The sequence below is a fragment of the Macaca fascicularis genome, chromosome 5 (genome assembly GCF_037993035.2).
Source record: "Macaca fascicularis isolate 582-1 chromosome 5, T2T-MFA8v1.1".
Taxonomy (NCBI): domain Eukaryota; kingdom Metazoa; phylum Chordata; class Mammalia; order Primates; family Cercopithecidae; genus Macaca; species Macaca fascicularis.
Window position 1 is genome coordinate 76,705,278 of NC_088379.1, and position 288,358 is coordinate 76,993,635.

The window sequence follows — 288,358 nt, forward strand, 5'->3', positions numbered from 1 at the left end:
AGGCCACCCAGATCCTGCTCTCAAAATCTGAAGTTTGTCATTAATGATCTGAAACTCTCCTTTCTATGTTTTCTCAGGTCTTAACCCAAGCCCCTACACTCCTGCATAGCAGGTCCTTGAGGTCCACTATTGTGTCTTTTTCATGTTTTTTTCAATATTATACTGCCGATCACATCTATGCATTCAATAAATATTTGCTTTAAAAGATATTGTTTGGTCAGGCGCGGTGGCCCATGCCTGTAATCCCAGCACTGTGGGAGGCCAAGGTGGGCGGAACACTTGAGCCCAGGAGTTCAAGATCAGCCTAGGCAACTTAATGTAACTCGGTCTCTACAAAAAATTTTAAAATTAGCCTAGCACGGTGACATGCACCTGTAGTCCCAGCCACTCAGGAGGCTGAGGCAGGGAAGATCGCTTGAGCCCAGGAGGTCAAGGCTGCAGTGAACCATGATCACACCACTGCACTCCAGCTTGGGTGACCCTGTCTCAAATATGTATATATATATATATATAGTTTTATAGTTAAAGTTATAGTTATAGTTTAGCAAAAAAAAAAAAAAAATTCAGAGTTATGTTGCCCAATCTCTTCTCAGTTGTCAAAATGTACTTCTAAGAAGCTGACAAACTCAGCCACATTAAGATTTAACTAATACCACTTAGTATGTTGCCCTACTCAGTGGCATTTTAAATCCCATGTAAGTAGGATTTTAGGTATATTAGGAAACAGAATTGGGACACAGGTCAAGGCTAAGGAGGAGGTGTTCTTTGTTTCTAAGCAAATAGGTATAACTCACTAAGCTGATGTTGAGGATGGTTCTTATCAAAAAGATGAAGCGAGATTCTGGCATACTCAGAGAAGAGCCGTAATGTTGATCCTGTGATCACAGATAGGAGTGACAAAGAACAGCCTTTAAAAAAAGTAAAAGGAAAAACTACAATCTATAGCCCAGGAACACTTATTAAGATGAGATTTAACCAAAGACTATAAAATCTTAAATGGTAGATAATAAGGTCAAGGCAAGTTACTATTTTCAGCTTGGAACAGATGACGAGACAGGAGGACATAAATGGAAATTAAAAGAAAAGGGATTCAGAACAGATCAGAAGGTTACCAAAAATAATCAATGGCTGAAATGACTTTCTGGACTCATTCACTTGTGCTGAAAATATTGGGTCATTGAAAAAGGAATGAGATGATATTCTTGGGAAATGGAATAGTTAAAATGAATGAGTCCAGATGGATCTGAAGACTTTAATCATTCTAAAGAGAAATACTGGCTGGGACTCTCTTTCTCCCTAACCAAGTTAAAATTTCATTCTAGGGAGAAAGCTAGGTATAGGATAAGAGACCTTCGTTTTTTACATTCCGTGGGTGTTTGCAGCTCCTTGGAAGTTATAATGGTATTTAATATCAAGGGGTTTTTATGAGTGGTGCCTCCTACAGGATCTTAACAAGAAAAATGAGCAAGACGGCCACTACAGACAAAGGAGCCTTGGAGTTCATTCTCAGCCAGGCTCCCATCCAAAGCCAAAATCTTCCCACTAGTCTCACATCTTCTGATGCATAATTCCAGGAACAGGACAATTCAGAAGCAGCCTAATCTACTACTGGACAGCTCTAATTGTTAGATGGCTAGAATTGTTTCTGGCAGAATCTGGCCTCCTACTTTCCCCATTGAGTCTAATTATGTCCTTTGGAGCTATAACCCATGTGTCTATTTCCACTTCTACAGGGTGACCCAACAAATACTTAAAGGCAGTTCAATCTCAGCTTTCTCTTTTCCAAGCTAAACATTACCATTTCCCTCATATGACATGTTTTTCAGATTTTCTGTCTTTCTGACCACCATCCTTGGAAAGATCTAAATGTTTAATCATACATGCACATACACACACACACACACACACACACACACACACACAGAGTGGAGGGCCCCAAATTGAATGTTTCCCCAGATAAAGCTAAGAAGTGTATCAACTACCTTACTTGATCTAAAAAACAGCTACTCTGTTGATACAGCCAAATAATATTAGCAATAACCATTATTTATTACAACCAACTACATGCTAGACACTGGACTAGCCACTTTGTATACATTATTTCCAATCCTAACCATGGCCCATTTTAATATTTCCATGATGCAGATGAAAATATTGAAACTTACAGAGAAAATAACTTGCTCAAGGTCACAGAGCTAGGAAATAGCTAAGCAGGGATTCAAATTCAGCTGTTTTTTTCAATATTATACTGCCAATCACGTCTATGCATTCAATAAATATTTGCTTTAAAAGATATTGGACACCAAAGCTGTCACTCTTCCAGTAGACCATACTGTCTAATAGCTTCCTAATGACTACCTCCCTGTGTTTTCCATTTGTACCCATGGTCAACCAAAATCCCCAGACTTCTTTCACCTTTACAGGTATTAAGGATTTGTACCCAGCAGGGGAGAAAGGTACTTTGCAAGGTAGTGGCATTCATCCCAAAGTGTGCCAGTGTGTCCGGTGGGTTTTTGGTCTCACTGACTTGGAGAATGAAGCCGCGGACCCTCACGGTGAGGGTTACAGCTCTTAAAGATGGTGTGTCCAGAGTTTGTTCCTTCAGATGTTCAGATGTGTCCGGAGTTTCTTCCTTCTGGTGGGTTTGTGGTCTCGCTGACTTCAGGAGTGAAGCTGCAGACCCTCCTGGTGAGTGTTATAGCTCATAAAGCTAATGAGGACCCAAAGAGTGAGCAGCAGCAAGATTTATTGTGAAGAGCAAACGAACAAAGCTTCCACAGCGTGGAAGGGGACCTGGGCAGGTTGCCACTGGGGGCTCAGGTTGCCAGCTTTTAGTCCCTTATTTGGCCCTGCCCACATCCTGCTGATGGGTCCATTTTATAGAGTGCTGATTGGTCCATTTTACAGAGTGCTGATTGGTCTGTTTTTACAGACTGCTGATTGGTGCGTTTACAATCCTTTAGCTAGACAGAAAAGTTCTCCAAGTCCGCACTCCACCCAGAAGCCCAGCTGGCTTCACCTCTCACCAGGAGAAAGGGGCTGGGCACAGGCCAGGTGGGGTACAGGTCTGTGACCCCAGGATAGGCCACCCATGCTCCAAACCCTAATCTGAGCAGCCATACAGCCAATGCTGCCCCATCATCAAGGGGTCTCAGGAAGACCTCATAGGGAGAGTGGAGCAGGACCACAGCCTCTGAAGTAGAAAATATTGACTATAAAAATGCCAAGCTAATCCAAGTTTCTGCATAGATGTATTAGTCCATTCTCGTGGGTAATTTATCCAGAAAATAGGTTTAATTAACTCACAGTTCTGCATGGCTGGGGAGGTCTTGGGAAACTTACAATCATGGTGGAAGGAGAAGCAGGCACATCATCCATGGGAGCGGGCGAAAAGAGCAGTGTGCGTAGAAGGACCTGTCAAACACTTAGGAAACCATCCAATCGCCTGAGAACTCACTCACTATCACGAGAACAGCATAGGGAAAACCACCCCCATGATCCAATCAGCTCCCACCAGGTCCCGCCCTTGACACGTGGGGATTATGGGGATTACAACCGGAGATGAGATTTGGATGAGGACAAACAGCCTAATGATATTAATGGAGTTCTGGCCTCCCGGCTCTACAAGTGTGTAAAGCCACGAGGAGAATAAAACCAGTCTTTGCTTACCTGGCTGAGATCCTATGATGTAGAAAAGGATGAAAAACAGGAAAACTGTAAGTATGCAAAAGATATGGACAGGCCGGGCATGGTGGCTCACCGCCTGTAATTCCAGCACATTAGGCGGCAGAAGCAGGCAGATCACTGAGGTCAGGAGTTCAAGACCAGCCTGGCCAACATGATGAAACCACATCTCTACTAAAAATACAAAAATTAACTGGGTGTGGTGCCACGAGCCTTTCATCCCAGCTACTCGGGAGGCTGAGACACGAGAACCGCTTGAACCTGGGAAGCAGAGGTTGCAGTGAGCTGAGTTCACACAACTGCACTCCAGCCTGAGTGACACAGCAAGACTCCATCTCAAAAAAAAAAAAAAAAAAGAAAGAAAGAAAAAGGAAAAAAAAAAGAAAAAAAATGATATAGACGGAAGGGAGCAAGGCCTGTGCTTGTAAGGCCTGACCTCTGGTGCAGAAAAGGATTAACTCAGGAGGCTTGGAGCGCCCAAACCCTGCACATTCCAAAAAAATGAACTGACCCTTGACCAGCTCCTGGGGGATAACCTGTCAGACTTTGGAATATCCTCCTGGAAAAAAAAGAGTGTCTTTGTATATCTGGATCCCTAAGCCACAACAGATAGTTTATGCTAACAAGGTGATGTGTGGCAAATCCCTGGTTTGAGTCACCTGACCATGCTCAATGAGTTTGACCTCTGGGGAAGCTGGAGCCTTAGCAGCTAAGGTCAGTCACATGAGTGTTTTTTATCTATGTGACTTACCCCTCATAGAAACCCTGAACATCAAGGCTCAAACTGGCAATACTTTATGCATGTTGCCACACATCAGTGCTGAGGGGATTAAGTGGTATCCATGTGACCCCACTGGGTGACAACATCTGGAAGCTCCTGCCTAATTTCTCCTTGACTCTACTCTGTATACCCTTTTTCTTTGTTGAATTTAATCTGTATCTTTTGCTCTATAAACCATAACTGTGAGTATAACAGCTTTTCTGAGTTCTCTGAATCCTTCTAGTGAATCATCAAACCTGAGGGTGGACTTGGGGACCCTACACACACTTCCCAATGGCAGCCTTCGGGAAGGGGTGGCTGTGAATGGCAGCCTTGTTGGAGGACTTAGAACTCAGAGAGAGTTACAGCCCAAAATGGAGGTTAACTCCAAACCTCCTTCTGTGTGGCTATACAAAACTCTTGTATTACAGACCCACTGGCCCCTCACTGGTACCATGGGAGAGCCGGATCTGCCTGCGAGGGATGGCATTGTCATTTGAAACAACTAGGATGGATCTAAGTAAACTTATTGGCAGGATCTATAGTTCTAATTGTAAAAGTAATACATGTTTGTTGTCAGAAATCTGAACAATAAAACAAAATAAAAAAGAAAACAGTCCACTGGAATCCCACCACTCAAAGGTAAGCATGGCTAATATTGTAGTATAGTTCTTACTAGTCAATTTTTTTTTCATGAATATGTAGCAGTATCCCCAATGAGACAGAATTTTAAAATTTTTCGTTAGCAAGAAAATCTGCAAGTTAAAAGTTGCCAGCCACTTCCATGTCTAACAAGTCATCCTGGGACACATTTTTTTTGTTCTGGAAACAATCACCCAGGCAGTTTCCTTTAGCTTTGCAAATTTAAGGCAGAGGCGATCATCGACCAAAAGCAGGAATGTTAGGTAATGTTTTTTGTCAGCTCCCCCTTTATTCCCCAGGATACCAAGGCCAAATGTCACTGGGAAATATTAAATACTTGAGCCCACTTGAGAGGGGGCCTAGAAGCCTCCTAGGAGAAAACAACTCAAGACTCCCAACTACTTCTCCTTAGGTTCACTCGTTTTCAAACATCTCTGATGAGCTCAGTGGGTCTTCTGCAGGAGCCTGGATTACTAAATTGTTGGTGTTAGTGGGGAGGTGTTTTAGGTATGTAGCATATTGCCAAGGCTGGAACCTTCTACCACAGCAGCCACTGCAGCCCCATGGGCATAGTTTGAGAATCGTGTGTATGAGGACAAACTAAGAAGCTGAAACACTGAGAACGCAGAGCATTGCTGGCATAGGAGAGTGAGAAGAGGTCCCTTCCCAGCACCACAGGAACTATCCCCTGACCAGCTGTGACAGCACAGACAGTGATAGCTCAAGGCTGTGTGGACAGCTGCCTTCACCAGACGCTGGTGTTAGGGAACAGCAAATGCAGCCCACGGTGGACCCATCATATTTTCCAGTGCTGTCTCTACAAGGGATTTGGGAGTATCACTGATCCTTTAGCCTGAATAAACTGGGACTATGGAACCTTAAATGTATCACAGAAAGGAGCCCACTGGGAAAGAGAGATGAGCACATTAATGCTGATAAATCTCTGCATGCTACCATGGTGCAAACTGGTGAAAGCTGTTGGCTACTCAACCTTGGGCCATTCCTGTCTGCGCTGTCACAGCTGGTCAGGGGATGGTTCTCATGGTGCTGGGAAGAGGAAATCAATGACTCAGTTCAATGGAGACATGTGAACATTTCTTTTTTTTTCTTTTTTCCTTTTTTTTTTTTTTTTTTTTTTGAGATGGAGTCTCACTCTGTCACCAGGCTGGAGTGCAGGGGCGCAATCTCGGCTCACTGCAACCTCCGCCTCCCGGGTTCAAGTGATTCTCCTGCCTCAGCCTCCCGAGTAGCTGGGACTACAGGCGCGTGCCGCCATGCCCAGCTAATTTTTTGTATTTTTAGTAAAGACAGAGTTTCACCATGTTGGCCAGAATGGCCTCGATCTCTTGACCTCATGATCCACCTGCCTCAGCCTCCCAAAGTGCTGGGGTTACAGGCGTGAGCCGACGCACCCGGCCACATGTGACTGTTTCTTACACCCCAAGTTGAAGCAAAAGACATAAGCAACACAAAAATACAAATACACACAATTTGCAACAAAATGGGATTAAACTGCCTAATGCTATATGGTTTTTCCCCACTTAATATTATCTACCAAGCATTTTCTAATGACATTAAACATATTTGTAAACATAATACTACTAGGTAATGACAATAGCTAAAACTGATGTAGCGGTTATTTAGTATCTACTATGTGAGGCAGTATTACTAACCCCATATGCTAGATAAGAAAACTGAGGCACAAAGAGGTTATGTAACTTGTCCAATGACCCACAGCTAGTAAAAGAAGCTAGCATTTGAACCCAAGTAACCTTCAGTGCTAATGCTCTCATTTTTTTTAACACATAGCATATTTAATCATTTTCCTACAGTTGCATATTTCTTCTTTCCCATGTTTTCACTGCTATAAATATGCAGTGATAAACATCCTTATACACAAAGCTTTGCAAGTCAATTAAAACTTTTAACATAAATGTAGAACTTTACATTTGTTTAATTCCATCACTTTTAATTTAGACCTGCAAGATTGCCTTGAATCTTGATTCTGCAATTCAAATTTTCCACTTTTCCTCTCAGCTTTGCATCATTCAGATTTAACTGACCTATTCTGCTCAACAAATAGTTTATCTAAAGCTTGACCTGGAAAGGACAAGATCCAATGGCTTGGCTCCTGTCTTTCTCACTAGCTCATCTCAGTCTTTCTTTCGATGCCCCGTCACACAGTCTTCCAGTTCCTCAACCATACTATGCTCTTTCAGGCCACAGGGCCTTTGCACATTCTGCTCCTTCTCCTGCAACCCCCTCCTCTCACCTGGTAAATTCCCTGTAGTACTCTGCATCTTAGCCAAAGCTGAGGCTGCGGGGAGTTCTTTGTTATACACTTTCACAGAACTATATTATTTTCCTTCCAAATGGGAAATGTATGCACTAGGTCATGAAATCGTCTGATTAATAGCTGTCTCTCTCTCCCTCAACAACGGACTCTATGACAGCAGGGGCCATGTCTACTTCCTGCTCATGTTACCCTTAGCACCAGAGCTGTACAGTTGACCCTCCTATCTACCGGTTTTGCATCCATGGATTCAACCGGCTGCTGATAAAGACTCAGTGACACCAAGGGCCAGCTGTACGTACATATTTTCCATTCTTGGTTGGTGAATCTGCCAAATGGCCAACTGTACTATGCCATTTTATGTAAGGGACTTGAGCATTTGTGGATTTGGTATCCTGGGTATGGTGGAACCAATCCCTGATGCTGAAGAGGGTGGAATATACTGGGCCCTTAGAGACATTGAATGAATGTTTGCTGAATGAATGAATGAAGGAAGGAAGGAAGCAATGAATGAATGCAGCGCCCTGTGGCTCGGCAGTAGAACCATGACCCTTCATGCTGATGGTGAGCATGCACGGATTCATCAGCTCTCCTTGAGGACAGTGATTCAATCAGTTAAAATGTACAGCCTGCCTGTTCTTCTCTTAGCCCCAGGATATTGCTAGAGAGTTTATCAGCTGCAGCTGAGTTCAGACGCTGTGACTGACCTCCTCTGCTCTCTCCTCTTTCCAGGCATCCTCTATTCAGTCTCCAGTTGTCCTTCCAAGGCAGCTAATATAAGACTCCCTGATTAAAAGCTTCTGTGACTTCACAGTGTCCTCAGGATCAAGTCCAAGCTCCTAATCTTGACATTCAAGGTCCTTCACATTCTGGCCCTTGCCTCCTTTTTCCCTGTCATCTGCTGCCACTGACACCCCCAACCCCAACCCCACATGCATACAACAAAAATACTCCGCAGTACTAAAAGTCTTCCCATACATCATGCACTTGCATTCTTTTGACCCTTTGCTCTCTCTCCCTAGAATGCAAATCTCTTTTCTCTGTCTGACAAACTCCTACTCATCCTTCAAGGTCCAGCTCAAAAGTCACCTCCGCTTTTGAAGATCTCCCTGCTCATTCCCACCTTCATCAAAGGCAGAATTAATTTTCCCTTCTCCTGTGTTCATGCAGCATTTTGAACTTAATTCTATGTTAGTGCCTGTGCTATGTTCAAGTGCCTGCGTTCCCTGAGGACGGCAGGCCTTTCCCATAAAATAAGCATTTCATAAATACTTGACGGGGCTTGTGTTTTGGTATTATCCCATGCCACAAGTCTAGTGACACTTGCAAAAAGCATTTGATTTTTGGAGTCATGGCTGACCAACCTGCTAAGATCCAGCAATAGGTGGGATGTGGGGATTTTCAGGAAGGGAAGTGGTAAGTTCCACACGGGAATGTGGAATTTAACCTCTCTGCTTCCCCGACCACCACAGCAGTCACTAACCTCCCAACTCTGTCAGCCCAGCAGAGCTGCCTGCTGAACTCTGCTGACCCCGTCAGCGGCTCGTCTTCCCTTTCCTTCCTTTTCACGTCCTCTGCTTCTTCATGAATTAGCTACAGTTCTGCACTGGCTCAAAATGAAGGGGCTATCGACAGAATATAGAAAAACCTTCATAGGCCAAGCACAGTGGCTCACACCTGCAATCCCAGCGCTTTGGGAGGCCGAGGTGGGAGGATCACTTGAGGTCAGGAGCTCAAGATCAGCCTGGACAACACAGCAAGGCTGTCTCTACAAAATAATAATAAGAATAAGAATAAGAATTTAAAACGTTTAAAAAGAAAAACCTTCCAAAACTAAGAACAGTGAGGACTGTTGAGTTTCTTGAGGAATGAAACAGAGCTTTCTGGGGTGCTCTGGCCCTCTCCACTACCTCTGTCTGCTCTGTTCTCCTCCTACCTCAGCCTGCTCCCTCAGGCAACTCATCTTTTACACACTCCTTTGTCTACAGATTCTTCAGTGGAGCTCTCCATATTTTCTTTTCAACGTTCCAGTCCCAAAATCTCAAAAGACTTTGATTGGCCCATTGCCCACGCATTTTTGTTGCCTTAAGGTAGGTCTCCTGCCCAGGTCCAACCAGAGGGAGCTAGCAAAGGAGGTTTTGGTCCCGTGGCCTGGCGTGGTTTCCTCAGCAGAGGAGGAGAATGGGGAGAACGGTTAAGTTTGGTGACTGCATCTCTAGGTAAGCACTAAAGACTTTTTTTTTTTAACCACCTTGAAGAAGGCTTCAGAGAGAAACACCAGCTGGCTAGAAGCAAAGCACTTGTTATTCAAAGTATTTCTAGACAGAAGACAACCTTGCCTACCATCCTCAATGGAATAGCAGCTCTTAGACTGGCTACTTTCTAAGCATTATTTCCAAGCAGTCCCTATTGGCCTGGAAAAATGAAGAAATGGGTCTGTAGCTCAAAAGATAATCTTAGACTGGAGATTAAAATGTGGTTGTCGTCAAGACAAGGCAGTGAAGAGGGCGGCGGTGGGTTTGCAGGGTGCACAGAGTGAGTCTTAGAAGAACAAACAATCCTGGGACCAGGGACATTTAAAGGATTGGCAAAGGAAGAAAATTCCTGAGAAACAGAAAGGAACAGCCAGAGAGATAGAAGTCTCAGAACCAGAACCTAGCCAAGGTGGGACAGAGTTTGAAGGGAGAGAGCACCAGTTCTAGAAAGATCAAATAAGAAAAGGGTGAGCTTCAAGAAGTGAGGAGCCAGGCGTGGAAGAGGCCATCGGGAGCACCGTGCAGTGTCCTCCATAGTCGAGAAGAGGCAATGCCCCCGGCGCAGGCAGTTGCGGGTCCCAAGGTCACGCGTAGGACGTGGACCTGGAAGGACGGCCCGCCGCCTTCCCGCTCCGGCTCCAGCGCAGCGCGTGACGACGGTGCCCTCTGCCGGTGACAGTGGGCATCACACTGCAGGCGAAGCCCCTCTGCTCGGGGAACCCGAGTATGAGCCGCGGGCAGGCGCGGGAGTCTCTAAAAATAAAGCTCACTCCACGAAAGGAGTCGGGAGAGGACACCACGGGTATGAGGACATTTATCCTCCTCTGCACTTCTCCTTGGTCAAGGGAACTGGACCAATTTTATCCAAAGCAACGGTTATGCCTGGAGCCTTAAAAACTCCTGAGTACCAGTCGGCCCCATGCTGTGGATTCAGACTTGAAGTGACCCGCCAGGTGCGGACCATCTGGAGATGGTACGGCATAGTAGGCATCAAGGCGGTGCCGGTACCTAAGCCTCACCGCTGAGCCCAGGAAAGGGGGAGACGGGAAAATGAGACGCAAGCTGGGAGAGGACGCATCGGCTGCACAATGCTGCCATCTACCGGACGCGTCCGGGAATGCTCTGCCTGCCGCGCGCTCGCCGGGCTAGCCCCAGCCCTGGAATGCAGGGGCGCCGTGAGCAACTCAACAGCCCAAGGCGCTGTCATTAGCGGTGGGTTTTCAGGCACAGCCACACTGGGAATCACCGACTCACGCGGCAGCTCAGGAAAATAAGCAGTTGTTTTGTGTTTTGAGGTTCTGGAAATTGGTCATGAATTTTTTCATCTGAAAACAATAAAGCAGCTTCTAGAAAGAGAAACACTACCATGGGCAAATGAAAGAATGTCTCCAATAAGTGTGAAAATAAAAAGCAGACCAGTCTTTGGGGTCTGGAATGGTGTGGGTGGCAGGCTTTGGGTAAAGGTCACTTTGGGTCTTAAATCTGTTGGCTCCTCTGGATTGTTTCCTCATCTGTAACATCACAGTAAAGTGGGCCTCACGGAATGCTTTGAGGATCAGATATGATGATCCTTGAAAAGAGCCTGGAAAAAAGATAAAAGTATATGTCATCACTGGATGTGATCAAATGCAAACTCTTGTTCCAAATTAGGGTTAACTAAGCAAGATCTCCCACATCTAGGAGTTTTTGGTGTTGAGAGGAGTATTAGTGTATGTCAATTCTATTTTCCCAGTTAGTGTTTTCAATAAAACCTGACTTTTTTTTAAGGCTTATCCCATACCACCCCCAACGATGTTGTGAAGAAGAATTAAATCAGTTTCATTAAAAGCTCACCTCTGTGCTTGGAGAACAGCTACTAGAAAATGATTAGGGTATTTGTGTTTTGGAGTTGTATTTGTTGATAAGTTGAAATAAAATGTCAATGTTATTTTTAGAAGCTAAATAAAATATATGCTAGACATTGTTGCAGTGAATACAATTCTTCCAATATTGCTGTTAGCAAAACAATTTTAGACAAATTAACAGTTTATTTGAGCAAAGGACCATTCATGAATTGGGCAGCACTCAGAACCAGAAGTTCAGAGAGCCCTGCCCAGTAGTGTGGGCAGAGAGATTTTAAAGGCTGAACAGGCAAGCAAAGCAGAGAAATCACCTGATTGGCTACAGGTAGGCATCTGCCTTATTTGGACATCGTGTGATGAGTTGGCTGCTGAGATTAGCTGAATCCTATTAATAGTTGCTTGTGATTGGCTGAAACGCAGCTGTTTGTTACACTAGGTATTTCATTTCTGGGTGAGGCAAAGACAATGTTCTAAAATTGCTTGCAATGAAGGTTGCACATCTCTGTGAATATATTAAAACCACTGAAATGTACACTTTAAATGAAAAAAATTACATGGTATACAAATTATATCTCAATAAAGCTGTTATTTTTAATACACTATAATTTTGAATATAGCCAATATCTGAAACTTCCAGGTCTAATTCACTATTAACTTACAGTGTGACCTCAGGCAAATCTCAACAATGTTGCTGAAACTAGTTCTCTGAAGATACATTGACTTAAACAATGTGGTTGTTCCCTTTGAGAAGGGAACTGCACAGTGCACTGTTCCTTTTTTACATATATAATTGAGATGGGGGTCTCACTATGCTGCCCAGGCTGGTCTCAAACTCCTGGGCTCCACTGTTTCCTTTTGAGAAGCCCAACAAATAAATCTAAAGGAGTCTAATGTAGGTTGTTCTTTGTAGCTGATGCCATTTTTCAAAGATGGCCTTAATAATATCTTTCATCCTACATGCTCTTCTGCAACATGGCCTTGCTGCTAGAATCTAGTTGCTCTCAGCTTGAATCTATGCTAACCTTAGTAACTCACCTGTCACAAGAGAAGCAGAATATGTGACACTGTGTGACTTCCAAGGCAAGATCAAAGAAACCTTGCAACCTCTGCCTTGCTCCTTTAGAATGCTCACTTTCAGACACCCCCTTTCAAGATTCCCCTTCTCACAGCTCAGTTGCATTGTTGTAAGATTCCCAAGCCATGTGGTGAGGCCGGGTACAGGTGCTTTGTTCAATGGTGCCAGCTGATCCCAGACTTTGAGTCATCCCAGCTAGATTATGTGAAGAAGCCTCTAGATGATTCCAGGCCCCAACCATTCAAGCCTTCCTATTGAGGACCCAGACATGGTGGAGCACAGACAGTCACCCCTGCATGCACTGCCCAAATTTCTCACCCATAGGATTTAAGTACATAATAATATGTTACACTCATAAGTTTGGAACTGTATGTTATGCAGTCATAAATAACCGAAACATTGTTCTAATTAAGTGGTCAAATTCTGTTCCTCTGACAATCTGACCAGCCTAGGGCCAAGGAATGAGGAAAAATATCGGTAGAGACCACTAACTGGGCATCTATGATATGCCAGAGTGGTGCTAGGTGCCTTCTGTGCTTTATCTCTAATTCTCCCAGAAACCCACCAGGTATGTGGTATGAGCCCCACTGGCTAAACAAGGAAGCTGTAGTGAGGTAACTTTGAATGACTTATCCACGGTTACATAGACAGTGGATGGACAGCTGGACTTGCACGCTAATCTCATTATACTCTCACCACATCCAAACCATGTGATTTCCCTTACAATGTAACCCCCATCTCCAACCCCCAGACTCCCCAACAGTAATGCAAGACTAGAACTGCAAGAATAGTATTGAAGTATGTGAAGAGTTATGACGTTTTTAGTTTTACTGTCAAAACTACAGGAAATGTGTAGAATACCGAGGGATAAAGGTGTTAAAGGTGTTTGTTTTCATCAATTCACCTTATAAAAATAAATTTAAATAATAAGAAGGAAATGAAGGAAACTTTCAAAATAGAGCAGATTTCATTTTCCTGACCTCCCTTACCTGAAGTCAAGACTGAGAAAGGCATAAGGAGAGACTTTTCCATCCTAAGTCAGACTTAGGGTAGAGATCTGGCTGGGCCATTTATTGTCCTGAGGACCCAAGAAGATGGCCAAATTGTGGGAGATGACTGAGTGGACCAGGACTCTTTGAGGAAAGGTCAGAACCTAGGGTAATCCGGAAGGTGTTAGGCTAGATCAACCCCCAGACATTTCTACACTCCCTCACCACACACCACAACCACACCTCCAAGCAGTAGTTATATAATTATTCAGTATATAAATTGTTTACTTAATGTCTATGTTAGTCAGAGTTCTCAAAAGAAACAACTTATAGGAGATAGATGACAGATACATATGTACATAGATGAGAGGCAGAGAGAGGGGGAGAGATTTATTGTAAGGAGCTGGCTTACACAACTGTATTAGTCCATTCTCACACCACTATAAGGAAATACCGGAGACTGGGTAATTTATAAAGGAAAGAGGTTTAATTGACTCACAATTCCACATGGCTGGGAGGCCTTAGGAAACACAATCATGATGGAAGGGGAAGCAAGGACCTTCTTCGCAGGGCAGCAGGAGAGAGAAGTTCCAGCAGGTGAAATGCCAGACACTTGTAGAACCATCAGATCTCATGAGAATTCACTCACTATCACAAGAACAGCATGGGGCAACTGCCCCCCTGTCTAATCACATCCCTCCCTTGACATGTAGGGATTACGATTTGAGATGAGATTTGGGTGGGGACACAGAGCCAAATCATATCAATAACTATAGAGGCTGAGAAATCTCAAGATTTGCAGTTGCCATGTTGAGACCTAGGAGAGCTGCTGGAGTGATTCTAGTCTGAACCCAGTCCAAGGGTAGAAGACTGATGTTGCAACTCAAGCAGTCAGGCCAATGAAGTTCCCTCTTAGTCAGTGTTTTTGTTGTCTTCAGGTCTTCAACCAATTGGACAAGCACCACACACATTTAGGGAGGGGAATCTGCTTTGCTCAGTCTATCAATTCAAATTTTAATCTCAACCAAAATCACCCTCACAGACACACCCAGAAAAATGTTTGACCAAATGCCTGGGCACCCTGTAGCCAGTCAAGTGGACACACAAAATTAACCATCACAATGTCTACTGCCCCTGCCAGATTATAAGCTCCCCAATGCCTGTGACTATTTCTTGTTCCCAGACATAGTCCCAGAACCTGGCATAATCATCCATCATAAAGAAGCTGTTACATAAATATTTGTTGAATGAATGAGGCATCACCCCTAGAAGGCTTCTTCATTGACACTAAACTGCCAAGTCCCCTATGAGCACCCAATTATGACCATGCTCACCTGAGTGTGAAATAGCAGTCATTCTGTGAACTGCCTCTTAATTTCAAGGTCTAAAGCAGATGACCTACCCAGTCGCTACCAGTAACAGTGATGTAGAGTGAAGAAGTAGAAGCTAAAAATAGAGTAAAGACATTTAGGGATGCAGATGAATCTAGAGTAATCCAATAGAAATGTAATGCAAACCACATGGGTATTTTATATTTTCTAGTAGGCACAATTGTTAAAAGTAAGAAGGTAGGTAAAATAAATTTTTTCATATTTTTCATTTTTATAAATATAAGTTATAGTTTTTAAATAGAAGCATTTCACCCAACATATCAAAAATATTATTTCAACATATAGTCAATACAAAATTATTAATGAGGTATCTACCTCCTTTTTTCTTTTCTTTCTTTTTTTTTTTTTTTAAATGTAGAGACAGGGTCCTGCTATGTTGCCCAGCCTGGTCTTAAATGTCTGGGCTCGAGCAATCCTCCCGCCTTGGCTTCCTAAAGTGTTGCGATTACAGGTGTGAGCCACCGCACCCAGCCCTACCTTCTTTTTTGAAGCCTTTGAAGTTCACACACACGTCTCAGTTTAGACTGGCCACATTTCAAGGGCTCAGTAGCCAAGTGTGGCTAGTGGCCAATACAGTCTGGCGGGCAGCAGCATAATGCCTGACTACTTGCAAGCAAGGGCTACTGGCATCCTCTGAAGCCCTGGTTACTTAGTGAGACTGACAAGAGGTTCCATGGGATTAAATGTCTTTGTCCCCTTGTCTTCTCTGATTTGAGAAAAAACAGAACCATGATAACCATGTACCAGAACCCCGTGGAGCCAGAAGAGGCCAGAACTCAGGACCTACCCTGCTCCTTACAATTAGCGAGACCTGGGGAAGTCACTCAATCTCTCCAAGTGCCATTGTCGTCGCAAATGAAACAGCATTGTTGAGAGAATGGAATAAGACAGTAAAACCCTGTGCAACTTTAGGATTTTAGGCTGAACTCCTCAGACATGGAACTAAATTGGGGTCTTGCTATTGGCCTCTTCTGCACAATGACCGAGTCTTGAAGTGGGATATGGAAGACAGTTTCCACTTCCGTAGGACTTCCTGGGCCCCCTGAAGGAAGTTAGTCCACAGTCCACAGGAGGCCACTGGATGGTGGATTTCATGGTTGCCACTCAAAGAGGGAGCTGGTGGTGTTTCCCAGTCCCTTGACGCAGGCTTCTAGGCCAGATATAAGAGATTTCACGTACAGCAAACAAACTGCCAGTACAGTGAATCAGTGGTGCCCTCTATGATGTGGTCAAATGATGCACATGCCCTCGCTCTCTGCCGTTTTGAAATTATCCCAGGAGTTGAGAGAGCTGTGGATGGGGACACCTACCTGGCGTCTGCGTGGAATGATGCCAGGATCCGTCATATGAGGAAGACATTTCCAAACTCATGTGAGGCCCTTACAGCTGCTTCGGATCCTCTGTCCACCGCCTGCTCACCTTCAAATTTTCTTTAAGAGCAGCTTCTAAATGATATTGGCATTTAGAAATCTGCTATGCTCTCCTATTCTGTAGATTGTACATTGGTTTCCATCAACCTCTTTCCAAATGTTATCAAATTCATGTCTCCATTCATGACCCATCAGCCTCTTTATCTCTCAGAAAGGCAACAGAGGAAAAAGAAACAAGCCCAAATGGCTTTTTTGGCTGCCCATAGCGTTCTTGGAAATCTGTTAGTGATGCAGCCAATGCCTCCTCTCCTATTGTTGGTCCCAGCTGGCAGGCATGGGCTGACAGTGCATTCACCAGCATCTGCGTTGTTTTATTCTGCAGAATAAAGCCTGGTTCTTTTCTTCCCTCTACCAAAGTAAAAGAGGAGTCATGGGTAACTTGTACATTATCTGCATGAGACAAAAATGTGTCAGATGCTTCCTGCTGCAGTGGGACTGGCAGAGAGAGTAGCAAAGGCACGCACCACTTCTAGGGCCCCTGCAGAGGAACCACAAGCTCCCTGGACTGTGGAGAGGATGGATGGATGGAAGAAGCAGGTGCAAGAGAAGAGGACAGATGGAGAACAGAAAGAAGGTGGAGAAATGTTAAAAAAAAAAAAAAAAAAAAAAAGAGGATACTTCTGGCGGCTGGGAGGAGACATGTCTGTTGGATGCCTATGTGGTAAGCATGAAAATGAGCCACCCAGACCATCCTTCAGGAAGCACTTGCTGCGCAACTGCAGGAGGTGGCCAGAGCAGACAGCCTCTGACAGCAGCTCAGGGGCTGCCTCCGCAGCAGGAGCTGCCTCACCCAAGAACACCTCCTTCCCAGGGCAGCCAGGTCTGGTGACGGAGTGAGGCAGGGCTCTAGAGGCTGGCCATCTCAGCCCCTTGTGGGACAATGCAGACGGACAATACTCACTGCAGGGCTCCTCGGGTTGGCCAAGGCACTCCAGGGCCCACATTGCAGCTCAACCTGTCCCTCTGCCCAGTTCTTGCTTCCTCCCCTTTCTAAGCACAAGAGCTGATCCCTAATAAATGTCTTGCACCCCAAACTCCATCTCAGCATCAGCTTCCAAAAACCCACACTGCGATGGCCTAGATTTTATTGTGCCAGATACTTTACGTGTTACCCTCTTAATCTGTACTAATATATTTTATATGTATATGCATATATATGTGTGCATATGTGTGTGTGTACATATATATAAATTAGTCCCCTTTTGCACCTAAGGAAACCAAAGCTCTAAAAGGGTTAATAACTGGCCCTTGGGTCACACGGTGGCAGAACTGAGGTTGAACTGAGCTGATGCAGCACCAGCGTGTGATACGTCCTTTCTACCACATCCTACCACCCGCTTGCACATCAGAAGACCATCCAAATAACTGCTGATGAACCTGGAGGCCACCAGAAAATCAGGGTAGGAGTGAGCCCCATTAAGAGAACAGCAAAGATGGGAGGACACTGCAGTCACCTTTTGATCAGATTTCAGGGTTTCTTGGACGGTCCTTTGCACCAAAAATACTCCCCTCACCTGGCCGATCGCTGACTACAATTCCTTGCCTTCCAAAATTGAGGACAAAAGCTAACACATAAATCCTGAGAAGTGTCTCACGTGCACTTGCTGTACTCCTGTGGGTGGGTCACAAGCCCCGGGCATCCCTGTCTGTGCTTCTGTCATCCTCTGCCTCACCTTCCTGCTCTCAGCCTGCTCTAGATCCCTCCTATCACCAAGGGAAGAAATCTGATGAACTAACTCCTTCAGAGTGACAATGTGTGTTTACATTTTGCAAGATAATTCAGGGAGCAGCCAGGCTACAGGTTGGGAGGGCATCTTGAGGCAGGAGCATTATGACACTAGCTGTCACTTCATAAATTTGAGTTTGCAAGCCCAGCATGCCCGAAGCCATTTATTTCTTCCTAGTTATGTTGCCTGTAATTGGGATAAAGTAGATAATAATCCCTTACTAATTTTCTAGTGGTAAAAATAACTATCCTTTACACAGGTATGGATAACACAGATATTTTCTAAAAGCCAAAATAGAGTTATTCATTAAGCAACATCACTAAATACTAAACTCTAAAATATAATACACAATTAAGGTACTTTTTTTAATAAAAATCTTTTGAAATTTAATCTTACTAGTCTCTTAAATAAGTCCGTTTAATCTAAGCATAGGTTCCCCTGGGCTGGATGAGCATGGCCCGGACTCCCTCACCCTGTGACACTGGGACGATGCTCTAGCATGCATCTACATTTCACCAGCCCTGATGTTGGCAAGTCTGTGAATCCTCCATCCAGTGAAGGGATCCAGAATATGCTGCTTCAAAACATGCCACTTTGGCATAAGGATTATTTTGAGCTGGAGGCAATTGAGATTCAACAGATGCAGGAAGAGTTCTCTACCCTCCTCTTGTTTGCCTAAAAGCAGGGTATAAATTTCCCTTTGTGAAGGTGTCCCAGCCTTCACCCCAATACCAGGGAGCAAAAGCACTCATCACCAGAGACAGAGGTGACACCAAGAGAAGTTTGCAAAAACAGACCCCGCTAAAATAAGCTTTTATCTTCCATTAGTTCTTCCATGTATTTTCCAGTCACTTCCCTACCATGTGTCATCCCTTGAAGCTTAAACCCCCTTTCGTTTGTTAAAATAGGATATTAGCCCTGGAGCCTAACTAACCACTTTTTTGAGTTTCACTTCTTTTCTGTGAACTCCCATGCACATAAAATATGAATAAAACTGTATGCTTTTCTTTTCCTCCTGTTAATCTGTCTTTTGTTAGTTTCATTTGTAGGCCCCCAGGTACTAAATATAAGAAAGTAGAAGAAATGCTTTTCCTCTCCCACAACAACTACAGGCATCTTTTCTTCCCCAAACCAGACAGCCTCTTTATTACTGCTGACAGCCTCCCTCTGTCATGTGGCTCAGGGACATCCTCCCTAATAATGTGGGCTCTCTTTGTTCTCACCTTCAAAGAAAAACACTTTCAGAATGATCCAGCTACTGAGAGCGAAACTCCATAATCTCCTTGTGCCTTGCTTCTCCAGAAGCAGGAAACTTGAGACATGTGGGGTAAGCACCACCTTGGAAGTCAAGAAGTTTGGGTTCTTTCCTGACTGTACTCTATAACCTTGACATTAACTAGACCAGGGCTCAGTTCCCTTACAGAAGGAAGGAAAGGGAAAGAGAGACAGGAGGGGAGGCAAATGGGGGAGAGAGGAGGAGGCAAGGGAAGGGGTGGGCAGGGAGAGGAAAGAGAAGAGGGGAGAAGGGGAGGGCAGGGAAGCAGCCAGGAGAGGTGATTCTAGCCCCAGCACCTCTGCTTTCTCCCAGAATCACTGTGAGCCAGCCCCTCACCTCTTCGAGTTTCCATTTTCCCATCTATAGACTGAGAGGAGTGGAAGGTGCCTAGATCAGTGCTTCTCAAGGTGTAGTTCCTCCACCAGTAGCATCAGCCACTGTTACCCAAACGCCAAGGGTCAGTCTAGGTCCTGCTGTTCACCACACAGAATGCCAATCACTGAGACAATGACTATTACCAAAGAAGAAGGCTTTCACCTGGCCCAGAGCCAAGGAGAACAGGAGACAAAGTCTCAAATCTGGCTCCCTGGCCAACTAAAATTGGGGGGTTTCTGTACTGGCAGAAGGAATGTAGCTACGGGCAGGGAGGAATTAGGGCAGGATAAGCAAGCAATCATGACAAATGAAGGGTCTGGCTGTCATTACCTGGTTGCAGTGATCTGGTGAGTTTTAATCTCTTGTTTAGTCTCTTCCCTGAGGGTCCATTTCCTGAGAAAGGAACTAAGATGAGGCAAAGTAAATTTCAAGTTTTAAGACCCCAGAGGGTCAACTTCTACGTTTGTTAAACACACACACACACACACACACACACACACACACCTGTAAATATCAGTTCTATGGGAAAATGTGGCCAGTTTCACCGCCACAATATTGGCATAAGGATGACTGGGGAATTTATCAGAAATGTAAATATTTGACCCTTTCCCAGACCAACTAAAGAAGAATCTCTAGGATGCACCCCAAAAATCTGTGTTTTAAGAAAATTTCCAGGTGATTCTCACTCAAATTTGAGAACCATAGGCCTAAACAATCTCACAGGTCTCTTCCAGATTAAAAAACCTCAAACTCTTTTTGCCCTAAAAACCTCAAACTCCTTTTGCCCCTAACCTTAAGAGTTTTGCCCCAACTTTAAGTCTTCTTCCTCTCCCTCCTCCTCCTTCTCTCTCTCAAAAAAAAAAAAAAAAAAAAAAAATCCTGCTGCAAACTTCTTCTCTCCTCTCAATAGATTGCTAACTTCAAGGGATTTAAAGTGAAATTTGCATTCAGTCATTTCCATAGCAACCTTAACAAAACCATTAAGATGCTTTTGTTCTTTAATACATCTGTTCCTTCTTTTAAAGGGACTGTGTTTCTTTTTCAGCTATAAATCCAATCTTATCTAAGGATAACCCTTAAACACACTTCAGCAGTACATAATTATTGTCCCAATTAGCAGTGTAAGGAACGTCATTAAGTCATATCACCAAATTGATCCTCAGTGACAGCTTTCCCAAAGATCAACTCTCAAGATAAAACTGAATCTACACTCCTAAGTCACAGAAAAGAATCTGTCTCTACGGTAGTCCATCCACCTTTATTGACTTCACACTCTACACACTGACCCTGCTTCCAGAATAGTAACAACTTTTATTGGTGAGCCGTCCTGCCCCACTCTCAGCCCATGTAGTTCTGGTGCAGCTGACTCTACACCGAGCTCCAGGCTGAGTCAACAAAAGCCTTCATGGCCCTGGACACTCTAAGTGGTTCGGAGATGGATACATGACCAATCAAAGCCAATGAGACACTGACTGGAGCTTCTGGGAAACAAACCTGTATTCACTGAGCTAAAACCTGAAATGATGAAGCCTAGAGTTCCACAGCTGTTTTATTTTTGCTTTTGTTTTGGTTTGGGTTTTGGAGGTTTTGGGGGTTTTTGTTTTTTGTTTGTTTGTTTATTTTTTGAGACAAGGTTCACTCTGTCTCCTGGGCTGGAATGCAGCGGCATAATCACGGCTCACTGCAGCCTTGAACTCCCAGGCTCAAGTGGTCCTCTTGCCTCAACCTCCTGAGAAGCTGGGACTACAGGTAAACACCACCATGCCTGGCTAAATTTTTTTAAATTTTTTATAAAGACGGGGTCTCGCTATGTTGCCCAGGCTAGTCTCATACTCCTGGGCACAGGCAATCTTCCTGCTTCAGCCTCCCAAAGTTCTGGGATTAGAGGCATGAGCCACAGTACCCAGCCAGAGAGGTTTTAAGACTATGAGGGAAACTTGTCTGAGATGAAGCCACCAAAGAGGAAGAAGAGCTGAGAGGCCAGGAGAGAGAACCTAGAGCCAGGTGACATCATTTCTGAGCCTGTATCTAATCAAGCCTGAAACCAGCTACACTCTGAACCTTTCAGTACAAGGTCCATTAAATTTCCTTTCTCCACGGTTGACTTTCTTATCACTAACACCAAAAACATTTTAAAGTAGAAATTCATACAGCATTTAATAGGCAACTTATCAGTGTCTATAAAAAGAGTTTCTTGTGCATAATTCTTACCCTAACAATTTTACTTCCAGAAATATATTCTTAAGAAATGTTCTCACAATTATCAAAATATATATATATATACAACCAAGAAATTCATTAAAGCATTTTAACAAACGATCCTTTGGGAAAGGATTGGAAACAACTAGTGTCACTCAATAGAAAAACTGATTCACAAATTATTTTGCATTATGCCATGAAACATTGTGAAACGAATCAGGTAGATCAATATAACTGAGATGAAAAAGTCAGATTTTTGTTGATAAGTAAAAATAACCAGTTTCAAGCTCTGTTTTAAATACTATGTTTGAAGTGAGAGGAATGAATGCATGTGTTGAAAAGGTCTAAAAAGATCAAACGGTTTACAGTGGTAATTTCTGCGCAGTGGGATGAGGGACCGTTCACTTTTAAATCATTTTTATATGGTTAATTTTTTTACCTCAAACATAAATTACTTTGGTGTAAGAATGACACAATGGACTGTAGGAACTCAGGGGAAAGGGTAGGAGGGGGTGAGGGATAAAAGACCACACATTGGGTACAGTGTACATTGCTTGGGTGATGGGTGCATCAGAATCTCAGAAATCACCACTAAAGAACTTATTCATGTAGCCAGACACCACCTGTGCCCCCAAAATCTATTGAAATTTTTAAAAATTAAATATAAATTACTTTGGTAATTAACAACAAAAAAAATGGACAAAAGAAAAAACAGTAAAAAGCAATATATTTGAGTAGTGTTTTGGATGAGCAAGCATGTAATCAACGCATACTGTATGCTAGACTGTATGCCAGGCACTGGGAATTGCAGATGAGCCTCAATGTAAAGACAACACTGGGCAGCCTATCCACACACACCCTAGGATCACTGTGCCCCGCCTCCTATTGTGAAGACTTGGCCATAATAAACCACAAGATGAATTCATCTCTTAAGAGTGAACCCAGCCGGGCGTGGTGACTCATGCCTGTAATCCAAGCACTTTGGGAGGCCAAGGTGGGCAGATCACCTGAGGTCAGGACTTCAAGACTATCCCGGCCAACATGGTAAAACCCTGTCTCTACTAAAAATACAAAAATAAACCGGGTGTGGTGGCATGCGCCTGTAATCCAAGCTACTCAGGAGGCTGAGGCAGGAGAATCGATAGAACCCTGGAGGCAGAGGTTGCAGTGAGCCGAGATTGCGCCATGGCACTCCAGCCTGGGCGACAGAGTAAGACTCCATCTAAATATATATATATATATAGTGAACCCATGGATTTTAGCACAATGTGGGGTAAAGCTAGTGCCACCAAGTTACCATTCAGTGCTGTGAGGAAAAATTCTTAGATGCATTTTATACAACAAACTAGTCTTGCATGGGCTCCTGAAAAATCCAGAGCTGCATGGTTATGAAAGTGTTGGGAAAGCCAATTGCTTGGCACAGACTTGAAGCCCAACAGCACCATAAAGAGTATTCGTTTCACTCTGTGAAACAGGAAAATGGGCTTTCACTCTGTAAAGCAGGAAAATGGGCTTTTGATTGGAAGGTCATCGCAAACCAAAATCCGTGGGGCCTCGTGTGCTGGGCTGATGTAACCCCCGGAAATTGACCTGAGATGGCCAACTTACATCCCCAAACCCATTTGCAGAGGAGGAGTGGGCACTGTGTTCCTTCCAGCCATGGGAAGGTTCCAGTATCCCTGTTCTATCACCACTCCTGGACAACCCAGTTTCCATGAAGTCACGAAATTCTCACCACTCTCTAATTTATCCAATCATGTGTTTAATTATGTTCTTGTTACTGCACTGTGAACTCCACAAGAGTAGGACCATGTCTCTCCTGATCTCCTCATCTATAGCACAGGTCTTGACGCTTCATAGAGGCTCAATGAACATTGCTGGATTAATAAACCCATTCTTTGGACAAAACAAAACTTTTTTACAAAAAAATGTAAACCAATGTAAAAAATGTAAACAATGTTTTCATTTCCCTTCTCAGCTGCACTACAAGACTGAGAATTACAGATTAAGGAAGAAGCAAAAGAGACAGTGCATTTGAAATCTTCTGCACACTTTAAAGAACTGTACAAATGTTGGTGAATATCATTACCATGATCTGAAAAGTGCGTGGGAAACTAGTTAACTTCTAAGTAATGGCTTCATCATATTCCCAACTTAATAGATGATTTTGAAAATAAAAATCAGCCAGCAGTTGGCACTTCAATAAGTGGATTAAGGCATATTTGTGTTTATATTATTTAGCAACCTCCCTCATTTTATGAAAGTATAATGCTAATGAACAGTAAAACACAACCCCAATCATAGGGTCAAAGCCTTTCAGAGCTGGAAGGGAACATAAGTCAAGTATTCTGTATTTATCTTCTTACAGATGCAAAAACTGATGCCCAAAGAGGTAAAGCGACTTGGCTAGCTTCGCACAACTAATTCTTCAAAGAACCAGGACAAGATCCTTTGTCTTCTGGCAGACTTTCCTCCTCTACATCATGCTAGGTCTGAATTTCTGATTGTGTTGGTCATTGTCAGACAATGACTGGTGTCTGGCTTTTCAATGTAAAGTCAATAGCCCCAGTGCAAAAGTTAAATCAACATTGCACTCAGTGTCAATGATAACAAATTATGCTGCTTCAACCTAACAAAACTGGCCTTTACCTGCAGATGGCTTTTTCTTTCCTTCTTCTCCCCCTCTTTCCCTTCCCTTCAAAACCCACACTTGTCCTGGATACCCAATGCAAATGCCAGTCCAGAAAACTTCAGCAGCTAAATGCCAGTCAGAGCAAAGCCCTATTCTCAGCTACAGTAATAAAGCAGTTGAAAATGCTGTGCGTTCAAGTCACAAAAGATATGATTTCTGCCTGAGATTGTCCGATAACAGAAATGAATAATGGTTCTTTGCCTGAAAATACATATTGATTGTTGGCTGTGAATTTCACTGTGGATAATGCTGAAGTCACCATCCTTCAAAGGTGTGTGAATTGAAGTTGCTGTTACCTAATCCTTGCAGAATGATTTGTAGCAAGAGACAAGACAAGGTAGGAGAAATGTCTACGTGTAGGTCAGGCTGGACCTTCTCCAACCAATTTTCCATCTCGGATTATTTGATCTTCACTTCTAAGGTCCCAATTTATTACATGCAAAGGACAGATTGATTGCCTGCATTTGACTAAGATGAAGGCAGCTTCATACTCTTGAATCTTTTGCAGAACTTAATTCTTCAAAATCACCCCATATTCGCAGGCCCAGACACTATTGACCAACTTAAATATCTGCTGGCCTGACCTACCCCAGGCTGTATGTACTTTCCGTTTGCCTGTGAATGGGAACCAAATGGAAACCAGCACATACTCCTGGCTGTCATTAATTCTCCTCAAGCCAAACCAAACTTCATTCTAGTTCCTCAAATGCAGCAAGAGTTCTTTGATATTTTTCACTTTCTGGTGCTTAAAAGCATTAAGGATTACTAGCTAATTTGGCTACTAGAATACTTTTAAATCCTGCAGAATGTGGTTGGTTGGTCATAGATAATTAACAGAGGAAGAGAACAGTGTCCGAGTGTCAGCTTCATGTTACTCTAAACTCTGAGCAACTAGGACATCAGGGTCTGGTAAGCTCAGAAATTCTAAGTGTGTGAAGCTTCTTACAGGGTAGAATTCAAAGGGCTCCTAAAGTTTCCTTAATCCAGAACCCTCTTCCAGCAATCTATTATGATACCTAAAATTTTACCATTAAAGATTTGTTTCAGGCCAGGCACAGTGGATTGTGCCTATAAGCCCAGCACTTGGGGAGGCTGAGGCAGGAGGAACACTTGAAGCCAGGAGTTTGAGACCAGGGCCAACATAGCAAGAACCTGTCTCTATAAAAATAAAAATAAAAGAATTAGCTGGACATGGTGATGCATGCCTGTAGTTCCAGCCACACAGGAGGATAAGGCAGGAGGATCGTTAGAGCCAGGGAGTTTGAGATCATAGTGAGGTATGTTTGCGCCACTGTACTCCAGCCTAGCTGACAAAGTGAGACCCTGGCTCCAAAAAAAAAAAAAAAATGTTGTTTCATTCGAGTTCAATCAAAGTGAGGTCTCTGAATGGCCCTTGTAAGAATCCCAGAAGCTCTGAGAGGGCTAGCTATTATCTCCACCTTAGCAGAGGTAACTTCTAAGTTGACAGGCACTCAGCACAAGCATTTATGAGAATATGAAACATCCAGATTGGAGAGAGACATGAAGAGTAGGAAATGAGTCACAGAAAACAAGTGAAGAAGGCACTCAGATACCACTTCCCAATTTAGTCCAGACTCTGCTCAAGGAAAACACCCATCCAATTTATAAGAGAAACCAGTACCAGTGAAATGTCCAGAGAATAGAAGTGATAAAATTCCACATGACATTCTTGGAACCTTTTTTTCTAGAGACAGAGTCTCACTCTGTTGCCCAGGCTGGAGTGCAGTGGCTGAATCATAGCTCACTGCAGCCTTGAACTCCTGGGCTCAAGTTATCCTCCCATATAGCTGGGACTACACGAGTGCACCACCACACCGGCTAATTTTTTTATTTCTTATAGAGACAAGAGTCTCACTATGTTGCCCAGGCTGGTTTCAAACTCCTGAGCTCAAGCAATCCTCCCACCTCGGCCTCCTAGAGTGCTGGGATTACAGGTGGGAGCCTCCATGCCCAGCCTCCTGGAACTTCAGTAAATCCTAAAGTAGGTTTTTATGCCTTTTCATTCCTGTAACTCACATCATTGGTTGCCACCAGGTGCCTAATCAGGGAAATTGGGACAAGTGGGTAGATACACTTAAGGCAAAGAGAAGTTAAAGAGGAGAAACGTACCGTTCAACATAATCGAGTGTCATTAAAAGATTTTTAAATGCTTTCTATAGTCAGCCAGACAAATCAGTCGACTTCACCTTCTTTTTTTAAAGTATAAAAAATTGCCGCTAGAGTGGGGAAAAAATCTCCTTGGATGCATTAGTGCTTTATCATTGTCATCAGCTCTTGCTTTGTCTAACTAATGACTTAATCATCTCTCTCCCTCTGATCCAATCATCTTTCTTCTACCCCAGAGTTGGAGGAGAGTCGATTTCCTCATACTCAGCCGGTATTTAGACCCTGGGCATAATCCTGGCCTCTTTATCATCTCTTTTCAGGAAGGCTACTAACTGAAATTCTTCTACTCTAAATGAAATCTATAATGGCCCAGAGCCCATATTCACTAACTCTCCTTCCTGGCTTGTTTTACGTAACTATTATAAAGGTAATACTGAACTGCTGGCATCCCACCTATTTAGTATGTGTCTGTTTTACTGCTTCCCATTTCTACTACTAATAGAAACAGTTTGTCTCTTGTGTTTTATGGCACCAAAACCTTGAAATGATCTAATGTAACTGTCATCATTTGATCCACTGGCTTTGATTTAAAAAAAAAAAAAAAAACCTGCTGGGGATAAATGCTCCAAATGCTCTTCTCTCTATCTTTGAAGGTACCTCATTACCCATTGCCCCTTCTTCAATCCTCTCTCAGGGAAAATACTATACCCCTTTCTCTCTGAGACATAGTATTTCCACTTCCACTCTTCCTTGGTCTTGTCCGTTTTGCCTCCTGCTGTATCTTGAAATACAAACTTTCTAACCCTAAACCGCCACCCTATAAATGCTTCCTGTCCTCTGCATTCTCACTCACAGCCTCTAAATATGCATCTGAGTCACCTAATTAAAACATCTCAACCCTCCCTCCATGTAAAAAGTGCAGACACTAATTCAATAACTACTTTGTATCCTTTAAACAATATATCCAGAGTGACAGGCACATAGCAGATGCTCACAATGTGGTCGTTCCTTTTCCCTAACTGTGGTGGATTTGCTTCTCAGCCTTCCAGCCATAGCTGAGGGAGTGCAGCACTGTGAAAGGGGAACAGGCAGATCTTTAGAGTCATGCAGACCAAGGTGTCCTCCCCAGCTCCCCCACCTGCCGTCATGTCTGTAAAATGGTGTGGGTTGTTGATATCTCAGTTGGATTCTGTATAGTGAATTAATGTGGGGTTTTCCTCTCTCCCACCTTCAAGGGCAGGGACCATGATCTCAATTATCTTTGTATCAATCTTCAGTTCCAAGAGACATGCCTGACAAAAAGGAGCTATTCAGCACATGTTCGTGGAACCAACATGCAACAGAGATAACAGAAGATGATATTAAAGGTAATATCAGACACCATGGGGATAAGAAGGGGACGAGGGAAACTAGGTTTTCAGAAGTGCCAAGAAATTCCTGGAAGTCAAGAGCAACTGTCCAGAAATGGACAAAAGAGAAAGGGTAAGGAAGGAGGTACAGTGATCACCAAAACAAAAAGAGTAAGAAACTAAGGATTGCAAGACCAAGGGACTCTGATATTTGATGGCTTCTCTAGGCCTTTTTTAACAGAGATACTTCCATTAAAAATTGAAGTGATTCTACAACATTTATATGAGCATTTTTAGTCATTAGATGCTTTTTATGTCCATTCTCTCTTATCAAAAAGCTGCAAGAATTTTCAACTTATTTCTGTTGGGTGCAGGGAGAAGAGGAGGAATAAATTGGAGGAAGGATTAATTACCTGAAAGAACATCTAGGAAACATATGCAGGCATGGGATTCCAGAAATGATAAGAATCTCACCTGAGGTCCAAACAAAAGAAAAGGCACACACATATATCTTGGCCTGGCACAGTGACTCATGCTTGTAATCCCAGCACTTTTGGAAGGGAGGCAGATGGATCACTTGAGCCCACAATTTCGAGCCCAGCCTGGGCAACATGGTGAAACCCCATCTCTACAAAAAATACAAAAATTAGCCAGGTCCAGTGGCACATGCTTGTAGTCCCAGCTACTCAGGAAGCTGAGGTGGGAGAATCACCTGAGTCCGGAGGTGGAGCTTGCAGTCAGCCGAGATTGCACCACTGCACTCCAGCCTGGGTAACAGAGCAAGACCCTATCTCAAAAAAATAAATAAACATATACATACATACTATCTTTACCATGTTTTAAACCCTAATACATTCTAAAGATGGAATTACGAATTTTTAATGTTTTCTTTTTTGTAACCCAAATAAAACTGGATATTTCATGATTAGTCACAATACAGTTTTGCATTCAAAAGAATCCAAAATCCAAAATAAAACATTAAAAAGCAACATACATTTTTATGGAATTCTTTTGAAGAGAGTGGGAAGAGTTATTAAATGGCATGACACTTGTGAAAACATCTTTACATTCATATATATATATATATTTCTTCTCAGTTTCACAGAACACAGCTAGGCAGATACATACAAAATTTTGTCCTTCTTTCCCTCCCTCCACTCCCAGCTCTCTGCTTTGGTTGTCTGTTCTGTTCTTCCAATTGCACTGGCTCTTTTGACTAAAAATTATTTCAGTCTTTCTGACCTTACAGTTCTGCAACCTCACATTTTCTCAATTAACACAGCAAAACACTAGATCCTGTCTTCCTTCGAAAGCGAAGGGAATGGGAAAAGGTGTGATTACTTATACATTCATACTTAATCAGACTCTATGTTACAGACTCTATCATATCTGTACTTTCTAAATCTTTTTAATGAATATGTATAACATTATAATTAAAAATGCATATTTCCTTTATTTTTTTCAATAAAACACAGAAGGTCTTTAAAATGTACCTTAAAAGACTGTACTTCCAAGGATCATTTCTGTAGTGAATTATTAGAGAACATTCTCTGAAAGGGTAGAGCATCGAAGAAGGACAAAAACAATACGATCATGTCAATCGATGCAGAAAAAGCATTTGATAACATTTAAAATCTCTTCATGATAAAAACTCTCAACAAACTAGGCATGGAAAGAACATACCTCAACATAATAAAGGCCAAAAATGACAAATCCACCACTAACATCATGCTGAATGGAGAAAAGCTGGAAGCCTTTCTTCTAGGAACTGCAACAAGACAAGGATGCCCACTGTATTAGTCTGTTCTCACGAAGACTAATATGGGGCTATATTAACTTACCCAGACTTGGGTAATTTACAAAGAAAAAGAGGTTTAATAGACTCACACTTCCTCATAGCTGGGGAGGCCTCACCACCATGATGGAGGTGAAGGAGGAGCAAAGGTGTATCTTACATGGCAGCAGGCAAGAGAGTGTGTGCAGGGGAACTGTCCTTTATAAAACCATCAGATCTCACGAAACTTACTCACTATCACAAGAACACCATGGGAAAACTCACCCCCATGGTTCAATTACCTCCCACCAGATCCCGCCCACAACACACGTGAGGATTATGGGAGCTACAGTTCAAGATGAGATTTAGGTGGGGACACAGCCAAACCATATCACCCACTTTCACCACTCCTATTCACCACAGTACTGGAAGTCCTAGCCAGTGCAGTCCATCAAGAGAAATAAATTAAGGGCATTCAAATTTGAAAAGAGGAACTCAAATTATCCCTCTTTGCAGATGACATGATCAGATATCTAGAAAAACCTAGAGACTCCAACAAAAAACTCTTAGATTTGATAAATAAACTTAGTAAAGTTTCAGGATAAAATATCAATATATAAAAGTTAGTAGCCTTTCTATACACCAATAATGATCTTGCTGAGAAGGAAATCAAAAATCTCATTTACATAGCTACCAAAAGAATACCTAGGAATAAATTTAACAAAGGAGGTGAAAGACCTTTACAAAGAAAACCACAAAACACCGGTGAGATAAATTGAAGAGGATACAAATAGAAAGACACCTGGTGCTCATGAATTTTAAAAGTTAATATTGTTAAAATAAGCATGCTCCCCAAAGCAATCTACAGATTCAATGCAATCTCTGTGAAAATATCAAAGTCATTTTTCACAGAAATAGAAAACATAATCCTAAAATTTATGTGGAACCGAAAGAAATTTATATGGAGCCCAAATAACCAAAGCAATCCTGAGCAAAAAGAACATAGTTAGAGGCATTACACTACCTGACTTCAAAATATATCACAAGGATATAGAAACCAAAACAGCAAGATATTGGTATAAAAACAGACACACAGAACAATGGACCAAAATAGGGAACCTAGATATAAATCCATGTATTTACAACCAACTGATTCTTAACAAAGGCACCAAGAACATACGTTGGGAGAAGGACAGTATCTTCAATAAATGGTTCTGGGAAAATTGAATATCCACATGCAGAAAAATGAAACTAGACCTCTATCTCTCATCTTATCCAAAAATCATCTCAAGGCCAGGCACAGTGGCTCACGCCTATAATCCCAGCACCTTGGGAGCCTGAGGCAGGAGGATTGCTTGAACCCAGGAGCTTGGGTCTAGCCTGGCAGCATAGCAAGACCCTGTCTCTACCAAAATTTAAAATTAAAAAAAATTTAAAATCAACTCAAGAGAGATTAAAAACTTAAATGTAAGACTCAAAACTACGAAACTACTTGAAGAAAACCAGAGGAAACACTTCAGGACTTTGGTCAAGGCAAAGATTTTATGGCTAAAACATCAAAAGCACAGCAACAGAAACAAAATAGACAAATGGGGCTATATTAAATTAAAAAACTTCTGTGCAGCAAAAGAAACAATCAACAGAGTAAAGGGACAACCTGTTGAACGGGAGAAAATATTTGCAAACTATTCATCTGACAGGGGATTAATATCCAGGATACACAAGGAGCTCAAGAAACTCAACAGTAAAATAATAATAATAATCCCATTAAAAAGTGGGCAAAGAACATGAATACACATTTTGCAAAAGAAGATATACAACTGGCCAATAGGTATACAAAAAATGCTCAACATCACTAATAATCAGAGAAATGCAAATTGAAATCACAATGAGATGCCATCTCACATCAGTCAGAATGGCTGTTACTAAAAAGACATAGAATAACAGATGCTGGTGAGGCTGTAGAGAAAAGGGAACATTTGTAGATCGTTGGTGGGAATGTAAATTAGTCCCACCACTATGGAAAATAATATGAAGATTTCTCGAAAAACTGAAAATAGAACTACCATATGATCTAGCAATCCCACTATTGGGTATTTATCCAAAGGAAAAGAAATCATCTTATCAAGTGTATACCTGTGCCTGTATGTTTATTTCAGCACTGTTCTCAATAGCAAAGATATGGAATCAATCTAAGAGGATGAATGGATAAAGAAAATGTGGTATAGGCTGCTCTGCCTATGGGGTAGCCATTCTTTTATTAATTTACTTTCTTAATAAACTTGCTTTCATTTTACTCTGTGAACTCACCCAGAATTCTTTCTTGCATGATGTCCAAGAACCCTCTCTTGCAGTCTGGATTGGGACCCCTTTCCCATAACATCTTCCTGGAAAACCATGAAGGGACTATAGTGAGAAGACCCCCAACTCAAAGGAAATGGACTGCAGCAAGAATTGGCTGACTTTGGGTAAGAGGGCGGGTACATTTCACCAGGGTAAATATTGGGATTGGGTTAGAGACCCAATTTAGGAGGGTTAGAATCCCTCCTAAGACAAAGAGGGCTAAAGGTCCCTTTTAATAAAAAGCAAGGACACTTGACCAAACTTGGTTTCAAGTCCCAGCTTAGGAAGGTTAGAGTCCTTCCTAAGATTTAGGGGGTTAAAGGCCCCGCTCAGTAAAATCTCTCAGTTAAAAATAGATTTGACATTATGGGATGTTAACCACTATTATCTTTGGATTAATCTGCCTTACACTCTTTGCTGATGGCTATGGGTGACAGAATTAGGATCACAGGACATGAAGAGCTTTTCTCTCCCCTAAGGAAGAAACTTGAGAGCTTATGGGACTGCTGGAAAAGATACCTTTGTAACTGACAAGCAGCTGCCTGAACTTTTGATTCACTGTCATTGCAATGGGCAACAGTGGGTCTTTCTCTGGCCTCCCTGAGCTCCTCACCTTCCTCACCACACTGCAGGCAATGCTTTTCTCTGTCTTTCTCTCCTTTCCTTTTCCTATCTTGTCTGTTACTCAAGGAGACCATCTGCTCTTCCATCTTGCCCAGAGGCTACATTTTGAAACTCCTGGTTAGAGGTCATTCCACCCCACTTTGAATGGATTAAAGATAGCAGGGCCCAACCAGGGGCAAGTTTGAGCCTCACCAGTTCAATATTGGGCACTAAACAGGGTGGCTAGTGTCTGTGTTTTGTCAAATGTATTTTGCTCTGGCCAGAATGGAAAATGTGAATTTGGTTAACCCATGCAACCCCTCGGATGGCATCTTGTAAACTTGATAGGCTTTTGCCTATGGTTCTATGAAACAGAAAAAGATGGCTTTCCTTTGTGTTGTGGCTTGGCACCCAGGGTTATAATGTGGCAAAAAGGGTCACTACAGGTGCTGAGGAAAAGGGAACCCAGAAATCTAGCATGCCAGCAAAAGAGTAAGAATTTCTTACCAGTCAGGCTTCTGGCCTCTCTCTCGGAGCAAACTGGTTGGGTGAATGGTAAATAAATCACTGTTCATCTCCTCTGCAAGGTTTTGAATAATGGGAAAAAATAATCTGTGAGGCTAGTGTTAGGCTGTAACAAATCCGATGGACTTTACGCAATGAATTTGTCTTTCTGTATCATTGTGTCATAAAGAGGGGTACCTTAGGATAGAACACAGGCCTAGGACCCCATAAGTCCCCTGTCCAAGCCAGCCCAGCAAACTAGTCAGTTACCAACTTTTGCTTCCCTGAAACAAACAAACAAAAACTAGATGATATTTCCCTCTCATCTTGTTTTATGTCCTTGGGAACTTGTCCTTGTAACCACATGGCAGTATTTGCTCTTGGTCTCTGCCAAAATTCAGAGACAGGAATTTTGGAACTCATGTCATAGCTCTAAAAATTCTCTTGAGCAGTTAAAAGCCTTTGCAGGCTCAAAATTGGCTGCCTCTAGAGTCCCTTTGGAAAGGGCAGTTGAAACGGCCCAGTGCTGTAGCTTAGGAGCTAAGGCTTTGTCTTTTCACAATGGCATCCCAGGTTCCATTTTCAGACTAGGGAATGAGTACTTTCTGGTTGATATTTGTGTGACCTTTGCCATTTGCTGATTCTCTTGCCCTCCATGTACAACTTCTGACTTCCCATCTTGGGTTTTCCTTTCTCTGAGCACCTGGGAGGTTACCTTTGGTAAAGTTCAAAAACCAGAAATACTTGCTGTTTATTCTGGATAGACTTTGGTAATAAGACATTTGGTTAAAAGTCAGCTAAATTAAAAGCAATATCCATGCTATACATATATTTTAAAGGCCATTATGGTTTTTTCTCTTACTGGATCTTATTTTTCTGTATAAAAAAAAATTTTCTCTTCTCAGCTGACTTAATTGTTTTTCTCTATTTTGTCTTCTTGCCACTGTTGATGCAAAAGTGAGAGAAATTATCCTAAGATAATTTCTAACAGCCTGGAACTCCTTGGGAAAAACAGAAGAGGCACCACAGACCCTGCCTGGGGGAAAAAAACACCATTTTCCTCATGAAACCCCAGGAATTGAAAGTGGATAGATCTCTCTCAAAATCTAAGGCTCTGTTCTGCTTTGCATTGCATTATCTGATGTTTTCAGCTTTGGAGCATATCAGAAATTACTTCATATTATGAGAGAGCTTTGGTGTGTAATAAGTAGGTAGGAAATATACTTTTGAGGATGGCTGATATTAATAGCAGTTATGGGGGGATACTCAGCTCTTTGCACTTTGATCAGAGATACATGCTCTTGGCTACCTGGAAGGTATGGAAACATCACCCCTTTCTCTCTTGAACAAAATTTTCATGTAATATTAAAAGTAATAATAAATTTGTTTGCCTTTTAAATAAACTATAGGAAAAAGAAAGGAAAGAAAAGAGACAGATGTTTGGAAATCTAAGTCTTTTCTCTAATAATAAGTAAAAGTTATTGCCTTTTTTAAATTGTTGAGTTATCATTTTGGCTAAATGAATGACTTATGGTGACCTGAAATTCTATTTTATAGTGCCAAGTCTTCTAAACCTTTGATATTTGACAAACTTTCCAAAATCATATTGTAAATTATGTCTTTTTCTGACCAAATAAATAATATCCAAAATTATGGGAAACTCCTATAATTCTGACTTAGTGTACATTATTTACAATTATAATCGTTATGTAAAGTTGTTGTATGCCAAAGAAGTTACCAAAATTTCTAGTCAATTGTGGCTTTAATAGTGGCTGCCCTAAGACTTTGTCATCTACAGACAATTGTTGTCTTGTTTTGATCCTCTTTAAAGGGCAGTTTTATAATCAGCTATAGGACTCTGACAGGTGCTCTTGAATGCAGGTTTCTGATAACTTAGTAGATTGTGACATTAGAATACAGAAAAATCTTTCAGGACTCTCATGGAAAGCTGAAATGTTCATGAATACCAAGCAGAACAGAGGTTAACTGCATGAACTTAACTAATAGAAGACTGAAATAATCCCCTTTGTGATTTTTTGCTTAAAATGTTACTGATCCTTTGTTTTGTTTTTCAGAGTCAAGAAAACTTTTCTTTTGAGCTATTTATAGTTTTTAACAATTGAGTAAAGTATACTTCTACAAACAAAATTTGAAGTGTATTTGTTTCTCTCTACCTGATTTCTCCATAATCTGGAAACTATTTGTAAAGTATTCTTTTATTTTTATTCTTTTCTTGAGACAGAGTCTTGCTCTGTCACCCAGGCTGGAGTGCAGTGGCATGATCTTGGCTCACTCAATCTCCACCTCCCAGGTTCAAGCCATTCTCCTGCCTCAGCCTCCTGAGTAGCTGGAATTGCAGGTGCCTGCCACCACAGCAGGCTAATTTTTGCATTTTTAGAAGAGACAGGGTTTCACCATGTTAGCCAGGCTGGTCTCGAACTCCTGATCTCAAGTGATCTGCCTGCCTCATCCTCCCAAAGTGCTGGGATTACAGGCATGAGCCACCATGCCTGGCTTATTTGTAAGTATTCTTAATTTATAGCAATATCATTATTTGCATAGATGTAAAAAGGATCTGTTTTCTTTTGTAACAGGACATGATTGGAAACCCTGGTTATTTTATTGAGGCTTTTATTGGAATGGCATGCTTTCAGGTACAGACAGACTTCTTTAAAGAATTAAAGTTTACTTATAAAGTCAATAAAAGCCCCTTGGGAAAACTGGTCTCATTCTTTGTCTATACAGTCCCTGTACAGATTTCCTGACCTGTGGTAAGTAAAGAATGTCACTTCCTGACAGGCCTAGTAGCCCCAAGTTGTCTTGAGACCTCAAGAGAGAGGAATGTATCCAACTCATATAGGTATTTAATGGCACAAAGCCATGGCTGGGCTCAAGGCTTTAAAAAAAAAAAAAAAGTCTTATCTGAGATTCCTTATGGAACAGAGTTCCATCAAGGTCAACTTAAAAAGTCTATGTGAATTATTCTTCCTATACTTTATACAAATAATCAGGCCAAGTATAAACTAAAGCTTATTTTGCAAACAGTTCAGTCCTATCATGATTTGTTTTTAATCAAAATGAGAACTGGGGAGAAAAAGATTATGTTTCAAAAACCATGGTACACTTGTTATTAGGTTCTAGCCTCATGCGTTATTTTTAAATTTTTTTCTGCAATTTAGACTAACCCTGATTATTCCTGTGAATCAACCAGTGATCTCTGGCTGCAGCTCAGAAGAAACAAAAGGGATGGGTAATGTAAATATCTAGTTCAGTATTCTAATTCTGGCACATATTGGAAACAACTAGCAACTCCATATCAGCTTGGTTCCAACAATTGCCCAGTTCATGGAAAGCTATTTAGTTTACTTGGGATAATTTTACTTACTTTGCTTTGCTGTTGTGACATATATTGCTGTTGTACCCTTTGTAGGAATGTAGGATAAGCTTACTCAACATTTTCTTAAATTGTACACTTATTAATCTTCCAGATATCACCTTTTGTTGGAACTCAGAGTTATGAATGACCCTCAGCATATTGACACTTTCTGACTGAGTTCTTCTCTGTCCTACATACAAATACCCTAATAGTTAGGCAGGAATAGCATTGCCCCTATTTAGCCTGAAGAAGTTACAGAAGATGAATCTTTATCCCTCTACAACCCTTAGGATTGAGGGTTCCCTTGTAAAAGGTGGAGGTGGGAATATGTTGGAGGCAGTTGAACAAGAGTGACTCCATCTTGAATAGGGGCTGGGTAAAAAATGGGTAAGATCTGCTCAACTGCATTCCTACGAGGTTAGGCATTCTTAGTCACAGATGAGATAAGAGGTGGACAGGACTAGTATCACAGGATACAGCTTACAAAGCCCCTACTGATAAAATAGGATGTGGTAAAGAAGCTAGCTAAAACCCACCAAAACCAAGATGGCAATGAAAGTGACCTCTAGCCATTCTCACTGCTCATTGTATGCTTTTTTTTTTTTTTTCAGACAGAGTCTCACTGTGTTGTCCAGGCTGGAGTGCAGTGGCATGATCTGAGCTCACTGCAGCCTCCACCTCCTGGGTTCAAGCAATTCTCGTGCCTCAGTCAAGTAGTTGGGAATCCAGGTGCACACCACATGCTTGGCTAATTCTTTGTATTTTTAATAGAGACAGGGTTTCTCCATGTTGGCCAGGCTGGTATTCAACTCCTGGCCTCAAGCAATCTACCTGCCTGGGGTTCCCAATGCGCTGGAATTACAGGTGTGAGCCACCACACCCAGCCATTATATGCTTATTATGAATGCATTAGCATGCTAAAAGACACTCCCTCCAGCACCATAACAGTTTACAAATGCAATAGCAACGTCCAGAAGTTACCCTATATAGTCTTAAAAAAAAAAAAAAAAAAGGAGGAACCCTCTGTTCCAGGAAATTTCCACCCCTTTCCTTAAAAAATCTTGAATAATCCACCCCTTGTTTAGCATATAATCAAGAAATAACTACAAGTATACTCAGTCGAGCAGCCCATGCTACAGCTCTGCGTATGGGGTAGCCATTCTTTTATTTCTTTACTTTCTTAACAAATTTGCTTTCATTTTTAAAATAAAGAAAGAAAATGTGGTATATACACGATGGAGTTCCATTCAGCTGTAAAAAGAATGAAATCATGTCATTTGCAGCAACATGATGGAACTGGAGGTCATTATGTTAAATGAAATAAGCCAGGCACAGAAAGACAAATATCATACGTTCTCACTCATACCTGGGAGCTAAAAAAGTTGATCTCATGGAAGTAGAGAGTAGAATAATAGATACCAGAGACTGAGATGGTTATGTAGGGGTGGGGAGGGATAAAGAGAGTTTAGTTAATTGGTACAAACTTACAGTTCTATAGAAGTTACAAGTTCTAATATTTGATAGCAAAGTGGGGTGACTATAGTTAGCAACAAGGTGTATTTTTCAAAATAACTGGAAGAGAGAACTTGAAATATTACCAACACATAGGAATGATAAATACTAGTCAGGAACAGTGGTTCATACCTATAGTCCCAGCACTTTGGGAGGACAAGCTGGTCAGATCACTAGAAGCGAGGAGTTTAAGACCAGCCTGGCCAACAGGCGAAACCCCATCTCTACTAAAAATACAAAAATTAGCTGAGTATGGTGGCACACACCTGTAATCCCAGCTACTTGGGAGGCTGAGGCACAAGAATCACTTGAACCCAGGAGGTAGAGGTTGCAGTGAGCTGAGATGGTGCCACTGCACTCCAGCCTCCATCTCAAAAAAGAAAGAAAGAAAGAAAGAAATGATAAATACTCAATGTGATGGATACACCAAATACCCGGACTTATCATTGCACATTCTATGCATGTAACAAAATATCACCCCATAAATATGTAAAATATTATGTATCTACTAAATTTTTTAAATGTACCTTAACATAATGGTGCCTAGGTTTTAGAATTTAACCCAAAAATTATGATTTTAATAAAAAAAAAAAATCTGGGGACTAACATAGGGCTAGTAATTTTCTATTTTGCCCAAAAAAATGAGTTTTTAAAAATCTGCTATTCTCATCATTTCATTAAAAAAGAACATTTTAACAACCAAAAAATAGAGCAGACATTATCTCATAATGAAAAAAGTCTTAAATAGAACAATTTGGCTTTGCAAAAACTCACTAAATCGTGCCTTTCTTCCACCACTCTTCAGATAGTAGTGTGAACTTCATCAGGCACCAGCGCTGCTCTGAGCACTGGCTTTGGGAACTCCAGCTTAGGGGTGGTGGAAAAGACAAAAATGGAGTGAGGGTAGACTGGTGAAGACACAGAAAGAAATAAAGATTAGGAGTCATCAGACAATGATCCAGTAGAGCCATGGTTTGCAAGTTGCTTCACAGAAGATACTCAAAGGCAGCCGGCAAGGGGCGAAGCTGTGGGTTTCCAGCCTTCCACTTCAGCCAGAGAGGCCTTACTCTTATTTGATGTATATTGGGATGCCACCTAATCAGGCTCACTGAGGCACATGGGTTCTCTGGGTTGGCTAATGGTTTGTGCCAATTCTTCAAATATAGATTCAACACATTTTCAATGAGAGTAGGGAGAAACCAACTAACTTCACTTGAAAAAAACTGTATACCTCCTTCTTTATGTTCAGAACAAGAGACAATTATATACACTTATCATTAACATAATATTTTGACTTATTTGCAATTGTCTTTCATTTCACTGATTTTCCATTATTCCTAGCTACAAAGCACTGTTGCGTTATACCAAGTCCCTCAGAGTCACTGGGAATAGAAGCAGCTTACATGGCTTTTTCAGGGTGATTTTACTGTGTTTTGTTTTGCCTTTCTTGTTAACAAAACATTCTCTTTTCTGAAATATGTGTTATTATTTAGGATGTGTGAGATTTTCCAAACCAGATATATTTTGGGAGGCATTAAGGGATTACAGTGCATATGAGAGAGTAAATCATTTTTTCTCAATAAGTGGGACTAAGTGATATGTTGCTGGGTTTCAGAATTTCAGCTGACTGCAACTGCCAACTTCAGGCCTCTGTCAGCTGTCTTGCCAGGACTTGTTGGGGCCAAATGAACTGCAGGCATGCTGGAGTCATCAAAACATTCAGACCAAATTGGCCACCACCATCAAAGAGTGTTTTGCTTTTGTTTTCATTTTCAGATGAGGGGCTCTACTTCATTAGGACCAAAAACGATATACATTTTGATGCTTTTGAAAATAATAGCAGGTGGAAACCTGAGTTTTAAAAGTGCCATATTTCTGATTTATTCCAGCATCCTTTAGCTTCTGCCTAAGAAGCAGCTCAGTTGATCTACTTCTTAATCCAGATCTGTAAAATTCACTTGAATAAAGTGTTTGACTTTTCAGTGAAGTTTTAAAACCACAAAAGAACAGGTATGCACATCAGGGTACACTAGAGGGTTACAATAGGCAGTTGTAAAATGAAAGTATTTTGAAAGTCTCATATAGTTGTTAATTACCAACCTGATTTCTTGATGAGAATATTAACCAGACCAAACTGCTATCATCCAGTGCTTGATATCAATGGTTTGCTGGAGGCGGTTCCAAGATGGCCAAATAGGAACAGCTCCAGGCTACAGCTCCCAGCGTGAGCAACACAGAAGACGGGTGATTTCTGCATTTCCAACTGAGGTGCTGGGTTCATCACACTGGGGCATGTTGGGCAGTGGGTGCAGCCCACTGAGCGAGAGCCGAAGCGGGACAAGGCATCGCCTCACCAGGGAAGCACAAGGGGTAAGGGAATTCCCTTTCCTAGCCAAGGGACCCCCACAGCACCTGGAAAATCAGGTCACTCCCACCCTAATGCTGTGCCTTTCCAAGAGTCTTAGTGAACAGCACACCAGCAGATTATATCCCGCTCGAGGGTCCCACGCCCACAGAGCCTCCCTCATAGCTAGCACAGCTGTCTGAGATCTAACTGCAAGGTGGCAGGGAGGCTGAGGGAGGGGCGCCTGCCGTTGCTGAGGCTTGAGTAGGTAAACAAAGAGCGGGGCGGGGGAAGCTCAACCTGGGTGGAGTCCACCACAGCTCAAGGAGGCCTGCCTGCCTCTGTAGACTCCACTTCTGGGGACAGGGCATAGCCAAACAAAAGGCAGCAGAAACCTCTGCAGATTTAAATGTCTCTGTCTGACAGTTTTGAAGAGAGTAGTGGTTCTCCCAGCATGGAGTTTGAGATCTGAGAACGGACAGACTGCCTGCTCAAGTGGGTCCCTGACCCTCGAGTAGCCATGGCAGGAGAACTACATGACAAATGCACAAGCTTCAGTAACCTATTTGATCAACTGGAAGAAAGGGTATCAGTGATTGAAGATCAAATGAATGAAATGAAGCGAGAAGAGAAATGTAGAGAAAAAAGAGTAAAAAGAAATGAACAAAGCCTCCAAGAAATATGGGACTATGTGAAAAGACCAAATCTACGTCTGATTGGTGTACCTTAAAGTGACGGGGACAATGGAACCAAGTTAGAAAACACTCTGCAGGATACTGTCCAGGAGAACTTCCCCAACCTAGCAAGGCAGGCCAACATTCAAATTCAGGAAATACAGAGAACGCCACAAAGATACTCCTCGAGAAGAGCAACTCCAAGACACACAATTGTCAGATTCACCAAAGTTGAAATGAAGGTAAAAATATTAAGGGCAGCCAGAGAGAAAGGTCGGGTTACCCACAAAGGGAAGCCCATCAGACTAACAGCACACCTCTCAGCAGAAACTCTACAAGCCAGAAGAGAGTGGGGGCCAATATTCAACATTCTTAAAGAAAAGAATTTTCAACCCAGAATTTCATATCCAGCCAAACTAAGTTTCATAAGTGAAAGACAAATAAAATCTTTTACAGACAAGCAAATGCTGAGAGATTTTGTCACCACCAGGCCTGCCCTACAAGAGCTCCTGAAGGAAGCACTAAACATGGAAAGAAACAACTGGTACCAGCCACTGCAAAAACATGCCAAAATGTAAAGACCATTGATGCTAGGAAGAAATTGCATCAACTAGCGAGCAAAATAACCAGCGAACATCATAATGACAGGATCCAATTCGCACATAACAATATTAACCTTAAATGTAAATGGGATAAATGCTCCAATTAAAAGACACAGACTGGTAAATTGGATAGTCAGGACCCATCAGTGTGCTGTATTCAGGAGACCCATCTCACATGCAGAGACACACATGGGCTCAAAATAAAGGGATGGAGGAAGATCTACCAAGTAAATGGAAAACAAAAAAAGGCAGGGGTTGCAATCCTAGTCGCTGATAAAACAGACTTTAAACCAACAAAGATCAAAAGAGACAAAGAAGGCCATTACATAATGGTAAAGAGATCAATTCAACAAGAAGAGCTAACTATTCTAAATATGTATGCACCCAATACAGAAGCACCCAGATTCATAAAGCAAGTCCTTAGAGACTTACAAAGAGACTTAGACTCCCACACAATAATAATGGGAGACTTTAACACCCCACTGTCAACATTAGACAGATCAATGAGACAGAAAGTTAACAAGGATATTCAGGAATTGAACTCAGCTCTGCACCAAGCGGATCTAATAGACATCTACAGAACTCTCCACCCCAAATCAAAAGAATATACATTCTTCTCAGCACCACATCACACCTATTCCAAAACTGACAACATGGTTGGAAGTAAAGCTCCCCTCAGCAAATGTACAAGAACAGAAATTATAACATCAATGGTTTGCTTTGGGCTCCTGCCAATATAGGGGGAAAAGGGGGGCAAATGAAGGGAAGGAAGACACTGACTGATGGCTACCAGTACATCCTTTCTCTATCCCAAGGCAAATGAGATAGATGAGGCTCGCTCACCCACCTTCACATTTTTCCCCTTTTAATGGTCCAAAATGCTCCCTATAGAAAATATGTGCAACAGCAGCAGTCTTCCTCTTCCCTGCCCAAGTCTGCACCCATTTTTTGTGCTGATGCTGACAGTTCATTTGGTATACAGAAAGGACTCCACACAGGCAGAGAGAATCAAGCCCAACTTCCTCTCCAATAACCTGAGAAGCCCAGCCGCATTGGCCCACAAATGGCACATTCATACGGATGGGAGATCTGGTCTGGGAGGACTTGGCACTCCCTGGAGCTGCCCTCTGAAGCTCATCCAATAATCCATCCCATTGAATGCAGGAGGTGTGGAGATAATGACTATTTCCTGAATGTTGTGCTGTTTAAATAGCCCTGCTGTGGTGTTTGGAGAAATTCAGGATGTTTTTGCATCCCAGGTGCTGTTGGAGCTGCCTAGCTAAGCTAAACACCCCACACAGGCACTGAGAACAGGTGGTGTCTGGCCAGACTGCTGGCAGTCAGGATGATGGTTGTTTTTCCTGTTCCAGCAGTTGGCAGAGGAATGCAAGCTTCAGTACAATCAGTAGCTTTCCATCCTCAAAAAAGGAATGTGTTTTCCCTGACACCAGTGCATAAAGACACTCTATAGTGCTCAAAAGCCCTTTCTGAGACAGAACTAAGTCCAAAACCACAGACTACCATTCAGAATCTTCCTCAATTTATCCCTGTTTTTAAGCACTCTGGCATGCAAGATGCAAGATCCACTTAAACTAGCTCAAGAGAGGGTGTGTGTGTGTGTGTGTGTGTGTGTGTGTGTGTGTAGAGATGTTATTAAAAGAATGCAAGAGAGGAAATGGCTCAAAGGAACCAAAAATTAACCAGGAATCACCTGTGGCACCCTAAATCTCTGAGGGACCACATAGCTACCCCCATCTCTAGTTTTTCCATGAGACACACATGCTCTAGTCAACTCTTTTCCTAATTTTTGCCTTGGCCTCCATATCTATTATCCCCTGTCACCTTCTTTCAAGGGTCTTCTCTGATCTCCCCCCAAGCTCACCATTTGATGACATCTGTTTCTCCCGATTATACTCTGTCAAAAGACTCTGTTTCATCCATTGCCTTTGTTATGACCTGACATTTTTTTATTTATTTACTTGTTCATTTTCCCATTTAAACCTAATGTCTGTGAAAGAAGGACTTTGCCTTGTACATCCATGTATCGATAGGCCCTAGAAAAGCATGAGGCAGATAATCAGCACTTATTAAATGCATGATGGTTCACACTCAGGACCCTCTACTATGAAATTTGTATATTTGCTAGTTCAAATGCTCATGTGAGACCATCTGATTAGTTCTCTTGCCAGCTAGATGATCTCCCCCGTGCATCTGAATCAACAAATATAGAAATTGAACCAAGACTGAATGCTAAAACTAAAACCACTCTAGATACTTTTAGTTTTTCTAAATATAGAAATTGGGCCAAAGGTGGATGCTAGAACTAAAAACACAGCTAGAACTAGTGTTTTTAGTTCTAGCATTCAGCCTTGGTCCAATCTGCCATGTCAAGGAAGAAGAGTCAGAGGCTACCCTTTCCAAAGGTTATGAGAGGTGGTGAGTCTCCAGGGATCTACAGGTGAAGAAGACACTAAGACATGCCTAAGAGAAGACTCACCAGCCTTTGCAGAGTTATCTCCCACAAGGGCATGTGCAACACATCACTACCCCATTCCTGTGGGCTACTCAAAACCCCTGGCTCTGATAGGCAGTCACATTTCTGTTAAGTCACTCTGTCTTCCCTGCTTCAGATCTTGTCTCAAACTGTTCCCTCCTTTCCAGAAAGTCTCATCCAAAACGGCCGAACCCCACTGTCATGCTATAGATGTTATAGCCTTATTTCAGAATTCAACTCAGATTTCATCTCATTCCCAGATTCTGTCATTCTAAATTAACCATTCCTTTTCCCAAAGTCAGAAACACCTTGGTTCAACCTCTGCTAAGGACTTGCTCCAGGCTTCTTTGCAAGAGAAAGGTAAGAATCAGATAATAAAATGCCACCCAAAGATCCTTAGCAGGGATAACCCAGAGATTTATTTACAATATGATGGGGCCAGAATCTGACACCCATTCCAGGTACAAGAGGTTATGATGAGCTGTGTGCCTAGTGAGGGCATATGACTTCCTGACAAAGGCCACTGGGCAGCACAGCAACATGGGGAAACACAGCAAGGGTGATGAAGATCAACTTTGCCCTCTTAGCAGCAAGGAGAAGCCCAGTCTTTACCTAAATGCTAGCTGTTTCTAGATTTTACCCCTGAGACCAGTGGTTCTCAAAATTGGCGGCATGTTAACATTCCCTGGGGTGCTTTTTAAAACTCTCCACATCCTGGGAGAAACCTTAAATGCATACTGCTAAGTGAAAGAAGCCAACCTGTAAAAGTACATATGCTATGATTCCAACTCTGTAATATTCAGGAAAAGGAAAAACTATGGAGACAGCAAAACGGATTAGCAGTTGCCAAGGGTTAGTGGGGAAGGAAAGATAAATAAGCAGGCACAGGGCATTTTTAGAGCAGTGGAAAGAGTTTGTATGATACTATAATGGTGAATACATGTCATTATATATTTTCCTAAGCCCATAGAATGTAAAACACCAAGAGTGGACCCTAATGTAAACTATGGACTCTGAGTGATAATGATGCGTCGATGGAGGTTCATCAATTCTAACAAATGTACCACTTTGCTGGGGGATGAAAAATGTAATATATGCCTGGCCCACACTCATGTCATATTCCCATAGTCATAGTGCCTTTGCCACTCATAGCTTTCTATAGTGCGGGGGAGGCTAATGCCTGTGTGGGGGAAAGGGTATATAAGAACTCTCTATACTTTCTGCTCAATCTTGCTGAGAACTTAAAACTGCTCTAAAAAATAAAATCTATAAATATATCTCCACATCCAGATCCTGCCCTGGACATTGTACATAAATTACTCCAGGATGGGGCCCAGGCTTTGAGAACCACTGGCCTTGAGCTGTATCAAAACATATAGCTGTCTGGGCATGATGGCTCACACCTGTAATCCCAGCATTTTGGGAGTCAGAAGCAGGAAGATCACTTGAGGCTCAGAGTTTGAGACCAGCCTGGGCAACATAGCAAGACCCCATCAGGTGGGTGGCACATATCTGCGGTCCTAGCTACACAAGAGGCTGAAACAGAAGGATTGCTTGAGCCCAGGAATTCAAGGATACTATGAGCTATGACTGTGCCACTGCACTCCAGCCTGGACAACAGAGCAAGACCCTATCTCCTAAAAAATAAAAAGTGTCATAAGAGAAAGATAGATAAGAGCTTTGGTTCCAAAGAGGCCTAAGCAGGAATCCCAACTCCATCATTTACCACCTTTGCCATCATTTACCGCCTAAGCCTTCCTTTCTGTGCAAGTAAAGTGCCAATAATTCCTACTGCATGTGATTATTGTAAAGATTAGAGAAAACATGTTCAAAATTCCAGGTACATAATAAACCCTCAATAAAATTATGTATACATATTATTAATTCCTCCCTACAACCTGTTTAAAACAATATGTTTTAAACATGTAAGGCAATGTTGCCTACACAACAAAATGTTAGTGCTTTAAGAAAAAGAGGTCCTTTTTTTTTGTTTTTGTGTAAGCCACCTCAGCCTATTCATATGATGAAAGTTGTTTGGAGGCCAGGTGTACACTCCTCTGAAAATCAACATCTCCAGATTCTTTTTATTGAGGCAATACCCCCTTAAAAAGTGAATTCATGTCAGCCACTATAGACCAGGAGGCAGCTATTCTGCTACAAAGCAATTGATGTGGAAGTCAGTAACTGTTCTTGAATACAAATACTGTACCTATAGAAAACTATGGGTGGCAAAGTCACCATGGGAATATGACATGAATGTGGGACAGGCATATATTACATTTTGTATATGTACCATCATGCACAGAAAAAAAAAAAAAAAAAAACAAAGAAAAATGTCTTTCCTGCTTATTAGCAAAATCGTAGTATCCAGTTTTCAAAGTCCATTAAAGAAATGCTTCTTGACTTTCTCACTGTATTTATTAGTCTGTTCTCATGCTGCTAATAAAGACATACCCAAGACTTGGTAATTTATAAAGGAAAGAGGTTTATTGGACTCACAGTTCAGCATGGCTGGGAAGGCCTCATGATCATGGCAGAAGACAAAGGAGAAGCAAAGGCACATTTTACATGGTAGCAGGCAAGAGAGCTTGTGCAAGGGAACTCCCATTTATAAAACCATCAGATCTCATGAAACTTATTCACTACCATGAGAACAGTATAAGGGAAACTACTCCCATGATTCAATTATCTCCACCTGGACCTCCTCTTGACAATTCAAGGTAAGATTTTGGGGGGGACACAGAGCCAAACCATATCATTTCGCCCCTAGCCCCTCCAAAATCTCATGTCCTCACATTTCAAAACCAATCATGCCTTCCCAACAGTCCCCCAGAGTCTTAACTCATTTCAGCATTAACTCAGAAGTCCACAGTCCAAAGTCCCATCTGAGATAAGGCAAGTCCCTTCCACCTAGGAGCCTGTAAAATCAAAAGCAAGTAAGGTACTTCCTAGAAACAATTTGGGTACAGGCATTGGATAAATGCACCCATTCCAAATGGGAGAAATTTGCCAAAATTAAGGGGCTACAGGCCCCATGCAAGTCAGAAATCCGGCAGGGCAGTTAAATATTAAGCTCCAAAATTATCACCTTTGACTCCATCTCTCACATACAGGTCACACCAATGCAAAAGGTGGGTTCTCATGGTCTTGAGCAGCTTTTTCCCTGTGGCTTTGTGGGGTACAGCCCCGCTCCTGGCTGCTTTCACAGGCTGGCATTGAGTGTCTCTGGCTTTTTCAGGCACACAGTGCAAACTGTCAATGCATCTACCATTCTGGCCTCTGGAGAATGGTGGCTCTCTTTTTACAGCTCCACTAGGCAGTGCCCCAGTGGGGACTCTGTGTGGGAGCTTGCACCCCATATTTCCTTTCTGCACTGCCCTAGCAGAGGTTCTATATGAGGGCTCCGCCCCTGCAGCACACCTCTGCCTGGACATTCAGGCATTTCCATACATCCTCTGAAATTCAGGCAGAGGTTCCCAAACCTCAATTCTTGACTTCTGTGCACCCACAGGCCCAATACCACATGTAGGCCACCAAAGCTTGGGGCTTGCACCTGCTAAAGCAGCAGACTGACTTTTACGGTGGCCCCTTTTAGCCATGGCTGGGACATAGGGCACCAAGTTCCAAGACTGCACAAAGCAACAAGGCACTGGGCCCAGCCCAAGAAACCATTTTTACCTCCTTAGCCTCTGGGCCTGTGATGGGAGGGGCTGCCAAGAATACCTCTGACGTCCCCTGGAGACATTTTCCCCATTGTCTTAGCGATTAACATTTGGCTCTGCATTACTTATGCATACTTCTAGAGCCAGGTTGAATTTCTCCTCAGAAAATGGGTTTTTCTTTTCTACCACATCATTAGGCTGCAAATTTTCTGCTCTTCTTCCCTTTTAAACGTAAGTTCCAATTCCAAACCATATCTTTGTGAATACATAAAGCTGAATGCTTTTAACAGCACCCAAGTCACCTCTTGAACACTTTGCTGCTTAGAAATTTCATCTGCCAGATCCCCTAAATCATCTCTTTCAAATTCAAAGTTCCACAAATCTCTAGGGTAGGGGCAAAATGCCACCAGTTTCTTGTTAAAACATGGCAAGAGTCACCTTTGTTCCAGTTCCCAACAAGTTTGTCATCTCCATCTGAGACCACCTCACCCTGGACTTCATTGTCCATATCACTACCAGCATTTTAGTCAAAACCATTCAATAGTCTCTAGGAAGTTTAAAACTTTCCCACATATTCCTATCCTCTTCTGAGCCCTCCAAATTGTTCCAATCTCTGCCTGTTACCCAGTTCCAAAGTCACTTCCACATTTTCAGGTATCTTTACAGCAGCACCCCACTCTACCAGTACCAATTACTGTATTAGTTTGTTCTCATGCTGCTAATAAAGACATACCTGAGACTCGGTAATTTATAAAGAAAAGAGGTTTAGTGAATTCACAGTTCAGTGTGGCTGAGAAGGCCTCACAATCATGGCAGAAGATAAAAGAGAGGCAAAGGCACATCTTAGATGGTGGCAGGCAAGAGAGTTTGTGCAGGGGAACTCCCATTTATAAAACCATCAGATCTCATGAGACTTATTCACTAACATGAGAACAGTATAAGAGAAACCACACCCATGATTCAGTGATCTCCACCTGGCTCCACCCTTGACACGTGGGGATTATTACAATTCAAGGTGACATTTGGGTGGAGACACAGCCAAATCATACCACTGTACTTGACCCTCTTGCCTCCCAAAACGAAAATGATATCTAAAATATAATGGGGCCTGGCACTGTAGTTCATACCTGTAATCTTCACACTTTGGGAGGCCAAGGTCACTTGAGGCTAGGAGTTCAAGACCAGCCTGGGCAACATAGAGAGACCCCCATCTCTACAAAAAATTTTGTAAAAATTAGCCAGGTATCATGGTGCATACCTGTAGTCATAGCTACTTGGAAAGATGATGTAGGAGAATCACCTCAGCCCAGGAGTTCAAGGCTGCAGTGAGTGATGATGGCACCACTGCACTCCAGCCTGGGCAACAGAGTGAGACCCTATCTCTCTCTATTAAAACAAAAATTTAGTGGTTTGTTATTCCATTTTCACACTGCTATAAAGAACTACCTGAGACTGGGTAATTTATAAAGAAAAGAGGTTTAATTGATTCACAATTCCTCAGGCTTCACAGGAAGCATGAGTGGGAGCCTCAGGAAACTTACAATCAAAGTGGAAGAGGAAGCAAACACCTTCACATGGTGGTAGGAGACAGCAAAAGGGTAAGTGCCACATACTTTTATACCATCAGCTCGTGAGAACTCACTATCACAAGAGCAGCATGGGGGGAATCTGCTCCCATGATCTAATCACTTCCCACAAGACCCCTCCTCCAACACCAAGGATCACAACTTGAGATGAAATTTGGGTGGGGACACAGAGAAAAATCATATCAAATGGTATGAAGCCAAGAGCTTGCAAAGTCTGGCCTGACTTAAGCCAAGTTTGTGTAAGATAAACATGTTACAGTTGTTGCCTGAACCACTGCAGAAGAGAAGATAGCTAATTTTAATCATGGTAATTATTTGATGACTTAATTTAGACTTGTGGAAATGTTGATGAGTGTAGGTCCCTATTTTAAAATATAAGATTGCGGAGGAAATTCCCACATGGGAATCAACAGATTAAATTAAGACAAACTATTGCAAGACAAACAAAAACAAAATACCTATGATAACAAAAGTATATGCAGGACCCTAATTCATGAATTGACCTATTGATTTTTCTCAGCAGTGAACATTAGCTAGCACTTGGTCATTATCATCGATAATAAGGGTCAACCTATTAAACCATAGCCCACAGGTCAAACCTGGCCCACCACCAGTTTTTGTAAATGAAGTTTTATGGAACACAGCTATACTCATTTGTTCACATATTGTCCATGGCTGCATTCATATTGTAACAGCTGGGTTATGTAATTGTGAGATAATATGGCCCACACAAAGTTGAAAATATCTACTATCTGGCCCTTTACAAAAGTTCATCAATCCCTATTCTGTAGAAACATTGCATACTATCATTTCCCTACTATAAATACTTAGGCTAAACCTGATAGCCTGAGTAAAAATATATTAAAATCTGTGCTTGAAGATTTATGCTTGATATGGAGTACCTGGAATAGCAATTATGTGTTTATCATTTGTTACGTACCACTTGGGGAAAATTACTAAGTAAAATTAGCTTATACCACTAAATATCTATTTTTATATAGATAAGAGTTACACTAAAGATTTCATTTCAGTCTTTATTAGTAATTATTAGATGGTTAGTTGTTTTCACCTATCATGGCAACTTGGAGAAGAAATATAGTTCATATTATTTCTGCCTTAGTTTTGCCACAGATTAAATATAAAGAGAAATGGAACTGGTGTGTTTAATTCAACTCAGCACTTTCTATCAGGGATGAAATAGTGTCAATTATATGCACTGCAGTTGTTTTAAAGCAAACTGAAACATAAAATATACTCAATTTAATTAAAGCATAAAAACAAAATGAGGTATCAACAGTAAAAGAGTGAGAACAGCAGTATTGGTATGGTAATCTTATTTATGTATCTCGATTTACTGCATCCAAAATTGTGTGGGTTTTAAACAGTCATGAATGGGAATCCAGTTAAAATAGAGCAACAAAGAAGAGAAAGAAAACAATTTAAATGAATGACATTTTCCTTTTTTGCATTTTGCCATCTTCTAAAGGAGGGACTATTAAAATTTTAAATCAGTTTTTAATCAAAGTTTAGTGGTGTAATATTTAATTGAAAACAACACCAGATGTTCTTTATCAAAACATCTTTCATAATGGCTAAATCAAGGCTTAGGAAGTTATTTAATGAGATAATTGTTGGTCTGTGAATACAGCGGCAATCTCATATGTACTTGTAACACTAAAAGACACAGGTTTGGAGGCTAGCCAGGGTTGTGTTTGCTGCTTTATGCTTCTCATATCTCTCCTTGTGTGGTCCAAGCAAAAATGGTGCTTTGGTGCTTTGGTTAAATTAAAATAATTCCATTCTAAAATAACTATTTTGTAAAAATAATTAAATCATTACTGATCAATAGACTTCGAGTTAATCAAAAGGGAAACTATCCAAGTGAGCCTACTTTAATCACATGAACCCTTTGAAGCACAGTTTTCTCTGGGTAGTGGCAGAAGAGGACGTCAGAGAGATGTGAAGCACTAGAAAGACTCAATATGCCATTGCTCGCTTTGAAGATGGAGGGGCCAAGTGCAAGGAGGACACCAAACCTCAAAATCCAAAACCAATAGATGAACCCCAGGAATACGTGCCCTGGAAAATGGCATCCTGTTTGAGCCAGAGAATAAAATTTCATTGATAAGATATAGGCCGGGTGTGGTCGCTCACACCTGTAATCCCAGCACTATGGGAGGTTGAGGTGGGTGAATTCCTTGAGTTCAGGAGTTCAACACCAGCCTGGGCAGCATGGCAAAAACAGGTCTCTACAAAAAATTAGCTGGGCATGGTGGTGCACGCCTGTAGTCCCAGCTCCTTGGGAGGCTGAGGCAGGAGGATCACATGAGCCCAGGAGGTGGGCACTAGAATGAGCCAAGATCATGCCACTACACCCTAGCCTTGGTGACAGAATGAGATTCTTTCTCAAAAAAAAAAAAAAAAAAGATATACAGCATAGATAACAAACTGTATGGTTCACAAGCAAACAAAAACAAGCAAGGGAGATCCTAGAGCTCAGTTTCAGCAAAGAGTTAATTTGAGAAAACAATATTTGACAACTGTGGTGGGCAGAACTCTAAAGTGACCACCCAAGATTTCCTGCCCTAATCTCCAAGACTATGAATAGGATGTGATATCATGTCTGTGACTATGTTACATTACCTGGCAAAAGAGATTTTGCAAAAATAATCACATTATTACTGATCAATAGACTTTGAATTCACCAAAAGGGAAATGATCCAAGTAAGTCTACTCTAATCATATGAACCCTTTGAAAGCACAATTTTCTCTGGGTAGCAGCAGAAGAGGAAGTCAGAGAGATCTGAAGCACTAGAAAGACTGAATATGCCATTGGTAGCTTTGAAGATGGAGGGGCCATGTGCAAGGAGGACCAGAGAGCTGTCCAACAACATCCAGCAAGAAAGCAGGGAACTCAGTCCTACAACCACAAGGAACTGAATTCTGCTGAAAATCTGAATGATCTCAGAAATGAATTCTTCCCCAGAGCCACCAAATAAAAGCCCAACCCAGCCCACACTTTCATTTCAACCTAAGCAGAGAACCCAGTCAAGCCTACAAGCTGAAAACTTTGTAGTGATTTGTTAAGCAAGAAAAGAAAACTAATAAAACTGTCATTCCTTCCATTATTATGGCCAGAATGACAAGGAATTTCGAAAGCATCTGTTGGCTTTTCTTATCATGGTTCTGCTTGATCAAATTCCTACAACCTCCCTGACACTCACCATAAAACTAACAATACTTTATTTTCCTGGAAGAAAAATTAGTAAGAATCTATGAATATTAAGCAAGTTACATTGAAATCTGCAGACACTTTCTCCAAAAATACAAATGCTGCAACAGGTAGAACATGAAGTGCTTGTGAGATTCCTAGGAGACACTCATCTCCCAAAAATGTGGGCCAGTCAGCTGTTTAATGTTGTTCCTGTAGAGCAAAGGCAGACTTGCCATAAACCTGCTTCAAAAGGGGTGATTAAATGCAGACTGGATATTGATAACTGCTATCACTTCTGCTCCATGGAAGATAATAAAGATGGATAAAACAGCCCTATCCCAGCCCCTTGGAATCAGCCCCTGTCTGTGAGCAGAACCAAAGTGGACATAGGTCCACTTTGCCCTTTAAAGTGAAGGACCAGAACTACTTTTGAAAAACAAAAAAGTATATCTTACCATCAGAGGGCTTGGATTAGTCAGGGTTCTCCAAAGAAATAGAACCAATAGGAGAGATATAGTTGGAGACAAGAGAGAGATGGAGATGGAGATGGAGATAGAGATAGAGATAGATAGAGATAGAGATAGAGATAGAGATAGAGATAGAGATAGAGATAGAGATAGAGACAGAGATAGAGATGACAATTGGCTTACTAGGACAATTAGCTCATGTGATTATGGAGGCCAAGAAGTTCCATGATATGCTGTCTGCAAGCAAGAGACCCAGAAAAACTGGTGGCACAATGCAGAGTCCAAAGACCAGAGGACCAGGGGAGGGAGCTGATGGCAAAACTGAAGCAGAAGGTATGAGAACCTGGAGGAGGTTGGACAGCAGGTGGGAAAGGGGTGCAGTAATCAGTTTAAGTCCCAGAGTCCAAAGGTCCAAGAACTAGGCACTCCATTGTCCAAAGGCCAGATGGATATCCCAGCTCAAAGACAGAGAAAAAGAGAATTCACCTTTCCTCTGCCTCTTTGTTCTATTTTATCCCTCAGGGGATTGGATGATGCCCACCCATATTAGCAAGAAAGATCTTCTGTACTCAGTCTACTCATACAAATGCTAATCTCTTCCAGAAATAGCCTTATAGACACCCAGAAATAGTGCTTTACCAGCTATCTGGGCATCTCTTAGCTCAATCAAGTTGACACATAAAATTAACCATCACGGGGCTAAAACTAGTGTGGTTAGTATTCAAATATTATTTACTATTCTTTGAGATAGAGAATTTAAAAAGCAGTCAAGTCTGGGTGCAGTGGCTCACACCCGTAATCCCAGCACTTTGGGAGTCCAGGGTGGGTGGATCATGAGGTCAGGAGTTCAAGACCAGCATAGCCAACATGATGAAACTCCGTTTCTACCAAAAATACAAAAATTAGCCAGACATGGTGGCACGCACCTGTAAACAGCTACTCAGGAGGCTGAGGCAGGAGAAATCCCTTGAACCCCAGGAGGTGGAGGTTGCAGTGAGCTGAGATCGTGCCATTGCACTCCAGCCTGGGTGACACAGCAAGACTCTGTCACATAAAAAAAAAAAAAGCAGTCAAAAAACCCTTTGACTTATTGCTTATTTTAAAAGAACAAGAAAGGAGAATTCCCAAATCTCAATAAGTCCTGAAGCAGCAACCATGAAACTCTTCACGAAGAACCCCATGGGCACCCAGGAGGCTGCACTCTTCAAGAGGTACTATCCTCCCACAGACTCCCCGTTAGCGGATGCACAGAGGTCCAGCTTGAAAGTCTTCGCAAGTTGGGCTGGAAGGACCAGCCCTACACAAACAAGTTTCCACTATGAAAGTTGATGGAATCAAAATTGAGTCACTTGTGTTAAAAACCATAACAAAAGAAGCCAGAGAAGGCCATGAAAAGAAGGTTATCACACACGAACGCCTAATAACAGGAACTATCACAAAAGATTCTGCAAAAACCACAGCCTTGCACAAAGACCATCACAATCTCATAGGAAAACAATACTTCTGCAAGGACATCTGCCCAGCAGATTTGTCCAACCCTGAACTGGCACCACCCTTGTTATTGATCTTTATAACCCAGGATAATTATCTCAAAACAACTATGCAACCCTCTCATTTTCCTTTAAAAGCCATTGTCTTCTTTTACTTTCCTGAATACACACATAGTTCACATGTATTCCTATTGGCATGTGTATTCCTATTGCAATGCCTGTTCCCAAATAAATATTATTTCTTTTAGATGGCATCTCTCTGTTATTTAAGTTGACACCACTTTTTCTCAGTCATCATTTCAAGTTTATCAGTGTTCACATAGGGTTGTTTTTAAAAAGTTTGTTTTGACCTTATAAAGCTATTGAAAGATTTTCAAACTTAAGTCCAACATTAGGTATCTCTAATATTCCAAGTGTTACCTGCAAAGTAATTCAGCCCTAGGAGGAACCAAGAGAACTACTCACTCTCTCCCCACCCAAAAGCCTGAGTCCGTCCAAAAATATGGGAGAGATCAAGTGGAGGAGCAAAGGAAAAGGAAAATAAAACTATATAATTCTCCTCAACTTAGCAAGTGAGCAAGGGAAGTTGCAATGAGTAATTATTTTATTCTATTAGTCAATTTTAACAAAATCATTGGTTAATAATCCTGTAAAAACATTCAGGAAAGCACAGGAAATAATTCAATCATCATATTTATTGAGGGTTTATTATGTACCAAGCACTGCTCCATTCAATCTCCCCACAACCTCATGAGATGGGTAATACTATTACTCCATGTTACAGATAAAACTGAGGCACAAGGAGATTAAGTAACTTACCCAAGGTCATATGGCTAATAAGTGCTAGAAACCGGAATAAGAGAAGAAAGGAATAAAAAACAAAGTCTGAAGAATGAATGGTAACTGAGATGTCTTAGGCAACAGAGAGCTAATCAGTGGAAGATGTGCAGAGAAATCATTCATGCATTCATTGACTCATGCACCTATTGAGCTGAGTGCTGGAAATACAGCAATGGCAAACCAGTTTTTAAAGCTAGTGATTGTCCTTGAGATCTGGTGGTTATATATAGTGCAGTAAAGCTAAAATGGAGAATGCACTAAGTGAGGGGATTGAGAGACTTCTGTGAGACCTGAGGGTTGGAAAGACTCTTCCAGCAGAGACCAGTGTCTGCTCTGAGATGTGGAGGATGAGGAAGGATGCTCCAGGGGTCAGAGTAGATGGCCTTAGCCCTTTGGAAAGGGTTTTTGCTTCCCATGGGCACTGGATGCTTTTTAAATAGACCCCAAAAGAAGAGAACATGACTCTGACAGCCAAATTCCAAGTGAATCCAGTCATAGAGTTTATTTTTCCTCCTACCCTAAAAGCCCTCAGGGAAAAACGAAAGGGCTTGGCAAAGGCAGTGGGTGGCCAGATGGACTGGGAAAGGCCTGAAGTTAGGATGCGAGGGGCTCACTGGGAGGAATAAAGCTCTGTGGGACGAGCCGCTACAGCAGTGGGAAAGAGAGCTCAGCCTGGCATGTTGACATGTTTGTGGAGAATATAACAGGGACAAGTGAAAGCAGTCCAAGACAGCAACCAAACCCAGAGCGGCTCAGAGAGAGGGAGCTGCACTTCCTGGGCAGACACTGAGCAGACGTCTACGCAGAGAGGAGTGGCGTCAGACAGGATTGTAGACTTGGCTGGAACTCAATAGCAAGACAACTCCCAGAAGGGAAGTGGGCAGAGGAGGCAAGACTGTAGTCCTAAAGAAAACAGAGGCTTGGGATGAGGTAAAGGCTCAGTCTTTCCAGGGAACTCCAGAAACAAGAAATCACATGTGAGACATCTAAAGAGGACAGCTTTTCTGGGAGACGGAAAGTCATTCAACTTGGCACATCAGGAGGTCAAAGACAGGGGTCAAGTGAGGCACACAGAGGGCAGGTTGGTAATGACTTTATGAAGAATCATAAGAAGTCTGGCATTCTTCTCATTAAACGGGGGGTGGTAGGTCAATGATATTTATCTGAGTATAAACCCTTGATTGACCAGAGCTGCTGCAAGAGGCCCAGATTAAGAATTCTGTGTGTTCTAATTGGTTTGGTACATTTATACCTAGGAATGCTTTTTTTTTTTATTTTTTTGAGACAGAATCTCACTCTGTCTCCCAGGCTGGAGTGCAATGGTGTCATCTCAGCTCGCCGCAACCTCCACCTCCAGGGTTCAAGCGATTCTCCTGCCTCAGCCTCTCATGTAGCTGGGACTACAGGTGTATGCCACCACACCCGGCTAATTTTTGTATTTTTAGTAGAGACAGGGTTTCACCATGTTGGCAAAGCTGGTCTCAAACTCCTGACCTCAGGTGATCCACCTGCCTTGGCCTCCCAAAGTGCTGGGATTACAGGTGTGAGCCACCGCACCCAGCCTTATGCCTGAGAATAGCTTCTATTCAGTCCCCAATTATCCTCTTCTTGCAAACACAACTGGTATAGAATTACATTAAGAATGTGACCCAAAAAGATTTCGCAAGATGAGTTCCGAGAGGCACATAAAGCTAGAAAGTGTTGCTTTCTTGCATTAAGCCAATTTTCCTAGACTTCTGGATGTCCATCTTTTCATTTCAATGACTAAAGAGATAGGAGGTTTTCCTACACAGGCATCATTGCCACCACATAGCCCCTCCTAAACCTCTCAATGAAGATCTACCAGGATAACAGGACTTTCAGTTCGGTCTACTTCTGACCCTTTGAGGCCATGCAAGCCCCCACTACATTCCTCAGCTATGTACTAACCTGCCCCATTCCTTCCTGAAACCAGGAACCACACACAGAATGCTAGAGATTTTACTGCAGGCCAAAGACACTCATTCCTTCCTCTTGCAGTTATATCTTCTCTCCTGTCTCTTGAATATCTCATTCCCAAATCACTTGCCCTGCTGTAAGAAAGTCACAGGGAACCTGCCGTGCTACTGAAGACCTTGACATTCAAGCCGATCACCATCTCTACTGTGTCACATGGGCTTCCAGGCCCCAATTTTATGTAACATGAGGACAAATATTTAACCTTTGCACCTTAGGGAAGACCTAAAAATGCTACTTCTCAATAAGGCATGGGAATATACTCAACAAGAATCAAAAAGAAGAGGGACTTAAAGTTTTCCAAGATTTCCTCTATTGTGACACATCCACATTTCTCTTTTAAAGCAAGCATTATTAATAAGCAGTGATGTTATGAGAAGACACTACAGAGGAAGTGGGTTAGCGTTAAGGAAGCTGGATCTGAAGCTTGACAGCTATAGACTTTGACAATACTGAAATGCACTTGTTATTCACCTAAGCGGCTGACATCAGCCAGGTAGCTGCACTGCAGAGGCAGATAAAGCAACATCTATGTCATTCATATGATCAGTGACTCTTTCTTAAAAAGGTGAATCTTCAGCATCAGTGAAAGGAATGTTGTTATTCTAACATCTTAGCAAGCTAAAACAAAATTTAAAAACTAGCATCCGTAAAATAAACGTTGTTAACATCTTAACATCCCAGCTGATCATCTGTTCAAAAGGAAAGGAATCAATGCTTTCAGGATAAATATCCTCCTAAACATTCAAAAACATCCAAGAAACTCCTTCCTGGGCACAAAGTTTTATTCATAGTGAAGTCTGTGAAGGAACCACTGAAAATATTTTATTTCCCTGATTTGACTTTCTCCCAAGCTCCTTTCGATGATGAGGAGACATTTTTATTTTTTATTTGTCTACTTTGCCAAGGTGAATTATGAAATTGAGCCACTGGGAGATTAACATGGGGCACTGCATCATTTGCCACCAAATGATCATATCATTTCCCCCATAACAAAAGAAGGATGAAGCCTAATTATGGAATAACCCAAAGACATTTTTTTCTACTTGTTGTCACCAAAAGAAATGCTCTCTAATTTATTTTACAGGGAAATGTAAATGTAAAAGTCTGTGTTAATGCAAAGTTAACATGTTAAGATAATGAATTTTAAGACAGGAAATGAGGCTCTTATGGGTTTAAAAGCCTCTCTTGATATATGCAGTATAGTCAGGATCATAGTTTAAAATCTAAATTTTTTTACAACTGTGGATATTTGGAAGTTGGCTATTATTCCGTTACCTCAAATCTTCCTGATGTGAAAGGCAGTTAAATGATAGAGCAGAACACAAGACTGACCACACAAAAAATCTTCCTTGATGATTTCTGGGGGTTCTTCAGATATTTCTGTGCCCCCGATGACTTAGCATCAGGGCTAATGGATCCAGAGTCACCTGGATTTAAATGACCTCTAGTGAGTCCTTCAAGTTCTGTGTCTCTAATATTGAATTTTACAGGCTATTAATGCCTTTTCAATTATATCATTAGCTATTTTCCTGCATGGCAGTACCTCTTTTAAGAGATGAGATGCAGAATACTGATAAGAAATCAGTTTCTGTCCTTCATTACACAGTGAGATGTTATCATTGAGGGACTTTACCTCAAGGGCTTACTCTCAGCCAAATGTCCTGCAATGTCTCCAATACAATGTGATATGATCACTAGGGAGCCCCCACTCCTTCCTCTCCAGAACTGTCCGTAAAGGGCTGACTTGATTTGTAAAGAACGAGTCCAAAATCAAGCTCATCCTCTTCCCCCAACACAAACTTGCTGTGGCAGAGACTGGCACCTAGTCTCTCATGGGAGAAATGTTGGGGTTTCTCTTGACTTTCCTCCAGTCAGTTTCTTTACAAGACCTGTATATTCAACTTCTTTAAAATCTCTTGTCCATCTCTTCGCCTCTATTTTGGGTAACGATATGTCCCTATTGTCTAGGACAGTCTTAATGTATGCCCATTGTCCCAGCATAATCATGAACACTACTCCCTTTCACTCACAAGAGTCCAAGTATAGACAACTGATACTGTCTCTACCTCAACTCCCATTGCCACAGCTGACTTCAGGCCCTTGCTAATTCCTACCTGGATAGTAGTAGTAGTTGGCAGTAGGAGCTGCCAACTGATTTTCCCTTTGGTCTACTTACTTTTAAAATTTTTTAATCGGCTGAGCGCGGTGGCTCCCGCTTGTAATCCCAGCAGGGAGGCTGAGGTGGGTGGATCACCTGAGGTCAGGAGTTCGAGACCAGCTTGGCCAACATGGTGAAATCCCATCTCTACTAAAAATACAAAAATTAGCCAGGCATGGTGGTGGGCACTTGTAATCCCAGCTACTCAGGGGGCTAAGGCAGGAGAATCGCTTGAACCCAGGAGGCAGAAGTTGCAGTGAGACGAGATCACACCACTGCACTCCAGCCTGGGTGACAAGAGCGAAACTCCGTCTCAAAAAAAAAAAAAAAGAAAGAAAGAAAAAAATTTTAATTGATTGCCAATTCTGTACCAGACACACTATTAGCGTGAGGCCATGCTCCCCTGTAGGGACATGCAGTTTGCACACTGCACAGGGGCATCCAGCCCAGGGAGCAAGGAAAACTATAATTCAGTTCTCCACCTGCTGGGCCACACATCTTCATGTGGGCTGGGTCTGCCTCATCGGAGGAAGGGACGCCTTTTTCCTCACACAAAGCAACCACCTGCTTGCCAAGTCTTGAACCCTCAGTGCTGCATCTGCCCAGTGGAGGTGGGTTTTTTTTAATTCCCATAAAGGCACAGCATAGGCTGACAGTAGTAGCCCCTGCATTGTGGAAACTACATTCCTTCTTCAAGTCTGTCCCTATTAATGATCCATTTCCCTCTGACTTCTGTAATGACCGTCCAACACCACAACCTGACCTTGCCTCTCCCCTGCACCCCTCAGCAGCTCACAGTCATCTATAAGATGTAGTCCAAAGCTCTGGGCGTGGTGTGCAAAGCCCTTCATCATCTCTCTTCTGCCCTCTCTCCAGACTCATTTCTCCCCACTTCTCCACATACTCACCTTGCTTCAGCTAAGCTGAACTTCGTGTGGTAGCTGGAATGTGCCAAAGTGGTTTCCACTGGCTTAGCCCCTTTTCATGCACTGTTTATCTGAGTTTGGGTGATCGGATACACCCTACCCCACCACCTGACAATCTCTGACTTATTAATGGTGATGATGATGAAGGAGAGACAGGAGAAAAAAATGAAATAATAAAGATGATAGATAACTATTGTAACAGACTGTTGAATAGAACAACTCTTCCCTTGCCTAAAAATGGCACTAGGATCTACAACCCAAAACTATAGGTGCTATGCGTCCCCACATTCTAAAGCAGAGCCACCAAGAATTGGATCAGCACCAGGTGTGGTGGCTCGTGCCTATAATCCCAGCACTTTGGGGGGCCAAGGCAGGAGGATCACTTGACACCAGGCGTTGGAGACCACCCTGAGCAATATAATGAGACTCTGTCTCTACAAAAGCAAAGAAAAATTATTAATAGCCAGGTATGGTGGTGTGCACCTGTAATCTCAGTTATTTAGGAGGCTGAGGTAGGGGGATTGCTTGGGCCCAGGAATTTGAGGCTACAGTGAGCTATGATTATATCCCTGCACTCTAGCCTAGGTGATAGAGCAAGACCCTGTCTCAAAAAAAAAAAAAAAAAAAAATATTGAACCAGAATGCTCCTCAATGCTACATGTCCCTACCACAAGCACCACAAGCCCCACACACCATTCCTCCAGGCCCCCACGCACACATACATATAAACAGGTTTGGGGTGACAGCCTACTGGAGACAGCAGAAGGTTTTTCCTCCCCTTAATCCCTACCCCCCAACTCCTAAGAAGACAAGGGAAATGGAGCCAAGAGATCTGTGATGTTTGCAAGAAAAAGAGACAACCATTCCATTGTCCAATTAGATGTCTCCTGAATAGGCAGGTTGGCGTCTGGCCCTGTGCTGACTGGACACAGAGGGACGTCGCAGGGGCAGGCTGCACAGCACCATGGGTTTCCCACAGATATCAAGAAGCTTGCCAGCCTGAGTAGTCTTAGAGATACTCCACCAAGAAGGGTGCCCACCAGGTACAAGGACCCATCGGCAAAGGGTTTGGGAGTGTCCTGTGGGCTGGGGGAATATTGAGCTGAAGTAGTGTAGAAGAGAGGGGGGCATATATCTCTTGCGTCATTAATCTTCAGCCAAAGATCACAGGAATGCACCTGTAGTTGAGTAAGTTGAGTTTATCACTCATTGTAGCAAGGAGGATAGACACCATATGGAACTATGGGGGTCTCAGTAAGGGGGTGTTAGAAAGATTCTGTTACAGGATTTGGACTTTGGTTGAGTAATTTAGGGGAAGGTCTAAGGAAGCAGGAGATTGCTACGGATTGGGTGCTGTCAGAAAGCAGGAATGATTCTTTTTAAACATTTAAAAACAATTTTAATTGACAAAACATTGTGTATATTTACAGTGTACATGATGTTTTGATATATGCATGTATTGTGGAATGACTAGATTAAGCTAATTAGCATATCCTTTACCTGACATACTTATCATTGTTGAGGCAAGAACTTTTAAAATCTACTCTCTGTCAGGCATAACGGCTCACACCTGTAATCCCAGCACTCTGGGAGGCCAAGGCGGGCGGATCACGACAAAGTCAAGAGTTCGAGACCAACCTGACCAATATGGTGAAACCCAGTCTCTACTAAAAATATAAAAATTAGCTGGGCGTGGTGGCATGCGCCTGTAATCCTAGCTACTCAGGAGGCTGAGGCAGGAGAATCGCTTGAACCCGGGAGGTGGAGGTTGCAGTGAGCTGAGATCGCACCACTGCACTCCAGCCTGGGCAACAGAGCGAGACTCCATCTCAAAAAAAAGAAAAGAAAATTCAACACCACTTCATGATAAAAACACTCAATAAGCAGAATAGAAAGGAATTTCCTCAACCTGGTAAGACTGTCTATGAAATGCCCACAGCTAACACCATGCTTTTTTTTTTTTTTTTTTTTTTGAGACGGAGTCTCGCTCTGTCGCCCAGGCTGGAGTGCAGTGGCCGGATCTCAGCTCACTGCAAGCTCCGCCTCCCGGGTTCACGCCATTCTCCTGCCTCAGCCTCCCGAGTAGCTGGGACTACAGGCGCCCACAACCGCGCCCGGCTAATTTTTTGTATTTTTAGTAGAGACAGGGTTTCACCATGGTCTCGATCTCCTGACCTTGTGATCCGCCCGCCTCGGCCTCCCAAAGTGCTGGGATTACAGGCGTGAGCCACCGCGCCCGGCCAACACCATGCTTAATGGTGAAAAACTAACAACTTTCCCTCTAAGTTGAGCACTGGGACAAGGGTGTCCACTCACCTCTTCTATTCAACATTATACTGGAGGTTCTAACCAGGGCAATTATGCAAGAAGAAGAAACGAAAGGCACCAATTAAACAGGAAGAAGTAAAAGTATCTCCATCTCCACATCCAGCCTCTCCACCTCCTTAAAACTGAAGCTGGACAGGTGACAATATCTGTTATTGGAAGGGTGGAGTTGTCAACTTGCTCTTTAAAGGCTCCATTCACCTGCCTTTTTTCTAACATCTCTTCTTGTTTTCAAGTCCTCCTTAACTGGCGCTGTCACAGAGCTCGGGTTCCCCTTTCAGTGACCAGAAACTTGCTTGTTTTCTTTGCTTGCTGGGCAGTGAGGAGGTTCCTCAAAGGGACTCTGCTGCGGCACATGTTTGCATTCTCACTGTTGGCTCTGATGCAGGACTTTCACACACTGTGGGTGACAGCTCTTAGTGTACAGCTGCTGCCACTGCCCACCCGCATGCCCTACACACACACACACACACACACACACACACACACACACACAAAGAGTTTGTAGAGCCTGAGGGCTTCTTCGGCCTGCAGAGATAAGCACATTTATTGGCTGTCTTCCCTTCCTGCTTGCTCACCTGCCTGCCCCAACCCTCAATCTGTGTGTCCTGATGTGACCTACTTGCACTAGAATCCTTGTCTCACAGTAAGCTTCTGGAGAATCCAGAACTATTACAGATCGTCATACTAGATCATGGAACCAATTTAGTGGCTCCTGACCAGTGAATTAAATGAAATCAGGGCCAGGGGTGTTGACTCACACCTGTAATCCCAACACTTTTGAAGGCCGAGGCAGGTGGATCACTTGAGGCCAGGAGTTCGAGACCAGCCTGGGCAACATGTTGAAACCCTGTCTCTAGTAAAAATACAAAAATTAGCTGGGCATAATGGTGCATGCCTGTAATCCCAGCTACTTGGAAGGTTGAGGCAGAAGGACTGTTTGAAGCCGGGAGGCAGAGGTTGCAGTGAGCCAAAATCTCACCACTGCACTCCAGACTAGGCGACACAGAGAGACTTCATCAAAAAAAAAAAAAACAAAGAAAGAAAGAAGACAGAAGAAAGCAAGAAAAGAAGAGAAATAAAGAAATTAAATACAACAGGAAATAGAGTGCACTCTGCATTTGTTTCCTTTTCAGGAAAACAAATGGGTCATGTAAACTGCATCTCTTAGGATGGAACAAAGACAAAAATATTTGGGAAAATTCTGCTCTAAAGATTTTTCATTGTTTTTTAAACAACTGTCAGGTCAACATATGACCTTTAAGGGAAAAAAGATGCTCCACTTGTCTATAATACACTAAGGAGAGGCCAAAAAGCAGTGCTAGGTTTTTCTGGATTGGAGGACGTTTCTCCACTCTCCATCCCCCGATTTTGTGGTCACTTAATTTTCCAAAAGTTTGCAATAATTATCCTTGTAAAAGTCTGTTGAGAATGAGTTCTTTGCATTGCTGATGGGATTATGAACTGAACTGCTGGCTTTCTGTCAGCAACCCTGTAAATCCCTGGATTTATGCTAAGAAAAAAGAACACAAAAGAACCACAATGTGACATGCAGAATATTGCACGCTGTAGTGTTACACATTCAGTTAAAAAGTGAAAGCAACTTCCATGTCTGCATTGGAGAGGCCAATGTTCCTGGGAAGAGAGGCTTTCAAGTTGAGTTTGCAGAGCACTTCGCAGAAAGACTGAGTGTCCATCGTTTATATCAAAAACCTCCGGGAATGCTGGTGAAGACTGGGGGCGCTTTAGGTACCTCCTTGGCAGCCCCAACGAGGAAGGAGCTGGGGACCCCTGCTCCTCTCAGCTGCGCTCTGTTCTCCCCAGAGGCTTGCTGGAGGGCGAGCAGTTCAGCAAGAACTCAAAACAAGGGCACAGCTCTCACGGATTCCAGTACTCACTGAAAACGGCTCAGCACAAAAAAAGCACAGTTTTGTTGAATGCCACTGGGAGGCGAAGCGGGGAGGGAGGTGCAGGCAGTTAGGAGGTTCCAGAAAGGGAAGTGGTTGGCAACGATTTGTCCTTTTAGTGCCTGACACCCAAGACCACAGCGGGCCTGTGGCCAACGGGGACAAAAAATCCACAGGTGGGGTTTTTTAACAGCTTGTTCTTAAGAGAGCTTCCCAAACCACAGCGTAATGAGCACTCAGGTGTCTCAGGCCCACGGAGAGTTTAATAGATGAAACCCTGGATCGTCTCGAAGCGGTGGTTGTTAAGAAGTTTAAATATATTGACCGGAAACGGGGAAAAATCAGAGAGTGGAGGAGCCGCTCGCACTGCGGGGCAATCCCTGAGGGCTCGGGGCAGAGGACTGGGGACCAAGCAGGAGCTGGCGGGGTGAGCTCTGCGAAGCGGCCGTGAGACCGAGCGCCCATGGGCCGGTCACGCCGGGTGACCGCTCACCCCCCAACTCCAGCAGGAGCGCGCGCGCAGGCCCCGCGGGCCCAGGAGGGCGGCACGGGCGGGGCCCCAGCGCTCTCACCGCCCGGGGGTGTGGTTCCCGCTGCTGGGCCGGGCGGGGCGGCGGGTTTAAGGCGCGGGCCGGCCCGACCCGGCTCACTTGCGCCTTTGCAGCTGCCACCGCACCACGCCATGGAGCGGCCGTCGCTACATGCCCTGCTCCTCGGCGCCGCCGGGCTGCTGCTCCTGCTCCTGCCCCTCTCCTCTTCCTCCTCTTCGGACACCTGCGGCCCCTGCGAGCCGGCCGCCTGCCCGCCCCTGCCCCCGCTGGGCTGCCTGCTGGGCGAGACCCGCGACGCGTGCGGCTGCTGCCCGATGTGCGCACGCGGCGAGGGCGAGCCGTGCGGGGGCGGCGGCGCCGGCAGGGGGTACTGCGCGCCGGGCATGGAGTGCGTGAAGAGCCGCAAGAGGCGGAAGGGTAAAGCCGGGGCAGCAGCCGGCGGCCCGGGGGTAAGCGGCGTGTGCGTGTGCAAGAGCCGCTACCCGGTGTGTGGCAGCGATGGCACCACCTACCCAAGCGGCTGCCAGCTGCGCGCCGCCAGCCAGAGGGCCGAGAGCCGCGGGGAGAAGGCCATCACCCAGGTCAGCAAGGGCACCTGCGAGCAAGGTGGGCACGAGCGCTTCCCTCTCCAACCCTGACCCTCTCGGCCTAGCGAAGGGCACATCCGACGGGGCGTCCGCGGCGGCCTCGCCCGGCGCTATTCACCTCGATTCCCCCGCGGGCATCCGAGGAGCCAGATGGGAGGGAAAGAGTTGGCAGCCGCGGAATGCCAGGAGGGGTGGGCGACGCCCCCCCTTCTCCTTTTTGGTGGTTTTGAGAGTTTCGTGCGTGCGTCAAGAAAGTGAGAACTCACAAGGCTGGGTGTATATGTAGAAAAGATTTTCCGAGACCTCAGACTTCCCCATCCTCAAAGCGCACCCAACTCGTGCTAACATCTGTCCATTTCTTGTCATTTTCTTTCTTGGCTTGGGGATGTAGAGAGAGGTGAAGTCATGAGATGGGGGAAAGCAGTTTGACAATGAAATATAAAGTAAGGACTTCCAGACAGATTTTTTTTTTTTTTTTTTTTTAAGACAGGATCTTGCTCTGTCGCCCAGGGTAGAGTGCAGTGGCATGATCTCGGCCCACTGCAACTTCCACCTCCTGGACTCAAGCGATCCTCCTGCCTCAGCCTCCCAAGTAGCTGGGACTACAAGCCTGTGCCACCACGCCTGGTTAATTTTTGTATTTTTTTGTAGAGACAGAGTTTCACTATGTTGCCAAGGCTGGTCTCGAACTCCTGAGCTCAAGTAATCCTGGCCTGCTGGGATTACAGGCATAAACCACCATGCTCAGCCCTGATTTCTTAGTATTGAAGAAAATAGTCCACTTTCTAAAAATTAAAGGTTCTCAGACAGTAATCTAGCTAATTATTTGTGGGCAAAAATAAAATACAAACTCTTTGAAGAATGTTTTTGTGATGCACTTTGTTGTCAACCTTCTGATCATTTTGTTTTCCCTTCCTGTTTCTTTGATTTGTATTGTTTTGCATAATTTGTCCCCAGGATGCACTGTTCAGAAATGTCTTTGAGATTGTTTGATTGTTTATTTTATTCCAAGCAAGTCCAAGCTTGCTGTAAATGAAATAAGAAAATAGGCCGGGTGTGGTGACTGATGCCTGTAATCCCAGCACTTTGGGAGGCCAAGGTGGGCAGATCACGAGGTCAGGAGTTCGAGACCAGCCTGACCAACATGGCGAAACCCCATCTCTACTAAAAAACAAACATATAAAAATTAGCCAGTCCTGGCTAATACGGTGAAACCCCGTCTCCCCACTAAAAAAAAAAAAAAAAAAAACTCGCTGGGCAAGGTGGCAGGCACCTGTAGTCCCAGCTGCTCGGGAGGCTGAGGCAGGAGAATGGCATAAACCCGGGAGGCGGAGCTTGCAGTGAGCTGAGATCCGGCCACTACACTCCAGCCTGGGCACAGAGCCAGACTCTGTCTCAAAAAAAAAAAAAAAATTAGCCAGGTGTGGTGGTGCACACCTGTAATCCCAGCTACTCAGGAGGCTGAGGCAGGAGAATGCTTGAATCTGGGAGGCGGAGGTTGCAGTGAGCCGAGATCATACCACAGTACTCCAGCCTGGGCAACAGAGAGAGACTCCATCTCAAAAATAAAGAAAGAAGAAAATAAAGTCTGGACTTGTAAACACACACACACACACACACACACACACAGAAATTTTAACTCTAATGCCTGAAATAACATTTTCCATTGGCAATATTTTCAAGGGAAAGTCAGACATTCAATGTTGGCAGCTCCTAATCTTAGCTAAGGTAGAAAAGGGAGAGGAGGCAGTTCTGAGATTACAGAAGCTATTGCTTCTTTAACACAGTTCAGACTTTCTCCAGAATTTCCAAATTCTTTCTTTAGAGCTTTTCCCCGAAGTCCACAAACTAATAGATTGTATGTCATCAATTTCCGAGTTCATTACTGAAAACCTTAAATTGTGTATCTCACTATTAAATATTTATAGTATCATCACCTTAAACTTAGAAAATTGCAATCCAAAATAATCTGCATATGTTTCCAATAGAAACAGTTATGTGTTACTTTGGATCTCACTTGTCAGTCACGTAATGAAAAATGTGCATTATTTAAGAATTTATTCCAAATATTGAGATTTTCCTATAAACATTACAGTGGGGAACTTTCTCTATAGGTTTTTCAAAATGACAGATACTTGCTTTATCCGAGCAGAAGGTTAGCTTGGTGATTGTTCAAGTGTTGTCAATTTCTAGTTTATACTTAATATTCCTCTTTCTCATCTGCTACTTACATCTCCAAACACTCACACAGTCTGATTATAAAATATTGAGACCGTCATATAGAACCAGTTTCATAACCTCATTACCACGTCCACCCAGCTCAGTGCGTCTCCAGACTGCAAACCCTTTGAGGGTTCCAGCGTGGCTTTTCTTTATATTTGGGGAAATGTTCGAGAAAACAGCATCTAAAACTGGAAACCTTGACTTAAATTAGCCATTTCTTCTCATCCTAAATTGGGAGAGATGAGGTCTAAATGGCAGAGACAATTTGTAGGAGAATGCCAAAGACAGCAGAAGAGAATGGGAAGCCTTTCCCAGAGCAGAACCTTTCCACTGCAGAGACAATAGAGGGATCCCTATCACGTCCCCTAAATATTTCTTCTGACACCTGAATGGGTTTTGACAATCACAGAAGCAAACTGGACAGAGTGCCATTTACTTCTGTGCCATTTCATACTGGGGCTTTGCACAGAATAGGAAATGCGTTGTCTAGGTTCCTCTAGACCTCTAGGTTCCTTTCTATTCTCAGAGGAAACTTGAGTTATGCTTGAGTATAACTTGAGTGGGGGCCAGGTAGGGGCAGCATTGTGGGATTCAGCCACAATGGTGTGATTCAATCTGCCTTCTGGTCTTTTGGTTCCATTTAACATGCATTTACTGAGCAGCTAACTTGAGTCAGCACTGTACTAGGTGCTATATACCAGGGATGTAGAAAACAGATTTGATGTTGCTGATTAAGAAAGTATCTGTACAAGTTACAAACTCACCTCCCAGAGCACTTGCCCTGGAGCCCTGGAGCTTGCCCCAGTCTTCCTCCTTTTGTAAGATCACCACTTACCCACCTGGGAAGAGATCTTGATCTGCTTGTTTTCCATACCTCTCTGGTAGAAGGCAAAGCGATCTGCTTGAAAATATGTCTGAAAGATAATCACCAAATAATTTCGAATCTTGGAACTGTCATTATGAATTTACTGCCATTAGATTGTATTGAGGTCCCTGAAGTCATAGGTAACCAGATGGGGGAATTTGAAGATTCCATTTAATTAAAAGAAGTTGATACAAAGAAACTAAGTATATAATAAAATTTCATAGTTGGAAGAGAACATGATGCTTCTCTATTCCAATTACTGGTTATACCTGTTGTTCACAGTCTTTTAAATCTGAGCTCTTTGGCAATCCCATTTCAGCCGCTTTGGTCTCGTTAGGTACCATCCTTTCTCCCTCAGAATTAATTTTCACTCCTGTAATCAGAATGTTACTCTTAAGGGTCTCCATTCTTAGTACCTTTAGGACCAAGTTCAAACTACCTAGCAGGATATAAGAGGCCCTTCATGATATAACTCCATTCTATTATTTTGACCTCTTCTCTCTAACCTCTTTTATGCACTAGCCACAGTAAATATCTGCTATTCACACTTCAGCACATATGTCTCTATGCTTGCATGTCTCTGTAGATGCTGTGCCTTCTGCCTGCAACACCTCCCACCTCCACACAGACCACAATCGCACCCTCCTTCACTTCCTTTCCATCCTTTGAACTCTTACCTATGATCCTTTTGTAGTTCATAAGCATGATGATTGAGCGTTCATACACATGTGTGAGGTATGTCACCCCCAAACCTTTTATGACATTGGCACATTACCTGTCTGACACGAAAGAAAAAAAATTTTGCAAAATGAGCTCTTACCTAGCCTTCAAGGATCAGCTCTGTCACTTTCTCTGTGAAGTATTCTGACTTTCCCCCACCCCAAAATGATGTATCTGTTCTTCTAGGACTATGCATCCAGCCATGGTTTCAACTAATATTTATTCCACGTGTACTGTGTGTCATATATAAGAGGCAGTATAGCAGAGAAGTTAAGATGAGGAGCTCTCAAGCCAGACTCCCTTGGTGTGAATCTTGACCACTTACTAACTATAGCCTTGAGTAAGTTATTTGACCTGTCTGCCCAAGGTCTTGCTCTCTTGTAAGACAGGGATTATAAGCATTATCTGTCTCATAGGGTTGTCATGAAGATTAAATGTCATGAATATTATCCATAGAAAGCATTCGATGAACGTTAATTGTTGTCATTATTCAACATGAAATTAAGCTCCGGGTGGGAAGGGAGATTTTGCTCCCTCATATAGACAGACCCAAGGACCTAGATAAGTGCATGGTATGTAGCATGTGCTCTAAACACATGTCTAATGCATGAATCAATGAATGAATCAACATGTGAATTGGCTAGGCACTCTCCTAATCTCAGGGTAAGTAACCTTGAAGAAGATACACAGAAACAAAAATATATTTTCACACAATGTGTATATGCTGTGAAGGGTGTACATCAGAGAAATAGGATAGAGACTCCAGATGAATGAGCAGTATTAAGTGAGATGAGTAGAGCCATGCTAAGAACACTTGGGAGGATTTCAGCAAAGGGAACAGCAGGGCCTCGGGCCCCGAGTGGAGAACAAGTTAGCTAGTATAGACCTTCGCCAACTGCCACAGAAGGACTCTTTGAATGTCTGTCTTCCCCACTAGACTGTAAGCATTGTAAGAGAGGGATTTCATCTTATAACTCCTTATAAACACAGTGTCTGGCTAATAGTTGGGCATATCATAAATATTTGTTGATTAACAAAGGAATTCTCTTAAGAAAGCACCTTCCTGTTTGGAAATGCAGGAAAGCCCCTCTCCCGCCTGTCTGCTCTCTTTCCTCCTGGCATCTTCTGCCTTCCTCAAGTCTAGGCCAGGAAATTCATCTGACATTGCCTTGCCTTCCCTTCTGTCATCAACAATCCTGAACCCTAACATTGGACGGTAACTTTTCCCCCCAAATCCCAACACTTCCACGTCCCCTTGCTGAGTAGAATTAGGTCCAGAGCTATAGAAACTGTTCTGTAAATGGAAAACACTTCAGTATAGATTTGGATTTTTCAGGAACTCATTTTATTTGATGAGTTTTAAACCTCCATTCTTTGAGATGCTCATTTTAGATTCATTAGACTCATTTTTTATGTTGATAATATATCATTTAAATGCCCACGTTCTACTACTATCCTTCAGTAAATTTATGAACTTCATTGAAAGTTGAAACAAAGGGGTTTCAAATTAAATGGAGTCATTAATTGTCTGGTTTATCTTGGGGGAGTACAAGTCAGTGTAATATCATTAAACTAACACAGTAGTACCATGAGGACTGTCAGCCAGAGGAGGGGACCCAGGTTCGTGGAGGAAAAGCCAGGAATCACTTAGTGGAAGAATGATGTCCTGACTGAGACAGGGATAAGAAGGAACTGGCTGGAGAAGAGCTAGTATAGAGGTTGTGGTAGAGTTAGAAGGGAGATGAAAAGAAAACACTATATATATATACACACACACACACACACACACACACACACACACACACAATAGAATACTAATTCAGCCTTTAAAAAGAAGGAAATTTTGTCATTTGCCACAACATGAGGGGACCTGGAAGACATTATATTAAGTGAAAAAAGTCAGGCACAGAAAGATAAATGCTATGTGATCTCACTTATATGTGGAATCTAAAAAAAGTCAAACCCATAGAAGCAGAAAATAGAACAGCAGTTACCCGTCATGGGGTTGGGAGGAGGGGACAGCATTGGCAAGATGTTGGTCAAAGGACACACAATTTTGGTTAGAGAGGAGACATAAGCTCAAGAGACCTATTGTCCCTCATGGTGATTATAATGAATAACAATATGTTATATACCTGAAAATTGCCAGCCTGGGCAATATAGTGAGACCTCGTCTCCATAAAAAAAACGAAAAATTAGCTGTTCGTGGTGGTGCACACCTGTAGTCCCAAATACTTGGGAGGCTGAGGCGGGAGGATTACTTGAGCCCAGGAGGTCAAATCTGCAGTGGGCCATGATCATACCACCGCACTCCAGCCTGGGTAACAGAGCAAGACCCAGCCAAAAAAAAAAAGAATTTCTAAGATAGTAGACTTTAAATGTTGTTACCACATACACAAAAAAAGTATGTGAGGTAATGCATATGTTAAATAGCCTGATTTAGCCATTCCAAAATGTCTACATATATCAGAACATCGTGTTGTATACCATATATATACAATTTTCAGTTATCAGTTAAAACAATTTTTTAAGAGAAAGGAGATAACCAGAGCATAGCCAGCAGAAGGACTCACATGTGGTTTGGTGGGATTGCCTGCGGAGAAAGAGGCAGCTGGCCACATGAAAGAGCCCAGTGATAGGGGAGGGCCTGTGACCCCTTAAGGAGCTGAGACGCCGTCACAGAGCAGTGGGAGCCGCTGAGTGATGGAGCTGGATTTGTGCTTTTAGAAAAGCTTTGTTGGCTACTGTTGGGAGTGTGGATTGGAAGGGGACGAGACTACAGTCAGAGACGCCCATAAGGAAGCTGTTTCTGTAATCACAACAACAGATGCCTGCACTCCTTCCCAAGACCTGTTTCCCTCTTAGATCTTAGAAGCGCTGTCAAATCCACGTTCCCAGCCTGCCATGGCAAGCTGCTTGCTACTTGGGAGTGAAAAGCCCTTGAGGAGCTTTTCATTATTCAGTGACTGCTCATTAACTTCCCTCACCTCACTTGCCTTATTAGCCAGTCCTGCCTCCAAATTACCACCACTTGCTCCTTTCAGGAGTCTCTTCCCCCTAAAGTCCCTATTACTCTTTCTCTCCGCTTTCAGATCAGAAACAGAAAAAGTCACATTCCCTAAGAGCCTGCCCCAGTCCAATAGAAATGCTTTAAATTTTTTTCTGACCTCAGCTGCCCTTCTTGAGCACAGAAATTTCTAGAATATTGAATGAATCACTGGTTCTTCATTATCACTTTGTCCAGTTTCAATCTCTGCATTTTAGGAAAGATTTGAAAAACTGAAGGACAGAAAGTGGGGTCTTAGAGGACTTAGGATTCTTTCAGAGGAAAGTAAAGAACAAGTTAATGTGTCTTCATCGTTTGGGAATTAGTTATTAAATCGAAGGTGCCTGACAAATTACTCTCTTAAATCAGTTCTTCAGGAGGACGGCACTAAAAGGCCTGGAATTAAATAGCCACAAGGCACGTTTAGATGACACAATGGAAGAACTTTCCAGTAAAAACTGTTGAATAGGATACTGTGTTCAGGCAGAAGTCAGGAGACTCTCTTTAGGAGAGCTGAGAAATAACTTGAGGGGGAGGGGGCCACATCTGGGGGAGGATTTTATAATTTTTAAATCTCTTAAACTATACAGCTTTAATATGGAATGATTAAAATGATTAAGCTGAGCAGGCATTTGTTAACATCCTGAAATATGATTTCCATCCTGTCCCTAGAGCCTGTCCTCGGGGTCCACTGTACACTGGACTTCTAGAAGAAACTGCCTTATAAGGCTCTCTTGGATAGTTCAGTGACAGAACACCCTTGGATGGAGTCCAAGGCCAGCTAGCCTTCACTGATTCAAAATTCCTCCCCACAGTGGATGAGATTATGATGCTTCCTTTACCTCAAGCCACCCATGCCCCACAAACAATCTGACCTCATCTGTGTTTTTCATTGTTAGGCAAATAACATCTTGTTTTTAGCAGCTGGGGAACCCTGAATTATCATCAAAAGAATTTTTAAGCCAGGGAATATAAGTATAACCTTTTTTTGAAATGTAAGAGTGGCACAATTAGAAAGCTTTGAAATGGAAGGAGACTTAGGTATATATGAATTAATAAGCCCACTTATTTAAAGCAATTTCAAAGATTTCCCAGTGAGTCTTTTACTCTTACGTGGGGGTAGCGGTGGAGGACTAGAAACGTCCAAGGGAAGCTTCCCCCAGCTTGTCATATATCACTTTTCCAGGTCAATCAAGACCGTCTCCTCCACCGGGCCCTCTGAGAGAAAATGAGATCAGAAGAAAAAAGCCAGGATGATAATGAGGGGGAAAAAAAAGTTTATTTGTTTATTTTTTTTAACTTAAAATTGATTGTGTTAAATAGTTGATCTCTGTTTTATCCCAAGTTGGATTAATGGCAAAATGATTTGGCCTTTTTGAAAAAGCTAATGTGTTGAATTGCCTTTACTGTTTTACAAAGGAGAGCGGGTCAAGGTTAATTAGAAACAGCTGGAGCTAACAATAAGCCTCACCCCCATCAGTGTCCCTACCAGGAGAGGGTTACCAGGGAGAGGAGCAGTCCAGGGTATCCAGGGAGGAGCTGCTGGTTCCAAAAGCAGGCCAGAGTTGCAGAGAAGTTTTGTGTCTGAAAAATAAGAAAGGTTCATTTCAGGTGAAACAGACCTAGGACCCCTGTGTTGACAAAGCCCCATTCATATGGTATGAAGTTCCCACAGTAAAGAGCACTGACTAGGCCAAGGCCAACCCAACAGGTTCAAAGTAGGCTTGGCCACTGTGAAAAAACAACCCCCTCAGAACTTCAGGAGAATGTATATAATAAATGGAGGTACAATTTCATACCTTCACAGGATTATTGAGAAGGTCAAATTACATAACAGATATGAAAGCACTGTGTAAACTATGTGGACTGTGTGGCACCAAATAACTGTAAAGAATTATTAACTAGACTGTAAATGCCTTAGGGGCAAGGAATACATCTGCATCATGCCTCCTAGTGAGTGATAATGACAACAGGTATTTGTGAAGTACTTGACAGTTTGCTAAGGGCTTCTGTGGATTTTCCTCATTTGCTACTCATAACAATCCTGGAAGGTAAGGGGACACTACAGGTCAGACATCACACAGGTGGTAAATAGCAATTCTGGTACTTACTTTAGGTATTCTACTATAGCCTTGCAATCCAAAGTGTGGTACGTAGACAAGCAGCATCGACTCTCTGTGCTATCTTTCTTTTTTATAAACTCAGAATTATTTAAAAATAGGTTTCTAACAAAAGAGATTCAGAAGAGTCAAACCCTTGGGTGTGAAAAAGTTTTAGGAAGACTTTCTGAATTTATTTTGCCTGTATTTTGTTTTTGATGAATGAGCAAGGGGGATATATGATATATTTGTGTCTAAATAGATCTAAAAGAGCTCTTTCATTAGCATAAAATAAACATTCTGTATGATAACAAAGTTTATGTCAGAGTTGAGATGGCTTTTTATGGTACATATGGTGTGCCTTCTAAAAAATGTCATATTCAGTGAAAGACAGTATTTCTTAAAATGAATGAATGTCTCTGAGGTAGCTAACATTAGTCCTTCTATGGCCAGATTAAAAGTCTTAGAGTGGCACAGTGGCTCTTGTTTGTAATCCCAGTACGTTGGGAGGCCAAGGTGGGAGGATCTCTTGAGCTCAGGAGTTCAAGACCAGCCTGGGCAACATAGTGAGATCTCATCTCTACTAAAAATAAAAATAAATTGTTAATTAGCCAGGTATGGTGGGAAGCACCTGTAGTCACAGCTACTCAGGAGGTTAAAGTGAGAGAGTCGCTCTAGCGCAGACATCAAAGCTGCAGGAAGCTATGATGGTGCCACTGCACTCCAGCCTAGATGACACGGTGAGACACTGTCTCAAAAAAAAACAAAAAAGAAATAAGAAATCTTAGAGCCTGGCAGGGCACCGTGGCTCATGCCTGTAATCCCATTGCTTTGGGAGGCTGATGCAGAGGATCCTTTGAGACCAGGAGTTCAAGACCAACCCTGGCAGCATAGCATGAGACCCTGTCTCTACCAAAAAAAGAATTAAAATATTAGCTGGGCTTGGTGGTGTGCCTGTAGTCCTAGCTACCTGGGAGGCTGAGGTGTGAGGATCACTTTCACCCCAGGAGGTCAAGGCTGCAGTCAGCTATGATTGTGCCACTGCACTGCAGCCTGGATGACAGAAGGAGACCCTGTCTCATAAAATAGAAAAACCTTGGAGCCCAACCCTTCAGTTGCAATCCAGAGGCTCTTGAAGGATCAGCGAGTGTGCTAGGGCTGCTGGCACGAATATTAGTCCAAGAAAGACCTCTGGGAGCATAATGTTTGCATGTGCTGTTTGATCATTTTCCAGGCCTTTCTAGTAACTCTGAGTAGGGTAGAGGAAAATAATCACTAAGGTAACTGTCAACATGCTCAAGTATTCACCTTCACCTGAGGTTTAACCCTGAATGTTGACCTTGACCTCTGACCCCAGCACTGTCCCACCATCAATTTTCCCAGTTTGAGTAATAATATTTAGTCCACATCTAAGCTGTGGTCTAAGGAATTTGCATTTTTTTGAATTGAAGCATATTTTTGTCAGCTAGGTGACAGCTTGCAGAAGGAAAATTCATGCAGGGGTTTGAGAATTCAATTAAGCATAATCCATTTAGACTTTTTGAGGGAGAAGAAAAAAAGAAGGCTTTCATATTCTTACAGGCAGAAAGGCAGCTGACTCCAATCATCCTGTTCTTTCATGTTGTTTTTCTTGAAGGGAAGTCTCCAGCTTCTACAGAGGTTTGTCTTTTTCTCTGAGTGAGAAATGCTCAAAGGCATTTTCATTTACATCACCGCAGATTAGTGGGCCAGTGGTCAAGTGGTTGAATTGGGAAAGCTTTAGATCTGACATCTGTTCTGCTGTCTTCTGGCCTGACCCCAAGCAAGGGAGAAAATTTATCAAGAAATGGATCTCCTGGAACATTCAGAAGGTTTTGAAAGAGACCACACAGAAATGAGGCTTCAAGAATATTTTAGGGTAGCCCAAGCCTGCAGGATTCAGAGCCTGCTCCTTCTCCATGGGAGCTTTCAGAACTTTCTGCTCTGGGAATAGAAATCCAAAAGTGAATTTCAATAGCAGATGCAGCAATTACACTGCACCCCTGGCTTCCAAAGGACCCCCCTCAGGAAGCCATAGAGCGTTTGATGGAGAATGAAAGGCTTGTGTAGCAGTGCTCTCTGAGTGAGAGAGGGGAGATGAGAGACCCACGCAGTGTGGCTGCTTAGTAGAAATGCTCAGCTCAGTGGGAAAGGGCAGGCTGGGGCAGAGATCAAGATGCCGCCAGATATTCGACAGTCCAGGGCTTCGGAGCCAGAGGTCCCTCTCTGCTCTGTTGTGTCTCAGATCAGAGCCTCACAGCAGGACGAAAAAGTTGATCTGACTTGGCTGTTTCTGCCCTGCTGGGCCTTTGGTTCACTAGAAAATAACTGGAAGGGCAGGGCAGGCCTGTTCTGGACCCAGTTGCAATGTGGCAAAGTGAGCAGCTCATGCCCCTTCCCCACCTCCCCATGTCCTCTCATCTGAAGCCTCTTTCTTTTCACCCATTCGGCCTGGCCTGTTACTGCATGCTGCCCCTTTTTCTTGTCTGACTGAACTCAACCAAGTGGGATTTTCTTTTCTCCACCCACCAACCCTTTCTTAGTTACAGTTACAGAGCTTGGCCAGTAACCATATAAATGGTGAGTCCTGCTCAGTCCACTCCTCCTAACTCCATCCCCAGACTTACGAGCCACCTGACATTCCCCCATGAGAGAGCAAATAAGCAAAAGCTTGGCATGCCATCTCTGAAAGGCAGCTCGCTCAGTCCATGTCATCCAGGAGAGATGGTCAGCCCTTTTTTTCTTGATGCTCCATTGGAATGAAGTTTTTCACATGCCTTAGGATCATAATCCACCCCATATATCAGCCCCAAACCTATCTCCTTTTTTAGGACAAGCCCAAGGGGTAGGAGAGATAGCTGTAACCCCATGGTGTGACTGTGGATTTGACAGGTCTGCAATGCTCACCCCAGGGCTGTCCCTACCAGTTACTTTCAACTCTTTGTGCCAGGTCACTCAGAAGCCAAGATTGGCTGGTATACACAAGGAAATATAGCAGAGTGGTTAAGGAGATGAACTTTGGAGTCAGACCACCTGAGTCAAATCCCCACTCTGCCACTTAACTATTTGTGTGACCCTACCTCCTTCATTCATGACTTTTTTTACCTGCAAGACAGGTATAATAACAATGTTATTATACTTAGAGTTTGGGGAAGTTAAGTGAGGCAATACATGAAAAACATTGGTACCTGTTTCATTTCCATTTTTATTGTTATTAGCATTATAGAACTGAGTATGAATTAATATATTAGTGGCTTGCTGATGTCCTACTTTGACCAGTCCAAACACAATACTGCCTCAGGTGTTCCCAGGTTAGATCTGAAACCTATGTTCAGACCTGCGTAAACAAAATGACTGGATAGTGTTCTTAAAAAGAAAATTCCTGGGAACTTCTATCTTGCTCTGCAGAGATTCTAGAACAGGGAGTTCTGCCCATCTTTTGAGAGATCTCCGAGTCCAAATGCAGGCAGTCTAATGGGAACCACCCAGGATGCTAGCCAGAGGACATGCTTTGCTTTACAGCATAGAATATTTCCATCTTCAAGCTCATTGTCACTCCCATTATTTTTAATAACACCTTTTAGATATAGAATAATTTTGGATTCAGATGTCACTCACATTTAGTAATCATTGGACTCTCTCCTCCCTGGGTATTCTACCAGTATTTTATACATAGGAAATACTCAGTAATTTTTGTTGGATGGTTCATGGGGGAAAAAAATGAAGTACTGGCTCCAAAGAGGAATGTGAACCAAAATCACAGAGTTTGGCAGAAAAAGAGCACAATTAGTGCCCATTAGGTACACATTGAGTATTATCTTTGGCTTTTAGAGTCTTATTGGTGGAAATAATAAAGTTCTTGCTGCAATTCATGTGTCTCTTCTTTGGCTTATACATGTAGCCTCAGCTTAGCAGGAACTCATTCTTTTGAAACCATTTAAAAATCAAAACATTCAACTATAAACAGATGTATTTAGACTCAGAAAGTGCCCACTTAGGTTGGTTCATTGCATCTGTCTGAGAGGTGATAATGTCCACCTTCCAGTGTGGGTTGACGAGTAAAGAAATGAAGGTATGGAGAAGAGGTTTAAGAAACTGGATAACTTTTGAGATCCACCAGCGCCAGCAATTTTGAGTGAAATTGGCAGAACATTGGGACTACTGACTCTCCATGTACTGTGCACTCTATCACCTTCTAAAGCAGTGGTTCTTCAGCTTGGCTGTACATCAGAATCACCTGGGGAGCTTTACAGAATGCTGATGCCTGAGTTCCACTCCAAGATTCTGATTTAATTGGTTTGGATGTGACCTGGGCAGCAGGACTTTTTAAAACTTTCCAGATGACTTAATGTCCAGCCCCAGTTCGGAACTATTGTTCTAAAAAGACTTCAGGTCACTTTTTGGGATGCCTCATTCCCTTGGGATAATCATAATAATAATAGGCCAGTTTTCGCTCAGTTTCTCCAGCATCTAGTGTTTCGCAACAGGGGACTTTCGAGAAGATCTAGGATGCCACAGGAAGTGTAAGCCCTAGAAAACATGATCACCCAATATAGTGCAGGCAGCATAAATGATTTGGCTACTTATCTTTTTGGCTATTTCAGAGCTCTTATTTGAATCAGACAGAATGGAAATATGTCAGTATTGTTGGTATTTAAAAAATAGTATCCCAATACATTCAGAAAAGTATTCACCTAAAGCCACATGATCCAATCTTTCTATTATTTCGCTAGAATATATGCTCCATGAGCCCAGTGCTTTTTATCTATTTATTCACTATTGAATCTCCAATATCTAAACCGTCCTTGGGATATGGTAGGCAATAGAAATCAATAGATTCTTGTTGCGTAAATGAATGCATAATTAAGAGTAGATTTATTATGTGCTGTGTTGGAAAAGGGAACCTTCACACTGATGGAAGCCCACCTCTGTCATCTATCTGGAGTCTCTGATAGGGAGAGGCGGCTCTGCTCAGCTTCTTGGTCCCTCAGCTTAGAGGAGTATCTCTTGTCACTTGGCTGAGGCCTTTCCGATTGGCATCTTCTCAAATTACCCTTTATACTTACTCTCTATTGTCACAAAATCTCTAAGACTGACAGCAGTATTCCGTTCCATTTTATCTCTCCTCAAATCATTTCCCAGGCAATGGGTATGGGGATTGTGCAGCCTTGGGAAATGTATTTAACCTCTCTGAGCATCAGTTTTCTCATCTGTAAAGTGAAGATACTACCGACCTCACAAGGCAGTTAGAAATGATCAGAGGAGAAGTGAAATGGAATGGAACACTACTGTCAGTCTCAGAGATTTTGTGACAATAGAGAGTAAGTATAAGGGGTAATTTGAGAAGATGCCAATCGGAAAGGCCTCAGTCAAGTGACAAGAGATACTCCTCTAAGCTGAGGGACCAATGACTTAATGTATTTTAAATGCTTAGCACAGTGTTTGACCCACAATTGGCCTTTAATAAAGGTTAATCTTAGTCTACCTTGCCCTTCAGTTAAACAGTAGCAGAGGAAGGCATAAGTACAATGCATTCTCATTATTTACTGAAGTTTTGTTCTACTAAGTCACCACAAGCGCTAAATTTGTAAATACTGAACCACTGCTCCTAGGAGCAATTCAGTTAGGTTCCTGCAAGCCTCCAATCACAACATTTTTATCAACTGATCAATATATAATTTTGTTTTATGTGTGATTCTATTTAAAGACACATTACTTAATATGCATTATGATTCATTAATGTTGAACTCATGGCCAACAGCAAGCACTGCAGCTCATGCCAGAATGAAGCTTATCTAACACGTATTTTCCATCAGGAACGACTAGACAACACTTCAGCACAAAGTTTGGGGCCATTTTAGACATCTGAGTCACCATCAGAAAGCACAAAAATACAAAAAGAAGTGGCATTACACAGACTGTAAGAGGGGTGCTTGTTGATAGTGTGACAGCTGAAACTAGAAACCAGAGTGGTGCCTTGTTCCACCTCAGTGGGGACCCTGCGCATCCAATGACTGAAATGTTTGCTGCTCTATGCCTGTCTGCAAATAATTTGATTTGGGGGAGGTAATTACATTTTAGCAAGTAGGTGAATTTGCAAATATGGCATCCACAAATAATGAGAATTGACCGTATTTGGAAATGGTCAAGGCTTCAACAACAAGCATTAGAGAACTACCAAGGATTTTGAGGGCAGAACCCAAGTGTGGGTGATGCTTCCTTTATATGCCTCAAAGCATAAAATATCATTTGAGGCACAGAGCAGGTATTTAGGAAATCATTCTTGGATGACTCTTGATGCAATTTAACAAATGCGTAAACTAACCTTGTTTTGACTATCCCATGATGAGCCTGTTTTTGCCCTTCACCCACCTACAAGATGTTAGTGAGAAGTGTAGAGTTCATTAAGTTTTCATAGGAGTGGCAGGAAGGTTTTGTGGGAGGCTTCTCCTCCCATTTCTCTGCGCAGCCTTCCCACCAGCTACAGAGCATCCCACGTGGCCCTGACTTCACATGGAGCCACCCTCAAAGGCACCGTCCCGTCCACGCTTTCCTCACAACCACGCCTGTCATCTCTCTCCCAGTTTCCACTTGGCAAGTAGGCTCTGTCCCTGGCTCTGCAGAGTGCACCCATCTTTTAGCTCAGGACACAAGGTTACTTGGATCCTTACTATCACTGGAAGTGGAAAATTATAATAATTCCCTGTCACTCACATCCAGTGCCTGCTTTTTATAAATGATGTGCTGGGTGCCAGATGGAAATTTGCCCCATGAGAAAGACTGCCCCTGCTCTAAGGAGCTTAGAAACCTGCAGTCCATCCTGGTGGTTTGTAAAGTATGGGAAGAGAGAAGAGGCAGTTAGACTCAAAATAAGAGAGTCCCTGTGTAAGCCAAGCCAATAAAAATGCACAAGAACAAAGAATGCACACACACTCCCTCAACCCTTCATTTTTTAATTATTGGAAGCATATTTTCTGGGCAATTTCTACTGGAAGGGGAAAAATGAACAAAGGTACATTTACATCTGTGGCCTGTGAATACATTATACTTTGACTGCAGACTCTATGAGCTTATACATAATGTAACTATGGCTAGAGGTGTAGTAGTACATAAATGAATTAGTTATTATTTTGCCCAAAGTGACATTCTAGAGTGGAGATGAGTGAATCTTATGTTTGCTCAGAATTCAGCTAAGGAGAGAATATTGATCCAAAAGCATCTTAAAGATTGTATTTAAATAACTTAGTAAATGCTAAGGAAACAAATATGCAGTAAATTCACTTCACTCTACCTAGTTCCCTGGCAAATGTGTTAAAAAAAAAAAAAAAAAAAAAAAAAAAAAGGTGCAATGACCTATTGAGATGATAAGAACACTATTTGGCAGTTAGTCTCCAACAATTCATTGTCAGAAGTTTCACTTTTTGGACAAATTACAATGGATTTTAAGTTTTGTTTGTTTGTTTGTTTGTTTTGAGACAGAGTCTTGTTCTGTTGCCCAGGCTGGAGTGCAGAAGTGTGATCTCCACTCACTGCAACCTGTACCTCCCGGGTTCAAGCGATTCTCCTGCCTCAGCCTCCTGAGTAGCTGGGACTACAGTTGCCCGCCACCATGCCAAGCTAATTTTGTATTTTTACTAGAGACAGGGTTTTACCATGTTGGCCAGGCTGATCTTAAACTCCTGACCTCAAGTGATCCGCCTGCCTCAGTATCCCAAAGTGCTGGGATTACAGGCATGAGCCACCATGCCCAGCCTGGATTTTAAATTCTAGACTTACATATCCTTGTTAATTAAACTTTAGCTGCTGTGCAGCTTCAGTGTGTCCTGGGAATGTAAGCTAATTTCATTTTATTTTCACTAAAGATCTTTTTTGTTATTAAAAACTAACAGTGGAAATTTGTAGAATTCATTGAAATCAAAGACAGTCATTGTTAATATTTTTATTGTATTCCATTCTAGTTTTTTTCTAGGCTCATATGACATTATTTTGGTCATACTATGGTCCATATGTATTTATGTCTTGTTTTTAATTTAGCAAGTAGGTGAATTTGCAAATATGGAGTCCATATATTTGCAAATTTTAAATTTATAACTAATATTTTCCATGTATTTAAAATATTTTATAAATTTTATTTATAAATCTATATTTATTTGTAGTAATTTGAATGAACCATAGTTTACTCCAGTTTTTTTGTCATAAATAACCTTTTAATTCACATCTTTAGACATAAAGATCTTCCTTCTGCATTATTTCTTTATAATAGATCCCAAATTGGAATTACCAATTAAATGATATGGAGATTTATATATATGTATAAATTTTTATATATTGACATTAGTGATTCCAGCTTAAAAATTAGCCTCTTCTAAACAATTCAGACACATTATCTCCTTAAAACAATAGGCTAAAAGCAAAACATTTCAATAATACAATAGAAATTACTTGTTAATTATCATTAGGTTTGTATTGTAACTGCGTATCTTCAATGGCATAGAGACCATTGAGAGTTGTACCTGCATCCTAGTTTCTATTTATAAAATTTGCAGTTACTAGCCATAAAACCAGGGACCCTGCCTGTTGTCTAGTTTGCATCTAATATTACCAGGAATCATGGTTTCTATCTCAGATCATGAAGAGTTATTCCAGCAAGAACAGAAAGAAAGGATATGTGTACTATAATAGTTTTCTTTTTTTAAGTCCAATTTGGTCAGTCAAATATTTCAAAATAACAGGGAGAAGAAAAGAATATTCCTTTGTACATAATTGAATTGAGGTTCACAAAAAGTATCCACATTCCTACTAGAGCAGCTTGAAAATGTTTGTTGTAAGCGCAGCCACCCATCTGAGATGTAAACAGGAAACACTGTGAAATTTGGAGGTTTTGTCTTTAAGATTTTTTTCACAGAAGGAAAGAAAATGGTCTTTACTATTCTATTTGACTACAATCAGTGGCATACCTCCAAGTTGAATCTCAGCATCTCTTTAAATGCAGCTTCCCTGCATAATATTGAGAGCATGCTTTGACGGCTCTTGTTTCACCTCAGTTTCTGCTACATACTGTTATTCTCCACCTCTTAGGGAGAGCCTGTTTCCTGCTCCACTTATTAAAACTAGAAAAGAATTTACTTACAATATTTTTACCACACATGTCCTTGGAGCTCTCCTTGGGTCCTTAAGGAGGCTGGCAAAGCCTTGTTTCCCTTTTTCTGAAGCCCTTTAATCTCCAGCACACTAAGCAACAATCGTCCTTTGTAAGGTGGGTATTCCTGTTAATATGGTAAACAGTGCTGAGAATACATTTACAAAACGGAGAAGCTGCGTGTGATTTTCAGGCAGAATTATTCCCGTATTTGACTGGGAGATAGGAATAATAACAGCACAGTGCATTTTCTAAGAATTTTCACATACGTTCATATGCATATCGCCTTTTAAATCCTCACAATAACCGTGTGGTAAAGTATTATCCTCACGTTGTATTAATAAATTAGGCAACCAAGATTCAGTGTGTTTGAGTGCCCAAGCAGAGCCACTGTTAATGGGAATTGAATGAAGCTGGAACAAGGGATCCAGGTGAATTGTGTACACGGACACACACACGTACCCACATTTCAATCCAAAGAAATCTAAAATTGAGTGTCAGAACCTGTTAAACATAAATATGCTTCACTCATTCATTCATAGTTCTTTCATTCCTAATCTTATATATCCTACATTACACTGCATTTCCACAATCTCCAGATACTATCGTCATTATCAGTATGTGGAAGTACATATGCTTTTGCTTGTTTTGTTAAACCATGTATGTGTTTTTGAAGAAACACATCCAGAGACTCTAAGGCTGTTGTTTTGGCAAATTAAAGCAACTTAAATTCCAGGTGTTGGCAGTGGCAGTTGTCTAACATAGCATGATAAAATTATCCCCCAGGTTCCCGTCATCAGCGTGGTTAATTACAAGTGATCCAACTCCCAAAGAATACACACTGCCTGGATCTGTCAGCTCTGCTGCATTAAATAACCAATGTATCATTTCATTTTCTGTGAAAAATGTTAACTAGAAAAGGTAATCAAATAAACTGTTGCTTTCACATGTTTTGTTCTCTTTTTTTTTTTTGAGATGGAGTCTTGCTCTGTCACCCAGGCTGGAGTGTGCAGTGGCGCAATCCCAGCTCACTGCAACCTCTGCCACCCAGGTTCAAGCAATCCTCCCATCTCAGCCTCCCAAGTAGTTAGCATTACAGGCGTGCACCACCACACCTGGGTATTTGTGTGTGTGTGTGTGTGTGTGTGTGTGTGTGTGTGTGTGTGTGTGTGTTTTTAGTAGAGACGGGGTTTCACCACATAGTCCAGGCTGGTCTCAAACTCCTGACTTCAAGTGATCTGCCTGCCTCGGCCTCCCAAAGTGCTAGGATTCCAAGCATAAGCCATCATGCCCAGCCTTCTCACATGTTTTCTAAAAATAAAGCCTCTATCACTGAAGAGTGTTAAGAACTTTGTGGGGAACAAATTAAATGTTCAATCAATTTGAATAAAATTGAGTGCTCTGGGGAGATTTTATTGTGTTGTGTGTGTGTGTGTATTTCAACACTACAGAATAAGAATGTGACTGTGACCCACTAAGTCCTTAAAAATAAGGTATATCATAAGAACTAGAAAGCCTAACTTCAGACACTGACAAGAAAGCAGGAAATAGTACGTTTCTCATGGTAGCACAACTCAGGAAATTCTTACACAAACAAAGAGTGAAGGAACAGTTCACAGCAGTTTTCTGAATCAATTGTATAATTATGACATTTTCATTCGTAAATACTTTTAGGTACCTAAGTCTGTACCTGATGTGAAGATCCTAGTCTGTACCAGCTCCCTCAACATATAAGGAGATGGTGGGATTTGGGGAAGATGAAGAGAAGAATGATGACCAAAAAGGAGAGTAGCTGGTCTATTGGTAAGGAATGTGTTCAGCTGCAAGTAACAGAAAACCGGGCTCTAGTGGCTTGACCAAAATGGGGTTTATTTGCTTGTAGAACAGGGAGTTTAGGTGTAGATGGTTGCTGGTGCGGGTTTAACCACTCAGCAGTGCTGTCAAGGACCAGGGTTCTTTCATTCTTTCTGCTCTATCATCCTTTGTATGTTGACTTTTGTCTTCATGCTTAATAATAGCAAGAAGGCTGCTGCACCTCGGATCATCGTCATCATTAAAAACATTTAGAAGGAATAAATGTTTCTGCCTAATCTCATTGGCCAGAAATGATCACTGGGCCGCCCTAGTGTCAAAAGAGACAGAGAAGAGGGTGGTGGACACTGGGGCTGAGTCAGCCAGCTACAATGTCTGCCATAGCTGGGCAGTACTTCTTCTTTTCAGCTTTTCATTTCAGACACAGTTGCTGAAGGTGAATTCAAAGGGTGACTAGAAGTTTAGTGTTTTAGAGACCACAGACCCCATCAGACTTCACTGAAATGTGAAAACAGATGATAAAATAGGTTATAGCTTGCGGGGGGGGGCGGGAAGTGGAAAGCTTTGTGGCAAATATGTCATTCTCAAAGTTCAGTGGAAAGAAGTCGTATCTGAAAGATGTCAGAGATCCACATAGAGTCCATTTTTAAGGAGATGACATTTCACTCTTTCCTTCACAGAAATAATGGCTACCAGAATTGAGAGTTCCTGCCTGATTTAGTTTAATATGTGGAAGGGGCTAATTTTAAAATGAGCTCAAAAGGAGGAAAAAGTTATTATAATTACATATGGATAGATACAGTAAAACTGCTTATACTTTCATTATTATAAATTGTATAAACTTCAATTCCTCCTCAGATCTAAGTATGGTGAATTTCTAATTATTGTAACGTTTTTATGCTTATTTAAGTCATACATGTAACAGAGATTAATGTTTTGGAGAGTGTGGGGTTCAGATCCCTACTCCCCCACTTACTAAACGTGTGATTATTAAATGGCAAGTTGCTTCTCTTTTTTTTGAGACAGAGTCTCACTCTGTTGCCCAGGCTGGAGTGCAGTGGTGTGATCTCCACTCACTGCCACCTCTGCCTCCTGGGTTCAAGCGATTCTCCTGCTTCAGCCTCCCAAGTAGCTAGGATTACAGGTGCCCACCACCATACCCAGCTAATTTTTGTATTTTTTTGGTAGAGATGGAGTTTCAGCATGTTGGCCAGGCTGGCCTCGAACTCGTGACCTCCAGGTGATCTACCTGCCTTAAACCTCCCAAACTGCTGGGATTACAGACGTGAGCCACTGTGCCTGGCCAGCAAGTTGCTTCTCTTAACCTCAATTTTGTCATCTTTAAATTGGGGACAATATTGCTTACCCAAAGGGTAGGTGAGAGTATTAACTTCATATGAGATTCTAAGCATACTACTTGCCACACAATAGGGTCTCAATCTGGCCATTGCCAGATTGAGTAGTGGCTAATGCTTCAGAAACAGCCCTCAAATGCTTCAGAAACAGCCCTCAAATGTCATACTATGGTACTTTTACCTTCATTCTTCCCTCTTTTTCTGGAGGGATGCCTAGAGACAGGATGAAGGGTAGAGGCAGAAACTGAAAGTGGCAGGAATGATTGGATGGTATTATATGGAGAGAATGAGGGCTGTTCTTGCCCAGACTGGTCAGAACCTCAATATTTTTATATACTTACAATTTATAGCCTACGTTCTTTTAACATTAGATTCGTGGCAATTTACATCACCATGCTTTTCAGATACAACAATAGTGCTATAAAAAGCACTGAACTGTCTGGGCACGGTGGCTCACACCTCTAATTCCAACACTTTGGGAGGCTGAGGCAGGAAGATCACTTGAGACTAGGAGTTCAAGACCAGTCTGGGCAACATAGTGAGACCCTGTCTCCACAAAAAAAAAAAAATAAAAATAATAATAAAAAAATTAGCCAAGCATGGTAGTGCATATCTGTAGTCCCAGCTACTCAGGAGGCTGAGGTAGGAGGATCACTTGAACCTAGGAATTTGAGGCTGCAGTGAGCCATGACTGCGCCACTGCACTCCAGCCTGGGGGACAAAGCAAAGCCCTATCTCAAAATAAAAACACAGTATAAACTTAGAAGAAAAGAGTCTGAATCCTCCTGCCTCAGCCTCCCAAAATGCTGTGATTAGAGGTATAAGCCACTGCACCTGGCCAAGCATCTGAATCCTGACTATACATTGACTAACTGTGATCATGGACACATTACTTAATCTCTTGGTCCCTCTATTTTCTCACCTGTAAAATGGAGCAAGCAGGACCTGTATTAAAGGATTAGGGTTATGGAAATAAATGAAGTCACAGATTTGAAAGCCTTTGTAACTGTTAGGCCTTTATGAATCTAAGATTGTATTCCCTCTGACTTTACCAACTATTGTAGCAATAACTCTCAAATATGCCCAATCAGTTAACTGCTATAACCTTTTGTATAGCTGTGTCAGTTATTTACTTTTTTTACCTATGTACCTCTGGTCCACCGCTCCCCTTCAAATCACTATTAGCAAGTAGTACCCAGGGACTCCTGTGTTATAATGTTAACATGAACCAAATAGTAAGGAATCTGCTACAACAAATTTATACAGAGCAAAATATAAAGTATTTTAAAATCGGCATCCTTTTAAGATAGTCTGTTCCTCTCCTGTCCTTCATTAGTTGGGTACTCAAGAGTTGACAGTGTTCTCCCATCTAGAAGCTCATGTTGCATATTTACCTGCAAAGGTATTAGTCCAGGTACTGATGGCAACTTTTATGTTATTCATCAATCACTTTAATGAGTACAAGAAAGCATCCTATTACCCTGCCAAAAGACAGAGGAATTAAGAAGGACTCATTTATCACTTAAATGTGTGAGTGTTTTCTGTGTGTCAGGTGCCATCCTGGTGCTGTGGGGCACAGAACACAGACTCCAGTTTCCAGGGGGTTACCGTTAAATGGGGCTGAGGCAGCAGCAGTGTGTTGGTCTCCTGTATTCAATCCCTTCATAATAACTGAGCCACTAGGCCAGGAGCAGTGGCTCACGCCTGTGGTCCCAGCACTTTGGGAGGCCAAGTCAGGTGGATCACCTGAGGTCAGGAGTTCGAGACCAGCTTGGCCAAAATGGTGGAACCCCGTCTCTACTAAAAGTACAAAAGCCAGGCATGGTGACGCATGTCTGTAATCCCAGCTACTCGGAAGGCTGAGGCAGGAGAATCGCTTGAACCTGGGAGGTGGAGGTTGCAGTGAGCCAAGATCGTGCCACTACACTCCCACCTGGGCAACAAGAGTGAAACTCCGTCTCAAAAATAAAAATAAATAAAAGCTAAGATGGTAAAATTTGTATGTGTATTTTACCACGATTTTTTTAAAATTAGAAAACAAAAACATAAATCCTCTAGATACCAAAACCCAAGCCCCATGGACAACATTTACCACAAAAATGTCACAAGCTATCCCTACAAATGCCAAAATATAAGTGGATTGGAACAAACCACCTATGCCACCAAGCCTGCAGGCTGTCAGAAGCTAGGTGGAAGGAAGCAGAGGGCAGTAGTGAGGTGATGGCAGATCCAATAATAGGTCAATCCAAACATAGCCAGCAGGTTTTCACTGGAAAGTCCATTAGTGGGTGAGTGCAAGGGACCCAAGGGGTGGAAGGGGCTTGAGCAGCCTGGGACCCATGAACTCTCAGAACCCCCAGCCAGGGCTCCTGATTGGTTTGACTGTGTTCCCACCCAAATCGCACGTTGAATTTAACTCCATAAACACCATGTGTCATGGGAGGGACCTGGTGGAAGGTCATTGAATCATGGAGGCAGGTTTTTCCCATGCTGTTCTCATGATAGTGAATAAGTGAATAACCAAGATCTGATGGTTTTACAAAGGGCAGTTCCCCTGTGCATGCTCTCTTGCCTGACACCATGTAAGATGTACCTTTGCTCCTGCTTTGCCTTCCACCATGATTGTGAGGCCTCCCGAGCCATGGAGAACTGTGAGTCCATTAAACCTCTTTCCCTTATAAATTACCCAGCCTCGGGTATGTCTTCATAGCCATGTGAAAATGGACTAATACAGCTCCCTTCCAGGACAGGGCCCTTCACCAAAGAAAAACTACTAGGAATAGAATCAAAATTGAGCAGGACAGAAACAATAGAGATGAAGAAAAGAAAAGGCCAAATACAAGTGAAGGAGAAAACCCAGAAAATCACAGAAAGCAAGTTACTGTTTTTAACACTAAATGAAAACAACACAAAATGGAGTTCTGAGGAGTTGCAAAAAGACATTTTGGACAATGTCTCCATGAAAGGCTTTGGAAAACCAATTTTACATTTTAAAAAAGCACAGAGAAGGATTAAGGTCAAACCCCATACTAGAAAGAAATTTTATATAAGAAAAGAGTGAGAGAGAGAAAGAGAATAACATCCTACGGTGAAAGCATGTCCACAAACAGGTGAAAACTATAACCGACTATTTGAATAACATGAGCTAAAAGACATTTTTTAAATAATACAAATAAAGAGTAACAACTTAAGCCAAAATTAGAATAACTCGAAAATGTGGTGAAGACCTCAGTTGTTATTTCAGAAATGAAACCAAAACAAACACAATAGCAAATAAGAACAACAGAGAATCCCTTAAAAGACTAGAAGGTTAAAAGGAGGAAAATTATTAAATTAAAAAGAAAGGAAGAAAGATAAAAAGAAGCAACCACTGAAGATATGCAGAGCAGATCTAGCATATGGATAATAGGAATCACTTAAGAAGGAAACCAAAGCAAGAAGGCAAGCCAACACTAAAAACTATAACTCCAAAAAATTTCACTGAAATACAAGAAAAATGTAGAACTACCTTTTGAAAGACCAGACAGCATATCTGAGAATATGGATCTAGAATGACAAATACCTATTGATATTCTAGTGAAAAAATCACTGCACTTTAAAGAAAAAGAAAAAAGGATCTAGGCCAGGTGCAGTGGCTCACATCTATAATCCCAGCACTTTGGGAATCCAAGGTGGGTGAATCGCTTGATCCCAGGAGTTTGAAACCAGCCTGAACAACATAGTGAGACCCTGTATCCATTTGAAAAAAAAAAAAAAATTATCCAGGCATGATGTTACACTACATGATGAACCTGTAGTTCCAGCTACTTGGGAGGCTGAGGTGGTAGGACAACCAGAGCCCAGGAGTCTGAGGCTGCAGTGAGCTGTGATCACACAACTGCAACCCAGCCTGAACAACCCAGTGAAAAAAAACTTTTTTTAAACATCTGAGTAAAAAGAGTAAATGACTTATAAGGGAAAAGATTACATTATCATCAAACCATTTGACAGCCCCTCATCTTGCCAGAGAAAATACAGTAGCCATTGAATAATAGAGGCAATTCAGTTTCCTTGCAAGCCATGTTGTGGGCAGTGCCTTATGAGTGGTGGAAACAAGAATTGCTGCACATGTCCAGAAGCAGCAGCCATGACTTCCAACTAGGAGAGCTTCATGGAGGAGGTGGAGTGATTGAATCTTAAAGAAATCTTGGAAAATGTTTAAACTGCTAACATCAGAATAATATAATGCATAAACATGTGACTTACCCTCAAAATGTTCAACTCTGTATAATGTTGAATTCATTGCATACCATTTCATGTCCATGTTTTTTCTTCATGATTTTTAGAAAAGGCACATCATTTCTGGCTAAAGGGATTTTTTTAATACTGAAATTTGAGTAATTCTGTTAAACCAGCATATGCTGCTATTAAATAAATTGTATACAATTTAGTGACTTCATTACAGATGATAAGCCACATACTTAAATTTTGTGTTGATATTCCCTGATAATCTGCATTCATTGATAATTGAGACAAAAGTAATCGTATATAATCAAACAAATATGTGAACAAAATTAGCTTTCAGAAAAGCATTATCCAATCTTTATTTTTTAGTTAATTTTAGATATTTTAACAACATATGAGTGGTAGGGCCTATTTGTATTTTACTGTATAGGACACCTTCAGATAAATTCTAAAAAGAATTTGCATTTCATGTAATGCTTTTCACACAAAGTAATGGCCAAACTTTAGGGTCAATTTGTCCTGCTTCATACCACATGCAGAACAAATTTAAGATGAATTAGGACTCCAAATAGAAAAAAAATTCTTAATAAAAAACTATTCAAGATGGATTAAAGGATTAATTGCAAGAAAAGTAAAACTAATAAAATAGAACTATTCTGATAACCCAGAAACCATAAGAGAAAGGATTAACAGATTAGCTGCATTAAAATTTCAAGTTTATTACTTATTCATTCACCCATTCATGAGATAATTGTTTTTACTGAGAACATACTATGTGCTAGGCACTATTCCTGCTGCTGAGGGCACAGCAACGTACTAAACAGCCAGCATCACTGCCCTCGTGGCATGCTGTATGGCAGCCAAAACCATAAACAAAACAGGAAGACAGTGACAGCCTGGAGAAATTATTTGCAAAATATATGATAAGCAAAGTAAATATCTGTAGTAAACAAGAGCTCATGTAAGTTGATCAATAAAGCGATAGGAAAAAGAAAAAAGTAATAAATAGTGAATTAAAACAGGAACAACTGCAAGTGGCCAATAAACATGTGAAGAGTTGCTTAACTTCACAATGAGTCCTGAAATGCAATTAGAACAATAATAACCTATAATGTTTCCCTGTTCAACTTGGCCAAATTTTTGGAAATTTCTCACTCCCACTGCTGGGAAATGTGTGGGGAAATGGGGACCTTCCTGCACTATTGCCAAGACCAGAATTCCTAACAAGCTTTTCAAAAGTAATCTAGGAGTATTTATTAAAATTAAACATTCTCATACCCTTTGACCTAGCAATCTTATTTCTGGAAACCTCTCCTACAGAAACAAAAGTGCTAATGCATAGGGACATAAGTATTAAGAATATTTATTGTATTATAGTTCGTATATAGAAGAATTTGGAACATCTGGAATATTCTTAAAGAAGTATGCCCATGTTTGGGGACATTTTTCAGCTATTGGAAAAATGAATTTGACTTATGTGTATTGACCTAATAAAGTTAATATATAATACATGGATTGTTCACTGAAAAAAGGCAGTGTAAGCCAGGCGTGGTGGTGCACACCTGTAGACCCAGCTACTCAGGAAGCTTGAGGCCAGGAGTTCAAGATAAGGCTAGGCAACATAGAGAAACCCTGTCTCTTAAAATAAAACTTTAAAAAAAATTTTAAAGCAGCTTGCATGTTATTTTTAATGAAATTTTCATTAAAAAATAAAACCACATGTATAAACAGTTCATATAGGTTGTTGGGGGGTTAGAATTATCATGAGGTAAAAGTAGACAATTTGCTGCTGCTTTATATACTTGTATGTTTGAATTGTTTTGTTTTGTTTTGTTTTGTTTTGTTTTGTTTTGTTTTTTGACGGAGTGTCGCTCTGTCGCCCAGGCTGGAGTGCAGTGGCCGGATCTCAGCTCACTGCAAGCTCCGCCTCCCGGGTTTACGCCATTCTCCTGCCTCAGCCTCCCGAGTAGCTGGGACTACAGGCGCCCGCCACCTCGCCCGGCTGGTTTTTTGTATTTTTTAGTAGAGACCAGGTTTCACCACGTTAGCCAAGATGGTCTCGATCTCCTGACCTCGTGATCCGCCCGTCTCAGCCTCCCAAAATGCTGGGATTACAGGCGTAAGCCACCGCGCCCAGCCTATGTTTGAATTGTTACAGTGAGCATGCACTTTTGCAGTTTTTAAAATAGCAACAAAATATTTTAAAAGATTACTGAACCACTACATCATTGATATGCCTCATAACCAAATTTTGAAGGTTATTTTCTTTCTTTCTTTTAATTACCAAAAACTTGTTTCAAATTTAAAACTATATACTCATAGATCTAGAATGATTCTGGGGTGAGATTTCAGTTCACCATTAACCCTTTCCCTACCCACTTCCCTGTATCATCTTAGTCTAAGAGATTTCAAACACGGCAACTCCAAAGATGCAGGTCTCAGAAGAGCTTTCTGACACCACGATTTGGGTCCCACACTGGTCAAAAGAGGAAAATCACAGAGCATCCTTTGTAAACTCAGCCTTCTCTCGGGAAAGTCTTTCTTGTTATAACTGATATTCCTTGAGCTGTTATTCACACCTGTTCCTCCACTTCTGATGTAAAGACAAAGAGAGAAGATTCTTGACCCCAAAGGACCTCCTAGATCATTGCTTCAACCTTTCAATTTTCCAGATGAAAAAAAACTGAGGACTAACTAAAATGTGGGGAGAACAGGTACCAAAACCCACTTCCCCTGCTTGCCAGTCAGTGCATTTTCTGTTGCTCTAGTAGTACCTTTCTTTCTCACACACCAGCATCCCCTAGTCAGTTCTACAACAGTGCCTTTCACCAGTAAGCCGAAGTCTGTTGGATGCAAACTGTTTACACAGAATCCCAAGCAGAAGCTAAGTTATCAACGTCAAAGGACCAGGAAGGCAGGGTGATTCGATTGCAAACCGAAAGCAGCAGCACTTCAGAGCCAGAATAGAACTCTGAATAGTCCTTTATTTTGTGCTGAGGACCTAGAACCTCCACTTGTCCTTCTCTGGAGCCAGACTTCATGCTGGGGCTTTGTTTTAAAATCAAGGCCCCGCCGGACTCAGAACTAAGGAATTTTTTTTCACACATATTCAAAACGGAAGCCCTGCCGCCATGGAGAAGCTCAAGGTCCTTGCTCAACTTCTGCTTGTATTTGGGCTACATGAAAATCCCTGGGTGGTAGTTTCCCGCACCAAATGATTTCTGCACAAGGCCCAGCATTCCCCCTGCCCTGATAGGAGGGTCACACCACACACCAAGAAGGATGTGACTAATAAAGAATGTGACTTCAGAGACTTTACAAGTCCAGACAACCTCTGATAAACATTTAAACAGAGGCCAGGAATGTTTTCCTTTCTGGAGGGAAAATATGTGGTCTATGGTATGAGTGGGAGGGGCTGGCGGGGGGTAAATCTAAGCATTAGCTTCCTCCCTTCATAATTCTTAAGCGTTTTAACAGCAGTCATTTTTAATGCCCTAACAGGCTTTCATACTTAGAACCCATAGCTGAGTATGGGCCAGAAAACTCTGTGGAAAAAAATGGACAATTCCAAAGTGATTACCAAGCAAGTTTAAAACTAACATTAGGATCGTTAGAGGCACTTTCCCTGGGCCCCACCCTGAAGCTAAGAATGTTCCAGAAAGTATCACTCAAGGCCCATTTTAAGTACCCAGGTTGGGATCTTCACTTCCCCTGCTGACAAAAGGGGGAAGCTCCATAGAGGAATGGGTGTTGACTTCCAGGAAAGGAAAGGTGAGAAGGACCAGATGGCATCTGTCAGCATCCTCAGCCTACCGGAGAGATTTCTGGGAACACTGGCCAGGGACCAGGAGGAGGGATTGATGAGCGGAAGCCAACAGAGATATCCCCTTGGCAGTGGAAAGGAAAGCTGCAGGTCGTTTTTGTGACCCAACACACTTTCATTGGCAGTGCTGATCCAGCTAATGTCTTTTAGCATTTTCCTTTTCATTGGCTGTTTGGTTTGTCTCCTGAATCGGTGAGCACGGTAGGCATAGGGAGGGTGAGTAAGCCTGGTATTCTCTCTGGTCGGTTCTAAATAAAAAGTAAGAAAAGAAAATGTCAGCCAGGTGTGGTTGTGCACACCTGTAGTCTCAGCCACTTAGGAGGCTGGAGTGGGAGGATCACTTGAGCCTAGGAGTTAGAGGCTGCAGTGAGCCATGATCATGCTACTGCACCCCACCCTGGGTGACAAAGTGAGACCCTGTCTCAAAAAATAAAATAAATTTCACTCAGAAATCTTCCTCTAAATGTGAAGATGGGGGCTCAGTATTGGAAGAAAGGTTCTGATAACAACTTTAATAAAACCCTTCATGTATCTGCAATCAATGTTCTTTTGAATATGTCAGCTTCTATTGTTTCAGCTGTAACCCCTGTAGGCTGGAGCACTCGGGCAATGTGAGTAGAATGCAGCAGTGTCAATTTCCCTCCTTTGAATCTTAGGCAGATAGAGAAATTATCTCATTTTAAATTCCTAACTATTCCCATACTCAGTTTTAGACATTTCCTGCTTTTCTTACTGAGATAAAGTATGTTATTTTGAAAACCTAGTCTTCAGAAATCACAATCACTTTTTCTTCGTTTTGTTCATTCTTGTAGTCATTCATTCATTCGGGTACCCACCAAGCCCTGTGGGAGACCCTGTGTTGGGAGAAAGGGCCATGTCAATGGGCCATCACTCAGAAACTGTGGGAATCGTGGTCAGGATGGAAGTTCTGGAGTCAAACCTACCCTGAATCCTGGCTCTGCTTCCCATGTGCTCTGTGATTCTGGGCAACTTATTTAAGCTCTCAAAGCTTCCAATTCCTCATCCGTACAATGGGGTAATAAGCATAGCCACTTCACTAGATTCCTATGAGGGTTGCCTGAGATAATATGTGGATGAGCCTGCACTGTGCCTGGCATACAGTAAACTCAGTAAATGGTAATAGAGGCAGTGGTAAGGATAGTAGTAACTTTTATTATTAACAATTATTAATGAGACAAATAGCATGAGAGTGATAGGAAAAGCTGTTAGATGTCAGTGGAGGGGAGATTGTTGGACAGAAGATAACTGGGAAGATTTCATGTAGAATTTGACTTACTAGACTTTTTTCACTTGAGGTTTAAAAAACAAAAATCTTAGTGGAGAAATTGGGAAATTCCCTTCCCTTTCCATTTCATTTTCCATTACTTTCCTAAAGACTGAAACTTCGGTGTAGAATTTTGCTGAAGGCTACATCCTAGCATCTGCATTGGCCTCTCAGTGCCAGGGTAATTATTCTGTCAGTTATTTGACTTTTTAAAGTCTGTCTACCTTGAAGAACCTCTGCAAAGAAGGACCGTGTTAATGTGTAACACAGAGATAAGCAAGGCTCTGCTCTTTTTTTTTTTCCCTATGGCTGTTCAACTGGAAAACTGAAATGGTTCTATTTGTGTCTCATCCAGCAGTGTTGAAAGGTGGGGGATAAACAGCTTTTACTAATAAAGTACAGTGGGATGTGAATTTTAGCCACACAAAATGCCATGTATCACCTGCAATTTGTTTTTTTTAAACACACACACACATACACACACACACACACACACGCCAAAAAAGGGAAATCACAAGACAATATAAACCTCGCTTGAAGAAACGATGGTGTTTAACAAGAAGACAGCAAAGAGAAATACTCTGAGTTGAGCCGAGTACATGTGTGCTGCTTTTGTAGACGGAATAAATGATCCTCACTTGCATAGACAGCAAGGTCATTTTTCTCACCCTAAATGGAAGGCATTAATCATCAGCTCTGAAAAACAACATTCAGGACAAGAAGAAACAAGCCACCGCAGCAGGAGGTATTGAATTGAGCCAGAGGATTGGGGGCCCTGTGGACGGGAGCCAGCTCAGCCCAGGTAGTAGCCCCCAGATCAGCAGGGGTGGGTGGTGGAGCTGGTCCTCTTGAGCCATAGCAGCTTTGTTGGGAACTTTCCATTGTTCAAGAAATCTCCTAGTTACCATCCAAGTGCATTTCTGAAATGCCTGACCGTGCTCAGGGCTCTGTAGGCTCTGGATTAGCTGGTTCTCCATGGATCCCATCTGCATTGAAAGCAAAGATCAAAGAAACATGGTAGAGCTCTTTTTAAAAAACATCCTAAACTCACAAGTGAATGGGAAATGCGTATTTTTATCACTGGCCCATCAAGGGTAAGGGTGTTCTGTGAGAGGGAAAGAAGATAAATCGATAAGTAGGAATGAAACTCTTCAAATTCAGAGCTGGAAGAACTGCATTGAAAACTGTGAAGAGGAGATTGAAGGCAAACACTGGATCTTTTACCACTTTTCTTTTTTTTTTTTTTTTTAGACAAATTTGAAATTGAGTTTTACCACTTTCCCATCAGCTACACCAAGTAGTTTACTTGTGCAGCGGCTAATTGATTTGTTGAGGCAGAATTTTAGGTTACCTATGAGGTAATATGGGATAGTGGTTAGGAGGTATCTAGCTTTTTAATCCCAGCTCTACCATTTATGAGCCTTGTAGCTCTGAGCAAGTTACTCAACCTTTCTGTGTCTCCGTTTCCTCCTCTGTAAAATAGGAGACAGTACCAGCCTCACAAGGCTGTCACAAGGGTTAAATTATTTACCCATATGAATGCCCATAGTGAGCAGTCAGTGAACAGGTGTTGCTGTTTATTTTGTTACTGTGGCCACAGTTGAGTGGGGTGGGTGGTGGGTGGCAGGAGTGAGTTGAGGGGGGAAAAGAATAACATGAAACAGGATAATAGAATGTGGTCGTTGACAGGAACCATGAAAGTCATCCGGTCCAGCTTGCCCTTAACCAGGGAAACAAATCCTCTGGCATTTTAAAATAATTGTTTTGAAATTGTAAGTAACAGGGCCGATTTATTGATTGAGTGCTCTGTGTGCCAGACAGCATGGGAAGCTCTGCGCCTGCATCACAACATTCCACGAGGGCTGAGCGCTGTTATTACCCCATTCTGTAGATGAGAAAACTGAGGCTCAAACTGTTAAGTCATTTAGCCAACATCACCTGGATCTGAATGCAGACCTGTGTGAATGCAGAGATTCTGTGAGTGACCCGGCAGTGACGCGGCAGTTCTGTTCCCTTTGCATTTCATTTCCTGTTACATTCCTGAAGACTGATGGTGCTCCAGTATAAGATTAACCTGAAGGCTGCATTCCAGCATTTGCATTGGCCTTGGAGTGCCAGAGTAAATTGTTCTGTCAATTATTTGACCTTTTAAACTATGCCTTTTTTTGGTCAGCCATTGGTGGCTCATGCCTGTAACCCTAGCACTTTGGGATGCTGAGGCAGGCAGATCACTTGAAGTCAGGAGTTTGAGACCAGCCTGGCCAACATGATCAAACCCCGTTTCTACTAAAAATACAAAAATTAGCTGGGTGTGGTGGCATGTGCCTGTAATCCCAGCTACTCAGGAGTCTGAGGCAGAGGAATCGCTTGAACCTGGGAGGTGGAGGTTGCAGTGAGCCGAGATCACATCACTACACCCCAGCCTGGGCGACAGAGTGAGACTCTGTCTCATTAAATAAATAAATAAATAAATATGCCTTTTTTGAAGAACTGCTATAAAAGGAGGACTCTTTGGATGTGTCCTGTGGTCTCATAGAAGTGAATATATAACATCCATGAATGTGTGCCTTATTCTGCTTTGTCTCTTTTGTATAAACCCAGAGCACCATATTTTGTTTTTGTTTTTCTATTTCCACACCATACTGACATACAGAGTACTGTATTTTGAAAAATACTTTAATACTATTAGTTTTGAAGAAATCTTTTCTCAGTACTCGTGAGGTTAGCTGTTTAAAATAGTATTTATTCATAAAAAATGTCCCTTTGGAATCAAGCCATCATTTGATTGGATATGATTGAAATTGTGAGTAAGATGAAGGATACATCCCTGACAACTTTCAACTATTGCTCAGATACACATGACTGCGTTTTTAGGAAGTCTGTTTATTGTTGGATATCCTTAACTGCTGACAGATCTTTGTTACCTTGACCTTAAATAGGTAATGATTCTTTGATCTTAGTGCTTCCCTCTGAAGTAACTAAAATCAAGGGTGCTCATTCTCTGACATGGCTTCCCTTCAAATGTAGAGCATATTTCACAGGTGTGTCCCCACCCCAGGCTTCTCTTCCTTAAGCTAAACACCCACATCACCTTCCAAGCTGGTTTTCAGACCCCACATGATCCTTTAATCTGTCGGTTCTACTCTTTACCTCTTGGAAGGGACCCAGTGCTGCAAGACTGTCAGATCTGTACAGAACATGCTGGAGCCATATGCTTACATGAAGGTGACCAAAATGGCTGGCTTCTTAGCTTCCTGGCTTCATTGATGTCAGGGAGGTTGCATGGTTAAATAATGAAGGAGGAGTGACAAGCAAAAGCCAAGGGAAGGAAGTCCAAGGACTGTTTCCGAGTGATCCATTGTAGAGGCTTCATGGCATTCCTATTGTTTGTGCTTTTAGCAAGAATTCCTCGGTACGTTGGTTCTAGTAAAGAGATCAGCTATGGTCTGAATGTTGGTGGTGTCCCCCCGAAAATTTCTCTGTGGAAGCTTTAACCCCCACTATGATGGTATTCACAGGCAGGGCCTTTGAGAGGTGAATGGGATTAGTGCACTATAAAAAGAGACAAAGAAGATGATCTTTCTTTCCACCATGTGAGGCTACAGCAAGAAGGCAGCCATCTACAAGCCAAGAAGCGGGCCTCCCAGAACCCTACCATGCTCGCACCCTGATCTTGGACTTCCCATCCAATACACTTCAGATGCTTAAGCCACCAAGTCCACGGTATTTGTTATAGCAGCCCAGGCTGACTGAGACAAGAGCTTTGGTATTCAAGATTTTTATATCGTATTCCTAAATTCTTGAAAGTTCTGAAAATAAAGAGATGTTCATAGGGCCATATGTAGTTATGTATAACAGATCCATGTTCCAAGTGGACGAGGATGAGTGGAAAGGCGGGTACTTCAGCCATACACAGATATTCAGGTAACTCCTTAATGACCTATCTACCCACCACATTCCTCTGCCTTGTGTCCACCTTTTTTTTCAAACGCGAAAATTATCTGGACTTTATTTTTCTACTTGTCAAATTCTCTTTAGCTTTTTTTAGCTGTTGTGTTGACCTCTTCTATCTCTAAAAGGCATTTGGTTATTTTTTTTTAATGTTTTTGCTTCACTGAAGCTTAGTGTGCTTTTTATGATTTTATGGTTACCTTGCAGAAATCTCATTAGAAAAGCACTTTAATATATTACTTGGCAATGAGACATCTGACAATGTTCTAGCTCATTAGTTAAGAAACCTCCCCAAGCTTGGAGGAATAGACATTCCTCTGTGAATGGTAGAGCTTTGATCACTCCTGCAGGGGCCAGGATTTATTTTAATGCATTTTAGGGAAGGAGGAGAAGATATCCTAAGCCTGGCAAAATAAAAATAACACAGATTAAAGAAACAATGAAACGTTATTTAAGAAGAAATGCACTTCAGTTAATATTATTCTATGGTATCTCCTGAGTCCTTTGAAGGCAGAGCTTATCTTAGAAAATATGCCTCCTTTAGCGGGCAGGAGGTTAGTTAAGCAACCTCACACCAGATCACAGATTATACTGAAATGATCCTAATAAGGATAGGCTCTCCAAAACTATATTCATTTTAGCATGAATAAATGGATTCAAGTCTTATTTGTGGGATTTTAATTTCCAACTTTGAATTTGCAAACTATCAAATTCCTTCAAAGACATGGTGTGCAGAGAAGGCTCTGAGTAATAGGATTGCTTATTTTTAAAGGAAGATGCCCTTTAGCAAAGTGCTAGGCTTTGAAATGTGATCAGTCAAGGGTCCATTCGGCACGGATTTCCCCACATGGCACTGTTTCTTGTTGAGTTCCAACCAGATTTAATAACTCATATAAAATGCAACTCCACCCTGAGGGTGCCTAGTGCATTCAAAGCAGATAATGCTATATTGTTTTAACACAGATTATGCCAAATGAAGTACAATTTAAATTCCTGAGGCATGACAGTCCTTGGGTGCTGGTGGCTGTGTTTTAGTTGGGAGCTGTATCTTTTTTTTCTTTCTTTCTTTCTTTTAATTGAAAGACTTAATAGAAGCAAGCTGTCTGAAAAAGTGTTTAAAAGAGCTTGGTTTTCAAATGGTGTAAATAGGACAGAGGCACAGGATGCTATGAAAGAAGGGCCTTCCTCCAACTTTAAGAGATAGAGGAAAGAAATGGGAGAGTCTGGGCAAAAGTGACGTAAGCCCCTGAAGTCAGGCTGGAGACTCTTTTGTGTCTCATGTGAGGAGAGAAATGGGTGAAGCCTATAGTACTTTCACATTCGTCTGAATGGGAAGTAGAGGCCAGATGCCAGTTGCAGTTTCTTTTTAACTTGTTAACACCTTCAGAGGCAGGAGACAATGGTGGGTGAGGGGAATGTTTTTATTTGGGATTAGAGGTAAATTTTCCAGGCCGGGCGCAGTGGCTCACACCTGTAATCCCAGCACTTTGGGAGGCTGAGGCAGGCAGATCACTTGAGGCCAGGAGTTCAAGACAAGCCTGGCAAACATGGCAAAACCCCGCCTCCACTAAAAATACCAAAATTAGCCAGGCGTGGTGGCGCGCACCTGTAATCCCAGCAACTCGGGAGGCTGACACAGGAGAATCGCTTGAACCCAGGAGGCGGAGGTTGCAGTGAGCTGGGATTGCTCCACTGCACTCCAGCCCGGGCGACAGAGCGTGACTCTGTCTCAAAAGCAAAAAAAAGAGAGAGAAGGATCCATTTTCCAAAGAGGAAAGTACGATGGGCAGAGTTTAGAAGCTCACTTGCTTGTGCCAGGACCACAGCTGGGTGAGCTGCTGCCCTTGGGAAAGTCACTAGGTCCTCCCATCTTCCCTCTTCCCTTTTCCTCACCTTTGTGCAATAGAGATTATGATCACTCCCAATCAATTCCACAGGACTGTGCTGAGAATCAGATAAAGAGAACATGCTTTAGAAAGCTCACCATAAATGGGCTGTGGCCATGGAGGTGGTGGTGGTGACAGTGGTATTGGCATCTGGGCTGGCTTGTAGCCTGGCCAGTAACTGTAGTCATGGAAGCTTAGGGAGCTGTTTGAAGAGACCCATCCTAGTCTGACCTCATGAGCCAGAGACACCAGTAATCTTGGGCAGTTCTGGAGCATTTTGCATTTTGTTGTTAGTTATTTATTTATTTTTAATTTTTTTTTTTTTTTTTTTTTTTTTTTGAGACAGGGTCATTCTGTCACCCATGCTGAGTGCAGTGGCAGGAATCTCAGCTCACTGCAACTTCAACTTCTCTAGCTTGAGCAATCCTCCCACCCCAGTCTCCCGAGTAGCTGGAACTACAGGCACACACCACCATGCCCAGCTAATTTTTGCATTTTTTGTAGAGACAAGGTTTTGCTGTGTTGTCTGGGCTGGTCTTGAGCTCCTGAACTCAAGCAATCCTCCCCTTTCAGCCTCCCAAAGTGCTGGGATTACAGAGATGCACCACCCTGCCCAACCCAAAATACATTTATTTAATATACATCACAAGCTCTCAACTGGAGGCTTAAAAGACAAATAATAATAATAACAATAATAATACCACAGCTCAAGATACAGAGTGCTGTACAAAAATCACAGAAAGGACAGACCATCTAAGGAAAACTTTAAAAGGCAGCACAAGGACAGGCTGGGCCGCCTGGGTCAGGGCTCCTGGCTGGTGACCTGCTTTAAGTAGGTTTCTTGCAGATACTTCTTAAAAGCTGTGAGGGTTTTCCGGAGCTCGGCAGTATGCCTGTTCAAAGGGCTATCAACGCTGGGTTCTCCTTGAAGGCTGTGGATGGAGAGCAGGATGGTCCTGACACCATACAGGGCAGACCACTTGTCCTTCAGGATGTCCAGGCAGATGTTACCCTGGGTGTCCATGTTGGGGTGGTAGCCAGGCGTGAGGAACTTCACCATGGGCACATTGTAAGGGTAGCCCCTGGGGAGCTCTAGGGAGAGCTTATACCTCAGGTCTTCATATGCTGTGCCAGCTGCTCCATGGATGGTCCCCACCCATTTGAAAAGGTTGCCTGATTCAGGGAAGGCAGAAATCCCTGTGTCACCAGGCATTGTGAAGGTCATCGACTCCTGCTGTAGCCTTTTGCCCACAGGGTCCCAGGCGGCACCCCTGCTGGGGGTGGCACCTTTATAGGCAGCAGCAGTGCTGGTGGCGGCTGGGTCAAGGTTTTGAGAGGCCATCTAGGTGGCACTGGCAGAAAGATAGGAACATAGAGAACACAACTGCAACTGCCTATTTAATTTTTTTGAGACAGGATCTCCCTCTGTCGCCCAGACTGGCGTGCAGTGGCGTGAACACAGCTGGTTGTATCATCAACCTCCTGGGCTCAAGCAATTCTTCTGCCACAGCCTCCCAAGTAGCTGGGACCACAGGGGCACCCCCCAACACATACACTCAGCTAATTTGTTATTGTTTTGTAGAGATAGGATATCTGCAGCCATAAAAAAGAATGAGATCATGTGTTTTGCGGGAACATGAATGGAGCTGGAGGCCATTATCCTTAGCAAACTAACGCAGAAACAGAAAACCAAATACCATGTGTTCTCACTTATAAGTGGGAGCTAAATCATGAGAACTCATGAACCCAAAAAAAAGAAACAACAGCCACTGGGGTCTACCTGACAGCAGAGGGTGGGAGGAGGGAGAGGAGCAGGAAAGATAACTATTGAGTACTGAGCTTAATACGTGGGTGATGACATAATCTGTACAAGAGACCCCGTGACACGAATTTACCTATGTAACAAACCTTCACGTGTACCCCCAAACCTAAAATAAAAGGTTTTTTTAATTTAAATTTAAATTTTAAAAAAGAGATAGGGGTCTCACGATGTTGTCCAGGCTGGTCTCGAACTTCTGGCCTCAAGCAATCTTTCCATCTCAGCCTCCCAAAGTGCTGGGATTACAGGCATGAGCCACTGCACCAAGCCTAGGACATTTTTAATAATCACCTCCCTTACCCCAGCCAAGGTTCCCAATCCTCAGGAAAAAAGCTATTCAAGACAAACCTTCCTAAGCAGACCCAAAGTTTTGAAAGCTCACATGAAACCTGCCTTCCTGAGTACCCCACTAGCCTCCATGACCAAATATGCCACATCAAGGCTGATGTGGCTCCCTTAGACCTATTCTGATATCAACTGAGATCAGTCCCTTATTCTGGGAGGAGAGCCTGATAGCCGTGTGTGTGCTGTTAGAGGACACTGCCCACACAGTGACCACCCGGGGAAAAAGAAAGACACAATTTCCTTGTGTGTGTTGCAACATGGCCAGTGTCAGAGATCCAGGATTGCTTAATCTAACCCCAAGTGATTAAGACCCAGCTGTGACACCAGACTGAGTGCAAACTTAGTTGTCAGCACAGATGAAGGAAGAAAATAGGCACACCAGATGTAAAAACCCCAAATAGGCCTCCTACTGACAGATCCTGCTCTGCTAACCCATGCAGACCTCTTCTGACTTGCTGAGACATATGTATACTCAATGACAGCATGGAATTGAATGGTTGACTAGAAGTGGCTTTCCAGAGGCTGCAGCAGGAGGAACAGGCTGAAAGTCTAAGACAACACAAGCCAGCTAACAAACTGGTCGCAGGGGTAATGAGCACTGGATACAAGGGATGCTCAGTGTATTTTTCAATTTGATTAAGATCGATTAAACACCAAGTATTTTCTTCCCCCCCAGTATATCAAAAACAGTGTCTTCAGTAGGACCCGGAGTACTGCATTGATGGGTATCACTTTTGACCAACATATGCTCCTGCCTTACCTTATATAGATTCACACACTTCTTCCAGATTTACCACTGCCTTGTGCACATGGACCCTCGGGACTTCAGTAATTTGCAGGGCCAGTTGTGTTCAGAGCAGAAGAAATCGGAAGTAGTGCACAATGAATAGGTGCAGGGAGAACCTATCTTCAAATGAACTGGCCTTTTTAATTAGCAATTATATGTCAATAAATTATTTAATACATTGAGATGTGTGTGTTACAGCATTCAACACTGATCCACGAGCTTGAATACATTTGTGTTTTAGAATTAATCGATCTTAATCAAATAGAAAAATACATTGAGCATCCCTGGTATCCAGTGCTTATTACCCCCGAGGCCAGTTTGTGAGCTGGCTTATGTTGTCTTAGACTTTCAGAAGAGAAAACAAAGGTTTTCTTATTGAACCTTTTGGTTGTACATTGCATGTTTGATTTGAGAACAATTATGGTTCAGTCCTGCAGTAAGAGATTGAGAGCCTTACATCATTATAAATGTGGCCTGGGGCGTCCACCTCATTTAACTAGAGGATAATGCAGAGGAGTGATTTGCAACTGACTTCTTCCTCCCACAAACTAATCTTTCTAAATGGTTTGCACTTTTTCTGTCCTCAAAGGGATTTGTTAAATGTGATTTTCAGCAGGAAATGTACTTTTTTTATTTGTTATCCTTAATGGAAATGCATAGATAACTGAATCCGTGTTAACATAATAAGACAATCACATTTTTTGTTTAGTTGTGGGGGAAGGGATGGGATAGAGGAAATAGAAAAAGTTCCTTCCAACATAAGCGGAATATTTATTTGGTTTTTGTTTTTATTTAAATCACCCTCTTTAGAAAATTACTTTCTTAATAAGACATTATACAATGAATTTTTCCAGTCATTTTGAGGGAAAAATATGGTACTCTGGGAGAACTTCTAGAAGAAAGAGGGAAAGACTCACTTAAGATTCCCAGGACCTACAGAGGGCTGGTGCTGACCTAGTTCCCACTGAGGACCTTCCATTTTGGTGTTTTTCGTCTTTTGTTTTTTTGAGACAGGATCTCACTTTGTCACCCAGGCTGGAGTGCAGTGGCACGATTCTGGCTCACTGTAACCTCTGCCTCCAGGGTTCAAGCAATTCTCCTGCCTCAGCCTCCCAAGTAGCTGGGATTACGGGCATACACCACCATGCCCAGCTGTTTTGTATTTTTAGTAGAGACAGGGTTTTGTCATGTTGGCCAGGCTGGTCTGAAACTGCTGACCTCAAGTGATTCACCTGCCTCGGCCTCCCAAAGTGCTGGGATTGCAGGAGTGAGCCGCCGCACCTGACCCCGTTTTGTTTTGTTGTGAGAGACCATAAACAGCCTAGAAAGATAGAAATCTCAATAATGAGAAGTTTCTGTAATGTGTGGCTCCCGTCCACCTTCTCTCTGCTTATTTGCTTTTTTTTTTTTTTTTTTTTTTTTTAAGAGACAGGGCCTTCTCTGTCACCCAGGCTGGAGTGCAGTGGTGACATCATGTTTCACTGCAACCCCAAACTCCTGGGGTCAAGCAATGCTTCTACCTGCGCCTCCCGAGCAGCTGTGACTACAGGCAGGTGTCACCACAGAAGGAAAGACTATCTAAGGAAAACTTAAAAAGACAGCACAGGCCGGGCGCGGTGGCTCAAGCCTGTAATCCCAGCACTTTGGGAGGCCGAGACGGGCGGATCACGAGGTCAGGAGATCGAGACCATCCTGGCTAACACGGTGAAACCCCGTCTCTACTAAAAAAAAATACAAAAATCTAGCCGGGCGAGGTGGCGGGCACCTGTAGTCCCAGCTACTCGGGAGGCTGAGGCAGGAGAATGGCGTAAACCCGGGAGGCGGAGCTTGCAGTGAGCTGAGATCTGGCCACTGCACTCCAGCCTAGGTGACAGAGCGAGACTCCGTCTCAAAAAAAAAAAAAAAAAAAAAAGACAGCACAAGGACAGGCTGGACAGCCACCACACCTGGCTAATTTTTTATTTCTTTTATTTTTTCTTTTATTTTTTGTAGAGACCAGACCTCACTATGTTGCCCAGGCTGGTCTCGAACATCTGGCCCCAACAATTCTCTCACCTTGGCCTCCCAAAGCACTCAGATTATAGGCATAAGCCATCATCCCAGGCCTATTTGCTGTCTTGATTCTCTTTTCTGCTCCCTCCAGCCCCACAAATGGCCCAAGACCCCAAATGGGCTGTCAAGCTTCCCCACTAAGTTGAGTTTCTTTACTAGGCAAGTCAAGATGTCTTGGTGAGATCCTGTCTTGAAACAATGCCAGGGAAGGACATGAGGTCTCCTTCCTCCTAAAAACACCCGTAGAAGGAGGCCTGGGAGGGGCAAGCCCGGTTGGTTCAACTTGGTGATTCAACCATCCACATTAGACCTCTAGGCCTGATGGCTGGGTGAGGGGCTCAGAGAATTTCTCCAATCTTGGCCAGAAAGGCTTCCTTGCAGCTTTCACATTTCTCTCATGTCCTTCAGAAGGGGCCTGCATCCAAAAGTGGCCATGGAAAGCTTCACAGAATTAGCTTTTATTGTAAAAAAGTAGCGAATGGAGGAATGACTGAAGAGAAAGCATGCTCCAGCTATCAGTCAACTTTGAAGGCATGAGCCCATGTTCTAAATTTAAACACAATCTGTCCCTTTCTCCTTGTATATCCAGTTTCCTTTCACTTCCCTCGGTGCCGTCGACCAATCCCATTCTTGGTTTACTGCTTGGCATTGATAATTATATACGTGCGCTGTGACAGTTCAACCTTTCATGTGCCAGTTCCCATCTTCTGATATTTTCTTTTCTTTTTTCTGTGGAAAATGATATGACAAAATCCTGCCATTTGTATGTTCTTCATTTTTGACTCCAGTCATGCACTACTGAATAGAAAGTATCTCAGCCCCCTTTATTTTTCTCTGCCATTACTGATGTCTTGTTAGGCCCATCTTATCTGTGCATTAGCTCATTGCTTTTCGTCGTCACTTGTCACTAGCTGCCATTCCCCCCCCCCTTGGTTGTTGTGTCTACACGTCTTTGCTATAGGGGAAATTAGATAGTAAACTGGTGATGTCAGTCCTTTGACTGGAGGTTAGCATTTCAAATGCGCACATATTTTTTGTTAAACTTACTTTTTTTTTTTTTTTTTGAGACAGAGTCTCTGTCACCCAGGCTAGAGTACAGTGGCATGATCTTGGCTCACTGCAACCTCCACCTCCCAGGCTCAAGCGATTATCCCACCTCGGCCTCCTAAGTACCTAGGACTATAGGCATGCACCTCCACACAGGGCTGTTTCCCAGTCTGATCTTGAACTCCTGGGCTCAAGAGATCTGCCCCCCTCGGCCTCCCAAAGTGCTGTGACTACGGCATGAGTCACCACTCCCAGCCTAAAGCCCGCTTCTTTTGAAACTTCAACCTGTTTCCAGATCAGTGATTCCCAAATTTCTTGTAACCACAACCTCTTCTCCTTATGTTTGGTTTAGATATTTTATGATATCCATCTTTTTCCCTACCCTATCAATTATTCTCCAGGGAGAAGAGTACAATATTTTTTGTTTTGTATGAAAAACAAGTAAAACTTTTTTTTTTTTTTTCAGTTTTGAGGAATTTTTGAGACCGTGCAATACTCGGTGGTCTATTGGAGATGTCCTGAAGGGTTGCAAAAAAGCAATCACTGCTTTGAATCTTGGAATAAGGTCATTTTAATCTCACTCACTATGTTTTTTCTTTATGTGTTTTGTGATAGAAAACACATAATATGAAATCTGCCCTCTTCACAAAGTTTTAAGTGTGCAGTACAGTGTTTCTTAATAAGACATTAACTATAAGCACATTGTTGTACAGCAGATCTCTAGAACTTTGTACTCATTGAACAGCAACTCCTCATTTCTCACTTACCCTAGCCCCTGGATGCCACCATTCTGTTTCTGCTTCTATAAGTTTAAATACTTTAGATACCTCATACAAATGGAATCATGTCATATTTGCCCTCCTGGGACTGGCTTATTTCTTTTAGCATAATGTCCTACAGGTACATCTGTGTTATGGCATATGACAAGTTAATCTCACTTATTATTTCTTAAAGTGTAAATACAAGAGTAACAAAAAAAATCCCTTGTATCTTCCATGGACTGCTTAAGGTTACAGATGCTCACAGTTAAGGCTTATGTTTTGGGGTCCCTGGGAGGATATAAGTTCCAGTTCTTTTTTGTATAATGATGAAAGTAACATAAAAGATTCTAGGATGGCAGGTACAAAGAGCATGTTAAGAACAGCCCTTGAAAATATATATTATCATTGCAGACATCTTCTTGGGGTCAAGTCATAATGTTCCCAAATAAATAACTGTCCATCCATGAGAACTTTGTTTATGTTATTGATACTTTGTTTTGGTTTTGGTTTTTTGCCCTAATTCTTGGAGAGAGGACTTTATGACTAAAAACAAACCAAAAAAAAAAAAAAAAAAACCTTCCAAAAAGAGATTATGATTATTAATTAAGAAAGAACTCTAGCTGATGATGGAGAAAGTTCAAAGATGTTGTATTATTCTTTTTTTCTTCTTCTTCTTCTAAAACAATTAAGGCCAAGCACAGTGACTCACATCTGTAATCCCAGCATTTTGGGAGGCTTGAGGCAGGTGAATCACCTGAGGTCAGGAGTTCAAAACCAGCCCTACCAACATGGTGAAACCCCGTCTCTACTAAAAATACAAAAATTCACTGGGTGTGGTGGCACATGCCTGTAATCCCAGCTACTCGGGAGGCTGAGGCAAGGGAATCACTTGAACCCAAGAGGCGGAGGTTGCAGTGAGCTGAGATCATACCATTGCACTCCAGCCTGGGCAACAGAGCAAGACTCCATCTCAAAAAAAAAAAAAAAACACTTAAAACTAAAGGAAAATATTAGTTGTTTGCTGTTACATAATAAATTAGTCCAAAACTTAGCAGCCTAAAACAATAATAAATATTTACTATCTCACACAGTTTCTGCGGATCAAAAACTTGAGAGTAGCTTAGTTTTGTGGTTCTGGGCTGGAGTGTCCCATAGGCTGCAGTCAATGTGTCAGCAGGGACTTTGTTCTGGCTTTGGATTGACTCACTCACATGGCTGTTGTCAGGAGGACCCAGTTCCTCATCACATGGACCTCTCCTTTGTGCTCTTTGAGCATCCTAACAGCATGGCACTGGCTTCACCCAGAGCAAGTGATCCCACAGAAAGCAAGAAAGAAGCTTCAGGCATGCACTGTCCCTCCCACTATATTTTATTCAAATATGTCACGAGAGTAAGTCACTGAGTACAGACCACACTCCAGGGGAGCAGAATTAGCTCCACCTAAAAAGCAGAGGTGTGGGTTTGATAAAGGGATGGGAGACCCATGCCACCAGAAGGGTGGACGGGACCTTAGCCAGATACTCTAGTGATGCTCAGGGACAAAGAAAGAGAGAGTGCACGGAGTCTGAGCACAAACTCACAGCTATGGTCCGTGCTGGGGCTGGAGATGGGGGGAAGGAGCAAAGGAACACCTGGCCAGACCACCCTGAGAGTCCTCTGGGAGCCAGGACTGTGGAGCAGAGAGAGATAATGGAAACAAAGATGTGTTAGAGATTTCCTGAGGATGAGGCCAGGAGGCCACCAGAGAAGTGAATGCAGGTAAAGACAGTGGTTTTGATCAGGGAGCAAGGGTGGATGCCCCAGGCCAGCCCAAGAGCTTGGCGCCACTGGAGGAAGTGCGTTATACCAATCAGAGCTTCTTTTGCTGCTGCTGAAATGGAACAGTGCCATCGGGCCGCCTTCTCCACTGGAGATGTTCCTTCAGCTCAGCAGGACGCTAGCTTGGAACTCAGAGTGCACGTTTTTGTGGATTGAGAGGAGGGCCGACACCTTGGCAGGATAGCCTCTGGAGCTGCCTTTTGAGGATGTTTGCCTATTGGCATTTGCAGTACTCCACGCTTCAAGAGTGAGCCGCTTTCTCTTCTCGTCATGGAGTTAAATTCCCAGGATGTCATCTTCCTTTTCTTTAGAGCCCGTTTCCAAAACTCAACTTTAGTTTGCTTCCCAAATTGCCCTCCTAACCTCCATAGACTGAGTTTATTTGTCTTGATGGATGAATCAGAGTCTCAAACTCATCTCTTTTGCTCCAACTCTCTTGGCAGAGAACACAGGAAGATGAGTTTTGCTTATGTGTGTTTTTGGGGAGGACTTTTTTTCCTTTGTTTTTCTGTCTCAGCCATAGTTTGTGGGCGAGCCGGCACCTGGGACCTTAACTGCCTCTAAGCGTGGGCTGAGGCCACATGAGGAGTTCTACCCAGTACCGTTTGTGATGCTCCCTAATTCCAGGATGGACTGCAGTTTTCCAAATCCAAGGCTCATGGGAACTGGGGAAATTACTTTCCTGGAGCCAGCCTTATCTTATTTGTCCATGTTTCATTCATACAAATTGGAAATACTCCCACAGCTAAACTGCCTGCTGACCATCTACCTAGGCAGTGGAGCTGTGGATGCTCAATGGCTTTCCTCAGCACTTTCCTAATCTCTTAGCTTCGCACTGTTTACGTGGTAGCCAACCGATTGAGAACAGATCATGTTTTTGCTGTGTTATTAATAAAGTGCAAGAAGTTGAATTCCTGTAATTCTAGTTCCTTTTCTGCCGTTATCTAGGAAGGAGCTTAGGCAAATATTTAGCCCCTGGGGCCTCTTATATAAGAGATTTGGTCAAGATGGATCTCAGGGCCCTTCTAAGTCTCAAGTTCATTGACTATACCATAATTTAGGAATGTGAAAATATTAGTAGGAAAGGATTTATTTACCTCAAGAGGAGAATCTCTATACTTTCTCCTGTCACCCAGCTCACTAGAAAGGATCTGTACCTTAACAAGAGATTTCCCTCTGCAGCAGTTTCTTCATGTTGGGTAATAGAATCTAAGTTCATGTTTTTCTCTTAAAACCATACAAATGTTCTTAACATCTTTGTATACCTGAAGCTTATGCTTTGCTGATTGTTTCTTTTAAATCCATTTTCCCAATATAAAAATATTGCTTGTCAACACAGACTTGCACTTCTGCAGTTTTATTTGTTTGTTTGTTTTTCAGTCACTCAGGCTGGAGTGCAGTGGTGCAATGTCAGCTCACTGCAACCTCCTGAGGTGGGAAGATCACTGGGCTCAAGGGATCCTCCTACCTTAGCCCCCCAGGTAGCTGGGATCACAGGCACATGCCATCACACCCAGCAAAATTTTATTTTTTTGCTGTTTTTTTGGGAGGGGTAAAGATGGGGTTTCACCATGTTGCCCAGGCTGCTCTGAAACTCCTAGGCTCAAGGGATCTGCCCATCTTGGCCTCCCAAAATGCTGGGATTACAAGTGTGAGGCATCATGCCAGCCTGCAGTTTTCAATAGTTACTCTAAACGTCACTTGGGTTTCTCCCACTAAAAAATCTGACCACTTAACATCCAATTTTTAAATTTTATAAATTGACTAATAAAGGAATATTTTGCTACAGCATTAATCTTTATCTTTTATCTCCTGGGTTTTATCTAAGTTTTTAAATGAAATTGCTACTGTTTTATAGATATTTAACTTATGATCTATGTTAGCATAAGGGTAAAAATTGAGAATCAGCAATTCTGGTCATTTTATTGCTCTAGTTGAGTGGCTGAGTCAGAAACATAAAAAGGGCATACCCAAACATTGACCTATTTGTACCTACGAACAGCTGAGTTCCGATTTTTAAATAGGTCACAGTTAATCAAAATCTCTGCACTTTAATCTTTTCCAAATGCTAAACCATGCCCTTCTACAAACTGTGGAATAAAAGCAGTCATAGCTAGCTATGTCTAGCATAGTCCAGAGTCCCCTGAAAATCTTTTCAGTGATCCACAACAACAAAAGCCAGTTTCTTGGAATGGTTCATACACTCTTGTTATTTAAACCTTCATAGGAAAATACTAAACAGTGTGTATTTTGGTAGTGACATTGGTTCACTCAACTACTCAGCAGTTTGTTGATTACCTGCTCAACACCAGGCGTTGGATCACAGGAAAGAACTAGAGAGAATAAATTGACTGGTCCTTAGCAGCACTGAGCCCATGATCTAATAGGGTATGCAGCAATTTCAATGCATTGTGAAAATGGGATGATAAGGGAGAGTCATGTAAGAACCAGGCCCGCATTCTAAGTTGGAGGGGTTGGATTCAGGAGTGAAGATAGGTGAGGAAAGGTCAAGGGAGGCTTGTCAAACAAAAAGGAAACTAACCTGAGACACAAAGGATATCTAGGAGTTAACCAAGCAAAGGTATGGAGGGGTGGGAAATGGGGGAATATTCTAAAAAAAGCAATGGCACGTGCAAAGGCTAGGGGCTAGGGAGAGCAAGACATGCTTGAGGAGCCAGAGGAAGTTCGTTATGGCTGGAGCTCAGGGTTCAGGAGGGATGTGGCAAGAAATGAGGCTGGGAAAAGCTACTCAGAGTCAGATCTTATCTATTCTGGATTTTACAGTTTAGTAAATGTATTCATTCAGGACCATTATCTTCTTTCTGGCAGTTAGAAAGTTTTTCTCAAGAGGAAGATGTAAATCTAAAACATTTCAAATCCCAGAGAGAAAACATTTTCTCTAATATAAGGATTGCTGGACTCTACCCAGGAGTGTTTACCAAGTGTTAACATTGACTTTTAAAATCTTCCTAGGATTCCTGCCATACAAGGTAATTCTATGCATATGGCATCTTTTTAATGATTTGCAAGACAAAACACAAAGCATATTTTCAAATACTGATTTGCACATTAAACACTAATTGAAAACATTATAATCCAATAAAAAGGGCTGGGGTTCCCAGATCACTTTATTCTAAGATGTGGGTTGGACTTTAGCCATTTGACCACGATGGGGTTATCATCCACTGATTCTCACCTATTTGGGGTTGCAAGTCTACGCTACTTATCCAGAACCACTCAGATAACACCTCAGAAACATTTCAGACCAGGTGCAAATAGTAAGCCATGAAACCTGTTTATGATTCCAGCAATATGTGACCTTTTCTTCAAAATATATTAATGCTTTTACTTTCTTGTTTTTCTTTCTGTCTTGGTAGCTTGTAGACATAACTAATCTCCTTGGCTTGACATTGAAAACCTCTGTAATCTAGTCTGGCCTACAGTTCTTAAGATTCTGTTTTCTTCTCCACAAACACCTCATTCTCCAACAAAGCAAAATGAGACAGAACACTCCAGCAATACAGATTATGTAAAGAGGCACCATGGTAGCATAGGGGAGGCTTTGGGTTTGGACTCAGAAAACCTAAATTCATGTCCTGCCCACTCCATTTCCAGTCTGTGTGACCTCCACAAGACACTTAGCCTCACTGAACCTCAATTTCTTTATCAGCAAAATGACTGGCTTCTCTCACAAGATGGCCGGGAAAATAAAAATGAAGTAATGGAGGTAAAAACTTGCTGTGAGGCCAGGTGCTGTGGCTCACAGCTGTAATCTCAGCACTTTGGGAGGCCGAGGCGGGAGGATCAGTTTAGCCCAGAAGTTTGACACCAGCCTGGCAACACAGCAAGACCCTATCTCATTATTTTTAAAAAAAGTAAAAATAAAAATAAAATTTCTCTGGGAGGTGTAAAGCCCATTATTAATGTAAAGTACAGCAGTCCACCCTCATCCATGGTTTTGCTTTCCAGTTTCAGTTATCTGCAGTCAGCCTTGGTCTGAAAATATTACATGGGAAATTCCAAAAACAAACACTTTCTGGTTTTAAATTCCACGCAGTCCTGAGTAGCGTGAAGAAATCTCACCCCATCCAGCTCTGTCCATGCGAATTTTTTCGTTTGTGTAGGGTGTCCACACTGTCGACGCCACCCACTCATTACTCAGTCAGCAGCTGTCTCAGCTGTCAGATTGACTGTCATGGTATCACAGTGCTTGTGTTCCAAGAAACCCTGATTTTACTTAATAATGGCCCCAAAGCACAAAAATAATGAATGTGGTTTATTGTTATAGTTGTTCTATTTTATTATTAGTTGCTGTTAATCTCTTACTGTGCCTAATGTACAAAATAGATTTTATCAGAGGTATGTATATATGGGAAAACACAGGGAAAAACGTAATATTAATATATACTATTAATATATATTGTATAAAGTTCAGTACTCTCCACAGTTTCAGGCATCCACTGGGGGTTGTAGAAAGTATCCTCTGCAGGGATAAAGGTGGAGAACATACCCAAAAAGCAAGGATGAGGGAGGCATAAACAGCAGCTCCAAGGCCAATTTCGGGAGTACTGAGAACATTTTCTTCCTTGTGCCTATAAATAATGAGTTTCCTATTTTTATGTATGGTTGCTCTGAAGAGGCGCCAAATCTGAAATCCCCTGTTTTATGAGGAAATTATTTTCATTTACATAAACAAAAGAATAAAGTCTCCAAGGCCAGAACTGATGGTTGCTCTAGAAGGAATGCCTTTGGAAGTTCTACAGTAAGCTCCAGGTTCACCTCACCCTTAGGATACTTTGCATCTAGTTTCTCCCAGTCCTTGTAAAGGCATTATGTCCTCACCTTTAAAATCCAGTCTACGGATGGGTGTACTGGCTCACACATGTAATCCCAACACTTTGGGAGGCCAATGCAGGGGAATCACTTGAGCCCAGGAGTTCGAGACCAGCCTGGGCAACACAGGGAGAGCCTGTCTCTATGGAAAAAAATTTTTAAACTTAGCCAGGCATGGTGGTATGTGCCTGTAGTCCCAGCTACTTGGAACGCTGAGTTGGGAGGATCTCTTGAGCCCTAAAGGACGAAGCTGCAGTGAGCCATGATTGTACTACTGCCCTCCATCCTGGATAACAGAGTGTGAGAGCCTGTCTCAAAAAAAGAAGAGAAATCTACCTTAGAAACCATGAAAAACTCCTTTCTGTGTCTCCCTGCACTGTTAGGGAACTAATAATTCAAGTAAAATAAAAAACAAAACTCAAAAAAAGAAAGCACCATTAATTAAAGAAAAATAATGACTGCCTAAAATTAGCCAAAGTGCCAGTGCAGAGATTTCTGATTTGAAAAATGCCAATAAGAGCAGAAAAGAGTATTTCCATGCCCCTGCGATCTCCTTCTGTGGGTAACATGTCCCACAGGCATTGGCATAGCTTTGCTTCACCTTGTTCCCATTTCTCACAGCTCACACCCAGCCGGATGGGCTCCTCTGTCCCCTAGCCGGATAAGAGCAAGTGTGACTTGCCTTGCTAAACGGTCAATTCCTTATGCAGAGCCTTCCAGTTCTCACCAGGCAGGTCCTCCTCTCCTGTGATCAGAGAGGCATATCCATTTCCCTGATTTCAGAGCTGTGCTATTTGGCACTTCTGAGCCTCACTGAACAGTCTGGCTCTTCCTGGCCCAGATTGTTTACTGCACCCACATCTAGCACCTTCTCAGTTCCTCTCAGCACTCGGGAAAATTGTCTTGTAGCTGAACTCAAACACACAGTAATACATATCCTAAGTACCCAAGACACACACACGAGAAGAACTAGCCCACACGGGGGTAAGAGAAGCATTCTGTTCCAGGTTCAGCCTTAGGGACGACACTAGAGAAAATACCAAAAATGGGAGAAGAAACACGAAGTCTTGCTAGGAAGCTGAGAGAAAATCTGAGAACACAGGGCCGGGCGCGGTGGCTCACGCCTGTAATCCCAGCACTTTGGGAGGCCGAGGCGGGTGGATCACGAGGTCAGGAGATCGAGAACATCCTGGCTAACACGGTGAAACCCCGTCTCTATCAAAAATACAAAAAACTAGCCGGGCGAGGTGGCGGGCGCCTGTAGTCCCAGCTACTCTGGAGGCTGAGGCAGGAGAATGGCGTGAACCTGGGAGGCGGAGCTTGCAGTGAGCCGAGATCTCGCAACTGCACTCCAGCCTGGGCGACAGAGCGAGACTCCGTCTCAAAAAAAAAAAAAAGAAAGAAAATCTGAGAACTCTCAGCAAGGAGTACATGAGCAAAGGATGGGGTAGATAACGGAGAACTTTTCAGTCTCCGGACATCACAAAAGGACTCAGAAAATGACCAGAGAGACCAAGCTGGAGAAGAGGAAAACACTGAGAAAGAGCAGGAGGAGCTCAGTTATGCGCGGCTGGCTAACGTCTGGGGCTGTCTGCCAGGGAGTCGCGGCGGCTGGGCTGTGACAATGGGAGTCCGGGGCCTGGAGGGTAAAAACATACACAAGTACAAACGCCAGATGCCCGCCAAGCAGCCATCACGCCCTGCGCTCTGCTCCACGGAATCCTGAAGGGGGCTATTCACACACAGAGATCCCTTTCTTCATCCTCCGCCTTGCCCTCTTAAACCAAACCGAATGTCTTAACAGAGAGGCAGTTGGATCAGCAATGAGCAAAAGGCGACTCCCAAGTTCGAGGGATTTTGAATAAGACCCACGCACTCCAGACACAGAGCCCCATCTCCGCACAGCACAGTCAAGGGTAGGAATGAGGAAGGTAGAAGAGGGGCAGGATGCACATGGAAGACGACTGCCCTGTTTTATGGAAATGGAAAGCAGTCCAGAAGGAGAACTGCGATACCCTGTCAAAGGAAGGGAAGTTAGACACTGCCCTCTGTCCACCCCCGCGCGATCGAAGTGATGGTGATGCTGGTGTTATCAGGTGTCTGTACCCTTCATGCAGAACCCGCCCACTGCATTTTCTCAATTCTCCGTGAATACTGGCACCTCCCAAGTAGCACTTGGTCTCTCACTCCCCCAAAAGACCTAGGAACATAATTTCTTCTAATCTGTTCCCCTCTCCTCCTTTCTAACTTTCCACCTTCCTGTTTTCCTAATCATCTGAGTATCTCCTGCTTTAAAACCATGTTTTAATTAAGTGCTTCTACCTAGGGAGTTTTTTTTTTTTTTTTTTTTTTTTTTTTTTTTTTTTTTTTTTAGATAGCTGTGCCAGACTCCACGCCCAAACCAATGAGAAATTAGGAGTGCAGCCCAGGAATGGACATTTTTTTCGGCACACCCAGATGAGTCCAGTGTGCAGCCAGGATTGGCAACCACTGGATAAGATCCTGAAGGACAGAATCCTTCCTAGAGGCCAGTACCCGGTGGCTGAGGCTCTGCGTGTCTGCTGCCTATTTCTGCAGATGCCCCGCTATGTAATCTTTTCCAACCTGCATAGCCTTCTGGAGTCTGAACAAACCTCTGTTTGGTAGCTCCTGGTCTAAGAAGGTCACCCTATACTGCACTGTCGGACCCCACAGGCACTTTCCAGTGCTATCAGCCTGGCCTGAAGGATTTGCTGGGATTTCTAAAGTGTATATCTCTTTCTTGGGCAGAGTGGTGCTAAACACTTGCCTGGTTCTCAGGGAGCTGAAGAACTTTAGTCTTCTACTAAAGACCCAAGATGTTAAGCTTCCTGGTCCTCCTTGGTTGTCAGAGTGTACAGGGAACAGCAGAATTGACCCCACTGTAGCGTCCTCCCAGGGAGTTCACGCCTCAGCCTTCAGCTTCGCAAAATGTTCTCAGGAGGAGGTTTAGCAAGTCCAACTCTCCTAAAGTAGAAGATCACTTGGGAATCTCTTACATTCTCTTCCCCAGAGGCACATCTATTTCGTTTTGTTTATTTATTTATTTATTTATTCTTGAGACAGCCTTGCTCTGTCGCCAGGCTGGAGTGCTGTGGTGTGATCTCGGTGCCCTGCAACCTCCGCCTCCCAGGTTCAAGCAATTCTTCTGCCTCAGCCTTCCAAGTAGCTGGGACTACAGGCATATGCCACCAAAATTAGCCTGGCTAATTTTTTGTATTTTTAGTAGAGACAGGTTTTCACCATGTTAGCCAGGATGGTCTCGATCTTCTGATCTTGTGATCTGCCCGCCTCCGCCTCCCAAAGTGCTGGGATTACGGGCTTGACACACCCCGTGCCCAGCCAAGCACATCTATTTCTAAGCAGACTGTAATTCTCGTTAGCACAGGGCCTATGGATAGAGACTAAGCTTTGAAGATGGGTGAGCCTCCCCTTACAGGTAGTTCAAGAAACCCTTCCTGATGTCTGAGGATACCAGGCACTGGGTTAGTATGTAGGAGACTGAGAGTGGACAGGGACTCCAAGATGAAGTGTCCTAGCCAGGCTTGGTGGCTCTCACCTGTAGTCTCAGTCACTCAGGAGGCTGAGGCAGGAAGATGGCATGAGCTTCGACTTCTGGGAGTCCAAGACCAGCCTGGGCAACGTAACAGGATCCCATCCCAAAAAAAGAAGGAGAAATTTCCTAGGGAAACTCACCATCTAGGCTTCTAGGAATCCCAGAATCAGGTGTGACCATCCACATGGTTAGCAATAAGTTTCCTATGGAAACTTCCCAATCCAATTCAGTGCTTTCAGAATAGGAAACTGCTAGCAAAAACATTTAATACTTGTATTTAAGGTGAGTCATAGTCCAGACAGAACAGGCCCATGAGATGTGGAAAAAATGTGTTTCCAAGACTCTGTTAACATCACTAGGGAGTTTCCTCTCAGGAAGGCACTCTCTATAAAGTCAGTTCTTGCAGGTCCTCAAACCAATTCGAAACCTAGCCTGCTGATTCAACTTGTGTGGACCTCAGCCAGTCTGGTATTAGGATGATAGTGTAGGTATTCCAACTTCCTAGAGGAGCTCTGCTGAATAAGTTAGCTCATGCCCGGGCAATGTTGTTGACACAGCCCGTGTTACCTCATCCATCACATGGTTACCAGAGCGAGTTCACCATCTTGCACACCTGATCACGGTTTTAAGTCCTTCATGGATTTACTTCATGGCAGTAGCAGGGTCCCTTCAAGAATGACACCAGATCACATGTACCAGAACCACCATGGGCAAAAACCACAGCCTGGAGTCAGACTCTTTGTCAGTACCCTACTTTTTTTAGTGCTAGACCCATACAAGGAAGGGGACAAGAATAAGAAAACATCATCAAGGGCCAAATGCGGTAGCTCACGCCTGTAATCCCAGCACTCTGGGAGTCCGAAGCGGGCAGATCACCTGAGGTCTGGAGTTCGAGATCAGCCTGGCCAATGGGGTGAAACCCCATTGCTGCTAAAATTACAAAAATTAGCCAGGTGTGGTGGCATGTGCCTGTAGTCTCAGCTACTCGGGAGGCTGAGGCAGGAGAACTGCTTGAACCTGGGAGGTGGAGGCTGCTGTGAGCCGAGATTGCACCACTGCACTCCAGCCTGGGCGACAGAGTAATACTTCATTTCAAAAACAAAAAGAAAACATCATTAAATAAGAGATTTGTTTGCAAGCAACCAACACATTGCAAGAAGCAACTTTCTGTGCATGTTCCATGGTCAGTTCAAACTTACAGTGTTAATTGTGAGATATCACAAGATTGACAGTGATTGTAGTGAGACATCTGAGTACTGCGTCCACTTGAGAAAAATAGACTTAATGCTCCCTACAAAGATTCTCAGCGTCAAAGATTGGAGCCAAAATGAGGTGTCTTATTAATCCAGAGGTAACTAGCAATCAGCCAGGAAACTCAGCTCACAAGATCTGGGCACGCGGTCACCAGAACTGCACAGTATTGAATGGTCTGCTCTTAGACAGACTGGCCCTGCAAATGCATGCCTGGAAGCTAAGCAAGGCCTTGCTATTCACTTACCTGCTTTACCTGGGGTGGGGTGGGGACGGGCCAGGTAGTCAGCAGCAAGCTGATGGAACTGCCTCTGGAGAAACTAGTGAGAGGGAGTGCCAAATCTGTCTTCCTTTCACCCAAAGGACCACACATAGCCTTCCCAGGGCTAAAATGTCGGCTAGATAGTGCTTGCCCTGGTACTTCTGGTCTCCCCACTGTGGTTCAGTGCCTCCTCATAGCCCAGGTGATACCTGAAATTCAGCAAATTTAAACCCAAGTCCACCCCTTCCCCTTCCTCAATCCAGCACCTTCCTCAGACCGACACCCCTGCTTCTGTTCATGATGCAGCAGCCTCCTGTAATGTTTGAGGCTCACAGCCTTTAAGTCATGCCCCTCTTCCCCACATCCAGTCACTTATTGGGTAGTGTTAGTTCCTCCTGAATAATCCCCCAAGTCTTCCCCTTTTCTCTCTCTTATTGCTGCGATCTTGAGTTAGAGCCTTAATCCCCACCATGTCCCATCCTGCTGCAGAGACCTCCAAAATCATCTTGGGAAATGCCACTTGAATCATGACACTCCCACTTTCAGAGACACATTGGAGGGTAAGGCCACCTCATCTGCCTTCTGCTATGCCCTTCACCACACACGAATCCTCTTCCCAGGCTGGCCTGCACGCTCACTGTTCCGAGGCGGCCAGTGTTTTCCTGCCTCTCCTCAGGCAGGCCGCTGTCTTTCACCTTCCTTGATTAAAGTCTAATTTCTGCAATGAAAAGTAACAGCTCATACTTATTGAATGTTTACCCCATGCCAGGTAAACCTTCCTTTTGATGGTCTAGTGACTGAGATCCTACCATTCCATTTCACAGATGAACAAAGCGGGGGAAGTGAAGTAACTCGTGCAATGTTGCATCACTCAGGAGTGGTAGAGCAGAATTCCTGATTCCAAGTCCACGTCCAAACTCACTATAGTCTATTACCTCCCAGCATTTTGTTCTTACTCTAACTGCGCTAAACCTCCCCAACACCTCCCCAGTAGATTATATTTAGAGAAGAGGAAGCAATTCTTACACACTTTTGCCCTAGACGTGTTTGGCAGGGTCCCATTATTATAAACTATGGGTTCTTCATTCACACTAAAGTGGAAATAACTAACAGTAGGTTCCATAACCAGATGAATTTGCCTTAAACTAAAAGCTTGAGATTAAATCTGGCCTACGCTGCTCAAAGTGTTGTACTTTCTTCTCCTCCCCTGCTGTCCTCAGCCAGTACTCCTGAGACCATGTGCTAGATTCCCATACCAGGGTTCAGCTGCTACATCATCCCGCCTCTGGAAGTTCCCTAAATGACGTGCCTTGGCAGATGGCTCTGCTCTTTAATTAGCCATACAGTTACTGCTTCCCCTTATTTAATATCCGGAAGCTTCCACTTGTTTCATCCCCTTCCCCCTCTTGGCCATAGTGCCTTCCTACTATTCTTTCCCGTTTTGTACTTTTGTGTGGTCCTGTTCCCTTCAATGTGTTATCAGAATCTCATCTCAATCTAGGGATTTTTGCCAAGCTGTCTGAACTCTCTATCTCCATATGTGGTATCTGAGATCCTTCCTAAACCCTGATTTTCCCCTTATTTGGTATTAATGCACACACTATTTTCAGGACCCAGCATAAAGAGTCAAGATGAGTGTTGTTTGCAAATCTGTCATAACTTGGAGAAGTCCCCATACTCAAATGTCTTAGCCGTGTTAGTATGTACTCAGTAAGAGGCCAAGCACAGTGGCTTACGCCTGTAATCCCAGCACTTTCAGAGGCCGAGGAGGGAGGATCACTTGAAGCCAAGGGTTCGAGACCAGCCTGGGCAACAAAGCAAGACCCCGTCTCTACAAAAAAAAAAAAAAAAAATTATTTTTTAATTAGCCGGGCATGGTTGCACTTGCCTGTAGTCCTAGCTCCTTGGGAGGCTGAGGCAGAAGGATCCGTGAGACTAGGAGTTTGAAGTCTGCAGTGAGCTATGATCGTAGCACTATTGCACTCCTGCCTCAGTGACAGAGCAAGACTCTGTCTATAAAAACTTTTAAAAAGTCAGGCACGGTGGCTTATGCCTTTAATCCTAGCTTTTTGGGAGGCTGAGGCGGGTGGATCACCCGAGGTCAGGAGTTCGAGACCAGCCTGGCCAACATGGTGAAACCCCATCTCTACTAAAAGGCCGAGGTGGGCAGATCACGACGTCAGGAGATCGAGACCACCCTGACTAACACGGTGAAACCCTGTCTCTACTAAAAATACAAAAAAAAAAAAAAAAAAAATTAGCTAGGCGTGGTGGCAGGCGCCTGTAGTCCCAGCTACTCCGGAGGCTGAGGCAGGAGAATGGCCTGAACCCAGGAGGCCGAGCTTGCAGTGAGCCAAGATCACGCCACTGCACTGCAGCCTGAGTGACAGAGCGAGACTCCATCAAAAAATATATATATATACATATATATATAAATCAGCCGGGTGTGGTGATGGGTGCCTGTAATCCCAGCTACTCAGGAGAACCCACGGGGCAGAGGTTGCAGTGAGCCGAGATCACAGCACTTTACTCCAGCCTGGGCAAAAGGGCAAAACTCCATCTCAAAAAAATAAAACTTAAATAAATAATAATTAATAATAAAATAAATGCTCAGTGAGAACCATAATGTGAATAGTATAACCCAGCATGATTTGGTGTGAGGATGATTGATAATCCTTTTCTTCCAGCAGACCTACCCATCTCAGTGGGATTTGCTTCAAGTGATGTATATTCAAATTAATTTGCATCTCCTGGTCATATACTAATTGGTTGGTGAGTGGTTAGTAGCCAAGAAACATTGCTTATGGCAAGAGAAAGTCAAGTGGAAGATTAAAGAAAATCATGATGAATAATCTGCCAACTGATAAATAAGATAGCTATAACACCACTTTGGTGAGGTGTACGCTTTTGGCCATGTGTACACTGGTGCATTTTCAAGACAGTGGCTATCTTTTCACTTCTGTTTGGCTAATCGTGTTATGTTGTTCTGAAGTTACTGCTACCCTATACCCACTTCATACAACCTGAGTTCTGTCTCCTTCCAATGAACATGAAGAACATTTGATTCCATGGTTCCTGGTTCAGTTCTGATTCCAACAGGATGCTGGCATCCTCAATTAGGCCAGCTGAGGATAGCATTAGAGAACAGTGATGCACTACGCCCTGTGGAACTTACTGAACCCAACAGGATTTTAGAGAAGAAATAAGGGGGAGCCTGAAGCTGTTAGGCTTCAAAAAATGTGAAAGAGAAATGAAACTTCAGCCTTAGAATGTCCAATAAAGTGTGATAATAAATAAGAGGAGGGAAGATATTCCAAGTAGGCAAGACCATCAGCATAAGCAAAGGTGCTGAAAGGGGTAGTGAATATGTAATGGTAGGTGAGCAGGACTGCTGGGAGCAGAGAGAGAGTTTGGGTAGAAATGACGTAGAAGAGTGAATTGGTAAAAATAGAAGAGATGATGGGGAAATGAGGAAAGCAAAGAAGCAACAAATATATAGTTCAATATGATATTGGAGGACAGAAATTGATTATTGGGGGAAATCTGACTTTTGACTATTTCCCAGGCTTAATTCAAGTATATTTAGCTTTCAAACATGACTGCTTCTAGTATGTTCTACACAGCTCTTTCAGATGAAAAAAATTGGCTAACTAGGTAAAGGGTGATACCTTTATAAGCTCTATTTTTTTAATCCCTGAGGAAGTGAACCATATTATGAGTCACATACATTGTGTTTAGGGTAGATGAGGAAATGTGTTGAACTGATCTGCAGAGAATGAGAGCTCCAGACCCAGGCAGTGGGACTTCAGAACTTCATAGATGCCAACGATGCCATATGACCCAGTTCTAGGACACATTCTTGATAGGTTCACTTACTTCCAAACCCAAAGAGGATATTCTTAGACACTTCCTAGTTTCTTCATCTTGTAAAAGTGGTTAAGTGGCTTCTCCAAGGTATTTTGGCTATAAATTGTAGACAAGGATTCAGAGCCAAGTGTTCTGTCCCCAAGAATGCTTTTGCCTTTTTTTTTTTAAATAGTAACATCATGAGGACATCTCAGGTCATGGCTGGGGAGTGCTTTGTGCTCTGTAAGAGACTAGGAAATTGTTCACATACTTCTTTAATATTGTTCCTGCTGTGCTTTTTATAGGATAACACATTTTAACTCTGTCCTCACTACTAAGACTTTATATAAAATCAGCTGGAATGAATTGCTGGTCAAATTCAAAATTAATTTCATGTCAAAGTCTTTTCCTCATGATATTTGTGTGTTTTGTGAAAACTGCCCTTCTTAAACTCTTCTGAACAAACTCATAATACTCCAAATTTAAATCCATCCATCTATAAAACTACCTTTTCTATATCAGTAGTACTTTTTCAGAACATACCTATTTCTAGATTATAATCAAATATTCTTAATATAATCTGGTAGTCTGTGAGTCTTTTGTCTAGAACTTAATTTAAAGTGGCAAAGGAGGTCACATGCGTTGGCTCACACCTGCAATCCCAGTACTTTGGGAGGCCAAGGCGGGTGGATCACGTGGTCAGGAGACCGAGACCATCCTGGCTAACATGGTCACCCCGTCTCTAATAAAAAGACAAGAAGTTAGCCGGACATGGTGGTGGGTGCCTGTAGTCCCAGCTACTTGGGAGGCTGAGGCAGGAGAATGGCGCGAACCTGGGAGGCGGAGCTTGCAGTGAGCCAAGATTGCACTACTGCACTCCAGCCTGGGCGACAGAGCAAGACTCTGTCTCAAAAAAAAAAAAGGTGAGAGGACAAAGGAGAAGCCAGGCATGGTGGCTCACACCTGTAATCCCAGCACTTTGAGAGGTCGAGGCAGGTGGATTGCCTGAGCTCAGAAGTTCAAGACCAGCCTGGCCGACATGGCAAGACCCCATACTACAAAAAATACAAAAATTAGCCAGGTGTGGTGGTACACACCTGCAGTCCTAGCTACTTGGGAGGCTGAGGTTGGAGGATTGTTTGGGTCCAGGAGATTGAGGCTGCAGTGAGCCATGTCCATGCCACTATGCTCCAGTCTGAGTGAAAGAGAAGACCCTGTCTCTAAAAAGAAAATATATGGCAAAGGAGGAGTATGCAGACTTAGGTGGAGATTCTGCAGGAGACTTCTAAGTACTTTTAAGGTGATCTGATTCATTAAATTGAATTTTAGTTTACTTTATTTTTAATGTTTATTTTTTATTTGCATAAATTTATGGAGTACAAATGTAATTTTGTTCCAAGGATATATTTCATAGTAGTGAATTTTTGTTTTGTTCCAAACTTAGAACTTTTGTCTTCCTTGCTATAACTTCCTTTAGGATCTGGCTATCTTTCTTCATTTTTTCTTTCTTCTCCTTCTCCTTCACCTCCTCTGTATTAATCTGTTCTCATGCTGCTAATAAATACATACCCGAGACTGAGTAACTTATAAGAAAAAGAGGTTTAATGGACTCACAGCTCCACGTGGCTGGGGAGGCCTCACAATCATGGTGGAAGGCAGAGGAGGAGTAAAGTCACATCTTACATGGCAGCAAGCAAGAGAGCATGTGCAGGGGAATTGCCCTTTATAAAACCATCAGATCTCATGAGACTTAGTCACTATTACGAGAACAGCACAGGAAAAACCTGTCCTCATGATTCAATTACCTTCCACCAGGTCCCATCCCCCACCCCCATGACACGTGGGAATTATGGGAGCTACACTTCAAGATTTGGGTGGGGACACAGTCAAACCATATCATCCTCCCCCCCTTCTTTCTTCTTCTTCTTTCCCTTCATGGAATGATCAAAAAGAAGAGACCCTCTAAGGAATGATCAAAAAGAAGAGACGCTCTAAGGTTACTGAGCAATAGTTATAAAAAATAGGCAAGGCAAGAAAATGAATTTAGAGGGTTGAGAAGGATCTAAAGAGATTGAATGAGAATTAATTGAGTGTGTAAGGTAAAAGGAAAATGGGGTAGCCTGGTTTGGGTACAGTCATCTGGATAGAAAAATGTGGGTAGTCCACCTTGGGTGGATATCTCTTTACATCAGCCAACACTGAAGACAGCTTGGTTGCTTTCTGGAGTTGCCGAGGGTGGGTACAGGGCAGAGGGAGGCAGTGCACAGTCCTTTATTCTATGAACAGGATGTTTGCTACACAGATGTTTGAGCAGCCTGAAGCTCTTAATGGAACAAGGGCAAGGATAAGTAAATAATTGGACCTATCCTGATGTTTGTCCCTATACATTTCAGAATTCTGTGACCTGTTTTAAATGGAATCCAAACACTGAGTATGAGTTAGATGATAGTGTTGTTATTACCCTTCGCCTGGCCTTGAGGAGTGATTTTGAGCTTTCTGTATGAGAAAATTAGCTCAGAGTGACCTGAAAATTTCTTTATTCTTAAAAACATAAATAAATTCCGGATCTGCCTTGACCTTCTTGGAAGAAAGGCAGAGTGGAAAGAGTTAGAAGTTATTTGGTACAGAGTCATTGAGTAGAGTGCTCTCCTGAGGTAGAACAGAACTGTCAGGAATTGCAATTCAAGATGATTGTTGGCAGTGAAATTGCTTCTCAATGGAAAATGTGGGATGATGGTTCTTGAGAGTCGGGGAAGAGAGTGCAGCATTGTTGAGGCTGCCATCGTATCCACCGAAAACATTTTCAGCATCTCTTCTCTTCTATACAAGACTTGTCCTCTTGGTGTCCCTGTGGGTCACTATTAAGTAGCTTGCTTATTCTTTCTCACTATGTGTCTTCATTTACGTTTCGCTAAAACTTCTGTAATTTGCTTTTATCAAGAGTTTTTCAGCCAGGTGCAGTGGCTCACACCTGTAATCTGAGCACTTTAGGAGACCGAGGTGGGCGGATCACCTGAGGTCAGGGGTTCAAGACCAGCCTGGCCAACATGGCAAAACCCCATCTCTACTAAAAATACAAAAATTAGCCAGGCATGGTGGCGGGCACCTGTAATTCCCACTACTTGGGAGGCTGAGGCAGGAGGATCACTTGAACCCAGGAGGCGGAGGTTGCAGTGAGCCAAGATCACACCATTGCACCCTGGGCAACAAGAGCAAAACTCCATCTCAAAAAAAAAAAAAAGAATGTTTCCATTCCCTATGCATATTCTGGGGGAATTTCCAGACCAGGTAAGTGGTAAAGAACCAATCACAGCTTAGTAAATAGGAATCCTACTGGGCATCAGCTCTGAACAAAGTACCGGGAAGAATGTTGAATCCCTACAGATTTTTGCAACACAGGAAGTCAGGTGGAGGCCAACCTGCCTCCACCTACTCTAAGAGGTCTGTTGATCACTTGAATATTACACTAATAATTTATTGATGTGACTTTCTTTTGCAAGAGATTGTATCTTAAACCAAAAGGCGGTTCTTGTAGGTTAGTACTTTCCAGTTTACATATTGTTTTGTTAGTAAACCCAGCATTTGTTCAAGGATATTTGAAATAGCCAAGGGTTTTTGTAAGTGTTGTGCAGCAAACTAATCCTAACAGCCCCTCCTCTGCCCTTCCACTCCATCACCCCAACAGGAGTCAGTGAATATTACAGATTTTTGTAGTATGGAAGTCTTGTAGAATTCTAGGCATAGCCTGGTGGCAGGATTGACAAAATCATTTACATTCTTAGAATAATCCAAATGTTGACTCAACCCATTTACCTAAGGTATTCCAAGCACTGGGAGAGGAGAAAGAGGAACCCATGCTAAGATTTGTCCTAATATTGAATCCCCTGAAGATGGCTGTCATTCAAAGTATTCCTGGGTTCAGGTATTTTTAAAGAATTCATGGCTGGGCACTGTTGCTAACACTTGTAATCCCAGCACTTTGGGAGGCCGAAGTAAGAGGATTGCTTGAGCTCAGGAGTTTGAGACCAGCCTGGTCAACATAGCAAGACTCTGTCTCTACAAAAATAAAAATTAAAAAAGAATCCTTGCTTGTCCTAGAGTGTTTTGCTTCTTGGAATAGTAAGAGGATTGGGGGAAAACAGATATATCATATCTGCCCTCTATTTAGTGCTTCAATTTTAGTACAAATAATTTCTAAATTATGCCATGGTTATTGGTGCAGAGATAGACACATAGACCAGTGGAAAAAAATACAGAGTCCAGAAATAGACCCACACATATGCAGTGGGTCTTGTAGATTTCCACAAAGGCATTATTATGATTCATTGGGAAAAAGAAGGTCTTTTCAACAAATGGTGCTGAAGTAATTGGATGTCCTTTTAGGGGAGGAAAAATGAACCTTGACCTCTGCCTCATAGCACACACAAAAATTAATTCAAGATGGAGCAAAAACTTAAATGTGAAAGGTAAAACCATAAAGCTTGTAGAAAAAAACAGGAGATCTTCATAGCCTTGGGCTAGGCAAAAATTTTCTTAAACAGGACACAGAAAGCACTAACCATAGAAAAGAAAACTTGATAAATTGGACTATACTAAAACTAAGAACATCTGTTTTTAAATCCCATGGGAAAAATCCATAGCATGTCTTCAAGATCTCTGGCAGAAAATCAGTCTGGAACCCGTCCGTTAGCCCTCTAGAATCTGCCCCCTGCCCAAGACTGATGACCCTGCTACCTGTACTGGCAATAGGGAGATGAACACGGTTCAAGTAAGTAGGTTTTGGCAGGGCTGAGGCCCTCAGATCCTCACAATAAAATTGTCTTGCATTCCTTGTGTGATTTGGATCTGTGAGAAGCAGCTTTGTTCCCGAGCTCCCCCCAGATCTCTGAACACTGGTATGTTCTTCTCAGAACAATCCTTTGAGATCCCCTGAGCTTTGAAGTCCTCCTGCCAAGTCTGTGTGTGGGAAGGAGAACAGAGCAGCGTGAGGGCCGTTCGAGAGGTGGGCGAAGGCAGTTCAAAGCACAGCCAGATGCGGCTCTGTGGTGTCCAAGCCCTTGGGGTCCCAGAGCCCTAGAGGAAGCCTGGGATAGGGTGAGGCCCAGCCCTTTGCAGGGTGCTGTATTGCTGCATCCAGACTAGGAAATGTCTGAGACAGAGCCAGAAACATAAATACTGCACCACTGTGCTCACCACATTCATGTTAGCAGCATAAGAGCCAAGCCCCCTGGCCAGGATATATGCTTCCTATTCAGACCTATGGTTTGGAGGGAAGGAAGCACGAAATGTATTTAGAGCTTTCCAAACTTTGATTGTTTGGCACATTCCTACAAAGGGAAAAAATAAAAATATCCCATGAGATTAAAAAAAAAATCAGCTTCTAATGCTTTAGATGAGTGGGAAAATCTTGCACACTGGGGTCATTTCCTTTCTGTTTCAAGAAATTAATATTGTGCTGGAAATAGCCTGTTGCAAAAGGAGAGACTTCATGTCCTTTGAATGCTGATTATGCCAGAAAACTTTCCAGCCCTAAAGGGGAGGTTGTCCCTTTCCCAGGACTCTGATGCAAGATGACCCTGCAGTTTGCTATTTTGCTAGGATAGGAGACCCAAGTCAACAGAGATTTAAAATTCGGAAGGGGTCATTAATTTATTCATTCAAGAAACCATGCTGAGCATGGAATAGGGGCCAGGTTCGGTTCTGGAGTCTCACACTGCCCCACATGAGGAACCCAGGCTGCCAGCTCCGTGACCGTCCTCTGCAGACAGTCCCGAGTCTTTCTGAAGCCCCCTGGTGGCTGAACCCTGGCATTTAGAATTAGCAGAAGTGACATACTAATTACCAGTAAATAAAAAGTAGGTGTGCACCTCTCTCCTGCAGATGCCGGGAAACCAGGCCATCAGCGGACAGGCGCAGTCAGCAGCACCCGCTGTCTCGGTATCTGTTAGCTTCCACAGTGTTGTGTTTCAGAGCCGAACCAGAAATCGCCCAGGGGGGTTACTTGCATCAGCTCCGGAAAATGTGTAAAGGATTGAAGTCCTGAGGCTTTCCCATAATGTCTTATTTAGGCATCAGTCTCCCTCAGTTGATTAGAGCAGGAATCAGCAAATTTCTTAATAAAAGGCCAGTGACAGTCAATACTTTTAGGCCATGCAGTCTCAGCCACAACTGCTCTGGCAGCCAGAGACAGCAGGAAACAAATAAGTGTGGCTGTGTTCCAACAGAACTTTATTTTATGGACATTTCCTTACAATTTTCACACTTTGTGAAATATCCATCTTTTAATTTTTTTTTTCAACCATTTAAAAATGCAGGCCGGGCACAGTGGCTCAGGCCTGTAATCCCAACGCTTTGGGAGGCCGAGACGGGAGGATCGCTTGAGTTCAGGGGTTCAAGACTAGCCTGGCCAACATGGCAAAACTCTTTCTACTGAAAATACAAAAATTAGCTGGGCATGCACATGTAGTCCCAGCTACTTGGGAGGCTGAGGCATGGGAATCGCTTGAGCTTGAACCCAGGAGGTGGAGATTGCCGTGAGCCAAGATCATGCCACTGTACTCCAGCCTGAGCAACAGACTGAGATCCTGTCTCAAAAAAATAAAATTTTTCTTAATTAAAAAAAATAAAAATGCAAACACCATTCTTAGCTCACAGGCCATGCAAAAACAGATGGCAGGCCAGATTTGGCCCGCAGGCCATAGTTAGCTAACCTAGGACCAGAGAGTCCCACCACTTTCACAGCAAAAAGGATGCACATGGTTTGTGTTGACTCTGAGTAGGGACCTTCTCCAAAGGGTGCCGTGATACAGAAGGTGGTGGGTGTGTTCCCTAATTGTGGGAATGGAAGAGCATCACTCTGGCGTCTCTCAGTGGTCCCATACCTGCTGACTCTATTTAGGCGGTGGCTTGAGGGTGCCCCCCACTTGCCAATGCCTCCTGCTAGGGACCTGCACACTGAGAACCCTGGGAAAGGGCCCTCTCCTTGGGGACCCTGGTCACACCCAGTAGATCAGTCACTCGTCTTCCTTCTTACCAGCTGCCTCACCTGACCACACTGGGAGAAGGACCCTTGTACCACCTTCCTCGACACCCGGGCCTCTTCTGTTCAAAGGTGCCTTCCGGCAAGGCATGGTGGCTCACACCTATAATCCCAGCATTTGGGGAGGCTGAGGCAGGAGAATTACTTGAAGCCAGGAATTCAGGAGCAGCCTGAGCAACATAGCAAGACCCTGTCTCTACAAAAGAAAATTAAAAATGAACTGGCATGGTAGTGCATGCGTATAGTCCCAGCTACTCGGGAGGTTGAGGTGGGAGGATCGTTGGAGACCAGGAGTTTGAGGCTGCAGTGAACTGTGAACAAGCCACTGCACTCCAGCCTGGGTGGAAGAACGAGATTTTGTGGCAAAAAATAATAATAATAAAATTAAATTAAAAATAAAGATGTCCCTTGCGATCCCCTAAGGCACACAGCACTCCTTTTCTTCCCTGTCTCATCACCCGTTTCAACCTTAGATCCTGAGCTTCTTGAGGCAGAGGCTTCCATCTTGTCTGGGTGCTCAGCACATTTTCAAATATTCTCTTAGGTGTTTTTCTCCATTACCCACGGAGCGGTTGCTTGTTGCCTTTCCAAGCAAAATAGAAATAGCAGTAAACAAAAGAAGAAAAACACTGAACATTTTGGAACTAAAATTTTATTATTACTGGAAAAGTCCCAGATAATAAAAAAAAAACAGCTGGTAAATTAGCACTCATTTAAGCATGGTCTGGGGAAGAAGAAAATGTTCATAACAAATTTTTCTTCCTGATTGTTTTTGTTTGTTTAGATTTATGCATTCCCAAAGTGGACCTTAAAATCATGCTGGTGGCAGGAGGAAGCCAGTGTACTCTTTGAAATTTGCTTCAGATAATCCACCAAGGGGACGGCTTCATAAACACAATTATTATTTTCTCCCTAAGATGCTGACTCATGGGAAGGGCTATTTAAAAGATGACTTTGCCTTTGTGCCCTCTCCTGCAGGTCCTTCCATAGTGACGCCCCCCAAGGACATCTGGAATGTCACTGGTGCCCAGGTGTACTTGAGCTGTGAGGTCATCGGAATCCCGACACCTGTCCTCATCTGGAACAAGGTCAGTGGCACAGACTTCAAGAAGACGTCCTAGGCTGACAAGCTTCTCTTGCACTGCACAATGATGGTAAAACGTTAAAGCCTTAGCATGCTTTGTTGACTGCAGATGCTCCAAGGTGAAACCTTAGGGCAGTCATACAGGCACCTCCTCTGGATTCATGGGACAAAAACCAGTCCCTGCCATGCTTTAATTAGCAGCATCCTAGAAACTGAGAAACTGGAAGAACAATAATGCTGAACACCTGAACCCACCTTCGGGGTGTGTGTGCACCTGTGGCGTGTGTATGTGTGTGCATATGTGGGTGTGAGTGAAGTGTGTGTGTCTGTGTGTGCACCCTCAGTGGAGACAATATAGCATAGGGGTTAAAAGTGTATGTTTCTCTCTTTCTGTCCCAAAATACCACCTCCAAGCCCCCACCAAGCTGTTTGTGATGTCATCAGTCTCCTCATTTAAGACTGAACATTTAGCTGATACTTTAGATCCTGTCTGCTTGGAGGCATTATTATTATTTTACTGGGAGGCTCAGCTAAGAAGGTAAAAGGACATAAAGCCCTGTAGCCTTCTCCTGTGAGCATGGATTATTTTTTTCAGATTCCCTAAGTGCGGGAGATGGATGAGTACATTTTAAGAGCACTTGGAAGCAGGGTAGAAGGAGTGAGGTGGGATCTATTCTTCTAAGTACCAAGGCTGTAGAACCACAAGTTACGGACAAAGGAGACCACTCCAGAACAGAGCATTAAAAAGGAACAAGAGGAGGAATAGCAAAGAAAAAAATTTCTCCTTTCTGAATTTTGCTAAATGCTGGCCCCAAGTGGAAAAAGCATGATATTCTTTTAATAAATCAGTTTTGAAATGACTTCCCAAATGGAAAAAAAGAAAAAAAAAAGTGTGAGGCTGAGTGCAGTAGCACATGCCTGTAATCCCAGCACTTTGGGAGGCTGAAGCAGGAGGATCACTCGAGTCCCGGAGTTTGAGACCAGCCTGACCAACACAGTGAGACTTCGTTCTTACAAATAATTTTTTTTAATTAGCTGGGCATGGTGAGGCATGCCTGTGGTCCCAGCTACTCAGGACACTATGGTGGAAAAACCCCTTGCGCCAGGAGATCGAGGCTGCAGTGAGCTGTGATTGCCCCACTACACTCTAGCCTGTCTCAAAAGAAACGAAAGAAAAGGAAAAGAAAAAGGAAAGAGTGTGAATTCCTTAGCCAGGTTGGCTAGGTTCTCTGCAAGCCAGGGTTTCTCAGCCTCAGCACTATTGACATTTGGGGCCGGATAATTCTTTGTTGTGAGGGCTGCCCGTGCTTTGGAAGATGTTTAGCAGCACCCCCACCTCTAACCACTATATAATGGTAGCATCTCCCATCCCCCTGTCGTGAGAATTAAAAGCATCTTCAGACATTGCCACACGTTCCCTAAGAGTGTGGGGCTGGGGAATTGCCCTGTACTGAAAACCACTGCTATTAGCCTCAGCTCCCTTCTCTACATTATTGAAGTGGCATGTAATTATCATAAAGATTAAATAAAGTAATGCAGGTAAAAATCACTTGATACATAGTTAGCACTCAGTAGACATTAGCTACTGTTCCTGGAAATTTTTCCCTTCGAGTGGCATTGTCTTGTATAATTATCTTCATATTTGAAGAACAACATCTTCTCAGCATGTATGGTATGGAGGAGGGAAAAGAAAACACTTACTTGCCATTAACTAATACTTCACAATTATACCATACACTTAGGTTTTTGTCTTTTTTTTTTTTTTGAGATGGAGTTTCACTCTTGTTGCCTGGGCTGGAGTGCAATGGCATGATCTCGGCTCACTGCAACCTCCACCTTCCGGGTTCAAGTGATTCTCCTGCCTCAGCCTCCCAAGTAGTTGGGATTACAGGAGCCCGCCACCATGCCTAACTTTGTATTTTTAGTACAGACAGGGTTTCTCCATGTTGGTCAGGCTGGTCTCAAACTCCCGACTTCAGGTAATCCGCCTGCCTCGGCCTCCCAAAGTGCTAGGATTACAGGCGTGAGCCACCACACCTAGTCGTTTTTGTCCTTTTTATACATTTTGAATTGCTTAGCCTCACAACTGTCCTACGAAGAATTAAAAAAAAATTATCAAACTCATGCTACCAAAAAAGAAACTTCGTTTAAGTAAAAGGGCATAACCAGACATCCCTTTTTAGCTACCCTACTTCTCCAGCAAGCTCTAAGGTGGATGATGGTCTCCCTTGACTATTTCGTTTGCTCATTGTGTGACCGGAGGAGCAACTTCTAGAACTCCAGGAGGACTGTGGCTCCCGCAGTCGGAGCTCTTTCTGTTGCAAGTTCTACCAGCCCATCTGAAACTAACCTAGGCAAAACAAAAAACGGGAGCGGGGTCCAGCCTCAAGGGCCCCTGCATCCGGGTACACACGCCATGAGAACTCTAACTCTTGACTCTTTGCTCTCAATATACTAGTCTCATTTTCTTCTGCTTCAGAAAGCTTCCTGTGCAGTGGGAGATGTCAACTCCACTCACATTTTTATCACAGCTTAAAGACCCCAGAGGAAAGAAAGGATTTCCCTTCTCCCTGCTGCGTTGTGAAAATCCCACTGAAGGGCTCAAGCCCAGGTCGGGTCACCTGCTAACCTCTGGCTCCCCCGTGCGGCCAGAGGGATGCGGCCACTGACATTGGCACCAGCGTGAATCCCCCTGGTTTGTGTAAAATCTGGCAACAGATACCAGAAAATGCCTGAGGTGGGGGTGATGGCAGAGTCAACACTACTATACCATCCTTTACAGTGAAGCTTCTCTTAAAGGAGCAATAAAATTTCACCCCAATCAATTATGTTTTTAAGAGGAAGGCGGAGCAAGAGCAATTAAGAGCAGAAATGCAGTCCGTGGATGATTTCCCCTCCATCCTTACTGCAAGAACTGCAGGCGTTCCTCACTGCTAATTTGGAGATTGCTGGTTTGCTCAGGGTGTGGGGAGGTGGAGAAATAATGTTCCAAGGAATACTCGTGAAAAATTCCATTGCAGTTCTCTACAGTTTCCTAGGGATACTTACACAATGAGAAGCGAGGGTCACCCAAGTGTCCTGGGGCATGTGACCTTATTGGCAAATCTTGGCAAAAAATAATTTCTTCAGTCCTTGCTCTACCCAATCCCAGCTAAAGTATTCACATACCAGAGGAATACGTTTGCCTCGGGAATCTTTTCCCTTTTAGGACTGTACAGGGCAGATCCCAATAGGCCTCACTGAGGGCTTGTCCTCAGGGCTATTCAAAAACACCACAGCAGTTGAGGCCCGTGTGGTGGCTCACACCTGTAGTCCCTAGCTACTTGGGAGGCTGAGGTGGGAAGATCGCTTGAGCCCAGTAGGTGGGGCTGCAGTGAGCTATGATGGCACCACTGCGCTCCAACCTGGGTGACAGAGCAAGATCCCGTAACAAAACCCACTATGTCAGTCAATGAGATGGGTGCTGAAGAAAAGAAGTGAAGAGGAAGTAGGAGAGAAACAATTTTTTCTGCAGACTTTCCAGAACAAGCAAAACCCAACTATGATGCTCTGCCAGTTGTCCTCTACCTTCATAATGTAATTTGCCACATGCATGACCCAAAGCAGTGTTTCTTACACTGCAGACTGTGACTCATCAGCGAGTCCTGGAACTAACGTAGCGATCACAACCAGCATGTTCTTATAAAAAATAAAAAATAGAACAGAACCTATGTTAAGGCATCACACTTACCACTTAAAAAGGTGTCATTTCCTGAAACTTTTGTATATTCCAGATTACAATGTAAAATGTATTTCTTAGTTTGGGCCATGTCAAAACTAAGGAAACTTGGGAAGTCACTGTCCTAAATAATTAAACGGGGTATTTGTTTTCTCATCGCTGTCCTTGTAACCAGACTGTTAAGAATACAGACATATTTACTAGCACATGTGTTTCAAATCCAATTTAAGAGTAGAACACCTTTTTGGATAGAATATTAGAATCCACGCTTGTTAAACAAGAGAAACTGAGGCTTAAATAAAGACAGCATGTCTTTCTAGCTCAAGGATTCTTAGCAACAGCAGAATTAATGGCACAAGGCTTCTCTCCATGACACTTGAGACTGCAGTGGCAATTCTTACGGTTGGCACAGCCTGGTGAGTGGTCTTTACTTTCCTTACTGGCAGTTATTATCCTGCTGGCTTTAACAAGCCTTTCAGCAAACCCCTAGCCTAGAAAGATTCGAAGGGCAATATTTTGAAATGGGAACATGAACTGAAATAGCCATGTTTGACTTAACCCTTTTAAATCAGAGATGATGCTCACAGCGAAAGCAAAACACCTTCCCAATACTTGTCTCTGAGACCGAGAGACTCTCTATTTAATTCTTTTCTTGCCTGAATATTTCTTCAGATTAGGGCTTCCATGAACTCTAAGAATATTTTTAATCAAAAATAGTGACCTCTAAGGTAATGGTAATAAGCAGAAATTATCCAAAGACGTATAAAGAAAGAGTTGAGAATGTCCCCCCACCACCTCCTCCTCCTGCCTGAGATAACCAATGTGAACTGCTGTGGTTTGTATCTTTCCACATTCTTTTTCATATCCAAGCTTATTCAAACATATATCCCTACGGTGAAATGAGAATATAGTGTGCCAATAAACTATTCTGAAACTCGCTTTTCTCAACAAATACTTCATGGACATCCGTCCAAGTCTGCTTCTCAACAGCTACGTAATATTCCAAGTATGAATACCATAATGTATTAAATCAGTTCTGTATTTTTTCTGTTGTTTCCAAATTTTTGTCAACTTAATCCTACTTTAAGCATCAAAGTACACATATCATACGGTGCTTTTATTGCTATAAGATAGATTCCCAACAGTTACCTGAATAAGTCAAAATATTTGTTTTAGTATTAATAGACATTGTCCGATTACTTTTTAAATAGACTGTACTAATTCACACTCCCACCAGCAATGGAGAAGTGCCATTTCTCTGCATCTTTACAAGCACTGAATATTAACCTCTTTTTTTTAGTTTTAGTTCCTATTTTAACGAGAAAACACATATTTATTGGCCGGGCACAGTGGCTTATGCCTGTAATCCCAGCACTTTGGGAGGCCAAAGCGAGTGGATCACTTAAGGTCAGGAGTTTGAGACCACCCTGGCCAACATGGCAAAACCCTGTCTCTACTAAAACTACAAAAATTAGCCAGGCGTGGTGGCATGTGCCTGTAATCCCAGCTACTCAGGAGGCTGAGGCAGGAGAATCACTGGAATCCAGGAGGCAGAGGTAGAGGTTGCAGTGAGCCAAGATCACACCAACTGCACTCCAGCCTGGGTGACAGAGCGAGACTCTGTCTCAAAAAAAAAAGAAAAAAAAAAAAAAAAAAAACCAGAAAACACATGCTTATCAACACTTAGAATCCCTTTACATGAATAAGGGAGAGCTTGACATATAAAAATGTTTCATATGAAAATTCTTGGCAGTTTTTTCTATGTTTTCTACATGATGTATAACCTTTTATAATTATGTAACATTAATTAAAATACACCATGCCAACACCTGTGAAAAGAAGAGAAAAACAAAGTATATATATACAGTGATTTCTGTTAAATATTATATTTAACAAGATACATTTCCCTTTCCATTGTGGATCAAGTTAATTAACATAAAATGCTCTTTACCAAGAGCTATGGGATTTGAGGCTCAGTTGCTGAGATTCAGTATTTCAGTGCTGCAGTGTTTCTTATTTTCTTGCTTTGGTCACACATAAAACTCTTATATGATTCTGAAATTCTGTGAATAAAGGTCAGAGACATATTACTTTAGACATTGAATCAAATTAATACTTCTACCAAAATATTCTTAAAACCCATTTTTAAGTAACTATTGCAAAAGCTGTATTAGCATAAACCATTTCTTCCAGCTACTTGGGAAACTAAGGGGAAATGTACCTATTGAGTACATGTTTGTCTTCACAGCATTAGTAGCAATGTGGGAAAATTCCAGAAAAAAAATGCAAAAAGCCAGGCTTTCCAAATCAGTCAATCAAGGTATTTTTTCAAGAGCAGGAGTTGGCCTAGATCACATGTGGTTTGCTGAGTCCCGGTCCTGGCATCATAAAGCTGAGAAAATACAGTGTAGGTTTGAAGCCGAGACAACAGCAGAGTAACAAAAAACACATGGTAGGAGTGGGATCCACATGGGAAAAGCAACACTGAGATGGAAGTTAACAAAGTGTATATATAGATTTACTTATATATGTATTTATTGTATTTACACATACAGTGTGTCTATATATACACAGTATTATCTGGTCTTTATTAAGATTTGCTTTATTATAGAAGAAAATGAAATTACCTGAGGTTGTAAATCCTTTCTAATTACAAAGGTAGTATCAATAAATGTCAAGTATCAATAAATGTCAGCCTCTTAAAGGAGGTCTGGGATGGAATGAACAAACAATTCATATATCCTTTTTTTTTTTTTTTTAACTCACCATTATCACAAGGCTTAAAATATTTGTACTCTGTAACTCAGCTGCTAAATGTATATATATCGAGGAGCTACAAGTGAATTTCATTCTTTTGTATATTTTCCAGAGTTTATACAATAAACATTTTGCCTTTTAAAATGAGAGCAAAAAGGATACATTAGTATTGGCCTTGAATCAAAGAAATTTCTTCTGAATCTCAACATGACATACACAGAAACAGTCAACAAGTTTTGTCATAAAAGAACAATGACAGCACATGTATTTGACAGCTGTTTTTCTTTTTTTCTTTCTTTTTTTGAGATGGAGTCTCAGTCTGTTGCCCAGGCTGGAGTGCAGTGGCGCTATCTCGGCTCACTGCAACCTCCGCCTCCCAGGTTCAAGCAATTCTCCCACCTTAGCCTCCTGAGTAGCTGGGACTACAGGCGCTCGCCAACACACTAGGCTGATTTTTGTGTTTTGTAGAGACAGGGTTTCGTCATGTTGGTCAGTCTGGTCTCGAACTCCTTTGATAGGTGTTTTTTATCTTAGGTGTTCAGTAAATCATTTGAGTAATTCTTAGCCCTCAGAACAAAGTAATGGTATTGGCTTTGGTCTCAGCCTACTATTGTCCATTGATGAAGCTGTTGCAGGAAGAGCCCCAAGGTCCCAAGCATCACACCTAGTACTGGGTGACAGTTCATCAGTCGAACATGGCATGACAGGGAAAAGGCCTGGCACCGAGAAGCAGAATTTCCAAGAGTATGAGTGAATGAATGATGGTGGCCAGTGGAAGGAAATTATGAACATGTGTATTCCCCAAGCATGCAGAAAAACACATTAGTTTAAAACACGTAAGCTTAGCAGAAAACTGGCAGGAAGAAATAAAAGGATCTCTATTTTAAAAGTAGTAAAGGGAAATAGTTGAGAAAAATGCTGGGTTTTCTCTATTAGAAAGTCTGACATACACCATGTGAAATTGTAGGGATGTGGCCACTTCCAAGTAGATGATCTGGTGTACAAAACTCAGTATTACTCTCTCCTTTTGTTTTTGCAGGTAAAAAGGGGTCACTATGGAGTTCAAAGGACAGAACTCCTACCTGGTGACCGGGACAACCTGGCCATTCAGACCCGGGGTGGCCCAGAAAAGCATGAAGTAACTGGCTGGGTGCTGGTGAGTACCAGAACCAAGAGCTGGCAAGAGTTTCATTCTTAGCATTAGACATAAGCGGACCTGGCAAAGGTGCCTGATGTACTGCCAGCCTGAAGGTGCTTGCTCTTCCACATCTCTTTGGAATAGCTTTACCGTGGAGTCGCTGCTTCTCTTTCAGAGAAACTAAAGGAAAAGTGCTTTATTTGCATGTTTTGAAAACAACCAATGAATTAACAAGAACTACTATTTTCGTAAGAGTTCAAAGCAAAATCCTTACACAGAGCTGCATGGTCCAAGCATCGTTTTAACTCATTATTGATTAATAAATACCTTATTTTACTTGACCCTTGATATTCATGGAGAATACTTTGATCATATACCCTTATCAAGGCTGCCCTCAAACCGATAATGTGTACCTATCTAGTTTTTAACCTGTGCAGTATGATCAAAAGTTGTCCATTACATTTCCTGAGATGACTCCTCAGCAAACCAAATGTAGTAGCTATCGAAGTCTCCTAGCACAGGACTTGCACTACTTCTGGCAGCACCTTTGCTATGAATCCCCTGGTCATCTTAGGAAACTTATGATATAATGACCTCATTGGAACCACTGACAAAAGAGAAGACCACCACAGAGGAATACTAGATCCTTTTTCTTTCACAGGTATCTCCTCTAAGTAAGGACGATGCTGGAGAATATGAGTGCCATGCATCCAATTCCCAAGGACAGGCTTCAGCATCGGCAAAAATTACAGTGGTTGATGCCTTACATGAAATACCAGTGAAAAAAGGTACAAAATAAATCTCACAGCCATTTAAAAATGACTAGTACATTTGCTTAAAAAAGAACAGAACTAATTATGAAAGTATCAGACATAGCTATTAATGAAATTCTGTAGTTAGGAATCCATAAGGGCATTAAGTATGCCATTAAAATGTAGAGCACGAGACTCCAAAAGATTATCTGGATGGGTGACTCAACGTCGTTATTATGACTTAGATGCTTTTACCTTATCTAACATGTAAGAGTCAAAACTCAAACTTGCCTGGAATGGCTTCTATTTCCCATAGCTTTCTACCTATCTACTTGGCATTTTCCCTTTGTGTCGTGACTATTATATTAAATTCCCATTTAAAAGAAAACGATTGTGGGCAATTCTCACCCTTCACTTTTGCTTTTAAAATAAAAAGCCAGAAAGAGAGTATACTGGCAAATGCCCACTTCTGTTCTGTCTCCCCTTCCTTCACTGCCAAAAAACTTCCTCTGAAGAACCCATCCTGAGTGTCATAGCAGTGCTACTTTACATTTATATAGTTCTATGAAACTGATGTCTGAATTGGCTTTCCCTTAGACAAAAGAACAAAATTTACCATCAGCATGTCAAACCATTCCACTGTGCAGATCACTCAGCTGTGATATGAAAATAAAGTAAAGAAGTATGTGGTCAGATTCTCTTCAGCCATAATGTGTAATGCCAGGCAATGAAACAGAGCAGTAGCTAAGAGTCAAGCCATGCGTTAGAGTCTCAGCTCTGCTACTAATTTTTCCTCCACTTTACCTTTTGAAGATCTGGACTACAAAGGAAAGGTCTTTAACCTCTCTGAATCTCATTTGTGAAATGTGCTCTTCCCGTTCTATAATAAGATGTACCTTTGATGCATAAACCAATACAGCAAAATTGCCTTTCATGGCTAAAATCATGTAACTCGAGTTCCACAGAGCACTCCAGCATATTATTTATACAATTACTCATATATCCTTTATCCCCACATTTTAACATCTTCATTTATTTGGAAACACTCAACTACCTGACAGTTCAAAAGTCAACCACATCCCTATATGTAACTAATTTTTATCTTTTTCTTTTTTTTAAACAGGTGAAGGTGCTGAGCTATAAACCTCCAGAATACATTAGTCTGCATGGTTAAAAGTAGTCATGGATAACTACATTACCTGTTCTTGCCTAATAAGTTTCTTTTAATCCAATCCACTAACACTTTAGTTATATTCACTGGTTTTATACAGAGAAATACAAAATAAAGATCACACATCGAGACTATCTACAAAACTTTATTATATATTTACAGAAGAAAAGCATGCATATCATTAAACAAATAAACTACTTTTTTATCACAACACAGTACATTATTTGTCATTTTTTAAAAGCCACACAATAGAAACAAGACACCAAGATATTTTTATCTTGTTGAATCTTCTAAAATAGCTAAACACTCATCATTCGCGGTGCAATACTCATAGACATAAGTTCCTGAAACAATAGTTTGCATGCATAAGGCATTCGCACCAAAGAAATCTGAAAAGAAAAAACAAATAGTAATTAGCAGAATTGTACTGAAGTGACTCCACTTCTCTACCCCAGAAAAAGGCAAAGATCTGGTACTGCAGATAACGAATAAATGAGCGGAGCTGAGAACACGCACTCTGCTACCTCAGCTTATGGTGGTTCTTTCTCCTAGCAGGCTTTGGTATTTTACCCTTTCTGCCAGACATAATTTATATTCACCCACCTCAACTAAAAGGTTTTTAAAAACTCATTGTTTAAAATCCCTTGTACAAAGTCTTATTATTTCCAAAAGATGAACAGCTTAGAGAAATTACCACACTAAAACCTAAACTGGTTTTTAGAAAAATCAAATTATCTTTTTCATATTTAGAACTAGGAATCTTATAGAAGCATGCTATCAAAATTGTAAAAATGCCAATCTGTTCCACCACACTAAATCTGCCTGGATAATCAGACCAACAGAGTTTCCTCTAAACAAACATCAACTGCCAGTAAAGTCTATACACACCTGGGTTTTATTGCGGCAGCCCCTGCATTCATATGTATGGGTCCTGGTGTTGGCAATCGCCATTATTCCACAAAGATTGCAAACATGAACCTGATATGGATCTGATGCCTCAAACAATCTTTCCCTTAAAAACTGGGCTGCTCCGTGGGCAATCTGACAATCTCGTTCCATTTCTCCAAAACGCAGGCCACCGTCACTGTTAAGAGAAAAAAATTATTACTTTGTACTTATTTTTTATTATAAATACTGCCTTGAATAATGGCAAAGGTGGAGAATAATATTTGCAAAGAAGGAGAACTAGGCTAATTTTTATACCCTAGCATTCTCTCTACTGGTGGGGAGAGGAGAAGTCTACCAACTATTTGATGTGCATTAGAAAGTCCCCAAATGGGCTAAGCAAAGTGGCTCACCCCTGTAATCCCAGCACTTTGGGAAGCGGACTGGGTGGATCTCTTGAGCTCAGGAGCCTGGGCAACATGGCGAGACCCCATCTCTATTTTTTAACAAATAAAAGTAAAAAAAGAAGGTCCCCAAATGGAGTAGATACATTAGATTCTTAAGTATAGCATTTAATTTTCCTCATAAGATACAATAACGCATAGAGTGGAGGTTCATCATGCTATCATTTAACTTTCTAGAATTCAACTCTAAACTAAAAAAATGAATAATGAAAAAGACAATCTAAATAAGGCAGCTTGTCAATGGAATGACTGTCCCAGGCAATCAACCTTGAAATCATAAACACATGTTGGCTGAAGTAATGGAAAGAACAGGTAAATGATAATAGGTTTCCACAACATAAGAAGTGAAATGCATTATTCAGATGGCCAGGCAAATAGATGATGATGGCTTCCTTAACATACTTAATATCCAAAATACACAAAATAAAACCAATGGGTTTATAATGATACTCCCCCAAAACAAAAAAATCATTGGTCGACTTTGGACCACTGATCTGGATCATTAGAAAACCAACTCGCTATTTTGAAAACTGGTAAATAAAAGAAGAGAATCAAGCATTTATTCCTGCCCTTACTATAGGAACTACGTCACTAGGTAACCAAACAGTTGAGGAAACAAAGTTTTAGAAGTAGTCTGGCTAAAAAACTGAAGAAGAAATGAGAAAAAAATAGAATGGTATCAGTTTGAAATCTCTATTTAATTAAGGTCTTTAGGTAGTGATCATTAATAGCTGCTAAAAATCATAAAAAGAAAGGCAACCAGATACTGGAAGTATAGAATACCACCTATGAAGGATTACTGCCAAAAAACTCAAACCCTAAATCTCAAGACTCAAGATCTAATTATTTACAAAACAAAACAAAACAAAACAAAACGAAAAAAGCAGGAATGCACAGCATTTGGGATGCAAGCAGCAAAATTCAGTCTCAAGCCCTGGACAAACAGTCCAGATTCTTCAACAAATAAATTACAAGGGAAAAAAAAGGTTGGAAGGCAACCAATAAATTCAAAAAAGGACTTACGGGTCACTATCAATCAATTGCAAAGCATGGACCTTATTTGTATACTGATTGAAACCAACAAACCATTAAAACACTTATGCGATATTCAGGGAAATGTAAACCTGGATATTTAATATTAAGGAGGTACTGTGGTTAGGTTTAACATCCTAATCTTCTAGAGCAGAGGTTCTCAGAGTGTGGTTTATGGACCTCCTGAGAGTCAAAGTTATTTTTAATAGTAATACTAACAACATACATTTGCTTCTTTCACTGTGTTTACATTTGCACTGATGGTGGAAACATGAATAAAACTGCTGGCACCTTAGCAGAACTCAGGGTAGTAGAACCAAACATTACTAGCAGTCATATTCTCCATTCAACTGAAGGGGAGAAAAACCAGTTTTACTGAAAAATGTCCTTAATGAAGCAGTGAAAATAAATAGTTTTATTAAACTTTGACCGTTGAGTACACATCTCTTTCATATCCTGTAACTTTTAAAAAATGAAAGTCCTCAAACAGGCACGATGGCCCACACCTATAATCCCAGCACTTTGGGAGGCCAAGGTGAGAGGCTGGATTGAGCCCAGGAGTTTGAGACCAGCCTGAGCAACATAGTAAGACCCAGTCTCTATGTAAAAAATAAAGTAAAATAAAATGGAACATTTCATAAGCATTTCTACTGTATAGTGAAGACGACTGTCTTGAACAAAAGCACTTGCATGATTCTGAACTAGTCCCTTTTATCATGGAATATCTTTTTTACTCGACTAGCCAGCTGACATCAACTAGGTTAACTCATCAACATGTTAACACCCATTATGTTAATTCAGACTTAGAATTAAGTTGACGATGCTGTAGATATTTGGCAGACAAAGAAATAAACAAGAAGAAATGAAAGCAAACAAAAAAAGTAAGTCTTTTACTCTGAGGAAAATAATTTTAAGTATTTGCTGAAAATGATTAAAATTGTGAGCTTCAAGCAAAAATCAGAATTTTAGGAAACTTCTATGCACCACTATGGGCTTGATAGCTCCCTGACATATTTAAAGGCTTTTCTAATGACATCAGTAGTCATATTAACAAATGCAATCTTTTTATTATAATGAAAGATGTCAACATTTGAAAATCTGCATAACTCAGCAAACCAATTATTTTCCAAATGACCAATTAGGATGCTACAAAATATGCATGTGTAAAAGATACATTTGAAGTACAAGACAAACCAATGAACTTTAAACATAAAAAATGCAGAAGGTTCATTCATATGGTTTCAGTTTCTACATCAAAACCAATCTTTGAGAAACTACAACTTATCGTTTTGGTGTAGCATCAAAAAAATATCCATAGACCATGCGCCTTGGCTCATGCCTATAATCCCAGCACTTTGGGAGGCCAAGGCAGACAAGTGGATCACTTGAGCTCCAGAGTCTGAGACCAGCTGGGAGACATGGCGAAATCCTGTCTCTACTAAAAAATATGACAAATTAGCTGGGCATGGTGGCGCATGCCTGTAGTCCCAGCTACTTGAGGCTGAGGTGGGAGGATCACCTGAGCCTGGAACGTAGAGGCTGCAGTGAGCTATGATTGTGCCACCACACTCCAGCCTAGGGAACAGGGGTGAACCTGTCTCAAAAAAAAAGGGGGGGGCAGGGGCTGGGCGCAGTGGCTCTTGCCTGTAATCCCAGCAATTTGGGAGGCCAAGGCAGGCGGATCACTTGGGGCCAAGAGTTTGAGACCAGCCTGGGCAACATGGTGAAACCCTGGCTCTACAAAAAATACAAAAATTAGCTGGATTTGGTGGCGCACACCTGTAATCCCAGCTACTCGGGAGGCTAAGGCACGAGAATCGCTTGAACCCAGGAGGTGAAGGTTGCTGTGCGCCAAGATCGCACCACTGCACTCCAGCCTGGGCGAGAGTGAGACTGTCTCAGAAAAAAAAAAAAAAAAATCAAAATAGTCCTCTCTTTCCAACCACTTATCTGCATGAAATCAGAGTTTCCTCATATACTTAAATATAAAAAATAAAATACTACAATGGAATGAATGCAGAAGTAGATGTAAGAATCCAGCTGTTTCTATTAAGCCAAGTCATTAGAGAGATTCACAAAAATGTAAACCAATGTTATTCTTGTTACTAAATTCATCTGGAAAATAGATATATTTTTCATTAAACATGGTTTTTTGTTTTGTTTTGTTATCGAGACAGTCTCACTCTGTCGCCCAGGCTGGAGTGCAGTGGCGTAATCTTGGCTCACTGCAACGTCTACCTCCTGGGTTCAAGCAATTCTTCCCTCAGGCTCCTGAGTAGCTGGGATTACAGGCGGGAGCCCCGCGCCCAGCCAAAAACATGTAATGAGCTTATTAGCATTTTTTAAATAATAAATTTAAAATCTCAGCTTTAACTTCTAATATGATAAATATCAATAAATACAACTCACATAAAACAAAAGCATTGTGGGTTCCTGGGATCAAGAGATTTGAGAACCATTCTTTTAAAGATATACACTGAAACATTTATAGGAGAAATTATATGATGTCTGGACTTTGCTTAAAAATAATCAAGAGGGCTGGGCGCAGTGGTTTACGCCTGTAATTCCAATACTTCGGGAGGCTGAGGCTAGAGGATTGTGGCCATGAGTTCAAGTTCAGCCTGGGCAACATAGTGAGACCCCATTTCTAGAAAATTTTTTTTGTTTTTTGTTTTGAGACGAAGTCTTACTCTGTTACCCAGGCTGGAGTGCAGTGGTATGATCTCGGTTCACAGCAACCTCCGCCTCCCAGGTTCAAGCGATTCTTAGGCCTCAGCCTCCCGAGTAGCTGGGATTACAGGTATGTGCCCAACTAATTTTTTGTATTTTTAGTAGAGAAGGTGTTTCACCATGTTGACCAAACTGGTCTTGGACTTCTGACCTCAGGTGATCTACCCGCCTTGGCCTCCCAAAGTGCTGGGATTGCAGACATGAGCCACTGCCTGGCCTCTACAAAAAAAGTTTTTTTTTTTTAAAAAGGTGTAGTGGCATAGGCCTGTAGTAAAAAAAAAGGTTGGAGGGCAACCAATAAATTCAAAAAAGGACTTAAGAAACAATATCAATTTAGTTACTTGGGAGGCTAAGGTAGGAGGATTGCTTGTGCCCAGTTCAAGGCTGCAGAGAGCCATGGTCATGCCACTGCACTCCAGCCTGGGTGACAGAGTGAGACTCTGCCTTTAAAACATGATGATAATATCAAAAGTTAGAAGGATAGAGATGAATGCAACAAGACTGGCCATCAGTTGATAATTGTTGAAATGGGGGTAACAGGCACACAGGCATTCATTATACCACTATCTCCATTTTGGTGTGTTGACATTTTTCATAATATAAGGTTAATTAATAATAACGATGATGATACAGTTCTTACCGAGATCTACCCTCCATGGGCTGTCTATTGAGGATCTGAATAGGTCCCCTAGCACGAGAGTGAATCTTATCATCCACCATATGCTTCAATCGCTGGTAATAAGTGGGGCCAATAAATATTTGTGATGTGATTTTTCGACCAGTGAACCCATTGTATAGGACCTGCAACAAACACAGATTTTGAAGTGTAGACCTAAAAATTAAACAACGTCAAAGAAGATATGTGCATATATTGTGTAACTCCATTTATATAAAAAAGCACAGAACTAATCTAAAATGTTAGCAATTAAGAGAGTAGTTAGCTTGGGGTGGGAGTGGAAAGGTAGCAACTGAAAAAGGTTCAGTCGCTGCCTTCACATTTTTAGATCTTGGTGCTAGTCATGCAGCTGTGCTTACTTTGTGAAAATTCATCAAGCTGTACATCTCTGTATGTGCACATATTATACTTCAATAAAAGGTTATATTGTTTCAGAATAAAACTACACACATACAAAAAAACACAAATGACAAAATACTACTATAAGAGCAAATATACCTCATTTCCTCTGAGATGATAGCCATAATCAGATAAAAGATTAGAAATCTTCTGCACGTTAACAGCATCATTAAATGGAGTGGCATCACCAATTTCACCCTTGTTAGCCGATACCTTTTTTTAAAAAAAAAAAGTACTCTTTAAAATGTTGCTTCAGTCTGTCTCCACCTAAAAGTCATATCAATAAAAATGCATTCAAAAAAATTTTAAATACTTTTAAAATTTGAAAGTATTTATTTTAAGTATTTTTAAATTAAAAGACTTTGAACTCGAAATCTATGTTATGGAAAGCTGTGATATATTAAGGTTCATTTTATAATCTTACACAAAATATTTAGAACAAATGAACCTGCTTAAAAAAGAAAAACTCAATTATAAGTATTCCAACAGAAGTCGATCCATGGGATCAAGTACAAAAAGACTGAGACTCATAAGTACTTCAGATGGCTCAAGGAAATGACATTTTAATGCCCTAAAACCAAGCCATCCACATGTTAGACTATTGCCACTTTACCTTAAAAGAATACTTAAAAATAGAAAACCTCCACCAAAAGATGCATATAGAGCTGATAATAGAACTATAAAATTATTAAGTTCACATTGAACTCTCCATCAATAAATTAACTCTTCATCTATAGAAAAGAACCAGTCAAAAGGAAAACCACATATGTAAGTATTAGTTGAATGTAGTATATCTCACAAAAATCCTGACTTGTGTATAACTGCAAATTGCCAAAAAAAAAAAAAAAAAAAAAAAAATGGCAGAATCATAATCAATTTGAAAGCAGAAAAGTAAATCTCACACTAGCTTTTTACAAAATACTCTGGCTCAAATTTGAGAGCAATCACCTATCAGAGTTTTAGAAGAAGTATCAGCTTAGAATCTATATTTTTGAAGAACATCTCTTACCTTCCCTTGAAGGCATTCAATTAAGTGACCAATAGTCATACGAGAGGGGATGGCATGGGGATTGATGATGATATCAGGGGTGATACCTTCACAGGTGAAAGGCATATCCTATAAAGAAAAATTTTAAAAGGGACTTAAAGATACATATACTAAACTAGAACTGACACCCCCTCCCAAATGAATTACTGTATGTCCCATATTCTGTTTCAACATGGTATGTTCATATACTTATTCAACAATAAAATAAAAAAGTTCAATCTGTATCATCTTCGAGCTCTTAAGTTAAAGCAAATTTTGATTTAAAAAAAAAAAAATGTTTAACAAAACTGTGATTTGGGTGCGAGGGAGATCAAAGATACCTACCTCTTGTCTATACTGAATACCACAAGTACCCTTTTGGCCATGTCGACTAGCAAATTTGTCTCCAATCTGTGGAATCCTAACAGAGCGTACCTAAATTCATATAAAAATAAGTTAAGTGGATCTGGTTTACTTTCTAAGACTAGCTACATGAACAAAGTTCATACAAAGTTCAATACTCACCCTTATTTTACAAAATTTATATCCTTCCTGGTTGAGAGTTACCATAACCTGATCCACAATGCCTGTCTCGCTAGTTCTGAGAAAAGTGCTACAGTCTCTCTTGGTATAGCGTCTATTAGTGCTCTCCAATTCATCTTCATTTTCAGGCAAGGTGACTGTTTTGCCTATAATAACATCATCTCCTGATACACGAACCCCTGGAGCTATCAAACCATCATCATCCAGTTTGTCATAAATGGCATGCCTCATGCCTGTGAGGAAATAGACATGGAATGTCACATAATCCCCAACAAAGATTAAAAACCACACACATGAATCAGTTCCAAGTCAGAGAGAAGGCCACAGGAATTTCTATACCATGAATCATACCCTTATTCCAAATATTACAAACTATTCTGAATTCTGTAATACCACAGTCCACACAGGAAAAAAAGGAAAAAAAAAAAGTCTATGAAGAAAAAGAACATTGGAATCAGCATTGGGAAAGCAGATTCTTCCATGACAGACATTTATCAAGTGACTCTGGATATGTTTTTTGCAATCTTCTGATTTCTATATTATAAGAGAAAGAATATCTCTGCTATCAGTGGGTACAGGAGAAAAAATTTTTTAATTAAAAAGAGAATATCTATGGATTCCCTCTGCACACATCCTCCCACAGAAATTGTGGATTTCATCTTAACTCAATCTTAACTCTAATGGACATCAATTCACTACTACACAGAACCACCCAATGGAAGGTGAGTAACAGGAAGATGGCAAAGGAAACAAAATACATTTTACTTCATGCAATGCTATTCACAGTCAAAACTGTAGCAGAAATGTTGCATTTTCCTGGAACAACCCAACCATCCCACTGCATAAGCAGTTTTTAAGTGTCTGTCAAAATAAATAACTAGAAAGTAAGTTTGAGTTTTCTACAAGAAACAACAAATGCTAGGTATCCTCTTTTCACTGGTTATTTTTTAAATGTTTACAAATAATGTGGCTGAACAAATATTATGATCACACCATAATTTGGAAAGGAAGAGGGGACAGGCGTGAAGTGTGTCCCCAGAAATTACATGACCTCTCTGATTTCCTAAACTGCCTCCTCAATGCAGGACCTACCAGGAAGGAAGGTCTGTAGCAAGCTCACTCGTAGGTGCAAAGACTTTTATGAAATACACATATTTTCTTAGATGTGAACTCTAAGAATAACATGAAAACACAGTTTCATTGCACAAAAAAAAGGGGAGGGGGATGGGGGCAGGCGCAGGCTGACACAACCCATCAAAATCACTTAGGAAAACCACAGTAAGTTAACTTTGGATTCCATCATTTAAATGTTAGCGTCACTTACCCTGGCATGTTTCACGTGTAGGCTTCTCAAAAACTTCTTCTTGATCAAATCCTTTTTTAGACTCCTGTTCTTTGTATGAGCGATAGAAAACAGACCTAAAACCACATGGTTCTAAAGGTAAAGTCTATTTTTTAACAAAAGGGCTGAGACTATACCAACAATTTCTCATTTACTTGAAATTCGGGAGACAATTTAAACTATGAATCTGGGACAAGAATAACTGCATTAAGGGTCGGAGTTAAACTCCAAATGTTATCACAAGTCATACATATGTAGCATCTGACCCATAACCTTAACCACCTAGAATTATATGTCAAAATAGAAAAGACCCAGGGTCAATGAGTCCAACCTCCTACACAATTTAAGAATCCATTACAAAATAACCCTGAAAGATGGTCACCTAGGTTCTACTCAAACACTTCCAGTGAGAAGTTTTTACATTGGCCGAGCATGGTGGCTCACGCCTGTAATCCTAGCACTTTGGGAGGCCAAGGTGGGTGGATCATCTGAAGTCAGGAGTTCGAGACCAGCCTGGCCAACATGGTCTGTGCTAAAAATACCAAAAAAAAAAAAAAGCTGGGTGTGGTGGTGCAAGCCTGTAATCCCAGGTACCTGGGAAAATGAGGCAGGAGAATCTCTTGAAACCTGGGAGGCGGAGATTGCAGTGAGCCAAGATTGCACCACTGCATTCCAGCCTTGGCAACAGCGAGTTCTGTCTCAAAAAAAAAAGAAGTTTTTACATTAAGCCATAATATGTATCCTCTGAGTTCTAGTGCTATCCTTTGAAACTACACAGAAAAAGGAAAATCCATTCCCCTCTACTAAATTCCCAGTTTTTAAAACAATCTTTATATGCCTTGAATTTGAGGTCTATTTGTCAATAGGACAATCAAGCTGAAGCATAATGGAAAAAAAGAGTGAAAAGAAAACACACCATAATTTTAACAGTAGTTATCTATGGATTCTAAGTTATTTTTATTTCTTCTTTAGACATTTCTATATTATCTAAATGTAAATGTATATTTCCTTACCAAAAGAAAGGCTCAAAATACTAGCATTTGAAATTCCTAAGAGATATAAGAAGTAGTATCTTCAGTTGTTTGTGACCATCAGCCAGGCCTTCTGCTTGCTGGAGTAGTGCGTAGCTAAACTATATTTTAAGAACTTTTTCTGAATAAAATATTAGTGTTTCCACTGTATCTGTGTTGTGACAAATTTACAAAATACAAACCTGAAGAAGCCACGGTCTACAGCTGAACGATTCATGATAACAGAGTCTTCCTGATTATATCCAGTGTATGATGCAATGGCCACAATTGAGTTGATGCCTGCAGTGAATTTAAAAAGCACATATTAAAAAAAAAAAAAAAAAAAGCATACATTAAAACATCACCCGGAAAACAGGAAAACTGCCCTTTCTTTAAATCAACTTTAATTAAATCATATTTGCCATAAATGCTTGGGTGTTTGTTGTCACGGTAACTGCCAAAGTCTATTCCTCCTAGAATAGCAATCTGTGAGGCAACTACTCTGATGGCTAAATATCTCACACAAGCAAATCCTAAGACTAGTCACTCCCAATGTATCCATTCTCATAATAAGTGATTATACATGTGAGTCACCTCCTACTTAGAAAGTGCCTCCCCAAACCAAGTTTCATGATCCTCACAGCAACTCTGTGCCATAAACAAAATAAGCATTATTATTCTCATGAATCAGAAGAGTGAATTAACAATCTACCCATGATCTCAAAATTAATAAGCAATAGGCTCAAGCCCTAGCTCCTTGTCTCCCGATTTCTGGTTTTAGGTTTGAAACTGGTACTACCCTATTTCCCTCTCCTTGTACCACCAAAAAATTATCATATCTTTCCTGCCACAATGAAATTCTTACTTGCTGCTGCCAAAACACTGTTTGATGAGCCCATAAAATAACTGGATATTCAACTCTCGCCTGTAATCCCAGCACTTTGGGAGGCCAAGGCAGGTGGATCACAAGGTCAAGAGATCAAGACCATCCTGGCCAACATGGTGAAACCCCATCTCAACTAAAAATACAGAAATTAGCTGGGCGTGGTGGCATGTGCCTGTAGTCCCAGCTACTCGGGAGGCTCACACAGGAGAATCCCTTAAACCCGGGAGGTGGAGGATGCAGTGAGCTGAGATCACACCACTGTACTCCAGCCTGGTAGCAGAGTGAGAATCTGTCTCGAAAATAAAATAAATAACATAACATAACATAACATAACATAACATAACATAACATATAAAATAACTTGATATTCTTAACCTGGATATCATCATGAGGAAAGAATAGTCAAACCTAAATTGAGACACAATGCAAAATAACTTTCCTGAACTCTTCACAAATGTCAAGGTCATGAAAGACAAGGAAAGACTAAGAAACTGTTCTAGATTAAGGAAACTAAAGAAACATGTAATTAAATGCAATCCACAATCCTAGATTAGCTCCTAGACCCACTAAAGACATCGTTAGGTTTGAATACAATAAAAACTGCTTTCTTTAAAAAAAAAAAAAAAAAAACATCATTAGGACAACTGGCAAAATTTGAATTGAGGACTGCTGACTATATGGATAGCAATGTTATCCTGATTTGATGGCTGCACTACAGAGAATGTCCTTGTCCTTAGGAAACACATACTGAAGAAGGAAACACATGCTTCACGCCTGCAACTTACTCTCATGTGGTTCAGGAGAAGTAATAAAAAGGGAGAGAATAATAGAGCAAATGTGGTAAAATGTCAAAAGTTTTTTTAAAGATGGTATGATGGATCGGCTGTAGTGGCTTACATCTGTAATCCTGGCACTTTGGGATGCTGAGGTGGGAAAATCACTTGAGCCCAGAAGTTTGAGACCAGCCTGGGCAACAAAGCAGACCCTATCTCTACAAAAAAAAAGAACTTCAAAATAAAGATGCCATGATGAAGTCAGGAATAACAGAACTGCAGTCCTGCCAGCCATGACTCTCCACTTACGCCAGTACCAAAGGAACATTTGCTTTCCAACCTAGTCCTTCAGTATATGTATTTTCTTCTCTAGCCATAAAGAAACTCTATTATCTAAATGTTGGAGAAAACACAGCACTGCAAGCACAGCCCAAAGATACGTGCATACTGTGTAGACAACCTAACAGATTTTGCTTTTCTAGACAAGAGGAACCCCTTGTGGAGGATTTTGAAAGTAAGTAATTTTAACCTATGAGAATTTCCTATCAAAATGTTAGAGCCCCATTACAGTACACTAAAGATGAACTTTACTAACAAATAACAAATGTTACTCACATTCAAAGCCAAAAGTCTGTTAATACAAAAGATAACAACAGTGCCAAAGAACTCTACCATCTCCTTTAATAGTCAACACTCATACCCTTCAGATTTCTCTTCGCCATTTTACCTACCATCCAGTCTCCCTGAGATTCCCCTCCTTACCAGCTAATTCTCAAATCTTCTCTCCTGATTTCTCTTCCTGGTGTCTAAAATTGTCTGCCTCTGGCCTTTTTCTCAATCTAAATTCTCCTTAGGCAATTTCATAGTAATCTATAATTATCATTAATAAATAAAAAATTTTACATCTCTAGACTTGACTTTCTTTCAAATCATGTTTGCAACTCACTGTTGTTGGAAGTTCACGTCTTAGTGTTCTGACACTAAGACACTAAATCAAAATCAACATATCCAAAACAGAATTACTATCTTACCTCTAAAACCTCTTCCCCCTTCTAACATGTTCCCAATCTTATTTTTCCCCCAACCTATTCATAGCACCTCTCTTTAATCACTCAAGCCAGAAACACCAACAATATTTCCAATTCCTCTCTTCATTGTTCCATACTCAGCCATTCATCAAGCCCTATCAAGTGTATTTCAAAAGGTATCTTACCCATCATTCTTTTTCATTTATTTAGGACCCTGCCATTTCACATTTAGACTACTGCAAAAACCCCTAAATTATCACCCTGCTAATACAGTACCTCACTGTAATCTACTCTTTATGCCGCTGTCAGAATGGTATTCCTAAAACAAATTTCTAATTGTATTACTTCCCTGATCCAAAAGGTTGGATGTGTCTCCATTTTCAAAATAAAAGTCAACCTGTTCAGGCTCTCTCCACACTGAGACCAAGCTTTCACTCCCATATATTTACACTCCATCCACACTAAGCTGACATGACTCCTAACTGTACCCATTTTTCATGACTTCATCCATCTGTGCCCTTGCTTAAACCACCTCTCAAATGCAAACACCCCTTCATCAATTTTGCTCCAATCTAAAATGCCACCTTCTCCATGAAATTGAATCTAGACTTCCAACAGGAATTAATTGCTTCCATCAGTCTGTGCTTCTAAAGGACTTTGTACCTCCACCATAAGACTTTCCACATAACTACCTTTTTATTATGTTCACGTTTCCCACCATATTATAAATTCCGTGAGAACAGACACTATGTCATATTTATTTTTTAATCCTGCCAAGCACCCAGAAAAGTGCCTTAAACATGGCAGGATCTTAAATAACGTAGAGCAAAACTGACCATACCTGCTGGCAGCTCTCTAAATCGTAGATACTCCATAGACCGTGTAGTTACAAGTGGTTTTTGAGGATAGTAGAGAACATGGGCCAATGTGTCCATGCGAACATGGAAGTTGGTGATGTAAACTCCCATAGCCTGCTTACCCATAGCAGACTGGTATGTGTTTCTAGGGGACTAAACGTAAAAATGAAAAGCAGAATCAACGAAAAGTTACTATTGCTAATGGAAAAGACTCTGACAATAAATCAGAAGAAAAATGATTGGTAAAATTCCTGATTTTTTTCAAAAACAGTAAGTAATAACCATTCGAAATAATCAATTACGGCTCTTAACCATGAAACACAACAGCAAGTATATCAAATGCTGATTCTGTAGGAATTCAGAGCCTTTCATTTAAAGGCTTTTTCCCTCCAGATACGATTACAGAGTTACTTCCAATTTTTATTACTTCTCCCAATTCCTCACACCAGAAGACGAAAAGTGATACCAACCTGGTTATGATCAGGAAAGGGAATAATAGATGCACAGACACCAAGGATCATTGAGGGATGAATCTCACAATGTGTATATGTGGAACAATAAGCTACTTCCTTCTCCTGTAAATCATCTGGAGTCATTGCAAGCATCACTGTTTCTTCTTCCAGTGTATCAATATATTCCACTACCCCACTGGCCACAAGATCCTGCCAACTAAAAAAGAATTCACTCAATTTTATATTTCCTGAAATATTTTAACTAACTATTCCTCCTACTTAAAAGTATTCCTATATGTATATTTACATATAGTTTATTATATATTAAATATACATATAATATATATTTATATATATAGTTTAATATTATATATAACTGACCAACATAGTTACATGATTGTTGACAGTGAAAAAGGTAAGCTGCTGGAGAATAAGGCCTGGTAGAATACACACCTAACTGTTACCAGTATTTACTTGTGAAGAAGAGTATAAATTGGAGGGCAATTTTTTAAATTTATTACACATATTATTTGAATGATTTTTACATTAGTATACATAACTATACATTCATTTGCTAAAAAAAATTTAAATCAGCTTCATCTTTTCACTAAATTTCTTATATTATTCATATTATATCATATTATATGTAATATATTATATTTAGATTATATAGGTTATTTCTCCTTGTTACTATTAATAGATTTTAACATATCACAAAAAATTTTTTTTTGAGACAGAGTCTCTGTTGCCCAGGCTGGTACAATCAAAGCTCACTACTCCTGTACTCAAGTGATCCTCCTGCCTCAGGCCTCCTGAGTAGCTAGACTGCAGGTGCATTCCACACACTTGACTAATTTTTTTATTTTTTGGAGAGATGGGAGTCTCCCTATATTGCCCAGACTGGTCTTGAACTCCTGGTCTCAAGCAATCCTCCCACCTTGACCTCCCAAAGTGCTGAGATTACAAGCATGAGCCACTACACCTGGGCAATCAAAAGACTTTTAAACTTAAACAAAATCCTATTAATTATCTTGCTTCATAATAAAAGTTAAGAAAAACAAATGTGACTCCTAAAGGTACAGAGTTTTTTGGGGGCAATGAAAGTATTCTAAAATTAGATGATGGGTGCACAACCTTGCAAACATACTAAAAACCACTATTGTATACTTTTTAAAAATCATTAACTTGCCAGACGCGGTGGCTCATGCCTGTAATCCCAGCACTCTGGGAGGCTGAGGCAGGCAGATCACTTGAGACCAGGAGTTCAAGACCAGCCTGGCCAACATGACGAAACCCTGTCTCTACCAAAAATACAAAAATTAGCTCGGTGTGGTGGCGCATGCCTGTAATCCCAGCTACTAGGGTGGTTGAGGCAGGAGAATTGCTTGAATCCAGGAGGCGGAGGTTACAGTGAGCCAAGATCGCATCACTGCACTCCAGCATGGGTGACAGAGTTGAGCTTGTGTAAAAAAAAAAAAAAAAAAAAAATTAAAATTAAATAAAATTAAATTTAAAAATGGTTAATTTTATGGTATGTAAATTCTATCTCAATTTTTAATACACACATTTTTCTCACTGCATGTTTTTACCTGTAGTTGTTATATTCTCTCTCTTTCAATTGGTCAATATGCCTCTTCTTCAAAAGTAGCTTTTGTTTTTCCACAATCAGAAGTGGTCTGCAAATACGGCCTGCATCTGTATAGATCCGAATCTCCCTCTCTCGAATATCTCTGATCATAGAAACCTATATATAGAAAGAAAAAAGTTCCATGAATTTTTATTTTCTCTTAGTTAAAAATACAATACAAATCCTACTAAATTTCTGGAGCAACCAATTTCTCAAGTAAAATGTGCAAATCTTAGTTTACCATTGTTTAACATATTATAAACTTAGGTAAAAATTTTATGAATCAAAAAATCTAACCTTGGCAATTATAAAGCTGAACAATAATATCTGGTAATAATGTCATGCAAGTTAACGTAGGAAATATTTTTTCAATACCACAAACACTAGTACATGACAATTTCTTATTTTGGCTCTTTGCTGATGACATATATCTCACCCTACAACCTTTCAAAAACCAGCCCTATGTCACTATGCTTTGACCATACTTTCCCAGTCATTAGCCTGACTTCTCACACACACCTATCAGATGTAAGCCTGACTACTCACACCCACCATCAGATAAATGGCTTACAGTCTAGCTATCTAACACAGTGGATAGCCACATGTGACTACTGAGCACTTGAAATGTCGCCATTCTGAACTGAGATGTGCTGTTAAGTATAAACCACATAATGGATTTGAAAGACAGCACCAAAACAGGAAAAAAAGAATGTAAAATGGTTTATTAATAATTTTTATATTAATAGAATGTTGATGTAATACTTTGGGATGTATCAAGTCAAATAAAATATGCTATTAGAGACCAGGCGCAATGGCTCATGCCTGTAATCCCAACACTTTGGGAGGCCAATGTGGGCAGATCACCTGAGGTCAGGAGTTTGAGACCAGCCTGGCAAACTTGGTGAAATCCTGTCTCTACTAAAAATACAAAAATTATCTGGGTGTGGTGGCACGCGCTTGTAATCCCAGCTCCTCAGGAGGCTGAGGTAGAAGAATCACTTGAACCTGGGAGGCAGAGGTTGCAGTGAGCTGATATCATGCCACTGCACTCCAACCTGAGTAACAGAGTAAGACCCTGTCTCAAAAAACAAAATAAAACAACAAAACATCAAGTTTTTCTCCAAAATGAAAGAGTCAAAAGACAAGAAAGAGAAAAATGCTCCAAGTTCCTAGTCTACTGCCTGTCCTTAGAAAGTAATTTAAGGAGAAAACACTGTGAGCAAAAATATCATGAGTAGTATTCTAAAGTCCAAGAAAGATTCTGCTTTCAAATGCACTGCCTTAAGTTCTTAGAAAACTAACGTTCCTGACAGAATATAGCTCTATGGTCTTTTTTTTTTAAATAAAAACAGGGTCTTGATACGTTGCCCCAGGCTGGTTGGTCCTAAATTCCTAGCTTTAAGCGATCCTCCCACCTCAGCCAGCCAAAGTTACGGGATTACAGGCATGAGCCAGCACACCCGACCACTCTACCTCACCCACCAGGTGTTTTTGTAAACACAGTTTTATTAGTTTATGTATTACCTATGGCTGGTTCTCACTACAACAGCAGAGTTAAATACATAACACATACTGTATGATGAACAAAACCTGGGTGTGGTGGCACACACCTTGTGGTCTCAGCCACTTAGGAGACTGAGGTGGGAGGATCGCTGGGGCCCAGAAAGTAGAGGCTGCAATGAACCATGATTGTGCTACTGCATTCCAGCCTGGGCGACAGAGGGAGATCCTCTCCAAAAAAAAAAAAAAAAAAATACAGCCAACCTACTGTATAGCTCCCAACACTTTGGGAAGCCAAGGCAGGAAGGACTGCTTGAGCCCAGGAGTTCAAGACCAGCCGGGCAACATAGTGAGACCCCACCTCTATTAAAAAATACAGAGATAGAGAGAGAAAGAAAGAGACCTTTTTTTGAGCTTTCTCTTAGCCTTGCCTGCCCTCAAGTGAATCACTCTCTTCCTGCCTTCAAGCTGTAAATAAGCCTGGGTCAAAATCCAGGGCCAGGCTGGGCTCAGTGGCTCACATCTGTTATCCCAGCACTTTGGGAGGCCAAGGCAGGCAGACGGCTTGAGCCCAGGAGTTCAAGACCAGCCTGGCCACCTATGGCAAAACCCCATCTCTACCAAAAATACAAAAATTGGCTGGGCACGGTGGCTCATGTCTGTAATCCCAGCACTTTGGGAGGCTGAGGCAGGCGGATCACCTGAGGTCAGGAGTTCGAGACTAGGCTGGCCAACATGGAGAAACCCAGCCTCTACTAAAAATACAAAATTAGCTAGGCATGGTGGCAGGCACCTATAATCCTAGCTACTCAGGAGGCTGAGGCAGGAATTGCCTGAACCTGGGAGGCAGAGGCTGCAGTGAGCTGAGATCATGCCAGTGCACTCCAGCCTGAGCGAAAGAGCGAGACTCTCTCTCAAAAAAATAAAAATAGAAATACAAAAATTAGCCGGGCATGGTGGTACACGTCTGTAATCCCAGCTATTCAGGAGGCTGAGGCATGAGAATTTCTTGAACCTGGGAGACAGAGGTTGCAGTGAGCTAAGATCGCAACACTGCACTCCAGCCTGGGCAACAGAGCCAGACTCTGTCCCCACCCCCGCCCCCCGCCCCAGAAAAAACACTCAGGGCCTGCTGCTGGAAAAGGCCCAGAACCACCAAATTCTCTTCTCTGCTTTGTTAGGTACAAAGAGTAGTTACTGGCTAAGTGTGTTCAGTTTCTCTCCAAAACCACTTTCACCCAAGGTATATAGATTTGGGAAAATTAAAAGCCTGAGCTACATTCCTCAAACAGTATACTAAAACCCTTATTTGGGAGAGTAATAAAGTCCACAATATATTGTAATGATTTTTTTTTTTTTTTTTTTTTGAGGCGGAGTCTCGCTCTGTCGCCCAGGCTGGAGTGCAGTGGCGCGATCTCGGCTCACTGCAAGCTCCGCCTCCCGGGTTCCCGCCATTCTCCTGCCTCAGCCTCCCGAGTAGCTGGGACTACAGGCGCCGCCACCACACCCGGCTAATTTTTTTGTATTTTTAGTAGAGACGGGGTTTCATTGTGTTAGCCAGGATGGTCTCGATCTCCCGACCTCGTGATCCGCCCATCTCAGCCTCCCAAAGTGCTGGGATTACAGGCTTGAGCCACCCCGCCCGGCCTGTAATGATTTTTTTTAAATTATTATTTTATTTTTATTTTTGGAGACAGAGTCTTGCTCTGTCACCCAGGCTGGAGTGTAACAGAGCAATCTCTGCTCATTGCAGCCTCTGCCTCCCAGGTTCAAGCAATTCTCATGCCTCAGCTTCCCGAGTAGCTGGGACTACAGGTGCATGCCACCATGCCTGGTTGATTTTTTTTATTTTTAGCAGAGACATGGTTTCACCATGTTGGCCAGGCTGGTCTTGAACTCCTGACCTCAAGTAATCCGCCTGCCTCGGCCTCCCAAAGTGCTGGGATTACAGGCATGAGCTACTAGGCCCGGCCTTATTATAATGATTTTTTAAAAACCCATCCTAATCCCAAAGCACTTCAATATCCTCCAAAATCCTCCAAAATATAAAAGAATCTATTAGCGGTATATCACATTTTATTAATGAATCTCTGAATTCAAAGGATAAATCCCAGATGCTTATTCCCTTTTTAAAAGTATTCTCAGCTTTATAAAAAGATCCCCAAAAGAATTTTTACTTTAAAATATAATTTGAGTTCTAAAATATAATTTAATAATTTAAAATGTGTCAAAATTTTTGGAAGCATGTATCCAAAGATTAAGGCAAGCAATGTTTTTTTTTTTTTGAGACAGAGTCTCGCTCTGTGGCCAGGCTGGAGTGCAGTGGCGTGACCTTGGCTCACTGCAACCTCCGCCTCCTGGGTTCAAGCAATTCTCCTGCTTCAGCTTCCTGAGTAGCTGGGACTATAGGTGCGCATGACCACGCCCAGCTAATTTTTGTATTTTCAGTAGAGACGGGGTTTCACCATGTTGGCCAGAATGGTCTCAATCTCTTGACCTTGTGATCCGCCCTCCTCAGCCTCCCAAAGTGCTGGGATTACAGGCATAAGCCACCATGCCCAGGCTTTTTTTTATTTTTTGAGACAGAGTCCCACTCTGTCACCCAGGCTGGAGTACAGTGGTGCGATCTCACCTCACTGTAACCCCCACCTCCTGGGTTCAAGTGATTCTCCTGTCTCAGCCTCCCCAGTAGCTGCGATTACAGGCCCGTGCCACCATGCCTGACTAATTGTTGTATTTTTAGTAGAGATGAGGTTTCACCATATTGGCCAGGCTGTGCTTGAACTCCTGACCTCAGGTGATCTACCTGCCTCAGCCTCCCAAAGTGCTGGGATTACAGGCATGAGCCACTGTGCCCGGCCTAGCAATAACTTATAATTAAATTTACACTTTACAGTTCAAGGAAATAAAGTTCAAAGAAAAGATGCCAATGCAAAGATAACTTTCACTAGTCGTATGCCTTGTTTAAAAATCTCACAGACCACACCCTCTTAACTAAAGATTCTTACTTCAGACACAATGATGTCCATCTGACGTCGCAATTTCCTTAGGGTGTTCATAAGTTGTTCAGGATCTTTATGTATTCCAACCCAGCAGCCATTAACAAAAATCTTGGTTGCACTACAAAAGAAAAAGCAAAAGCATTTTATGCTTAACAATTCTATACCAAGCAACAACTAAAGATTAACCACAGTTTAAAAAGCTAATTCCATCTATACACACTCAGCAATAGCTGCAGGAGAAATTTCTTCTAAGTTTTCCATACTCCATTCTTCTAAAAATTCCAGAATTGGAGATGGTTGAGATCCAACTGAAATATATGCCATCAACGCTAAATTCTTCACAAGTCCTACAGCATGGCCCTAAAAAATAAACCAAGTATTAGTCATTCTGATTTTGCATGCCTATCAGACTTCTTTTCCATAAACATTTTTCCTTCAATGTGATTTCAAGATTTATTCTTTCTAAGAATACAATTATTAAAAAAATCTTATTTCTAAACCACTCTGCATAATTTTTTAAACATCTACTTCTAAAAGCAATTATGCCCTACATAATTACTCACTGACTTTTTGTCCTGAATATAAATTCTAATGTATTACCTCTGGGGTCTCGGCAGGACACACCATCCCCCACAACGTATTATGCAACTGTCTTGGTTTTGCTAGCTTGCCATCTCTACCAATAGGAGAATTTAAACGACGCAGGTGAGAAAGAGTAGATGCAAAAGTCAGGCGGTTTAATACCTAGAAAAAAATAACCAATCTTTAAAGTCTGGACATTTCTGTGATTCATAGTATTACACTGAGGCAAAGTCAAGTTTTACACATAATCTACTGAGTATCAAACTGTTCCCCATTTCTCTATTCTTTCCCTGAATAATGTTGTTTAACACCTTAACTTACCTGCCACTTGCAGCAGGGATGGCAAATACATTCTAACATACCACATAAACATTCTGTGTATGGTCTCCAAACAAACACTAGGACATTAGTTTCATGAAGGCAGGGAATTTTTAAAATTGTTTTATTCTCTGTTGTATCCCAGCACCTAAAACAGTACTTGGCATTCATTAGATATTCAATAAGTGTTAAGTTAAATTCTACCAACTCACACTCCTTTGATCATAGCAGACATCACTAATTCATCTCATTACTTTTTCCAGACTGAGGCCTCTGAATCTAATAGAAAAATGCAAACATCCATTACCAATACTTACAGGATACTAACCAAGATGTTATTTATAAATAAGATAATATTTAGGGCAACATAAAGCAGACAACTCAAGCTCTGTATTATTAATTATTTATAAATCTCCATCTTCCCCTAGTCCTTAAATAACTCAAACCTCCTTCCTCTTTCCTAAGTCTTCTGTCATGGATAAGCAGCATCACCTTTCTCTCAATCTGGAAATCTCAAAATCATTTTTGTCTACAAGTTCCTCCTTCCACACATCTATAAACATACCCTGTCAATTCTATTTTCAAATTTTCTAAAAAACCTAGCCCCTCCCTTCCCAATGTCACAGTAATAGACCAGCCCATTTCCCCTCATCTATACTACGTCCATCAGCTCTGCCTGGTTCCCTCCAATCCCTGCCTGGTTCCCTCCAATCTACCTTCCTCACTTGCCAGAATTATTAAACACTTACCCACTTAAAAATTAAACAGATAGCCACTGGCTACTGAAGAGCACAACACTGAAGTCCTCCTCAATGAAGCCCCAAAAACGACCTTCCCTTTAGTCTCCTTACACTCCTGTACTCAACTGACATCACCACACACCCTCACCTCCATGCCTTTGACCATGCTATTGCCACAGAATGAAATGCCCTTCTCCACTCTGCTCTGCCTGGTGAAATGATACCACCTCTACAAAGCCATCTGACCCACCTCCAGGAAGAACTATTCTCTTTTCTGTACTCATTGGAGTTTTCAACCGTTCAACGAAATCAATCACAAAGTCTTATGAAACTTACTTCCTAAATATTTCTAAAATTTACTCTCCATCTCTATAAAACTGCTCTAGTCCAGTCCCTAATTATTTCTCACCCCAGGCTGTTGCAACAATCTTCCTGCCACCAACCTTGCCCTTCTCAAGTCTTTTCTCCACACTGCCAATTACTGTGAATCTGTCCGAAAGAACAAAAATGACCACGTCACTCCTCTTCATGAGTTGGTTCCCATCCTCCTAAGCCTCCACTTTGATTTGAAAACCCAGAACTGCTCTAGCTCCCACGACAGACACACATTCCTTCCTCCCTCTATCTCTTAACTCAGAATATTAAGAAGTTCTCTAAGCTCTCTTATGAGCTGCTGGTTCTACCTACCTGGCAACTTGGGGCGTTTTCCAATTACTCTTCAAGATTCAGTTCAGGTGTTACCTCCCAAACAAGGACTTCTTTTCACCTTCTGAGGCTGTGCTAAGTACCTTTCTCCAGCATTCCCACAGAGCGGTAGTGCACATCTCTTATCAAAATAGTTACCATGCCATGTTATAATTATCTGTTTACATCTATCTACAAGCATAGGCTGTGAACTACTGAAGATCAGGATCACTGCATCTCCAGCATGTGGCAGAGTGCCTGGCACATCACAGGTCCCAATAACAATTCCTTGAACTTGGCCAGGCGCAGTGGCTCACGCCTGTAATCCCAGCACTTTAGGAAGCCGACGTGGGCGGATCACAAGGTCAGGAGATCGAGACCATCCTGGCTAACACGGTGAAACCCCGTCTCTACTAAAAATACAAAAAATTAGCCAGGCGTGGTGGCACGCACCTGTAGTCCCAGCTACTCGGGAGGCTGAAGCAGGAAAATGTCATAAACCCGAGAGGTAGAGTTTGCAGTAAGCGGAGATCGCCACTGCACTCCAGCCTGGGTGAGAGAGCAAGACTCTGTCTCAAAAAAAAAAAATTCTTTGCACTGAATTTGCAATGTGGCATTTGTCATAACACAGCACAGGGCATAGTGAGCTACACATGAATGAATCTGTTTCCTCTGCTAGATGCTGATGAGCTCCCTGAGGCTGAGATAGCATCTCATTCACGTATGTGAACTCAGTATCACAAATATCAAACATACCCAATAAATCCTTACTGAATTAAAAGGAATTTAAATATTAACTTTGCTATCAGCAGCCCCTCAAAATTTCTTAGAGCATCCAGATTTCTAGGAAAAAGGAGCTTGAAATTGGTGTCCGAATGCCAAATCAATCAGGTGATACTGGTATAGGCTAGTTTAAACAAGGAAAGGAAGGGGAGATACCCCTAAAAATGGCATAAAGTACATTATAGATTTTCAATCATCTATGAAAAGCAAATACAAAAAATTAAAATGCCTAGTGAGACACTCTTGGAAAAGCTTTTCTCCATTACTCCATCTGAGAATAGCTACTGTAGTCACTATATATGCAACAGACCAACATATAGAAACCAGTGTCAGAAGTACTGTATTTTCCAACAAAGGAGGGCAATGACCATTTATTCTCTGGGTTAGCTTCTAATATGGAGCTTTTAAGACATAACAATTTCACGAACATGGACGGTCTCACCCACTAAGTAGCTACTCTAATTTCTTAATTATTTTAAAACTGCAAGCCAAAAATCTATCTTAGTAATGCTAATAGTTAATTTAAGAAAATTTCATGTTCATAATTCAAAAGTCTCCTTAAGTTTTTTGTTGTCTCACTCTTTTCGCCCAGGCTGGAGTGCAGTGGCACGATTTCGGCTCACTGCAACCTCCGCCTCCTGGGTACAAGCGATTCTCCTGCCTCAGTTTCTCAAACAGAGTAGTTGGGATTACAGTCACCCACCACCAAGCCCAGCTAATTTTTGTATATTTAGTAGAGACAGGGTCTCGCCATGTTGGCCAGGTTGGTCTCAAACTCCTGACCTCAGGTGATCCAGGCCGCCTTGGCCTCCCAAAGTGCTGGAATTACAGGCGTGAGCCACCGCCCCCGGCACCCAGTAGTTTTACATTTGATCAAGTAAGAAAAGCAAAATAATTTACATTCAACAAACAAAAGAATCTACCAGTCCTATAAACATGTTTCCTATTGAACCTGTAGTCATAGTTGGCACACTTACCTGAGATACTCCAGCTCTGGCTTGATGAGCTTTCTTTTGATCACCCCAGTTTCCAGTAGCTAAAGAGTATTTTAGGCCATCAGATATGATCCGTGTTTTAATTGCCAACTCCAAGTTAAAATCCTTTCCTCGATCAATGAATTTCTGTGCATAGATCCGCACTTCTTTAAGCAAATTCTTAAACATACTGCCAAATAAAATGATATTATTTTAAACATGTAGAGGTCTACAACATATATTCTCAACAGGAGCAATATTGCAAAAAAAAAAAAAAAAATGCGAGTATTTTGCAATATTGCAAAAAAAAATGTGAGTAAAAAAATATGTGAGTAGAAAAAAAGTATGGGGAAGGTGAGCAAAAATTGTTTGGGCAAAGTGAAAGTTCTTGCTCTTTTATGTTGCTCTTTTATGTCTCAAGCACAGATATACGCATAGTACATGAACATACATGGCAGGGGAGCAATTACACAAAAATGTCAAAGAGGCGGGGCGTGGTGGCTCACATCTGTAATCCCAGCACTTTGGGAAGCTGAGGCAGGTAGATCACCTGAGGTCAGGAGTTTGAGGCCAGCCTGGCCAATATGGAGAAACACCGTCTCTACTAAAAATACAAAAATTAGCCGGGTTTGATGGCACATGCCTGTAGTCTCAGCTACTCGGGAGGCTGAGACAGGAGAATCGCTTGAACCTAGAAGGCAGAGGTTGCAGTGAGTCCAGATCGCGCCACTGCACTCCAACCTGGACAACACAAGCGAAATTCCATCTCAAAAAACAGAAATGTTAAAAGAGGCTCCTTAGTGGAGTAATAACAAAAAAAGGTTGAAAAACACTAACCTATAACATACTAAATAACAAAACACGTGCAAAACACTGCTAATGTTATCCTTTTTGTACTGTCTACATATTTCATTTTTAAAAATAACTTTTTTCCAATTATAGAAAATATGGGAAATATAAAAACATCAAGAATAGAATTAAAAACTGCACATAATATCAATACTGTGAGACAATCACTGATAGTATTTTTATATATTTCTCTCCAGCTTTTGTATATATGTGTACAAAGCGGGACAAAATCCAATATTAGCCCTTAGGGAAACCAAGGCAATCATTCAGCTTTCTCAAACATCTTACAAAGCTACCAGAGGAATAAAGAAAATATAAACATGTAATATATTGTCCTCATAAACCTGGCTTTCCTAGACATGAACCAAAACTAAATCTGAGCAAGTAGCAATAAGAATGTAGCTAACTTCATAAGTACCCAACGTGGGTGCCAACACAGTTTAGCCTGGCCATGTGCAATGATTGACCTAAAGTGAAATAAATCTCCCTACTTTAACGACTTCATTCTGTCATTCTATAATTCCTTACCCTCTAAATAAGAATGCCAGCAGCGGCCCAGCAAGATCCAATCTCTTGTTTCCATAGTGATCTCTGTCATCTAGTTCTCTTCTACCCAAAGCTGCCAGAAGTAACCTATGCACCATATATCTTAGAAAAAGAAAAGAAAAAAGAAAGGAAAACAGTTTTAGGCTTTTCTTGATTTATATGTTAAAAACATCATTTTTGACTTTAAGAAAAACCTTTATCTCAACTATATCTTGATAAAGAACTTAAAACAATGAAACTTAACATACCCCAAGAAATAGGCTTTTTTGGTCTCACAAAAATCACTGACACCAACATGAGGGAGCATTTCTTTTTGTAAAACTTCCTTTGCATATTTAATTCTTTTCTCTTTAGTAACACCAGGCTTTGCCCCTCTCGAACCAATGAAATTTAGTGCAACATTCTGTTCTTGGATGACAAAAGCTTCATCGAGAGAAGGTTTAACCTATCAGACAATTTAAATAAAGGTTATTTTCAAATTCATGTTGTTACCTTAAAATGAGTAAACTGTCACTTAGTTTATAACATACCAAGTGTCCCTACGAACCTAATAAAATGTGAATATTTTTAGAAAATCAAGGAATCACAAATTCTTAGCAGACCCCTCAGAGATCTAGAGATCTCTGACAAAATCCACTCATCAGCACAGGCATTACACTTTCTAGAAAAATACAAATAATTCCATTATAAAAAGAGTAGTACATGGCCGGGAGCAGTGGCTCATGCCTGTAATCCCAGCACTTTAAGAGGCTGAGGTGGGCAGATAGCTTAAGTCCAGGAGTTTGCGACTAGTCTGGGCAACGTGGTGAAACCCCATCTCTGCTAAAAATACAAAAATCAGCCACCGCAGTGGCACAGGCCTGTAGTCCCAGCTACACGGGAGGCTAAAGTGAGAGAATCGTTTGAACCCTGGAGGCAGAGGTTTCAATGAGCCGAGATAGTACCACTGTACTCCAGCCTGGGTGACAGAGTGAGACACTGTCTCAAAAGGAAAAAAAAAGAGTGGTGCATTTCTTTTTTACGTTTTACCAATGGCAAAATAAAGTTCCAGATATCTAAAACCAATTTACAGAAGTTTCATAGTCAAATTAAAGTTTACTGAACTACAAATGCTTAATGTGCCAGACTGTTTTCAGTTTTGGTATTTAAAAATGTTTGGCCCGGGTCGGGTGGGGCTCACTCCTATAATCCTAGCACTTTGGAAGGCCAAAACAGGAGGATGGCTTGAGCCCAGGAGTTCGAGACCATCCTGGGAAAGAAAATGAGAACCTAAATCTACAAAAGAAAACTAAATTTTTATCCAGTATGTACTTCGGATGTAAAAAAAAAAAAAAAAAAAAAAGATTTGCCGGGCCTGGAGGCTCACGCCTATAATCTATCCCAGCACTTTGGGAGGCCGAGGCGGGCAGATCACAAGGTCAGGAGTTCAAGACCAGCCTGGCCAACACAGTGAAACCCTGTCTCTACTAAAAATACAAAAATTAGCCAGGCATGGTGGCACGTGCCTGTAGTCCCAACTACTTGGGAGGCTGAGGCAGGAGAATCGCTTGAACCCGGGAGGTGGAAGTTGCAGTGAGCTGAGATTACACCAATGCACTCCAGCCTAGGCGACAAAGTAAGATCTTGTCTCCAAAAAAAAAAGGCCAAGGAAGGATTATAAAAGACTAAAAAGACACACAATCAAAATGTGACATATGATTCTGAATTGGACTCTGAACTATATAAGATACTGAACTTAAATTACTATATACTATTAATGTATAGATCTTATTACTTAATAGTTTTCAATATTATCAGGACAACTGACAAAAATCTGAGTAAGATCTGTACATTACCAGTATTGTTGTAATCCCATCACTTTGGGAGGCCAAGGTGGGCAGATCACCTGAGGTCAGGAGTTTGAGACCAGCCTGGCCAACACAGTGAAACCCCATCTCTACTAAAAATACAAAAATTAGCTGGGAGTGGTGGCGCATGCCTATAGTCCCAGTCACTTGGGAGGCTGAGGCAGGAGAATCGTTTGAATCCGGGAGGCGGAGGTTGTGGTGAGCCAAGATCACACCACTGCACTCCAGGCTGGGCAACAGACTGAGACTCCATCTCAAAAAAAACAAAACAAACAACAACAACAACAAAAACAGTACTGTATCTAAGTAAAATTTTCTCATTTAAATAATTATACTATGATTATGTAAGTGAATGTATTGATTATTAGGAAATATACACTGAAGTCTTTAGAAGTAAGAGGCTATTGCCTATAACTTACTCTCCAATGGTCCAGAAAAAAAAATGTGTTATATATAGAAAGAATGAATGATAAAGCAAATGTGACAAAAGTAACAACTGGTGAATCTGAGTGAAGAGCATATAAGAATTCTCTATATAATTCTTGCAACTTTTATTTTTTATTTTGAGACAAGGTCTTACCCTGTTGCCCAGGCTGGAGTGGGGAGGCATGATTAGGGCTCACTGCAGCCTCCACCTCCTGGGCTCAAGCAATCTTCCCACCTCAGCCTCCCCAGTAGCTGGGACTACAGGTACATGCCACCATGACAGGTTAACCTTTTGTATTTTTTGTAGAGACAGGTCTCCCTATGTTGCCCAGGCTGGTCTCGAACTCCTGGACTCAAGTGATCCTCCCACCTTGGCCTCCCAAAGGCTGGGATTATGCTTGGCCTTTTTGTAACTTTTCTGTAAGTCTGAAATTATTTCAAAATGAAAAGTTAAACAACAGGTATCAACTACTCATTTTCCCTTTTTACTAAATTGCACCAAGCTGGTGTGCTTCTGCAAGCTTCCTTACCACTGTTTCTTCTTGCTGTTGTCATTAACTCCAGCTGCCTCTGGTTTTCATGTCTATTTTACACCAAACTGTCAGAAAAGAGGCCCAGGCAGGGCTGAAAGCTTTTACCACACAGTAAATGGCATGAGATTTGTGACAGCTAAATTACTCTTCAGAACAGCTTTCTACTATTTTAAGGTTAGCAACAATCAGTAACTCTAAATCTCTTATAAAGCTCTGTGAATACATTTTGCTTTCACATTACCATTTCCATCATCTCTGGATCTTCAAAATCATAAATAATATGTTCTAAAATATCTCTGTCAGACACAAAACCTAATGCTCTGAACACAATAATGATGGGAACTTCTTGCTTGATATATGGTAGAGTTGCCACAATGCGCTGACCAATAGCACTCTTTTTTGCACCCTAGAAAAATAAACTATCATTAGAACATGAATACACAAAAGCTCACAGCAATAGAAAAACATCAAGAGAACTATTTAATATATATATGTATTCTTTGTGCATATTTCAAAAGAAGTATGCCTCCCAATACTGTGAGGAACCTGCTATGAATGCATTTCAAAACCACTGAAACAAGTGTACTAATTTTTTTACACACAGGCTGGTCACAGACCTGGAGAACTTCCGTTCTCTCCTATCTGCCTGCCAAGATTCTCTCAGAATTACTCAATACTGTATTTGGAAATCACTTCTGGCTGCAAAAAAATATGAATACTGATTCCTCACCCTCCCCAACCTATCCCCCCTCCAAAAAAAATTAAACCTGTGGAAGAAAGAAATATATAAGAGGTAAAAAAAGAGACAATATGGATAGACAAATATGGAAAAAAAGCTAAGCACACAATGAAAAATAAACATTAAATCAGAGCTGGTCTGTGAGGCATTTCCTTGTTTCAATGTTTCAAAACTAATAGCCCTTTCACACAGCTTCTTTTTTCCAATTTCTCCCTCTTTAATTGTACACACCTAAAAAACCAATTAAAAGTTACTAACCTATGACACACCTGATTTCTCAGTTTTAATCATATTTGTTTGCTTCAATATCAATTTCACTCTATCTTCCCTTGGCCTCACAACCCTACATTATTATAATCCCTCTAATAACTTCCGTCATCTTCCTCCTCCCACCTCAGGCCTCCTTCAGAACTCCTCTTATGGGCATGTTCAGTAACAGCTTTTCATAAATGACACCCAAATCTTCATCTTGATCTTTTTCCTGTACCCTCAGCCCCCATATCTCCAATTGCCAATTCGTTGTTTCTATGTGGACATCAATTATTCCATTTAGTCTATTATTTGTTTCATCATGGATCTTATTTCAGAACAAGCAGAACATTAAAAAATAATATAGCTGGGCATAGTGGCTCATGCATGTAATCCCGGCACTTTGGGAGGCCAAGGTGGGAGGATTGCCTGAGCCCAGCATTTCAAGACCAGCCTGGGCAACATAGTGGGACCTCATCTCTATAAATATTTTTAAAATTTTAGGCCGGGCACGATGGCTCACAGGCTGGGTGCAGTGGCTCACACCTGTAATCCCAGCACTTTGGAAGGCCAAGGCGGGCAGATCACCAGAGGCTGGGAGTTCGAGATCAGCCTGGCTAACATGGTGAAACCCCGTCTCTACTAAATATACAAAATTAGCTGGGCATGGTGGCACACACCTGTAATCCCAGCTACTCAGCAGGCTGAGGCAGGAGAATCGCTTGAACCTGGGAGGCGGAGGTTTCAGTGAGCTGGGATCGAGCCACTGCACTCCAGACTTGGTCTCCAAAAAAAAAATTTTTTTTAAAGAAAAAAATCATAATGTCTACAACATGCACTCCCCAAAAATCTTATCTAAAACTGAACTTATTATATTCTCTCCTAAATCAATTACTCAAAGTTCACCACTCTCCTGGAACCTCAGAATACAAACCATAGTATCTTAACTGACTCATCCTTTTATCTTATCAAACTCACCATCAAATCCAGATCATTTTCCATTCTCTGCCTCCAATTAATTCATTTTGTTCAGAGTTGCCATGATAGTCTCCCTAATATACTGTTTGTGTCTTGGCCCTCCATCATCCAGGCCGATGCCTCTCAACAAAGAATGCACATCACAATCACCTGGGGACCTCTTTCAAATACTTGTACCTGGGCCCCATTCCAGCCCCATTCCCACCATTGAACTTGGAAGAGTCGTAGGTTATTGATGTGAACCTTTAGTTAAGATCCACTAATCCAGATCCACCCTAATCACCTACTTGTCATTCACTATTCAACATACTCCATTCAGCTCAATCAGAGTTATCTTCCAGTGATTCTCCAAACACTCATCCCCACTCTCCTCTAATAAGAAAGTCCTTCCAGTTTCTCTCTGCTTATATAACTCCACACCATCTTTCAAAGTGTAAGTCAAGTCCACTCTTCTCTATTAAGTTTCATGAACAGGTCAGGGGCAGTGGCTCATGCCAGCACTTTGGAAGGCCAAGACAGGCGCGTCACTTGAGCTCAGGAGTTCGAGACCAACCTAAGCAACATAGTGAAACCCTGTCTCTACTAAAAATACAAAAATTAGCCAGGTGTGGTGGGACAGGCCTATAATCTAACTACTTGGGAGGCTGAGGCACGAGAATCACTTGAGCCAGGAGGTGGAGGTTGCACTGAGCCAAGATCGTGCCACTGCACTCCAGCCTAGGCAACAGAGTGAGACTCTGTCTCAAAACAAACAAACAAAAAAAAAAAAACGTTGCATGGACCACACCATACTAGTATCTCATTCTCCTCCAAATTTCTATAAAACTAATATATGTAATAGGTGTCATTTGGCCTCTGCACTGTGTTACTATCATTTAATGCCTAAAGCTTGTATTCCCAAAAAACCATTACTTTCTGTTTTTTCTTTTTTTTTTTTTTTTTTTTTGAGACAGGGTCTGGCTCTGTCACCCATGCTGGAGTGCAGTGGCGCCAATCTGGGCTCACTGCAACCTCAGCACTCAAGCTATCTTCCCACCTCAGCTTCTTGAATAACTGGGACTACAGGCGCCTGCCACCACATCCAGCTAATTTTGGGGTTTTTGTTGTTGTTTTGCTAGAGAAAGTGTTTTGCCATGTTGCCCAAGCTGGTCTCACATCCCGGGCTCAAGCAATCCACCCACCTCAGCCTCCCAAAGTGCTGGGATTACAGGCATGAGCCACCACACCTGGCCACCTTCTCAATAAGGATTGTGTGTTTTGATGATCTCTTACAATACCCAGCAATGTTGTGCACAGGGGAAGAATGCTTACCTTACAAATTTTATTTTTTACAAATAAAATATTATTAAAAACATGCTAAGTACCCTAATTTCATTAAGTACCCTAGTATCATTATACATTGTATACATGTATCAAAACATCACACTGCATCCCACACATGCATAATTATTAAATTAAATTGAAAATAAAGCTTTTTAAAAAAATTACAAAAAACAAATGGAAACACCAGTTACCAAAAACCATTCACAAATAAAAACCATTTTAATTATTTAAAACTCCTGGCCAGGCACGGTAGCTCATGCTTGTAATCCCAGGACTTTGGGAGGCCAAGGAGGGCAGATCACAAGGTCAGGAGATCGAGACCATCCTGAACCAACATGGTGAAACCCTCTCTCTTCTAAAAAACACGAAAAATTAGCCGGGTGTGGTGGTGTGCGCCTGTAGTCACAGCTACTCAGGAGGCTGAGGCAGGGGAATGACTTGAACTAGGGAGGCGTAGGTTGCAGTGAGCTAAGCTCATGTCACTGTACTGCAGCCTGGCGACAGGGCAAGACTGTCTCAAAGAAAAAAGAAAACAGATATGTATACGTATACATATACACATACATACACATACACACACACACACACACACGAACTGAAATAGAGGTTTTCCAAGATAGCTGTAAAGATTAAATCAAGCAATCTGAGTAAGAGAATTGGCATACAGCAAATATTTAAGAACTGCTAGCTACTACTAGATTCCATTATTATAAGCAACCTATGCTTATAACTATACCAGTGGTCTGCAACTTCTAAGCTGGTACCCAATGATTCCTGCCTCCTACTATTGCCCTTGTAATATCCTCCTCAGTGTGAGCTGGACATACTGACTTGCAACTAACAAAAAGAACATGGCAAAAATGACAGAATGTTGCTACAACTTTAAAGTTATAAAAGACTGCTTTCTACCTTGCTCGTTCTCTCTCTCTCTATAGCTCTTTTTGCTTACTCTCTCTAAAGAAGCAAGCTGCTCTGCTGCTGTCAGCTGCTATATGCAGAGGTCCACATGGCAAGGAACTAAGAAAGGCTTCCAGCCGACAGCGCGCAAAAACCTGAGACTCAGTCCAATAGTCAATCAAGAACTAAATCCTGCAGACAACCATGTGAATGGCTCTTGAGATGACGGCAGCCCAGGGAAACATCTGATTGCAGCCTTGTGAGAGATGCTTGGCCAAAAGACTCAGCTAAGCAGCACCCAGATTCCTGACTCACAGAAGCCGTGAGATGATAAATGTTGCTGGAAGAGTAATTTGTCACACAGCGATAGGTAAACGATACAATACATAACAACAATATTGCTCCAGAAAAGCTTTTTTGGACCGAGAATGCAGTCTAGTGAATTTTAAAACAAGGCACAAAGGAATAAACCCAAATAACATCATATCCAGTCCATACCTGTCCTCCTCTTGCCAGCATGCTAACCCATATAGTACTGGTGGGTCGCGAAGAATTCTCCAGACATGACCTACACTCTCCTGTGTAGGCATATTTAGAGTCCTTTTTGGCAAACACATAAACTGTGTTTGTTGCCATTTTCTCTTGGGCAATCAGAACCTATTTGGACAATAAGAAGGTTATAGCCATAAAATCCAAAAGGTCACTGAAGAGAAAAGAGAGTAAAATCTGCATCTTAATTTAATCTGATCATATAGGCTCACTGAAATATTTAATTCTTCAACTTTAAAAACTCCATTTTGCATAAACACTTCATAGAAATACATAAGCTCCAAAACCGACTGAAACTGACCAAATTTCCAGTGCATATTATATACAACTAAATAAAGTTTTGCTTTATATAAGTTTAGCTGTCATACCCTAAATAAGCCAACTGTCACTGCCAGGTTATCCTGCATGAAAATCTTTTTTTTTTTTTTTTATTTCAACTTTAAACTAAATTTTAACTACGATTTTGTCATTTTTTAAAATAATGTTACTATACCTTTTCTGATCCATTAATAATGAAATAGCCACCAGGATCCAAAGGGCATTCATTTAACTCACAAAGATCACGATCTGTCAAGCCATTCAAAAGGCAGTAAGTTGACCGCAACATAATTGGAATTTTTCCTATAAAAGTTTTCTGATGCTGAGTCTGAAGTTGTTCTTCACCTTCTTTAATGACTGTTTTTGTTATATCAACATAAAGCGGAGCAGAATACCTTTGAAGATAAAAGTAGATCACACTTAAGCAATAGGTTATCTGTTAAACCCTCAAGTGGTTAAAATTACATTTTCAGAATTCTATTTCAGTATCTGCTGCTGACAAGGAAAACTTTTTTCTTACGTGAGATTTCTTAATCTAGCTTCATTGGGCATCATTGGTGAAGGAGCACCATCTCTTTCCCAGTGGGTAGGCTTGGAAAGATAAATTTGTTCAAACTTCAGCAAATATCTTGGCTGAAATTAAACAAAAAAACATGAAAAGAGTAAGTAATTTTTTCCATAAAAGTTTTAATGATTCCATTTTAATTGACATTAACATTTTAAGTAGAAGCAGCTCTACAAACTGGCAAAATTAATCCGTTTTACTGAAATGGGGACTTCTCAAAGTCAATATCCATACCGCACAGATGTCAAGTTTTAAACCATATCACTTTCTCTTTTTTCCTCTTTTCTTAAAAATTTATTTTCACATTAGACAGGTAATGTGCTAACAAGGTTTGTAACAAGGTTTAAGGAAGGCACATCTCACACCTAATCATCACACTTATCAACTACAAAAGGATCTGCTAATTGCTTTCTTAAGGCAGAAGACAAAAAGAGACTTAATATACTAAAAGTAAACAAAGACTGTACACATCATGTGCTGAGTTTATATCAGTTAAAATGGATTTACATTAATGATCTACATAGTTTCTTGTGCCCTCTCCTTGGTAAGCGTCATCAAAAATACAAAGTGACCAGAGAACAAAGATAGCAAATCCAGACAACTAGAACTGTGCTCTAATCTAATCAATAGAACATTTTTAAAAATAAACCTAACTCTTCAATTAAACATACAAATTAATCTGTCAAACAAGTAAACAAAAGAAAAAAATTTTATTTTAAAAAACACAAAAAATATCCTAAACATTCTATATAAAGGGCTGAGAACTTCCAACCCCGGCTGGAATATAGCTTAGTCCATAGCAAAAAAAGAAATTTTTCAATTAAACATTCACTTGCTGCCTAATAAAACAAGATCCATGAGGACAACTTTCTACAGATAAATGGATAGTGTACTTTTCTCTAAATCAAGTCTCAGAGAAGAAAATAGAACTGAGCAGATGTTTTACTAATGATTAATTATTGATACTCAAGTCTCCCAAGCTGGGGTAGACAAAGGGCAAAGAGAGCGGTGGTGATAATGAACCAAAGGGAAGCCAACCCTCTACTCCTTATCTGTGCCATCATCTAGTCTAGGTCATTACTATCTTAATCATAGGCTATTCTGATTTTTATCTCCTCCAGCCTCTTTTGTTTTGTTTGAGATAGGGTCTCACTCTGTCACCCAGGCTGGAGTGCAGTGGTGTGATCTAGGGTCACTGCAGCCTCCGCCTCCTGGGTTCAAGTGATTCCCCTGCCTCAGCCTCCCGAGTAGCTGGGACTACAGGCGCGCGCCACCAGACCCAGTTAATTTTTGTATTTTTTTGGTAGAGATGGGGTTTCACCATGCTGGCCAGGACGGTCTCGAACTCCTGGCCTCAAGAGATCTTCCTGCCTAGGCCTCCCAAAGTGCTGGGATTACAGGCGTGAGCCACTGCACCAGGCCTCCTCTAGCCTCTTTCTATTCCAAGTAAGCATCGCTTTCGAAAGTAACTTTTCTAAAATAATGCTTTATGTATATTCTTTGACAGTCTCTCAGTAATTCCTCATAACATCCAATGACATTCAAAGCTTTCGACAACCGGGTTCCATCTTATCTTCCTAATGCCTAGTAAAAATGGATAAGCCCTGTAATTCCAGCACTTTGGGAGGCGGAGGCAGGCAGATCATGAGGTCGGGAGATCGAGACCATCCTGGCTAACACCGCGAAACCCTGTCTCTACTAAAAATACAAAAAAATTAGCCGGGCGTGGTGGCAGGCGCCTGTAGTCCCAGCTACTCGGAAAGTTGAGGCAGGAGAATGGCGTGAACCCGTAAGGCGGAGCTTGCAGTGAGCCAAGATCGCGCCACTGCACTCTAGTCTGGGCAATACGGCCAGACTCCGCCTCAAAAAAAAAAAAAAAAATAGATAAGCCAAAATCACATACTGATCATTGTGGTCCCCATCCCATCCCCAGCCTAAATATACCAGGTATTTTCTTTTTTTTTCTTTCTTTCTTTTTTTTTTTTTTTTTTTTGAGACAGCGTCTCGCCCTGTCACCCAAGCTGGAGTGCAGTGGCTGCGATCTCAGCTCGCTGCAACCTCCGTCTCCCACGTTCAAGCAATTCTCCTGTCTCAGCCTCCCGAGTAGCTGGGACTACAGGTGCCGACCACCACGCCTGGCTAATTTTTGTACTTTATTAGTAGAAAGCGGGTTTCACCATATTGGCCAGGCTGGTCTCAAACTCCTGACCTCGGGTCATCTGCCGACCTCGGGTGATCTGCCCGCCTCGGCCTCCCAAAGAGCTGAAATTCTAGGTATGAGCCACCACGCCGGCGACGCCAAATATTTCCTTGCTGAAATGACTAAGCACCTTTTCTCTTCTAAGAGAACTCCTATCTGTTATTCGCAGTAAATTTAAGTCTCTTCCATCTTTTCTACTAAGCTCTGATAACTAAGCCTCAGAGATCTCCTCCTCCTTTAGTACTTCCATTACTGGCACATTGAATTTGCTACGTTCTATTGTTATTTCGCTTGTTATACAAAGATCATGAAGAAAAAATGACCCAACAAGCCAAGTGCAGTGGCTCATGCCTGTAATCCCAGCACTCTGGGAGGCTGAAGGGGGTGGATCACTTGAGGTCAGGAGTTGGAGATCAGCCTGGCCAACATGTGAAACCCTGTCTCTACTAAAAATACAAAAAAATTAGCCAAGCATGGTGGTGGGCGCCTGTCATCCCTGTAAAAAAGAAAATATGACCCAAGAATAAAAAAGAAACTTAATGTCCCCCTTTCCAGTAGAGCCCTAGAAGAGCCAATCGCTTTCGTTCTTAATAGCAAAATTCCGTACAGCATGTCCAACTAAAATGGAAATAACAGACCAGCCCTTAGGAGATCAGCTACACAGAAGAGAAACTGATCAGGCTAGAAACAATGGACTCTCCCTGTGTCTAACTCTTTTTGGGGGGCTTTCCCTACCTCACTTTGTTTTTCAGTTTTCCCTGTCTCTCAAAGCTCAATATGTTCCAACAACTGCCTCTCAACTTCTCTAAAACTAGGACAGTCATTATTTTGGACTACATATTTATTTATAATCACTCATATAAAACCAAATTATAAAATTATACCCTTGGTATGATTTTAACAATGCTAAAAAACATGCATATATGTGAGCAAAAGCTGTAAGAAGCTTAATAAAGATAGCTGATATGTTTGGGTGATTTACCTTTCTTACCTCATATGGTTATAATAGTGTACTTCATGCAATATATAAAATCAGACGAAAATTCCTTCAAACATTTTTTATCATTTTTATAATGTGAGAGAAAAAAGTAGGGTTATCTATCTAAAGCAACGTGACTATCTCTGGCTCACTTCTCTTATTTGTTCATATTTCAGAGTCCTCTCTTCCCAACTATTCAATACCTACTATGTGAATAAGGATGGGATTACTTGAAAAAAAAAATACACCTCCTCATTAGAGAGAATAAATCAGAAAGTGACTGACGGTGCTATAAGTACTTTGCTAAAAGCTCCAACTGACTTTTTTTAACCTTTAAGTCAGTTAACAGAAGGGCTGAAATTTCAAACCAATACTCTTCTTGTACTGGTGTAACTATTAGAACTAACCATCTTACCGGTTCTTCAACTTCTCCACTAGCATGCTGAGCTTCAGCTTGTAGGTCTATAGGAGGAGCGTCTTCCACAATTCTTTGAACAGACATCTGAATAAACTCATCAAAAGAATCCAGCTGTTGTCTGACCAAGCCTTTCTCGTCAAAATAGGAACTGGGAAAATATTTGAGTTCAGTCAGTTGCAACTCAGTGATAATTTCTAGCATAATTCCCCATTTTCATTATAATCAATTCAACAGTCATTAAATACCAACCATTATATGTCAACCACTAAACAAGATACTGTGATCTATCTTAAAAAGGATGAAACCAGGCATATTTTCTTTGTAGAACTTATTATTTGGGGAAAAGCAGCTTATATTTGTGGGTAAAATACTTAAAGCACGATATAAGAACTATAAGGATCCCAGCTCCTGGAAGGCCAAGGCAGGAGCATTGCTTGAGTTCAGCCTGGGCAACGTAATGAGACCTCATTTCTACAAATAAAAAAATTAGCCAGGTATGGTGGCATGTGCCTACAGGCCCACATACTCAAGAGGCTGAGGTAGGGGGATCATGTGAGCCCAGAGTTTGAGGCTGCATTGAGTCATGATGGCATCATTACACTCTAGCCTGGGAGACAGCGAGACCCCATCTCAAAGAAAAAAAAAACTGTATGTCCTCTATGGACAAATTTTATTCTACCTCTTTGAAATATTTCTTGAAAAATGAGTCAGGAGATAAAACTAAAGAAAAATCAATAGCCAAAGATAATAAGAACTTTGATTTGAATAGGAGGGGGGGTAGTGATATCAATGACTAAAATAATGCGTGAGAATACCAACTTTAGGTTACCAATCATTAGTTCTATTTTGAATTGTTAAAGGTGGGATAAGAAGAGTAAGTCTTTACATAAAAATACTCAGCAAAAGACTGGTGATAAAAATGTAGCATGGCTGAGAGATCTATAATCTAAAGAGTAGACATTATTTTTATAAGGAACAGATACTTTTCAGGTGAGGGGTGTGGAAAGACATAAAGATACAAGTAGATACAAGTGCAAGAGGATCTCAACAGATCACTCCCTATTACCATCCAGGAATAGCCACAAAGCTGGGCTTCACAGAGGCTGGAGGATCTAGCACAACCCTCAAGATTATCCCATCACCCCTCAGCAGTAGGAAGTGCCCCACCACACCTCCCCATCTCCACTCCTGTATCTTGTGACCTCTGTCATCTTGTATCTGTGAGACTTTCTTAGCTTCTGCTCCCCAACTACTGACTCCCCCATCTTCACATCAATTTTCTGAGACAATATGCAGAGTCCAACTAATCATCAGCCTCCCATTTTGGCTTCATCAGGTCACCTCACACATCAGTGACAGGCCAACAAATCGGGCCCACCCTGATCCAGTCAAGTATGGCCACCACTATTAGAAGTTAGGTTCTATGGTAGAAAACACAGCAGACAACCATACATGTGTAAGGTATGAACTAAATAATAGTTGAGGCAATTTATTTCAGTAGAGACTGTCACATATTAGGAAAGAAATTTCTCAAAACCATGTGGATTAGTCATTGATGTGTAAGAAAAACATGGTATTGCCTGTAATATAAATAGCAATGGTTTTTTATAGGCAATTTAAGAGGAAATAGCTTCTAAACTATAGATAAGTTTCATTACCCCAGGAAGCTGAACTATACCTACTTTCCCCAAAATCATTAGATTGGTGCTTAAACATCTAAACTATATAAATATTTCATATTTATATCTACTCTAGTGCTTATTTTACCTGAAGTCATCGTATACAGTTACTTGTGATATTAACTAATATCACATTCACATTGCTAGGTAAAGATCACTTGATATTGAAAAGTAAAAAAAAAATCAAAATTCATTTCTCAATAACCAAAGTATCTACAGTCAATTTAAACTTAAAAATCAAATAACTTATTTTGTAACAAATGATAAATGCTATGACAGTTCACAATAGAGTACTTTATCCTTGAGCAATCTACCACATATGTTGAAAACAACTTCTTCTTCTAAGATAAAATATTTTTTCTACTAGAAGAATGTAGAATATAGGCACACTCCACAGAACATCTACCTGTACCTCTTGGTGTTTAACACCCAAACATCACAGAAGATGTAACTGTCTCAATAAAGTTTTGTCTTCTACAGCCAATTTGTTTTATTTTTTGTATTTATAAAAGGCTCCAAGACAATGCTTCATTCTAGCTATAGGTGGCAAAAGATAGTACGGCAGAAAATACAGATGTTTAAATACAAATGGAGTCAAAGGTTACCATCACCTCAGGCACAAAGAAAAGCTGACTTTTTGGCAGATTTCTTTTATTCTTTGTTTTAAAAAAAAAAAAAGAGAGAGAGAGAGAGAGAGAGAGATAGGGTTTGGCTATGTTGCACAGGCTGGTCTCAAACTCCTGAGCTCAAGTGATCCACCCGCCTCAGCCTCCCAAAGTGTTGGGATTACGGGCAGGCGTGAGCCACCTCGTCAAGCCTTTTTGCCAAATGTCTTAATTCCACCTGTGGCCAGGGGCCCTTTCCCCACAGCCTTCAATTTTAAAGCTTTTTCTGCTCCTCTTTTTGCTTCTGCTGGAAAGCTGTGTCTTCCTCATCCATCTCCTTGGCCTGCTTCTTCGGCTGTTTCACGGGCTTCTTGCCACCTCTGCAACCAAACGTGGCAACTGCTGCCCCTGCCCCTTCTCCAAACCCTGCCACCAGAAACAGAGCTCCCATTCTCACCCCCACTCCTTATGGAAAAATATATACTTATATCCCAAAAACTCAATTTTTTTTATTATTATTTATTTTTAGAGACAAGGTCTCACTATGTTACCCAGGCAACACTCAAACTCGTGAGCTCAAGTGATCCTTCTGCCTCAGCCTCCCAGGTAGCTGGGACTATACAGGCACACACCACAGCACCTAGCTTTCAATACTTTCTTTTGTAAGATTCTGGACAAACACACTGACTCATATCTTTTTTGTTTTTTGAGACGGAGTCTCGCTCTGCCGTCCAGGCTGGAGTGTAGTGACGTCATGTCACCTAACTGCAAACTCTGCCTCCCAGGTTCAGGTGATTCTCCTGCCTCAGCCTCCCAAGTAGTTGGGATTACAGGCGTGCACCACTACACTCATCTAATTTTTTTATTTTTTAGTAAAGACAGAGCTTCACCATGTTGGCTAGGCTGGTTCCAACTCCTGACCTTAAGTGACCTGCCTGCCTCAGCATCCCAAAGTGCTGGGATTACAGGCAAAACAATATCTTTCTAACAAAACAACATTCAAGAAAGGTATTCAGTTAGACTCCAAATACAACTGGCAGAATGTCGGAAGCATGTGTTCTTTGAAAAGAGAGAATGTTGACCAAGGGGTCATGCACCTTGGAGCTGATGGGGCTCAGAGAGGCATCCATCGTCATGTTGTTGTATATAAAGCAGCGGTCAGGGGATGAGAGAAGAGTTATAAGCCTTTAACATCCTAACATAACAGGATGTTACTTTATCACTTATAAGTTACTTTTCTTACCTATACAAGGCTTCTCAGAATTTTATCACATTTAGTTACACTTAGAATTGGATAGGAATTTGCAGTGAATTTTAACAAATTTGTTTTTAACAAAGTTAAAAACCAATTTTAACTTTGTCTATTTAAAATAATGAGAAAACCAAGCAATCAGATTAACATTACTAGTAACGAAACAAACGTGCCTCCTGATATGATGCACTGAGACTATGTCACTTCTGCCAAAAGTAAGCATCTGAATCCAATTATGAGAACTATTAGACAAACCTAACTGAAAGGCATCCTAAAAAGTAACTGGCATGTATTCTTCAAAAATGTCAAGGTACAAAAAAAAGAACAGACACACTGAGGAACTGTTCCAGATTAAAGGAAATGGAAGAATATGCCATGACAACTAAATCCAGTATGTGATCCTAGGCTGGATCCAGGGTCAGAAAAATTTTTATTTTGCTATAAACATGAGTGGAACAACTGGCAAAATGTGGGTAGGGTCTACAGATTAAATAAGATCACCATAATTGTGATGATGTAAAAGAATGTCCTTATGTCTGCAAGTTACTCTTTTTTTTGTTTTTTGGAAACAGGGTCTCACTCTGTCATCAAGGCTGGAGTACGGCAGTGCGATCTTGGCTCACTGTAGCCTCAACCTCCCAGGATCAAGTGATCTGCAAGTTATTCTCACATGTTTCAGAAAAAAAATATGTACCAAAAGAAGAAAAGACAAAGAAATGTAGTATGGGGTAACATTTTCGGAATCTGGGTGAAGTGATTAAATGAATTCTTTGTGTTAATTTTTAGGTCTGAATTACTTAAAATGTTAAATATATAAATAAAGTAACTACTGTCACGTAGCACATTTATATAGAACAGCTATTTATCAAGAAGACTAAGCAGGAAATCTACAGTGCCTTTTCAAGCTAATTCAGTTTGGTCCAAAGTTACCTAATTACAATCCAGCATGCTTCTTGCCACAAATCCGGGGTGATTTCATCATCATCCTCATCATATTGCATATCTGTAAAAACAAAATATTGTACTCATTTGCAATGAGATGCCACTTAGTTAACATCTTGCTCCTGTAACTTTAAGTAGCAGAAACATATTTACTTTCTGCTGAATAAGTAATGCTTTCACCCCAGGTTCTCTAAAATTTCAATTACATTAATAAAATAATTTATGTCTATGTCACACAGGTATTCTTCCAATATACGAAGAGGTTTATTAGAGAGTTGTAATGTAAGTTGTATGAATTTTAAGTTTCCCATTTTATTGATCAGTAAGATTTTCAGAGACTAGAGTAAGAGACAGAATGAGGGGGCAGAGCCATGGAAGGATTCCAACAGCTGGGCAATACCCTGAGGTGGGGCGATCTATTACAGCAACATTTCATACATGTACAGGTATGAAAGATTACATTTTCCAAAGATGGCCACTAGCCTATCTCCCATCCCACATGGCCTTCTATAATGTGATCTTGACACTCCCATCATAAGATATAGTGGTCTATGCACTTTCTCCTTGAATCAGGTAGATTCTGACTCTCCTGTAACTTAAGAGAATGCCGCTGAAGCAATGCTGCATGACTTCAGAAGCCAGGTCAGAAAAGGCAATGAAGTTTCTGTCATGTTTGCTAAAACACTTTCTGGAGCCCTAAGCTGTCATTAAAAAGTAGTGATGGCTCAGGCCTATAATAATCCTAGCACTTTGGGAGGCCAAGGTGGGTGGATCACCTGAGGTCAGGAGTTCGAGACCAGCCAGGCCAATATGGCAAAACTCCGTTTCTACTAAAAAATACAAAAATTAGCCGGGCATGGTGGCACATGCCTGTAATCCCAGCCACTCAGCAGGCTGAGGCAAGAGAATTGCTTGAACCCAGGAGATAGAGGTTGCAGTGAGCTGAGACTGCACCACTGCACTCCAGCCTGGGCAACAGAGAGAGTCTCTGTCTCAAAAATTTAAATTTAAAAAAAAAAAATTTTTTTTTTTAAGTCATACACTATTCTGAGGCTGCTACATTCTGAGAAAGCCCAAACCATAAGGAGAGGTCACTTACAGATGCTCCATTAGCAGTTTTAGTCCTTGAGTCCTCCCAAGCTACGTCTCATGTCAGACATGAGAGTCAACACTACAGATCATCTCTCACCCCGCTGTCAACACTCGGCCTTAATGTCTTCCCAAATGAACCAGAGTCACGGTGGAAGGCAGGCAAGTCCTGTCCAAATTCCTGACCCACAGTATCCATGAACATAACAAAATAATTTTTTAAGTAGCTAAATTTTCGGGTAGTTATGCAACAGTAATTTAAATATGCATTCAAAAAAATCAGTATGCACTGGTCCTCTAATATTAATCCCATCATCTTATGTGAAAGAATAAGTGTGCTGTATTTTTGGTTTTTATTCTAATGTACACATACATAGCCTGTAAAACTTTGGGTTCAAAATTTGATACATATACAAAATAAATTTTTAATGAACCCTTATTAAATGGACTGGAATTATTAATCCCTATACCTGGGGGAAGGGTAAGAAAGACAAAGTTATCTATAATAGCTCAGAGATTTCCAGCTTTGATGAGAGATTAAAAGTTAGTATCACTGCCATACCAGAGAAGCAAGTAAGATGGTGGAAAAAGGAGAGGTAATGAGATCGGCTTTAGAGATATCTACAGATCACATATCCCTTCAAATACTTCTAGTAGGCACATATATACGAATATAAACTCAAATGGAGAGTCTAAATTATAGACAACATGTAACACACAATAGATACACATTGGCATATAACACATGTGTATCTGTGTCAATAAAATAAACATTTTAAAATTTGAAAAAAAAAGTACAGAGTTGGAATCATTAACAAATGCGTGGGAGAAAAATGAGATTGTACATAGAGAAGGAAGACTGAAGGCAGGATATCTGGGAACAACTTTGAGAGTCATATGAAGGAAAATGAACCCATGAAAGAGACTCATTTATTCATCCACTCATCAAATTTTTTTTGAGGCTAGGTGCACTGGCTTATGCCTATAATCCCAACACTGTGGGAGGCCAAGGCAGGCAGATCACTTGAGACCAGGAGTTCAAGACCAGCCTGGCTAACATGGAGAAAACCCATCTCTACTAAAAATACAAAAATTAGCCAGGCATGGTGGCACCCGCCTATAGTCCCAGCTACTAGGGAGGCTGAGGCAGGAGAATCGCTTGAACCCAGAAGGTAGAGGTTGCAGTGAGCCAAGATCATGCCACCGCACTCCAGCCTGGGTGACAAGAGTGTGACTCTGTCTCAAAAAAAAAAAAAAAAAAGTGATATGAATATTCCTGACAAAGACCTGAAGAGGTTAGGGAAGACTTCCCAAAAGCTGCGCAGAGGCCAGGTGCAGTAGCTCATGTCAGTAATCCCACCACTGGAAGGCCAAGGTGGCAGGCACACTTGAAACCAGGAGTTCGAGACCAGCCTGAGCCACAAAGCGAGACCCCCGTCTCTAAAATTGTCTTTAAAAAGCTGGTCAGGCACAGTGACTCACGCCTGTAATCCCAGCACTTTGGGAATCCGAGGCAGATGGATCACGAGGTCAGGAGTTTGAGACCAGCCTGGCCAGCACGGTGAAACCCGTCTCTACTAAAAATACAAAAATTAGATAGGCATGGTGGAGCACGCCTGTAATCCCTGCTACTCAGGAGGCTGAAGCAAAGAATCACTTGAACCTGGGAGGCGGAGGTTGCAGTGAGCCAAGATCGCACCACTGCACTCCAGCCTGGGCCGACAAAGGGAAACTCCATCTCAAAAAAAAAAAAAAAAAAAAAAAAAGCTGAGCAGAGACCTCATGTTATAAACAGGAGTAATCAGGCAAAAAGGAAGGGAAAAAGGTAGGAGGAGTCAAGAAAGAACCCTACCGAATAGAAAAAACCAAATTGTGCAAAAGACCCCATAATGCAAGATAGGATGGCATATTCAAAGAATGACAGAAGGTCAATGTAGCGGAAGCGCAGAGTGTGAAGTTGGAAGTGGAATAAGAAGAGTTTGGCCTTTATCAAGAGATTTGAGTTTAGCAGGGTTGTGGCTAGGTCACATTTTCGTTTCTGAAAGATCCCTATGGCCAGTGTGGAGAATGGATTGGAAGTACACAAATCAGTTAGGAGTAATCTAGGCAAGGGATGGCAGCAACATGAACTAGAATGATGGTGAAGGGGATAGAGAAGTGACCAGATTTGACGTATTTAGGAGACAGAACCAACAGGGCTTGGTGACTGATTAGATATGGAGGTGAAAGAGAGGAGTCAAAAATGATGGCCAGGTTTTTGATTTCAACAACAGAGGGTACAACAGTTGTACCTCAGTGTCCATTGGAGACTGGTTTCAGGACCTCCCATAGATACCAAAACACAGATGCTTAAGTCCCTGACATGAAATGGCACTGTTATATACCCTAGGCACATCCTCCTGTATCCTTTAAATTATCTCTAGATTACTTATAATACCTAATACAATGTAAATGCTATGTAAAGAATTGTTTACTTGTAATGTTTATGGAATAATGACAAGAAAAAAAGTCTGTACATTTTTACAAGGGCACAATTTTTTTCTAATATTCTCTTTTTTGTTGAGACAGGGCCTTACTGTTACCCAGGCTGAAGTGCAGTGGTGTGATCACAGCTCACTGTAGCCTCAAACTCTTAGGGCTCAAGCAATCCTCCCACCTCAGTATCCCAAGTAGCTGGGATCACAGGTACACGCCACCATGCCCAGCTAATTTTTAAATTTTTTTGTAGAGATGAGGTCTCCCTATGTTGCCCAGGCTGGTCTCAAACTCCTGGCCTCAAGCTTTTTAATATTTTCAATCCAAGATTAATTGAATATACAGATGTGAAACCTACAGATACAGAGGGCCAACAGTGCCCTTCACCGAGACAGAGAACACAGGAGGCAGTGACTTTGGGAGGGGAATAGCAAAAGAAAATAATTAGCTCAGTTTGGGCAGTGACAAGGTGAAGTAGCCTGGGAGATACCCTAGTTGGCCAGTGGCAGTTAGATACCAGGGCTTTTAAACTAGAAGTATACATTCAGAAGTCATCCACATACAAATGGTAACTAAACAATGTAAAATGGATGAGATCACCCAAAGAGAATGTGAACAGGAAAGAAAATGAGAACAAAAGTCAGATAAGAAGAATCAAGTGGAAGTGATGTGGCTAGAAAGCTGAGTGAGTTTCCAGGAAGATGTCATCAATAGTTTTGAAGACCACAGGGTTTAGATAAGATTTTTAAAATATCCATCTCATTTATCAATTGAGAAGTCACTGTGAATCTTAGAGCTATCTTAATGCAGTAGCATGAGTAGAAACATATTGTAATCAGTTGAAAAGGACATGAAAGATGAAAATTAGAAACAAGGACAGCTTATTATTTTTATGTTTGGCTGTGAATGAAAGGAGAAAGGTAAAATACTAGAAGAAAAAGGAAAAAATGAAAAGTTTAACTTGTTTCCATGTGGATGACAGAAATCTGACATTTTCACATAGTGGCTGAAAACTGATGAGGACATTATCTAATAAACATTTCAGAGGACATGGACAAGAATAAAATGTAGGCTCACTGCTAAAGCAACTATGATAAACTCTTTTTTCCACGGGATCATTATACATTGCAAAACTAGTACAAATCACCACTATGGTGGTCACTTGGCATCATCTAGCAAAATGTTAAAGGTGTGTATCATTTGACGTGACAATTTTATATGTAGAAATGCATCCCACAGACATACTTGGGCAAATTATATGTACAAGATTATTCATTTACAGCACTGAACCCGAAAATGACTAGAAATAAATCAAATATCCATCAAGAGACTACTTAAGTTATGGTACATCCACACAAACTAAGTAACTGGGGGAGTGGGCGAAGGGGCGGGGGCGATGCTTTCTGTGTACTGATACAAAAATCTAGATACATTAAGCAAAATCTAAAAGTGGAGAAAAGTGTGAATATTACTTTCTGTCTTTAAAAAAGGAGAAAAATCCCATTTATATTTGCTCAAATATGCATAAAGAAACTGTGGAGGCTGGGCGCAGTAGCTCACACCTGCAGTCCCAGCACTTTGGGAGGCTGAGGCAGGTGAATCACCTGAGGTCAGGAGCTTGAGATCAGCCTGGCCAACGTGGAGAAACCCTGTCTCTACTAAAAATACTACTATTAGCTGGGCATGTTGGTGCACGCCTGTAATCCCAGCTACTAGGGAGGCTGAGGCAGGAGAACTGCTTGAACCTGGGAGACGGAGGTTACAGTGAGCCAAGATTGCACCACTGCACTCAAGCCTGGGCAACAGAGCAAGACTGTCAAAAAAAAAAAAAAAAAAAAGAAACTGCGGAGTGATTAAAATCTATTGTAACAGTAGTTACCCACTGTGGAGAGTTCAAACTGGGCAGATGGTGGGTAAGAAGGAGACCTGACACTTTAATTTTTTTTTTTTGAGACAGGGTCTCACTTTGTTCTTGGCTCACAGCAGTGTCAACTTCCAAGGCTCAAGTGATCCTCCTGCCTCAGCTCCCCAAGTAGCTGGGACTATAGGTGAGCACCACCACACCCAGCTAATGTTTCCATTTCTTATAGAGAGGGGGTCTCCCCTGTTGCCCAGGCTGGTCTTGAACTGCTGAGCTCAAGCGATCCACCCACCTCAAGCTCCCAAAATGCAGGGATAACATGCGTGAGACACTGTACCAGCCACCCCACTTTAACGTTTTTAAACTTTCTGGCTTGTGAGCTGAGAATGTATTACCTAGCCAAAAATTATGCTTTAAAAAATCTTTTTTTCGAATTTTTCTTCTACTGAGATAACAGTTAAAAAGAACAAGTACTATAATGATGCTAATAAATTTCTAGAACACAAGATATAAATGAGACAAGTTTAAACAGCTTTAAAAGTTTAAGTTTTTGGCTGAGCACAGTGGCTTACGCCTGTAATCCCAGCACTTTGGGAGGTTGAGACAGGCAGATGGCTTGAGCTCAGGAGTTTGAGAACAGCCTGGGCAACATGGCCAGACCCTATCTCTCAAAAAAAATTGTTTAAAAAGTTTAAGCTTTTGCTTCAATTTTTTCCATCTCATTTATCAGAAGTAGCTGAGGGAATAAAGAGAGGAGATGTAAGGGGTGGCCAAGGAATTGAGAGCTAGAAGAAAATAAGATTTGCATTAGTAGATATGGAGAATAGAAAAGGCAGCTACGAAAATACACTAGATTCAACTAAGAATTCTGTTTTTTTTTTTTTTTTTTTTTTTTTTTTTTTTCAAGACAAGAGTCTTACTCTGTCATTCAGGCTGTGGTGCAGAGGCGCAATCTCAGCTCACTGCAACCTCTGCCTCCTGGGCTCAAGCGATGTGGCCTCAGCCTCCCGAATAACTGGGATTACAGGCGCGCGCCATCACACTCGGCTAATTTTTGTATTTTTAGTAGATGCGGGATTTCCCCCATGTTGGTCAGGCTGGCCTCAAACGATCTGCACGTCTCGGCCTCCCAAAGTGCTGGTGGGAGCCATCGCGCTCGGCCACTACTAAGAATTCTATATGCGCAAAGAAACAGATTTTTTTTTTTTTTTTTTTTTTTTTTTTGAGACGGAGTCTCGCTCTGTCGCCCAGGCTGGAGTGCAGTGGCGCGATCTCGGCTCACTGCAAGCTCCGCCTCCCGGGTTCACGCCATTCTCCTGCCTCAGCCTCCCGAGTAGCTGGGACTACAGGTGCCCACAACCGCGCCCGGCTAATTTTTTGTATTTTTAGTAGAGACGGGGTTTCACCGTGGTCTCGATCTCCTGACCTTGTGATCCGCCCGCCTCGGCCTCCCAAAGTGCTGGGATTACAGGCGTGAGCCACCGCGCTCGGCCGAAACAGATATTATACATTGGTCCAGTGTAGCAGAATACATATCATCTGAGAACTGTGACATTGTGAGAACTGTGACACTGTGAGAAGAGGAAATTTAAACGCCATCCTTTAAGACAATTTACTTTGACTTACAAACAGCATGAAGAAATGTCAGACTAAACCGAGTCCCCCCACCCTCCCCCCGATATTCTCTGTCCCGATATATTTCCAGGGCCTTCCACACTGCCTGACACAGGCTGACATTCAACACTTCAGCTATTCAGTAAGTCGACTGTGGCTTTAAGGAAAAATTTTAAAGGGTGCTCTTTGCTTCAAATTCAAAACCACGGAATTTATCTTACGGTTCTGCACGCTACTTCACTACAGGAAGCGAGGATCAGATCTAAGGGAACGAGAAAGTGCAGAGAGCAGCAGTGAACCTAACCGGGAACATTAACGCTGTGTTCCCTGCACCCTCTGCCTCTCCCTACCCCAGTTTCGTTCCCGGCCTGAAAGGTGTGGGAACAAGGCTAGGGACTGTCCGGCCGGCGGGAGGGAAGGCCCCAATCATCAATCCAATCAGTTCCCCAAGCTTCCCTGCTGGACCGCCGTGGCATGTGTTTCACCTACCCTCATCCGCGTCGTACATATTGCCAAACGGTTCCCGAGCTCCTAACTCGAAATCAAAGACAAAAAGCGCGCAGAAGCCACCAGCGCCGGGAGCTAAAGACCAAGTAACTTCCGTCTCCGACGTTCCCAGAATACTGTGCGTCTCACACAAGAGGCCGCCCACAGGGACGCCAATGTTAGGATCTGCGCCTGCGCAAATTGTAGGGCAAGCTTGGGCGGGAGTTGGGTTGCACACGCGCAAATTGTGGGCCGCCGCTGCCGGTGGCTGATTGAGAGGACAGCTCCCGCAATCTGCTGTCGCATCCGTCCCGTTAATGTTTTATTTCTGCTTGTTTTTCAATGTCGTTGCACAAATAACGACACCTGAAAACAAAGCCAAGTATACTTATTAATAAAAAGTGCTCGTTCTGTGAATCCGCGACATTGGGATGCTCAATTGATTTGCCTTTATAAAGACCAAAACACGAAGCAATTTTTATTTTTATTTATTTATTATTTTTTGAAATGGAGTCTCGTTCTGTTGCCCAGGCTGGAGTGCAGTGGAGCGATCTCGGCTCACTGCAACCTCCGTCTCCCGGGTTCAAGCGATTCTCCTGCCTCGGCCTCCCAAATAGCTGGGATTACAGGCGCGCGCCACCACGCCCGGCTAATTTTTGTATTTTTAGTAGAGACGGGGTTTCACCACATTTGCCAGGCTGGTCTCGATCTCAGGTGATCCGCCCGCCTCGGCCTCCCAAGGTGCTGGGATTAGAGGCGAGCTGCCCGCTCGCCTACCGTTCCAGCCACGCGCCCGGCCAGAAGCTCCGTTTTGTTTTGTTTTGTTTGAGACGGAGTTTCGCTCTGTCGCCCAAGCTTGAGTGCAGTGGCGCGACCTCGGCTCACTGCAAGCTCCGCCTCCCGGGTTCACGCCATTCTCCTGCCTCAGCCTCCTGAGTAGCTGGGACTACAGGCGCCCGCCACCACGCCCGGTTTATTTTTTGTATTTTTAGTAGAGACAGGGTTTCACCGTCTTAGCCAGGATGGTTTCGATCTCCTAACCTCATGATCCGCCCGCCTCGGCCTCCCAAAGTGCTGGGATCACAGGCGTGAGCCACCGCGCCCGGCCCGGAAGCTCCTTTTTAAATGTGATTTATTACGGGCGGCTTGGGCTAGCAGTGAGGCGTTAAGCCTGAAAGTGAAAAAACTCAAAACGCTCATCGCTCTCTTCTGCCCATCTAGCTCAATCCTCCAGTGCCTCCAATGCCTTTGCTATAGCTTTAAGTAGGTTATCAGTCTCGGCGCTTAAATCGCGAGAACTCACGAGATTAGACGCAAAACTAACCAGGACAGCTCCCAAGTACCCACTCGCTTTCGTCTCGGTTCTAACACGCGCGTCGCCTCGGGCCCTAGTACGCGTGCGCGCTTGTGACTCCGCCCCTTTGCCTGGAGCTATTTCCTCATGCTGCCCGCTCGCCTGCAGTTCAGGCTGCTGAGCCTTTTCTTTCGTGGATTCGCTCCCACGGCAGCGCGCCATGGCCTCCGGGAGCCGCTCTTGGGGAGGAGGCGCGCTGCCGCCTCCTCCTTCCAGCACTCATCGAGTCTGGGACGCGAGCTTCCTTATGACCCCGTGGACACGGAGGGCTTTGGAGAAGGTGCTGACATGCAGGAGCGTTTTCTGTTCCCGGAGTACATCCCGGAGCCGGAGCTGGAGCCCACCCGCGAAGAGCAGCTGCAGGAGCTCCAGCAACAGCAGGAGGAGGAGGAGCAACAGAGGCAGCAGCGGCGGGAGGAGCGGCGACAGCAAAACCTACGGACCAGGCCCCGGGAGCACCCGGTCGTGGGGCACCCGGACGCGGCAGTGCCGCCCAGCGGCGTGAACTGCTCGGGCTGCGGGGCAGAGCTGCACTGCCAGGACCCCGGCGTGCCCGGCTACCTGCCCTGCGACAAGTTCCTCCGCACGGCGGAGGCAGACGGCGGGCTGGCGCGGACCGTGTGCCAGCGATGCTGGCTGCTGGTGCACCACCGGCGCGCTCTACGCCTGCAGGTGAGCCGCGAGCAGTACCTGGAGCTGGTGAGCGCCGCGTTGCGGCCGCCGGGGCCTTCCCTGGTTCTCTACATGGTGGACCTGCTCGACCTGCCCGACGCCCTGCTGCCCGACTTGCCCGCGCTGGTGGGCCCCAAGCAGCTGATCGTGCTGGGAAACAAAGTGGACCTCCTGCCCCAGGATGCTCCTGGCTACCGGCAGAGGCTGCGGGAGCGACTGTGGGACGACTGTGCCCGGGCCGGGCTCCTGCTGGCCCCTGGCCACCAAGGGCCACAGATCCCCGTCAAGAACGAGCCACAGGACGGGGAGAATTCGAATCCGCCGAACTGGTCCCGCACGGTGGTCAGAGACGTGCGACTGATCAGCGCCAAGACCGGCTATGGAGTGGAAGAGTTGATCTCTGCCCTTCAGCGCTCCTGGCGCTACCGTGGGGACGTCTACTTAGTGGGCGCCACCAACGCCGGCAAATCCACTCTCTTTAACACGCTCCTGGAGTCCGATTACTGCACCGCCAAGGGCTCCGAGGCCATCGACAGAGCCACCATCTCCCCTTGGCCAGGTGAGTTTTAGGAGGCTCTCTCCCTCTTCGTTTTCTGACAAGGTGGACGTCTGGTCCTAGCTGAGGCACCGACTACATCCTCCCTTAATGTCCACTACGGGCTGCCGGTACCCTTCCCTTTACAAATTCTCTCCCCACTCTGGTCATACCTCTCTTCTGTGTCAGCTTACTGCTAGGAAAAATTCAGGATGTGTTGTAGTAATTTTCTAATTACAGTGTTTATGGAGCACTTCTCTGTTCCCAGTCGCTAGGCACTGGAGATAGACCAGGGAACAAAACAAAGTTCCTGTTCTGGAGATCTGCTTTGTAACTTCTTTGTATATTGTTTCAGAAAGTGTGCGCCCTTTTTACTGTCTGAACCTAATGAAATTTGTGGGTTTTTTTGTTTGTTTTGGTTTTGAGACAGAGCCTCACTCTGTCGCCTAGGCTGGAGTTCAGTGGCGTGAGATCTCAGCTCACTGCAACCTCCTCCTCCGGAGTTAAAGAGATTCTCCTCCCTCAGCCTCCTGAGTAACGGGGATTACAGGCACACGCCACTATGCCCAGCTAATTTTTGTAATTTTAGTAGAGACGGGGTTTCACCATGTTGGTTAGGCTGTTCTCTAACTCCTGACCTCGTGATCCGCCCGCCTCGGCATCCCACAGTGCTGGGATTACAGGCGTGAGCCGCCGCACTTGGCCTAATTTTTGTATTTTTAGTAGAGATGGGGTTTCACCATGTCGGTCAGGCTGGTCTCGAACTCCTGGCCTCACGTGATCTGCCCACCTTGGCCTCCCAAAGCGCCGAGATTACAGGTAAGCACCACCATGCCCAGCTAATTTTTGTATCTTTGGTAAAAACAGGGTTTCACCACGTTGGCCAGGCAGGTCTCCAACTCCTGACCTCAAGTGATCTACCCACCTCATCCTCCCAAAGTGCTGGGATTACAGGTGTGAGCCACCACTCCTGGCTCATTAGTGCAATTTGATGTGTGGCTTCGCTGGGCTCAGTGGCTCACATCTGTAATTCTAGCTTTTTTTTTTTTTTTTTTTGAGAGGGAGTCTGGCTCTGTCGCCCAGGCTGGAGTGCAGTGGCCGGATCTCAGCTCACTGCAAGCTCCGCCTCCCGGGTTTACGCCATTCTCCTGCCTCAGCCTCCGAGTAGCTGGGACTACAGGCGCCCGCCACCTCGCCCGGCTAGTTTTTTTTTGTATTTTTTAGTAGAGATGGGGTTTCACCGTGTTAGCCAGGATGGTCTTGATCTCCTGACCTCGTGATCCGCCCGTCTCGGCCTCCCGAAGTGCTGGGATTACAGGCTTGAGCCACCGCGCCCGGCCGCTTTTTTTTTTTTTTTTTTTTTTTTTTTTTGAGACAGAGTCTCACTCTGTCGCCCAGGTTGGAGTGCAGTGGTGTGATCTCACCTCACCGCAACCCTTGCCTCCCGGGTTCAAGCAATTCTCCTGCCTCAACCTCCCGAGTAGCTGGACTACAGGCACACACCACCACACCCAGCTAATTTTTTGTATTTTTAGTAGAGAGGGGGGTTTCACCATGTTGGCCAGGATGGTCTGGAACTCCTGACCTCAAGTGATCCACCCGCTTGGGACTCCCGAAGTGCTGGGATTACAGATGTGAGCCACCACGCCCAGCCAGGTTTAAATTTAAGTTTACAAAACTGACTGCCCTATTTGTTCCCTTGAAACCAGAGTTTCATTTAGTAAGCTGCTCTTCTCTGTCTTGCACTTTGAATTTTACACAAATATTACTTTTATACTGAATGGTAATGTGATGAAAATTGAAAGAAATCGGGCCTATAGATTTTGGATTCAAATTCTGGTTTCCCCTGTGAGCTAATCTCTTAACCTATTTCCTCATTTGTAAAGTGTCAGTAATTTTATGTTTTATTACAGTAACCGACACAGTGTAGATCTTCAAAAATGTTCATTTTCTTCCCCCTTATTCCCTTTTCTAAAGATGTATTTATTCTGTGTATTTCAGGTACTACATTAAACCTTCTAAAGTTTCCTATTTGCAACCCAACTCCTTACAGAAGGTTTAAAAGACATCAAAGACTTAAAAAAGATTCAACTCAAGCTGAAGAAGATCTTAGTGAGCAAGAACAAAATCAGCTTAATGTCCTGAAAAAGCATGGTTATGTCGTAGGTAAGCATCCTCTATGGGAAAACCCTGGTTGGTATTATGCTAAAATTCTTTGTTAAGCAACGTGAAATACGGTTGTCCAAGGCTAGCCAGTTTTTGTGGGGAGAGACTGCCTTCCTCGTTCTGCAACAAAGAGGCCTTTTAGCACTCAGGCTACTATTTGGAAACCCAGAGCGGTACAGGTAGTAAAAGTTTTTACTCCATGCAGCAGCTTTAGATTAGATTGTCTGTCTTTCCTTGGTATATCTTTTCAGGCTTTCTTTAAAACAGTTTGATTTCCACACACACTCACCCCTGCCACTCCATGTACACCGCCAGACACACACTTGATGATTGCAAGAGTTTGACTCCCATTGCTTTTTGGAAGAAAAAAAAGTATCATTGTTGTCTCACTTCCCTACACTGTAATCTTAGTAACTTGTTTGAGGGAAACATAAAAATTATGTCTGGAGTCAAAAGTATTAAAGGAGTGACTGATAACCTTACTATAACTTGTTCTAGGAAGGGTTGGAAGGACATTCTTGTATTCAGAAGAACGGAAGGATACAGTTCCCTTTGAGTTTGATGCTGATTCACTTGCCTTTGACATGGAAAATGAACCTGTTATGGGTACGCACAAATCCACCAAACAAGTAGAATTGACTGCACAAGATGTGAAAGATGCCCACTGGTTTTATGACACTCCTGGAATTACAAAAGAAAACTGTGTATGTATTTGGTTTCCTTTAGAAACATTTACTTTCTTTTTCTTTTTTAATGGGTTTATATTGCTTGCTGCTCATATATAGCCAATTTATCAAGACAGGGGAATTGCAATAGAGAAAGAGTGTAATGCATGCAGAGCCAGCTAAATGGGAAACTGGAGTTTTATTACTAGTCATATCAGCCTCTGAAACATTTACTTTCAATTGTACAAGTACCGCTGTCTTAATTGGCAGAAAACAGGAAAAGAAGTATACTTCCATTTTAGACTCAGTTCTGATTCATTCATAAAAGCTGTTTAAGGGTGAATCTGTATGCCCTCAAGTTCTCTGTTCCATTTGATAGACTTCATTGCTGACAACCAACTTATTTCTTATCATTGTGATTGTTACCTTAGTTAGGGAAACATTTACAGAAGCCTAGGTTTTGAGATTGGAAAAAAACATAAATATCACTGAAGTCCACCTCCCTAGTTCCTGCTTGAATTACCCCTATAACATATCCATCAAGGGGTCCTCCATCTTGAACTGACAGGAGTGACTCACCATTAACTGAAACTGTGCCCCGTCACCTTCCAAGGTAACTCATTTGGGTCTTTGACCTTCTCTTTATATTGAGTGTACTGAGCTGAACAGTCTCCCTGTAACATGCACCCATTGTTCCCTAAAGCCATATGGGACTAACGTAATACCTATTTCCCTTGCCAGACTTTGAAATATTTTAAAGTGTAACATCCCATCTCTTCTTCACCTATCCCTCCCTTTTCTTCTCTTTCATTAGTTCATCCAGCAAACATTGAGCATTTACTGTGCTGACAATCTGGATTATTTGTCTTCATTTCCTACAGCTGTGCTCCCTGAGAAACAGGCTATTCATTGACCCAGGCCTCTTCAGAATGTTTTCTATGTTTGTTCTTAAAGTTTGACACTGAGAACGCAGTGCTCTCAGGTGAGCATGATTTAGAATAGCATTAACTCCAGCTGGGCACAGTGGCTCACACCTGTAATCCCAGCACTTTGGGAGGCACAGGCAGGCAGATCACAAGGTCAGGAGATCAAGACCATCCTGGCTAACACGGCGAAACCCCGTCTCTACTAAAAATACAAAAATAGCCAGGCATGGTGGCAGGCGCCTGTAATCCCATCTACTGGGGAGGCTGAGGCAGGAGAATGGCATGAACCCAGGAGGCAGAGCTTGCAGTGAGCTGAGATTGCGCCACTGCACTCCAGTCTGGGTGACATAGCGAGGCTCCTTCTCAAAAAAAAAAAAAAAAAAAAGAATAGCATTAACTCTACCTGTCTTGTTCCTATGCCTCTCTTTAATCCAACTGCTCATGGACAACTTTGGGACTCATAGGTAACTTTGACTTTGTCTTGTTAAATTCAGCCTATATCTTACTCTGTTAAATATTCATTAAATCTCATTACTTTCCCTTGCCTTGCCTTTGCGTTGCAGTTTGGATCTTCATTCAGATCATTGATTGACTCAAATGTGCATCCAGGATACAGCCTCACAAGAGATTCATTAATCACTTCCTTTGAATCTGGTTACTGACCAGTTTCTGATTATTCTAATTATCTCTGTGTCTCCCTACAAAACCACATTGGTTTCTTAGGTACTTTTCTTGGCCTTGTCAGTAACACTTACAGTTACATTCTCAGAATTGTATTCTATTTGGTGTCCCCTGTCACTGAATCATACAGACCTTTTAACTTTTATTGCCCTCCTAGAATAATTGCTAATGCCATCTTTTCTTCCTTAGCAGTCCAAAAGTTCAGAACTGCTTTCTAATAATATTCTATCACTTTAGCTTAATGAACTAATTCTTCCTCCCCACAACTTTTTTTTTGAGACGGTCTCCCCCAGGCTAGAGTGCAGTGGCGCAATGATCTTGGCTTACTGCAACTTCTGCCTCCTGGGTTCAAGCAATTCTCCTGCCTCAGCCTCCCAAGTAGCTGGTTTTAGAGGCATGTGCCACCACACCCGTCTACTTTTTGTATTTTTACTAGAGATGGTTTCACCAGGCTGGTCTTGAACCCCTCACCTCAGGTAATCCACCCACCTCGGCCTCCCAAAGTGCTAGGATTACAGATGTGAGCCACCACGCCCAGACTAATTCTTCCCTCTCAGATGCTGTTAGATCAGGCATAGCAGTTACTTAAGTCATATACCCTCTATGAAAGAGTTGTGTCAGAAAGGCAAGAATTTGCAAAATATTCTAGACAGCAGAATGAGAACCCCAAATTTTTAGATATAAATGTCTGTCAGCACAGGTAGTTTTCTTCTCTGTTAGTTTACAGATACACTTATTTGCTGTCTTAAACCAGGATTTCCCAAACTGAACCAAGTATCTCTGTTGTGAATGGAAGTATTAAGACTCAGGCTGCGCACCGTGCCTTACGCCTATAGTCCCAGCACTTTGGGAGGCGGAGGTGGGAGGATTGCTTGAGCCCAGGAGTTTGAGACCAGCCTGGGCAACATGCCAAAACTGTATCTCTACTAAAAATACAAAAAATTAGCTGGGCATGGTGGTGCATGCCTGTAATCCCAGCTACTCAGGAGGCTGAGGCACAAGAATCACTTGATACACTTATTGGGAGGCAGAGGTTGCAGTGAGCTGAGATCTTGCCACTGCAGCCCAGCCTGGGCAACAGAGGGAAACCCTGTCTCAACAAAAAAAAATAAACAGAGAGACAAGGTTTTCCCTGTTGCCCAGGCTGGAATGCAGTGGCATGATCAAGTAACTACAAAGTCCTGGGCTCAACCAATCCTCCCACTTCAGCCTCTCAAGTAGCTAGGGCCACAAGTACACACCACCATGTCCAACTAATTGTTTAGTTTTTGTAGCGACAGGACCTTGCTATGTTGCCCAGTCTGGTCTAGGCTGGAGTGCAGTGGTGGAATCTTGGCCCACTGTAACTTCTGCCTTCCTGGCTTAAGCGATCCTCCACCTCAGCCTCTAGGGTAGCTAGAAACTACAGACACACACAACCCCGGCTAATTTTTGTATTTTTCATAGAGGTGGGGTTTTGCCATGTTACCCAGGCTGGTCTCAAACTCCTGAGCTCAGCTGGGCGTGATGGCGCATACCTCTAATCACAGCACTTCAGGAAACCAAGGCAGGTGGATCACTTGAGGTCAGGAGTTCGAGACCAGCCTGGCCAATGTGACAAAACCCCATCTTTACTAAAAATACCAAAAAAAATTAGCCAAGCATGCTGGCGCATGTCTGTAATCTCAGCTACTTGGGAGACTGAGAAAGGAGAATTGCTTGAACCTGGGAGGCAGAGGTTGCAGTGAGCCAAGATCGTGCCACTGCACTCCAGCCTGGGTGACACAGTGAGACTCCATCTCAAAAAAAGAAAAAACTCCTGAGCTCAAGGGATCTGCCTGTTGCTGCCTCTGGAAGTCCTGGGATTACAGGCATGAGCCACTATCGACTGACCTGCAAATGGCTTTTAATGTGCCTTTTCAAACACAAATAATGAAGAAAACTATTTGTAGCTCCCTTATTATTTTCTTGTGATGTATCATTTCTATTTTTTATTTTCTTGTTATTCTTTTTTTTTTATTTGAGACGGAGTCTTGCTGTGTCGCCCAGGCTAGAGGGCAATGGTGCGATCTCGGCTCACCACAACCTCCGCCTCCCGGATTCAAGTGATTCTCCTGCCTCAGCCTCCCGAGTAGCTGGGATTACAGGTGTGCACCACCATGCCCGGCTAATTTTGTATTTTTAGTAGAGACGGGCTTTCTCCATGTTGGTCAGGATGGTCTCTTGAACTCCCGACCTCAGGTGGTCCACCCGCCTCAGCCTCCCAAAGTGCTAGGATTACAGGCGTGAGCCACTGTGCCCAGCCTCTTGTTATTCTTAAAAAGGAAGTTTACAAGTTTTGTGTCCAATTTGTACCTTCTTTATTCTTTTTTAACCAGAATTTGATTCCTTAAATCTTTCCAGAATCTTGTACTTCTGTCTTTCCTTTTCTATTTTTCTCTAGTCTCTCTAGGAACTTGTCATCCTTAGAAGGGATTTATGATAAATTATAGGGATAAATTATAAATCCTCTATGTTATAAGCATAGGGGATTTATAACTTTTTCTCATTCTCTGCTGAATATTTGGGATAAATAAGGAAATTGAAGACCAGAATTTAGAAAGAGGTTTTTCAGCCACTTTACTTGCTCCTAGAATGGGGTGACCATTTTGCATTTAATGCATGCAACTTACCACTAGGGCATGAGGTCACATATACCATTACTTTAAGCTGAAATTGCTCCTCCCCACAAGCCTTGATAAGGAGAACATATATTTTCTATCTTGGTATTGAATCAACATGTTTTCAGGTTCACATTAATTTTGACATTTAGGGAATGCTGCTGACATAGGAAAGTCTCATACACCTATAAAGTTATTTTGCCATTACTGTAGATTAAGTTGTAAAACAAAGGTAGAGCCATCAGATTGAGATTAATTTTGACAGGAAGAATCTATATAAATTTGATGTGTAGCAAACTGACATAATTTAGTTTATTTTGAAGTCTGGCATATTTTTCTTCACTTTTTATTTTACAGGTAAATCGTAATATATTTTCAATAAAAGTATTTTTCTTAAAAAAATCTGCCATTTGCTTCACAGATTTTAAATCTTCTAACAGAAAAAGAAGTAAATATTGTTTTGCCAACACAGTCCATTGTTCCAAGAACTTTTGTGCTTAAACCAGGAATGGTTCTGTTTTTGGGTGCTATAGGCCGCATAGATTTCCTGCAGGTAAGTAAAGTCTGTACCATTAAAAACTGATTTTAAAATATTGGGATTCACTTTAAGGAAGCAGATATATGAACAAAACTGACAAAATGTTGATAACTAAGCCATGATTGTATAGGGTTTAATTTGTTTTTATGTTTAAAAATTTCTGTAATAAAAACTTGGGGATGGCTGGGCATGGTGGCTCACGCCTGTAATTCCAGCACTGTGGGAGACTGAGGCAGGCTGATCACTTGAGGCCAGGAGATCAAGACCAGCTTGGTCAACGTGGTGAAAACCCATCTCTACTAAAAATACAAAAATCAGCTGGGCGTGGTGGCGCACTTGTAATCCCAGCTACTAGAGAGGCTGAGGCAGGAAGATCACTCGAACCTGGGAGGCGGAGGCTGCAGTGAACTGAAATCGCACCACTGCACTCTAGCCTGGGTGATGGGGTGAGACTCCATCTCAAAAAAAAAAAAAAAAAAAAAAAAAAAACTTGGAGAAAATAAATGCCCTACTCCCTCATCCCCCCCAAAAAGTGCTAGGTCTTAAAAACTATGTTTTCAATTGAGTACCCCACACAGCTTGGCATTTAAAACAAGATACTATCCCTATTCTGTGGGACAGAGTCAAATCTATGGGATAAAGTCAAACCTTTAGGTACAGGGTTACAGGCATTAAATTAATTCCACACTTTGTTTCCCATGATATGTGTGTTTTTATGCATATCCTTTTTTGTTTGGTATTCATTTATTTAGCATCTAGAGATTTTGGAGTGTCTATGGAATTGTTCTCCCTTTGCTAAAGTGAAGAGAAAAAAGGAAAATGAAACATGGATATGTCCAACAACACAATACACCTTACAGGCCATCACTATAGCACATTTCTTGGGTTTTGTGTTTGCTCATACTTTGTTAGAAATTTTGCTTTACACACTTAGAACCCTTATATATTTCGTTTTGGGAGGTTGTTGGTTTTTTGTTTTGGGGGGAGTTGGTTGTTTTTGTTTGTTTGTTTGTTTTTGAAACTCTGTTGCCCAGACTGGAGTGCAGTGATAGTTATGGCTCACTGCAGCCTCAACCTCCTGGGCTCCAGTGATCCTCCCACCCCAGCCCCGCAAGTAGCCGGGACTACAGGCACACATCACCACACCCAGCTAATTTTTGTATTTTTTATAGAGATGGGGTTTTGCCATGTTGCCCAGGCTGGTCTCAAACTTGAGCTCAAGGGATTCACCCACCTCAGTCTTCCAAAGTGCTGGGATTACAGGCATGAGCCACTACACCAGGCTTGCACCCTTATATATTTCATTAGAGCACATAAAATGTTAATATTTTAAACCTAACTTTACAGAGACAATTGAAGCAGATAGTATTTCCTTTTAATTTTTAATAATAGACACATTTTTTCAAAAATAGTATTGAGTCTGTCAAAGAAGTCATAGTTTCACATGAATTGCTGAAATGCACTGCTTCCGTATTGTGCCCCTGTTCTTAGTATAATTTGATTTACAGCTACTGCCATACCAGTACTTATAAAGGGAGTCTGATTGGGTTTTTGGTTTTTGTTTTTTGGGTTTTTTTTGATAGTTGATTGTACCTTGAATATGCAGGTTTTCCAAGTTTTTCACCAGGTCAAATGACTTCTTCCTTTCTTAAGGGAAATCAGTCAGCTTGGTTTACAGTCGTGGCTTCCAACACCCTCCCTGTGCATATCACCTCCTTGGACAGGGCAGACACTCTGTATCAGAAGCATGCAGGTCATACGTTACTCCAGGTAAGGCAACACACCTTAATGATTGCATGGTTATGGTTAGTATACACTGGAATGGTCCAATAGCTCTGTTAGGAAGGCCTTTGTTGGACAGAACTGTTATACAATATCTTGAGCTAGCTTTCCCTCACCTCATTCTCTTTGAGAATTCTGGCTATAAAGCACATTTGTGCTATATAGACTGATCCTAGAATAGCCACACAGCTGTTGTTTCTCTAGACTACACTGTCCAATTTGGTAGCCATTAGCCACATGTGGGTATCTAAATTTAAATATATTAGTGACAATTAAAATTTGCTCATGTTGGGCCAGGCGTGGTGGCTCACCCCTGTAATCCCAGCACTTTGGGAGGCCAAGGCAGATGGATGACAAGGTCAGGAGTTCAAGACCAGCCTGGCCAAGATGGTGAAACCCCATCTCTACTAAAAATACAAAAATTAGCCAGGTGTGGTGGTGGGTGCGTATAATCCCAGCCACTCAGGAGGCTGAGGCAGGAGAATTGCTTGAACCGGGGCGGCAGAGGTTGCAGTGAGCCAAGATCACGCCACTACACTCCAGCCTGGGTGACAGAGAGAGACTCCATCTCAAAAAAATTTTTGCTCAAGTTAGCCAGGTATGGTGGCATGCACCTATAGTCCATGTAGTCCCAGCTCCTCGAGAGGTTGAGGCAGGAGCACCACTTGAGCCCAGGAGTATGAGGCTGTGGTGAGCCATGATTATGCCACTGCACTGTAGCCTGGGTGACAGGGTGAAACCCTGTCTGTAAAAAAAAAAAAAAAGAAAAGAAAAGAAAATTTAAAATATGGCTGCTTAGTGTCACCAGCCACATTTTGAGTGCCCAATAGTGACATTGTTGCAAAAAGTTGTATAAACTGATAGCCTCATCACTAATACACACACATACACACACACACCATACTTTGGACAGTGAAGCTACAGTTCGCTGAACTCATCATCCTTTTTCCAGTTTTTATCTGTACCTGTGCTGACCGAGAATATCTTTCCACCGAATAACTTTGACTCATTTCTCAAAATATTGCTCATAATTGCTTATTTGTTTTTGTTGTTGTTTGTTTTATATATATATTGCTTCTTTGCTAATGTTTTCCTTGACTGAACGCATTCATTACTCCTTCCTTCACAACCATAGTACTTATAGATGCCTCACATTACATTTCTGACCTTGTATTTGCTTACATATTATTTACCCCTTTGATCTCCTTGGGGGCAGAAACCATACTGTGCAAAATCTATCTTTGTGTCCTTAGTGCTAAACACAGGAGAGATTTGCTAATGAATAGATGAATAAATTATCAGTTACGGCCAGGCACAGTGGCCCACTCCTGTAATCCCAGCACTTTGGGAGGCCGAGGCGGGCAGATCACCTGAGGGCAGGAGTTCAAGACCAGCCTGGCTAACATGGTGAAACCCTGTTTCTACTAAAAATACAAAAAATTAGCCTGGCATGGTGGCGCACACCTGTAATCCCAGTTACTCGGGAGGCTGAGGCAAGAGAATCACTTGAGCCCTGGAGGCGGAGGTTGCAGTGAGCTGATACCGTGCCATTGCACTCCAACTTGGGCAGCAAGAGCAAAACTCCGTCTCAAAAAAAAAAAAAAAAACTCAATTACTTCTCATCATGGAAACACCTGTAAACATAAAACTAAATCTTATCCATTATATATGGACCCTTAACTCATAAAGACCAGGCATTAATCTTGATGGCCACACTTGTAAGAACTGAGGTACTTGGAAGGACCGTGCCTTAATTGCCCAACATTAATCTATGTGAAGCCCTGTGGAAGATTCTAAAAACAGTGTCAGTGAAGCACAATTCTCCTGTCCAGAGGCTGTTGCCAGGTGCTTGCCCAATGTGTGGCGCAGGGCCCTGAGATTTGTAGGCTTCATCCCATCACAGAGTTCCCTTCCTTTTCATTTGACCCCAGAAGGGATTGTACTTTCTTTTCAACAGTTGAATATTTGAAAGGATTTTATTATTGATCCCTGTACAGAATTATCTTATCAGTGATTTACTTAATGTTAGAGTTCCAAGAAATTTAATTTGAACTTGTAAATATCTTTATTTCATTGGAAGGTTCCAATGGGTGGAAAAGAACGAATGGCAGGATTTCCTCCTCTTGTTGCTGAAGATATTATGTTAAAAGAAGGACGGGGGGGATCTGAAGCAGTGGCAGACATCAAGTTTTCCTCTGCAGGTAATTTTATGCCAAGCACTTTTTAAAAAGTGAATAAAAGGACGGGTGCAGTGGCTCACACGTGTAATCCCAGCACGTGGGAGGCCAAGGCAGGCGGATCACCTGAGGTCGGGAGTTTGAGACCAGCCTGACCAACATGGAGAAACTCAGTCTCCACTAAAAATACAAAATTAGCCGGGCGTGGTGGCGCATGCTTGTAATCCCAGCTACTCAGGAGACTGAGGCAGGAGAATCGCTTGAACCTGGCAGGTGGAGGTTGCGTTGAGCCGAGATCACGCCATCGCACTCCAGCCTGGACAACAAGAGCCAAACTCCATCTCAAAAAAAAAACCAAAAAGTGAATAAAGCAGCCTTACTGACAATTTTTTTAATAGAAAAGTGCCTTAACTGATGAGAGCTGATTATTTTAAGGTATACATACTAGTTTATTCATAAAATACAGCCTATTCTGAAAATAAGTTTGTACTTTTCATAAAAACGCATTGTATGCTAAAAATAAGGTGTGCCTACCTGTTCCCCTGGCTTCTCAGGAGGCTGAGGCAGGAGGATCGATTGAGCCCAGGAACTTGAGTTCAGCCTGGGTAACATAGCAAGATAGTTTCTTTAAAAATAATAAAATAATAAGAGAGTGAAAGAGAGTGACAGCCTTCTCTGATACTCCATTTTCAGCTTTGGTTTGGTATTTTTAATAAGATGACTGCTAACAGCCTTTTGTGTTGTGTCACGTGCCTGCATAGGTTGGGTTTCAGTAACACCTAATGTTAAGGGCAGACTGCATCTCCGAGGCTATACACCTGAAGGAACAGTTTTGACCGTCCGGCCCCCTCTCTTGCCATATATTGTTAACATCAAAGGAGAGCGCATCAAGAAAAGTGTGGCCTATAAAACCAAGAAGCCTGTTTCCCTTGTATTCAACGTGCGGAAGAAGAAAGGACAGATAGATGTATGAGACCGACCTTGTTCACTCCAGATATTAACTGTATTGAACACAAGAATATACACTGAAATTGTATTAAACATATTAAACATAAATAAAGCTCCCACTCTCACCCTTTTTTTTCTCATTTTTTTTCTTTTTTGAAACTGAGTCTCGCTCTGTTTCCCAGGCTGGAGTGCAGTGGCACGATCTCAGCTCACTGCAACCTCTGCCTCCCAGGTTCAAGTAGTCCTCCTGCCTCAGCCCCCCTAGTAGCTGGGATTACAGGCATGCACCACCATGCCCAGCTAAGTTTTGTATTTTTAGTAGAGATGGGGTTTCACCATGTTGGCCAGGCTGGTCTTAAACTCCTGACGTCAGGTGATCCACCCGCCTCAGCCTCCCAAAGTGCTGGGAATACAGGCGTGAGCCACTGCGGCCAGCCTCACCCTTTTCAAAGCTCTTAATAGTTAACTCTTTTTTTTTTTTTTTTTTTTTTTTTTTTTAAGTAGAGATGGGGTTTCACTGTGTTAGCCAGGATGGTCTCAATCTGACCTCATGATCCGCCCATCTCGGCCTCCCGAAGTGCTGGGATTACAGGTGTGAGCCACCGCGCCCGGCCAGTTAACTTTTTTAAACTGTTCAAGATTGTGCCTGTTCATAATGTATTCAGCTTATAAAAACAAGTTTATTTTTTTGTACAGTATGTATACGGTATGTATCTGTGACCCACATATATATAAAATTGGAGGCCTGCTACATTCAAGTTTCTCCCACTACTGTTGTTTCTTTTTTTTTTGAGACAGGGTCTTGCTCTGTCACCCAGCCTGAAGTACAGTGGTGCAGTCTCGGCTCACTGCAACCTCCACCTCCTGGATTCAAGCGACTCTCATGCCTCAGCTTCTTGAGTAGCTGGGATAACAGGTATGTGTCACCACCCCTGGCTAATTTTTGTATTAGTAGAGACAAGGTCTCACCAGGTTGTCCAGGCTGGTCTTTAACTCCTGGCCTCAAGTGATCCACCCACCGGCCTCCCAAAGTGCTGAGATTACAGGCATGAGCCACCATGCCCCACCTCATTACTGTTTTTTATGTTGAGACCAGATGTCATTTCTCTTATTTGGAGTTAGCAGCCAGCATATGAAAAAAATGGCAGGAAAATTAATTTCTCCAAAATACGTTGGCTTAAATAAGATAAAAGTGAGTAGGTGGCTCTGCTCCAAGGATCCGGCTGGTGGAACATTCCATGGCCATCTGTAGGTCTAAGGTGGCTGCCCAAGTTGTCATCCTTTCCCAGTAAGGGTGAAAAGGGAGAAAGCATGGAGAGCAAGCAGCTTCCCTATTTAAAAGAAGGGAGGAAAAGCTGGATGTTGCACACATCAGTTTACACAGTCCATAGGTCAAGTCACGTGGCCATACCCACCCATAAGGAAGCTGGGAAATGGAGGAGGAAATGGGAACCATTTGGGGTTTTTATTAAGGAAAAATGGGGAGAATGGATTCTAGAGAACAAGTAGAAATTTACCTTACACAATTTGACAATGTCGGAAAATCTTAGATAAAAAAGGATTCAAGGCCGGATGTAGTTGCTCACACCTGTAATCCCAGCACTTTGGGAAGCCAAGGCAGGAGAATCGTTTGAGGCCAGGAGTTCAAGATCAGCCTGGGCAACATAGTGAGACCCCCATCTTTATTATTATTATTATTATTATTTTTAATAAAAATGAATTGTAGGCCAGGCACAGTGGCTCACGCCTGTAATCCCAGCACTCGTGGGAGGCCAAGGCAAGTGGATCACCTTAGGTCAGGAGTTAGAGAGTAGCCTGGACAACATGGTAAAACCTCATCTCTACTAAAAACACAAAAATTAGCTGGGTGTGGTGGTGGGTGCCTGTAATCCCAGCTACTCGGGAGGCTGAGGCAGGAGAATTGCATGAACCCAGGAGGTGGAAGTTGCAGTGAGCTGAGATCACACCACTGCACTCCAGCCTGGGCAACAAGAGCAAAACTTCATCCCAAAAAACTAAACAAGATTTTTAAAAAGCTATGTCTTTCTAGCAACTGAGGTCTATTCTGCAACTGAGAGGACACTTTAACCATTTTATTTACATTTTGTCTTTATATGACTGAATAATATTACATCAGTCAAAAGTCTTTATTGGCCAGGCACAGTGGCTCATGCCTGTAATCCCAACATTTTGGGATGCCAAGGTGAGAAGATTGCTTGAGCTCACGAGTTCAAGACCAGCCTGGGCAATACAGCAAGACCTCATCTCTACTAAAACCCAAAAAAATTAGCCAGTCATGGTGCTATGTGCCTGTAGTCTCAGCTACTGGGGAGGCTGAGTCAGGAGGATCACTTGAGCCTGGGAGATGGAGGCTACAGTGAGCTATGATCACATTACTGCACTCCAGCCTGGGCAATAGAGTGAGACCTTGTCTAAAAACAGGAAAAAAGAGAAAGTCTACACCTTTTGTTATTCCTAGCTGAGTAAGTAGTACTACAACTGTGTCACGAACAACTGCCAAGTGAAGTCCCAGATCCTAATGTTGAAATAAGTGCTGGTAAGATAAGCTAGGCTGAAACGCAGTTAGAGCCATGAAATTCCTGAGAGGGCCATGTTCTCTGCCAACATATGGGAGTCCCCATGTATTTCACACTCTCCTGCCTTCTCCCCACTCTTCAGCCCTCTTCTAAGTCCTCTTAAACTAAATATAATGGAGAATTTTTTTAAGATGCAACTTGTAATGTTGTAGACCTTTTATAGTGTTTCAAAGTAAGTACTATTGGTATCTTGGGCAAGGTGGTTCTTTATGTATAAAACTGCATTTCAGGGAGGCCGAGACGGGCGGATCACGAGGTCAGGAGATCGAGACCATCCTGGCTAACACGGTGAAACCCCGTCTCTACTAAAAAATACAAAAAACTAGCCGGGCGAGGTGGCGGGCGCCTGTAGTCCCAGCTACTTGGGAGGCTGAGGCAGGAGAATGGCGTAAACCCGGGAGGCGGAGCTTGCAGTGAGCTGAGATCCGGCCACTGCACTCCAGCTCGGGTGACAGAGCGAGACTCCGTCTCAAAAAAAAAAAAAAAAAAAAAACTGCATTTCAGCCGAGTGTGGTGGCTCACGCCTGTAATCCCTGCACTTTGGAAGGCTGAGGCGGGTGGATCACGAGATGAGGAGATTTGAGACCATCCTGGCTAACATGGCGAAACCCCATCTCTACTAAAAATACAAAAATTAGCTGACTGCGGTGGCGTGTACCTGTAGTCCCAGCTATTCGGGAAGCTGAGGCACGAGAATCGCTTAAACCTGGGAGTCAGGTTGCAGTGAGGCGAGATGGCACCATCGCACTCCAGCCTGGCGACAGAGAGAGACTCTGCCTCAAAAAAAAATCAGCCAGACATGGTGGCAGGTGCCTGTAATCCCAGCTACTCCAGAGACTGGGGCAGGAAAATCGCTTGAACCTGGGAGGCGGAAGCTGCAGTGAGGCAAGATCTCACACTGCACTCCAGCCTGGGCAACAGAGCAAGATTCCGTCTCAAAAAAAAAAAAAAAGGAAAAGAAAGAGGGAGGGAGGGAGGGAGGGAAGGAAAAGAAAAGAAAAAAGAAAAACTGCATTTCTGTATGTCTGGTATCTCTCATCTCAGACACTGAATGCAGTAGCAACTCCCTCTGCCATCAGTCCTGGTGACAACTGGAAAGAGCCACCAACATCATATTACCTCTAGAGGGCGACAGCTTCCCAAATGGAGAAAATTGATTGGCAGTTGATTTCTAGTTTTTATTTTGGAGGGAATGAAATACCATTTATTTGTAAGTTAAAATTGTGGCTGGCCACGGTGGCTCACACCTGTAATCTCAACACTTTGGGAGGCCAAGGCGGGTGGATCACCCGAGGTCGGGAGTTCGAGACCAGCCTGACCAACATGGTGAAACCACATGTCTACTAAAAAAATACAAAATTAGCCAGGTGTGGTGGCACATGCCTGTGATCCCAGCTACTCGGGAGGCTGAGGCAGGAGAATGGCATGAACCCGGGAGGCAGAGGTTGCAGTGAGCTGAGATTGTGCCATTGCACTCCAGCCTGGGCAACAAGAGCGAAACTCCATCTCAAAAAAAAAAAAAAATTGTGGTCATTATATTTCTACCTACAGTTGAAAACAGGAGTTCACAGTTCAGAACTTAGGCTAGGATATTTAGGTACAATTAAAATGAAAAACAGGCAGGAAAAAAGTCAGCAAAGGGTGAACTGGGCCTTTGTGGAGAAACAATCTAAAAACTGACTACTAATCCCCTGACAACTTAGGAAAATGTACTTCAGAAAACAGGGCCAGGCACAGGGCTCACACCCATAATCCAAACACTTTGGGAGGCCAAGGCGGGAGGATCCCTTGAAGCCAGGCATTCAAGACCAGCCCTGGCAACATAGTTAAGACCCTGTCTCTACAAAAAAAAAAAAAAAAAAAATTTAGTTGCGCATGGTGACACATACCTGTAGTCTCAGCTATTCAGGGGGCTGAGGTGGGAAGATCCCCTGATTGAGCCTGGGAGGTTGAGGCTGCAGTAAGCCATGATTGCACCACTGCACTCCAGCCTGGGCGACACAGCAAGACTCCATCTCAAAGAAAAAAAAGCAGGAAAGAAAGCCAGCAAACGGTGAGAAAGATGCTCTATGCCTAGAATTAGTTGAGGACTTCTGCTGGGATCCGGTATTAATTTGTTCCATATTATACCTCCAGTCCAGTGCAGTCTAGGATCACTGCTAGGCTCAAGTACGTCCTAGTAGATTTTGCTTTAAGAAAGTTCCATTACTATATTAGTCTCTGAGGACACAGTAGTGCATTGCTTAGCAATAGGGATGTATTCTAAAAAATGCATCATTAGGCGATTTCGTCTTTGTGCAAACATCATAAAGTGTATTTACACAAACCTAGATGGTATAGCCTACTCCACACCTAGGCTGTATGGTATAGCCTGTGGCTCCTAGGCTAGAAACCTGTACAACATGTTGCTGTACTGAATTCTGTAGGCAACTGTAACACAAATCATTAGGCAATAGGTATTTTCCGACTCCATTATAATTTTACCAGACTACAGCTGTATATGTGGCCCATTGCTGACCAAGAAGTCATTATGCGATACATGACTGTACTTCTTTATCCATTAATCTGAGTATAAAGACATCTCTTGAATCAGCAGTCGCTTACACTATGACAGGGTACAAGAATTAGTAGGCTCTTCTGGCCAGGAATGGGAGGAGAAATTAATGGCAAAGTACCAACTCCTGACTTCCACAGATCAAAGAGGTGGTTAGGGGTTGCTAGAAAACAATGAAGCAAGTTTATTCTAGATTGTTTACCTGGCTCTGCAGCCTTGTGGTGTTGAGCATGTCACCTCTTTTGTATTCATGACACCCAAAAGAAGTAAAATAAATTCCATCAAAGTACTTTTTGACTTTTATGTAATATTAGGTTCAAAGTTTCATTTTAAAAAGTTACACGTAATCTCTCTGCTTTTACCCCCTCTAATTAAACTAAAATAACAGCATCTTCTTCAAAGTTACTGAGACAAAATGAAGTTGTAATATGTTTGTATCTTTAATCACCATAAATGCCAAGCTGTGCCGATCACTAAGTCTTTACTGTATAGTTCCCCAGAGTCTAGTTTATTTAACTTGAGACACTCACTTCCCATAACAACCAAGGAGAAGTGGAGTAGAGACACAGTCTTGTATGCCTGTGTCTCTAGTGTTCAGACCCCTTGCACAATGGACATAGGCTGGTTTCCTGCAGCTGACTGACGTGGAGAAGCTCCAGCTGTGTCAGCCACGACAGAGTTGTTATTGCTTCACTGAGTAAGCACCCAGCGCGCAAGCTGAGGCGGGCTGTTTCGTAGACGGGCTCGGATCATTTACCCTGGCTTCCCTCCCACTTGGCTCTGTGTCGTGGAGCATTAGAATCATTTCCATTCTTTCTCAGCTGTTCCATTTTCTCTTGGCCGCTTTCCTCCTCCCGGGGGATTGTTTTCTCTCAACTGTTAAAGAGTAATGCTTAAACATTAAAAAAAAGATTTCAGACCCATGTGAATCAAATAGATGACACCTCTGCCTGCTCTGAATGTCCCTCTGTCATATTATCTGCCCCCATGAAGACCTTGTAGTGAGAGGACAATGGTTCAAGATTGCTTTTCTTTTTTTTTTTTTTTTTTTTTGTTTGAGAGGGTCTCACTCTGTCACCCAGGCTGGAGTGTAGTGGTATAATCACAGCTCAATGCAGCCTCGACCTCCTGGGCTCAAGCAATGCTCCTACCTCAGTCACCCGAGTAGCTGGAACTATAGGCAAGTGCCACCACACCCAGCTAATTTTTTAATTTTTGTAGAGACAGGGTCTCACTTTGTTGCCCAGGCTGGTCTCAAACTCCTAGTTTCACCAGTCCTCCCACCTCAGCCTCCCAAAGTGCTGGGATTACAAGTGTGAGCCACCACACCAGGCCAAGATTACTATTTTAACATCATATTGCAATGATGCCTCACCTTTTCCCTTCATGTCATGGAGTTTCAGGATCTGAATACTCCTAAGTGTATCTGGATCATCCTCAAAACACCCACTGCTTGGATTCCCAGGTTCCTGTTTTCAAAAGCTTCTTTTTGCTTCGCAAATAATTCTCAGAATTTACCTCCTGTGTAATCAATCTAGTGGGAGAATTCATTTGGTCTTAATACTCTCATTGGTAGATGCTGTAATAGGTATGATGCTTAATCACAGACACCGTCAGTACCTCTACCCGGCAGCTGTGGTAAATCGGAAAAAACTGAGGTCACACATACACAAAAAAAAGCAGACGCATTAGAGAATACATCATCACGTGTCAGGTGATATTGGAAGTGAAATATATGGAAGTGAAAGACTGCCAAGATCCTTTCTAACCTTTCAGTAAGCCCTAGAAAATAGCAGGCATAGCTGGGGACGGTGGCTCACCCCTGCAATTCCAGCACTTTGGGCGGGTGGATCATGAGATCAAGAGTTTGAGACCAGCCTGGCCAACATAGTGAAACCCCGTCTCAACCAAAAATACAAAGGTGGCACATGCCTGTAATCCTAGCTACTTGGGAGGCTGAGGCAGGAGAATCGCTTGAACCTGGGAGGTGGAGGTTGCAGCAAGCCAAGATCATGCCACTGCACACCAACCCCAGGCGACAGTGTGAGACTCTGTCTTAAAAAAAAAAAAAAAAAAAAAAAAAAGAACAAAAGAAAAGAAAATAGCAGACATTCAACGCATGAATCAATAGAGTGAAAGGATTTTTTTGTTTGGTTGATTTTTGCCTTCCCTGGAAAACAGGGAAAGAGCAAACTTAAATTTGCTTAGTAGCATTTACACCAACCTCTTACAGAGTTTCTTCTTTTCCTGCATAAAGCCAGTACCTCATGGTAGTTGTATTTCAGACTTCAGATTACTCATAGTTACTATAATCATATGATAGCCCATATATCTTTTTACTCCTTTATACTCATATAATAATAATAATAGTAGCTATCGCTTATATAGTACATAAAATGAGCCAGGCACTCTTTCAAGTGCTTTACATATATTAACTGAATCCTTACAGCAACCCCATGCAGAAGATACTATTATTACCCACATTTACAGATGAGGAAACTGAGGCACAAATAACTTACCCAGGATCTAAATAATAAGTGATGAAGCTGTGATTCAAACAAACCCAGGCACTCTATCTCTAGAACTCATGTGGGGCTTTGTTGTTTTGTTTTATTGGAAAAAGTTTCTCACTGTGTCACCCAGGCTGGAGTGCAGTGACACAGTCGCAGCTCACTGTGGCTCCCACCTCCCAGGCTCAAGCGATCCTCCCATGTCAGCCTCCCGAGTAACTGAGACTACAGGCACGCGCCACCACACTCAACTAATTTTTTAATTTTTTTGTAGAAACAAGGTCTCACTATATTTCCTAGGCTGGTCTCAAACCCCTGTCCTCAAGCAATCTTCCTGCGTCAGTCTCCCAAAGTGCTAGGATTGCAGGTGTGGGCCACCATACGCCCAGCCTGGGGTTTTTTATTATAAACAGATTTTGTTTTCATGTACAGTTCTATGGATTTTATCACACATATATGTTTGTTTAATGACCACCATAATCACAATATAGAACAGTTCTGGCCAGGCACGGTGGCCTGAAATCCCAGCACTTTGGGAGGCCGAGGCAGGTAGATCACTAGGTCAGGAGTTCAAGACCAGCCTGGCCAAGATGGTGAAACCACATCTCTACTAAATATACAAAAATTAACCAGGCATAGTGGCGGGGGCCTGTAATCCCAGCTACTCGTGGGGCTGAGGCAGGGAGAATCCCTTGAACCCAGGAGATGGAGGTTGCAGTGAGCTGAGATCACCACACTGCACTCCAGCGTGGGCAACAGAGTGAGACTCTGTCTCAAAAAAAAAGAAAGAAAAAGAAAAATTGAGCCGGGCACAGTGGCTCACGCCTGTAATCCCAGCACTTTGGGAGGCCAAGGCAGGTGGATCACAAGGTCAGCAGTTTGAGACCAGCCTGACCAACATGGTGAAACCCCATCTCTACTAAAAATACAAAAAAATTAGCTGGGCAGGGTGGGCGCCTGTAATCCCAGCGACTTGGAGGCTGAGGCAGGAGAATTGCTTGAAACTGGAAGGCAGAGGTTGCAGTGAGCCGAGATTGTGCCACTGCACTCTAGTCTGGGCAATAAGAGCAAAACTCCATCTCAAAAAAAAAAAAAAAAAAAAAAAAAAAACACAGTTCCATCAGTATCCATGTCTTCATGTCTTCAACAATAACAATAATTCCTCTATATACTAAAACCCATCAGTAAATCTAAAGGTGAGAATTTTTCAACCTTAGGAAGGAAACCTACTTTGAAGACCTTCACAGATAATAGCATAGTTCTCTTGGGAATTCTGGACAACTACCACTTAATCTCCTTCTGGCTTCCCTTGAATTCTACCATATACAATTTCTCCCTGAGCATCTGTCTCAGAGCAGGTGTGTGTGTGTGTGTGTGTGTGTGTGTGTGTAATGTGCTGTGCCCCTGCTGTCTTACTTCAGCACTGCTGCCCAAACCAAAACAGGTATGCCAGTGTGATTTCCATGCTCTCTCACCACCTCGGATGCCTTTAAATGGACTGTGCTTCGCTGGCTGGCTGGGAATCTTTCACATTGCTGGTGAGCTTGCCAAGTACCACGGACAGATCACAGCATGCATGGAGATCCTTACCCACAATTCTGATTAAGAAAATAGTAAATCAGATATACAGGAAATTTGGAAAGCAAACATCCAAAAATTACACTAAACTATCATAGAAAAGAGACTAATTTTTCATCCTAGTCCTACTTATGAGATTAGAACCGGTGATCCCTGTTTATTTGCAAAACAAAAAGCCTCAAAAACCAATTTGTTAATTTGACCCTGAAGTTGTTTAAGTGCCCCCTGCTTTTCCTACTTGTGTAGCACTCAATCCGGTTGCCTGTTTCTTGCTACATCTTACTGACTTTCCCTAAACAGGAGTTACTGGGTTGTCCAATTAAAAGCTTTCTATTATTGCAAGTTTTTCTCGGCATTTAGCATTTGACCTAAATAGATTTATGTTTTTTTCTCTGTCTTTGACTTTAAATTCTATGGTGAGGCGGGGCACAGTGGCTCACACCTATAATCCCAGCACTTTGGGAGGCTGAGGCAGACAGATCACCTGACGTTGGGAGTTCGAGACCAGCCTTACCAACATTGTAAAACCCCATCTCTACTAAAAATACAAAATTCGTCGGGCATAGTGGCGGGCGCCTGTAATCCCAGCTTACTCAGGAGGCTGAGGCAGGATAATCGCTTGAACCCAGGAGGCAGAGGTTGCAGTGAGCCAAGATCGTGCCATTGCACTCCAGCCTAGGCAACAGGAGCAAATCTCTGTCTTAAAAAAAAACAAAACAAAAAAAGGACTATGATGAAATACTCAACAGGAAGGCAAATGGGGCTGCTTTCCTTTAAAATACCAGATAAAAGATGTATTTTACTGAAACACTAGCTTTTTCATTAGATAAATAAATCTTTATGTAAAGCTAATTCTGAGAAATGTGTTAAAATTTTTCAGCATGGGAACTTGGACAAGAGACTGTTCAACAAAGGAGAACAATGTGTAACTGTCCCATGTACCCACTAACTCCCCCGTTGGGCATGGAGTAAGTCACTTCTAGGTACAGTTGCTCACTTGTTCATTGAAAATGCTTCTTTTTTATTAACTAGGTTTGAGGACATGATTAGGTTGGTATCCACATCTATTGCTGAATAACAAACCACCCTGAAACTTGGTGACTTGAACCAAGCGATTATTTGCTCCCATTCTTTAGTTTGGCAACTTAATCTAGGCTCTGCTCAATGGTACTTCTGCTCTGTGGCGACATGCATTTGCACACAGCACACAGCCAGGCTGACCTCACGCACAGGAGTTTCAGCTGAGATGGTTGTAACAGCTGAGCAAGTGAGACATTTTCCATTGATCACTCCGTCTTCCAAGGGTCTCATCCTCAAATAGGCTAGTTCAAGCTTGTTCACAAGGTGACAGCGTTCACAAAACGCCTGAGAGTAGAGCCTGCAAAGCCTCTGGAGGCCGAAGCTCAAAGTCACACAGTGCCACTTCTGTTGCATTTATTGGTCAAAGCAAGTCACAATGGCAGCACAGATTCAAACATGTACTGGAATTTGTGGCCATTTTAATCCATCATTAGCTTTTGGTGTTGATCACCCTGAAGAAAATACAAATATAATGTGCTATCTAATTGACCTATAGAAAGTGAATCCAGGCTGGGCGCGGTGGCTCATGCCTTTAATCCCAGCACTTTGGGAGGCCAAGGTGGGCGGATCACGAGGTCAGGAGTTCGAGACCAGCCTGGCCAATATGGTGAAACCCGTCTGTACTAAAAATACAAAAATTAGCTGGGTGTGGTGGCACATGCCTGTAGTCCCAGCTACTCAGGAGGCTGAGGCAGAAGAATCGCTTGAACCTGGGAGGTGGAGGTTGTGGTGAGCCGGGATCGCACCACTGCACCACAGCCTGGGCAACAGAGTGAGACTCCATCTCAAAAAAAAAAAAAAAGTGAATCCAATATAAATCTATCAAATAAGAAATACTGAGGCCAGGGCATGGTGGCTCACACCTGTAATCCTAGCACTTCGGGAGGCAGAGGCAGGTGGATCACCTAAGGTCAGGAGTTCGAGACCAGCCTGACCAACATGGTGAAACCCCATCTCCACTAAAAATATAAACATTAGCTGGGCATGGTAGTGCATGCCTATAATCCCAGCCACTCAGGAGGATGAGGCAGGACAATCGCTTGAACCCCAGAGGTGGAGGTTGCAGTGAGGTAAGATTATGCTATTGCACTCCAGCCTGGGCAACAAGACTGAAACTCCGTCTTAAAAAAAAAAAAAAAGAAAGAAAAGAAAAAAAAGAAATATTATCCTAATTTAAATTTACCTCAGAAGTCTGATACATAAAGCTGCTATATGACTGAGGAAAGAAGAGGGGAGAGATTTTGGGCTTTTGATTTCATCATAAATCCTTTAGAAATATTTTGCTTTTACTTATGTGTACATATTACTTTGGTAAATTTCAATGAAAAAAAAAAAAATCCATGCAGATTCAATTCTAGGCTCTCTCTCCCTCTAGCTCCAGTACTTATACTAGAAGAAAGCTATCCTAGGAAGTCCTCTACCTGGAAGTCTCTGTAATGGGGAAGGTAATGAGAACACAGAAATGAAGGGCCTTCATGTCTCAAAATAGTATCCTACTGCTGTCCAAGAAAGAAAAATGGACAAGGGTTTGAGGCAGAGTCCAAGCTGAGGGTCCTGAGGCCATACAAACTCCTTTCTTTTCCTGGCTCCATGACCAGGGAGAGAGGTGGGGAGGACATGTGGCTGGAAGTAATTTCAGAACCCCTTTTAGCAGTGGCCATGTGCCAGCATTTCTGCATCTCTATCCCTCCCCTCCCCACACCCACCAGTCCTGCCAGAGCACACTGGACCCATACTGAGGCAGAAGGGGAGGCAGGGAGCAAGGAGAACCATAGAGGAGGTCCCTTTGTTCCTAAATCCATCTTTGACTCCATGTTTTACTAGAATCTTATATTGGGGTATCTAGAGATGTGATAGTGTTGTAACCCAAAAAGAAACTCCTTGAACTGTCCCCACCAGTTAGTGTAAAAACTATCAAGATGAAAAAACCATTGGGCAAAAGGTGTAAAGTCAATTTTTTTTTTTAAGATGGAGTCTTACTCTATCGCCCAGGCTAGCATGCAGTGGCGCAATCTCAGCTCACTGCAACCTCCACCTCATTCATGCAATTTTTCTGCCTCAGCCTCCCGAGTAACTGGGACTACAGGCATGTACCACCATGCCCGGCTAATTTTTGTATTTTTAGTAGAGACAGGGTTTCAGTATGTTGGCCAGGCTTGTCTCTAACTTCTGACCTCAAGTGATCTGCCCGCCTGGGACTCCCAGAGTGCTAGGATTACAGGCATAAGCCACCATGCCTGGCCCAAAGGTGATTTTTAAATGCTTTATGAATTAATTTCATCAGATGTTTACAAGGTTATTAAGTTTGAAGAGGCCACTTACTCTAATGAAAGTGATCAAGTATTCTGGCAGGACTTGAAATCTGGGGATCTGCATAGGTCTCAGGGAATATCTTGAGGTTTTCCAGGTTCTGCTACAAGGCACGTTTCCCACATATGTATGAGTGTCAGAGGTGTGTGAACCAGAGCAACTCCATCTTAAATAGGAGCTGGGTAAAATGAGGCCAAAACCTACAGTGCTGCATTCCCAGATGGTTAAGACATTCTAAGTCACAGGATGAGACAGGAGGTCAGCACAAACTACAGGTCATAAAGACCTTGCTGATAAAACAGCTTGCAGTAAAGGAGCCAGCCAAAATCAACCAAAACCAAAATGGTGACGAGAGTAACCTCTGGTCATCCTCACTGCTACACTCCCACCAGTGCCATGACAGTTTACAAATGCCACAACAACATCAGGAAGTTACCCTATATGGTCCAAAAAGGGGAGGGATAAATAATCCACCCCTTGTTTAGCATAGAAATAAGCATAATAATGGGGAACCAGCAGCTCTCGGGGCTGCTCTATGGAGTAGCCATTCTTTTATTCCTTTACTTTTTTTTTTTTTTTTTTTTTTTTTTTTGAGATGGAGTCTTGCTTCGTCACCCAGGCTGGAGTGCAGTGGCACGATCTCAGCTCACTGCAACCTCCACCTCCTGAGTTCATGCAATTCTCCTGCCTCAACCTCCTGAGTAGCTGGGATTACAGGCATGCACCACCATGCCAGGCTAATTTTTGTATTTTTAGTAGAGACGGGATTTCACCATGTTGGCCAGGCTGGTCTCGAACTCCTGACCTCAAGTGATCCACCCATCTCAGCCTCCCAAAGTGCTGGGATTACAGGCGTGAGCCACCGTGCCCAGCTCCTTTACTTTCTTAATAAATTTGCTTTCACTTTGCATTGTGGACTCGCCCTGAATTATTTCTTGTGTGAGATCCAAGAACCCTCTCTTGGGGCCTGGATTGGGACCCCCTTTCCTGAAACATATTTCTGGTGACCACAGAAGAGACTCTAGTGCAGAAACCCTGACCCAACAGCTACCTTTGGGTGAGTGCTGGGGTCCGGTAACATCTTTCTGGTGACCAGGGAAGTGACTATACCGCAGAAACTCCCGACCCAAAGGCTAACATTGGGTAAGTGGTGGGGTCTGGTAACATCTATCTTGCAAACCACAAAAGGGACAATACTGAGGAGACCCCCCTCACCCACAGGAAATAGACTCCAGTAGTGACTGGACAACTTTGGTAAGTGATGGGGTAAAGAATCAGATTGGGTTAGAGACCCAACTTAGGGGAGTTAGAGTCTCCTCTAAGACAGAGTAGGTCAGAGGCCCCTCTTAATAAAAGGCAAGGATGCTTGACTAACCTCGGGTTAGAGGCCTGACTTAGAAGGGTTAGAGTCCCTTCTAAGATTTAGGGGGTTAGAGGCCCCTCTCAGTAAAGTCTCCCACTCAGCTAAAAAGGGGTTTGGCACTGCAGACTATGCTCTTTGTATTAATCTGCCTTGCACTCTTTGCTGATGGCTGTGGGTGACAGGATTAGGCATGTACAGGATCGTGGGACATGGGGAGCTTTTTCCTCCCTAAGAGGGGAAACTTGAGAACTGATGGGACTGTCGGAAAAGATACCTTCATGACAGCAGCCACAGCCACTGAACTTTTCAGTGTTGCTGCAATGGGTGGCTCTTTCTCTGGCCTCCCTGAGCATTTTGCCTTCCCCACCCCATCATAGGCAATGCTTTTTTCTCTCTCCTTTCCCTTTTTTTTTTTTTCTATCTTTTCTGCTACTCAGGGCAACCATATTGCCCAGAGTCCATGTGCTGAAACTCTAAATCGGAGGCTGGATTAAAGATGACAGGGTTGCCAGCCTCGGTGGCTCACACCTGTAATCCCAGCACTTTGGGAGGCGAAGGCAGGCGGATCACGAGGTCAGGTGTTCAAGACCAGCCTGACCAACATGGTAAAATTCCGTCTCTACTGAAAATACAAAAATTAGCTAGGCGTGGTGGCGTGCAACTGTAATTCCAGCTACTCAAGAGGCTGAGGCAGGAGAATCGCTTGATCCCAGCAGGCAGAGGTTGCAGTGAGCTGAGATCGCGCCACTGCACTCCAGCCTGGGTGACAGAGCAAGACTCTATCTCAAAAAAAAAAAAAAAAGAAAGAAAGAAAGAAAAGAAAAGAAAAGAAAAGAAAAAGAAAAAAAGATGATAGGGTCCATCTGGGGGCAAATTTAAGCCTTGCCAGTTTGATATTGGGTGCTAAGCAGAGTAGCTAATGTCTATGTTTTATCACACATACTTTGCTCTAGCCAGAACAAAAAAATATTTTTCCTTTATGATGCTGCTTGGCCTCCAGGGTGATGGTGCCACAAGCTGCACCACTAGGGCCACTCATGGAAAGGGAACCCAGAAGCCTGGCATCCCGGGAGAAGGTTAAGAATTTCTTACCAGTGAGATTTCTGGCTTCTCTCTGTGCAAACAGTTGAGTGAATGGTAAAATAATAATAATAATAATAATAATTGCAAAAAGAAAAAAAAAGTCTTATCTGAAATTCCTTCTATGGAATAGGGTTCCATCAAAGCCAATTTAAAAAGAGCTTATGTGAAAAATAATTATTCTTGCTGCACTTTATACATATAATCAGGCCAAGTATAATAAAGCAAATCAGTCTTACGATTTCTCTTTAGTAAAAATAGGAAATTGGAGAAAAATATTATGTTTCAAGAACCATGGTACACTTGTTATTAAATTCTAGTCTTATTAGTTATTTTTAAGTTTGTTTCTGCAATTTAGGCTAACGTTGCTCATTCCTGTGAACCAAGCAGTAATCTCTGACTGCTGTTCAGAAGAAACAAGAAGATGGGTAATGTAAAATCTGGATCAGTATTCTTATTCTGGGCACATTATAATCAACTAACAACCCCATATCAGCTTAGTTCCAACAGTTGCCCAGTTCATGAAAAGCCTTCTAATTTAGTTTACTTGGAATAACTTTACTTATTTTGCTTTACTCTTGTGGAATATATTGCTGTTGTACTCTTTGTGTAGGAATACAGGACAAGTTTACTAAATGTTTTCTTAAACACTAATCTTCCAGATATCACCTTTTGTCAAAACTCAAGAGTTATGAATGGACCTTACCATACTGATGCTTTCTGACTGAGCTCCTCTCTACCCTAATTAGCCAGAGACCCTCATAGTTAGGCAGAAATATCTTTGCCCCGTATTCAGCCTGAAGAAGTTACAGAAGATAGAACTTAATCCCTCTGCAACCTTTAGGATTAAGGGTTCTCCTATAAAACGGAGGAGGAAATGTCAGAGGCGCGTGAACCAAAGCAACTCCATCTTAAATAGGAGCTGGGTAAAATGAGGCCAAAACCTACCGTGCTGCATTCCCAGATGGTTAAGGCATTCTATGACACAGGATGAGACAGGAAGGTCAGCACAAACTACAGGTCATAAATACCTTGCTGATAAAATAGGTCGCAGTAAAGGGGCCGGCTAAAACCCACCAAAACCAAACTGGCGACAAGAGTGACCTCTGGTCGTCCTCACTGCTACACTCCAGCCAGCGCCATGACAGTTTACAAACGTCAGTAAGTTACCTTATAAGGTCTAAAAAGGGGAGGCATGAATAATTCACGCCTTGTTTAGCATGTCATCAAGATAACCACAAAAATAGGCGACCGACAGCTCTCAGGGCTGCTCTGTCTATGGAGTACCCATTTTTTTATTCCTCTTTTTTTTTTTTTTTTTTTTGAGTCAGCTCACTGCAAGCTCTGCCTCCCGGGTCCACGCCATTCTCCTGCCTCAGCCTCCCCAGTAGCTGGGACTACAGGCGCCCGCCACCACGTCCGCCTAATTTTTTTTGTATTTTTAGTAAAGACGGGGTTTCACCGTGTTAGCCAGGATGGTCTCGATCTCCCTACCTCGGGATCCGCCCGCCTCGGCCTGCCAAAGTGCTGGGATTACAGACGTGAGCCACCACGCCTGGCCATTATTCCTCTATTCTCTTACTAAACTTGGTTTTTACTGTGGACTTGCCCTGAATTCTTTTTTGCGCGAGATCCAAGAACCCTTGGGTTCATGTTGGCCAGGGCAGCCCGGCCAACATGGAGAAAGCCCCTCTCTACAAAAAAAAAAAAAAATACAAAAATTATTAGCCGGGCGTGGTGATGCATGCTTGTAGTCCCAGCTACTCAGGAGGCTGAGGCAGAAGAATCGCTTGAACCCAGGAGGCGGAGAGTGCAGTGAGCCAAGATTGTGCCAATGCACTCCAGCCTGGGCAACAAGAGGGAAACTCCGTCTCAAAAAAAAAAAGAGAGAAAATTCCTATGCCTATTATTGCTATCAGTGCTATTACTGCTGTGGCTGGTCAAGGAGAAATGAAACAGGGCAGGACAGCACAAAAAGCAGCTTACATTTTTAAAAGATTTAAAATTAAGCAAAATACAACACAAGTGTCCAGTGGACACCAAGCAAGCAGATAGAAAGCCATTTGGGGGACATTTGTTGCTCTCACGGCCTCCTGCTAGAGTCGGTTATTGGTTCTGGGACACCAAGAGACACTGGCCAACTATAAGTGTCTTCAACTCAAGTGATACTCTAATAAGTGAATCAGATGAGACAAATAGCAAGGCTGTAATACAGCAGGCTCACAGGCCCAAGAATGAAGAACTTTTTCAAACAAATCCAAAACTTTGTGACATATTCTTTTGAGATGGGGTCTTGCTTTGTCGCCCAGGGTGGAGTGCAGTGGCGTGATCTCAACTCACTGCAACGTCTGCCTCCCACGTTCAAGCAGTTCTCTCGCCTCAGCCTCCCAGGTAGCTGGGACTACAGGCGTGCATCACCATGCCCAGCTAATTTTTGTATTTTTTGGTAAAGACGCGCTTTTGCCATGTTGGCCAGGCTGGTCACAAACTCCTGAGCTCAAGTAATCCGCCCACCTCGGTTACGGCTGTAAAGAACTGCACACACAATGAATACAGTGGCTTATCTAAAAATGCCGGCTTATGCTATCTCAGATCTCTCTGTACAAGTAGAATCAGGGCCGGGCATGGTGGCTCACACCTGTAATCACTGCACTTTGGCAGGCTAAGGAGGGCAGATTGCTTGAGCCCAGGAGTTTGAGACCAGCCTGGGCAACATAAGTGAGATCTTGTCTGTAGAAATAATAAAGAAAATTAGCCGGCATGGTGGCATATGCCTATAGTCCCAGCTTCTCGGGAAGTGGAGGTGGGAGGATCACTTAAGCCGGGGGCTGTCAAGGCTGCCGTGAGCTGAGATCATGCCACTGAACTCCAGACTGGGCAACAGAGTGAGATGCTCTCAAATAAAAAAATAAAAATAAAGCAGAATCAGGGTATGACTGTTTTATACATTTACTTTTATGTCAAAAGGATGAAATTAATCTGCCAAGTGTTGGTAGATTATGGTCTTTAGTAAATTTATTTATTTTTTGAGGAGCCTCGCACCGTCACCCAGGCTGGAGGGCAGTGGTGCAATCTCTGCTCACTGCAACCTCCACCTCCCAGGTTCAAGCAATTATCCTGCCTCAGTCTCCTGAGTAGCTGGGACTACAGGCGCTCACCACAACACCTGGCTAATTTTTGCATTTTTAGTAGAGATGGGGTTTCACCATGTTGACCAGGCTGGTCTCCAACTCCTGACCTCAGGTGATCCACCTGCCTTGGCCTCCCAAAGTGCTGGGATTACAGACCTGAGTCACTGTGCCCAGCCAGTCTTTAGTAAATTTAAACTGGTGGTTAGATGTCATAATAAAGGGAAGCCAGTAAGATGTTACTCATTATTGTTTGTTGTTTTAATAAACACTGAATTAAACATTCCAAATACACCTTCTGTGTAAAAAGAAACTTTTAACATAATGCTTCTAAAACTTAGGTACTATTGGAAAATATGAAAGTGTTTGTTTGTTTTGAGACAGAGTCTTGCTCTATTGCCAGGCTGGAGTGCAGTGGCACAATCTCCGCTCACTACAACCTTGGCCTCCTGGGTTCGAGCTATTCTCCTGCCTCAGCCTCCCAAGTAGCTGGGACTACAGGTGCATGCCACCACGCCCAGCTAATTTTTGCATTTTTAGTAGAGACGGGGTTTCGCCATGTTGGCCAGAATGGTCTCAATCTCTTGACCTCGTGATCTACCCGCCTGAGCCTCCCAAAGTGTTGGGATTACAGGCGTGAGCCACCACACCCGGCTAAGTAGTTCTATCTTAAGAACACAAGGATAGGCTGGGTGCGGTGATGCATGCCTGTAATCCCAGCACTTTGGGAAAGGAAACAAAGGAAAGAAAGGAAGAAAAGGAGGAGGGAAGAAATTCGACTTTAGGCCGTGGCTCACACCTGTAATCCCAGCACTTTGGGAGGCCGAGGGGGGGAGCGGATCACCTGAGGTCGGGAATTCAAGACCATCCTGACCAACATGGTGAAACCCCATCTCTACTAAAAATACAAAAATTAGCTGGGCATGGTGCAGGCACCTGTAATCCTAACTACTTGGGAGGTTGAGGCAGGAGAATCACTTGAACCTGGGAGGTGGAGGTTGCAGTGAGCCTAGATCGCACCACTGCCCTCCAGCCTTGGCGACAGAGCAAAGACTCTGTGTCAGGAAAAGAAAAAAAAAGAAATTCAACTTTATAAGATATTAAGGGACATCATGCTGATTTTGGAAATGTTAAGAAGTAGAAAACAGAATATTTAAGAGACCATAACAAATTATGATATTTATGGATATTCCTTTAGACTTACACTAACTTACTAGATTTCAAAGATATAGGGGTCAGATTTTTTTTTTTTTTTTTTTTTTTTTTTTCCTTGAGAAGGAGTATCACTCTGTTGTCCAGGCTGGAGTGTACTGGAGCAATTCCAGCTCATTGCAACCTCCACTTCCTGGGTTCAAGCAATTCTCCTGCCTCAGCCTCCTGAGTAGCTGGGATTACAGGCGTGTGCCATCACACCTGGCTAATTTTGGTATTTTTAGTAGAGATGGGGTTTCACTGTGTTGGCTAGGCTGGTCTTTTTTTTTTTTTTTTTTTTTTTTTTGAGACGGAGTCTTGCTCTGTCGCCCAGGCTGGAGTGCAGTGGCCGGATCTCAGCTCACTGCAAGCTCTGCCTCCCGGGTTTACGCCATTCTCCTGCCTCGGCCTCCCGAGTAGCTGGGACTACAGGCGCCCGCCACCTCGCCCGGCTAGGTTTTTTTTTTTGTATTTTTTAGTAGAGACGGGGTTTCACCGTGTTCGCCAGGATGGTCTCGATCTCCTGACCTCGTGATCCGCCCGCCTCGGCCTCCCAAAGTGCTGGGATTACAGGCTTGAGCCACCGCGCCCGGCCTGCTAGGCTGGTCTTGAACTCCCAACATTAAGTGATCTGCCCACGTCAGCCTCCCAAAGTGCTAGGATTACAGCATGCGCAACCACGCCCAGTCAGATCTGATTTTGTAATAACCTATAACATTTAGGATTTAGTAATACAATAGTAGATAACTTACATCTACAAAATGAACGTGGATCAGCATGAAGTTGTGAGAGGTGTGGTATTTATAATAATAAGCGCATTAGGTTGCAAATGCTGATTCCATGTTGAGAAATCATGCATTTCAATCCGCATATACAAGTAAGTAACAAGTTAACAGTAAGCAGTTAACAGTGGTTAATTCTGGAGAAGAAACAAATCAAAGAGAGTTAGTAGGAAGAGAGCTAATCAAGATGAATTCGAGAATGTAATTGTGTGAGTTGTGACCTAAACATTATCTAATTAGAGCACATAAAGGAAGACATGAAAATTGTGGTATTTCAAAGTTAATAAAAGTTAGGATACTGTTCTCTAAGATTGCCTCTTCTGGTAGAATCTTCAGTACTGGTAAATTTCCATTTGCAGTTTATCCCTTAAGATCTTCCATCAAGCTTTCATAAATTTTAAATCTTATAGTACTGTTATGACTTATACAGACGTTTGATTTGATGTAGCTGAGTTTGAACGTCTTTGGTCACAAATTGGAACCCTTCAGTGTATTAACAGACTGTATAAAGTCTCATTCAAGGAGCTGAGATGAGCACCCCAGCCCCCAACAGCTGAATGGGGTAAAGTGAATGACTGTCATAGGTCACAACACATTAATCAAATTAAAAATTAAGTCTACACCAACACTGGTGTAGAAATTAGCAATGATGGGCCGAGCGCGGTGGCTCAAGCCTGTAATCCCAGCACTTTGGGAGGCCAAGGCGGGTGGATCACGAGGTCAGGAGATTGAGACTATCCTGGCTAACATGGTGAAACCCCGTCTCTACTAAAAATACAAAAAACTAGCCGGGCGCGGTGGCGGGCGCCTGTAGTCTCAGCTACTTGGGAAGCTGAGGCGGGAGAATGGCGTGAACCCGGGAGGCAGAGCTTGCAGTAAGCCGAGATCACGCCACTGCACTCCAGCCTGGGAGACACAGCGAGACTCCGTCTCAAAAAAAAAAAAAAAAAAAAAAGAAATTAGCAATGATATAAAAGAAATGAGAAGGGAAAGTTCTTCTTGACTGGAGAAATTTATCAGCTAATATATAAGGTATGGTAGTAATAACTGATTCAAGCAAGAATCAATAGATGTTAAAATCAGTGGGTTTGTTGAGGAAGGAGACTCAATGTATCCTCCCACAGAATTATGAGAAGAAACCTTACAGTAGAGAAATCTGGCAGACAACCCCTTAACCACCTAACACAACAAATATTGGAATAAGCTGACATCATGTGCCTTCTGATGTAATATAACAGAGTTAAGTATCCTTGCCAAAATGCATAACCTGAACTGAAGCTGGAAGAAACAGAAAAAAACAAATTAAGGGACATTCTTTAAACATCTGGTGCACACCCTTTAAAGTGTCATTGTAAAAGACAAAGGCTAAGGAATTGTTCCAAGTTAAAGGAAACTGAAGAAATGTAACAACTGCAATGGATAATAAATGGAGGGGATTAGGTATCAAGATATTTATGTTTGAAAAGACATTTGTTGAGCATCCCAAATCCAGAAATCTGAAACTTTCTGAGCACTAACATGATGCTCAAAGGAAATGCTCATTGAACCATTTCAGATTTTTGATTTTCAGATTCGGGATGCTCAACTGGTAAGTATAATGCAAATACTCAAAAATCCAAAATCCGAAACACTGTAGTCCCAAGCTTTTTGGTTAAGGGATACTCAATCTGTAGAGACTGTATATTAGAACATTACATTAATTTTGCTGGGTGCAGTCACTCACGCCTGTAATCTCAGCACTTCAGAAGGCCAAGGTGAGCAGATCACTTGAGGCCGTGAGTTCCAGAGTCTGGCCAACATAGTGAAACCCCGTCTCTACTAAAAACACAAAAATTAGCCAGGAGTGGTGGCATGCGCCTGTAATCCCAGCTACTCAGAAAGCTGAGGCACGAGAATGGCTTGAAACCGAACCTGGGAGGTGCAGGTTGCAGTGAGCTAAGATTGAGCTAGACGACTGTCTCAAAAAAAATTTTTTTAAATAATCTTCAATGTCCCAAATGTATTATATTGATTGTAGAAGAAAATGCCCTTATCCTTAGGAGATACAAATGACATATTTAGAAAGGGTATATCTGCAACTGAATTTCTAGTAGTTTAGCAAATAACATAAATATATAGAAAGCAAATGTGAGTGGTGAATCCAACTGGAGTACGTTTTCTTTTTTTTTTTTTTTTTTTTTTGAGACAGAGTCTCACTCTGTCACCCAGGCTGGAGTGCAACGGCACGGTCTCAGCTCACTGCAACCTCCACCTCTGGGTTCAAGCGATTCTCCTGCCTCCGCCTCCCGAGTAGCTGGCATTACAGGTGTGTGCCACCATGCCTGGCTAATTTCTGTATTTTTAGTAGAGATGGGGGATTCACCATGTCGGCCATGCTGGTCTTGAACTCCTGAGCTCAAGTGATGTGCCCGCCTTGACCTCCCGAAGTGCTGGGATTACAGGCGTGAGCCACCACGCCCATCCTAGTATACCATTCTTTCAATGTCTCTATGAGCTTGAACCTTTCTCAAAATAAAGTTGAAAAAAATATCTTTTTCGGCCAGTTGTTTCAATGTCTCTGGAAGCCTGAACTTTCTCAAAACAAAGTTGAAAAAAGTATCTTTTTTGGCCGGGTGCGGTGGCTCACCCCTGTAATCCCAGCACTTTGGGAGGCCAAAGTGGGAGGACTACTTCAGGTCAGAAGTTCGAGACCAGCCTGGCCAACAGGCGAAACCCCATCTCTACTAAAAATACAAAACTTAGCCAGGTGTGGTGGCGCATGCCTGTAGTCCCAGCTACTTGGGAAGCTGAGGCAAGAAAATTGCAGTGAGCCGAGGTTGCAGTGAAACAAGATCGCACCACTGCATTCCAGCCTGGATGACAAAGCGAGACCCTGTCTCAAAAAACAACAATAATCTTTTTCAAAGCTTGCTATTTCTTGATACTTGGGATGACTCTCCTTACTTTTTTTTTTTTTGAGATGGAGTTTTGCTCTCGTTGCCCAAGTTGAAGTGCAATGGTGTGATCTCGGCTCACCGCAACCTCCGCCTCCCAGGTCCAAGCAATTCTCCTGCCTAAGCCTCCCAAGTAGCTGGGACTACAGGCATGTGCCACCATGCCCGACTAATTTTGTATTTTTTCAGTAGAGATGGCATTTCTCCATGTTGGCCAGGCTGGTCTCAAACTCCCAACCTCACATGATCCACCCGCCTCAGTCTCCCAAAGTGCTGGGATTACAGGCGTGAGCCACCACGCCTGGCAATTCTCCTTACTTTGTTAGGCATCCACAAAGAAAACAGTCTGTTTACAAAGAGATTTCTACGTTATCAGAATTTTAAAATCACATAAAACTACCATTGTGTATTAGTTAATATCAATATACACATACTATTCTTGGCCTAGGCAATTAACTCTTTGTCCCAATAAGGGCCAGTATGTGAAAATAAAAGCATTGTGGCTCTCATGGAAATGTTAACAGATCGACACAAAGGCTTACATACTACTTACATACCAGTAAAATGCTCACTACTTCGCAAACCATGCAAAAAAGATGAGCTATACAACTTAACCAGAAACTGAGAACGCAACTTTTCTTTAATAGTTGGTTATCTAGTGAAAGAAGTCTTAATGCTAGTACTATATGCCAAGCAAATGCCACTCTATAGATAGATGTGCTACACATCCACTTTATAGATGAGGAAACAGGCTTAGTAAAGTTAAAATGATCTGCCTGATTATGGAAGAGAAGCCCCTTGTAAACCTGGCTCCCACTGCAGGGCCCACAAAGCTCTTGATACAGTGAACTTCAAATCCTTTGAAAAGAGCCACTTTTGGCTGGGCGCGGGGGTGGCTCACACCTGTAATCCCAACACTTTGGGAGGCCAAGGCAGGCAGAACACGAGGTCAGGAGATGGAGACCATCCTGACCAACATGGTGAAACCCCATCTCTACTAAAAATACAAAAATTGGCTGGGCATGGTGGTGGGTGCCTGTAATTCCAGCTACTCCAGGAGGCTGAGGCTGGATAATTGTTTGAACTAGGGAGTCGGAGGTTGCAGTGAGCAGAGATCGCACCACTGTACTCCAGCCTGGGCGACAGAGCGAGACTCCATCGCAAAAAGAAGAAAAATAAGAAAAGCCACCACTTTCTTCACACTGACCTCCCTGAGTAGCAAATGTTAGCATATGGGTCTTAGAACTTTCATCAATCTGCCTTTATGAAGCTGAGGATGAGTTTCCATAGGCTGCTCACCCTACTATACTGTTAACTCTTCCTACATTCAATCCAAGTGAGACCCTTGGGAAGAAAAAGGGATGGAGCAACAAGGCAAGTGTGAATGTGTAATATATGTAAAAACCCTTACCAGGGATAGTTGTGGGAAAGCAACAGCAAAAGACTGGAGAAAGACCTTGTACCAATTACTTCATTCATTAAACACACCAAATCAGATTATCAAAGGATTTATATATTCAAGATAAACTCCCCATATATCCCAGATGAGCTAGAAAATTCCATGCTACTCATCATCGACTCTACCATAATAAAATCAATGCTTAGAAAATTCATTTTGTGGTCGGGCATAATGGCTCACACCTGGAATCCCAGCACTTTAGGAGGTCGAAGCGGGTGGATTGCTTGAGTCCAGGAGTTCAAGACCAGCCTGGGGAACAAGGCAAAAACCCTGTCAATAAAAAGAAAGAAAGAAAAAAAACAAACTAGCTGGGTGCGTGGCATGCACCTGTAGTTCCAGCTACTCCAAGAGGCTGAGGTGGGAGGATTGCTTGAGTCCAGAAGGTTGAGGCAGCAGCAATGAGCCATGATGGTGCCACTGCACTACAGCCTCGGCAACAGAGCAAGACCGTGTCTCAAGGGAAAAAAAAAAATCATTTTGCTTTGTTGCTGATAAGGAGTTTTGCGGGAAGTGGAAAGAGGGTGAATAACTCACCAATCCAAATATGAAATATCCTTCTCCAGACTCAAAATCTTCCAGATCTGATGCTGCGTCAAAACAAAATGTGGCGGGGCATGATGGCTCATGCCTATAATACGCTTTTGAGAGGAGGATGCAGGTGGTGTGGTGGGGTAGGTCTGTAGTGCCAGCTACTCAGGCTGAGGCAAGAGGACCGCTTGAGCCCAGAAGTTGAAGGCTGCAGGGACTGTGATCATGCCACCACACTCCAGCCTGGGAGAGAGTAAGACCTTTTCTCAAAACAAAAAAACAACAGGCCGGGCATGGTGGCTCACGCCTGTAATCCCAGCACTTTTGGGAGGCCAAAGTGAGAGGAATACTTCAGCTCAGGAGTTCGAGACCAGCCTGGGCAACATGGTGAAACCCCGTCTCTACTAAAATACAAAAATAAGCTGGGCATTGCGGCGGACACCTGTAATCCCAGCTACTCAGGAAACTGAGGTAGGAGAATCTCTTGAACCTGTCTTGCAGGAGGCCAAGGTTACAGTGAAAGGAGATCATGCCATGGCACTCCAGCCTGGACAACAGAGCAAGACTCCGTCTGGGAGGGGGGAACGCAGGCTGGGCACAGTGGCTCATCTGTAACCCCAGCATTTAGGGAGACTGAGGTGGGAGGATCATCTGAGCCCACCCTGGGCAACACAGTGAGAACTCCATCTCATTTTATAAAAAACAAAGTAACAGCAACCGGGTGCTGTAATCCCAGCACTTTGGGAGGCTGAGGCGGGTGGATCATGAGGTCAGGAGATTGATACCATCCTGGCCAACATGGTGAAACCCCGTCTCTACTAAAAATACAAAAATTAGCCAGTGTGGCGGCACACGCCTATAGTCCCACCTACCTGGGAGGCTGAGGCAGGATAATCGCTTGAATCCGAGAGACGGAGGTTGCAGTGGGCCAACATTGCACCACCGCACTCCAGCCTGGCAATAGAGCAAGACTCCATCTCAAAAAAATTAAAAAATAACAAAATGCCATCATATTGCTTCAAAGCCCCACGTGGCCAGAGAGGTCTCTCAACTCTTCCCTAAATTGCACAAAAGTATATGCCTTGCTCAACATACAGTTCAACTGTTTTAAGTTTCTTTCTGTTAAGAGGAAGCAGAGGCTTACTACGAGATATATCACTTTCTCTTGGGTTTCTTCTCAGAGCTTCGTTAAACACAATAAAAGCTTAAAATCATGCCCTGGCACCAATGAACACTGTACTGTGTAACTCAATTTATCTTCCTGTCCAAACATCTGGTGGTGGGACGCAGCAGCTCACACCTATAATCTCAACACTTTGGGAGGCCAAATCGGGAGGATTACTTAAGGCCAGGACTTTGACACCAGCCTGGGCAATATAGCGAGACCTCATGTCTATTTAAAAAAAAAAAAAACATCTGGCCAGGCACAGTGGCTCACGCCTGTAATCCCAGCACTTTAGGAGGCTGAGGCGGATGGATCACGAGGTCAGGAGTTCAAGACCAGCCTGGCCAACTAAAACCACAAAAATTGGCCAGGCGCAGTAGCAGGCACCTGTGATTCCAGCTACTTGGGAGGCTGGGGAAGAAGAGTCACTTGAACCCAGGTAGCAGAGGTTGCAGTAAGCCAAGATCATGCCACTGCACTCTAGCCTGGGTGACAGAGACTGTTTCAAAATTCACTAACTCCAGGCCTGCTACTCAATCAAAATTCACTAATTCCAGGCCTGCTACTGAAAAGGGATATGCATATTAAAACTATTAAGGGGACTTGTGGTTGGGAAGTAATTACTATTTAAAATCTTGTGTGAATTGTTCAATTTCTCCCCCACCTCCCACCAAGCAGTGTATGCTTTGGGTTACTACCCATACTGGATTGTTACCTCAAACATGCTGTGACTTTTCTACCTACAACTGGTCACCTGTGATAAATACACACTTTTTTAAGACGGAGTCTCACACTGTTGCCTGGGCTGGAGTGCAACAGCGCGATGTCGCCTCACTGCAACCTCCACCTCCTGGCTTTAAGCAATTCTCTTGCCTCAGCCTCCCAAATGGCTGGGATTACAGGCGCCCGCCACCACACCCGGCTAATTTTTGTATTTTTAGTAGAGACGTGGTTTCACTATGTTGGCCAGGCTGGCCTTGAACTCCTGACCTCATGATCCACCTGCCTCAGCCTCCCAAAGAGATGGGATTACAGGCGTAAGCCACTGTGCCCAGCCTGAGAAATAATCTTGAAAAGCCTATTAATACACTTGCAGTTCCAGCAACATAAATTTGGCTTTCCTACATTCTGGATATACCAATAATAAACAAAGGCATCATGGTTTTTAAAACTTTATTTCAACATTAACTATGCTTACAGAAATACACTCATATTGGTTAATAGAATGCAATTTAACTTATCCTACACAATTTGGACCAAAAACTTGGTACATGGTTTAAGATTTTAAAAAAGGATTTGCAATCTGGTTTATTTTTATCTATTACAAATGTATAAAAGATCTTCCATCAAATGCTGCTAAAGAAGGCAGCAAGAACCTTGAGAAATTTACCTTTGGTTTGCCTCAGAAAAGTAACACGTATTGCACTGCATAAGTTTATAAAATTGGTGCAACAAAACATTGTTGTAATGTTTCAATGCCAGTTTAGAAAGTTCAATAACTAATGGATATGCAAGGGACTGGGAGGGAACCTATGTACACATGTGAAACTGTAAAAGCTAACTGATTTAGTTAATATTGCATGTAGATTGTAAATCTACACAAACCAAGATTCAGATAATTTCTTCAATCTGAATTAACACTATCTGTTCACTTCATCTGCTGAGGTCAACCAGGAAACTAGGAACACCAGCTGTTAAGTTTTTCTAACTTATGTAAAAAAGAAAATTAACTTTCTTCCTCAGCTTTTCAGTCCAGAAGTGACAGTATGCTACAGGCAAGGTATTCCTTCCATTGTCAACATTCATAGGGTGACATGCAATGAGGTCTACTTGGGTTTTAATTTGTATCAACACTCATATGCAAAATAGTCTCTAAAGTTAATTACCACATGACTTTAGAAGTGACTCTAAAAAATAAAATGGCCCTTCTTAGAAGACTAGAGCAAAAGATCCAGCCATACTTATAAGTCTTATTAAAAAAAAAAAAAAAATGCAGCCCCTTGTGAATTACACAATTTTTAAAAAAAGTAGCCCCAGAATAAGAAGCAGCTCTGAAAAGAGGAAAAAATATAACTTAAAATATCTTGAAAACCAATGTGAATACAGGTTCAAAAGATAGTTAAGAGATTCATTTTCATAAGACTACCTAAGATTAAGGCTTATAATATACGCTAGTATTTCAAGTTTATCACTAATTGCTAAACATCAATTTACAAATAACATGTTCAATTTTTGTTCTTTTATCCAAAGGGAAAATTCTAGGTTAAATTCTATCCAGTGTGGGGGAGGGGGACTAGAAAATAAAAATATTCAAACAGTTCCATGCAAATATCACATTTTTCAAATGGAAGAACTTCCACCTAGACCAGAAGTTCATACTGCTAATGTACTTTTCATTGAAACAATTTTTAGTAAGTACAAATACACGGCATTAAGGTTCAGAACCTAATATAGGCCTGACAATCAAGTCCTTATTTTCTGGAAGAAGGCCTCAAGTCCAATCAATTTCCAGTAACAATGTTTTTACAAATCAATCAAATAATAAGGGGTTTTAATTTCCTTCATGTTTTTCTTTTTAGCACTTTAGTCTTAAGACTAGATTAGAATTAGAATTCCCCAAAAGGCAAATGGTTTTTCTTTGCAGTATGAAAGAATCCACAAAAAAACCTCTTCCCCAAACTAATTCCTAATAACCAATCTGTGCTTAAGATGAATCTTTTTCTATACAATGTAAACGGTAACTTAGGTAAAATGTACCCATGAACATTAAAACTAGTCGTTAGTAAGACTTAACTAGCTTTATAATTTAAGTTTTAAAACATAAATATTTGCAGCTTGATCTTCTGTTGACAATGATTGTCGGAGCCTAGAATTCAACATTTACAATGTCCATTCATGCACACAAAACACACACCATTATCACACAACTTACTCCTCATGTCTTAAGAGAAGAATCTTCTGCTTCTTTAAATCTTTGGCCTCCCAGTCAATTCCATGTTCAAACAACTTTTAACTCAAACTTCACTCTCAGATTTTTAACAAGCTTTCTACCCACACATTATTAATGCGTTTCCTAATCTTTCATGTTGTACTGCCAAAATCTGAAACCTGCCTCAGAGATCATCAGATTTTTAAAAAAATGATATATAAAGTGGTTATTTCAAAACAGAATATGGGAGGTCAGAATTCAAGATTCCCTAATGGGATCGTATTTTATTTTACTGCAATTAATGACTGCTATCAGTAAGAAAAATCCTCTATTGGATTCTTTCATACACTTTGGCAACTGGCCAAAGAACCTACAAAAATGTTTTGAAGTACATGCCCTTTTTCATACAAAGTGCCCTCATAGGAACACTAGGATAGCTGCAATTCATTTGAGGCCTCACCTGTAGAAAGAGGCTATCACACAGACAGCCAGGACACCCACCAGTTTGTGGAGATCCCTGAGAAAGTATGATTTTTAAAAATCTGGACTGTACTTGTTTCACCAGCCTTTTTCACTGTATAGGAAAGTTGCAGCTGGTCTACCAGCACTCATACTACCTCTCTTATCCTAGGTTTGCCGCGTAATAGCTATGGCTTTGGAATCTCCCAAGTGATATTCTATAAATGAAGGAATAATTATGTCTCCTAATTCCAGGTTTGCAGTTTCCAAATAACACTTACAGTTCTTTATTGTAAAGTAGCCATATGGACACCAACCATCTATGAGAAAAGGTTTTCCTCAAGCATTTAACACTCTACAATTAGGAATTAGCTGTACCAAAACACACAGAAAAAAAACCAAAAAACTGATGGTTGGTATTTGAGATAAAAATTTGTTCGATATGGAACCTAGTGATTTATTGCAAAATCAAAACTGATAGCTGTGAATTTACTACATCCACTCAAAATAAATAAGTTATATGAAATACAGATTCTGGCATAGATATAAGATGTAAAAATCAAAATCAATGGATTGAACCTGCATGTTTCATTTGCTCACAAACTTGCACACACTATTATTCTGCAAAATAGACAACTGCAGCAAAGAAAAAGAAAACTGTCCTTTTGCAAACAAGTCTAAAAGCATCCCTCCAAAGCGCCGAACAAAATAAACATGCATATATATGTATAAAGTGTTACTGTTCAACACAAACGCTATTTCTAGGAAAAATTTAACTGCATAGGCAAAAAAAACAAAAACAGAAACCAAAAGAAAAAAAAATGTGCAACATCTTAAGCCATTAAAGCACCAAAATAAAAAACACACCAAAATCACTGTTTTTATGATGATTAACATACACAAATAAAAAATATTGATCAAAACTCAGGAAGTAAATACTTGGACTGACAGAAATGTCTATTGTTGGGAAAATTTTCTTCAATTTAAATGTCTTATCTCTAAAAAAAAAATCTTAAAGTGCTAACTTTATATAAAGCAGGCAAATTCTTCAAGTAATTTGCTATTAAGTAAGCCAATTTTTTATAGATCTCAATAAAAAAATGAATAAACTAAAGTGAAACAGGAAGATAAGACATGGAGGAAAAAAATGACAAGTTGTAGCTGGATAAAGCAATAAAATGCTGTTATACCATCTTAGGCTTCTAATTTCAATTAAACACATAAGCTAACAGATTTAGGTATCTGCTGGTTTAGTACACTAACTCTCTTACATTTGCTAAAATTTACACAACAATCAACAAACAGGTACACATAAAAAGTCCTAAGGAAAAGAATGCCACTTAAAAATCAACATCAGATACTAATTAAAGCAATCTTAAAAGGTTGTCTGCTACTATAAATGAATATAAAATGTAATATACCTTACAAACTAAGAACCGAAACCTTGTTCAAAGTTTCATTACTCCTGCCCTTGAGCTGCTTCTTCAAGATAGTACACATTAACCAAATGGCGATTGAGGTGTTTGCTGTAATCTTTTCCCTTTCTGAAAGAACGATCACAGAAGATACAAACAAAATCTCCCTTAGCCGCTTTGACTGCCAAGGCTTCCTTTGCATTTTTTCTGCTAGATTCTTGTGGAACTGGCCGAGCCCCATGCAATCCAGAATCATCACTACCCTCTGACATGTTGTCACTTAGGTCACTTCCTTCATGGCTGTGGATGCCTTCATCTTCATCAATTTCCTGAGACTCATTTACTGCCATGGTAGCAGGAGGTGATGCCAGTGCAGTTTTGGACACTGCTTCATGTTCTTCTACTGCTGAAGGGGGAAGCACTGGTGAAACTGCTTCTTCAACTGTTGAATTTATACCAGGGAGATTCTCTCTTATGTTCTGATCAGTGTCCATTTTCATTTCACAAACCATAGTGTCAGTCTGATGTTTACCATTTAAAGTTTCACCCTCTGGCGTATTCAAGTTTTGTCCAGAGGATGAAACATTGGTAGATTCGTTGATATTAGCAGCAAGACCAGGCAGGCTCTCATCTGCCTCTTCTGCTCCTACTTTCTGAAGAGGGGCTTCTTTATTTCCTTCACCTATGTTGAGTAATTTTTGGTCTCCTGATGCCTCTTCTCTTAAATTTTCCTTTGGCAGCGGTGGTGATGGTGGTGAGAGATCCTCTGTGCTTACACTTTCCTTTAGAAGCCGGCTATCTTTAACAGGCACTAAGCCAACTTCAATAAGGACTTGCTCCTTCCGTGCCCTTTCACTCTGCATGTTAGACTTTTCCTTTTTATCTTTTCGGAGAGGAGGCTTTTTGGAAACTGACTCCATATGAAGGGGAGGCTCTCTGGGAGGTGGCTCCCTCTGATCAGGCTCCTTCTGAACCACCCCCATGGGAGGAGATGCCTCCATCTGAACAGGCTCATTCTGGACCACCTCTATGGGAGGAGACAGCTCTATCTGAACAGGTTCCTTCTGAACCACCTCCATGGGAGGAGACAGCTCTATCTGAACAGGTTCCTTCTGAACCACCTCCATGGGATGAGACAGCTCCATCTGAACAGGCTCCTTCTGGACCACCTGCATGGGAGCAGGTTCTACCTGGGCAACCTCCATCTGAGCAGGTTCCACGGGAGCAGGCCCCATTTGGGCAACCTCCATCTGAGCAGTCTCCATGGGAGGAGGCAGCTCCATGTGAGCAGGTACCATTTGGGCACCCGCCATCTGAGCAGGCTCCAGGGGAGGCAGCAGCTCCTTCTGAGCAGGCCCCTCCTGAGCCACCTCCATCTGAATAGGCTCGTCATGAGCAGGCTGTATCTGGGCACCCTCTACCTGAGCAGGATCTATGGGAGGTGGCGGCTCCACCTGAACGGGTCCCTTCTGAATCGCCTCTGTGGGAGCAGGCTCCACCTGAGGAGGGTCCATCTGAGCAGATTCCTTCTCAACAGGTTCCTTCTGAGGAGGCTTACTGCTTTTCTTACTTGATTTATTTTTCAGAGTTTTCTTCTTTGTACTTTTTTTCAAGCAAGTATTTTGCTTTTTATTCTCCTCCACTTTGCTGTCACCCTTTGGCACTTCCTGACTATTATTTTTGGATTTGCTTTCTACCTTCTTTTTCTTTTTTGTTGAAGATTCCTCATCATTCACAGCATCATGTAAAGAATGGGTGTCAACTTCCAGCTTCCTTTTGCTTTTCTTAGTTTTACTGAATTTTTCTGAATTGCTTCCTGTATGCACATCCATTTCTTTCGTCTCTGTTACTGATTTTCGAGTTCTGGTAGTCACCTGAATCATTGACACATTATTAGAAGGCTTTTTCTCTTTTGAGACATCTCTTTTCTCTGCTTTGACGGACTTTTCGTTTTTCTTTCCAGCCACATCCCCTTTTATTTTTGTTTGTTCTATTTCTGTTTTTTCATTGGTAATATCAGGCAAGTCCACCTCTCGTTTTTTGGTTTTCTTTAGTTTCACTTTTGAGACATCCATTGTTTTATTAGGACAAGTAGGATGCTTAGATTTGAAGTGATACTGTAGATTACACTTCTTGGAAGCTGCATAGTCACACACAGGGCAATTGAACTGCCGTGGGTTCACATGTAGCTCTACGTGTTTTTTGAAGTTGCTTCTATCTGCTGTTTTGTAATCACAGTGTGGGCAATTAAGAGGTTTAGGCCCATTGTGAACCTGTCTTGCATGGCGGGTTACTTCGTGTTGATTAGAGGCCACATAACTGCACTGATCACATTTAAATGGCTTCTCACCTGAAGACAAATCAAAAGTATGAGAGAAGACATAGATTAAGACAAATTCAAGATTAAAATATAAGGAACTGTATATGTAAAGTAACAACAAAGACTATTTATTGAAAATGCTGTATCATGCACCTTACATTTACCATATTTATTTGTATAACATTTCTCTTATCCTTTGACATTGATTCTCAAAAGAGAGGAATAAATCTCAGTCAACCATAAGCTTCAAAAAAGTTCAAGTTAGAGTCCTCAAGTACTATTAAAGAACAGAGATTCTTTAAGACATACACAACTATTGGCAAAGTTCAATTGGGCTCTGGATGTTAATTTGGGGGAAAATTATCAATTTTAATTTTTTGTGTGTGTTTAGTTAAAACAAATACCTAATGAAGTAGAAAATAAAATTCTGGCCAGGTGCAGTGGCTCACGACTAGAATCTCAACTCTATGGGAGGCCATGGCAGAAGGACTGCTTGAGCCCAGAAGCTACAGAACAACCTGAGCAAAATAAATAAAAACAAAAATTAACTTTGGGAGGCCAAGATGGGCAGATACCTTTTGGCCAGGAGTTTGAGACCAGCCTGGCCAACATGGTGAAACCCCATCTCTACTAAAAAATACAAAAAAAATTAGCTGGACATGGTGCTGCACACCAGTAATCCCACCTAATCGGGAGGCTGAGACACGAGAATTGCTTTAACTCAGGAGGCGGAGGTTGCAGTGAGCTGAGATCGCACCACTTCACTCCAGCCTGGGCAACAGTAAGACTCTGTCTAAAAAAAAAAATTAGCCAGGCATGGTGGAGTGCACCTGTAGAAGTCCCAGCTACTTGGGAGACAAAGGCAGGAGGACCGCTTAAGCCCAGGAATTTGAAGTAGCAGTGAGTTGTGAATGTGCTACTGTACTCCAACCTGGGCAACAGAGCAAGGCCCTGACTCAAAAATAAATCTATAAATAAAATTCCCAGCCAGGCATGGTGGCTCACACCTGTAATCCCAGCACTTTGGGAGGCCAAGGCAGTGGATCACCTGAGGTCAGGAGTTCAAGACCAGCCTGGTCAACACGGTGAAACCCTGTTTCTACTAAAAATACAAAAAATTAGCCGGGTGTGGTGGCAGACGCCTGTAATCCCAGCTACTCGGGAGGCTGAAGCAGGAGAATTGCTTGAACCCAGAAGGTGAGGTTACAGTGAGCCAAGATCGCTCCACTGCACTATAGCCTGGGCAACCAGAGCGAAATTTTGTCTCAAAAATAAATAAAAATAAAATAAAATTCCCGTACTCCCTCCACCCTAATTTTCTTATGGTAAATCTTGAGAAAAATATCTTTCACGCTGGGCTATACTCCCAAATCCTAGATGCAAAAGTTTTGAAATTCTGCTTTAGCCTAAGCAAAGGCTTTTTCTTGAAATTTAATCCTTCTGTCCATCATGGCAAGAGCTGAGTAAATTTTCACTTACCAAACTTCCTGTGCTAGCATTGCTATTTTAAAGCAAAAATACAAGCCAAGGTAATTATTCAGAAAACTTTCCTAATTTCCTCCCCTCCTCTTTCTATAAAATACATAAAGGAACTAGGTAATGAGAAGTGGCACACAAATAGATATGGTATGTAAAATAAAGTCACAATCACTGATACACACAAAACCAGAACCACCCCCACCCCCAAATTAAAGGCATAAGAGTAATACATTCTACCTGAATACATACCCATCTAGATCACACTCTAGTAAATATTACCAAATGGTATCCATACCCCACTGGTCCAATGGAATGCATAGTAGAAAAACGGAAATTGACATTTATGAAAATTCATCTCAAACATTCTCAAATTCATATCAAATCTTACTAAAACTTTTCATAAAACAAAACTCAGACATTAGGTAAAACCATGTAGATGTTAAGTTTTACATGATTAGAAAATGCCTGGTGATAAAATAATCACCTTATCCAGGTAGTCAAATTGGATATTCAGCTGACTGGACAATTCTTCTCCATGTTGGTCTACTAACAGATTTATAAATATGCAAGTTTCTACAACATGCTACATTACTCTAAACCTGGTTCTATACTGTCCTCTCCAGTGAATGATTTAAATGAAGACAAACATTTTCTTAACATATATGGACATAGAACATAGAAAGATAGGTAGCATAAGGCCTAAGAACTTCTTCTAGATAGAGCTAGACTGGGAGATAAAACAACGAGCTCTGCAAGTTGCTTACTCTGAGACTTTGAGCAAAGTCCTGAAACCTTTCTCGAGTTCAATTTCTTTTTTTCTTTTTTTTGAGACAGAGTTTCGCTCTTGTTGCCCATGCTGGAGTGTAATGGCGTGATCTCAGCTCACCACAACCTCCGCCTCCCAGGTTCAAACGATTATCCTGCCTCACCCTCCCTAGTAGCTGGGATTACAGGCATGTGCCACTAAGCCTGGCTAATTTTGTATTTTTAGTAGAGATGCGGTTTCTCCATGTTGATCAGGCTGGTCTCGAATTCCCGACCTCAGGTGAGCCGCCCTCCTCAGCCTCCCAAAGTGCTGGGATTACAGGCATGAGCCACCATGCCCAGTCTCAATTTCATCTATAAAATACTCTCTAAGTGTTGTCAGCTATAAATAATCTTATCTATGTAAAGTCCTTAACATGAAACAGAGAGCAAGAACTCAAAATGAATTATCTATAATTGTTCACTTTTTGAACCAACTGGTAACTCTGAGTATGGATAAATAAAAGGCGGACTTGGCCGGGCATGGTCGGTCACACCTGTAATCCCAGAACTCTAGGAGGCATTTTTGCAAAAATATAAAATTTTGGGAGGCATTTTGTAAAAACAAAAAAAATTTAGCTAGGCATAGTGATGTGCATCTACAGTCCCAGCTACTTGGGAGGTTGAGGCAGGAGAATCCCTTGAACCCGGGAGGCAGAGGGTGCAGTGAGCCGAGATTGCACCACTGCACTCCAGCCTTGGCAACAGAGCGAGACTCCATCTCAAAAAATAAAAAAATAAAAAAGGCTGGGTGCAGTGGCTCACACCTGTAATCCCAGCACTTTGGAAGACCGAAGCAGACGAATCAAGAGGTCAAGAGTTGGAGACCAGGAGTTCGAGACCAGTCTAGCCAACATGGTGAAACTCCATCTCTACTAAAGATACAAAAAATTAGCTGGGCATGGTGGCACGTGCCTGTAATCCCAGCTACTCGGGAGGCTGAGGCAGGAGAATCGCTTGAACCCAGGAGGCAGAGGTTGCAGTGAGCTGAGATTGCACCACTGCAGTCCAGCCTGGACAACAAGGTGAGACTCCATCTCAATCAATCAATCAATTAATGAGAAGACTCTTACGTATCCTGTCTTTCCTACATTATGACTAAATAGATAAGTAGAATTTATCTCTCCTCTTCAAATTTACACTAATAATAAAATAATTATAATTAAAATAGGACTGTTTTATAACTCTAATGAATAAGGAGATCTATACAGCAAGCAAGCATCAATCAAGGTACAAGGGTCTACCTAAGGAATGGTGAACGGAAAGGGAGGATGTAGAAATTTTCTGTTTAAAATTTGATGGCATGATTTATTTGCTCCATTGTTTTTCTCCCATAATTTTTACTTTATTGCCATTAAATCTTGCTTACATCATGTTCATCAAGATTTTCTAATTAGTACCTACCTGAATATTAATCTTTTTGCCCTGTACAAACAATTTTAAATTCTTTTTCCCAATTCTAGTAACAGCTTCTCTTCTTTATAAATCTGCCAGTCGTCTGTTTTATGCCTCCGAAATGAATTTATAGGTGTAAGCCAAGACAAAAAGGGAAAGCGTTTTCCAAGATTTATACATATGTAACAAAAATATTTTTAGAAGAATGGCCAGGCATAGTGGTTCACACCTGTAATCCTAGCACTTTTGGGAGGATGAGGTGAGGAAGATTGCTTGAGCTAAGGAGTTTGAGACCAGCCTGGGCAACCTAGTAAGACCCTGTCTACAAAAAAATTTAAAACTTAGACAGATGTTGTAGCACAAGCCTACAGCGCCATCTACTCCAGAGGTGGAGGTGGGAGTACCGTTTGAGCCTAGGAGGTCAAAGCTGCAGTGAAAAATACACAAATACAAGTCTCTCAATTTTTTAAAAATTTTTGAACTAATTCTATTAAAAATAAAAACAAAACAAAAATCTAGAGAGAATGGCAAATAAATTTTTCTTTTTTTTTTTTTTTTGAGACTGAGTCTCTCTCAGCCGCCCAGGCAGGAGTACAGTGGTGCGATCTCGGCTCACTGCAACCCCTATCTCCCAGGTTCAAGTGATTCTCCCGTCTCAGCCTCCCGAGCAGCTGGGATTACAGGCACCTGCCATCATGCCAGGCTGATTTTTGTGTTTTAGGAGTGATGGGGTACCACCATGTTGGCCAGCCTGGTCTTGAACTCCTGACCTCAGGTAATCCACCCACCTTGCTTTCCCAAAGCGCTAGGATTACAGGTGTGAACCACCATGCACAGCCAGCAAAGAAAATTTTTAAGTAAAAAGTAATGGGGACATACAATACATTACCAGCAATAAAATGAAGTCCAATAATGCAACATGGATAAGTCTCAAGAACACTTTATAAAAGAATGTTCTAAAACTAGGTACAGTGGCCCATGCCTGTATTCCTAGCAGTTTGGCAGGCTGAGGCAGGTGAATTGCTTGAGCCCAGGAGTTCAAAACCAGCCTAGGCAACATAGTAAGACTCCATCTCTACAAAAACAAAAAAACAGGCATGGCAGCGCACACCTGTAGTCCCAGCTACTTGGAAGGTTAAGGTGGGAGGACTACGTGAGCCCAAGAGGTTTAGGCAGCTGTAATTGCACCCACTGCACTCCAGCCTAGGTGACAGTAAGATCCCATCTCAAACAAACAAACAAAAAATGCTATAATGTTCTTTGGTAGGAGACAAAATATCATCCAGGGGAAAGACTGAGTGGAAAGGGCAAAGTGTTTCTGAGCAGAAATATTCCATCTCTTGTTCTTGAGTGATAATCAAATAGGTGAAAGCACAGTCACTGCGCTGTACACTTAAGATCTGTGCATTTTTAAATTTATAAATTATACCTCAATAAAATATTGTTTTTAAAATTTATTCTACAAAGGCTCTCAAACCATTACAATATCTTTCAAACAATCCCAGCTATTTAAGAGTCCCTTGGAACCAACGTTATCAATAGAAAAAATAAAAAATATGTATGTCTGGGCAGTGATTCATACCTGTAAGAGACAAGAGAATTGCTTGAGGCCAGGAGTTAGAGGCCAGCCTAGGCAACACAGAATGACCCAGTCTCCATAAAAAGAAATAGGATATTGGCTGCACGCAGTGGCTCCCCCCCACCCCCTGTAATCCCAGCACTTTGGGAGGCTGAGGTGGGCAAATCACAAGGTCAGGAGATTGAGACCATCCTGGCTAACATGGTGAAACCCTGTCTCTACTAAAAATACAAAAAATTAGCCTGGCATGGTAGCACAAGCCTGTAGTCCCAGCTACTCAGAGGCAGGAGAATCGCTTGAACCCAGGAGGCAGAGGTTGCAGTGAGCCGAGGTCGCGCCATTGCACTCCAGCCTGGGTGACAGTGAGACTCGGTCTCAATAAATGAATAGTATATTTAAATAAAAATAATAGTCCCAGCCAAACGCGGTGACTCATGCCTGTAATCCCAGCACTTTGGGAGACTGAGATGGGTGGATCAGCTGAGGTCAGGAGTTCAAGACCAGCCTAGTCAACACCTCTACTAAAAATACAAAAATTTGGCCGGGCATGGTGGCTCACGTCTGTAATCCCAGCACTTTGGGAGGCCAAGGCAGGCGGATCACGAGGTCAGGAGATCAAGACCATCCTCGCTAACACGGTGAAACCCCATCTCTACTAAAAATACAAAAAAATCAGCCGGGCGTGGCGACGGGCACCTGTAGTCCCAGCTACCCGGGAGGCTGAGGCAGGAGAATGGCGTGAACCCGGGAGGTGGAGCTTGCAGTGAGCAGAGATCGTGCCATTGCACTCCAGCCTGGGCGACAGAGCAAGACCCTGTCTCCAAAAAAAACAAACAATTAGCCAGGCATGGTGGCAGGCACCTGTAATTTCAGCTACACAGGAGGCTGAGGAAGAATCTATAGCTTGAACCCGGGAGGCAGAAGTCGCAGTGAGCCGAGATCGCGCCATTGTACTCCAGCTGGGTGACAAGAGCGAAACTGTCTTGAAAATAATAATAATCCCCAATTAGCTGAAGTGGTGGCATGTGCCAGTAGACCTAGCTACTCAGGAGACTGAGGCAAGAGGATGGCTTGAGCCCAGGCATTTGAAGTTGCAGTAAGGCATGATCACAACACTGCATTCCAGCCTGCACAACAGAGTCCCCAACTCCAAAAACAACAACAAAATTACTTATTTGTGAGCTTGTATCCTATAATATGTAATCTGAAACTCAGTATCTTCTTAGTACTAAGATTGGAGACAGCAAATACTTGTTTTTAGTACCCAGCATACATACAATAGCTAGTGGCTACTACTAGTTTTTAAGATACCATTAAAATACTTGCTATACTGTTAACAACAAATACTAAAAATCATTTTTAAAATATAGCAGGCAAAACTCAAAACATTTTGCAAACCCAAATACAATGGTTTCAGGCAAAGATTATCAACTGGTATAAAACATCATAAACATTTAAACAGTGACAAGACAAAGTATTACTAATTGAACAAAAGGATAAAAGTATGTAGTCATTCTAAATACAGTAACCTAACATTATATTAATGGATCAACCACATGTGACTTTAAATGAGGCTTATCATTTGTGAGAAAGATTATCAAGCATTTAAATTTAATTTACAATAATTAAATTTAGTTTACAATATAAGGGACAGAAGAAAAGCTAAATGACACCATGAAAAAACAAGTGGACATATCCAGAAGGAAGGACATTCTACAGGAAAAAAGGTCTGTAAAATGGGGATAATAGAACTCATGCAACATAAAACAGTTATGAAGACTAAAACTAGTTAACTAATATAAAGCTCTTGGCCAGGAGCAGTGGCTCACACCTGTAATCCCAGCACGTTGGGAGGCTGAGGCAGGCGGATCACCTGACATCAGGAATTTGAGACCACGCTGGCCAACATGGTAAAACCCCATCTCTACTAAAAATACAAAATTAGCCAGGTGTGGTGGCGCATGCCTGTAATCCCAGTTACTCGGGAGGCTGAGGCAGGAGAATCACTTGAACCCAGGAGACAGAGGTTGCAGTGAGCTGTGATCACACCATTGTACTCCAGCCTGGGCAACAAGAGCGAAACTCCATCTCAGAAAAAAAGTAATATTACTGCTACTACAAAACTCTTAAATATTTCACTAAAAAGCTAGAGTACAACTATCAACAGGACATGATGCCTACCTCCAAAGTCTGAGATTGCATCCACGTTACCATCAGAGAATGAAACCAAAAAAAACACCCCAAAATAATAAAACCAGGTTTCTGGTTAAGTGGCACCACTCAATGGCTTAGAGGTTTAGGAAAAAAAAACACTCAAAGTACATTAGTGTGACAACCATGTAGGGTCAAGAAAGGCTAGCAAGCATACTATAGGACACCTTCATAGCTGTTCAAATAAATCAGAATCTGCAATATAATCAAGTCTGATTATCAAGTCTTGTTACTAACTCATGGCAGCAATGTCCAGTAGAAATATAATGCATATCACACATGTAATCTTAAATTTTCTAGTAGTCATACTACAAACGTAAAAAGGAAACAGGTAAAATTAATTTTATTACTTTTTAAAGCCAATGTATATAACAGTTTTGCCATATGATCAACTTGAAAAATAAATATTTAACATTCTTTATTTTTTCTCTAACCTGCTTCAGAGAAAGATAGTCTTTTCTTCATACTGTTTGAAATCTGTGGCCGGGCACAGTGGCTCACACCTGTAATCCTAGCACTTTGGGAGGCCAAGATGGGCAGATCACTTTAGGCCAGGAGTTCAAGACAAATTACAAAAATTAGCTGGGCATGGTGGCACCTGCTTGTAATCCCAGCTACTGGGGAGGCTGAGGCATGAGAATTGCTTGAACCCAGAAGGCAGAGGTTGCAGTGAGCTGAAATCTATGCCACTGCACTCCAGCCTGGGGGACAGAGTAAGACTCTGTCTCAACAACAACAACAAAAAATCTGGTAAGTACATATTTTATAAGTATCAATTTAAACTACTACTGCTTCAAAAGCTTAATGTGGCTAATGGCTACTCGGCTGAATAGCACACATCTAAGGTAAGGTAATTACTAACTTAAGGGGGACAGGCCTACATAGGCTTTTGTAACAGCAAGATTGAAGATACTTTTCCCACAGGGATATACTTTCTAAATCTGTATTCTAATCAGAAGCGGTAGTTCGGCCAGGCGTGATGGCTCATGCCTGTAATCCCAGTACTTTGGGAGGCCAAGGTGGGCAGATCAGGAGGTCAGGAGTTCGAGACCAGCCTGATCAACATGGTGAAACCCCATCTCCACTAAAAATACAAGAATTAATCGCGCGTGGTGATGTGTGCCTGTAATCCCAGCTACTCAGGAGGCTGAGGCAGGAGAATCGCTTGAACCCAGAGGCAGAGGTTGTGGTGAACTGAGATCACACCACTGCACTCCAGCCTAGGCAAAAGAGCAAGACTGTCTCCAAAAAATAAAAAATAAAAAGTAAAAGTGGTAGTTCACCAAGAGTCAATCAGGGCTACCCATTCAAGCAAGATCACCGATGCTAACATTACTTTTTAACTTGGCCACTTACATACTTTAATAGGGACTTCTTTATCGAGATGGAGTTTTGCTCTTAATGGCATGATCTTGGCTCACCGCAACCTCTGCCTCCCAAGGTTCAAGCAATTCTCCTGCCTCAGCCTCCTGAGTAGCTGGGATTACAGGCATGCACCACCATGCCTGGCTAATTTTGTATTTTTAGTAGAGATAAGATTTCTCCATGTTCGTCAGGGTGGTCTCGAACTCCCAGCCTCAGGTGATCTGCCCACCTTGGCATCCCAAAGTGCTGGGATTACAGACTTGAGCCACAGTGCTGGCCAATGGAGACTAACTCTGAGCGGTGATGGTGATTGTTTCAGTCCCTGCAGTGGACGAATCTCTCATGTCACGGTCCTACACTCTTACTACAGCTTAATAAATTGGCATCCTAGATTGTCATTTTCTTTTTCAAGCTAAGATTTTGCAGTCAGTCCTCAAAAGCTCTACCAAACCTTGAAACAGAACAAACCTAAATTTCAGGACCTGAGAAGCTAAGAAGGAATCCCTGACACTTGTCAACCACACATTGTGAGTCTCAGCTTTATGCTGTTAGGAGAAATGTGAGAAGTAGGGGTTAAAGGATCAATCAGCCTTGGTGTACATTAGTTTAACTTTTGTTGGAGTCACGGAACACTTCAAAGATTTGATGAGAATTAAGGCCCCTCCTCCCAGAAAAAGTGTACAAAAAAATTTCATTTTCAGGAAGTCCACCTTTGGATTCCATGTCCTCAGATTGACAGAACATTGATTTTCAAATTCTGACTTCTAAATTATATTAAAAATAAATAATAAATAAACGACTCGGTTACAAGCCCTTAGAAGAACTTCCCTAAAATGGTCGTTGACTGAAAATGATAGGAAAGTTCCCATTTCTTACCAACCTGAATGAGTACGCATATGTCTAGTTAGATGAGTCTTCTGAGAACTTGAGTAAGGACAAAGTTCACATTTATATGGGCGTTCTCCTGCAAATTTCAATAATGAAGAGTGTTTAAATGTCACAAAATAAGCCAAATACAATTCTTACTAACAATGCAACAATATTCAGTGCTCAGCACATTTTAACAAGAATTTTTTTTTTCCTATTTCTGGCAAAAAGATCAATTTATCATGTATTTAAAATGTAAGTTATTTATTTCAGAAACTATGACTACATTATTTTGGCTTTGCTGACAAAAAAACATTGACTTTCTGAATTCTCAAAGCCCTTTGAATTTTCACAGTGATACTGCATGTTAATACATTAAGTAGTGAGAAGTGAAAAACTATCTTTATAAGGTACAAAGCATATTTTTGTTATATAAGATTCACCTTTTAAAAAAGTCTACCCCAACTGTCTGATGCTATTAACAGTTTTTTTTTAACTTGTAAATGACGAATCTACTACCATTTGAAAGTGTTAGCTTAAAACAACAATACTTTTGAGTGAGAATGTAACTGCTTTATGCTAAAAATTTTCAAGTGGTAGAGTTCCAGACCAGACTGGGCAATACAGCAATACCCCATTTCTAAAAATTTATTTTAAAAAACTAGCCTGGGGCTGGGCACGGTGGCTCATGCCTGAAATCCCAGCACTTTGGGAGGCCGAGGCTGACAGATCACGAGGTCAGGAGTTCAAGACCATCCTGGCCAACATAATTAAACCCCACCTCTACTAAAAATACAAAAAAAAAAAAAAAAATTAGCCAGGCACGGTGACATGTGCCTATTGTCCCAGCTACTCAGGAGGCTGAGTGAGTCAGGAGAATCGCTTGACCCCGGGAGGTGGAGGTTGCAGTGAGTGAGACCTCATCTCATTAAAAATAAAAAATAAAAAAAAAAGCCTGGGCTGAGCATGGGGATTGAGGCCCCCAACTGTAACCCCAACACTTTGGGAGGCCAAGACAGGTCAATCACTTGAGCCCAGGAGTTCAAGACTAGCCTGGGCAACATAGCAAGACCTCCTCTCTACAAAAAACAGAAAAATTAGCTAGGTGTGGTGGCGCATGCCTGTGGTCCCCGCTACTTGGGAGGAACGAGATGGGAGGATTGCTTGAGCCCAGGAAGGATGAGGCTAGTGTGAGTCATAATTGTACCACTGTGCTCCAGCCTGGGTGAAAGTGAGACCCCATAGTCTCACTTGGGAGGCTGAGGCAGGATGATCACTTGAGCCCAGAGTTTGAGGTTGCAGTGAGCTATGATGGCACCACTATACTCCAGCCTCGAGTACAGAGAGAGGTCCTGTCTCTAAAAGTAAAAATAAATAAAAAACAGTAAGTTAAAAAGAAAAATGTAAGAGAAGATCATCAATTTTCTTTTTATTGTTTTTTATGAGACAGGGTCTCACTCTGTCGCCTAGACTGGAGTGCGGTGGCGTGAACATAGCTCCTGCAGCCTGGACCTCCCGGGCTCAACAGATCCTCCCACTTCAGCCTCCTAAGTAGCTGGGACCATAGGTGTGGCAACCAAGCCCAGATAATTTTTTTTTTTTTGGTAGAGACCAGGTTTTGCCATGTTGCCCAGACTGGTCTCTAACCCCTGGGCTTAAGCAATCTACCTGTCTTGGCCTCCCAGAGTGCTGGGATTACAGGCATAAGCCACCATGCCCAACCAGTTACCAATTTTTAAAACAAATTACAAAAGTTACAGGGACTGAAGACTAGAAGCCAGTGATTTAATACTGAATAATTTTAAGACTCAAAGGTAGGACATGTATATTCTTTTTAGACACGGCTATCAACAACAAAACAAGGTTTTTTTTGTTTTTTTTTGAGACGGAGTCTCCCTCTGTTGTATATGCTAGAGTGCAGTGGCGAGATCTCAGCTCACTGCAAGCTCCGCCTCCTGGGTTCACACCATTCTCCTGCCTCAGCCTCCTGAGCAGCTGGGACTACAGGCGCCCGCCACCATGCCCGGCTAATTTTTTTTGTATTTTTAGCAGACACAGGGTTTCACCTTGTTAGCTAGGATGGGCTCGATCTCCTGCCCTCGTGATCCACCCGTCTCGGCCTCCCAAAGTGCAGGAATTACAGGCGTGAGCCACCACACCCAGCAAAACAAGCTTTTAAAAAAAGGTGTACAATTTGTTTTAATATAGTCTCCAGACACAAGATAATTATGACCTTGGTAAAGTTACTAAAACACCCCGTTTCCCCATCTGCAAAACTAACAGAATCTTCATTCCCTGTAATTGCAAAAGTTTAAATAATACATGCAGAGCATTTAACACTGTGTCTGGCACATAGTAAAGCCCTCAATAAATGTCAGCTATCAATTTTGTCTAAGACAGAAACAAATGTTGTCTAATAAAATAAAGAAAAGGTGGTACACAGAAAACAAGAATAGGCCAGGCATGGTGGCTCATGCCTGTAATCCCAGCACTTTGGGAGGCAGGCGGATCGTTTGAGCCCAGAAGGTGGAGGCTTCAGTGAGCCGTGATCATGCCACTGCACTCCACACAGGGCAACAGAGCGAGACCCTGTCTCAAAACAAAAAACAAACAACAACAACAAAAAGAATGGTGATAGGTGGGAAATGTGTTCCTAGTAACTATTCTTCTGTAATTCGCTGGTAGCTATGTATTAGCTGTAAAGAGCTGGTAGCAACAGAATGCCTACCTTATGACCTGGAACAATCAAGATAGTTTTACATTAATGGAATTCTGTAAAAAAGGGATATACAAATAGCCAATAAACACATGAAAAGATGAACATTGGCCGGGCGCGGTGGCTCACGCCTGTAATCCCTGCACTTTGGGAGGCCGAGATGGGCGGATCACGAGGTCAGGAGATCGAGACCATCCTGGCTAACACGGTGAAACCCCGTCTCTACTAAAATACAAAAAAAAAAATTAGCCGGGCGCGGTGGCGGGCGCCTGTAGTCCCAGCTACTCGGGAGGCTGAGGCAGGAGAATGGCACGAACCCGGGAGGCGGAGCTTGCAGTGAGCCGAGATGGTGCCACTGCACTCCAGCCTGGGCGACAGAGTGAAGACTCCGCCTCAAAAAAAAAAAAAAAAGAAAAAAAGAAAAGATGAACATTATCATTAGCTGTGAGGGAAACGCAAATCAAAACCACATGAGATGAAGACTTCATACCCACTAGGATAGCTGTAATCACAAAGACAGATGTTAACAATATTATTGCTGAGGATGTGCTGAAATTGAAACCCTCACACATTGCTGGTGGGACTGTAAAATGGCATGGCTAATTTGGAAAACAGTTTGGCAGTTACCCAAAATGTTGCTACTATACTGCCCCACAATCTCACTCTTAGGTATACATCCAAAAGAAACAAAAACATATGTCCACACAACACTTAAACATGAATATTCATAGCAGCATTATTCAGATTGCATATTATGATGCCACTTATATGAAATATTCAGAATAGGCCAATCTATAGTGAACTGTATATGTAAATTGTATCTCAATGAAGTTGGAAAAAATTAAATACCATTGCAGATAAACTTGAAGAATCAAAAATAATTTACTTTTAAATTCTTTTGTTTTATTGTTTTTTGAGACAGAGTCTCATTCTGTCGCCCAGGCTGGAGTGCAGTGGCACGATCTTGGCTCACTGCAACCTCTGCCTCTCGGGTTCAAGCGATTCTCCTGCCTCAGTCTCCCAAGAAGCTGGGACTTCTCGTATTTTTAGTAGAGACAGGGTTTCACCATGCCAACCAGGCTAGTCTTGAATTCCCAACCTCAGGTGATCTGCCTGCCTCCCAAGGCGCTGGGATTATAGGCATGAGCCACCTCATCCAGCCTGCTTTTAAATTCTTTACAACAGACGACTTTATCTGTGTAATTCCACAAACTAGGCATAACTCTCCTCTAGAAAGCTTAGTTACCTACAGATTTTTCAGTTACACATACAGGCAAAAAGGTTTTCTTTTTTTTTTTTTTGAGACGGAGTCTCGCTCTGTCGCCCAGGCTGGAGTGCAGTGGCCAGATCTCGGCTCACTGCAAGCTCTGCCTCCTGGGTTCACGCCATTCTCCTGCCTCAGCCTCCCGAGTAGCTGGGACTACAGGCGCCGCCACCTCGCCCGGCTAGTTTTTTTGTATTTTTTAGTAGAGACGGGGTTTCACCGTGTTAGCCAGGATGGTCTCGATCTCCTGACCTCGTGATCCGCCCGTCTCGGCCTCCCAAAGTGCTGGGATTACAGGCTTGAGCCACCGCAACCGGCCAGGTTTTCTTTAAAAGTAGATTTTGTGAACTAGTTAAATAACAAAATCAAGGCTGGGAGCGGTGGCTCAAGCCTGTAATCCCAGCACTTTGGGAGGCCGAGACGGGTGGATCACGAGGTCAGGAGATCGAGACCATCCTGGCTAACACGGTGAAACCCCGTCTCTACTAAAAAATACAAAAAACTAGCCGGGCGAGGTGGCAGGCGCCTGTAGTCCCAGCTACTCGGGAGGCTGAGGCAGGAGAATGGCGGGAACCCGGGAGGCGGAGCTTGCAGTGAGCTGAGATCCGGCCACAGCACTCCAGCCTGGGCGACAGAGCGAGATTCCGAGACTCCGTCTCAAAACAAACAAACAAACAAACAAACAAAATCACTAAACTAAAGAGGTCAACCTGAATGAAAGTAATCCCCAGCTCCCAACTTCCCCTGGTTTTGGTGGAGGCTGCAGTGAGTGGAGATTGCTGAACTTTAAATGCTACTTTTGTTTTTGGTTTTTTTTGAGACAGAGTCTCATTCTGTCACCCAGGCTGGAGTGCAGATGCGCAATCTCGACTCACTGCAACCTCCACCTCCCAGGTTTAAGCGATTCTCCTGCCTCAGCCTCCCAAAGTGCTAGGATTACAGACGTGAGCCATCGTGGAAGGCTTTAAATGTGATACTTGTATATAACCTTGGGAACATCACTTCAGGCTTTTAAATCTGAAGTTTTCCCCTCTGCAAACATGAACTATCATCACAGATGCTATTTTCCTCAATGGATTGTTCTGAAGATTAGCACAGAAAAGAAGACAGCACCTAACACTGGGCACAAGAAACACAATTAAGCCCATTAAGTCAATCAGAAAACTGGGCTACTTACAAGTGGAAATGAGAAGTAATTCCTGAACACTATCAATTTAAGTGATTCCTGTCTTTTCTACTCTTCCGCACCAGATGAATTTATTTTCCATAATTTTCAGAACTATCCATTTAATACAAGAGATACTTTCGGAATTTACATAGTCAAAATATTAACCTTCAATCTATACATCACCCAATTGTTTTAAAATGTAAAAAAAGGCCAGGTTCAGTGGCTCACGCTTGTAATTCCAGCACCCTGAGAGGCCGAGGCAGGCTGATCACAAGGTCAGGAGTCTGAGACCAGCCTGGCCAACACAGTGAAATCCTGTCTCTATTAAAAAATTTTTTTAAAATTAGCTGGGCGTGATGGCACGCGCCTGTAATCCCAGCTACTCGGGAGGCTGAGGCAGGAGAATTACTTAAGCCTGGGAGGCGGAGGTTGCAGTGAGCGGAGATCGCGCCATTGCACTCCAGCACGAGCAACAGAGCAAGACTCCGTCTAAAAATATATATATATATATATACACACACACACATACACACACACACACACACACACATATATACACATAAAAAACTGGATGGACACGGTGGCTCATGCCTGTAATCTTTGGGAGGCCGCGGCGGGCATATCACTTGAGGCCGGGAGTTTGAGACCAGCCTGACCAACATGGAGAAACCCCATCTCTAATAAAAATACAAAATTAGTCAGGTGTGGTGGCACGTGCCTGGAATCCCAGCTACTCAGGAGGCTGAGGCAGGAGAACTGCTTGTACCTGGGAGGCGGAGGTTGCAGTGAGCCAAGATTGCGCCACTGCACTCCAGCCTGGGTAACAAGAGTAAAACTGTCACACACACAAAAAAAAAGAATCAGAATGAAGGTAATACCGGGCAAAAATAAGCATTAAGACCAAATAAACCAGGCATGGTGGCTCATGCCTGCAATCCCAGCACTTCATTAGGCTGAGGTGGGCAGATCACCTGAGGTCAGGAGTTCAAGACTAGCCTGGGCAACATGGGAAACCACATCTCTACTGAAAATACAAAAATTAGCCGGACATGATGGAAGGCACCTGTAATTCCAGCTAAATGAATATGATGTACTTATTTATGAGTTTAGTATACATGATGGCTGGGATTTAAGATATTGTAGGTGAGGCTGGTTTAGTCTAACAATTTGTCTAATTCAAACTGTCAAGTGATTAATGGGGTTGTATCCCCAAGTAACTTTCATTTCCTACTCTACATATTTTTATAATGCTTGACCTTTACTTCTGAAATCAAATGATTTCAAAGCATGGAGACAATCACAGGTTATGATGAATTCCAAAGGGACTACAAATTCTTTTACTGGACTAAATTTTAAAGCATTCGACACATGAGCCATCCATCTGCTGGGGCCTAGCAATCTTGTAACAGAGGTCATTCTTGTAATGGAATCTCACCTGCAAGTTTTATTGTTTAAGCCTACCACTTAATAGTTTCAAGTCTTTGGGATGTAAAAAATAACTAAATAAAATAAATTTTTAAAAATTAAGTCGGCTGGATATGGTGGCTCACACCCATAATCCCAGCACTTTGGGAGACTGAGGGCAGATTACTTGAGTTCAGGAGTTAGAGACCAACCTGGGCAGCATGGCAGAAACCCTGTATCTACAAAAAATACAAATATTAGCCAGGTGTGGTGGCATGCATCTGTGGTCCCAGCTACTTGGGGGACTGAGGCAAGAGGGTCACTTGAGTCCAGGAGGTCGAGGGTGCAGTGAGCAGTGATCACACCACTGCACTCCAGGATGGGTGACGAAGTAAAGCTATCTCAAAAAAAAAAAAAAATTGGCCAGGTGCGGTGGCTCACACCTGTCATCCCAGCACTTTGGGAGGCTGCGGTGGGTGGATCACGAGGTCAGGAGTTTGAGATCAGCCTGGTCAACGTGGTGAAACCCTGTCTCTACTAAAAATACAAAAACTTAGCTAGGCATGGTGGTGGGCACCTACAATCCCAGCTACTCGGGAGGCTGAGGCATGAGAACTGCTTGAACCTGAGAGACAGAGGTTGCAGTGAGCCAAGACCATGCCATTGCACTCCAGCCTGGGGAACAGAATGACACTCCGTGTCAAAAAAAAAAAAAAAAAAAATTAGCCAGACACAGTGGTGGGCGCCTGTAATCCCAGCTACTTGGGAGGCTGAGCCAGGGAGGTGGAGGCAGGAGAATCGCTTGAACCTTGAGGCAGAGGTTACACTGAGCCAAGATTGTGCCACTGCATTCCAGCCTGGGCGACAGAACCAGACTCCGTCTCAAAAAAAAAAAAAAAAAAAAAAAACAGTTTCAACTTTTTTTACACAGTTGCGCTTAGTATGAGTTCAAACATGCTAAACACAATTGTCTGAAAAATACATTTTCTACATGTGTTTGCTTTCATAGCAAAATAGTTTCAATTGGTGATAATCCCACCCATGTTTTAAAAACTATCTTCTCACATTTCTTTTTTGTGGACAAAGACAAGTTGTTCCATTTAGGAACTCAATGCTATAAGTCAAATGTTTCCAAGTTTGAGGCTTTTGTTAAGTGGAGATATGCAAGGTTAATCACTGAGTTTTCCTTTTTATATAAGCCCTCAATTCCTTTCAGAAACTATACTGCATCTTAAATGTGTTCACTGTCACAGAAATAAATATAGAAACTTTTTTTTTCTGTTTTCTTTTTGAGACGGGGGTCTTTCCATGTTTCCCAGACTAGTCTAGAACTTCTGGGCTCAGGCAGTCCTTCCGCCTTGGCCTCCTGAAGTGATGGAATTACAGGCATGAGCCACCATGCCCGGCCAGTCTAATTTGCTGAAGGTAAATCCCAAGTTAGGATATGTACTTTAGGAAGAGCATGGTAAGATCTCTTGGCTGTTTCTCCCAGGTAACATTCTGTGCTTTACATGTAACTTCACATAATCCTCCCATCCCAGATATTGTTACTCCATGGAGAAATTTCTGAACAAAGAGGTTAAACAACTTGTGCAAGGTCACAAAGATAGCAAAAATGGAACCTGGATTTGAACCAGAGTCCTTTTTCTCAAGCACTACTTAACCACTCAAGTAACAATCAGAAAAGAGAACTGAACTTATGGACTAGAAAGCTTCTCTTACCTGTATGAGTTCTAACATGCTGAACATAATTGTTTTTTCTGTCTGAAAAATAGTTGCATTTTCCACATGTGTACACTTTCCTTGGAAAATGGTTTCTTAAATGTTTCCTCCAGTGATACTCGCTCACTGTTGTGTATGTACAAATGATGCACTTGTAGACTCGCTCATTATCCCCAGCTCTGGTGTGGTGTTTCAGGTGTGCAGTATAGTGATCGTATCGATTGGTATTGTAGCCGCAGCGGTCACAGCGAATGGGGCCCTTGGAGAAATCTCCCTCTTCTGCAGTGGAAGAGCCAGATTCCCTGGCTTTTGCCTGCTTCTCCGCACTCTCTTCCACAAAAAATTTCTTAGCACTGTGAACTCTGATGTGATGCACAAACTGTTCTTCAGATTCTGCTTCATACTGGCATGGCTTACAGCGAAAGGGTTTGGTCTTCGAGCTCTTGCCTTTGTCCTCTGCTCCAGGTGTTTCAGGAGAAAGATCTTTATTTGAGCTGTAAATCTCTGGAGCACCTGATGCCTCAAATACAGGCTGAGGTTCTACAACGCTGAGTTCCAAACTTCTCAGTTCCATGTTTTCCAGTCCATGAGGTTCACCTTTTATTTCAGCAGACTCTTCAAGTCCTTCTCCTTCTTCACTATCTGAAAAGTTGTTATCCCCAACAGGCATCAATTCTGCCATCTGTCTTTCTTCACCGACCAGGTAATCACAGCAGCTGCCATTTACTTCCCCAGTTAAGGCTACGTTTGCCAGCATAATAAGCTGAGGTGCGGCCAGTTCAGCTTTGGAAAGGTCATGCAAGTCATACATGTCGTTAGGCAAGGCCATTCCAATGTTGCCACTGCTGGTAAACAGCCCTCCTCCTCCAGAAGACTGCCCCATTACCTGGGTGGCCATAACTGTATTCTGAATTAAAAATAAAACAAAACAAGAGCACCAGTTTAAACACTGCTGTTACTGGCTTAAAACCACATCACTGTAAATCTTCATAACTTAAAAATTTTCCAATATGATCTTTATAACTCAGTAAACTTCATCACCTATTAAAAACAAATCTTTAAAACAGCAGTTAATTCCCAATAGTCTTTACGGCAATCACCAAAAAAAAATGTCTACTATCCCTAGAAAACACTTCTACCAATTGTTTGACGTAACTCATTCACCATCCAGCCACTGGCATGTGGTCCCTCAAGCACTTTTAATTGTTCTGGTGGGGATAAAAAGTAACCTTCATTTTTACTGTTAAAATTACTCCAAAAATTCAAAACATTAGTAAATTATTGTCCTCCCAACTTTTTCCCCCTTCAACAGTTCAATGGTCTGAATCAGAAAGCCCAGAAATCCACAAGCCATTCAGTGCATTTATTAAGTACACAAACACATCTGGAAAGTAGAAGCCTGCAATAATTGTTCAACTTAATTGGATTTCGCATGAGCTCAACTAACTCCAAAAGAATAAACTACTGTGAAAAACTACCACTACCAGTCAGTCCCTTAATTTTTCGACAACTCCACAGGCTTAAAAGGAAAAACATTATGGACCCCTTTTCTTGTGAAAAAGGAAGTTTGATTTATTCAAAACTTCACAAATAAAAATGAATAAGCTTATTTTTCTGCAGGCTGAAGTTCCACAACACTGAATTCCAAGCTTTTCAATACGAATAAAATCATCGTGGAACTCAACTCGACAATCAGCAACTTTCTTGCATTGTGCTTGACTTGGCCTACTTGCCTAGTGGAAGCCATTACAAGATCACCTTCTTGAAAACAAGTTGGGCTTTCTAAATGCTACGTTACTTCTCAATCTAAAAGGTGCCATTCTCAAACGAAGTGTTCACTTGCAAATTAAAAGAAGTAACAAGTTCTAAGAAAATAAAGTTAAACCGAAAATGCAAAAAGTAATCCGCCTCATCCAAGTGTATAAACACAAACCGGTTTAGTTCTACGTACCAACAAAAGTTGGAAGCAAATGCCATCACAGAAAACAGGGCGAAGGCTGTCCTGGGGCTGAACAGCCCAAGCTACTCGGCAATTTGGCCCAACATCGACTTTTCTAATCGCTCCCTACCCCCTAACTGCCACCCCAAATGGAATTTTAACGATTGTTAGGAAGACCATCCAAGCACAGCCCGAAAGCCCAACATGCCGCACGAATTCCTCCGTGCTGCTGCCACCAGCGCCTGCCTCGGCGGCGGCATTCCTAACTGAAATAGGCATTCGGCCATTTTCTCAAAATACCAAACACAAAGCAGCTCTTTGCAAACTCGGGCGCTCTCGCTTCCTCTCGCCTCGGCCCGCTCACTGCACATATTTACACACCAACTCGCGGGAGTCGCCCTGACACTCGTCCCGAGCCTTTTCCTGCGCTCTCCAACACTAAAACGGGGGAAGGGAGCAAGCTCGGGACGCTGTTTGGCCGGACCGAGTCCTCCCGGAGTCTAGGCAGCCCCCTCCCCAGCCCTAGGGCCCCCGTCCCGAGAAAGAACGGAAAGTTACCGCGCAGCCAGCGTCCGGGCTTCTCCGACCTCCCCCGGGCCCCTCCGACTGCCCCGGGACTCGCCCAACGCCCAGGGCCGGGGAGGCTCCGCGGGCGCCCTCGCGAGGCGTCGGGCTCCGAGCACCGGAGAGGGCCCCCACGCGGGCCAGCCGCCACCCCCGCGCCCCGGAAGTTTGCGAACTTCACTCCCCCACGGCGCCCGGCAGGACGCGCGCCCCAGCCCCGCCAGCTCCAGCGGTCGGGTAGCCGGACGCGGGGGCCAGCGGCGCCGGGCGGCCGAAGCGCAGAAATCGCTGTCCAGCCCCGCTGGCGGAACCGCCCGGGCCCCGGGGCTGACTCAACCCGCCCGGCCGCACTCAACGGCGCCTTCCGGCGACAGGGAGAAGCCCTGGGGGAGGGGACCAGGAGGGCCGCGGGCCGGCGCGGGGCTGCGGTGGGACCCGGGGGCAGGAGGAGGAAGCAGAGGAAGTTTCAGGACTAGGGGCCCGAGCAGCTCCGCTCCTTGGTCTCAGAGGACCCGACTCGGAGGAGCGTCCGGTCAGCGCGGAGGCGGCGTCCCGGCCTCCAGTGGGGAGGGGGTCCAGGCGACGCGCCGCTCCCAACAAACGCCCCCAGCCCCCGGGCGGCGGCTGTGTAACCCGATCCTGCTCGGCCGCCAGCCCCCGCCCGGCGCGGCCGCCGCCGCCGGAGCCACAGTATCTGCAAATCAGCCCTGGACAGCGCCTGGCTCCTAGTCCTTCCGCGCCCTCCCCCTCCCGCCACCGCCGCCACCCGGCCGGCCCTCCCCCAACCCTGACCGAGCCCCCAGCCGCGCGCCGCACTTACCGGCCTTCCTCGGGGAGGAGGGGCGGGCGACCCCAAGTCGCCGCTCCTTCTCCTACTACTTTTCTTTGTTGCTGGAGTTTCGGGGGAGGGGTGGGGGAGGGTGGAAAAGTTGGGTGCTGGGGCCGTCGAGGACGAAGAAGGCCAAAGAGTGGGGCTACAGAGGGTGCTCAGACCTCCGGGCCTCGCCCTGCCGTCTCGGCTGCCGCCGCCGCCGCCGGGGTCTGGGGCCCCGGGCCTCGGCGGCGCTCGCTCTGCTGCTGCGCCGCGAGCTCGCGGGAGCCGCACATTCCAACACAGGACGCTGCGCCGCGCACCCAGTCCGCGTCGCCGCCGCCGCCGCCGCCGCCCGCGGGACACGCCCCCTCCGACGCCCGCGCGCGCCCCCGAGACACGCCCCCTCCGACGCCCGCGCGCGTGGCCGCTAGGCACGCCCCGCCCCCCGACCAAGCAGGGAGTGCCCCAGTCTCCAGCCCGCCTGGGGGTGCGTCTAGGGGGAGCCGCCTGTAATCCTCGCTGCCCCTCACTCCTGCCCTTAGGTCAGAAAAGAGGCGGGCCCCACTCCCTTTCTCGATTTCTTTTACAAACAAACAACAAAAGTTCCCCCCAGCCTTGGCGTGCATACATGAGAATAGAGCTGTTAAAAGAAGAACCGCAGGCTTTGACTGGTCTCTTTAGAGCTATTGTCACCGGCCTCTCAAGTATAAAGCGCTCCAAGATACCCTTCAGATCTTTTCAAGTCTCCACCCATAGCTATCCTTGACTAATTAAGCTTCGTTTTAAGCATTTGCGGTAAAAAAAAAAAAAAAAAAAAAAAAAAAAAAAAGCCTTCCAAATTTCAAACTTCCGGAGGGGGAATGTAGTCAGTTTGGAAGACGTGAGAAGACGTTTCGGGAAGGAGGTTGTGGACTCAGAAAGTGAGCGTGAGGACTGAGGGGACAGATCCCTAGACGTAGCAGGTTGCAAGTCATTGCTGAGCCCGGAAAGCACGACTACAGGGGAGGAATTACCCTCAGATGACAGAAGAAAAGGTGCTGAGGACGGGAAGGCTGCCTGGAACCACGTTGTGTCGGAGTAACCCGGCTCACGTCTATGAAGCGAGATAACGAAGCGGAATGCCTGGCCCATGGTCATGTGCTGAGAAAAACAAAAACAAACAACAGGAACAGAGAGAGAAAGAGTAATTCCACCCCCTTTCTCACCTGAAATAGCTTATCCAGTCGGCCTTTGAAACACCTTCCTAAATGTCTGTCATAAGTCACACCTGTCCTCAGAAGCATAATGGCTCCCCATGACTACCAACTTAAAGCTTAAACCTCTTAGTGTGGCGTTCAAGCCCCTACTTAACTTGACCTAGATAAGCCTATTGCTGGTATTAGAACATAAGTAGCAAGTGCTATGGGGGTTTGCCAGTAGGGAGATGGATCCCAAGAGGTTCTAGAAACTCTTCACAGTAGACGCATTCTGTCTGAACTTGGAGAATGAGGAAAACTTCAACAGGTGGAAAGTAGGGCAAGGAACACTCCACACTGTGAAAAGGGCAAGCTCAAAATCTCAAAGCAGTTGTTAAGACATCCCAGCTTCTCCTCAGGGTACCTCACTTCCTTCTCTTTGAAGTTCCTTTATTTGTTTCTTTTGGGGCAGGGCTTCCAGACTCTTCATTTCCTGGTATACCCACATAGGACCTCTGTTTCCCTCTATCTGGACAATATATTACTAATTAATGCAGTCTCCGATGCAAGATGAAATGAAGACTCTAAGGTGCTCGGCCACCAAAAGTTTCAGTGAGGCGATTTCAAATGTAAGACCTCTCCATGAATCAAACCTGAAAAGTACTCATTTTCATTCAACCAAAGAGACAGGAAGGAAGGGAGGGAGGGAGGAAAGGAAGATCAACATTTTTAGGACTGGTACAAACTTTTCTATATATATTTTATTTGTTTAACTAAAATCGAATTTGAGGTCACATGGCTTTTTTGGATGCTGTAGCCCAGGGTACAGTTCAGGTCTCTACCAAGGTTGTCAAAGACATAAACTTGTTTTCTTTCCCTTTTTTGTGTCCAAAAAGGCAAAAATGAATTATCTCTTGTTAAACTTGCTAAACGTCCTTCATTTCCTCAATCTGCTTACTGGAAATGTCTTATTAATTGCAAATTTATTCCCACATATTGTGATGCAAATAGAAGAATGGCAAACGGGCAGCTGCATTCATTTAAAATTAGCAGAGGCCCTTGTTCAAAGGATGGCATATTGAGAGTGACCCAAATTATCATGACATGAAGGCCACAGGTCAAATTCAAGGCCAAATTACAAATCAATAGAAAATTTCCTTGGGGGAAGCTGTTACTATGAACTTGAATTCCCAATTGTTTTTCAAAAGTCTGTATTTTACTTTGCTGTATCCAAACGTTAGGATCTTCTGCAAGATAAAAACTTTGAGAATGAGTTCTGCTTTTCTTATATGGTTTTTGCCCTGCAGATTTAACTTGTCGATTTTTTTATTTTAATTATCATATGTTCTTAATAATATTTTCTCTAGAGATTTATTTATTTATTTATTTATTTTTGCAAGACAGAGTTTCGCTCTTGTTGCCCAGGCTGGAGTGCAATAGTACGATCTCGGCTCACCACAACCTCCGCCTCCCAGGTTCAAGCAATTCTCCTGCCTCAGCCTCCCGAATAGCTGGGATTATAGGCATGCGCCACTACGCCAAGCTAATTTTGTAGTTTTAGTTAGAAACGGGGGTTTCTCCATGTTGGTCAGGCTAGTCTCAAACTCCTGGCCTTAGGTGATCTGCCTGCCTCGGCTTCCCCAAGTGCTGGAATTACAGGCGTCAGCCACGGCACAGGGCCAATTATATATATATATATACATATATATATATATATATTTTTTTTTTCTTTTCTTTTCTTTTTTTTTCAAGACAGAGTCTTGCTCTGTCGCCCAGGCTGGAATGCAAAGGTGCAATTTCGGCTCACTGCAACCTTCACCTCCCGGGTTCAAGCGATTCTCCTGCCTCAGCCTCCCGAGTAGCTGGGATTATAGGCACGTGCCACCTCGCCTGGCTAATTTTTGTATTTTCAGTAGAGACGGGGTTTCACCATGTTGGCCAGGCTGGTCTTGAACTCCTGACCTCAGATGATCCACCTGACTGGGCCTCCCAAAGTGCTAGGATTACAGGTGTGAGCCACCGTGCCCGGCCGGCCAATTATATATTTTTTAAAGTTCGGTATACCTGGTCTGCCTAATTTCTTCTCTATATCTCTCCTTTGCCTTCTATAGAGACCCACCAACAGGCCCTGAGCTACACTGGCTTCAAGATTGATGGTATCTGAAGACAGACAGATTAAAGGCCTGGTCTAGTCCTGTTTGATTGTTTGATGCAGCATCATCTACTCTTTTTTTCTTTTTTCTTTTTTGATAGGGAGTCTCGCTCTGTTGCCCAGGCTAGAATGCAGTGACGAGATCTTGGCTCACTGGAACCTCTGCCTCCTGGGTTCAAGCAATTCTCCTGCCTCAGCCTCCCAAGCAGCTGAGATTACGGGCACCTGCCAGGACGCCCAGCTAATTTTTGTATTTTAGTAGAGATGAGAATTCACCATGTTAGTCAGGCTAGTCTCGAACTCCTGACCTCAAGTGATCCACCCGCCTCGGCCTCCCAAAGTGCTGGGATTACCTGTGTAAGCCACTGAGTCCAGCCAGCATCATCTACTCATGCTGCCGGTTGGACTCTGACCTCTTATTCTGGTTCTGATAACTGGAATAGTGTCTTATTCCTTATAGGCATCAACAGCTTGAGCCAGGGAGGTGTTCCCTACATGCTGAGAAGGGAAAGAGGTGAACAAGAGAACTTGAGACTTGAGCTGGGCTCCTTCCTGCCTTCTTTTGAAGCCTAGATCACATTTGGAACTACTCTCTCCATTGTTCTCTTCCCTTCAGCCACTCTGGCCTCCTTGAACCCTGGCTAGTCTTCTAACTCAGATCCATTGCTTTGCTTGCTGTTCTTCTTTTGAAAGACTATCCAGGGGCTGGGCGCGGTGGCTCATGCCTGTAATCCCAGGGCTTTGGGTAGGCCGAGGCAGGCAGATCATGAGGTCAGGGGTTCGAGACCAGCCAGACCAACATGGTAAAGCTCCGTCTCTACTAAAGATACAAAAAATTAGTGGGGAGTGGTGGTGCATGCCTGTAATCCCAGCTACTTAGGAGGCTGAGGCAGGAGAATCACTTGAACCTGGGAGGCGGAGCGTGCAGTGAGCCAAGATCATGCAATTGCACTCCAGCCTAGGCGACAGGGCAAGACTCTGTCAAAAAAAAAAAAAAGAAAGAAAGAAAGAAAAGAAAGGAAAGGAAAGGAAAGGAAAGGAAGGGAGGGGAGGGGAGGGGAAGGGAGGGGAGGGGAGGGGAGGGGAGGGGAGGGGAGGGGAGGGGAGGGGAGGGGAGGGAAAGGGAAGGGAGGGGAGGGGAGGGGAAGGGAGGGGAGGGGAGGGGAAGGGACTACCCAGGCAGTGGTTTACACCTGTAATCCCAGCACTTTGGGAGGCCGAGGCAGGCGGATCACAAGGTTAGGAGATCAAGACCATCCTGGCTAACATGGTGAAACCCCGTCTCTACTAAAAATACAAAAATCGTTAGCCAGGCGTGGTGGCAGGCACCTGTAGTCCCAGCTACTCAGGAGGTTGAGGCAGGAGGATGGCATGAACCTGGGAGGCGAAGCTTGCAGTGAGCCAACATCGCACCACTGTACTCCAGCCAGGGCAACAGAGTGAGACTCCGTCTCAACCAAAAAAAAAAAAAAAAAAAGACTATCCAGGACCTCTCCATCACTGCTGCTCATCCCTTCCCCTCCTTGACACAAATGTCATTTTCTCAGCGGCCATACTATTTAAAATTATAATCCTCTCCCATTTTCATCCAATCCTGATGCCCTTCCCTGCTGTTTCTGTCTCTAGCATTTATTACTAACTTGCTAGGTATTTTTATTTATTTACCCTACTTATTGTTTCTCTTCCTTCACTGGAACTTAAGCTCCAGAAAGGTAGAGACATTTCTTTATTCCCAGCACCTATAACTTGGCAGTTCCTCAACAAATATTAGTTAGATGAATGGTTACAAAATCCTAGCTTGGTATCACAATCTCTCAAAGTGGGGACCATCTTTACCCATGTTGGTACCCACCATTCAGTACCCATCACAGTCTTCCCTCATGCTAAGCGTGAGCTTGCCTCCTTGAATCTCATAATAACTACTGTTAAATAAATAAATGCTCCTGGATCTCTGGTCTCGGCGTTCTGCCCTCCTGGTGAAAATCTCCCTGCCTGCTCTTCTTCATATTGTATTCCTAGCACATTCCTGGTTTCACACATCAGCCTCTGGTTGGATTTTCCTTGGTGATCATTAACAATCTGTTTTGGCCAGGTGTGGTGGCTCACGCCTGTAATCCCAGCACTTTGGGAGGCCGAAGCGGGCAGATCACCTGAAGTCGGGAGTTCTAGACCAGCCTGAGCAACATAGAGAAACCCTGTCTCTACTAAAAATACAAAAAGAGCCGGGGCATGTTGGCACATAACTGTAATCCCAGTTACTCAGGAGACTAAGGCAGGAGAATGGCTTGAACGTGGCAGGCGGAGGTTGCGTGAGCCGAGATCGCACCAGTGCACTCCAGCCTGGGCAACAAGAATGAAACTCCATCTCAAAAAAAAAAAAAAAAAAAAAAAAATCTGCTTCAACCTTAGGTGTCACTCCATTTGATGGGTTTAAATACAAGTTGCATAGCCCATCATCTGCATTTCTCTGCCCCTCTCTTCTCTGGCCTTCACCATTGTCCTTTTTTCCAGAATTCTCCCTCCATATGGTATGTAGACCACAAAACGTCACAAATGCGAGAGATCTTAGAAGTGCAGGCTCTTGTTTTATGTATAAAAGGAGACAGGCCTTCAAGCTTTTGGCTTGTCCAAGTTTGCACAACTAGTTAGGGCACAGATGGAAGTAGGACCCGTGACTCAATTTCCAGTCAGTCCAGTGCTCTTTCCATGTCTCTCAGACACTTTGTCCAGTCTTCTTTCTGCTCTTCCCTGGCCCCATTCCCAAAAACATCTTTTAATCTTTGGGACCTGATGGGTGACTATGTACAATGGCTTTAGAGATGTATATATTTGAGATACGGGGACTTTTCGGATCCCCAATTCCATAACTCTGAAGCCTACTTTTTCTTTTTTTTTTTTTTGAGACGGAGTCTCGCTCTGTCGCCCAGGCTGGAGTGCAGTGGCCGGATCTCAGCTCACTGCAAGCTCCGCCTCCCGGGTTTACGCCATTCTCCTCCCTCAGGCTCCCAAGTAGCTGGGACTACAGGCGCCCGCCACCTCGCCCGGCTAGTTTTTTTTTTTTGTATTTTTTAGTAGAGACGGGGTTTCACCATGTTAGCCAGGATGGTCTCGATCTCCTGACCTCGTGATCCACCTGTCTCAGCCTCCCAAAGTGCTGGGATTACAAGCTTGAGCCACCGCACCCGGCCGAAGCCTACTTTTTATATTATGATTAATTACCTTCTGGGTCGGGCCCAGTGGCTCACACCTATAATCCCAGCACTTTGGGAGGCCGAAGTGGGAAGATCACTTGAGCCCAAGAGTTCGAGACCAGCCTGGGCAACATAGTGAGACCTCATCTCTAGTAAAAATCGTTTTTTAAAAATAGCTGTTGTGGCCAGGCGCAGTGGCTCATGCCTGTAATCCCAGCACTTTGGGAGGCCAAGGCGGGTGGATCACGAGGTCAGGAGATCGAGACCATCCTGGTTAACACGGTGAAACCCCGTTTCTACTAAAAATACAAAAAATTAGCCAGGTGTGGTGGCAGGCACCATGTAGTCCCAGCTACTCTAAACGCTGAGGCAGGAGAATCACTTGAACCTGGGAGGCAGAGGTTGCAGTGAGCCGAGATCGCACCACTGCACTCCAGCCTGGCAATAGAGACTCCGTCTCAAAAAAAAAAAAAAAAAAAAAAAAAAAAAAAAAGCTGGTGTGGTGGGGTGTGCCTGTAGCCCCAGCTACTTGGGAGGCTGAGGTGGGAAGATTGCTTGAGTCCAGGAGATTTAGGCTGCAGTGAGCCAGGATTACACCACTGCGCTCCAGCTGGGTAACACAGCAAGACCATGTCTCAAAAAAAAAAAAAAAAGATTTATTACCTTCTGGCTTGGGAAGCAGAAGCCCTTATTATCTCCCATGGCATTTAAAACACTCAAGAGCCAACATTGACATGTTAATTTACAAAGCTAATCATCAATTTAGAGGAATATGGACTTGACTCAGAAGACAACTTCTGGCAACCTTTCCTTCTTCCCAAGGAGAGGTTAAAACCTTCCCACATGAGCTCCTAAAGTGCCATAAGTATACTCTTGTACCTGTGTTCTTTCCCATGTCTTTCTCATCTGTCTGAGAGGGTCTAGAGACAAGAAACCGTGTTGTGTGTTCTCAACATGCTGATATTTCTGACACAGTAATTAAAATCAAACTCCTGGCAAAGTGTATCAACCCAGACAAAGCTCAAGCCAGGCACTGGTTTTATGCATAAATGTTTCCTAGATTAATGAGCCTGTACATTTTCCTTGTTTGTCTAAAAATTATCACTAAACCTACTAGAATGGCTAAAAGTTTAAAAAACTAAGTATAAAATGCAACAAGGACTGGGTGCAGTTCTCATGTGGGGCTAGGAGGTGGGTAAAGAAGTATAAAATGGGTTTTGACTTTCACCAGCTCATTATCTAGTTGAGGAAATAAAATATATCCTGCTTTAGTAAAAGCACAGTCAGTAAGAGCTTTTAGAGTTTGAAGAATTTGCTTCCAGCTAGTAGATTTAAGTAATCTTCAAGGAGGAGGTGGGATTTGTTTTGCCAGAAACGATGCAGTCCATGGCACAGTTTACATGGGGAGAGTCCAAAGTACAGAGATCAGTTACCTTAAGGTCATTCCTAATGCATCACTCCATGAAAGGCAGGGAAACTGGTCCTCACGAAAGATGAAAAGGCAGAAGAAGCAATGCAGGAAAAACAGCTAAACCAAGATGGCACATCAGCTGGAGTTGGAGCAAAAGAAGACTGAAGATGAAGTGTACAGGATCAATGGGGTACAGAAGCCCTTTTACATATTGGTGTGGCCTGCTCCAAAGAGGTATTTAAAAAGCAGAGATCCGACCAGGCACAGTGGCTCACACCTGTAATCTCACCGAGATCGCACCACTGCACGACAGCCTGGTGACAGAGCGAGAGACTCCGTCTCAAAAAAAACAAAAAACAAACAACAATAACTACAACAAAAAATGGCTGGTTGCAGTGGCTCACACCTGTAATCCCAGCACTTTGGGAGGCTGAGGCGGGCAGATCACAAAGTTGGAGTTCAAGACCAGCCTGTCCAGCATGGTGAAACCCCATCTCTACTAAAAATACGAAAATTAGCCAGGCATGGTGGAGGGTGCCTATAGTCCCAGCTACTGAGGAGGCCAAGGTAGGAAAATCGCTTGACCCTGGGAGATGGAGGTTGCAGTGAGCCCAGATTACACCACTGCACTCCAGTCTGGGCAACAGAGTGAGACTCTGTCTCAAAAAAAAAAAAAAAAAAAAAAAAAAAAAAAGCAGGGATCAAGTCTTTCAGCAAAGCACAACCAACAGCACTACAATCCAATCATAAGCATGGATGTCACAGACAAACCGTGAACTAATGAAGTGCATGAATTTCGATGAAGATTAAGTCTAAATTCCTGGATTATACTAAGAAGAAATAATGTATTTCCCTAAGAAGCTAGTCTGCATGTAATCTATAAGGACAAAAATGAAGGTGAAACATTGGGCACTATTAGGCCAGGCGCAGTGGCTCACACCTGTAATCCCACCACTTTGGGAGGCAGAGGCGGGTGGATCACCTGAGGTCAGGAGTTCAAGACCAGCCTTGCCAACATGGTGAAACCCCATCTCTACTAAAAAATACAAAAATTAGCTGGGCGTTGTGGCGAGTGCCTGTAATTCCAGCTACTTGGGAGGCTGAGGCAGGAGAATCACTTGAACCTACGAGGCAGAGGTTGCAGTGAGCCCAGATCACACCACTGTACTCCAGCCTGGGAAACAAGAGAGAAACTCTGTCTCAAAAAAGAAAAAAAACAAAGAAAAAGAAAAATTTTACACTACTCACCTGAAATTGTCTAACAATGATTGAGACACTGAATCTGGTAGACAGAGATGCATAATCTAGGTTTAGGACAGGGATAGTTCACTCAGATTTTTCATGGCTTAGAATAAATGTCAAGTTTTTGTTTTGTTTTGAAACAGAGTCTTGCTCTGTCACCTAGGCTGGAGTGCAGTGGCACGATCTTGGCTCACTGCAACCTCCACCTCCCGGATTCACACAATTCTCCTGCCTTAGCCTCCCAAGTAGCTGGGACTATAGGCATGAGTCACCATGCCTGGCTAATTTTTGTGTTTTTAGTTGAGATGGAATTTCACCATGTTGACCAGGCTGGGTGCGAACACCTGACCTCAAGTGATCCACCCATTTCTGCCTCCCAATTACAGGTGTGAGCCACTGCGACTGGCCAAATGTCAAGATTCTTTATCTCTTCTGGCATTAAGTCCATACTCAGCCGGGCACAGTGGCTCACGCCTGTAATCCCAGCACTCTGGGAGGCCGAGGCAGGTGGATTACCTGAGGTCAGGAGTTCGAGACCAGCCAGGCCAACATGGTGAAACCCCGTCTCAACTAAAAATACAAAAATTAGCCAGGTGTGGTGGTGCAGTCCTGTGATCCCGGCTACTGGGGAGGCTGAGGCAGGAGAATTGCTTGAACCCGGGAGACCGAGGTTGCAGTGAGCCAAGATCGCACCACTGTACTCCAGCCTGGGCGGCAGAGAGAGACCAAAAAACAAACAAAAAAATTAGCCGGGCATCATGGCAGGTCCCTGTAATCCCAGCTACTTGGGAAGCTGAAGCAGGAGAATCACTGGAACCTGGGAGATGGAGGTTTCGGTGAGCTGAGATCATGCCATTGCACTGCAGCTTGAGACAGAGCCAAACTCTGTCTCAAAAAAATAAAAATAAAATAAAATAAAGGCTGGTGGCTCATACCTGTAATCCCAGCACTTTGGGAGGCCGAGGGCGGGGGATGGGGGGAGATCACCTGAGGTCAGGAGTTCGAGACTAGCCTGGTCAACATGGCGAAACTCCATCTCTACTATAAATACAAAAATTAGCTGGACCTAGTGGCAGGTGCCTGTAATCCCAGCTACTTGAGAGGCTAAGGCAGGAGAATTGATTGAACCTGTTAGGCGAAGGTTGCAGTGAGCTGAGATTGTGCCACTGCCCTCTAGCCTGGGCAACAGAGTGAGACTCTATCTCAAAAAAAAAAAAAAGAGTCCCTACTCATCAAGTAACTTAATGGTTAATAATATGCCCTTCCCAGTATTTTGATTTCTAGCCACAATTAATTCATTTATCAACTAGTATTCTAAATTACGCATGTCTTCCTTCTATTCCCTTATATCTCCTGCCATATCACTTCCTTTTCTCACACTCATTAAACTCCAGCCACACATGCCAGCCTTTGCAGATGCAATCATTATTATTATTGTTGTTATTTTTGAGACAAGGTATCACTCTGTCACCCAGGCTGGAGTACAGTGGTGGGATCTCAACTCACTGCAACCTCCGCCTCCCAGGCTCATATGATCCTCCTGCCTCTAAACACGTGACACTGCCTGGCACAGTAGCTCATGCCTATAATCCCAGCACTTTGGGAGGCGTAGGTGGGTGGATCACCTGAAGTCAGGAGGCCAACATGGTGAAACCCCATCTCTACTAAAAATATAAAAACTGTCCGGGTGTGGTGGTGTGCGCCTGTAATCCCAGCTACTCCAGAGGCTGAGGCAGGAGAATCGCTTGAACCCAGGAGGCGGAGGGTGCAGTGAGCTGAGATCGTGCCACTGCACTCCAGCCTAGGTGACAGAGTGAGATGCTATCTCAAGAAAATAAATAAATAAATAATAAACACATAAGACCCTTCCTGGCTAATTAAAATATGTATATATATATTTGTAGAGACAAGCTATATTGCCCAAGCTGATCTTAAACCCCTGGGTTCAAGCAATCCTCCCAATCTTAGCCTCTCAAAGTGCTGGGATTACAGGTGTGAGCCACTAAGACTGGCCATATTATCATTATTTTAGAGACAGGGTCTTGCTATGTTGCCCAGGTTGAACTTGAACTCTGGGTTCAAGGGATCCCTCCACCTTGGCCTCCCAAAGTGTTGGGATTATAGATGTGAGCCACTACACTTGGCCAAGTTGTTAATTTTGATAAACTATTTTATTTATTTATTTATTTATTTATTTGAGATGGAGTCTCACTCTGTCACCCAGGCTGGAGTGCAGTGACGTGAATTCAGCTCACTGCAACCTCCGCTGTCCTTGGTTCAAGCAATTCTCCTGTCTCAACCTTCCAAGTAGCTGGGATTACAGGTATATGCCACCATGCCTGGTTAAGTTTTGTATTTTTAGTAGAGACAGGGTTTTGCCATGTTGGCCAGGCTGGTCTCAAACTCCTTAGCTCAAGTGATCTGCCTGCTTTGGCCTTCCAAAATGCTGGGATTACGGGCGTAAGCCACTGTGTCTGGCCCTAAACTAGCTATTTTAGTTGGTTCATAGTGACATCTTCCATCAGCAAAAATTTCATAGAATAAATAGTTAAATTATTTTTGCCTAATCCGAGAATTGTTTAGCACAGGAAAAGGAAGATGTTTGTTCAGAGAATATAGCACAGAGACAAGAAAGTTAATTTCAGTTCTCAAGGCAAACAATTTTAAAATACACATTAAGGGATTAGATTAACAATTGATTGGAAGGACATGGTGGCTCATGCCTGTAATCCCAGCACTTTAGGAAGCATAGGCAGGTGGATTACTTGAGTCCAAGAGTTCAAGACCAGCCTGAGCAACATGGTAAAACTCAGCCTCTACAAAATATACAAAAAGCAGCCAGATAGGTGCCTGTAGTCCCAGTTACTAGGGAGGCTGAGGTGGAAGGATCTCTTGAGCACAGAAGGTTGAGGTTCCAATGAGTCATGGTTGCCCCACTGTACTTCAGCCTGAGCCTGGGTGACTGAGCAAAACCCTGTCTCAAAAAAAAAAAAAAAAAAACCCAGAAACCAAAAAAACAAAAAAACCCATGGTACATCAACAAGAAAAAAATATTATCAGCCATTAAATAGGAAAATTATTTAAAATACTCAAAAATATGTTTATGTCTTTATAATGTTAAATGATCAAAACAGAAGACAAAATACTAACTTATGTGGCTGTGATAATGTCAAAACATGTGAGCATGTAGAAGAAAGTATGCTAAGAAAATAATGCTAGGATGGTGACGTGATCAGCATGTCAGTCAGGGTTCTACTAGGAAACAGAATTCTTTCAAAGTACTTAAAACAGGGAATTTGAGGCAATTAATTTTTTATGGAGGTGATATGGTTTGGCTGTGTCCCCACCCAAATCTCATTTTGAGTTGCAGCTCCCATAATCCCCAAATGTTGTGAGAAGGACCCAGTGGGAGGTAATTGAATCTTGGGGACAGGTTTTTCCATGCTGTTCTGGTGATAGTGAATAATTCTCAAAAGATCTCATGGTTTTATAAAGGGCAGTTCCCCTAAACACACTCTCTTGCCTGCCACCATGTAAGATGTTCCTTTGCTCCTCATTGACCTTCTGCCATGATTGTGAGGCCTCCCCAGCTATGTGGAGCTGCGAGTCCATTAAACCTCTTCACTTCATAAATTACCCAGTCTTGGGTATGTCTTTATTAGCATCATGAGAATGGACTAATGCAAGAGGTGATTGAAGTGTTGAGTATACAAGCAGGACAGTCAAGGAGATGGGGACACCAACAGAAGCTGGAACCACCCCAGGCCTGTTTACCAGGAGGGGAAGTCATGGAAGAGCTGGAGCAAACGAGTAAGTAACTGCTCTTGCTATAAGACACTGCCCAGGACAATCTCTTGCCAGTGCTTCCCACTGACCAAACCCAGCCTGATGCCAACTTACATGAAGCCTGGGAAATAAAGGCAGCAAAGACCAGCCCCACTGAGATTCAGAAGAGTGCAGAGACCAGATCTGAGGCCACATTGGCAGCTTTTCATTTGCTTTAAAAAATATTTATTTAGGCCAGGCGCGGTGGCTCATGCCTGTAAACCCACCACTTTGGGAGGCCAAGGTGGATGGATCACCTGAGGTCAGGAGTTTGAGACCAGCCTGACCAACATAGGCTCTATTAAAACTACAAAATTAGCCAGGTATGGTGGCATTTAGGATAGTTAGCTCTTCTTGTTGAACTGATTCCTTTTCCATTATGTAATGGCCTTCTTTGTCTCTTTTGATCTTTGTTGGTTTAAAGTCTGTTTTATCAGAGACTAGGATTGCAACCCCTGCTTTTTTTTTTTTCTTTCCATTTGCTTGGTAGATCTTCTTCCACTCTTTTATTTTGAGGCCATGTGTGTCCCTGCACTTGAGATGGGTCTCCTGAATACAGCACACTGATGGGTCTTGACTCTTTATCCAATTTGCCAGTCTGTGTCTTTTAATTGGGGCATTTAGACCATTTACATTTAAGGTTAATATTGTTATGTGTGATTCTGATCCTGTCATTATGATGTTACTTCGTTATTTTGCCTGTTAGTTGATACAGTTTCTTCCTAGTATCGATGGTCTTTACAATTTGGCATGTTTTTGCAGTGGCTGGTAATGGTTTTCCTTTCCATGTTTAGTGCTTCTTTAAGGAACTGTTGTAGGGCAGGCCTGGTGGTGACAGAATCTCTCAGCATTTGCTTGTCTGTAAAGGATTTTATTTCTCCTTCATTTATGAAGCTTACTTTGGCAGGATATGAAATTCTGGGTTGAAAATTCTTTTCTTTAAGAAGGTTGAATATTGGCCCCTACTCTCTTCTGACTTGTAGAGTTTCTGCTGAGAGATCTGCTGTTAGTGTGATGGGCTTCCCTTTGTGGGTAACCCGACCTTTCTCTCTGGCTGCCCTTAACAGTTTTTCCTTCATTTCAACCATGGTGAATCTGACAATTATGTGTCTTGGGGTTGCTCTTCTTGAGGAATATCTTTGTGATGTTCTCTGTATTTCCTGAATTTGAATGTTGGCTTGCCTTGCTAGGTTGCGGAAGTTCTCCTGGATAATATCCTGAAGAGTGTTTTCCAGTTTTATTCCATTCTCCCCCTCACTTTCAGGTACACCAATCAATCGTAGATTTGGTCTTTTCACATAGTCCCATATTTCTTGGAGGCTTTGTTTGTTTCTTTTTACTCTTTTTTCTCTAACCTTGACTTCTAGCTTTATTTCATTAATTTGATCTTCAAACACTGATACCCTTTCTTCCACTTGATCGAATCAGCTATTGAAGCTTGTGCATGTGTCATGAAGTTCTCATGCCATGATTTTCAGATCCATCAGGTCATTTATGGTCTTCTCTACACTGTTTATTCTAGTCAGCCATTTGTCAAACCTTTTTTCAAGGTTTTTAGCTTCTTTGCAATGGGTTAGAATATGCTCCTTTAGCTCGGAGAAGTTTATTACTGACCTTCTGAAGCCTACTTCTGTCAACTTGTCGAAGTCATTCTCTGTCCAGCGTTGTTCCATTGCTGGTGAGGAGCTGCAATCCTTTGGAGGAGAAAAGGTGCTTGGTTTTTAGAATTTTCAGCATTTCTGCTCTGTTTTTTCCCCATCTTTGTGGTTTTATCTACCTTTGGTGTTTGATGTTGGTGACATACAGATGGGGTTTTGGTGTAGATGTCCTTTTTGTTGATGTGAATGCTATTCCTTTCTGTTTGTTAGTTTTCTTTCTAACAGATCCCTCAGCTGCAAGTCTGTTGGAGTTTGCTGGAGGTCCATCCACTCCAGACCCTGTTTGCCTGGTTATCACCAGCGGAGGCTGCAGAACAGCAAATATTGCTGCCTGATCCTTCCTCTGGAAGTTTCGTCTCAGAGGAGCACCCGCCTATATGAGGTGTCTGTCGGCCTCTACTGGGAGGTGTCTCCCACTTAGGCTACACAGGGGTCAGGGACCCACTTGAGGAGGCAGTCTGTCTGTTCTCAGAGCTCAAACGCCATGCTGGGAGAATGACTGCTCTCTTCAGAGCTGTGAGACAGGGATGTTTAATGACTTTTGTTCAGCTATGCCCTGCCCACAGAGGTGGAGTCTATCGAGATAGTAGGCCTTGCTGAGCTATGGTTGGCTCTGCCCAGTTCAAGCTTCTCAGCCACTTTGTTTACCTACTCAAGCCTCAGCAACAGCAGAAACACCTCTCCTCCAGCCAGGCTGCCCCACCTTGCAGTTCGATCTCAGACTGCTGTGCTAGCAGTGAGCAAGGCTCCGTGGGTGTGGGGAATCTCCTTGATTGCAGGTTGCTAAGACCCTGGGAAAAGTGCAGTATTTGGGTGAGAGTGTCCCATTTTTCCAGGTATAGTCTGTCATGGCTTCCCTTGGCTAGGAAAGGGAAATCCCCCAACCCCTTGCACTTCCCAGGTGAGGCAATGCCCCACCCTGCTTCAGCTCACCCTCCGTGGGCTGTACCCACTGTCCAACTAGTCCCAATGAGATGAACCAGGTACCTCAGTTGGAAATGCAGAAATCACCTGTCTTCTGCATTGATCATGCTGGGAGCTGCAGACTGGAGCTGTTCCTATTCGGCCATCTTGGAACCCACTAGACTTCTACTTTCAAATAATACTTTTCTTACTATCTGAACCTTTTTTTTTTTTTTTTTTTTTGGAGACAGAGTCTCACTCTTTCACCCAGACTGGAGACTGTCTGAACTTTTTATTTATAATAAGTATAATTATTTTATTTATTTTTTATTTGGCTAAAAAAATTTTTTTTTGAGACAGTCTCTTGCTCCGTCACCCAAGCTCAGTGCAGCGGCACAATCGTGGCTCGCTGCAGCCTGGAACACCTAGACTCAATCAATCCTTCTGCCTCCCTAGTAGCTAGGAATATAGAAATGAGCCACCCCATCATGCTCAGCTAATTTTTTTGTTTTTGTTTGAGACAGAGTCTTGCTCTGCCACCCAGGATGGAGTGCAGTGGCATGATCTTGGCTCACTGCAACCTCCACCTCTTGGGTTTAAGTGATTCTCCTGCCTCAGCCTCCTGAGTGGCTGGGATTACAGGCACATGCCACCACACCCAGCTAATGCCCAGTTGAGCTAATTTTTAAATTTTTTGTAGAGAGGAGAGTCTCTGTTTATTTCCCAGGCTGGTCTGGAACTCCTGGCCTCAAGTAATCCTCCCACTTTGGCCTTCCAATGTGCTGTGATTACATATGTGAGAAGTTGAGGCTGGCCGGCTAAGATCATAACATCTTTTTTTTTTTTTGAGATAGGGTCTCACTCTGTCACCATGCTGGACAGGCTGGAGTGCAGTGGTGTGGACATGGCTCACTGAAGTCTCGATCTATTTTTTTCTTTTTTTTCCTGTAGTATGTGTAACCAACCTATGTCACTGCTAAAGCATTCTGTGAGAGACCTGTTTAGGCCTCCTAGGCCCTCAGCTGTCTTAATTTTGAAGATCCTACCAATCATTTTCAAATGCACTCACCCACATAAAATATATATACATACACACACATAGCATACAAATATACTTATTTATTTGAAATAATGTAACATTCTTTTCTATTAAAAATACTTGGCTATTAGTAACTTATTTAATTTACCAGCAATGATTTCTGAATAATTGTTCTTCCCTTTTAGGATATCTTGGAAGTGGGAAAATGTAACTTTTTTCCTGAAATATAAGGATATTTTTATAAATACTAAATCTATGACTAAGTAAGTTGACATAATGTATTTAATAGACATTTTATTAAATCTTTACTAATTTCTGTCTTACAGTTTACCTTTCAAATTTTGGAGCCACCAAAATAAATAACTTTCAGGTTCTAACATTTTCATAAATTCTCGTAATCTGGTAGACATGTTTGATTCACTTAGAAATGATTGTAGCAGGCTGGGTGTGGTCACACATGTGTGTAATCTCAGCACTTTGAGAGGCTGAGGCTGGAGGATCACTTGAGCCCAAGAGTTCCAGATCAGCCTAGGCAACATAATGAGACTTCCTCTCAAAATAAAAGGCCAGGCAAGGTCAACATCATAAAACCCTATCTCTACTAAAAATACAAAAAATTAGCAGGGTGTGGTGGTAGATGCCTGTAATCCCAGCTACTTAGAGGCTGCAGCAGGAGAATTGCTTGAGCCTGGGAGGTGGAGGTTGCAGTGAGCCGAGATCGCACCATTGCACTGCAGCCTGGGGAACAAAAGCCAGACTCCGTCTCAAAAAAAAAAAAAAAAGAAAAAAGAAATTATAGAGCTCACTTTGCTTATTCATTGCTTCATTTGCTCAACAACTTTTTTTCTTTTTTTGAGACAGAGTCTTGCTCTATGGCCTAGGCTAGAGTGCAGTGGTGCGATCTCTGCTCACTGAAAGCTCCGCCTCCTGGGTTCACACCATTCTGCCTCAGCCTCCCCAGTAGCTGGGACTACAGGCACCCGCCACCACACCCTGATAATTTATTTTTGAATTTTTAGTAGAGATGGGTTTTCACAGTGTTAGCCAGGAAGTTCTCGATCTCCTGACCTCGTGATCCACCCACCTCGGCCTCCCAAAGTGCTGGGATTACAGGCATGAGCCACTGCGCCTGGGCTCAACAACTATTATGTAGTTGTAACATGCCAGATTTGCCCCTCGAATCTGCCCTCACCAGTTTAAGACTGGAATAAAAAGGACATGTGTTAAAGAAGAGGAAATGGAGAGGTGACTAGTCAAATGTCTTCTGTATACCAGAGTGTCTATGTGGAGTAGAAACATTGGGAAGAGGATAAAATTGAAGGTGCTATTTGAAGAGCTACTTGAGCACATACGCTAAAGAAGGCCAACCAGCCACTTGAAAATAAGCCGATTAATTTTTATTTATTTACTTATTTTGAGATGGAGTCTGTCTCTGTTGCCTAGGCAGGAGTGCAGTGGCAGGACCTTGGCTCACTACAAGCTCCGCCTCCTAGGTTCATGCCATTCTTCTGCCTCAGCCTCCCGAGTAGCTGGGAATACAGGTGCCCACCACCATGCCTGGCTAATTTTTTTATATTTTCAGTAGAGATGGGATTTCACCATGTTAGCCAGATGGTCTTGATCTCCTGACCTCGTGATCCACGTGCCTTGGCCTCCCAATGTGCTGGGATTACAAGCCTGAGCCACCATGCTGGGCCTAAAGCTGATTAATTTTTTTTAACTGTCCACCACCAGCCTCCAAGACCCAGAGACTTCAGATCAAAAGCAAATCTCCACCTTCCACATCATTGTTTTAGCAACGTAAATGTTACCTTTGCTTTCTATATTGTGAGGGTTTAAGACGAATAACAATCCCCGAATTAAATAAAAAATAAAAATAAAAACACAGACTGTCTTTAAGGTTAACATGTAATGTAAATCATGTATAGACAACTATGCCAGCCTGGCCAACATGGTGAACCCCCGTCTCTACTGAAAATACAAAAATTAGCTGGGTGTGGCGGCAGGCGCCTGTAATCCCAGCTACTTGGGAGGCTGAGGCACAAGAATCACTTGAATCCAGGAGGTGGAGGTTGCAGTGAGCCAAGATCATGCCACTGCACTCCAGTCTGAGTGAACAAGAGAGAGATTCTGTCTCAAAAAAAAAAAAAAAAAAGAAAAGAAAAGAAAAGAAAAAAGGCCAGCAAGGTGGCTCACACCTATAATCCCAGCACTTTTTGAGGCCGAAGTGGGCAAATCACCTGAAGTGCGGAGTTCGAGACCAGCCTGATCAACACGGAGAAACCCCATCTCTACTAAAAATACAAAATTAGCTGGGCATGGTGGCACATGTCTGTAATCCCAGCTACTCAGGAGGCTAAGGCAGGAGAATCCCTTGAACCCAGAAGGCAGAGGTTCTGGTGAGCCAAGATCGTGCCATTGCACTCCAGTCTGGGCAAAAAGTATGAAACTTCGTCTCAAAAAAAGAAAAAAAAAAGAAAAAACCAAAAAACCCCACAACTATGTGGTCACTCTTGGTGGTTTATGCAGACAGCTGTGGTGACATTACCCAATTTCAAGGAAAGTTTTTTGTAAAATAACGTTCATTTGATAGGGAATGAGGGGCAGACAGGAACTTGTAAATACTTCAATCTCACAACATTCTTTGTGTTATAGGCATGGACTCCTATTTTACAGAAGATCCAAAGAGAGGTTCTGTGTCTTGCCCGAGGCAAATGTCATGGAGTCCAGCAGTCTAGCATTGTGTATGACTGTGGCAATAGGTACAAACACAGCCGAGCTGAGTCAGGCTGCGGATTAGTGAGTGCCATGTAAGGATGTGAGTGCCAAGAAGCCCTGGACCTCTTCCCTTTCCCAGACTGTTTGAAAGGCCTTGAGTTAGCACCTATGCCACAACAGTTTTAAAATGTTGCTTCTTATAAACCTGATTACTATTGACATTTTCAAACATGTCAATGTAGAGAGAATAGTGTAGTGAACTTCATATATCCATCGCTTGGTAAAGCACTGCTTTTAATTCAAAAGCTAGCTGAGTCACATGGGAAGGTCCATGAAAAAAGAGGAAAAGACACAAAGTGCACGACTGGTTTGTCGTCCTAACTGTGCTATGAATGAGCTGGAACGCACTGAGTCAGTTATGGTTCCACTGTGGGACTCAGTTTCCTAGTTAACTGAGATGGGATTTCTGGGGACTTTCCAGGCCTTGCATCCTATACTTTGGTTCTCATTCACTCCACATACACTCATGAAGCCACCATTCTCTCTTGCCTTAACTAACTAATCTCCCTTTGCCGATTCCTGCTTCTCTACATTCCATTCTTCTTCTAGCAGCCTAAGAAAGGTCAACTTTCAGAAATCCAAATCTCATCATCTGATCACATCATCATTCTCTGCTAAAATCTCCTCAGTGCCTTCTCAGTGCCTTCACATTTCTTTTTTTTTTTTCTTTTTTTTTTTTTTTTTTTTTTTTTTTGAGGCAGAGTTTCGCTCTTGTTGCCCAAGCTGGAGTGGTGCAATGGCACAACGTTGGCTCACTGCAACCTCCACCTCCTGGGTTCAAGCGATTCTCCTGCCTCAGCCTCCTGAGTAGCTAGGATAACAGGCGCACACCACCACCATGCCTGGCTAATTTTTTGTATTTTTAGTAGAAATTTGTTTTCACCATGTTAGCCAGACTGGTCTTGAACTCCTGACCTCAGGTGATCTGCCCACCTCGGCCTCCCAAAGTGCTGGGATTGCAGGCATGAGCCACCACACCCGGTCCACATTTCTTTTCTTTTTTTCTTTTTTTTTTTTGAGGTGGAGTCTTGCTCTGTTGCCCAGCTAGAGTGCAATATCACAGTCTTGGCTCACTGCAACATCTGCCTCCCAGGTTCAAGTGATTTTCCAGCCTCAGCTTCCCAAGTAGCTGGGACTACAGGTGTGTGCCACCACACCCACCTAATTTTTGTATTTTTAGTAGAGATGGGGGTTTCACTATGTTGGCCAAGCTGGTCTTGAACTCCTGACCTCATAATCTGCCCACCTTGACTCCCCACAGTGCTGGGATTACAGGCGTGAGCCACTGCACCTGGCCGGCCCACATTTCTTTTAATGTTTGAACTGCTTAACAAGGTCTGTGAGGAACTGCCTAATCTTGACCTTTCTTCTCAGCAGCTCAGCCACACTGACCACTTCCAGCTTCAGCCTCCTTCTGTGTGCTGTTCCAACTACTTGAAGGGTTCTTCTCGGTCTCAGCACCCCACCTATCCCCATTTCACCACAGACACACTTTGCTTGGGCAACTTGCTCTCATTTTTCAGAAATCAGCTTAAATGTCATATCCTCCAGGAAGCGTTCATCTGAACTCAACCAAGTCCTGTTAAAGCTACATATGCTCTGTTAGCCCCCAGTACTTGAATTAAGTGGCCCTAAACAGGCCGGGCGCGGTGGCTCAAGCGTGTAATCCCAGCACTTTGGGAGGCCGAGGCGGGTGGATCACGAGGTCAGGAGATCGAGACCATCCTGGCTAACATGATGAAACCCCATCTCTACTAAAAATACAAAAAACTAGCCGGGCGTGGTGGCGGGCACCTGTAGTCCCAGCTACTTGGAGGCTGAGGCGGGAGAATGGCGTGAACCCGGGAGGTGGAGCTTGCAGTGAGCCGAGATCGCGCCACTGCACTCCAGCCTGGGCGACAGAGCGAGACTCCGTCTCAAAAAAAAAAAAAAAAAAAAAAAAAAGTGGCCCTAAACACCATCTTAATTAATTAGTTACTTATGTATCTTTTTAATGACTGATTCCCCCAACAAACTGTAAATCCCATAATGTCAGTATTTACTGTTTTGGTCACCACTGCAACTCCAGCACCTAGCACAGTGCCTGGCACAGAATAGACATTCAAATAAATATTTGTGGACACATGACTAATTCCCTGCTAGGCCTTAGGGATAAAAAGAATCTCACAATTTAGTGGAGAGTACAGACTGATAAGTCAGTGGGAAGATGAAAACGCATTTCTAGAAGTGCTAGCTGGGGAAAGAATGCATGACATCTGAGGAGACCCATGAAAGGGGTGCTTAATTCAGGCTGGGTCAGAATAGGCCTACGGGAGAGGCAACGGTGACTTTGTGGAGGAAATCCATCCATAAGCCTCAAACGCAGAGGGGAGGGGTGGGGTGACCCTTTAAGAATGTTTAGAGATTCCTATTTGATATTCGATATTCTCCCTGACTTATTTGGCCTGTAGCCAGGCACCATCCGTTAGAGAATAATCACTGAAAATTTGTCTGCTAGCAAGTTTAAGGTCATCTTGAACTGAAAGTCGAAATAAAATGGACTTAAATGAAATAAGCCAGTCACAGAAAAGTAAATACCCTATGTTCTCACTCATATATGGAAGCTAAAAAAGTTGATCTTGGGCTGGGCATGGTGGCTTACGCCTGTAATCCCAGCACTTTGGGAGGCTGAGGCAGGTGGATCATGAGGTCAGGAGTTCGAGACCAGACTGGCCAAAATGGTGAAACCCCGTCTCTACCAAAAATACAAAAAATAGCTGGGCGTGGTGGTGGCATGCACCTGTAGTCCCAGCTACCCAGGAGGCTGAGGCAGGAGAATCGCTTAAACCCGGGAGGCGGAGGTTGCAGTGAACCGAGATCATGCCACTGCACTCCAGCCTGGGCGACAGAACGAGACTCCGTCTCGAGGGGGAAAAAAAGTTGATCTCATAGAAGTAGGGAGTAGAGGCCAGGTGTGATGACTCATGCCTGTGATCCCAGCACTTTGGGAGGTCAAGGGGGAGTTGAAGCCAGGAGTTCCAGACCAGCTTGGCAAATATGGTGAAACCCCATCTCTCCTAAAAATACAAAAAATTAGCCAGGCATAGTGGTATGTGCCTGTAGTCCCAGCCACTTGAGAGGCTGAGACTTGAGAATCACTTGAGCCTGGGAAGTGGAGGTTGCAATGAGCTTACATCGTGCCACTACACTGCAGCCTGGGTGATAGAGGGAGACTCTGTCTCAAACAACAACAATAACAAAAACAAAAAAAAAGTAGGGAGTAGAATAGTAGTTACTACACCTGGGGAAGGCGGATAGGAAGGGAGGAATAGACAAAGGTTGGTTAATGGAGGCAAAAGCACAGCTAGATATGAGGAATAAGTTACAGTATTCCATAGCACTATAGGGGGATTGTAATTAACAACAATTTATTGCATATTTTCAAATAGTGAGACTGGCCACGGTGGCTCACACCTGTAATCCCAGCACTCTGGGAGGCCGAGGCAGGAGGATCACCTGAGGTCAGGAGTTCAAGACCAGCTTGACCAGCATGGAGAAACCCTGTCTCTACCAAAAATACAAAATTAGCCGGGCGTGGAGCATGCCTGTAATCCCAGCTACTCGGGAGGCTGAGGCAGGAGAATCGCTTGAACCTGGGAGGCGGAGCTTGTGGTGAGCCGAGATTGCGCACTATTGTACTCCAGACTGGGCAACAAGAGCGAAACTCCAATTCAAAACAAAACAAAACAAAAAAAAACAAATAGCGAGAAGAGCAGATATTAAGTGTCCCAACACGAAAAAATGATAAATGTTTGTTTGGATAGGTATGGATATGTTAATTTCCTGGATTTGATCATTACACATTGTATACATGTATTGCCACATCACACTATACCCCATAAATACAATTATTATATGTCAATGAAAAACAATAAAAGCAAGCAAAAAAATGGATCCTTCACATCCAGAAATAAATTTTAATCCAATCATTGGCCATCATTTTATGATAGTCTTTTTTTTTCTGAGACGGAGTCTTGCTCTATCACCAGGCTGGAGTGCAGTGGTGTTATCTCGGCTCCTGGGCTCAATTGAACCCCCTACCTCAGCCTCCCAAAGTGCTACATAACAGGCATGAGTCACCATGTCCAGCCCAAAATAAATTTATTTATTTATTTTGAGACAAGGTCTCACTCTGTATTAGCTCAGGCTGGAGTACAGTGACACAACCACAGCCCACTGCAACCTTGATCTCCTGGGCTCAAGGGATCCTCTCACCTCAGCCGACCGAGTGCCTGGGACCACAGGCGCATGCCACCATGCCCAGATAATTTTTGTGTTTTTTGTAGAGACAGGGGTTTCACCATGTTGCCCAGACTGGTCTTGAACTCCTAGACTCAAGCAATCCTCCCACCTTGGCTTCCCAAAGTGCTAGGGTTACAGCATGAGCCACGTTGCCCAGTTCAAAATAAACATCTTTTTTTTTTTTTTTTTTTTTTGAGACGGAGTCTCGCTTTGTTGCCCAGGCTGGAGTGCAGTGGCACCATCTCAGCTCACTGCAAGCTCCGCCTCCTGGGTTCACGCCATTCTCCTGCCTCAGCCTCAGAGTAGCTGGGACTACAGGCACGCACCACCACGCCTGGCTAATTTTTTGTATTTTTAGTAGAGACGGGGTTTCACCCTGTTAGCCAGGATGGTCTCGATCTCCTGACCTCGTGATCCACCCGCCTCGGCCTCCCAAAGTGCTGGGATTACAGGCGTGAGCCACTGCGCCCGGCCAAAATAAACATCTTTAAACTAAAATTGTTTCATACTGTCCTAAAACTTTTTTCCTTAAATAATACATCTTGAATCTCTGAATCTGTTTTTTTGTTTTATTTTGTTTTTGAGACGGAGTCTCACTCTGTCACTCAGGCTGGAGCGCAGTGGCACAATCTCAGCTCACTGCAACCTCTGCCTCCTGGGCTCAAGAAATGCTCCTGCCTCAGCCTCCTGGGTAGCTGGGATTACAGGTGCGTGCCACAACATTTGACTAATTTTTGTATTTTTAATAGAGACAGGGTTTCACCATGTTGGCCAGGTTGGTCTCGAACTCCTGACCTCAGGTGATCCGCCCGCCTTGGCCTCCGAGAGTGCTAGGATTACAGGCGCAAGCCACCGAGCCCAGCCTGAATCAGTTGTTGTATAAAGATCTATCCAATGTTTTAAACAACTTCCCAGAAATCTGCTAGGCGTGGAGGCTTTATGTATATAAATACCAGATCTTTTTTTATTTTTTTTTGAAATGGAGTTTCGCTCTTGTTGCCCAGGCTGCAACCTCCACCTCCCGGGTTCAAGTGATTCTCCTGCCTCAGCCTCCCAAGTAGCTGGGATTACAGGCATGTGCCACCACGCCTGGCTAATTTTGTATTTTTAGTAGGGACGGGGTTTCTCCATGTTGGTTAGGTTGATCTTGAACTCCCAACCTTAGCTGATCTGCCCACCTCGGCCTCCCAAAGTGCTGGGATTACAGACGTGAGCCACCACGCCTGGCCAAGACCAGGTCTTTATATACATAAAGACCAAACTGAATTTCATGGAGAAATCTCCCTAGCATAGGGTTCTGAGAGGATAGAATCAAAAGGGTCCAAAAGGTCAGTATAAAAGTGTAAATAAAGGGAATGTTCCACAAACCTCTTTTTTTCACTTGGTGCATTTGTGATATGCAGTTTCAGGGATAAGATGAAAACTTCTTCATTTACAGGAAGGAGGCCTTTAAATGGAGACAAGTTTTGACCAAATAGATAAACTGAATCCCACCACCCCCTCCCACCTCCACCCCACCCTCACTTCCTTAATCACTGTAGGTAAAAAATCCTTTTGAGAAAAAAGATACATTTTATTTTCAAATTGACCTATTTTGCTGAAATTATTTGTCTTTTCTTTTGTCTTTCTTGTCTTTCTTTTCCGGTTTTTTTTTTTTTTTTTTTTTTTTTTCGGGGTCTTGCTCTGTGGTTGGTAGCCCAGGCTGGAGTGCAGTGGTGCGATCATGGCTTACTGCAGCCTCCACTGCCTGGGCTCAAGAAATCCTCCCACCTCAGCCTACTGAGTAGCTGAGACTATAGATAGGCACACAACACTATTATATATAAAGTTTCGGTGCCCCAAAAGAAATAGCACTCGAATATAAAATTTTCTTTTTAATTCTCAGCAAGGCAAGGTACTTCTATAGAAGGGTGCAACTTTACAGATGGAGAAAAGGTGAGCGCACACTTGGACAAGGGAGGGGAAGGGATTCTTATCTCTGAGGCATGTGGCCCCTGCTGTGTGTTCCCGTATTGGCTAGGGTTAGACCGAAAAGGCTAAACTAATTCCGATTGGCTGATTTAAAGAGAGTGACGGGGTGAGTGCTTTGGCAGGAAAAATGGTTATGACAGAGCAGGTAATCGGAATTAGTCAGGGTGGAGTAGGTAATCGGAATGAGTCAGGGTAACGCAGGTAATCGAAAAAGGTTGCTTTACAAGGAAGTTAAGTTTAAAGGTAGAAGGCAAAGAATTGAACATACTGACATACTGATTCTTTGAAAAGAAATTTAGAACTTATATCTAACACCACCACACCTGGCTAATTTTTTGTTTCATTTTGTTTTTTGGGACGGAGTTTCGTTCTTGTTGCCCAGGCACTATCTTGGCTCACTGCAGCCTCCACTTCTCGGGTACAGGCGATTCTCCTGCCTCAGCCTCCCGAGTAGCTGGGATTACAGGCTTGTGCCACCAAGTCCAGCTAATTTTTTGTATTTTTAGTAGAGACAGGGTTTCTTCATGATGGTCAGGCTGGTCTCAAACTCCTGACCTCAGGTGATCTGTTTGCCTTGGTCTCCCAAAGTGTTGGGATTACAGGCATGAGCCACTGCGCCTGGCTAATTTTTTTTTACTTCTTTCTTTCTTTTTTTTTCTTTGAGACAGAGTCTTATTTTGTTTTCCAGGCTGGAGTGCAATG

General features: G+C 42.6%; 5 protein-coding genes, 2 long non-coding RNA genes, 1 other non-coding gene and 3 pseudogenes across 13 annotated transcripts; 4 read left to right on the plus strand and 7 right to left on the minus strand.

The window, feature by feature from the left end:
* The first annotated feature begins 29,603 nt into the window (after positions 1–29,603).
* Positions 29,604–29,712, plus strand: LOC123573849 (small nucleolar RNA U3; annotated as a pseudogene).
* A 35,840-nt stretch (positions 29,713–65,552) lies between these two features.
* Positions 65,553–142,753, plus strand: IGFBP7 (insulin like growth factor binding protein 7). Its single transcript, XM_005555209.4, has 5 exons — positions 65,553–66,061; positions 132,901–133,010; positions 140,521–140,637; positions 141,281–141,407; positions 142,495–142,753. The coding sequence occupies exons 1-5, from the start codon at positions 65,587–65,589 to the stop codon at positions 142,512–142,514; spliced, it is 849 nt and encodes a 282-aa protein (XP_005555266.2). The 5' UTR covers positions 65,553–65,586; the 3' UTR covers positions 142,515–142,753.
* LOC123573811 (small nucleolar RNA U13) lies at positions 69,813–69,915 on the plus strand. Its single transcript, XR_006698543.1, has one exon. It is a non-coding gene; the product is annotated as a small nucleolar RNA U13 (small nucleolar RNA).
* LOC102114869 (ubiquitin-conjugating enzyme E2 C pseudogene) lies at positions 102,786–104,605 on the minus strand (annotated as a pseudogene).
* POLR2B (RNA polymerase II subunit B) lies at positions 142,672–192,384 on the minus strand. Of its 2 annotated transcripts, XM_005555207.4 has the most exons (25): positions 192,279–192,384; positions 184,739–184,811; positions 180,270–180,420; positions 176,631–176,743; positions 176,286–176,505; positions 175,742–175,900; positions 171,299–171,463; positions 168,500–168,696; positions 168,234–168,353; positions 166,860–167,046; positions 163,376–163,519; positions 162,996–163,135; positions 162,782–162,893; positions 158,236–158,390; positions 156,665–156,863; positions 156,179–156,347; positions 152,854–152,950; positions 151,623–151,717; positions 150,281–150,531; positions 150,101–150,190; positions 149,738–149,845; positions 148,828–148,941; positions 148,294–148,454; positions 143,431–143,626; positions 142,672–142,931 (listed from the first exon to the last, which is right to left on the minus strand). In XM_005555207.4, exons 1-25 carry the CDS (start codon positions 192,295–192,297, stop codon positions 142,842–142,844), a joined length of 3,525 nt encoding a protein of 1,174 aa, XP_005555264.1. In that variant the 5' UTR covers positions 192,298–192,384; the 3' UTR covers positions 142,672–142,841. The 2 variants fall into 2 exon arrangements, with proteins under 2 accessions (XP_005555264.1, XP_005555265.1); XM_005555208.4 differs by lacking the exon at positions 184,739–184,811.
* On the minus strand, positions 176,979–177,072 carry LOC123573830 (small nucleolar RNA U13; annotated as a pseudogene).
* A 1,306-nt stretch (positions 192,385–193,690) lies between the features above and the next one.
* On the plus strand, positions 193,691–208,387 carry NOA1 (nitric oxide associated 1). Of its 2 annotated transcripts, none has more exons than XM_065545157.2 (7): positions 193,691–194,860; positions 196,838–197,002; positions 197,501–197,706; positions 202,335–202,466; positions 204,105–204,221; positions 206,314–206,434; positions 208,157–208,387. In XM_065545157.2, the coding sequence occupies exons 1-7, from the start codon at positions 193,717–193,719 to the stop codon at positions 208,366–208,368; spliced, it is 2,097 nt and encodes a 698-aa protein (XP_065401229.1). In that variant the 5' UTR covers positions 193,691–193,716; the 3' UTR covers positions 208,369–208,387. The 2 variants fall into 2 exon arrangements, with proteins under 2 accessions (XP_065401229.1, XP_005555267.3); XM_005555210.4 differs by lacking the exon at positions 208,157–208,387 and adding an exon at positions 207,172–207,483.
* LOC135970938 (uncharacterized) lies at positions 206,621–211,974 on the minus strand. The gene is made up of 3 exons (XR_010586872.2): positions 211,845–211,974; positions 206,945–207,011; positions 206,621–206,751 (listed from the first exon to the last, which is right to left on the minus strand). It is a non-coding gene; the product is annotated as an uncharacterized lncRNA (long non-coding RNA).
* A 956-nt stretch (positions 211,975–212,930) lies between these two features.
* On the minus strand, positions 212,931–214,142 carry LOC141410309 (uncharacterized). The gene is made up of 2 exons (XR_012434903.1): positions 213,885–214,142; positions 212,931–213,385 (listed from the first exon to the last, which is right to left on the minus strand). It is a non-coding gene; the product is annotated as an uncharacterized lncRNA (long non-coding RNA).
* A 20,633-nt stretch (positions 214,143–234,775) lies between these two features.
* On the minus strand, positions 234,776–262,351 carry REST (RE1 silencing transcription factor). 4 transcript variants are annotated; one of them, XM_005555212.4, is made up of 4 exons: positions 262,037–262,351; positions 258,714–259,620; positions 250,453–250,536; positions 234,776–240,769 (listed from the first exon to the last, which is right to left on the minus strand). In XM_005555212.4, the coding sequence occupies exons 2-4, from the start codon at positions 259,609–259,611 to the stop codon at positions 238,464–238,466; spliced, it is 3,288 nt and encodes a 1,095-aa protein (XP_005555269.3). In that variant the 5' UTR covers positions 259,612–259,620; positions 262,037–262,351; the 3' UTR covers positions 234,776–238,463. The 4 variants fall into 4 exon arrangements, with proteins under 4 accessions (XP_005555269.3, XP_005555268.3, XP_045248494.2 ...); XM_005555211.4 differs by lacking the exon at positions 262,037–262,351 and adding an exon at positions 261,211–261,312; XM_045392559.3 differs by lacking the exon at positions 250,453–250,536.
* LOC141410261 (uncharacterized) lies at positions 261,674–263,313 on the minus strand. The gene is made up of 2 exons (XM_074039140.1): positions 263,236–263,313; positions 261,674–262,567 (listed from the first exon to the last, which is right to left on the minus strand). The coding sequence occupies exons 1-2, from the start codon at positions 263,311–263,313 to the stop codon at positions 261,689–261,691; spliced, it is 957 nt and encodes a 318-aa protein (XP_073895241.1). The 3' UTR covers positions 261,674–261,688.
* Positions 263,314–288,358: the final 25,045 nt, after the last annotated feature.

Coding starts and splice junctions, on each gene's coding strand:
- POLR2B (XM_005555207.4), bottom strand. Junction 168,697..171,298: donor ATCCAGAGATGATGGAAATG/GTAATGTGAAAG, acceptor ATTGTCTGATAG/GTTAAACCTTCTCTCGATGA. Junction 150,532..151,622: donor TACACGTGAAACATGCCAGG/GTAAGTGACGCT, acceptor ATTTCCTCACAG/GCATGAGGCATGCCATTTAT.
- REST (XM_005555212.4), bottom strand. CDS start 259,611: ATGGCCACCCAGGTAATGGGGCAGTCTTCTGGAGGAGGAGGGCTGTTT. Junction 250,537..258,713: donor GCATGTTAGAACTCATACAG/GTAAGAGAAGCT, acceptor TGAAATTTGCAG/GAGAACGCCCATATAAATGT. Junction 240,770..250,452: donor ACATATGCGTACTCATTCAG/GTTGGTAAGAAA, acceptor ATTTGTCTTCAG/GTGAGAAGCCATTTAAATGT.
- NOA1 (XM_065545157.2), top strand. CDS start 193,717: ATGCTGCCCGCTCGCCTGCAGTTCAGGCTGCTGAGCCTTTTCTTTCGT. Junction 197,707..202,334: donor GAATTACAAAAGAAAACTGT/GTATGTATTTGG, acceptor TTTGCTTCACAG/ATTTTAAATCTTCTAACAGA. Junction 204,222..206,313: donor CAGGTCATACGTTACTCCAG/GTAAGGCAACAC, acceptor TTTCATTGGAAG/GTTCCAATGGGTGGAAAAGA.
- IGFBP7 (XM_005555209.4), top strand. CDS start 65,587: ATGGAGCGGCCGTCGCTACATGCCCTGCTCCTCGGCGCCGCCGGGCTG. Junction 133,011..140,520: donor CTGTCCTCATCTGGAACAAG/GTCAGTGGCACA, acceptor TTGTTTTTGCAG/GTAAAAAGGGGTCACTATGG. Junction 140,638..141,280: donor AAGTAACTGGCTGGGTGCTG/GTGAGTACCAGA, acceptor TTTCTTTCACAG/GTATCTCCTCTAAGTAAGGA.
- LOC141410261 (XM_074039140.1), bottom strand. CDS start 263,313: ATGCTTCTGAGGACAGGTGTGACTTATGACAGACATTTAGGAAGGTGT. Junction 262,568..263,235: donor GACTGGATAAGCTATTTCAG/GTGAGAAAGGGG, acceptor TTCTGACCTAAG/GGCAGGAGTGAGGGGCAGCG.